We start from the raw sequence: 288358 nt of genomic DNA on the forward strand, positions 1-288358 counted from the left end.
TCTCTTTCGTGCTCTCTTTCTCAGGTTCTGGATTTTGAGATTCTGTCTGGCTTTTGTTAAAAAAGATGAGGATAGATCTCATCCACTCCTTCATACAGAAATCTTCCCTTCTGAGTCTGTTTGATTAAATTTGCATTTATGTAATTATTTACGTATGGCTATTACTTAGAGGAATCTACTTAATATATTATGATTATGGTCTCTACAATTCACAGTCAGTTCCGTTCCTTTCTGAAATCCATGACTCCATGGCTTAGGATTTCTCTCTTTACTATGCCAAGCCTTCCTCAACTTCTTTCCATCTTCTGAAGCTTCCTAACATCTTTCCTCTGTTGTCTTTTTTTCCTTTGTCTTTTTAAATGACGTAACTTTCTTTGCAAAGCTTAGTTGAAGGCGGGAAGGAATTGAATGAATACCCTGATTTCGCACCAAGGCATTATGTTTTTTTATGATTCCCTTAGGTAACTTAAAACTAGAAGACCATTTCCGTTTTAAAACACACTTAACACATGTAGCTTTCTGGCTCCAGGAATTTGACCCTGCTCCTGAATGTCATTGTAAAGGACACCCTGAAGGAAAAGCCATCCCCGGCCACCATCACTTGGTGTGGTCAATAAAGGCTTCAGCCGGACCTTGGGAGTGGGTTAACTTTAGGGTTGTTTACAAGACTCACGGGCTTTCTGGGCAGGCAGGAGAGAATGAGTAAAGGTTCTGGGACAGGAATGGACACATTGAGACATTGTGGAGGGAGCAATGAGTCATCAGCGTGACATAAATAGCTGGGTGCTATATTGTGTAATCATTTAGTTGATCTCTCTGTATCTTCACACACACACACACACACACACACACACACACACACACACACACACACACACACACACACACACACACACACAGTGTCCTCTACTCCTCCCTCAACTCTTGTTTCAGGAACATAAATGTGTTAACCTAGGACCCTGGAATCATTTCAATTAAATATTCTCCCTTCCTCTTGTTCAGGTGTGTTTCATGTTGGACACTTGTGGTTAGCTTCCTTGTGCCTTTTTATTCCTCAGACTCAGTCTTCTCCTTTAATACATAGATAGCCATAGCTTCTGTTCCTCTGGACATCACCCCCTCTCCCCCAAGATGGGAAGGCAAAGTAAAGAAGGAAGAAGTGATGGGGGGAAATCTTCCTGGATTTGAACTATTGTGACTGGATCCTGGCATTTCTGCATCCGATAGGTGGTTAAAGCTGGTGCTCACTCATCATTGTGTCCTGGATGGGTCCATTTGAGAATGAGGTATCTCTCTGCATTCTTCTTGCTGTGGACAAAAACATCTCTTCTGCGACGACTGATAGTTTGTGAGTTTTTCCTCTTGCTAACTGAAAGATGAGCACATCCTTCATAGTACTCTCTCAATAGTCCACAAATTGTCCACAGGAAGTGCCTGTGCCCCATTGTCTGAGTGTGCAGAAGTAGTATAGGCTCTGTGAAGACACCCGCTTTCTTGTTCTTTCTTGGCTGTGTCAAGATGAAGCTGAAGATCTCCTCACCAGTCACTGGCTGTCGGAAACTCAATGAAGTGGAGGGTGACCACAAACGTCGTATTTTCTATGGGAAACGTGTGGTCACCGAAGTAGCTGCTGGTACTCTGAATGAAGAGTGGAAGGGTTATGTGGTCCGGATTAGTGGTGGGAACAGCAAACAAGTTTTCACATGAAGCAAAATGTCTTGACTCACAGCAAACAGAGTGTGCCTGCTGTTGAGTAAGGGGAATTCTTTTTATAGACCAAGGGGAACTTCAGAGGAAGTGCAAGTTTGTTCAGGATGTACTGTGGATGCCAATCTAAGTATTCTCAACTTGGTTATTAAAAAAAAAAGGAAAGAAGGATATTTCTGGACTGACAGGCACCACTGTGTTTGGGTAGTTAGGGCCCCAAAGAGCTAGAAAAACCTGAAAGCTTTACAAATCTCTCTAGAGAAGATGATGTTTGTCAATACATTGTCAGAAAGCCCTTAAACAAAGAAGCTAGGAAGAAGCCCCGGACTACAGCACACCTCTTGTGACTTCACCTGTATTGCCACATAAATGTTTCTTCTTGCTCTGAAGAAACAACACACCAAGAAAAACGAGGAGGCTGCAGAATGTGCTAAACCTTTGGTCAGAAAAATGAAGGAAGCCAGAGAAAGAAATGTGTAGCATGAATCTTAAAGAGTCTTATTAATAAAATCAAACCTGAGGCCAGTTATTGGGGTGAACACTGGAAGATCAGAGAGATAGAATAAGCCACAGCTAACCTCACCTGGCCAACTTCTCAGCTGGTCTTGTTTCCTCAGATTGGAAGCCTCTGTGTCCTCATATCTGAATGGCTCTCAGCTGAACTGTGCTGCTCAAAACCTAAAAGCTTAACCAGCCAAATGCTTAACCAGCCAAATGCTTCTAGTTTCTGGCCCTCACGCCTTATATACCTTTCTGCTTTCCACCATCACTCTCTGGGATTAAAGGCTCACTTTCTGGGATTAAAGGTGTGAGTCACCATGCTTGGCTGTATCCTTGAACACATGGATTTCTGCCTCTCGAATGCTAGGATTAAAGTTGTGAGTGCCACCATTTTCTAGCCTTTGTATCTAGTGGCTGTTCTGTCTCTGACCCTAGATAAGTTTATTAGGGTGCACAATATTTTGGGGAACACAATACCACCACAGAAATCTTTATCCCTTCAAAAGAAATAAGTATATCTCTCTTTCCAACACCTTTGGCTGGGGGCCAAGGAACAGTCCTCATCTCTGTTGGCAAGATGGAGTCTGAGTGTAAGCACAATGTGGGATAGGGACTTGGAGGTGTTCTGAGAACTCTACCAAGCCTGCACCAGACCGTGTCCCTGAACCAGTTTCCCCAGATGTGGAGTTAGCCATGACCTAAAGCTGGGAGAGCCCATAACTCTCTGGTCAGTCGCAGTCAGTGGTGGAAGATACAGCTGGAAACCTGTATGCACAATCCTAGTGGAGCAGAACCTCGTGTCAAGGGGTTTGGGTTCAAGTTTCCATCGTCAACTTTCTGGTACGGTCTGAGGTTAGTGGCTGTCACCCGCCACCACAGTTCTTTTGCTTTTCAAGTAGATACATTAATAAATGATTCCAGAGGTTTCTGTAAGAATAAGAGGACACATGTAAGAACTATTTCCAGTCTAAAATATGAAGCAGACCTTAACATTGTTAACTGTCCAACAAACCATACAGGAAACATTTGTTACAAAACTGAGGGGAAATGAGGCACTGTTTTCAGTAAGGCAGAGAGGGAATAAAAGTGGATAGGTTGTTATTCCTAAGGGCTAAAAGTCTTCCTATACTTGTGTGTTCTGGGGGGCAGAGGAGGTGTCTCCGTGTGGCAGCTGGGTGCCTCGGCAGGGGTTGTGAGGGAGAAGAGAGCTGACAGGAACTGGGGTTGGCCCCACATCTGGAGAGTGGTATCAGTGGGTACCTGTGTGTGGAAAGAATTGCTCACTGACATTTTAGCTTCTTAGGATTTTGATTCATATTAGAACCAGAAAACACTCACGTTACAAGGGACCTCAACTGTCTCCCTGCTGACCCTCTTAGTTGGGGTGATGAAATGACTTGTTCAAGATGGCAAAGCAAACTCAAGAAAAGACCATCCCTCCCCGCGGGCTGTCCACTCCAGGCTGTGGATTCTCTTTCTCTCCTGTGTGGGTGGATTTGGTCAACATCTGTGAACGTTTTCATCTGGAACAAGGGAAACGCAAGCGCTTGTTTCCGCACACAGCCAGAGGTTTAGTGTGCTGGTCAACCTTGACTGTCAACTTGACACAGTCTGCAGCCATTCGAGAGAAGTCTCGACTGAGGATAGATCAGATTGTCCTGTAGGCATGTTTGTAGGGAATTGCCTTATGTGGCAGGGAATAGAGAAGAGAGACTTGACTGGTAAAAATGAATAAAAATGCAGTGAGAAATAGGAAGGAATGTGTGCATCTGGTGACAAGTATAAAGTAAGAGTGAAAGCAATAAACAGGTTACTCCTCTGTACTGTGTGTGTGCGTGTGTGTGTGCGTGTGCGTGTGCGTGTGCGTGTGCGTGTGCGTGTGCGTGTGCGTGTGCGTGTGTGTGTGTGTGTGTGTGTGCAGGTCGGTGTGTGAGTGCATGTTAGTGTGTATGTGCTTGCAGAGGTCAGAGGTAGATGTCAGCTGTCTTCCTATTTTCCTATTACTCTCCACCACATTGTTTGAAACTGTACATGGAGCTCACTGACTTGGCCAGCATGACTGACTGAAGAGTCCCAGGGAATCTACCTGTCTCCCCTGCCCCCATGACTGGGACTGCAGATGTGTACCAGTGTCCAGTTTTTACATGGGTCCTGGGGATTCAAACTCAGGTCACCTGCTTGCACAGTAAACTCTACCCCATGAGCTATTTCTCCAGTCTTCAACTCTATGCTTTCAATCAGTCTTTTAGCAGTATGATTTTTTTTAAGCCATTGCATTCAAAACTATTATTCAAAGATATGGGATGAACTAATGTGAAACACTCTTATTGCAGCCTAAGAAATGATATACACTTCCTCTCATATTGTTGAATACTTAAGCAGGTTGTTGGTTAAATGTTGTCTTAGTCCCTGTTCTATTGCTGTGAACATACACCATGACCACGGCAACTCTTATAAAGGAAAGCATTTAACTGGGGGCTTGCTTACAGTTTCAGAGGTTTAGTCCATTATCATCATAGTAGGGAGCATGGCAGCACACAGGCAGATAATGGTGCTGGAGAAGTAGCTGAGAGTTCTGCATCTGGATCTGCAGGCAGCAGGAAGAGAGAGACACTGGGCCTGGCTTGAGCTTTTGAAACTTCAAATCCCTTCGCCAGTGACACACTTCCTCCAACAGTGCCATAGCTACTCCTGGGACACACTTATGCCAACAAGGCCAGACTTGCTTCAACAAGGCCACATCTCCTAATCTTTCTCAAGTAGTGCCATTTCCTGAAGACTAGGCATTCAAATACATGAGCCTATGGAGGACATTCTTATTCAAAGCACCACAGTGTGCTATCTTTCTGATGTGACTGTCTTGCATGAGGAGGGTGTCTGAGTTGAAGGGAGGGACTCTCTGAGTTGCATAGAGTACTGGTGTTGGAAGAGAATGATAGAGCAGAGGTGAGACCACACAGAGTTTCTTCCTTGAAGATCTACTGTTCTATTTTATTTTTGAAAAACATGCCAGAGTGAGTATTGCTGGAAACTCAAGGGCAAGTTGCTCCTTGATGAGTGTCACAACTGATAATCCTAGAGGGAGAAAGGCGGATTACCTGACCTTATCTGAGTCATCCAAAAGAGGACCAAAGATTGTGGGGCGGTGGTGGCGCATACCTTTAATCCCAGCACTTGGGAGGCAGAGGTAGGCGGATCTCTGTGAGTTCGAGGCCAGCCTGGGCTACAGAGTGAGTTCTAGGAAAGGAGCAAAGCTATACATAGAAACCCTGTCTCGAAAAACCAAAAAAAAAAAAAAAAAAAAAAAAAGAGGACCAAAGATGTAACTATGTATCACAAAACTGTCCTTAGACGGTTTGCTAGATTCTGGATACTAATGCTAGAGGAAAGGAAACTAACAACCCTTTTTGTTTAGTAGATCTATTACTCCACATCATTTACCTGCATTCAGGATTGATATTTATATTCCCAACATACCCTCATAGTCACTAGCCACCAGAATTGACACCAGTTCATAAACAATGTTGACAGACATACCGTGTGAACCCAATGAAAATTAGAGCCACATGGCGAGCATCCCTCTGTCACAGACATGCTTGACCTAAAAACACACAAGAGAGAGGAGAAGGGAGATGGACTGGGTAGACCCAGGGGGTGTCCAAAGCCATCTAGCCATCTGTGGGAATGCAAATACTGTAGCTGTAAATAAACACAGCAAATCTAGCCTTAGAGGACATGGTAGGGGGAGTATCGATGAGTCCCGCCCCTGGGGGGTTTCACTCCAACAGCTCATTGACATTCTCAGTGTCTTGACACAGACAGGGCCCCCCACAGCCTGTTAGACATTTGCAGCAAAATGGTGCAGAACATATCATGAATGTCACAAGAGAGCAGTTGGTTACCCTGGAGTGTGTGTGTGTGTGTGTGTGTGTGTGTGTGTGTGTGTGTGTGTGTGTGGTGAAGGGGGGCAGGGCTGTGGGTAACATGGCTTCCTTGCACTTTCCCTTCCTGACAGCTGAGAGGGAAGTCAGGAGATGAAACCCATCTCTGGACACAGATTAAGGCAGCCATGGGGCCAGGACGATACCTGCCAACGAAGAAACACATTGTTGTCTTTTCCTGCAAGACTCCAGGCCCACACAGTCCCCTGGCTTGTCTGGTCATCTGGGACCACTTGTTTTGATTCCAAGTTGTGCAGGGGAAAACGTCCCCTGGCAACTCTCTTGTCAAACTTGTGGAGTAAATGTCAGGAAGTGCTCCCCCCCCCCCCACCCCGTTAAATCCCTCTTCACTCTGAAAACTCTGAAAGGGATTAGCTAACGCAGTGAAAGAAGTTGAAACCTGGCAAAAAGTGTGAAAGCTATGAAATAACTAAGCCTCTGAGCTTGTGTTGGACTCAGAATGAAAAGAAATAGAATGGCCCAGAAATGGATGCCTCTTCCCTTGTAAACCCCTAGAGAATAGCTAAGCTAGTTTCTCACTGCATGGTTAATGGGATGGTGGGGTGTCTGGGCTAATCATAGTGGGGGAGGTTGAATTACCATCTGCACCCAGGCACAGGATGGTGCAACTGAGCATGGGCTTGCCTGCAAAGTCTTTGCTTTTAATAGAAAAATATAGTCACGATAAATATTTTTTAAAATGTTGACAAAAGAATGTTTCTTTGAAATTTATCTTAAAAACACACATATAGCCAGGATTGGCCATCTCTTCATTGTCATATTACTGTTAATGGGATAAATTTCTTAACTTTTGAAATTGTTCGTTTTTAGTGTATAGAGATGCTCCTAAGGTTTTGAATGTGTTTGAGGGGAGGGAACGAGGTGAGTAGATTCATGTGGTGACCAGAGGTTGACCTTGGGCATTGTTTCTCCAGCACTATCCAGCTTACACTTTTGAAGGAGGATCTTTCACTAGCCTGGGGTTTGTGGGACAGGCAGTCTAACCAAATCTGTGAGTTTCAGGTTCCATAAGAGACCCTACCTAAAATAAAATAAAATAAAGACTGAGAATAATCGAGGAAGATACCTCCTATCAGCTGCCAGCCTGCACATGCATGCTCACGTATGTGTGCACACACTTGTACATATTTGTGCACACACATATGACTATGCATACACAAACACAAAACCTATGTGATAAATCTAATTTTAGAAACTCATATTTTCTGTTTTTACTAGGAAACTGTCCATTTTATCTGGGTTTTAAAATATACTGACACGAAATCATATATATTTATACTTAATAATATATCACTTCCTTTTTGGTTTTGTAATTAAGACTCACAATAGCTTTTCAATTAATTTTATGACAAATAAGTAAGGAGTTTTTGTGGTGATATTGTGTTCCCCAATATATTGTGCATCCTAATAAACTTATCTGGGGTCAGAGAACAGAACAGCTACTAGATATAGAGGCCAGAAAATTGTGGCACTCACACCTTTAATCTTAGCATTCCAAAGGCAGAAATCTATCTGGATCTCTGTGAGTTCAAGGCCACAGTGGAAACAGCGAGGCATGGTGACTCATGCCTTTAATCCCAGGAAGTGATGGCAGGAAGCAGAAAGGTATATAAGGCATGAGGACCAGGAACTAGAGGCTGGTTAAGCTTTTAGGCTTTTGAGCAACAGTTCAGCTGAGACCCATTCTGGATGAGGACTCAGAGGCTTCTAGTCTGAGGAAACAGGATCAACTGAGGAACTGGCAAGGTGAGGTGCTGTGGGATGGTCTGTATGGCAAATGTGTTGCTGATTGGTCAATAAAACACTGATTGGCCGTTGGCTAGGCAGGAAGTATAGGCGGGACAAGGAGGAGGATAAAGCTGGGAAGTGGAAGGTTGAGTCAGAGAGACACTGCCAGCCGCCACGATGACAAACAGCATGTGAAGATGCCGGTAATCCACGAGCCATGTGGCAAGGTATAGATTAATGGAAATGGATTAATTTAAGCTGTAAGAACAGTTAGCAAGAAGCCTGCCACAGCCATATAGTTTGTAACCAATATAAGTCTCTGTGTTTACTTGGTCGGGTCTGAGCGGCTGTGGGACTGGCAGGTGAGAGAGATTTGTCCTGACTGTGGGACAGGCAGGAAAACTCTAGCTACAGTGAGGTAGCTGTAGCTTGTTTTGCTTCTCTGATCTTCCAGTATTCACCCCAACACCTGGCCCTGGGTTTGTTTTTATTAATAAGACCCTTTAAGATTCCTGCTACAAGTTTTTTCACCTAAAAAGTCAAAGCCTGGATTGATTGGTGAAGTCTACTGCATACTTTCTTAGTACATTTCTGCCATTTGTTTATAAAACTTTCTGTTTTCCAGTTGAAATGGTTTCTGTGTAATACTTTTTGTGATTTCTCACATGGTTTTGTTCATTTAAAAATATTTTTAATGTAGAAATTTTCCCGTTTACAGAGGACATGAATCTAGGCATGAATTACCCATCTCAAACATCTCTGATAAGGCTTTTGCCACGTTTCATTTTCCATTCTCCAAATTGTCCTTCCTTTCTTTCTCTTTTAAGGCAAGATTTTCCTTTTTTTTTTTTTTTTTTTTTTTTCCACACAAGTTCTCTCTCTGTACCCCTGGCTGTCTTGGAACTCAATATGTAGACCAGGCTGGCCTCGAACTCACAGAGATCCCCCTGCCTCTGTCTCCCAAGTGCTAGGATTAAAGGTGTGTGCCACCATGCCTGGCTGGCTCCTTCCATCCTTCCTTCCTTCCTTCCTTCCTTCCTTCCTTCCTTCCTTCCTTCCTTCCTTCCTTCCTTCCTGTGTGTAAGTGTGTATATGTACACTTACAGGTCAGAAGAAGGCATTGGATCCTCTGGAGCTGGAGTTACAGGTGGTTGTTAACTGCCCAGTGTAGATGCTGGGAACCAAACTCCAGGCCTTTGAAAGAGCTTAAACATTCTTAAGCACTGAGTCATCCCTCCAGCCTCTACCTCTTCATTTTGAACTTGAAGATTCAGAGTAGCCTAGGAGACACAACTTGGGACACATCTGTGAGAGTGTTTCCTGAGAGGGCTACCAGGAACCCAGCCCTTCCTGCTTGCACTTGTGTTAGGATTCTAGTTTTCCAGATTCCCACTGGAATGACCCATGGAACTCTCCACTTTCTCCAGTCCGCAGCTCCACACTCTTCACATTCCTCCTGAAAATCAGTTCCAAAGTCACAAGCCACATGGTCAGGTCATCCCAGCAACAGCTCACTTCTCAACACCAGGTTTTTTTTCTTTTTTATTCATTACTTTTTTGCTGTTGCTGTGACAAAACTTTAAAACAGTAATATAAGGCAGTAAAGGCTTATTTGTCTCATTTCTGAAGAGTGTCTTAATTACTGTTCTATTTCTGTGAAGAGACACCACAGCCAAGGCAAACTATAAACTATAAAACTATATAAAGGAAAGCATTTAATTGGGACTTGCTTACAATTTCAGAGGTTAAGTCTGTGGTCATGGTGATGGGACAACAGGAGGCAGGCATGGCCTTGGAGTCATAGCTGAGAGCTTACCTCTGATCCACAAGCAGGAGGGGGAGAGAGAGAGAGACAGAGAGAGAGAGAGAGAGAGAGAGAGAGAGAGAGAGAGAGAGAGAGAGAGAGAGAGAGAGAGAGAAACAGGGCCTGGTATGGGCTTTTGAAACCTCAAAGCCCACCACTCCCATGACACATGGGGGTGACACATAGGGGTGTCTCCTCTCACAAGGTTGCATCTTCCAATCCTTCCTAAATAGTCTCCCAGCTGGGGAGCAAGCATTGAAATCTAGGAGCCTATGGGGGCCATTCTCATTCAAATCACCACCGAGCCAGTATAGCTCTAACACATAGAGAAGGTAGGAGTATGCCTTGGTCAGGATTTCTACGGCTGTGATAAAGCACCAGGAACAAAAGTAACGTGGGGAGGAAAGGGTTTATTTCAGTTTACAGTTTCGTATTCCAGTCCATCATCAAAGGAAGTCAGGGCCCCAGAGGCAGAAACTGAAGCATGTGGCCTGCTGAACCTGCATCTTATATCACCCAGGACCACCTGTCTCGGGTAGCATCACCCCCAGTGAGACCGGCCAGTCCACGGCAATCATTAAACAAGAAAATACCCTACAGATTTGCCTACAGGCAATCTGATGGATGCATTTTCTCAGTTGAGGTTCATCTTCCCAGATAACCCTATCTTGTGTCAAGTTGTAAAACGTAACTAGGGCAGGCAGCTGGTCACATGGCATCTGCAATCCGGAAGCAGAGAGAAATGAATGCTGGTGCTTAGCTTGCTTACCCTACCCCATATTTATTCACTTAGGATTGTGACACCCCTAGTCACACATTCAGGGTGTGTCTTTTCTCCTCAATTAAACCTTTCTAGAAACAGCCTCACAAACATGACAATGTCTCCTAGGTGGTTTTAAACCCAGTTACAGTGAAGATGAACTATTTCAGTCATCTATGCTGTTCTTATTCTGAATTCATTTATAGACAGCTTGTGAGTTGTATTTTACTTGCTCTCGAATGCAGAGGTGTTTACGAGTGAGCTTTCAGTTTGCCAGATGGAATTTTCTTGCCAGCCCTCCTGTGGTGACTTTGTCTTATCAATACTGAAGTCTTTTAACTTACCACTTGTTGAAGGTGTGTTGGTGGTTTTGTTTAGATTTTGAGAATAACAACGTTCCCCACACTTTCCTCTCTTTACCACATACCAGATAGATTTTCCATATTTTGACTCATTAAACTTTATTAAATCCTGTGACATAGGCTACATTTTTCTTCGGGGTATATATTTAGTGTTTACTGACTTGAATTTTCTATTAGCTCATGCTTACTGAATTTTTTTCAGGTTGTTAGTAATCTTTTTTACCTAAGTTTTGATTTCTGAGGAGGTATTTCAAGGCCTCGCTCTATGATGATATTGTGAAGGTCTAGACTTGACTTTACAGGCTCCATCTTAGGGGAGGGCCACCATCTCAGGCCACCTGCTATACTCAGTTCCAGGAAGGACCTCAGGAATGTGCTATGACAATGCTAACAGATACAGGGCAGTATCCTCCTGCAGACACCCTGTCTGCGGTTTATGGCCCTTGAAGATAGCTAGATAATCCTGCTGAGCAGTCCAGATAATCCTGTTCAGCGGGCTGTGGTTCCCGCTAAAACTCTAACCCAATGGTTTCAAATGTGGTTTTGTGCCTAAAATCTAGACCAATAGTTTTAAAAAATCACCTTGCCCCATATCCCTTCTATCCAATCCCAAGTTGCCAATTCCTGACTTGTGGTTTTTCCCTACAAAAACTCTCTACACCTGGGCTCGTGGCCACTGCCACATTTCCTTCATCTGCCGCGTGGTGACCCAGGTTGAACCTGAATAAAAGGACCCTTATGTGTTTGCATCGGAAACTGGCTCCTTGGTGGTCTCCGGAGGTTTGAGGAAATAGGTACACCAATATATTCATCTGTCTTGCATTTTTATCTGTTTAATTTATTATAGTTTCAAAAGTCTCTACATTTCCATATATTCTGGATATTTTTATTCAAATAGGATTTTTTTAAAACTACATTCTGCCTGGCATTAATATTACTAAAACTGAGATTTTCCTTTTCATTTCCTCCCTGTGTCTTAATGAAGACTCTTGTCAGGAGTTTGGTCTCTGAATTCTCTTCCCAGCTAGTTCACAATATTTGGATTTTTGTGTTCATGTTTGCAGTGTATGATTTTTAGCAAGGACCGTAGTGGGTTAGTTTAGCCAGAATCTGCCACCGTTGATATCTTTTCAAATTCCTCATTTCTCCCCGTCCCTCAGGGGAGGCTTTGTCACCTTGACTCAAGAATCTTGTTGGGTTCTCCCCTCACCCTTCAGCATCACTCAGTTCCAGTCACTGAGCTCATCTCGCTCCTTGACCACAGGTTCCAACTCATCCATGTTTGCAGTTGAGCCCAGACTTAGCCTATGACCTCCCGTCCTTCATGGATTCCTAAATGGAATCTGTTTTTACCGCTTTACTGTCAGGCTTTCCTTTGATAGTTGTACTAATTCTCATCTTCCCCCTATCCTTGTTTCCTTTATCTTTCGTTTCTTCTGAGTTCAACTGCAATATCTTTTCTTAGCCATTTATTGTCAAAAATTCTTGTCACCTAATTTGTATCTGCTGCTAAATAGCACAAAATTAAAAATGTCAATGGGAGAATGTCTTTTATTAAAGAGATTTAACGCATTGACATACTGATTAATGACATGTTTAAAAGTGGGCCTGTTTGTGATTGCTTTTACATTTTTTTTCTGTGTTCTACTTGTTCTTTTAATTGTTTGGAAGTGAACTGACCTTTTTCTAATCTCTTCATGCTTATGTTTACATTAAAGGAAAATAAGTCTATTGAATTTTCTGGATCTGACTTTCTATAGACGTTGCCAAATGATTGTTGCCCTTTGCTGCTTTATAGTTTTCTTAGTGTTATCTACTCTCAGGCCACTTCATCTTTATTCCTGTTACAATCAATTTCCCCTGAAGTGATGAATAACGAGCCAATTGCCAAGGCTGCTCTATTGCCTTCATGAAGGCTAATTGCTCCCACGAGTGAACGAAGCTTTGGATTCATGGAGTCTATTGGCATTTCCAGTATGTTACAAATCTCAGAACAGAGAGTTTTGACTTGGTTAATATTTCACCATGTTGACTGACATCTTTAATCAAGTCAGCGGGCCTTTCTTCATTCAGAAAGAAGTAATAAAATAAAAGACAACTTTCCTGACTCCTGAATTCACGACTTGTTTTTTCTTCTTCTAGGCGTCATCTCCATCACAGTCTATGATGAGCTCAGGAGGCTCAGTGGAGAGAGCACTAGCCATAAGCCCCTGGAAAGAAGGTTGGCAGGCAAAAAGATGAAAGCAAATGGTCAAAGGGAGTATTGTCTTTATTGTAATTATCAGTGCACACTAGTTGGACATAGCAGTAGGTTCACTGTTGCGGTCTAGACATGCAAGGTGTGTGCTTTGAGTGTGTTCAGTTCCCAGCGTCCCTCTGTTACCCTAACCTTCCCTGACTCTGGTTTCTTTTCTGGTCCCTGGTTAGGTCCTGCTCCTGCTTTCAAGTTGCTTTTTTAAAAATCTTAGTAGGATTTTAAGCATGTGGTATACTTGTTTTTCTACCTCTGACCTCTCCTGCTTAACAGCTACCTCAAGCCCCATGGATTTCTCCACAAATGATGTGATTCAGTTCTACTGTGATGAGTACCACGAGGAACACGAATGCTCGAGTAGCTCTGCAGATATTAATTTTGTGTGGCATAGACCTAAGAGTAGTAGACCTGGGTCATTCTAATTTTAGTTTTTGAGGAATCACTATGATATTTTCCCATCATTGCTGGGCTGATTTTCATTCCCAATAACAATGTATAAAGTTCTTTTTCTCTACATCATTTCTAGTGTTTTTCTTCTTCCTCTTCCTCTCCTCTCTTTTCCTTCCTTCTCCTCTTCTTCCTTTTCCTCCCTCTCACCATTCTGTCTGGGATGAGAGGATTTTAAGTTTAAAGGGGGATTTTTCATCATGTGGGTGTTCTAGTTAAATTGATCCTCTTATGTTTATGCCACCATTGATTGTTGATTGATAATTCATCTTCTGGAGAAAAGGAAGAGAAATAACATCTCCTGATACTTCTACTTAGTGTTTAGTATGTATGCTTGCCATCATTGATGACCACCCAAGATGTGTTAAGCATGTAGGGGCAAAGGGTACAGAAGAGGCTCTGTCTTTGTCCTCAAAGAGTTCATCGTGTAGAGTCAGATATACAGTTCAGAGAAAGACATGTCATGGGGAAAGCTATGTGGAAGGGCATCAAATTTTGTCCAGGAAATGCATTCCCCACAAGGCAAATTTGGATTGAAAGTCTGTGGTGGTTTGAATAAGAATGGCCCTCATAGGCTCATATATTTGAATATTTGGTCACTGGGGAGTGGTACTATTTGATTGAAAGGATTAGGAGGTGTGGCCTTTTTGGAGGCAGTGTGTCACTGGGGGTAGACTTTGAGGTCTTCAAAAACCCAAGCCAGGTCCAGTGACTCTCTCTTCTTGCTGACTATAGATCTAGATGTAGAACTCTCAGTTATTTCTCTAGCACCATGTCTGCCTGCATGATGCCATGTCCCAACATGATGATAATGGACTAAACCTCTGAAACTGTAAGCCATCAATTAAATGTTTTTCTGTTGTAGAATATTAGTTGAAGGTGTGCTACATTTGTTTATGTTGTGGAACATTTGTTTAATGATGCAAAGATGTGTTGCATTCCTTTATGTTGCATTTGTTTAACTCTGTGAAGCTCTGTTACTGTGCCTGTCTAAAACACCTGATTAGTCTAATAAAGAGCTGAATAGCCAATAGCAAGGCAGGAGAAAGGATAGGTGGGGCTGTCAGGCAGAGAGAATAAATAGAAGGAGAAATCTGGGAGGAGAAATCAAGGAGTGAGGGAAGGAGGGTGATGCTAGGGACCAGCCACCTAGCTACACAGCCAGCCATGGAGTAAGAGTGAAAGTAAGAATTACAGAAGTAAGAGAAAGACAAAAACCCAGAGGCAAAAGGCAGATGAGATAATTTAAGTTAAGAAAAGCTGGCTAGAATCAAGACAAGCTAAGGCAGGGCATTTATAATTAAGAATAAGCCTCCATGTATGATTTATTTAGGAGCTGGGTGGCAAGCCTCCCCCCCAAAACAACAAACAAACAAACAAACAACAACATTTTAGCAGTCTGACGTGGGGCCATAGAAAGCTGAACAACATTTTCCTTTAAAAGAGCTGCTGTGGTTATGCCTTGTGGGGAATGCATTTCCTGGACAAAATTAGATGCCCTTCCACATAGCTTTCCCAATGACACTTCTTTCCCTGAACTGTATATCTGACTCTACACTGTGAACTCTTTGAACCAGCTCTTAGAACCATGACTAAGAGTTGGCTGGGTTTAAAGTAGCAAAATCATTCAAGGCATACTGAACTGCATGTTCAATAATCAAGTGGGGCAGGGGAATGTAGCTTTGTGGGGAAGTGTTCGCTTAGTGTTCTGGCTAGTTTTATGTCAACTTGACTCAAGCTAGAGTCATTGGAATGAAGGGAGAATCATGTGAGAAAGTGTCTCCAAAATATTTGGCTGTAGGTAAGCTTGTAGGGCTTTCTCTCTCTCTCTCTCTCTCCCTTCCTTCCTTCCTTCCTTCCTTCATTCTTTCCTTTCTTTTTTTAAATTATTTTAACTTTTATTGATTCTTTGTGAATTTTACATCATGCATCCCGATCCCACTTATCTCCCTGTCCCCTCGAATCCTCCCTCTGCCCTTGCAACGTTCCCCCCAAAACAAAACAAAATTTGAAAGAAAAACCAAAGACCAAACATAACAAACAAAGCAAAGCAAACCCAAAACAAAACAAACAAACAAAGGAAGAAGAATTTTGTCGTGGAAGCTGTAGTGTGGCTCATTGGGTCACACGGTTCAATTCACCCTGTAGTCCACTCATCTTTACTTGCAAGTGTTCACTGCCACGAGTCATTGGAGTCATTGGTCTGACTCCAGTGAGGCCTCTGGCTTCTGCTACACCACTGACATTGGTCTCTGACTGGGGCTCCTCTTGGATATCCTGTTATTGGCCTGTGTCATGGAGATCCTGCTATTTTGGATCTGCAGATTGGGCCCCTCACATGCTCCAACAGTTATTGATGAGGTGGATGTTGGGGTGGGCTAACTCATAACCCTGGTTCTGGGCCTGGGTGGTAGCTGGATTGTTCAGTCCACTAGCATTCTCTCATCATCACTACCTGGACAAGCTCTCCAGCACTGCCTCCGCTAGCTCTCCCAGTGCAGCCTGCAGCAAGGACCAGGGCTGATTCTGCTCTCAGATCCTCATAACTGGCTCATCCACATTCATACCACTAGGGCCAGCTCAACTGTCATGCCCAGGCAAGGTGCAGGGCCCTCTCCCTCCATTGCTGTAGGGGACATATGAGGAGGCAGGGTCAGCTCTCCTGCTGTCACGACCTCGGGGCTGCCTCATCTGTACCCCCAATAACAGGGTCAGCTCTAGTGTGCTGCCCAGGCAGGGTGCAGGGCCCGCTCTCCTGTGTGCTGCAGCTGGTAAGGGGCAGGGCTAGTTCTCCCATTTTTATGGCCCCAGGGCCAGCTCTCTCACCTGCCACAGGTAGTAAGGGGAAGAGAGGGGAGGGCATCGTTCCCTCACCCATGCCGCTGCATGATGGGCAGGGGTTGGGGGGAGGGGTCAGTTCTGCTGCTCTCATGACCTCAGGGCCAGCTCACCTGTGCCCCCAACAACAGGGTCAGTCCTAGTGTGTTGCCCAGGTGAGGTGCATGCTTGTTGTGAGGGATGGGGCCATCTTTCCCTAGTGCAGGGGCCAGCTCTCCCTTAAGGGGTGGGTCTAGCTCTCTTGCTGCAGTACCCAGCAAGGGGCAGGGCCAGCTATCCCAGGGCCAGTGAAAGGAGGGGCTGGCTCAGCTGGTTCTGATAACTCCCTGTGCTAACATGGACCATGGACATCATCACAGACCCCAGCTGCAGCGGGACCAGGGACCCATGGTCCTTGGTGGCAGCTCGGGCCAGATGTCACCATGGTGTAGGGCATTTTCTTAATTAGTGATTGATGTGGGAGGATCCAGTCCATTGTGGTCCCTGGGTTGGTGGTCTAAAGTTCAACAAGAAAGCAGGCTGAGCAAGTCACATGGAGCAAGCCAGTGAGCAGCACCCTTCCATGTCCTCTGCATCAGCTCCTGCCTCCAGGATCCTGCCCTGTTTGAGTTCCTGTCCTGACTTCCTTTGATGATAAACTGTGATGTGGAAGTGTAAGCCAAATAAACCCGTTCCTCCCCAAGTTGCTTTGGTCATGGTGTTTCATTACAGCAATGGCAACCCTCATTGAAACACTTGGCATGTGTAAGGTCTTGGATCCAAACCTCAGCCCTACAAACAAAAGAAAACAAAAACTAAGATGCTGAAAAGACGAGAACTCCAGTTTCCAAAAATTAGGGAGTGGACAAAGGGTGGAAAATGAAGCCAGAGAGGGAAGGCAGGTCCCGAACGCGGAGGTCACTGCTTGCTTTGGAATTGGGACTTTTGTCCTGTAGGAAGTAAGAGGCTATAATATAGCCAAATGTTACTATACAGTAGAGCTATTTGAACTCCCATCTTCACCGTGGCAGTATTCACAGGAGTCAAGTATGGGGTCAGCCTAGATGCCCATCCGTGGATGAATGGATAAGGGGAACATGACACAGATATACAGTAGATCCGTAAAACATCTTTATTCCTTCACCTGACAGCTCTTCAAGCACTGATGAGAAAAGGAGCTATGGAACATGCAAAGATCAATTGGACAGAGATCTTTCCCACTGGGGGTTTACAGCTCACCAGACTGATGAATGTACCAAAGCAAGCAGCTGGTGATAGGGGAGCTTAGAGAGCTTGGGGCGAACTAGCTAAGGCAGGGGATGCAACACGGTGGGCCAGTCTGCATCTGAGAGACTAGGGGGATTTGGATAAGTGGGAATGGGACATTGGAGGCAAATGAAATAGTATTGGGGAGGCACAGAGGTGAGAACTAATTCATGGGTCTGCTCCATGCTGAGAAACTCGGGTGTTGCATCTGGGCTCAAGGTAAACAGGGAGTCCAGGAACTAAGCCAGTGGGTCCATGGGGGCTTTAGTCAGGGAACATTATGTAGAACATTTTCAACATATGCATTTGCCACACGATGTCAAAGAAAAGAAACCAGATGTCTTTGGGAAAAGAAAGCAGATGCGATGCTTGTTTCTGATCTCTCTCCTTTTCATAGAGTCCAAGGTCCCAACCTAGCAAATGCTGTGTGTCTTCCCACCTCAATTAACCAAATCAAGAAAACGTCTCACAGGCCAACTTGAACTACAGAATCTCTCAGAGGTGGGTGGAGGTTTGTTCCCCAGGTGATTCTAAACCCTCAAGTCGACAGTGCAAACCATCACATTATGCAAAGGATCATAATCATAGGATTTGCTATCAAAATCAAAATCAAGGAAGTTAGAAGGAGAAAAGGGATTGTTAATGATAATTCTGGTTCTGGGCCCAGGTAATGCAGGCTATGGTGGGGCCATTAGTAGTAACAGGAAATACAAGACAGAACTAGATCCTAACAATGGAATGAATGCACTCTGGGCATGTTGGGTTGATGCAGTCCGCTGGCAGAGGGGCTGCAGCTGGAGATGTCGATTTGTGACTGACTGCATGGAGTGGCACTTACATGCCAGGAGTAAGAGGAGAATACCAGGGGTAGTAAAGGCGAGGGCAGGGAGGGGCTTTCTGAGGGATGCAGAATGTGAGGAAGGACAAGAAGTCAATAGAGGGGCAAGCAAGAGAGGATGCAGGAAAATGTCATCAGAAAATTCTAGAAGGCAGGCTGGACAGGAGCATTGCTCCTGTATAAAATGCTGCAGAAAGGTGACTGAGGAAGAACATTCCACCAGGGACAGAAGACATTGCCACTGGAGGAAGGGAGGCCAGGCACCGTGTGAAGGCAGCCTGTGTAGATCCCTCCATCAAGTACTCTTTCCGGGGAGGGGAGAGAGCGACATAGCAGCAATGATGGTTTATTTACCTGAATGGCTCACACTTCTGAACATCTCTTTTTCTTAATTTCTCAGTTTTAAACCAAATCCAACCCTGGTTACATTGTGATGGTCACCATGATGGAAGTTATGTCTTTGAGGGAAATAGTAGAGAATCAAACTATTAAGAGGCATCTTTCTTTCTTCTTCTTTTATTCCATTTTACATATCCACCTTTTTGTTACTGTCACATCTCATCAAAATATACAAACAGCACAAATATTTTAAGTGTACAGTTAGTACTCTAATCCAACAGGACTGACTACTGCAAAAGGCATGCATGGGTTGTTTGTCTTGCAGGACACCTAAAGAGGGACTTATTTGTCATCAAATCACCAGGAACAGCATGGGAAGGGATCGGTTTTCTTTATCTCAGAAGGATCATGCACTTCATTTCTTGTCTGATGGGGAGATGGCAATGAATGGCTATGCTGATAAAGAGATCAACTGAGGACGGGGGAAGGCAACGCTTGATGGGCAGCGGCAAACTCTGCCGTCCTTGTCGGTTACGTTGACGTCTGTGTGAACATGATGCTGCACACAACCAACACACCCTTCCCTGTTGGCGACATGAGCCCGGCTCATTGCCACTCACTTTCCTCTGTTTCGTGAATGTCAGGGCTAGCCAGAATGAACAGATTTGTAAATCTCAAGTTCCAAGCTATGTTTATTGGAGAGAATCCCATCACAACCCACTCAGGGCTTCCCCTTTCCTTCCCTTCTACCATTTACATTGCCACAGACATGCGCAGAACAATGTGGATTAGTGGCTCCTTCTCCGTGGGTGAGTGAGATCCATTTCTATATGAGGCAATCTGCTGCTCCAGTCTTGAGAAATGTGTTCCATCTGCACCTTGGCTCACCACCAACCAGCCACTGCTGTCTAGGGCAAGAGCAGGATTACGGTTCGAATCTTTCACAGTATCAGGAACCATCTTTCAAGTAAATGACTAGAGTTAATAATGATCTAACTTCAAGGGCTGCTGTGAAAGATGCCGGGTGATATAACGGGGTGATGTCATTAGTGAAGTAGACTTGGTTTCTGCTACAGGTAACAGGTCACGTGAGGAGATCAAAGGTCTCCCCACCTTTGCTGTTGAGTGTTTCTTTTCTTTTCCAACTTGAAAAAGAGACCCCCAGAAGCGATACTCAAACCAGTTCCCAGAGAGAAGGCAAATCCCTTCCGGTCTGGGGAGGGGTGAGGTTCAGGAGCAAATGAAAGTCTCCATCCCTGGATTAATGAAGGAAAAGTTTCTGAACATGTTCTGGTCCATGCTGTTGATGAGTGCTCTGTCGGCGAATGACAGCCGGGGTTTCTCACTTAGGAATTCCTTGTCAAAATTGCTACAGTCGTGTGGTGATTTCTTGGTCACAGTTTAAGGAGGAGAGAAAAAAAGAAAGGGGAAGAAAATTAGCCACCAAGTTCATTATCTTAACTTTGCTTACGTAGGCTATAGCGTGTGCACAACCCAGTGGGTCCAAATCCTGACTCATCATGTCTTTTATTAGAATAATTAATTTCACATGAAAGAATTACTTTGTACAGGTTTCTGTCACCCATACTGTGACCATTAAGAATATAAGTGCTGCATGAAAAACCCCATCTCCTGAAAGTCCCTCTCGGATGTTCGTTCAATGTGGGAATGTTCTGCAATTTCTTCTTCCCATAGGTGAATTTTGATGACAGTTTAAACCTGGCAAGCAACAGGAACACCCCCTCTGACCTCTCCTCTAGCCAAATGCTGTGGATTAAAGAAGCACGTTCCTCCCGAGGGTGGGGTCGGGCCAGGTTTCAGGAACTGCGTTATTCGATTAGGATGACAGCCTGTGACAGAAGGAGAAGGGCTGCAGCCAGACTGTCCAGCGGGGGAGTCCTTACCACTTTTGGCCTGAAGGGCGGGTCAATCTCTTTCTTCTCAAGTTCTTCCCAGTTGATCTCTCGAAACAAAGGATGCTGGCGGATGTCTCCTCGCACCCCCAGCCTCTTTTCGGGTTCTCTCACAAAAAGCTGCAAGGGAGCAGAGAAGGAGTATTTTCACTTCTGTGGTGAGGCATTAGGTCAGGTGCGGGTGCACTCACTCGGGTGTGAGCAACTGACTTTTTTCACTGACCGCTGTGGAGATGGAATAGGCTCACACTAACCTGACACACTCCCTCCATAGTCTGGGCTTCGACCTCCTTCCTCTTTGCCCCAGGCAGGGTGTACTGTGACTTATGCAAGCCTGGCATGATGTCGGCTTTGCTTTGGGTTACTTATGTGGTCTCTGACAAGGCATGGACTCTGAGTTAGTGTCATAACCTTCGATGTATGCTGTGCTGGTTGCTTTTAATTGTCAACTGGACACAACCTAGAGTCACCCGGGAAGAGAGATCCTAAGGGAGCATTGCCTCGGTCACACTGGCCTATGTCTGTGTCCGTGAGAGACGAATGACTGATGTGGGTGGTGCCATCCTGGGGCAAACGGTCCTGGGCCACAGAAGAAAGGTAGCTAAGCACGAGTCAGGGAGCAACCCAGTAAGCAGCGTTCCTCCATGGCTTCTGCTTCAATTCTTGTGTGAGTCCCTGCCCCAGTTTCCCTCTGTAACGGACTGTAACCTTTAAGCTGAAATTAACTTTTTCCTCCTCAAGTTGCTTTTGGTCATAGTGTTTATCAGAGCAACAGAAAATAAACTAGAACATATTCCAAGTATCTGTCTCACAGGCACATCCTTAGGATTAAATAAAACAGTAATATACACATACACGCATATACAAACATACACATGTATATATACATATATACCTTTACATAGAGAGGCATGCAAACATGTATGTGGACCTAAGCATGCACACACACACACATGCATGCCTATGCATATGGCTAAGCATATATGTATGAGTGCATAAACACATACCCACATATTGCAACCCCCCCATATTTGTTCACTGTAACTTTCGGTCTGTAATTTCCAACAGAATAAGTCAGGCACAGTGGTGTGTGTCTGGAAACCCATCACTCAAGAGGCCAGGGAAGGAGGATCATGAATTTGAGGCCAGTCTGGTCCAGTCTGGATGATGTTAGCCTGGGCTTTAAAGTGAGGTGTGGTGCTGTTTGAAAAAAAAACAAAAACAAAAAAACCCAAAGTAGGGGAAAGAACCCTCAGCTGGACAGAATGAGTGATTAACTTATTTGTCTGACTTAACTACCCATCCAAGTGTGACATTTCTTATGAAGATGCCCTATCTTAGGAGTCCAGCATTGTGGGGCTTGTGTGTGATGTCAGGTAGTCCTTAACATTCAACTGAGGTCTCTGCAAGGCCCCGGGTATAGTCATCACCCACTCCGCAGACCTGCTGGCGATACTACTGAACACCGTGCTCACCTCTCCAGCCTTTCAGCCAGTGTCATGTGTTTTTCCCTCCCCACCACCCTTTCTTCACCTAACAGTCACAATGGATGTCAGAAAGACTGCAGAGCAACCCAGAAGCATTTTACACTTTAACCTGTCCGGGGTTATGGAGCAGGAGAGTCTAAACATTGACACAGAAAGTAACAGGTTCCCTGGTGTCTCATGCAGTTACTTCTTATTTCGGCACCAGCAAGATGTCTGCCATAAAGCCACAGCTCGGGTGTTTTAGGAGACGATGGCCTTTAAAGATAGAAAAGTTGGCAAAATGTAGGGATTTTTCTCTACATTTTTCTCATACATCCTGTGTCTCCCCCAAGGGTTTCAGCCCCATTTCTTTCTTCCTTTCTTCCTTTTTTCCTTTCTTTCGTCCTTCCTTCCTCCCTCCCTCCCTCCCTTTCTTTCTTTCTTTGTTTTGTTTTTTGAGACAAGGTTTCTCTGTGTAGTTTTGGTGCCTGTCCTGGACATTGCTCTGTAGACCAGGCTGGCCTCACAGAGATCCACCTGGCTCTGCCTCCCGAGTGCTGGGATTAAAGGCACGTGCCACCACCGCCTGGCCAGAAAAACCTCTCTTGATGATGTTATCTCATAACTTAAAAACCTTCAGTGCCTTGGCTCTCCCCAAATCACAAAGGCATGCTGTAGAAAGCTGCAAAAGAAAACTGCAGATTCTTTTCTTATGGAATGATCAATGAACTAATTAAATAAGGAGTCTTTCTTAAAGCTCCAAGTGCAGTCAGCCATGGTGGCATACACCTGCAGTCCCAATACCTGTGAGGTAGAGGCAGGAGGATCAGGAGCCAAGGGCTAGCCTTGGCTATAGAGTGAGTTTGATGCCAGACTGAGATACTTGAGATCCTGTCTTAGAAACAAGTGCCAAGTATAAGGCTTAGGCGACCACTGCACATCCACCGATGAGGCCTCAGTATGGTCCTGATGCTGCTCTCAGCATCACCATCTGGTGGCCATGGAGGACTCTTACTGAGATCCTGAGTACCCAAAGTGTTTTATAAAAGTGCTATACAGTGGAAGTAACCCAAGGCTATCATGTAAGAAAGCGACTACATTTGCATCACGGAAGGAGTGATTAATCTGTTTGTCTGCTTAGGGCTCTAGTAGCCATGGGTAAGTTTTCTGAATCTTTATTTCCTATTTAGCCATTTTTCCATTACTGTAACAAAATACCCGAGATACTCAATTTTAAAAATAGGAAAGTTTTATGTTGGCACATGGTTTCAGAAGTTTTACCCCGTGGTCAGTTGGCTTCATGCCTTTTGGGCCTGAGATGAATCAGAACATTCAGGCAGGAAGCTGGTGATGCATCTCAGTGTTGCACCTCAGTGCAACAGGGAAGCAAAAGAGAGAAGGGGTGGAGGCTAGGGTCTGCCAAGCTCCCCAATAACTAACTTCCTTGCACATGATCCACCTCTTAAAGGTGCCGTTACCTCTCAAGCCTCTGTCACGTGGGCCTTTGGAGGGGATATTTCAGATCCAAACTATAGCACTTCTGTCTGTAAAATGGAAGGTTAGTTAAGATGACCTCCAGGACCCAGAGAGTCCTGATGTCCTCATACTCCTCCTAACATTCAAGACTCTGTACTCTAGTACAAGCACACCCGTCCTTTCTTCCGGGACAAATCTGCTCATTGAATGGACCACTTACCCCTCTCAGTTTCATAATAAGAATTCATCTTCTAGGAGGTGACTCAACCATTCTCCTAGTCATTAGTCTTTAAATTATGCCCCGTCCTCTCTTCCTTGACCACCTTCGCTGTAACAGAGCTCAACCCCCTTTTCAAGGTCATCTGATTGGCTATGCCATTCATTCTGACCAATGTTCTCTGAAAGTCATGCTGAGTGCTAGCTGGCTCAGACAGGTCTGTGTGATTTGGTTTGATTATTCTAACTGTATATATTTATGGTATACAGCAGGATATGTTGATTTATGTGGAATGATTAATCAAGGTAATGAACATCTATCCCCTCGCTTTTCTAGGGGGAGAATGAGTACATTTAAAATCTGCCCTGCACCTTTCAACTCTGCAGCTCACATGCTGGACAGCATGTTAACTACAGCCCACACGCTCGACAGCAGAGCTTTAGAACTCCATCCTTGCATTTAAGTGGTATGCTGCAACTTCACCCTAATTTTCAAAACACATTTAAACAAGAACTTGTGAGATGGCTCAGCATGTAAAAGACTTCCCATGTGAGCCTGATGACTTGAGCTTGCTCCCTGGAAACAACAGTAGAAGGAGAGAACCGATTCCCAAAGTTGTCCTCAGACCTACACCCTTCTGCATTAGCATGCGCACATGCACTCATGGATACACATGGTGCACACACATACAATAGTAATAAACAAAATAAAACTTCAAAGAAGAATAGAAGCTATATTGCTGTCCTACTTGTAGTTTGAGGAAACTGAGGCTCAGAGTAGCTCTGTCACTTCTCCAAGGTCATGAATGCAGCCAGCAGCAGAGGCGTCATGGTCAGTATCCTTCCCACTCTGGGAGCAGGCATTCTCTCTGCTATGCCCCACACAACATTTTACAGTAGTTTTCACCTGCTGTCTGTTTTTCCAGCCTGTCTGTCCTGTGGACTGTGTTCGTTCCCGTTACCCACAGAGTCTAGCACCATCCCTGGTACTAAGAAGCAGCTGAGAAAATGCCAGATAACGGAAGATGCTGTCTTCCCAGGTTATCTGCAGACCACACATCCTCTGTCCTCACCTTCTCTCAGCCTCCTGTTTTCAGCACATGGAAAAGGCACCGCGTTTGCAGTAAGATTGCTTTCTCTGTGGACTCAACAACCAGCGAGTATACAGGTGGAAAAACACATTGGTTCTTAAAAAAAAGATTCATTTTATTTTTATAAGTGTGTGTGTGTTTGTCTGTCTGTCCGTCAGTGTGTCTGTGTGGGGTGTGCATGTGAGTGCAAGTGTTTGTGGAGGCCAGAAGAGGGCACTGGAGCTCCTTAAGCTGGAGTTACTGGCGTCTGTGAGCTGCCCAATATGGGTGCTGGGAGCTGAACTCTGCTTCTCTCCAAGAGCACCAAGGGCTCTTAAATGCTGGGCCAACTCTCCAGCCCTGCCCTGACAAAAATTTTTTTTTAAGTTTTAAAACAGAAGAAATAAGCAGTTTGCACCCCCCCCCAATGATCATAATACGTGGCTGACCTCTGCCTCTTAAGGATATTTTGATGAAACAAGATGAGATAGATAGCTTAAGTGTCTTAAGAATGGCCCCAAAGCTAGCTGACATTGGTATAATGAAATGTTTTAGGGAATTAAGTTAGAAGTCACTGCCTTGGGCCAACTGTGAGCCACGCTCAGTTTTCCATTAGATTTTCTTAGCAAACATGTGACATTTCGACCAAGAAAATCCTAACAAAGAGCCATCTGAGTTTGGCTTAAACCCCTGTGAAATAAAATAATGTCTTCTTAAAAGCAAAATGGAAAACGAGAAGATAATCTGGTCCCCAAAGTTCAATATTCTTTCTGTCCTTATCTTTGCTCCCAGCAGCAAACAGGCCCACTTAATGTCCTGAGGGCAAGACAGGCCCTAAGGACACCCAGGTCAAGGGCTCTGCGGCAGGAAAGATACACCAAGGACACGACGAAAGTATTGCTTTTGCCAGTAAAAGCTTTCTATATTTATAGGAAGCAGCTCACTCTTACACAAAAAAGCTGGGACATAGTTGGAGTTTGTTTAAATTTATTTGACAGCCCGGGTAGGAAGCTATTTGTAGCCACCCACAGCTGTGGCAGGTTGTACCTGGATCCCCCTCTCCCTCCCAAGTCCCTCCTCAGAAAAACGGTCCTGCGAAAAGGGAGATGGATTTCTGTTTAAGATCATTACTTTCCCGTCATTTTCAAACACAAGGACCGGACATCCTGGATAAATAAATGGGGGAGAAAGGGTGCTTGCTTTTTATTTTGTCACTAGGCAACGGGACAGCAGCATCCCAGCTGTAACTCTTGATGGAACACAGCCTCTTCCAACATGCTTAGTGGGCTACACGTGCCCCTCATGAGAGCTCAAGAGGACAGTCTGGTACCACTGCGCTACTGGGTGCCACACAGCGCTGTCTTGTCCAGCCTTTCCGGAGAACTCCGGACTTCTTGGTTTTACATCATGGAAAAGTCCCTGGAGGGAATTTCTGAGAAACAATATTTTCTTTGGATTTTTGCGGGGGGGTGGGGGGGTGGGGGGGTGGGGGGGATGGGGCGGGGAGGCTGTGAAGGCTGTTGGATTAAGCTTTAAAGTGATCCAGGAGGAAAGATAAGCTGCAGGTCAGCCTTATTCACAGCAAATTGCATAATGGAAATGAATTTTTATCAGCCGAATTGCTGCAATGTGTGCAAGGGGAGGGCAGGGATTTTTTTTTTTTTAAATTCATGTCAGAAATAACAATGACTTCCCAGTGGCTTTAAAGTTTCCTGTGCATATAGTCCTCCGTTTTTATCCTTAATTGCCTTAATTTTTGATCTATTCAACAAGTTTTTGCCCATTTTCATAACACACTTTTCTTCTACCACCAATAATCTGCATAAATGTGCATTTTATATTTTTGGTATTTGCATGGCATTTAGTCTTACATTTACTTTTGTTTTTGCAAAACTTATTATGTTTATCTATCTATCTATCTATCTATCTATCTATCTATCTATCTATCTATCTACCTATTTATTATTTATCTGTGTGTGTGTGAGTCCATTCTCTCCTCCCTCTGGTGAGCAATCTTAGGTCATCAGGCTTTGAGGTGAATTTCTCTACCTGCTGAACCATCTTGGCCCTATCTCTGCTTTTAAGTTTTCTGTGTGTGGGTGTACAGGTATGTGTATGCACCTATGTGGAAACCAGTGACTAGCCTTGGGTGTTATTTATTTTAAAAAACCTTTTCTTTTTCTATTTATTTATTTATTTATTTATTTATTTATTTATTTATTTATTTACTTACTTATTGGAGCTGAGGACCGAACTCAGGGCCTTGCGCTTGCTAGGCAAGCGCTCTACCACTGAGCTAAATCCTCAGCCCCCTAAAAAAACCTTTTCATCATTAATTTTTATTTTACATGTTTTGGTGTTTGGTCTGCATGTATGTCTGTGTACCACATGTGCGCCTGGTGCTTGAGGTCAGAAGAGGGTTTTAGGTCCATGGAACTGGAGCTAAAGACAGTTGTGAGTTCCATGTGGGTTCTGGAACCTGAACCTCAGGTCCTCTGCCCGGGCAGCAGGTGCTCCTAACCCCTAGGCAGCTCTCCAGCCTTTCTACATTGGTTTTTGAGACACGACTTCTCGCTTGACCTGGTGCGCATTGGTCAGGCCAGGCTGGCTGGCCCTTAAGCCCCAGCAAACAGCCGGTTTTCACCAGCTCTGGGATCCCAAGTGTGTACCACCTCAGCGGGTGTTTTGAAGTTGTTTATTGTTTGAAATGATGGCAGGTTCTGTCCCTCTTGCTATCTTACGTAGTCACAGCCATATGCCTGCCCCATACCTGTTCCTTCCCCTGACAGGCCAACATGATTCCATCACTTTAAGAACATCACAGAGATTGACTTTTTGCCTTTAGGATCCATGCAGCTTGCATGAAGTATCGATACTTTGCTCTTTTCATTGAGATGTGGGTGTCTGTTACACATTCTCCACTTCCTTTCCCAACGGAAGCAATCCTTTCCTCTCACCCAAGCTTTCTTACCTTGGCAACTAGCCCTCCCCACTTTCCTCCAAACGTTGCTTCTGCTTCTGCCTGCCGGTCCCTACTTCACCTATCATAGTTGCCTGAAGATGTCCTGATGTTGCGCAGGAACTCAGCATTTGGAAGGTACAATGGGAGGGCTGGCTATGGAGCACCCACACATGTTGGTGGATTGCAGCTAAGTCTGGGGCCTCTGTCTGGTGACTTGTCTGACAGATAGGTTCCTGACTGAAGGTGACTGCATCTCTGATGATGAGAAGAACAAGGCTCTTCCTCATTTCTCTTTCCCCAGAAAGCTCTGTTGGTCCTGGTGCCTCAGTATGGCTGTCCTGTTAAAGACTGAGTGACGGACCCTTCAAAACACATATATCGAAGTCCTAACTCCAATGTGACTGTGGAGAGGGACTTTATAGAAGTGACAAAGTTAGATGAGGTCACAAGGATGGAACCCTAATCTCATAGGATTCATATCCTTAAAAATAAGAGATACAGAGTATTTTTTGTGACCTGTCTCTTCTCCCAGGTGCATCAAGGTGCCTATCTACTTCCTGTGAAGAGAGCCAGCACCAAGGCTGACCCTGAGGAACTTTGATCTTGGATGGCTGACCTCTAGAATGGTAAGAAATAAATGCTGTATGAGATGCATCCACATTCCAGTGTACAATAACTAGGGCTTGCTGGGGGTGGGAGATCTGATTTGTGTGCCTTTAAATGCTGCCTCTGACAGCGTGCCAAGCAGTTAAGAAACAGTGAGAGCGAAATGCTGCCTGATTAGTCTGGGTACATTTTGTTATGGCAGCTGGAGCTGACATGTTCAATTCACATTGAGCTCTTCATACAGCCAAGTGTAAAATACATGTACTGATTGTCATGAAATTTGAACTTGCCTTTACATAAGTGAGACTTTGCATTGAAATCCCACTAGCTGCTTTTTACTGCTGTCTTTTTTTTTAACCTAGCTAATTTTTAAATTAGCTTTCATTCTCCGTGTGTTTTGTTTGCTCATTAAAAGTAAATTTAATTGGTCATTCAGGGAGTTTTCAGAGCTCGGTGCTTGTTTGGCTCAAAGTCAGGAGGTGCAGACTGCATGGACCAGGCTTGGTTTTTAAATACCCACTTCCATTAACCCCAGGCCGAGTTTCCTATGAGGCTTTGTCAACACCTCTCAGATTCGAGATCCCGATTCCCAGGGAGAGCTCTGGAGTCGTCTCAAAATTTCTAATACCTCAGACAAGTTATCACTTGCCTTAGGGACATGGAAGTATAAAGTCCTTTAGAGTTAATCCTAAATAGTTCTTCAAGAGAAAAAAGCAGACTGGTGAAAAGATGAGCCTGGAAATCCCTTGTTCTCTGTCTCTCTCTGTCTCTCCCTCCCTCCTTCCTTCCTTGGTTCCTTTGTTCCTTCGTTCCCTCCCTCCTCCCTCCCTCCCTCCCTCCCTCCCTTCCTCCCTCCCTCCCTCCCTCCTTCCCTTCCCCTTCCTTCCTTCCTTCCTTCCTTCCTTCCTTCCTTCCTTCCTTCCTTCCTCTGTCTTTCATTCTTTTGGTATTGAGAGGGAAAACTAGAACCCTTGGTATGCTTAGAAACCCCCCTGTCACTGAGCTGTACCCCATCCATGGAAATGCTTTCAAATTTTTGGTTTAAAACTCATTAATAGGGGTTGGAGAAATGGCTTCTGATTAATAACGCATAATAGACTCATCAGGGTGTATACATACACACAAATACACACACAGGTATGTGTATAACAATAATAATTAAAGAAAAGAGGTTATGAATTTGAGAGGGGCCAGAGGAAGAAGAGTGAATTCAGGCTCAGTTAGAGACCTTGCCTCAAAAAAAAAAAAAATGAATCTCTTGTTCTTTATTTTATACCCAACATATTTAAATAATTACAATAAAGAGTTAATAGTATTTAAATATCCTACCACATCTATCTATTTATCTCTGTCTATCCATATCTATCTATATCTGGATCATCTATATGTATCTCTCTATATATCACTACAGGTCTAAGCACGGACTCAAGGTGAGGAAGAGAACAAGGACGCAGACAACCTCAGCATGACAGCAGTCCCTTCTCCACAGGCCAGAGCCTGCCAGCCATGACCTCTGAGCAGAGGTGGGCAGCAGTCCTGCATTCATGTTAAGACTGACATGCTGACCGGGGCCTAGAGTTGCATGCTTTCGTCTCTCGATGGAGATAGCAGAGACAGTGTTTGCGACTGAGCAGTTTGCCTATCACCAGAGTGAGCAGAGAAGACCCCATCCTGGCAGGGATGGAGGAAGCATGGGCCAAGGGGGCATCAGACACAAGAAACAAAGACTGCTATAAGCCACATGCTGTGAGTGCTTAAAGAACCAGCTACACCTCCACCGAGAGTCCCCCAAGGCTTCCTCCACCCAGACTCTTCCCCAGGCTCCCCCAGGCATTTCTTTTATAAACGGTGAAAAGAGGATTTATTTGACTTCCTCCTTCTCCCCCTCTCCTTCCCCTCCCCCCCCTCCTCGTTTTTGAAACAGGGTCTCATGTAGTCATATAGCCTGGTCTGACCTCAAACTCACTAAGCAGCTGAATGACCTTGAACTCCTAATCTGCCTGCCTCCACCTTCCAAGGGCTGAGAATACAGAGTAGGCCACCATCCTTGGCTACAAATATTAGGTTTTTGTTTGTTTGGTTTGGTTTTTTTTTTTGGCCATGGTTGTTTTAATTTTGCAAAGTTAAATTTTCTTATTATTTTATTTAGTTCACAAAATAATGGGTTTCACTGGGGTATTTTCAGACACATATAACATTACACTTAGTTCATATTTGTGCCTCCATTACACTTCTTTTCTCACCCTTCCCTTTGCAGCAGGTTTCTTTCCTCCCTTTGAATAGTTTTTCTTTTCTTTACACACACACACACACACACACACACACACACACACACACGCACACACACGCACACACACACGCACACGCAATCTGGAGTCTGCCTGTGAGAAACAACATGAGACATATGTCTTGGTCCCCTGACTTTGACACCAGAGCTCATGACACCAGTGCTGCTGTTGAAATAGAGACAGTGACATCCCATTGAACCATTCACTACATGCTGTGGTGTCTGGCCATGTCTGAGTCAGAACCTGGGAGCAAACAGGACCACCGAGTTCAGAATCCCTTCTTAGGGTCATTTCCTTTTTCTTGTTTCTTTTCATTTCTCTTTCCGTTTTGCTTTTTCAGTGCTGGGGGTCAAACCCAGGGTATTGCACATTTGAGGCAAGCACTCTCTCAATGCACTGCACCCCAGGCTCTGACTTCTTACCTTCACTAGAAGGTCCTTGGCCTCCTTCTCCAGCCACCGTGGGTAAAAGGGATTGTCCATGCGGATGGAGTGGAAAAGTTCCTCTTCGTCCTGCCCATGGAAAGGCGACTGGCCAATCAGCATCTCGTAAAGGAGGACCCCGAAGGACCACCAGTCAACGGAATGGTTGTATTTCTGACCCAGCAGGATCTGCATGGCCAACAGGTAGAGGCATCATTAATTCACGGGTCTGATGACTGATAACACTTCCAGGTCTGGAGGCATTGGGTCTGTCTTCCAGGGAGAAGGGTGTAAAGGCGGAAATTCTACCTAACTTAAAACAAGAAATCTATCCTTTTACCAATTTACTTTCTGTAGCAATAAAGATGTCCCTTAACTTTCAGCAGCTTCTTCTGCTGTTGGAATGCCAAGGATGCGCAAGCCATTGAGTCACTGCATGTCACCCCGATGCCAGTAGGCCCCAGGCTTTGCTACAGCAGTGAGGAGTGGCCTCCATGACTGCCCGAATGGCTGAAGATGGTGTGGTGGTGGATGTATTAACAAAATCAACCAAGTCAGCGAGCTCCAGAGACATGGGCACTCTGTTTAATATAGCACTGTTTATGGTAACTAAGACAGGGCATCAGCCCAAGATCCCATCAATGGGATGAATGCACAGAGAAACTGTGATACATAGACACAGCAGAATGCTATCCAACCTCACAAACATATAGGAACCCAGAGCACTTCATGTTAAGTGAAATAAGCCGGATACAAAGACAAACACTGCATGACTTCACTTGTATGAGCTACCCCAGGCCCTGGGTCAGAATGGAGTGAGGCTTAGGGACATGATGCAGTGCTCTACAACCCACATGTTCTGCATGGCTGAATCTCTCATTGCACAGCTTGAGGAGGACTCCTCACGCCTTCAGAACCTCCAACGAAAATTAGGAATTCAAGGCGACCTGTGACCTGAAAATTGCTGTAAGGGCAACGCTGAACAGCTGCTTGGATGAAATTTACCCCATGTATGAAAACAAAGATCATTTAGCAAACAGAATTTTGCAATCTGCCACCATTATAAACTGCTACCTGATAACTGTAATTCAATATGGAACTATAAAAGCTCATTTTAAAGTTGATCAACAAAAAATCAACTACATTTGCCTTAAGGAATAATGTAAAATTCGACCCAGAGAGAGTGATGAGGAAGAAAAGCTGCACCATTAGTTTGTACAATCAGTTGGTTCCGCCCTCCACACAAAGGGTATTAGGCACTAGGCTCACACGCAATTCCCAACACAAGCCACAAGGTGGTGCCAAAGCAACCAGAACCGGTTCTGAACAACAAACATCTCAGTAAACAACTTCATTTTGAAGGAACAAATGAAAAGAGATTTGGAGGCCAGGAGACAGCTGTCATAGAAATTAGAGCTTCGAGGCTATGTGATGTTAGTTAAAGCAAACGCAGTCTTGTGCTAGGAGGGAGGAGCAGAATGCAAGTTCACAGAGGGAACAGGCTGTTCGAGAGGGAATGTTAACATACACTAGGTGTTTTCGTTGTACATTATGTTTTTGTTTCTAAGACCACCTGGAACCGCTGTTGTTATCCCTGGAGGAGGATGACTGGACTTGGGAGGCTGTGTTTCTTATTTCAGGTCTCATGGTGAGTAGAGAGCTGGGTTCTGAAGTCCAGTCCCTGAGGATTTCAGTTCACAGTTACTACTTACTGTCTCCGGTATTTATCTCTTCCTTCACGATCCTTTGCACACTGTTCTGTGATGGAGGAGGCAGAGAAGCTGTACTGCGTAGGGGGTCCCGCCCTTTTCCTAGCTCTGCCTTACTTCAAGAACTGACACTCACAACTTCAAACCGGAGAAACTAGCCAAATAATAATAATAATGGCTTTGTCACTTTCTAACACAGACCCTTTGTCCCCTATAACGGCGACAGTAACAGGTCCTTGGAGAGAGTGTGTTAAGGTGTGTACATTCCTGAGATGATGGTGAATAGCTACGGATAACATGTATCCCATTAGTGAACACAAGGCTCTGGTAGCAAACAGGATGTTTGGGCTAGAGGTAGAGCTTAAATCAATAGGAGAAATGATGCTGACATCATCTCTTTCAGACAGCTTGTTTGCCAGTCATGTGTGAACTTAAACCAGTGGCCTCATCAACTGTCCTTTAGGCCAAAAGGAAGCTTGCTTTAAAAAATAATGTTAAAAACAGTGCTTTGGATAATGGACTTACATCTGCTATCATCAGTGATAGTCCTTGCTAAGTACGGATTATAAATTCTGTTTCATATTTTACTTGCTAGCAGTCTTTACCATCCATGATAGTATGAGAATCAAAAATTTGAAGAAACACGTCAGACCTTTCAATACCAGAGCCCCAAAGTATTAAACCAAGATTTAAAGAAAATATTTTTAAGTAATATATTTATTTAGTGTGGGGAGGCATGTGCTTGCCACGGCACATGTGTGGAGACTAGGAGTCTGTTCCTTCTATCACGTGGGTCCTGGGGTAGCTCTCAGGCTCTCAGGCTTGGTAGTAAGTACCTTTACCTGCTGAGCCATCTCATGAATCCCTAAAGCAAGATTTTTTTTTTTAATTATCTCCTAAGTATAGTCTTTACCCTCAACAAGGAAGTTTCTCTTTGCAACAGATGGAGACCATTACAGAAAAACAATCAAAATTCAGGGTGTGGAGCTCAGTCGCAACCGATGCTTCTAGAACACACCTAAGGCTCAGGGCTCAGTGCCGAAGGAGGGGAAGAATGATTGTAGGAGCCAGAAGAACAGGGGGTTTGCTGTGAGACTGTCTCTCCCCAGGATGTCAAAAGATACACCCGTAACATTTCACCAACATGACTGTCCAAACACAAGCTGGACAATGCCCACACCAATAGCCATGTTAAAGAGGACAGGAGGAAGCTCATGAGGCCTCATCGTAGACAAAGAACTACAGGCAACCAAGGAATGCTGAGAGCAGGGGAACAGTCTGCCCTAGGGAAGAGCACACCGACTGGTTAGCTAATACCAAATGGTTAGCCCTGAAAACACACACATGAGGATTATAAAGACTGAACAGGTCGTACTTATGTATTTAGGAACACACACACACCACCACCACCACCACCACCACCACCATCACCACCACCATCAACAACAACAACAATTAATGGAAAAAGAGGTCATGAATTTGAAAGAGCAAGGAGGTATATAGAGAAGGTTGGAGGGAGAAAAGGGAAGGGGATAATGTAATTACATTAAATCTCAAAAAAGAAGTAATTTTAATAAGTTATTCGATTTCCTAATTTTCATGACATATACTTACTTTCTACTATTAAGACAGAAGAAAATTAAGCTATTTAGTACCAGTTTTTAATCTCATTCTTAGTTCAGTTTGATCTTATACATTTTAGACATATTCTTTAACACATGGACCATGTTAACTGGTAGCAATGCATGACATTCATATGTAATGGAGACACATACACATATCTTCAGAGTGTTTGTTTCACTGGTAAAGAAACACCATCAAAAAGTCTGAGACTATGGGGTCACTGAGATGTCTCAGTGGGTAAAGGTGCTTGCTGCCAAGTTTGATGACCTGAGTCTGATCCCCAGGACCCACATGGTAGAGGGACAGAACTGACTCCTGCAAGTTGTCCTCTAACCCCCCATGTAAGCCAATATGACCCTCATGTGTGTATATACATATATAATGGCGATTAAACAAACAAACAAACAAACAAACAAATAAATAAACAAATGTGTTTTAAAAGCTTGAAGACATGTAGAGGCTGGTGGTGTGTGGGATGGAGAGAAGCCGTGAGGAAGGAAGGGTATCGTCATAACTGGGACTTATTGTATGAAGTGACAGATATTCCAGAGTAGGAAATGCCCAGAAAGGATGGGGAAGACCGGGAGATTCTTTGGGGGACCAATTCCAAAGGATGCATTTGAGGATAGAGTAAGAACAAAGGGAAGTCTTGATTCAGTCTCAGGACAGGGGGAGTGAGAGGTCCCATTTGAGAAAGCCTTAGATTTGACTGGATTTGGGGAAGGAAGGAGAACACTTGATTACTATATTTCAAATCTTTTGGTTGAGGAAACTTGTAGATGGCCCGTGGTTAATCATCAAAGATGTATTAAGAAAAAGAGAAGGGCAGGCTCAGCAGAGAAAGTGAGCTTGGAGTTATGATGTTCGAAGGATCTGTGATGTACTTAAGGCTGTGGTGTATGTAGGTCTGAAGCAAGACAAAGTTTGGGCTGGTCACGCTGATTCTGGAGCTAAAACCATTGTCATAGATAAAGTCACTCATTTGAGACTATATAGAAAGGGGAGAAGAGATACTAAGCAGTTAAGAACAAATACTGCTCTTGCAGAGTACTGGAGTTCGAGTCCCAGCACCCATGTTGGGGCTGTTCACAACTACCTGTTGTTCTGCTCCAGGGGATCCAACATCCTCTTTTAGCCTCTCTGGGTACCTCTACATACATCACATACCCCTCTCCTGAATATATGTATACATAGCTAAAAAAATAAAATAAAATTGTGAGATAGATGATAGATAGATGATAGATAGGTAGATAGATAGATAGATAGAATATGCAGTAAGAAGAGATGAGGACCAGGAATGGAGCCACAAGGAGACAAGCATTGGAGATAGAAGGAAGTTGAAAACAAAACAAAACAAAACAAAACAAAAAGAAGCAGGTCACTGAATCTAAGGTTGGAAGCTGTGAAAAGAAACAGAACCAGGAAGGATAGCTTTGCTCCACCAGAACAAAACCTAAGAATTTGTAGACGGGGATGGACAGGAAGAGACGCAAAGATATTTAGACAGCCTAAGGTAGAGGGAAAAGAATTGCAGGCAGCTCATGGCGTGAGGGTGGGGTTTGGATGGAGTGGGCATGGCTGTGGATGAGATGGGTGTGGGGCAAGAGGAAGACACAGGAGACCTTTGCTGAGACTAACATGAAACATCTGAGCTGAGTCAACACAGTTTAGGGTCATCACTAAAGGAGTTTGGTGTTGAATAGTCTCTGCTCTGAGGTCTCCTACACTGGTGCCATAATCAGCTTTGGCTTCCCCTCAAGCTAAAGCTGGTTTACTGCGCCCACCATCAGTACCTGTGCTCACACGCAGGTTCTAGTATCACAAAGATATCACAGCAATGAACTCGACAATTAAAATAGCCGCAATCTCTTGAAGAACAGCGGCCATCCCACACCTTTCAATGAGGTTAAATTAAAACAACACAGGAGTGCAGGGAAAAGCAAGGTTCCTAAACTTCAGCTGCCGTGGTTGGTTGAGGGATTATGGAGATCTGCTGCTGACATTACTTTACCAGGGAAATCAGAGGCCTGTCCTTAGTAGACAATCATCTTCCACTCATAAATTCATTCATTCATTCATTCATTCATTCACTTTAAAAAGGCTAATTTGTCTCACCTTACTGTGCCAGTCCTCTTACGGAGTAAAAGGGAAGACCACCCAAATCTATCTGGTGAGATGTTCCTCATAGTCTCAAGCATTTGGATACTTGGAAGGCACTGTTTGGTGAGGCTTAGGAGGTGTGACTTTGCTGGAGGAAGTGTGTCACCGAGGGCGGGCTTTGAGGTTTCCAAGTCTCTCACTATTCCCTGGGTTTCCTGCTTGGAGTTTAAGATGTGAACTCTCAGCTGCTGCTCCAGCAACCATGCTTGTCTGCTGCCACACTTCCCCTCTGTAATGGAGGTGGACTCTTCTCCCTCTGGAACTGTAAGCCTGAATAAACTCTTCCTTCTGTACATTGCCTTAGTCATGGTGTTTTATCACAGCAGTAGAAAAGTAACTAACGTATTTTGTGTGTGTGGTCTGTGTGCAGATGCGAATGCATGCATGTGGGGGGTGTGCAGCCATGATGGTGTAAGACACTGGGTATCCTGCTATTTATCTCTCTACTCTATTCCTAGGCACAGGGTCTCTCACTGAATTTGGAGCTAGGCTTGTAGCCAGCAAACCCCAGTGATTTTTGCGTGCCTCCCTTCCAAAGCTCTGAGGTTACAGGTGTACATGGCCAGGCCTGGCTTTTTAAGTGGGTGCTAGAAGATTTGAACCCAGGTCCTCATGCTTGCACAGAAAGACCCTTGCCCCTTGTGCCATCTCTCCAGATCCTGAACGATCTGAGTTCTAACCAATGGAGGAAGCTGGGCGGAGGGTTGCAGGTGTTTCTGTACTGCCTTTGGGACTTCTTACAAACAGATCATGACTTCAAAATTTAAAAAGCTTCTTAACAGTGAGCAACAGGACCAGACGGTAGAGCAAACAAGCATCTGGGTGGAGACTGAATGGTAAAAATAAAGTAACTGCAATGGCGCCAGCTATTCCACGCTATGACAAGGACCACATGGTAAGGCGTTCTCCCAGCTCCCTGGGGTGGGCAGCTGGGGGAGAATTCCCCAAGAGGGGAAACTGAGTTTAAGTGAAAGGACAGGTGTCTCCTGAGAAAATGCTGGTCACAAGACCACCAGGACAATTATTTACTATTAATATTTTGGTGGGATTAGAACGAGGCATAGTTTTTAGAAGCCCCATTATTCCTTTAAGGTTTTTTTTTAAAGCAATACATAATCATATACAATAATGGATTTCATTATGAAATTGTCAGACATGTAGCTGCTTCCTCCTTTAATATCTACAATAACACTATAACTCGGAGTTATCCTCACTGTGGAGAAGTCCACACTCATTTAGAAATGGGGTGTGAGAGGCACTGACAACCCTCCACCTTCCCCTTCTACCCCGGTGTTCTGACCCCATGTTTCAACTTGATTTAGGTGGATCACGGCTTCTACCTGGCTCTTTGTCAGGTGTTCCTTCAGGTGGGTCTGAGCAGGTAATTTTTTATGGCTAGGGTGGTTCAGAACCATAACTCAAAGGGAGTGTAGACCTCTAGCCATGAAAAAGATGTCATTAGTGTGAAGAGCATTTGCTATAAACTCAACACACACACACACACACACACACACACACACACACACACACAAACACACACACACACGGAAAACACTCCACAGACCAAACCAAGTACTAAACCCTAGGGGAGGAATCCCTTGGCCTCAGCACATTGGGTGGGGAAGGACCATTTGGGCAGTGTGTCCCTACCTCCGGAGCGATGTAGTCAGGAGTTCCACAGAAAGTATTTGTCTTCGCATCTCCTAGCATGTTCTCCTTGCACATCCCAAAATCTGCTATTTTGATATGTCCGTCTCTGTCTAACAGGATATTATCTAGCTTCAGGTCCCTGAAAAACAAAAGCGAAGCGAAGTCTCACGTGAATAAAGACAGTTCTGTTCAAATGAAATTCTCTTGGGGGTGTGGTAGCTTGTTGTCATCACAGCTAGGGGGTGGGGCGGGGGAGCATGAGGGGATGCTCTGCTGCCACCTGATCCTCTGGACCGGGCATGGTTCTCAGTTGCTCACTGCCTGCTGTCATGTGTCCCCGTATCAGTGGCTCACGTTCAAGGCTTCTCTTGAGGCTTGATTCATTTAAGGCTGCCCTGGCCACCCGCCTTGGGCCAGTTACCGCAACAGATTCTGGTTTCTTCTTCGTCCTTCTGAATACTTGCTGCACCTTAGGGGCTCGATCCATATTTCCTATGTGGCTGTGTCAGCAGGAGAGTGAGTACATCAATGTCCCATGTGGATGTCTCAGCTGGCGAGTGAAGATACTAGCATCCCGAGTCATGGCCCCAGTGGAAGTTCTGACAACACACTAAACACTCAATAATATTCATGGAATCACTTAAAAGCCAACCAATGACTACCAGCTGTGAAGCAGACCCGAGTAACTGTTCCAACTGCTAGCTCCACTTCTGCGAGCTTCCACAAGCTGACTAGAGAATCAGAGCGGCACCCAGCTCTGCTGCTGCAGCTGAGACTTAGCACATGTCCCTGGAGTTGATGTCTTCCATTTGGTTCAGTTTAGTCATCTCTACTACCCCCATGTCACCAATAGACTCTGTGTGACTGAGAATCCCTAGATATGTCTTAGATTCATGATAGCACCTGTTTCTCTCTGTTCCTGCCACACTTTCATGGTCAAGACAGAAGATGCCTGCTGTATCTGATTCTTCTCATTGCAGAGTGCTGGGCTTCTGCCTCCTGGAGCTAAATACACGGCTTACTAGTTTTATCCATTCAGTCCAATTACAGGCTGATCTAAATCCACAGACTAACAATTCAGGCTTATTAGCTAATCCAATATGCTATGCCATATCGGTGCTATTTTTAGTTTGTCATTTATAGATATGTTTATACAGTTTTAAAATTTGGCTGAAGATGATGGGACTCATCTCCAGAGAGCTAGCTATCCAGCTGTGGTGCTTTAGAGAAGTCCAGAACAATGGCCACATTATCTCATACTTTCACTGGGTTCTTTTGCTTGTTCACACATTTATTTCATCATTTGATTCTCACAGTAGTGCTTTGATATCAAGTTATTATTATTTTGTGTTACAGTATGAGTGTATGTGATGTATGTAGTGTGGTATACAGGCACATGTGTGGGAGGGTGCTCACACTTGTATGTGTGGAGGAGAGAAGAAGATGGTGGGTATTGTATTTTATCATTTGCCATCATTTCCCCTTGAGACAGTGTTTCTTCTGGACTTGGAACTAGGCTGGCAACCAGCAAGCTCCAGAGATCCTCCCATCTCCTCTCTCTCCATCACTAGGATTGCAAATGCATGTAGTCACACTTAGATTTTTTGTGGGGGTGTTGGGATTTGAACTCAGGTCTGTAAGCTTGAGTAGTAAGCACTCTTTCTTACCCACTGAGCCATCTCCTCAACTTCATCAAGTTACTACTAATGTAGTTTTCTTTTTCTTTCCCCTAGATAAAAGTTTTTCATGGATGACATTATTTATCCAGATGACACAGCCAGTCAGTGGCCTGGGATGCAAACCTAGTCTATCTCTCTTACATTCTTTTATACAAGACCACCTGGTCTTTCTCATCAAACTGGTCTCATGAAACTGTACACGGATGTATTTTAACTGATTCTAAAAATAAATGTTCTCTGGGCCTCTGGCTAGGAAAAATAAGCTTCATGTCAAATTCCCAACCTATTTTTTAAAGCAGGACAGATGTCTTTGGGATAGTGGGAAAGAAGGTCTGAGAGACCTAGTTGGAATGGAAAGGTCCTGAAAGACTTTTTTTCCCCAGAGCTAGACCTCCATGAAAGTGAGGAATAAAGGCAGAAGACTAGCCAGGTTCTTTGGAGCTAACTAGAGATACTGTAGAACCTAAAAATCCAGAACGGTCTGAGACAAATCATTCAACTTACTCTTCACTACAGGACATCAAGACTCAAGAGAAGCACTTGAGAGGCTAAGACCACTGTTTTGTCTCTGTGGCACTTAGGCATCAAGCATAAGGGGAAATTAAGTGGAACCCTTTGGCATGTGGTCCACTGCTGGAGATCTTTTCAGAAACCAAGTCACAGCTGGTTTCATGGTGGACCTTCTAAATCATATCACTTGCCTTTGCTGAACCTCTTGTTACTGACCAACAAACAAGGTCCATGATGCCTCCTGCTTATCTCTGTGGCATCTACTGAGACAGGCCATGTGAAAGCGTTTGGAAATGGCCTCAGATATGAAGGTGAGGTGTTGTGGATATCGCTCTGTATGTTGTGAATGTGGTGCTCTGATTGGTTAATAAATAAAGTGCTGATTGGCCAGTAGCCAGGCAGGAAGTATAGGTGGGGAAAAAGAGAGAGGAGAATTCTGGGAACAGGAAGGCGGAGTCAGGAGTCGCCAGCCAGACACAGAGGAAGCAAGATATGAAGGCAGAACTGGGAAAAGGTACCAAGCCACGTGGCTAAACATAAATAAGAATTATGGGTTAATTTAAGTGTAAGATCTAGCTAGCAAGAAGTCTGAGCCATTAGGCCAAACAGTTTTAATTAATATAAGTGTCTGTGTGTTTATTTGGGTCTTAGCGGCTGTGGGCCAGGCAAGACTGGAGAAAACTCCAGCTACAGTGAGATCTAGTTCATCATTCATATGTGCGGTCACTCCTTCTCAGCTATGGTATTCTCATAGCTCTTTTCTTTCCACGTCTGTATGTTTTCTGAGTCCTTGGTTTTCGATCACACCCAAATTAGAACTTAGAGCATCTCTTAAGATGCCGCTGTTTCCACGAGAAGGCTTTACTAGACGGTGTTGGAAGATGAGCAGCTACCCGCTCGCATCACTTCAGCTCTGCGCTGTCCAACCACCGGCTCTCAACCAGTGAATTTAGTTTTGTTCCACATGAGGTGGTAAGCACTCGAAGAGCTAACTGGCCTGTCCCTTTCTGCTTGACTTCCTTCATGTGTGAGTGTGAGTGTGTGTGTGTGGGGGGGGGGAGGGGGCTTCTCTGCAGTCACTTTTTCGATTTGAAAATCTTCTTCCCCTTAAAAACAAAACACTACCAGAAGAGAAGTTTTTGTTGTTGGAGTGCTAGCGGTTCTGACAAGGTCTTTTCTTCTCTCTCTCTTTAAAACTGGATTCCTATTTATTCGAACTTTTTTTTTTTTTTTTTTTTTTGGTTTTTTCGAGACAGGGTTTCTCTGTGTAGCTTTGCGCCTTTCCTGGAACTCACTTGGTAGCCCAGGCTGGCCTCGAACTCACGGAGATCCGCCTGTCTCTGCCTCCCGAGTGCTGGGATTAAAGGCGTGCGCCACCACCGCCCGGCCCCTTTATTCGAACTTTTTAGAATGCACTGCCTCTATCTTTTCATGTAATTCTACCATCCAAAAAAGTATCTGGAAAGTGGCTTTATTTAGATATCTTAGAGTTGGGAATTCTACGTATTTTCTGCCCATTCCAATCTTCAACCACAGACTGTGCATTAGTGGACATTCATCCATCAGTTCATGATATAGGTTATAGAGTAGTGAATGGTGCCTATTAACACACACACACACACACACACACACACACACACACACACACACACGACAGGCACTCACTGTGTAGCCCAAACTATCCTTGACTTGTAATCCTTTTGTCTCTAGTCTCTTGACTGCCAGGATCACAGGCATGTACCATCATGTCTGGCTTTGCATATGTGTTTTTAAGACAATAGAAAAGGAATAAAATCCATGTCCTACTTCATAGAATGCTGTGAGTGTAACCTCATTTAAGAGAAGGGGTATTTGCTGAGATAAGTTTAAGGTGTCGCAATGAACTCATCCTGAATTGCATGTGTGATGAAGGTGGACTAAATTTATCATGCTTTCTTCTCATGACACACAGAGGAGAGACACACAGGAGAGAAGGGCCTGGTGGACACAGGGATTGGAGTGATGTAGCTATCAGCAAAGAAATGCCTGCAGCCACTCCACCTGGGTGGTTGAAGAAGGGCCTTCCTCTAGAACCTTGGAATAAAGGGTGGCCCTGTCCATACTCTGATTTCAGCCTTCTAGTCTCTAGAACTGTGACAGAATAATGTTCTGTTTTTAATGTGCCACCAGGATTATGTTAATTTTTTAGACAGCCCTTCAAAATGACTACAGTTTGTAAACAGACAAATGTAATACTATGTGGTTCACAGGAGGAAATGAACAGACTCTCTTTACCAACCAATTCAGTCACCGCATTAAAAGTTTAGAATAGTCAAGTTACACCTGAGCACTTGAAATGTCTCTTAAAATAGGTCAAGTTCAGTGTCATGAGCAGCTGAAGTTTGGAGCTGACCTTCCCCACCAGCAGCTTGCTGTCTTCACCAAGCAGCATGGAAGTAGAGTTGATAGCCTCATATTAATTTTAATTATCTTATGATGCCTCTCAAAGGTCCACTGTAACCTTGTCTAACGAAACAAATATTTTTCCCTGCTTGGTATATAAGAAGACTTAAAAACATGACTCATGTATGTGGATAAAGCCCTAAAATGAGTGCATGCTGTTTATCATAGGAAGACACTTATTGGTCATTTTGTTCTGCATGTTCAACAGCATGCCAAGAGGGAAGCCTCATGGTGGGTGGGAAGAGAAAGACTGGGGTGTATGGATTTCAGCTTTATAGGTCCTTTTCAACTCTGAGATAGCCAGTTCTCTCTCTTTCCAAAATTCCTGACTTTTTCTCCCCTTTGTCCACATCCATCTAGTCCATTCATCAATCCATTTATTTGTTGATCGATTCACTTATCCATTTATTAATATATTCACTCACTCCATTCATCCACTTATCAATCTGCTCAGATTTAAACATACAAACTAAGCAATATTGAGTACAAATGTGTTTTACATATTGCAGACATTATCAAGAAGCTAAGAAAAAGCATGAATTTTGATCAAGGTTTTCAAATAATGTTCAGGTGACTATGGAGATAGAACAGCACAAACCCATTTTAGGGTTGTTGATATGTTTAATGATGTAGGTCATGAGTTTGTCTTATGTTCTAGTAAGGAAGAATACTGCATTTGTTTAATGTGCTCATGAGGTTGTAGGAGATCCTTGAAAGTCATCATCCTTAGTCTATTACCTTTCAGATAGCTAGAAAAATAATTCTGGAGAGCTAGCTCAGTGGCTAATAGTGCTTGCTGCTTATCCAGAGAACCTGAATTCAGTTCCCGGAATCCATGCTGAGTATCACACAACTCCAGTTCAAAGAATCCGACGCTTTCTTCTGGCCTCTGTAGGTACTGCATACATGTGACACACACCCATACACACACCACACACACACTACACACACACACACCCATACACACACCCACACCCATACACACACCCACACCCATACACACACCACACACACCCACACACACACACCCACCCACCCCCACACACACACATACAACTTAAAAGAAGTTTATACTTGGAGTGTGCTTAAGAAGACTGGCTTCCCAAGACATTCCTAGAGATGCTGCACAGGGCACATCTGGAAATGGACTGTTCTTATTATATGACTGTTTTTTTTTTTTTTTTTCTGATCGCAGGACCATACTCCATAAAAACCAAAGCTTCAGTGTTGACCAAGGCTCTATACAGCCTGCTGTCTGCAAAAAGCCATGTGTAGGAAACAGAACTTTTAATGGTGACTCCAGGTCATGGCTGTCCCAGATCAAGCCCCTGAGTTGGCTTCTGGTGGTCCAGCCAACTCCTCTTAGCTCCTCTTCCTCACAGCCTCCCACCCTTCATCTATAATGAGTCTGGAAACTGGACATCTGAAAACTAACTTTGGAAGTTTTGTGTTAAACACGGGTCAATTGTGTTTTAAGAAGAAAAGATTGAAGTGTAACATCACATTCATCTAAGAGCTCTGGCAGCAGAGTGTGAAATAATACCATGCAAAAGAGAAATTTTGAATTCATGAAAGAGGGCAGCGGAGGAGGTCTGTGTGCTTCTGTACGGTGGAGTTGTGGGTTTTTACAGATGTTGAAAGAGCTTCCTTCTCCCACCCAAAAGGAACCATTGCACAAGCATTTCTAGATGACCTAATATAAAAGCGGGAGGCACACACATGATGGGAAAGCAGAAATGAGGCATCAGGGTTGAAGCCATGGCGGGAAGAGGAGAGGGAGAGCCAAAGCAAGAATAAGAGTAAGGGCCAGAAGAAAGGACGAAACAGACAGAACCTCTGGCTTCCAGGACTAGAATTTCACAGTGAGGATTCTGGGTGGGGACTTTCCTCCCATGACATCTTCACATCACTCAGCTGCAGCACTTAAATGAACTGGGTTGTGAAATCAAGTCAGACAGAGAACAGTTTACCTGTAGACAATTCCTTTGGAATGAAGAAACTGTAGACCAAGGATGATTTCAGCAGCATAAAACCTGTCAGAAAGACAGTCAAGACACAGCGTGAGTATAGGAACAGAGTAGGGCAAAATCTCCAAGCCTTGTGATAGTTTATGTATATTCAACTAAATGGCACACATGCATTTTTGCTTAATTCCAGTAAAGAAGATGTCATCCACTCTGCATTTAACACAAAGGCTCCAGCTCACCCAGTGTCTTCCCAGAAAGCATAATTTAAGAGCTGGCGAATCTGCTGTCTGCTCTTATCTTTCAAACTGCAAAGCCCATACTATCTTAAAACCTATGCAAACACGAACTGTAATAAATAGTACAGTGTAGTAGCAAAATAGCTTTCTCCTTTATTTTAAATTCTGCCCAGAGCCCACAGAGCTCTATGCCAGGCCATTCCCAACATATCTGGCTAGACTATTTTCATATTGACGATGTTAAGCATGGGCCAGAGCTATAGCCTGGGAAAAAAGGATATTAGAAGATAGGACAGGGATAAGCTGGTCCTCATCTTCAGTGGTGACAGGCTTAAAGGAAATGAGTTTATGTCTCTCTAGTGGGATTAAGTCAGACATAAGGGAGAGCTTCCTGGAAGTGAAATTTGCTGGGTCCTGGGAAGAATGTATTTAGGACATGATAGGGGCAGCAGGTGTTCAAGTTAGCTTCATGCTTTATAGAACCCTCGGGGACAGAACGGATCATTTCTAACTCTCTCCTCTCTCTCTCTCTCTCTCTCTCTCTCTCTCTCTCTCTCTCTCTCTCTCTCTCTCTCTCTCTCTCTCTCTCTCTCTCTCTCTCTCTCTCTCTCTCTCTCTCTCTCTCTCTCTCTCTCTCTCTCTCTCTCTCTCTCTCTCATGCACGTGTGCAATGCCCAGTGATTTCTTGTGCAATGCTGTGGAAACCTGATAAAAAAAATCACGGGTGCTTGGCTGAAGGTGCCTGAAGATGTTGGGAGTGGCCAGTGCTCCCTTCAAGAGTTGCTAAAAATAGCCACATTGTTGATTTTTGCAGCAGCTGGTGGGCCAAGTCCATCTTTCAGTCCCGTTCAGCCTAAACTACTCAGAGTCGTCATGAAGAGATACCCGATAGATGGGCCGAACATCGAGGAAAGAAAGCTAATATGCAGTTGTCTTTAAAAACCACACATTCATTCATTTATTTATCGTGTATCATGGTGCATGTGTGCAGATTAGAGGGCAACCTTCAGGAGTCTGGGATGGGGCTCAGGTCATGAGGCAGCACCCTTACCTACCGAGCCATCTCGCCAACCCTCACTATCATTTGTAAATGATGTCAATGCCACTGCTTACTTCTGCTTGCTTGTCACTACGGGTTTATCAGGAGGGAAGCAGGACCCAAGGCTAAGGAAAGAGCACCTGCAGCTGACCTGTGGGACCCAGCCACAGTCATCCCAGGGAAAAGCTGGCTCCACCTGCATCTCTGGCTGCTTGATGCCAGAGAAGGGGAGGCTTATTTTCAAACACATGAAGGGTTGAATGCTTTATAACTTCCCATTGAGTTTCCCCATGACAGACTGCAGCTCAGTGCCTCCCTCAAGGCCACCTTGGACAGCCATGTTCCATTTCACTGTTCTTTCCAAAGGATACATATCTGCATCGGTGCTCAATGAGTTAAGAGCTTGATGGACTGGAGAGGGTTCTACTGAAATGAATTAATTGTTTGCATCATGTTGAACATGAAATAACAGAAGTGGATTTCCGTTTTACAAAAATGGGAAATTGTTAGCTTGTTTGACACTATTCCCAAGTATTTACCTTGGTCTGGGACTTAGGCATGCCAAGCAAGAAAGTAAGAAAAATAACATATGAAGGGGCTGGAGAGATGGCTCAGTGGTTAACAGCACTTGCTACTCTTTCAGAGGACCCAGGTTCAAATCCCAGCACTCACATCAGGTGGCTCACAACCTCCTGTAACTCCAGTTTCAGGGCATCTGACCCCTTCTCCTGAATTCCAAGGCACTGCATGCACATAACCACACACACAATCACAAAAAATAAATTAAAAAAGACCACATGAAAAGAGCAATTTGTGGATGCTGGGTGTACATAAACCACCAAGAACACAGAATATCCCAAATACCAAGTAGGACTCTTACGTGGCTCTGGAAAGATCAAATTTGTGGCAACTTTGGATGTGGTACATTAAATCTCCTCCATTGAGATACTCCATCACGAAAAAGAGGTTTTCCTAGGGGAAAAAACAACCAAACACCAATTTTCAGTACTGAAAGAAAGAAAAGAAGTTGACTTTTCAAAGAGATTAGACAATTTTAGAGGAACCAATTCTATCATAAAATTTCTTATGAAAAGACTGTCCAAATACTTCAGCTGAACTCTCTTTTTGAACCCCAGGGCATGTAGGGAATCTCTGTGGGAGGATGGGTAACACACTGATGGCTAGTGTGTTGTGATCCATCCCACGGGAAGCAGGAGGCATAAGAACCTGATTGGATTTGCCTGCTGAATGATGGGGAATGCGGAGCACTTAGCGGGTGTGGATCATACACTTGCTCAAACGGACAGGGTGCAGGATGGTGTCTGGGTCTCTGACTCCAGGAACAGGATGGGGACCTCCATGTTATATGATGGTCAGTCAACAATCAACGGCATGTCCTGTGGGTGATATCCCAGGCCTTCCATCAAAGATGCCTTCCGTCTTCTCATCAAGTTTGCCTGTCACTCTCATGTCCACATGTCATTCGAGGCAGAGGTAGCCATAGTTTTTGAGCATGTAGCTCCTAGCGTAAGACACCCTGCCTGGCATTAGAAATACAATGCTCATAAGCATTGATCAGCAGAATGCCTGGGTAATCCTCAGGGTATGGGTGACGGTATCAGATATCAGAGGTCCCAGATTCCAACCAGACCATGTTCCACCAATAATGTGAGACACCATTTCTTCAGGAAAAATAGTCACAGCTCCTTGAACACCTGGATGCTTAAGAGTTTTTAAGAGTCACAGAGTCACTAACCCATGAAGTGTAGAGACAGTGTGCTTGTGCATGAATTTACACTTAACCTCAACTGAGTGATATTTTAAAAAAAATAGAATTAACTTTCTGTCTGGAACTGAGACTAATCAGGTGTTAAGGCAGACAAGGCAATGGTTCAAAGTGTTCTGGCTGCATGGTGACATTCATTGCCTGCCATCTGTACAGAGGCCACATTTCCCCAGGACAAGAAAAGCTAAATATCATGGCAATTACCTTGATAATTCAAGTAAAGTTAAGTATCCACCCACTTTTTCCAAAGTTGACCCAGCTGTAATTTCTAAATTTCAATACTTGAGCTGCAACACTCTCTCTCTCTCTCTCTCTCTCTCTCTCTCTCTCTCTCTCTCTCCCCTCTCTCTTCTCTCTCTCTCTCCCCTCTCTCTTCTCTCTCTCTCTCTCTCTCTCTCTCTCTCTCTCTCTCTCTCTCTCTCTCTCTCTCCCCCCTCTCTCTTCTCTCTCTCTCTGTTTTGTCTGTTGCGCACAAGTCAGAATTGTCAATTCAATCATTGTGATTGTAATTTAGCCCTGACATTTCAAACATGACTCAAGAGTGGTCATTTCCCTCATCTGGAGGCACCTGAATTTCCTTGGCATGCCTTACCCCACTGTGATTAATGTTTGAACTGCTTCTAGCCTTTACCATTTTCACTCAAAACTCGACTGGCCTTGAATAAGCCGGCATCTTTCTTTCATGTGGATGATTAAAATCACATGACAGGAGCTTAGGGAGATGGCTCAGTTGATAAAGTCCTTGCCTTGCAAGTACACAGACCTCAGTTCAAATACCAGCACCCATGCAAAAAGGCCGGACATAGTGGTATGCATTTGTAATACCAGTGTCAGGGAAGTGGAGACATGTGGATTGCTGGGGTTCCTCAGCCAGCCAGCCTAGCTTATTTGGTAAGGCCCAGGTCCTAGTGAGAGACTCTGTCTCAAAAAACATGGTAGACAGATCCTGAGGAATGATACACAAGGTTGATGTTTGGCCTCCATAGGGATGTGCACACTTATTTCCTCAAACACACTAAGTACACATTCACCCATACACACCCACCCAAACATATAAGCAGTTGGTAAGCTGGGCGGTGGTGGTGCACGCTTTTAATTCCAGTACTTGGGAGGCAGAGCCAGGCGGATCTCTGTGAATTCGAGGCCAGCCTGGTCTACAGAGTGGAATCTAGGACAGGCTCCAAAGCTACACAGAGAAACCCTGTCTCAAAAAAAACCAAAAACAAACAAATAAACAAACAAACAAACAAAAAACCCCCAAACAAAATGAACAACAACAACAAAAAACAAAACCAGTTGGTAAGACCATCTGTAAAAATGCAAAGGAGATAGTTCCCTTTTAGTGTCAGGATATGAATGGGGCCCTGCAATGTTTGTTTGGATTTCACAGTTTATACATCATCAACTTAGACTTGGAAAAAGTGGATAAAGGAGACTAATGGAAAAATGTAACTCTGTCCCACATATTCCATACATTATTCCTGTGACAGGGGCTTTGTGAAGTTGGGGTGTAAAGGAGGACCTAATTGCTGTTCTCTTGGTTCACTCTTCCTAGCTCAGGAAGGACTTTGCCACTTGGCAAGGCTTTTTACAGCAACTCGGAAGGAGTCCAGGTCAGGTAGACCTGACTTGTCCTGAGCAACACTCTGCTGTATTACTCTGTGTGTCTCTGAGTCCTTTAGTTTTGCTGTGTGGTCGAGGACGGCCTTGACTGCCTACTACAAGCAATCATGACTTTCCCCAGCACCACCAGATCCCTGAAGAACCAGATCTCAGTAAGGATCAACCCAAACAGTCTGGTCAAGACCACTTGGCTGCATGCTTCTGGTCATCTGCTTTAGTCTTTCTCTAGTAAGATCCTCGAGCTCTCATCAGTACTCCGAAGACAGAACTTTGAATCCCAGTGTGGTGACACAGACCTGTAATTCCAGCACTCAGGAGGCTGGGTCAGGGGATCACTGTGAAAACAGCCTGGGCTACAGAATGAGTTCAAAGCCAGTGAGCTACCTAGTACTACATGGGATTTGGAGTTCGAGGATCCCATTTTTGAGCATAGATAGCCCCTTTAAAATTTTAATCCCATTACTGAAAACATCCGTACAAATAACTTTCATCAGTGGCCAGGGAAGGAGGCTCAGAAACTGACTTCCGGCTGACCTGGACCCATTCAGAGATGCTATCGAAAGCTCTGCCAACTGGGAAAGTCCAGCCTGAGCTAGGTAGGGCTATCCAAGAGCAGGAGAGTCAGGCTAACTGATAAGGCATGGGCTTTATCTTTCCTTAGAGCTGAGTTCGAATCCTTTCTTTACAGGCTAAGTTCATTAACCTCTCCGGGGCTTCATTTCACTTCCGAAATCAGGAAAGTTAATGTTTGTATCTCATAGGGTTGTTCTAGGTATGAGATGAGAGGGTATTTGTAGACAGTGAACTTAAAGTTAGCACCTTGCATGCATTGAGTAATTGGTAGCTGCAGTCATTAAAAGAAAATGAATGGCTGGGTGGTGGTGGCGTATGCTTTTAATCCCAGCACTCGGGAGACAGAGGCAGGCAAATCTCTGCATTTGAGGCCAGCCTGGGCTACAGAGTGAGTTCTAGGACAGCCAGGGCTACACAGAGAAACCCTGTCTTGAAAGAAACAAAGCAAAGAAGAAAAATGAATGAAATTAATTAACACTAACAAGCAGACATAAACAAATGCTTTTTGGAGAAAGACTGAATAGTCCCACAGCTCTTGAAAGAAAGAAGAAAAGAGGATTAGATGTTCCTCTCCTAGGCTGGTCTCTTGACTCTGCTCCCCAGCTGAGAGCCACACGAAGGAGCTCAGTGAGAGGGGACCTGGGGGCTCCCTTTATGTCTGTAGATACCTTGAATGGTACAAAGGGTCCTTCCAGGTGTACAGGAACTGAAGTTTTAATGGGATGGGGAATGGAACACTACAAATCTGCTCCCATTTAGAGCTCATGAGCTCCTGGTGCAGCATTTACTAAGTGGAACGCAGTTCTGTATCTGAGCCCAGCCCAGCCTATTGCTAACCAGTTGAGTGATGAAGCCCACCCAACCCAGAGCTTCACTGAGACACATTTTTCAGAACCTTGACTAAACACCACATATTTTTATGTTTTTCCCTTTTCTTGGAAAAGATGAAATTAATAGACAATGTCCACTCAGCACATTGCACTAAGATCTATGTAACACTTCTGGGTAATAAATATTAGTGAGAGGATGCCAAGCTTACAAACTCCCAGGAGAGATGACTGCCCAGCAATAATGCATATTTGATGTATAATTAAGAAAAAGAGAGGAATCGTCTTTTGAACGTCCCTTAAGTGGGATGGGACATACAGCTAGTTTTCCTTAAAGACTACTGTGTTCCCTCAAGGAGGATGGAATGAAGGGCAGGGCTTCCTCTGCATAAGCTGCTTGAGAGCCTGGCTATTGGAGAAGTGCAGGTGACTGTGTCTATTGCAGGTATTTAGGGTACTCAGGGCCCTGGATGAATTATTTAAATAATTCTTCTGTGGGCAAAGGATGGAGAGGCTGAACAGGTCCAAAGAAAATGTGTCTTGTGCTGTTTACAATAAACAATGAAGGTGGTAGGGCAAGGCCTTTTGATTGGTCATTTTACTTGGGTTTCTAAAATGTGCATCTCTTTGAGAAAAAAATCTATGAGGTGCTCAGAGGACAGGACTGAAACAAGGGAGTCAGTCGTGATCCCTGGGACCCTGGTCTCAATCTAAGCATTCAGGATCTATGTGAGTACCAAGCATAACACTTTGAAAGGGCGAACTCTCTATTAGAAAGCTATCTTCGAACTGACAGATCCTGCTAGTCAAGGCATTTGCTGCCAAGAGTGATGAACAGAGTTGGATCCCAGATCCCACATTGACTCCCAAGAGCTCCACACATATGCTGTGGCACCCAAATGTGCACACGCACACACATTACACACACACACACACACACACACACACACACACACACACACACACACACACAAACACTCCTCACATGTACAAAGGTCTCTTTTTTCAATTTGCTCCCCACAGGAGGAAACACATGACAGTTCTCAGCACCACTGTTAGCATCAGATTAAACACTGGTTTGCAAAGTGAGCACTCATAAAGGGCTTTCTTCTAATGTCACGCTCTTCAGAATGCATCCTCTGAATGTCCTTCCACTATCTGCTGATTTTATTACCAGAACAAGAAAATACTGTGTTGTTCCAGTCCTGTGGGTGAAGCAAGAGTCAACCCATTTGAGAGTGAAAGTGTCCCAGAAGCAGGAACTTACTGACTAATGCTGTGGGAGTCCTGGCTAACAGCAGAGGGTTTGATGTGGCATTCGTTGACATTTACTGACTGTCCAACTTCTAGTTTGCAAATACAGCCATGATATGCATGAAGTCCTTAGTGCTAAGGCCAAAAACTGAGAGGGTCACAGTGCTTCTTGCTTTACTGTGAGTTCTTGAAGTGAGTGTTGAAGGCAACAATCAATATTTTTGTTCTGTTACTAGATGGCTACTCAAACCTCTGTGGTTATTTTTATTATTATTATTATTATTATTATTATTATTAATTGTGTGTGTCTATGTGTGTCAGTGTGTGAGTATATGCATAACAGTTCATGTACCCTCTAAGACCAGAAGCATTGTTTTCTCTTGAAACTGGAGTTATGGGTAATTGTGAGCCGCCTAATATGTGTACGCTGTAGGAGCAGTATGTGCTTTGTTTTGGTGTGTTTGCTTGTTTGCTTGTTATGTAGCTCTGATTGTCCTGGAATTTGCTATGTAGATCAGGCTGGCCTCAAACTCACAGAGCTCCACCTGCCTCTGTCTCTTAAGTGCTGGGATTAAAGGCATGTGACACCTCCAGGCCTCCATCATTTCTCTAGGCCCTGTGGCTTTGTGCTTGATTGTTTTCTTGGTGCCTTAAAAATGTGTTTATGGTCTGTAATTCTCTTTTTCTGTTGAGTCTTTGTGTGGTTTGGGTAACAGGGTGACTGTGGCCTCATAGAAAGAATTGTCAGTGCTCCTTCTGTTTCTATTTTGTGGAATAATTTGAGGAGTATTGGTGTTAACTCTTCTTTGAAAGTCTGGGAGAATTCCAAGTTAAAACTGTCTGGCCCTGAGCTTGTTTTGGTTGGGAGATTTTAATGACTGCTTCTATTTCCTTAGGGGTTATTGGTCTATTTAAATTGTTTATCTGATCTTGATTTAACTTTGGTAAGTAATATCTAGCAAGAAATTTGTCCATTTCTTTAGACTTTTCCAATTTTATGGAATACAGGTTTTTGAAGTATGACCTAATGATTCTACGGATTTCCTCTGAGTCAGTTGTTATGTCCCCTTTTTGTTTCTGATTTTGTTGATTCGGATATTCTCTCTCTGCCTTTTAGTCAGTTTGGATAAGGGTTTATCTATTTTATTGATTTTTCTTGAAGAATCAACTCTTGGTTCATTGATTCTTTGTATTGTTCTCTGTGTTTCTATTTTATTGATTTCAGCCCTCAGTTTGATTATTTCCTGCTGTCTACTCCTCTTAGGTGTGTTTGCTTCTTTTTGTTCTAGAGCTTTCAGGTAACACTGATGCAAAAATACTCAGTAAAATACTGGCAAACAGAATCCAAGAACACATTAGAAAGATTATCTACCATTACCAAGTAGGCTCATCCCAGAGATGCAGGGATGATTCAACATATGAAAATCTGTCAATATAACTCACCATATAAACAAACTAAAAGAAAAAAAAAACTACATGATCATCTCATTAGATGCTGAAAAAGCCTTTGACAAAATATAACACCCCTTCATGATAAAAGTCTTGGAGAGATCAGGGATACCAGGGACACACATAAAAAAATAAAAGCAACATACAGCAAGCTGATTGTCAACATCAAATTAAATGGAGAGAAACTCAATGCATTTCCACTAAAATCAGGAACAAGACAAGGTTGTTCACTCTCTCCATACCTATTCAATATAGTACTTGAAGTTCTAGTTGGAGCAATAAGAAAACTAAAAGAAATCAAGGGAATACAAAACGGAAAAGAAGAAGTCAAAGTATCATTATTTGAAGATGACATGATAGTATACATAAGTGACCCCAAAAACTCTACCAGGGAACTCCTACAGCTGATAAACATCTTTAGTCAAGTGGCTGGATACAAGATTAACTCCAAAAAATCAGTAGCCCTCTTATATACAAATGATAAATGGACTGAGAAAGAAATCAGAGAATTGACACCCTTTACAATAGTCTCAAATAATGTAAAATATCTTGGTATGACTCTAACTAAGTAAATGAAAGACATGTACAAAAAGAACTTCAACTCTTAGAAGAAAGAAATCAAAGAAGATATATGAAGATGGAAAGATCTCTCATGCTCACAGATACATAGGATTAACATAGTAAAAATGGCCACTGTACCAAAAGTAATCTACAGATTCAATGCAATCCCCGTCAAAATTCCAACACAATTCTTTACAGACCTTGAAAGAACAATACTCAGCTTCATATGGAAAAACAAACAAACAAACAAAACCTCAGGATAGCTAAAACAATCTTGTACAATAAAGGAACTTCTGGAGGTATCACCATCCCTGATTTCAAGCTCTTTTACAGAGCTGTAGTAATAAAAACCACATGGTATTGACATAAAAACAGACAGATTGATCAATGGAATTAAATTGAAGACCCAGACATAAATCTACACACCTATGGACACCTGACTTTGGCAAAAAACCCAAAATTATATGCTGAGATGAAGCCATATATACACAGCCAAGAAGAATGGACAGCTGAATTAAAAAACCATCAACAATTTCCAGAATTTAAAATCCTGAATCATGACATGACACTAGTGGAATTCAGGTGTTTCTGGTACATGGACTACTCTCACTCAATGTGAGGTTGAACTGTTGACCTTGTGTACATCCTACTTCACAAATGAGTCTGTCAGATATGCTAAGCCTATAGGCTGAAGATGATGCCCCAGCACTTCGGAGAAACCTCAGGTGACTGTCCAGACAGCTGTCTGTTTCTGTCAACTCACAATTTTTTTGGAAGTTGCTTATGTGCACTTCCTGTTTTTATTTTTGTTAGCTAATATTATTTCCTTCTTGGGTCTCTGAGGGAGTTGAAGGTTAGTTAGTTATAGTTGAAGATTAATTAGGATACATTTTGGACTTACCAAAATAGGATAGATAATGAAATTATTTTCTCTGAATTTGTCAAATACAAATGGACTAGACATTGTTTAGGTATTTATTACTTGTATATATTGTATATATATTGTATATAGTTATTGTCCTTTTGTATATAGTTTTTCTTATATTAGTTATAAGCTTTTTCTTTTTTTTCCTTTTTATTAAAATAGAAAAGGGGAAATATGGTGATATTTTATTTGTATTAAAATGTTATTTGTATGTTAATAAATAAAGTTGCCCGGGGGTCAGAGCTATTAGCAAGCCATAGGATAGCAGGGCAGTGGTAGCGTACGCTTGTAATTCCAGCACTTGGTAGGCAGAGCTGGGTAAGTCTCTGTGTGTTCAGGGATACAGCCATTATTGGATACACATGCCTTTAATCTTTTTTTTTTTTTTTTTTTTTTTTTTTTTTTTTTTTTTGGTTTTTCGAGACAGGGTTTCTCTGTGTAGCTTTGCGCCTTTCCTGGAACTCGCTTTGGAGACCAGGCTGGCCTTGAACTCACAGAGATCCACCTGGCTCTGCCTCCCGAGTGCTGGGATTAAAGGCGTGCGCCACCACCTCCCGGCATAATCTTAATACCAATCATGGAAAACCTGGAGGCCTATACAGACAGGCTGTGAGGAGGCGGTCATGTGGTTGGGTTTACAACCAATGAGAAGGCAGGACAGGAACTCTATATAAAGACTTTAACACAGGGGTAGCTCTGGTTCGGAGAGGTAGGACCACCGCAGGAGGAAGGGTAAGGTTTTAGCTCTTAGCTCTGACCTCTTGGCTTTCTTCTTTGCATTGGCTTCTGTGTTTCTTATTTAATAAGAAGGTTGGATACATCTACAATTATACAATGAAAAAAAGAAAGCATCTTTAACAAATGGTGCTGGTCTAACTGGATGTCTGCATGTAGAAAAATACAAATAGATCCATATCTATCGCTCTGCACAAGACTCAAGTCCAAGTGGATCAAAGACCTCAAGATATATCCATATACACTGAATCTGATGGAAGGGAACGTAGGAAATAATCTCAAATGCATTGGCACAGGAGACAACTTACTGAACAGAGCATGCATAGCACAGGCCTTAAGATCAACAATTAATAAATGGGACCTCATGACACTGAAAAGTTCTGTAAGGCAAAGTACACTGCCAACAGGACAAAACAGCAGCCTACAAAATGGGAAAAGATCTTCACCAACCCCACATCTGACAAAGGGCTAATCTCCAAAATATATAAAGAACTCAAGAAACTAGATATCAACAAACCAAATAATCCAATTTAAAAATGGGGTACAAATCTAAACAGAGAATTCTCAACAGAAGAATCTCAAATGGCCAAGAAACACTCAAGGAGATGTTCAACATCCTTAGCCATTGGGGAAATGCAAATGAAAACAACTCTAAGATTCCATCTTACACCTGTCAGAATGGCTAAGATAAAAAAACACAAGTGATAGCTCATGTTGGAGAGGATGTGGAGCAAGGGGAACACTCCTCCATTGCTGATGGGAATGCAAACTTGTACAGTCACTTTGGATGTCAGTGTGGTGGTTTCCCAGAAAACTGGGAATCAATCTACCAAAAGACTCAACCATACCACTCTTGGGTATATACCCAAAGGATGCTCAATCCTACCACAAGGACACTTGCTCAGCTACATTCATAGCAGCATTATTTGTAATAGCTAGAAACTGGAAACAACCTAGATGTCTCTTAACTGAGGAACGAATAAAGAAAATGTGGCATATTTACACAATGGAGTATTACTCAGCTGTTAAAAACAAGGACACCAGGAAATTTGAAGACAAATGGATGGAACTACAAAAATCATCCTGAGTGAGGTAACCCAGACTCAGAAAGACAATCATGGTATGTACTCACTCATAAGTGGATATTAACTGTAAAATAAAGGATAACTATGCTATAATTCACAGATCCAGAGAGACTAGGTAACAAGGATGGTTCAAGGGGGGAAGCCCAGATCTCCCTGGGAAGGGGAAGTAGAAGAGATTTTGTAAGTGGACAGAGTGAGGGTGTGGCTGGGAACATGAACAATCAGGCTGGGAGTGGGACGGAGGGGGATAATACTGAAAGAGACTATTGGGAAGGGGAGCATTTCCGGGTCAGGCAAAAACCCAGTGCAAGGGAATCTCCCAGGAATCTACAAGCTAATACTGTCAATATTGGATACATAGCCTGAACTGGCCATCTCCTGTGGCCAGATTGGTGCCTAGCCCTATTGTCATCAGAGAGGCATCATCCAACAACTGATGGAAACGATGCAGACCCACAGCTAAACATTGGGTGAAGTTCAGGGAACCCTACAGAAGAGGGGGAGGAAGGATTGTAGGAGCCAGAGGGGTGAAGGACACCACAAGAAAACTCACAGAATCAACTAACCTGGGCTCATAGGGGCTCACAGAGACTGAACTGACAACCAGGGAGCCTGCATGGGACTGACCTAGGCACTCTGCAAGTTTCCAACTCTCTTTTACTGGCTTTTGGGACCCTATTCCTCACACTGGGTCATTATGCCCACTTAATACATGGGAAGGTGCTTAGCCTTACTGCAACTTGATATGCCATGTTTTACTAACACTCACAGAGACCTGTCCTTTCCTAAACAGAAACAGAGGGAGAGTGGATTAGGGTGGGCTGGAGGAGAGGGACTGAGAGGAGAGGAGGGAGGGGAAGCTGCGGCCAGGATGTAAAATAAATAAATAAATAAATTCATTAATAAAAGATAATATTATAAAGATTTGCTGGGTTAATAAAATTGTTCTTTTCCCTAAAAGAAAAAAAATGTGTCTATGGGCTGGGGAGATGCATGCAGAAGCACGAGGACCTGAGTTTGGATCCCCAGAATGCAGATAAAATCAGATGCGGCACCTACATGATCTCCAAGGAGACGGGGGAACTCCTAGAAGTTCACAGGCCAGGTAACCTGGAATATGCAGCCATGACCATGGAGGCCAACACTCTTGTCTTTTGACCTCCATTCTACACACACATATATTTATTATATTCTTACAAAATTATTTAAGTACACACTTTGAGTACTCTTAAAAATTAAAAATAGTCTAGTGGCTTTGCCAAGAATTATATGTATCTGTGTGCAAAGGATCATATTATCCACAGCTTCTACAAAATAGTTTTCATCCCTTAACTGGAGGAAACATATGCTATCACTTATGGGGGCGGCTCTAACATATAAATTTCTTTGTGTTCATTTTCTTTGTTATATCCATATAAAATTTAGCTGTGAAAATGCTTTTTTTAGGTAATGATGAAGAAAAGGGGTTAAAAATCTATATGAGAATATAGATTTTTAAAATATCCATTTTTAAAATATCTTACAAATAGAAGAACTGAAAAAGTAATTTTTTATATAAAAAGTTTTAATAATTTCAGTAGCTTTCCTTCTTTCTCTGTCTCCTCAGAGGGGGGATTACAAATATGTGCTACCACGCTGGCTTTTTTAAAAAGTGGGTTCTCGAGGTTGAACTCTGGTCCTCAGGCAAGGCAAACTTCTCTTCTGGACTAATTTTAACTCATGTCCTTAGTATCCTCTTTTGTGACTTGCACTCTTTTTCGTTACTCTGTTTTATCCTTTTTTAAAATTACATTGTCAGTACAGTGAGGCCCCACTGGCGTTAGAAGAGCTGGAGATTCCCCTCAGCTGTGGGCCATCACAGTCAAGGCTTAGCTAGGTCTACTCACTAAGGGGACTCAGGTCATCGTGCAGAGAAAGGTTTAAGGTGAGACTCACAAGAGAGAACTGCCTTTTCCACACTGGCACCTCTGCGGTGAGAAAAGAGAGGAGCTTCGTGTGTTTCACTATAGATCACGGACTGCTCAAACACACGCTGGAGGGGGACCTGATGTTTAGTGGGATGAGGTGGCAGGGTGGGGCTTTGATCCCACTTTAACACACTCCATGCTGTCTTTGGAGGTCACTCTAAAATTTCTGCTGTGTTCTAAAGCCTGTATTGGGATTGATAAATCAATATTCAGGTGTTGTAGGAAAGTGGAGCAATTCTGAATTCATGCATCCTCTCTTTGAAACAGGTCTTGCTGTGTGGTCTAGGCTGATTTCCTACTCACTGTCTTCTTGCCATGGCTTCTCCAATGTGGGAATTACAGGGCTGTCACCTCACCAGGCTCTTCCCTTCAGTTTTAATTTTTCCAACTACAAATTGAGATGTTCTAGGAAAAAAAGGATTATTTCCTTTTCATAAATACATGCCATAAAAGACCTAACAGAGCAGGGCGGTGGTGGCGCACGCCTTTAATCCCAGCACTCGGGAGGCAGAGCCAGGCGGATCTCTGTGAGTTCGAGGCCAGTCTGGGCTACCAAGTGAGTCCCAGGAAAGGCACAAAGCTACACAGAGAAACCCTGTCTCGAAAAACCAACCCCCCCCCCAAAAAAAAGACCTAACAGAAAACCCTTTGTACAATTTGATATATAAAGGTACAGTGTGTGTGTGTGTGTGTGTGTGTGTGTGTGTGTGTGTGTGTGTGTGTGTATGTGCATGCATGAATGTGTATATTCAAGGGAGGCAGAGATGGAAAAGAGATAAATGACTCTCTACAAACTAGCAAGCTCACTTATGCTGGCCTGTTTATATTTCTACTGTAAACTTTAATTAGTAAAATCCACTATCTTTGTAGATTCATTAGTGTGAGTCAGAAATAACTGGCCTGAATTTCAAGATGTCGGTACCTTGCAACAGGGACTTGGGCTCAGTTATATTTACTGGCTTAATTGTTCCGTGGGGTCTTCTTGCATTAACTAACCAATTATTTTCCTTTGCAATCAAAGTGCAACTAAAACTCCATTTCATGAATTTTAAAGCCGTTTCCTTGGTGTGTTTAGTCTCTGAGGAGAGGCAGTACAGCAACATCCTGGCTCCCTTGCTTCACAGCGAGCTGACCTTCAGTGGGGCCTTATTCCTCTGGGGCCTCCATTCCTTTGTCTATAAAACATGGACGTTAATAATGTCTGCTTCCTAGACTGCCATGAAGAGTAGATGAGCTCAAACACATAATGTACCCAGAACACGGAGTGACACATAGTAAGCGCTCTATAAATGTCAGATGTTTTCATATTTATAACTATAGTTATTAACGATAATCCTCACACATTGAGAACAAATGTTGCAGAAGCAGGCTGGATTTTAACACAAAAGGTGAGTTGTTTGAAACAGGGGTTTGATGTGAAAAATGTCCCTTTTGTTGACTATTTATAGTTATTAAATTATCACTGATGTGAAATTACAAAAATATTGGGTGTGGCACACACTTAATCTCAGCACTCAGTAGGCTAAGGAAAGAGGGCTGCCATGACTTCAAGGCCTTACATACCAATCAGTGTCAATGTCAATGAAGAAGGTTTAGCCTGAAGGTGATTCATTGATAAATTCATGTAACTGTTGCCATTTCTAGAGCTGACAGGGAAACAGTAAGATCCTAAGCCTGAAACTCATCTAAGTCAATGATCTTATTACATTGAAGATGCTCAAAAGAAATTATGGCCAGACAGAATGGTAGGGTGGTCTATTGGATGTAAAAAATCATATTTGTGAATCAGGATTGGGGAATGAGGTTGAGTATTTGCCTCCTGTGCATAAAGCCCTGGGTTCAAGACAAGTAAGGAATAACCCAGATGTGTGCTGACAGACACTTAAAATCACAGCACTTTGAAGATGAAGGCAGGAGAATCAGAAGTTCAAAGTCAGGCTAAGTTACACAGATTGTTTAAGACCAGCCTGGGCTACAGGATACTATCACACACATAAAATTCTGGGTTTAAAAATGCTTAAAAATTGTTTTAAATTAAAGTAAGACAAACGTAACCGTTCTTCTAAAAAAGAAAAGAACCTAAAATTTCTCAAAGGATAAACATCATTAAATGCAAATCTATTTCCAGTACAAAGGAGAGACAATTAAAGAGCAATCGAAGCGATTAATCTAACAAAATCAATTGCATAAATATCATAGGACCATGTTGTTTTGATAGGCAGTACTTAGAGAAGGTACAGGGCCTGGAACTGTGAGAAAATGTCAGTATTTAAAATACAGACTCATTCTTAGAGGAGGCAGAGGGCACTCTGGGAACTTTCTAGCATTAGCCAAAGGGAGAATGCAGAAGCAGACTCAGGAGCCGTTTGATGCGCTCTGGCTTGGAGAGAGAGCATGCTCTCCCTGCAATGTTCACATTTTCTAAGGAAACAGAGAAGGGAAAACGCAGCCAGAGGAACAGTGTCAAATGTTGGGGATAAATGAGAATTTCACAGCATCAAAGGAATTAGCTAGTGGTTTTATCAAAGCAGGAACAATTGACTTTGAAAATGCACGGGAACTTGACAAATGTCACAAAACTACATCGAGAACACCAACCCTTTCACCAGATAAGCAGGGTGGGAACAAAAAGCAAAGAATAATTATAGTTATTTCTTCCCAGGTATCATTTTTCTTCAAAGGCTAGGAAGCTCACCTAATTTTTTTTTTGTTTTTGTCTTTTTATAAATTTTTATTTACTCTTTGATAATTAAAAGTTATAGAAGGAGGACATGAAATTGGGAGGGAGAGGTGATGGGGAGTCCTGGGGAGAGCTGGAGGTAGGAGAGGTGCATTGAGATGCATGAAATTTTCGAAGAATAATATAACAAAATTTATGTATAAGTTTTTCAGTATCTGAAGAAGAAAAGAAATCAGGACCAAAGTACCTACTAATATAAGATATAAGTAGATCTTATTCTTTTCAGAGTATCATAAGTTAAACATGTGTGATAATGTTCTAATTTCAAGATTATGTAAGAAAAAGATGGATACTAGAGAACAGAAGACGTGTATTCATTGGTATGTAGCCTGTGACAGTCAGTGGACTGAGTTGGGAATTCCACTCAGAAAACAGGAAAGCTACTATACCCATCTAACCCAAATGAAACAGGCTTGGATGTGGTTCAGTTGGTAGAATGCTTGCACAGTATGCACAAGTCCTGGATTCCACCTCTAGCATCATGTAAACCAGGCATGGGAATCTAAGAGCTGGCAAGGTGGAGGCAGGAGGACCAGAGGGCCGTAGGCCAATACCAAGATCAAGATTGAGACCAGAGCCTGGGCTACTAAGACCCTATCTAAAAAACAAAACCAAATCAAACCAAACTATATAAGTAACAAAGAAATAATCCACAGAGAATTCCTAGGCCTGGCCTGGCCTGTAGAACATGCATATTAATTTTTATTATTGTTGTATGCACTGAGCTCTGAAGAAATAAGACAGTTACATGAAGATGAGAAATACCTGTGGGTTTAGAGTGTGCTGGAAGCTTATGGCATTTCTAGTGCACTGGCTTTTGCTTTTTTACATGCCAAAGAATTTCTGCATATCTGTTCATTAATTTCCCCCATTATCCTCTGTGACACTGGACAAAAGACTCTAAGCAAACTTTCCAAGCATAGTTTACCATAAATTAACTTTAAAGCTACCACATTTGATAAATTTGACCACGAATCCACCTTCTGAATCACAGTTTTGTGACATCAGGCATGGGGGTGGTTGGGGGCTGTTGAACATCCAAGTGAGTCACCATTTCTGAAATAATCTATCCTAGCACTTAGGGGAAAGTGGTTCATTGGTCAGGCTCAACCAGGCAGTGGTCAACATCCATTCTGACCCAGTGCAGGGACAAGTCTCTTCCAGGATATAGTTTACATATGATCTTTTATTATTTTTTTTTGCACTAAAACTGATCATCGCCATGGCTCCCAACTCAACCAGAAGGTGTCTAGATCAAAGCGTTCTCCACAACTTCAGATGAGGAAGCTTAAGTAGCTAGAGATTTAACACCCCATGAGGTTCGAGTTTGCTTTAAATCATGTACACACCAGGATGACATGCTTTGGAAAAAAAAAAAAAGGTTTTCCTCTTACTTCCAATAGTGATCTTTTTCCTCACAAAAGATTCAAACATCTCTACAGTGTTCTCTTTTTCAGCTTTGTGCATTTGGAGGCAAGGAGGAAAAGCAAGGTTACCAAGCCATGTTAGAATCCATTTCAAAAGATTGTGTCCCCTGCCTTGAAGCTGCAACCTGAAGCACAGCTCTGTGTGTCCAAAATAGAAATCAAAACGCAAGCTTTTTTTCATTTTACTCTTATTATTATTTCTGATGAAAGAGAAATGTCAAAGGAATTATGCTGACAGTGTTGAAGTAGCTCAGACCAGAGGTGAGTGTATAGTTTTGAACACCAGCATTCATCAAGTGATAGTGGGGATGACATGTCTTCATGGAGACCTCTAACACTCACAGTAGCTGTCATTCAAATGCACCCCTAGGAAGGACCCAGAGCTGTGCTTATAGAATTAAAAGCCTCTTTGAGGTCTGTGGTTGTTAACCCTTCTTTTTATAAATGTGTATAGATTAGTTGCCTGCAACTATGTGCACCACATGAGTGCAGTGCCTCTGGGGGGCCAGAAGAGGGCATCAGATCAATTGGAACTGGAGTTACAAACAGCCTCCATGTAAGTGCTGGGATTTGAACCTGTGTCTACTGGAAAAGCAGCCAGTGCTCCTAACCACAGAGCCATCTCTCCAGCCCTGTTAATACTTCTTAAATTACAATTGCAGATTTGAATATTGATGGGCCTTTCATTAACTAATGTTACCTTAATTTATAGTAGACTCAAATGAAGGCAGATCATAATTCATTTTAATGTCTAATAAAAAATAATTTAAAAAAATCAAAGCAAACAAAGACCTCATTGTATTAGGTGCATCTTTTCAAACTAGTTTTGGAGCTACATCAACCTGTTTGAAATGGTTTTATGGGAGATGGAACAGGGAAACTTGGATTGCCTAGCTCATTGTTGTTATCATTATTATTATCTGTGGCACTCAGTATGGAACCTTGGGACTCATCCATGCCAGTCAGTCACTCTACCACTAAGCCACACTGTCAGCCCTTTTCTTATTTTTATTTTGAGACAGGGTCTCACAAACTTGCACAGGCTGGCCTTGAACTCATTCTCTAAACCAGATTGGCTTTGAACTTGGTGATCCTCCTGCTTCAGCTTCCTAGGTGCTGAGATTTAAAGGGGTATGGTGCCATGCCCACATTTAATCATGTTAAACTCAAGGAACTTGGGTCTGGGGGTAGCTCAGCAGGGAAAGCATTCCTTGTATAAGCCTTAGAACTGAGTGAAAGTTCAGAACTCACAGAAAAAAGCCAGATGCAGTGACCTGAAATCACCGAGATCCTGGTGAGATGGGAGGCAGAGACAGGAGAATTCCTGGGAGGTCGCAGGAGTGTGCCAATGACAGACGTGAAGGAGAGACCCTACCTCAACAAGGGAAAGGCAAGAACTGACTCTGAAAGTTGACCCCTGACCTTCACATGCTCATTCTGGCATCAATGTGCCCCAAGTAAAGAAAGTGAAATAAAACTTAAACAAGATTTTCAATTTAAAAGTGAAAACCGAGGAAGCAGAATATTATTCTTCCAAACTAGGTAGATCTTTCTCCCCTGTTTCTTACTAATTAAAGAAAAGAAAAGTAAAAATAGGCAAAGCTTTGTAGTTTAGTCCCAGACAGTGCTGAGTTTTGCGTTTTTTTGAGGAAAAACACAGAACTCACAAATAGTGGTTCCCGAGAAGCATCTGTGATTTAATATAACAGGGACTTTTGAAGGAAATTTGTGAAACAGAGTCTCAAAGTTCATATTTAATTTATTCCAGTTGTTTTTAAGTCACTTGTGGGTTTCAAAGTTTTCTGTGTAACATTTTCAATTATTCTTAATTCATTTGTGAGTGAATTCAGCTGAAAGATTCATGGCAATTTTTCTTGTAGATGGTTTTTCTTATATATTTTCTCATCTTTTTTTAAAGATTAATTTATAAAAATAAATTGTATGTGTATTGGTGTTTTGCCTGCATGCATGTCTGTGTACTGTGTGTACAGTTACTAGCAGAGGCCACAGGAGGGGGATGGATACCCTGGAACTGGAGTTGCCATGGTTGTGAGTGTCATGTGGGTGCTGGGACTCGAACCCCAGGCCTCTGGAAGAGCACCCAGTGTTCTTAGCCGCTGAGCCATCTCTCTAGGCACAGTCTTGTACATTGTAAAAATTAATAAAGGAAAGTAGATATTGTATTTCCTCCCTTCCTTTCCTCACTCTCCATCCCTCCCTTCCTTCTTCCTTTCTCCTTTTCTCCACCCCTTCCTCCTTCTAGTCTTCCTTCCTGTCCCCCTTTCTTTTTATTTCCCCTCTCTGCTGTAGATGGAACCAGAGCCTTGTGTGTGCCGGGCAAGTGCTTTTACATTAACCCACCCAGCTCCACGCAGGATTAAAATCCAGTGTCACACAGGTTTGCACACATTAAGGAGCATACTGAGAAGGGATTGTGCAATTGTAAGCCTTGTGGACTTCTGTATGAGGCATAGAAAATACAAATATGAAGAAACAATACAGAAATGTAAATAAAAAGTAAATCAGATATATAAAAGCTGTTCTTTATCTATGACAGTCACAACCCTCGTCACACTATTGTTCTGTGGAGCCAATGGCTAATGTCAGAGATTGAAGGGAGTATAAAGTCATCTTGATTAATCTGGAAGATTCTTTTGAGCTTCCTCCAGGTTCATGTGCTGTGGGATGTTCTGTATGGCAAATGTGTTGCTGATGGGTCAATAAATAAAACACTGATTGGCCATTGGCTAGGCAGGAAGTGTAGGCGGGACAAGGAGGAGAATAAAGCTGGGAAGTGGAAGGCTGAGTCAGAGAGACACTGCCAGACGCCTCGATGACAAACAGCATGTGAAGATGCCAGTAAGCCACGAGCCACGTGGCAAGGATTAATGGAAATGGATTAATTTAATCTGTAAGAACAGTTAGCAAGAAGCCTGCCACGGCCATACAGTTTGTAAGCAATATAAGTTTCTGTGTTTACTTGGTCGGGTCTGAGCGGCTGTGGGACTGGCAGGTGAGAGAGATTTGTCCTGACTGTGGGCCAGGCAGGAAAACTCAAGCTACATTCAGGTTTGGATTCAACAGAATGCTTTGTGCCTCCCTGGCCTCAGCTTTCCTGTAGGGTACCTGTTCCTACCCTGCTGCCCCTCTGCACACTGATGTTTCCTTTTTTATCCTGAGCAAAGAGGCGAGAGAACGTCAGAGCTGAGACTAAACTTCATAATCCAAGTCCACAGCTCTTGTCCTTTTCACAGAAGCCTCCCTTTCTTTCTTACCATATTTTTATCCACCTAAACACTCATAAAAGTGTGTGTGTGCACACATGTGGGAGAGAGACAGACAGAGACAGACAGAGACAGAGAGCAAGCGCAGGTGCGTGGGGGTGGAGGTCAGAGGTCAACTTTGGGTGTGGCTCCTCAGGACACCGCCCTTCTTGTTCTTTTGAGACAGCTCTCACTGGTCTTTAACTTTATTTGGCAATGTTGGCTGGCCAGGACGCCCTGGGGACCTCCCTGTTTCCACCTCCCCAGGGCTGAGATGATAAACGCACATTTTGCACCTGACTTTTTACAGGCTTGTGTGGTAAGCATGTAATGTACTGAGCCATCTCCCTAGCCTGACATTAAAAAATCTTTAATGATCTGGTCCACATGTGCCTGATAAATAACAGCTGAACAACCTCAACACCTGTCAACGGCTCTGATGTTCAACAGGAGCCCTCTTTGGAGGTGGTGTGAGAGCCAAAGTCATATTTTAGGTTTTAATAACTATGTCTTAGAGATCCATGAAACAAAAATGCCTCTGATCTGCAAGCCTCTTGCCCAAGGACAGATAGTTTTTAAAATACTAAAGGATACTGTTTATAGTTCCTGAAATGCTGGAGGATACTGTTTATGAGAAATAACAAGTTACACGTTTTCACTCCATTAAACAAGTTTGTTTGACCTATCTGCACTGATGTGCTTGATCTCATAAGGCGGGGAGGTATGTAGGCAGGAAATACGTATGTCAGGATATATGCCTGCCCATGATTTGACATGATGGGAAATGCAATGAATTATGGGTTTTCTTTCCATACTTGATTCTGGGCTATTTCCCAGGAACCTGGCAACCTCTACCAACAAGCCACACTGTCAGGCGGCCCTTCTCTTATTTTTTACGCTGTGACAAGGTCTCACAAAGTTGCCCAGGCTGATCTTGAACTCATGCTATAGCCCAGGTTGGCTTTAAACTTGGTGGTCCTCCTGCTTCAGCCTCCTGAGTGCTGAGATTACAGGGGTGTACTACCGTGCCTGCATTAATGGTATGTTAAACCCAAGGACCCTGGGCTGGGGAGATGGGTCAGGAGATGAGACCTGCAGGTGTAAGGCTGATGCCTGGGTCTGAGGATAGGCCCTTCCCGCCATGCTCCCAAAGGGTGACACGGATCTGTTGCTTCTCCTTTACATGGGCACTTAGTCAGTTCCTTTGACAGGGCAAGATCTGAATAATAAATCAGGACATCTCAAAAGCTCAGGGTTCTGGGACATCCAGTGTTAAGACAGCTTTTCTTCTTTCCTTTTATCTTTTTCTAAATGGACTCAAGTCCTTAACGTCCAAGTGAACCAGCCACATTTACATTTGATGTGCAAATTCTTGGCCATCTTTTCCTCCATCGTTTTGTTTTTTTTTCCCCATGGCAAGGGCAATGCTGGTGCCTTCACTTTTCTCTGGTCTTGTTAAAGTATCAAAACTGCATGGAGACTGAAAAGTATTGTCTCGTGGCTCTGATAGACAAAGTGAGATTCTGAGTGGTGTCCTCATGAAACAGGCAAACAGTCACACATGGAAATATATATGCATCCCCACAGGGTACTTGATACATAGACATAGATGCAGATAAAAGGTGCTAAATTAATCTGGATTATATATTAATACTCAAAGTTTGTATACTGCCATCCTTTCAAAACGGGAGGCCTCAATTTTCATTTCATTCATTTCCTACAAATACATTCTTGGAGATAAAAATAAAATCAAGGGGCTGAGAAAATAGCTCAGTGGATAAGAAGGCTTGTTGCACAAGCGTGAGGACCTGAGTTCAAATCCCCAGCACTTCTATAAAAAGCCAGGCCAGTGCTAGAGGGGTGGTGGTGGGCAGAGACTGAAGGGTTCCTGGAGCTTGCTGGCTAACAGCCTAGTGCCAGGTTCAGTGAGAGACCCTGCTCTAAGGAAAGAGGGCAGAGAGCGAAAGAACAGAACACTAAACAGCCTCCTCTGGCCTCCACATGTACATATGAGCATGTGCACCTGCACACACATACACATAATTGTGCATAAGTCATACACATGTGCATATCACACACATACACACACACACACACACACACACACACACACACACACACAATTTTTCAGGAAAAATACAAGAGGAAAAGTGCACGGACAACACTCCCAGGGGAGACACAGTCTGGGGTTCTCCCTGGCAGAGAGGGACAGAGTCTGTCGCTGTGATTTCAGGGAACATACCTACATCACCCTGACAGACAGGAAGACTCTAGTAGAAACTTTCTAACGTTCTTTATCAGGAATCTCACCCTCCTTTTTGCTGCATCAAACAAACTTACTTTCTCTTAGACCAGAAGTTCATAACCTGTCAGGTGTGTGTGTGTCAAACGACCCTTTCACAGGGGTTGCATACTAGATATCCTGCATATTAGATATTTACATTCACAAAGGTACCAAAATTACAGTTATGAAGTAACAACGATTAATTTTATGATCAGGGGTCAGCACAACATGAAGAACTGTATTAAAAAGTCACAACATAGGAAGGTTGAGAACCACTGTAGCAGACCCTTATTATCATCCCTCAAACTTTCCACACCCCTGGACCTGCCAGGCCCAACTTCCTGTCCTTTCTGAGTTTCAAATTCTAATATCTAGTGTCTTCCTGATCTGTCACATCAGATCTGCGTTCTGAATGGATTTACAAGCTTAGAGCTGTTGTCGGCTAGCTAGGTTGGCATTATCAGGCTTTGAGACACTGAGGCCAGACCCCCCTCATGACTGACTTTGGACCCCACCTCCTGTCTCCCTGGCAGTGCTAGCAAGTGAGTGGAGGCATGCAGGTTTTGTGAGGGTTTGCTAAGGGGAAGCTGTTTCTTCCTGATCAAAGGGATGGAATCTAGGCCCTACCTCTGGCCCTAGGTGGAGATCTGACCCCCTGGACTACCCAAAACATCACGTAATACTGTTTTCTTTTTGAGAGCTAATCTGGCTGCGTCTGCTGTCCATCACCTAGCTGGTAGCCATAGCCCCACCACCCCAGAAGTCTGATTCATCCAGAAGCTGTGTTAGGGAGTGGGGAGGGCTAATTATCTCCTTTTCCTCTTCCTAAGCAGCAGCCTGCAGGACTTCTGGCCTGTGTTCCTGCTGAGCCTGCTCCCTTTCCTTAGTCTTAATTCAGAAAAGCATTATTTTCCTTCTCCTTCCTTCTCTTATTCTTTCAGACTGGCCTAACGCTTTCCTTGGGCATTTCTCACTCAGGCCCTGAAGCCTGATTCCCTTCCTGCCATGCATCTGCTGCTGACCATCATAGCTGAATTACTAATAAACAAACAACAACAACAAAAAAAACCATCAGTGACTATGGAGAGTTTGGTATGTTGCTGAACTGACAGCCTAATTAAAATGTCTTTGGGGCTGTCTTTATCCCCTAAAACCATTGCTTACCCACCTCTGTATCCCACCTAACATCTAGACAGGCAGATAGAAGCCTTTGCAAATGTATTAACTTCACAAAACCATGTTCTCCACCACCGGCAGGGCAGAGAATGCTGTCTGGTAGCATGTGAGGCCTACAGGAGAGAGTCCACCCCCATTCTGCTGTAACCACCTCTCCGTGGTTTCCATCAATGTATTTTAAAAATGTCTTGATTTATGACTTTCTTTGTCCTGCCGATATAAGCTTCAAGAATTTGTTTCTTTGTTGGGGACATCAACCTGGCTCTTGGTTTCCTAGGCCAGGGTCACTCAGATTTGGTTCTAGAATAAACTGTATCTTATTCCCACATGACTGCCTTGCTTCTTCTCCATCTCCTTCCTACAGGCAACTGCTAAAATTTACAGCTTGCCTGCCATGTTGTTTTTCTCCCAAAGACTATAAAACTGGTCCTTGTACTGCTTTCCGAGTCCTTTTAAATTTCTTTTATTAATGATACTATGAATCCAAAAAGGAAGGCCCAATTTCCTCGGTAACAGTATCAGTATTGTCCTATAAAGGATGAAATGTTTCTGGGTCAGGAACTGTATTACATCTGTCAGTAGGCTCCCCAGTGCTCCGGACAGAGGATATGCTCAGTAAGTCTTGGATTTAATCTGGACATATGGAGGAATATTTACATATTTGAGGAAATGAATACAACAAAATGTTAAAAATGGATGTTATAAATCGGTAGGTAGTTACAATGAATTGTTACTTATTTGAAGGAACTCATAGGGGTGAGGGAAAATCTAGAAGGATAGACTTCAGAGTACTAATGAGAATCTATCCGGGGGTAGGATTATAAATCTTTGAGAGTCTCCCATATTCTCTACAATGGTGGGAGTCAGAAAAAAGAATTGAGTTTTTGTTCATAAGAGAAAAGGTGACGGGCAGAGTTCCTCCGGAATGGGGGCAACTTCTGTGAAAATCAGCATGAGGGAGGGGACAGAGCTCAGTGTCCATCAGGACAGAGGAACATCTTATTTCACCTCTCTCACCCATGAACCTCATACTAACACCCACCTTTTCTGATGGCCTTTAAAGGGATGGTAATAGAGATCATACTTTTTTTTTTCTCTTTTCCCTTTTTTTCTGCCTCTACATGTACAGTAGACTAAAGAGTGGGCCACTATGTAGGAGCCTGGTTCTTATACCAAATTAAATCAAAAGAAATGATATGCATACAAACAGACCTGGAAGCAAGTGTCTCTCCCAACCACAACATTTACAATTCTAACTCATGCTTCCATGGTGCTCAGAAGAGGTGAAACTTTTTGACATGGGCTTAGGGAGGGCAGACTGAGAGGTAAGAAAACTGTGGAGACTATATCCCACTTCTCCAGATGTGGGCACCACCAGAGGACCAGCACTTGGGATAAACCGAAGGGAGAGAAAGTGTGTCTGAGCAGAAAGTGAGGGGCTAGGGGAGTCACACAGACTCCCTGGTAGGTGGGGAGAGGAGTCATGGCTAGGTACTGAAGGTGGTGAATGTCCAAGATGGCTAGCTTCTTCCTCAACTTCTGGACTTGAGACAAAAGCCTGGAAGCTTAAAACAAAGGTCTGGTGTACCTTTTCCCCTGCCGGCAGGACTCCCTGCTGATGGACAGACTCAACAGTTCAAGGAATCAGGACATGTTTACATCACAGTTTTTATACACCAAACTGACTAACCCTAAATCAGGGGCTGGAAAACCCTTCGGAAACTTAAAAAGCTCCAGGCCTTAAGAAGAGTCTGGATTTGTTGGCTTCCCAGTCCTCTCTCTGTTTTGCAAAGGGTCTTTCTCTGTGTGTCTGCTGCATGCCTGTGTTTTCTGGGCCCCAGCGAAAGCCTTCTGCCTGCTGATTCTGCCTGCTTTCTCTGCTGCTACCTGTTGAGCTCCGGACTTTCCATGCCTTTTAATTCTTTAACTGCCAGAGAAAAGGAACCCAATTAGGACCCCTAGAGTGTAACAAAAGCATACCTTGGTCTGGAATGTGCAGAACATGTGTGTTAGAAACGGGTGCTCCCAAGCCAAGGACAGAACCCTCTTCTCCACCATGGTACACTCAACATCATCATCCATCAACACCACATCCTTCTTTAAGGCTTTTATTGCGAAAAATTGATTGGTTCTCTTGAACTCTGCTAGAAACACCTAAAAGGAAGCAAGACAGCACTTTGTTTTAGAATATGGAGTTCTATATACTAAAGAAGAGGCAAAAGCACGATTAGGAGAGATCTACACTGGTTGAGAGAGAAGAAAAGCCTTGGGCTTCTGTCCTGGATAGTGTCTCTAGATCATCACTTAAGAGTTTCAGATTTTATGCATTTGCAAGATTATTCTTGTTTGTTTGTTTGTTTTTTCAAGACAGGGTTTCTTTGTGTGGCCTTGACTGTCCTGGAACTAGCTCTGTAAACCAGCCTGGCCTTGAACTCAGAGATCCACCTGCCTCTGCCTCCCAAGTGCTGGGATTGAGGTGCGTGCCACCACTGCTCAGCTAGGAAGGTTATTCTTCATGCATGAAAATCTTGGGAATGGGGTGTAGCTCAGGAGATAGAGGGCTTGCCTAGCATGCATGAAGCCCTGGGTTTGATCCTTAGCACTTCATAGACCCAATAGGGTGGGCTTGCCTTCAATCTTAGCATTTGGGAGGTGAAAGAAGGGAAGAGAAATCAGAAGTTAGAGGTCATCTTTGTCTACATGGTGAGTTTGAGACTATCCTGGGCTATATGACAGAACTCAGAACAATTTGCAGTTCTGAACGCTGCAGGAGAGGTATTAACGATAATGATAAAGATAAGAACAATATCCCTGAGTTCCAAGTACAACTCGATCAAATTCATGAAATTACTCAGGGGACGATCTAACGCCGGAGTTTACTTTCCCATTTGACTTCCTGTCTCATAAGTTGACACCAGACGGCATAATGGAGAATTGAAACCACTGTGACTTGTGAAGGAGGCAGGAGAGGACTCTTGGCAGTTGGGAGGATTTGGCATTTACATAGCTATGGGCATGTGAGCAAAGCCATTGACCTCCCTGGGCTTCAGGTTCTGGAGCTTTAAAAGGCATGTTTGTGGCAGGGGGGTTGGGTAGGGGCTTACTTATTCCCTGATTTACAGGACTATGGCGACCACCAAATGAGACATGACGAAGTAAAGTGCTTTCTAAATGAGAGTTATAAGAGGTGCTTTATTATTTTAAAATGTAGATGTTACTTTTTATTTATGCTAATGTGTGGTGTCTGTGAGTATGGGCATATGTTGCAAGTTCCCAAGGAGGCCAGAAGAGGGTGTTAGTTACAGGCAGCAGTGAGCTGCCAGATGTAGGTGCTAAGAACTGAACTCCAGTCCTTTGTAAGAGCAACATGTATTCTTTTTTCTTTTCCTTTTTCTTTCCTTCCTTCCTCCCTTCCTTCCTTTCTTTCTTTCTTTTTTTTTTTTTTTTTTCTGAGACAGGGTTTCTCTGTGTAGTTTTGATGCCTGTCCTGGATCTTGCTCTGTAGACCAGCCTGGCCTCGAACTCACAGAGATCTGCCTGGCTCTGTCTCCCGAGTGCTGGGGCCCACCTCCACCGGCCAGCCCATAGCAACTCGTATTCTTAAGGACTGAGCCGTTTCCCAACCCCAAGAGTTACATAAACTCGTAACATTTGTTTCTTTTATTGACTTTCAAGAAATGTCAAAATCAATGGTGCCAAACTGAAAACACAATGATCTAGGGTTAAAATAATCTATGTATGCAGTGCTGGGAATGTAGATCAGTTGGTAACATGATTGCTTAGTGTGCAGGAAGCCCTGAGTTCGATACTCAGCACTGCATAATCCAGGCATGGCCTGCAGTCTTGTAATCTCAGCATTAGAGAGGTGGAAGCAGAAAGATCAGGAGTTCATGGTTGTCCTGCTGTACATTGAGTTTAAGATCAGCCTGCATCACATGAAACCTTGGGGGGGGGGGGTGTGTCTTTGTTTGTTTGTTTTGTTTTAGAAGAGATACACAGTTGCCTCTGATAGCTGACTTGGTAGAGTGCTTGCAGCTTGGATGAGAACTCAGACTCATAGTGTTCATATCTCCAGAAAATAAGTAATTTGTTAGCATTGGCTTAAAAGCAGATTGAAAACAATAGCAGACTACTATTTTGGTTAGAAGCCATGTTTTCCACAAGCAGCCAAAAGAATGATGAAATGTAAGTTCTTGAGAACTTAGTACTCTGAGAAAGAGAAATGGATCAGCTGAGTTTCTGCCTTCTCAGTGTGCAGGGCCCAGCATCTCAGTGCAAAACGGCACCATACATTCAGCACCGAGTAAGAAGGTACCTAGAGCCCAGGATGTCCTCAGGGATACTTGCCAAGCCATGTATGTTTAGCTTATTAACTTTGTTCAAATGTAGAAATCCACATGGGAACAAAGAAAGATAAACATTCCATTAGCAAAAGTACTCTGTTGGTAATTGTTTCTTTTAGTAAACCAGCCTAAAACCAGCCATAAAGCAAGAGCCAAGAAGGCAATTGCCATCTACATAACGTCCTTTCAATTTTTTTGTATCAGGTTATAATTGCACATTAATTGCTGCTAAATTATTATAAAGACTGGCTGTAAAATTGCCAGTTGCACGCAGATTAACACTGAATGAACTGCTGTGGTTCGTATTATTGAGGAACTGAAAAGGATTCATGGATCTCAGCTAGCGTTTGCAGGGCAGAGAAGGTTTTATGAAAAGAAAATGCATCAGTGTTCAAATGCAAACATACCAGAACACAGTATTACTCAGCCATGGTGGAGACTCGGGTGCACTTGAACTTGTTTGTTGTTAAATAAACTGGGTAGACGTTGCTGCCGAAGTCTGAGCAGCAGGTGCTTACTGTAAGCTGGCTTTGGATTCCGACAGCTGTGGCATAGTGGCCCTTGGTTAAAAATTTCCTAAGAGTTCCATCTAACACTTTAAAAAGAGTTAGGAACCCTAGTAATAAATTACATGTCTGCAATGCCTAAGATACCCAAAAGCCTGTATTCTGTAACGTTCCCCTTTACAATCATTAACTTGGAAATTTTCTGTTGTCACTGACGGTTGAAATTTCTTTAAGTGTACGAGTGTTTGTGTGTGCTGTGGAGCATGTCTGTGGAGTCTAGAGGACAGCCTCACATGCTGTTCCTCAGGAGTGTCCGTCACTTTTTGTTTTGTGAGACAGGGTCTCTCATTTCCTTGGGACAGACTAAATTGGCTAGGCCGGCTGGCCAGCGAGCCCAAGGGACCTTCTGGTCTGTTTGTTTCCAGTGCTTGGATGACAAGTACATGCCAACAAACGTGACTTTTTTATGTGGGTTCTGGGAACTGAACTCAGGCCCTTCAGTTTGCAATTCAAGTGCTTCACCAACTATCCCCAGCCCTGAGGATAACTGCTTTCTCCTCATCTCTCTCCTTCTTCTCTTCTCTTCATTCTGTACTTGTCCTCTATGACTGACAGAGACAAGTTGTTTCCCCTACCCCTGCCCAGTGTGTGGCAAGAAGGATAGGGAAGGAGGACTTTCCTCAAGGTCCATTTTCCAAGATTTTCCTGAACTACATACAGTGTTAGCGCCTGAGCTGTGCCTTCCTCCCTTCCCGTCCTTACGTGTCACGGTGAAATCTTGGCCCTCGTACGTCAGAGTATGAACCTATTTGGAGATGGGCCTTTTAGATGGGTAATTGAGGTTAACTGAGGTCACTCTCTGGGCAATACTCTTGGCATGGGGAAGAGGCAGTGAAAAAAATAAAACGACCAATGTGAACAGGAAATGGCCACTTCCCTGATTCTTTGGTGCTCAAAAGACATCAAACTCAATCGCATGTGACGTACATGGACTTAAAGCAAATGGCTTTGGGACCAGAGATCCATAGGAAACACAGGCTTTTATTACCATTGAGTCACTCAGCTCCCCATTTAATGCTGGACACTCTTTGTTCTCCCACCACACATTGAGGGTACCCTCTTGGCACACATCCACACCATCTGGTCCTAGGAATTGAGTGTCACCCAGTAGGGGCTGTAGTCTGAAGTCCCCAGGAGCATACCTTCCCGAAGCTTCCTTTCCCCAGCATTTTGTGCAGGACAAAGTCATCAATCTTCAGTTTCAGCTGCAGAACGGCTTTTTGCACATTCCCTTCTGGTTCAGGAGGATGGTCCGTTTTATCCATCCCATCCATAGGGGACTCCCAGGAAATTCCCTGGGGCTCTGAAAATGGCAAATCAATTGTGAAATGTAAATGGGTAAGTCACTTAGGACCCCTACCCGCTGTTTTATTCCATGTCTTATTCTGGGATTCCGGCTAACTCAGTTTAACTCCTCTCCACCTGTCTGTAAATTAGGTATGGACTGTGTCTCTGTATCTAGCCAACAGCCTGAAAAATGGTCTAACTTAAGAAAGGCTGGACTCAGTCAAAGGCTATGTATGCAAGGGAGAGAGAAAGAGAGAGACAGAGACAGGGAGAGAACTTTTAATAATTTCAGGTCATTGGGAAATAGGAGTTTTCACAAACCTGGGGGAAAGGGGTTTCCCACTGTCTGTGTGGCTCCCAGACACAGTGACATCACTTTCCATGAATCACAATGTGAGCTCTGAGAACATGGCATCTTGTAGACATTGTTAAAGATCTGAACCACATTAGCATCATGGTCTTCAAGGCAAGATGCTGTCCGCACTAAGATCACTGAGACTGATCTTTACTGCTTGGAAATCCTTCCAAGATGGACTTTCAATCTCTCTTTAAAATTTTTGTGCCAATTTAGTCCTTGAATGATGCCAGAAGAAGTACAGAAAAATGTTTTTAGGAATCCCTCCCTTAGAGCTATTACCATTAATTTTTTTTTTTGTATATGTGGGTATGTGTATGTGTGTATGTGTGTGCATGTGGAAACCAGAGGTCAGCTTCAACTACCATTCCTCAGGCACCATTTACCTTGTTTTTTAAGACCGGGTTCTTCATAGGCGTGGAACAATCCAATTAGGCAAGGCTGGCTGGCAGTGGGACTCTGGGATTCACTTGTCTCCACCCCCACCTCATGCCACTGGGATTACAAATGAAGACCACCATGTGTAGCTTTTTTATTTTAAATGTCACTTTGGGGTATTGAACTCAGATCCTTGTGCTTGCAATACAAGCACTTACCAACTAAGCCATTGCCCCAGTCCTTAAGATTCTTCAATATTCTTGAAGTCCAAAGAACATATTTTATAATATTTGCTGATATGATTCAGTACCCGGAATCATGTAGCTGCCCTTTCCCATAAGTACCTTCAAGCAGTAGGCACATGACAAAGGTTAAGGCCTAGGACCTTTTTTCCTTCCTGTCTTGAAACCGCACAGAAGAGTCTGGAAGGTGCAGAACAACAACTCTGATGCCCTGTCCTCACCTTGTTTTACAGAAGACTAATGTCATAAAACCACTTAACATGGGTAGGAAGTGACACTCTCGTACCCCCCCACCAGCAACCCCCTAACAAAAACCTCCTGGTTAGGCATATATTGACTGAGAAATGAATGTATTTTCAGTTAAAAAAAAAAGTAGGGGCCTCAAAGTTAATAATTGGATTTGTAATCTTTAAATAGAGAAAAAGGAAGCTTATCAGACTAGGCACACAAAGAACTCAAATCCAGGGTCAAATTGATCCTGACAGGTGACTGACATTGACTGACTGACAGTCAACCACAGCGATAGCTACCTCTTTTCCCAGGTGTCGGTACGCATGGTGGCCTGGCTTCATTTCTGATGGAGCACGGGAGACCGATCTCAACGGGTCCTTCTCGGAAGATGTGTTCTGAATCTCTTAAGGAGCGAGCCTAGATCATAAACAGGGTCAGACAACCCAACCAGCTGCGGTGGCCACCATCTCCCACCCGCAGAAAGCATACTGCACACCTGTCCCTGAGGACAAAAGGTATTTAAGACTTTGAAATGGGCAGGACAGTCAAAGCTTTTCTTCCCTTGAGTGCTCTCAGGATTCTTGGACTTGCAAGCATCCACAGCATTTAATGCCCTCAGCAGCAGGCACTTAGCTCCTTTTCACACTTCAAGGGGACCAGCTGGAATCTTCCATACAAGTAGCCTCATCCCATAACAAGTAAGGGTAGGAAAGAGGGTCAATGGCAAGGTAGCTTATATAGAATGTAATGCTAAGCCTCAATGAGAATTGGCTCTTAAGAGATGGGAATTTAACCTATGACAAGGTGTACATGGCTAGGCAGAAGTCACCTAGACTCAGTGTCCTGAGACAATTCTGGAGATGAGTCTAGTAAGCAGATCTTTGCCCTCCAGCTTTTTAGGTAGCCCTAAAATATAGATATAAAGCTGGCAGTAAATCATCAGTAATTTTAAGGAATTCCTTTTTTCTCTACCTGCTCATTCTATGAAGAGTTTATGATATTGTAACTAGTCACACAGATGCATGAATTCAGTAAGCATCTCAAAGGTGGCAATATGGGGAGGGAGATGAAAAGCCCAAGGCAAGTGTTCAGAAGGACACCCTGGGACATCCTGTTGGGATGACAGTGAGAGAGCAAAGGACTCGAGTGGGCCTTGTTGAGGGGACACAGGGAGAATCTCAAGCGCCTCTCGAGGCTTCACCTGTTGGGTGCTTTCAATCATTGCTAGTGCCTCAGCCATTAGCTTCTGGTTTATACCACAGAGGTTGGCAACCTTTGTCTGGCATCGGTGGTGGACGTTCATGCCACATGCTGAAAGGAAGAAAGCAGTCCGTGAGGAACAGGGAAAGAAACCCCGGGAGCGACAAAATGACACCTGCTTGAGGGGGCATTACAGTCTCGTAATAGGGAAGAAAGTCTGTGCTTGGCATCGCATCTGAGATGGACTGTGGAGAGAAGCACCAAGCTGACATCGGTTCTATTGAAGCATCTACTGATGGTTCTATTGATTAGGAAATGCTAAGATAGAAGAGAGGACCCTTCCACTCCAGTCTGGAGACTGAGTCTTCCCTTTCCCAGCTGCCCTAGGTGGAGCTTCTCTAGGACGAAGCCTAAGCTGAGGCCTCAGCCTGAAGAAGGGAAATGGATAGGGATGAGGTGGTATTTGTGTAAATGAAGGGCTAGGAGTAGGCAGGAGGAAAGAAGCCCCGAGACCGTGGGCTCACTTTAGGAAGAGGCATCGTTAATAAATTTCTTGACTGGTGATGATGGGGCCATGTAATGAGGGTCTAGGTCTGAGCCCTGGCTAGTGGGGGACATCCAGGATGGCTGGGTCTCCTGCGAACAGAACTTAGAGACTGAACGGCACTTTAGAAGGGTGAATCAATTGTGGACCCAGGAGTGAAGGAAGCTCTTTGATGGACTGCAGTGCCCTAGTGGAACTGGACCTAGGCACTAGGCCTCAGATTTGATGAAATCAGACAACCTTCCACAAAGCCTTAAGAAGAAAGCCACAGAACTTCCTCACTGGGGTTCTAGATGGGGATGCCAACACCAGCCTGACAGCTGAGTGGGGGTCTTGCTTCAGTTTTCAGGCCCCCAAACACATGCACCCCCAGATATTATGCAACTACAGGGAGGGCAGAGGACCCCTACAGTTATTGGAATCGTGCTTAGGTTAATATCAAGGTCATGAAGAAAATGGTATTTCTTACATGTGAGGTAATGTCTTAACTTTACACCTGTGGCCTAGTTAACAGAAAGTGGCAGAGAAGAGAGCACACCTTCGTCCTTGTGGGTCTGCCAAGATGTGGTTTGTAGTTTTTCCACAGAAAAAGAAAGAGAAGTGGTCAATACATGAGTGGGGAGGATGGTGTTTCCTGGTCACAGCTGACCTTGCAGAACTTGAACAAAGAGCCCCAAGGGTTTCTGAGGAGGATCTCTAGCACTATATACAATCTCTCTCTCTCTCTCTCTCTCTCTCTCTCTCTCTCTCTCTCTCTCTCTCTCTCTCTCTCTCTCTCTCTCTCTGAATGCCTCTGATGCTGTCTACATAGGCTTCTAGCTCTTAGACCCTACAAACACCCTGATTCACAAGTCCTAATAACATCATCCTCTGACCTTGGGATCCTCCTTTTGTCTGTAGGGGGATGTGTGTCCTCATGAGTCTATGTAAAGACAACTATTACATCATGCTATTAGTTTTTAGACAAATTTCCTTTTGAAGGATCACCATTACAATCAACAGAAAAACTAGTATAAAGACTCCAAGCTCCAGCAGATGAAAGCTCTAACCTCAGGTACTACTTGCTTCTACCCAACTACTTAAGCGTTGTACTAATAGAATTAGGCAGTTAAGACCCTAAATTTAATCTTCACTGCTTATTAGCAAGTCATGTGCACAGAGTTTCACACAGGACTGCAGTTCAGCAAGTACAATTTCTCTTCCACCATTATAATTTACATCAGCACATATAAAAACATCTGGGTGGGGCTGGAAGGTGGCTCAGTGGCTAAGAGCACTTTCTGCTCTTGTAAAGGATCCAAGCTTAGTTTCTAGCACCGAAGTCATATAGCTCATGACCTCCTCCGTGACTCCAGCTCCAGGGGATCCAATACCCTCTTCTGACATCCATGAACTTGGACTCACATGCACACACACACACACACACACACACACACACAATTTAAGATAAAACTAAACTTTAAAATATCAAGATGAAATTGTGGCAGCCTTCATCTTTTAAATAGTCCACATTTTTCTAGACAGTTCATCATAAAATAAACAAAACATTATCTATGTAAATAAATTTCATTTGCTATAAAAATTTGTTTAAAGTAAAATCTTTTAGGCATATTTAAAACTTTAGTAGTGGCAGTAAAAGCTCTGCATTGTTGATATAGCTACACTGGATTTATTTAGTAGGTTTTAAGGCTTCTATTTTGTTGCTGTTGTTGAGACAGAGTCTTGCTATGTAGCCTAGGCTGGCTTTGAACATTCACCTGTCTCAGCTTCCCAAGTGATGGGAGTACAGATATGTAAGTAAGACACCAGTTGAGAATTAGGTACATTGGGATTTTTATTTTACTTTGCTCCTTAAAACTGTAGCCAGGTCTAAGCTTGACTCTGATGCTCAGTCAGGAAGAAAGACCTTTATTCCCATTGTAACACCACGAATCTTTGTTACTAACCTATCAGGTGGAAACTTGACCTCTGGGAGCGCAAATAGTCCCTTCTGATGACTATTTTCATGGGAATTATCGTGGGCAAGGAAAGAAGACAGTGTAAAGGCTGAGGACGCAGGGCACGCAAGGAAATGACTGATGAGTGGAGGTAAAAGTGAGGCAAAGAGAGAGGGATAAAGATAACCAGAGGAAGGGATGAGAAGAGTCAAGAAGTGAGGACGAAGCCTGGTGGAGAAAACAGGAATCCTAGGGAATATGAAAAACAAAAAACGGAAGTTGAAGTGGGGAGGGGAAGGGAGGGAGGGAAAGGGGGGAAAGGAGAGGGAATGAAAGAAGAGAGGGAAGGGGGTTATATGAAATCCAGATGGTAGGAGGGGGAGGGGATGGAATGGGAAGGAAGGAATGTTAGAAAGAGTAAAGCGAAGCACACGAGTGTGAAATAATGCTAAGGAATCTTTAGGGAAGTTCTAAGCTTTGCGATCATGCTGTCAAGATCAACTTCTGCCTTAGCAAGTAGGCACTAAGGCTCCCAGGAAACGAAACCTGACTATGAGTTGGTCACAGGAGTAGCAAGCAGTGAGAGTTTTGTCATTTGCCTTTCTGCTTATATAATTAGGATATTTGGATATTATTGTTACCTAAGAATTAATAGTATTTTCCATAATCCTACATGTCAAAGTTTTCTTTATAATGGGCATACGGAGAAAAGGACACAAGTAGGACTTTGTGACCCGTAAAGGGATTCTTAAGGTGAATTCTGATGGCCAGTGACTGCTATGGGTAATAATTGGTAAACCTGACTCTTCCTGTTTCCATTAAGGTGCCATTCTTAGGTCCCCCCAGGTACATGGACACTACTAAAGTGAGGAAAGGGAGACAGAAAGAGATGGTCTTCTAGTTTTAGGAGGCTATCTCCAGCTCTTAAAAGAGAAGAGAAAATAAGTAATGCTGCAAAGTAAAATAAAAGGCTGATGTATGTAATAGTTCATCACCAGGAAGGTCTTTTTATGTGATAAAAAAAACCATCTCATGAATCATCTAGGTCTCCCCTTCTTTCTCACCTGCAAGGCAGAGTGCTTTGTTGGCCTTCGTTAGACATTTTTTCCCTCATGACTCCCTAATTATAGCGTTTCAGTTTTTAAACTTAAGAGTTTTAGATCAAGAATGCCTAGTTTCTCTTTTCAGTGTAGGCCTGAGCACCTCCACTTTCAGGGAATAGTAGTGATGTATATAAATACAATAAAAATAAAATAATTAGAGCTTAGCTCTGCTACAACCCCAGAGGAAGGGTGGTCCGTCCTGGACACAGTCACTTCTGGGCACTTGGAGTTCACAGCCATAGTTTAGGATACACTCTGCAGCTAATGTCCCAGAGTTCCTCTCACTAGAACCATCTACTATTCAAATAGACACATATGTTTGCTCCTTGATGGGACGACAGAAATAATCTCATTAACTGGTGCTAAGGAGGAGGGCAGGGGTTCCACATAACTCCATCTGCTAGAATTAAGATGGGAGCCCAGAATCTAAGAGACAGCAACTTGGGTCAGAGTCAAGAGTCCTTGGCAGAGGGACCAGAAAGGACAGAGGAATGCTGTCTTTTCACTCCAGGACTGAGTATAACATTGAAATATGGGGTCAGGATGTTTGACCTTGACTGAACTATTGAGCTTTGACCTTGACCTGTTGAACCTTGACTTTCACCCTAAGCTATGGAGCCTAAACCTTGAATCTGACCAGTTGTGCACTTTCCTTGTATGTGAAGATGGAGATGTGGCAGGGTGGAAGGATAGTAGTGGAAGTCTATTTCTCAGGGAGGTGGCACTCATCTTCACGGGCACATAAAGATGGGTACAGAGGTCATCATTCTAGAGCCTCTCCTTCCCTCCATGACACGCAGGCAACACTGGGGCTATGCACAGGACCCACACTGACGCCTCTGTACTCACCGTCACACTTGAGTCCTTGCCTCGCCAGTCCCCACAGCAGTGTCCCACAGTGCTCACAGAAGGTTGGGCTCTTGTAGTTGTAGACTTTGAATCTGTGTGGCATGTCGATCTTGAACCTCTCCTTGTGGAACTGAAAGAAGGACAGAAGGCTAGTGGCATGTGTGTCTCCAGGTCTCAACTTCTGATAATCTCTTAGATGCATGGCACACAGCGATTGTATTGAAAACATGTATAGCATGGGTCCTTTAACCATAGACTGCCTACCACCTTCCCAAGGTATTTGAAGAAGCCTGAAGTTCTCCCAGGGGAGAGCACACGTGTCATCCACATGTGTCAAAGCATGTGCCAAGCACCAGGAGGCCCACAGCTGATGTCTGAGGCAGCTGTCTCGACAGATGGAGTGGCCATGTCAGGAAGAAGTGATGTGGATAGTTTTTTTTCAGTGGGAGCTAAAGAAACACTCATTTGGTATTGCATGATGCCATTATGAACATTAGGTCAAGATCTAGGAACATCTGAATGTTGAGAGGTGGCCCAATGGACTCAGATACAACAGTTGGAGACTCTTGATCTGATCTTGGGATATGAAAACCAAGTAACGACACAGGGTTAGTGATCACCTGTAGGGCAGAGGGCTAGAATTGAGAAGCATGTGCAAATTACACAGTAGGATTTAAAGATTTGTTAGGGAAAAATAGTGTAAAATATTTTATATTGATTACATAATGAATAGTAATAGACTTGGCTCAATTAAATATATGACTCAAATGAATTTTACTTGTTTACTCTTTGGATAACTTTATTATTTATTCGTGTGGCATTGGGGACTGAGCAAGGGCCTCTCACATGCTAGGCAAGTATACTACCACTAGGCCAGCCATATTGTCAGCCTGCTTTATACTTCTTATTTCTAGATGGAGTCTCACTCCCTCAGTGTCCTGAACTGCAGTCTTATGGCACCACACCATGTCTGGTTCTTTATTGTGGCCACTTGAAAGGTTAAAACGACATACATGGCTCTCATTGTATTTCTATGGAACAGTACTATTTCAGGTTTAGGTGAATAACAAAACTCTGATGATAATGTCCCGTTGAATGTGCAAGAAATAAAGATAACCCAGAGAACAAACTATTATTGTCTAAACCACGTATCCATTTAACTCACTGTTTCTGGATCGCTTATTTTTACCAGAGGTTTTAGTAGCTATTAAGGTTAAGAGTGAGGCTGACAATCCGATTTGCTGGAAAAAGTGAAAAGAGTAAAGAAATGGAATCTAAATACACCAATACCATGGTTTCTCGGCTATTGATAGCTGATCCTGTGCACTTGGCTATGACTTTATCGATACACTTCTTGTGAATCGCTGCATTACATTCTGAAAAGAAACAAATGCCATTTATAATTTCTGGAGGAACAACCCAATTCAAAGAACACTGAGGATACAACTGAAATGCTTTGTACTTACGTCGGCACTGGTAGCCCTGTTTGTTCAGTCCCCTGTAAGAAAGCAACGTGAGATTCAAATGCATGTTCACATTGGCATCAGCAACAGAAATGTTCTATAGGTAAAACTGATTGCGATATTCCTAAGACCACAGAGGATTCCCTCTGATTAGTAACCCACGTGTACCACTTGCCAAGAAGGTATTTTAAGTTTATGTTGCTTTACTTAAAATGCTATAATCAATTGAATGAGATTAATTTTCTTTTCATCTTTTCATTTTCAAACAAACTGCTTACAACACCAGGCCAAAATGTATCACAGGCTCCTGGCAATAAATTTCTATGTTCCTCACTGTAGAAGTCACTGCCTGGCTTAACTAATGAGTGAGTCACTGCCTTGCTCATTCTTGGTTTCTACACAGATGAGCATACTCATCTGTAAAGTATTTCATTTCCGCATTCTGAGAGTCTGAGAATATCTTTTACCCATAATGCTTGACATAAAGACGGGTTCCTGAGCGGCTCTGTTGATTAGAAACAAAGGAAACAAAGGGAGTCTGGGTGATTAGAGGAAAAACACTTAATGGAAGTTCACCGTAATCTGCTGGCTTGAGGATACTTGAAGCGGGAACTTGTGCATTAATGGTTCTGCAGGAGCCCGAGGGGACCAGCATCTCTTAGAGGGCACAGATGCTGAGAGCAGAAACAGGCATCATTTCACTCCCACTCTACCATAGCTTTTGCTGTGTGGTTACACTGATCTGTGAGGCTAAGACACCCAAGAGCTTCATTTCAGCCATTTGTGACAGTGGGATAGTGCTATCTGGTGCAGTGCACAGTAATGCAGTAGCTGGGCTATTGGAATGATGAAGGTGTTGACTATCAAATTACACAGCTTTGCTTACAAAAACAATCCACCCTCATCTGTTCCTTCCCTCACGTGCCAGCAGCCTCTCAGTTAGTCAGAAACAAAACTCCATTGGACCTCTTATGCTTTGGACCTGAAATGCCCCATAGCCATGTGCTAAGGTTTTGAAACTAGCCAGTGGTGATATTTGAACTGTAAGGAGGTGGGATCTGGTAGAAGGAAGTGAGGTCACTGGAGTGTACCCTTGGAAGGAATGCTGGGACCCTGGTGCTTTCTCTCCTCTCTTGCTTCCTGGATACTTTAAGGTGCCTTAAGCAGCTCTGTCCTGCCTCAGCGTCTTGCCTTGTCATAGGCCTAAAATAAAAAAGATAGGCAACCTTTTTTGGAACTGCGAGCCCAGATAAGCCTTTTCTCCTATAAGATTGATAGTCGTGGGTATTTTGTCATAGTCAAGGAAAGCTAACTAACAGAAGACTTCCTGGAGTGGGTCTCCCTCTTCCAGAGCCACATTATAAAAATCTCGTGTTGAATCAGGCTGTTTAGACCTTTTCAGTGCTGGTGAGTCCACTGACCACCATCCTCCAGTACTCAGCCCCTCACGCTCCCTCACGCTCCCTCACGGTGGGGTACCCAGGGCATAGCAGTGACAAAAGACAGATCTTGAAGCTTGGGAGGAAAACACGAAGTTATTGTACCAGACAAATTCATGGCAGACAGAGCAAAATGTGGGCTGAGGGAAAAAGGTGGCTGTGAACTCGTGGCACTTCACGTGGTGGACTTTGGCCTGTTTGATGGCTCCTCGGCGATGATGCAAGGCAAAGAATCCTTCATTCTCAAAGTCACTCATGTCCTTTGTGTCTGCAGAGAGAGAACAGGAGATGCAGTGAAGCAATATGACAGTCACAGCTGGCTGGAGAGGGTGGGGACCTGAGAAACAGAAGCAGTAAGTGCTGAGTGGACACACTGACCTCCCAAGGGCTTGTGAAGGTGGGATGACGGAATGGAATCGCCGCAGGAAGCATGACTAAAGGATTGGATTGGTCCATTGTTTACTTCTCTAGCTCAGCTAGCCCTCTTTAGTCTTTTAAACCAGAATTCTGACATTTCAAGTCTGTAATTCCAGAGTAATGTGACCGACAGCGATGTGAGAAGGACAGAGAACTCTGGTGCTGGGATGCTTTGCATAGAGTTGTGTTTAGACAAGGTACCAAAGATTGAAAGGAACCAAAGAACTTTGGGGAGAAGTTTAATGTTCTGGTTCCTGATGGCTACAGTGATCAGATATACAAGCTACAGCCTCTGCTGTAGAAAGTGCCAGAAAATTAATAGTTCAAAGTAAGTTTTTCGATGTCTAGGTCATCCTGTGTCGTTTACATGAAACTGTCAAATTTGAACGTATTTACTCAGCCCTGGGCTTGTGGGTTATCCTTGTCCATAGCATCTTATGCTCAGATGAAATCTTCCCCAAAGTGTTAAAGGAATCTAAGATGATAGAATCCTGAGAATACCTATAATGCCTAGGCTGATGCTCAAGACCCACAAGGAACACAAAATGGTAAGTCACTAAGTAGCGCAATGAACACTTCAGCAAACTGAGAGAATTAACATAGTAAATAATAATGAAATAATGAGAACTGTGACCTGCCACTAAAGCAAGGATAATACATTTAATGATTATAATGCTTAGAATCATAATTTGTAATAGGTTGGAGACTGTTGGATCACTTGCTGTTTCTTTTTATCTACAAAAGTGGAAATTCAGAATTCATGCTCATATTTCAAATGCATAAAGAACTAACAATATGGAACTAAATTGCTTCTATTATGGCTCAGCAGCGAGAGGTCTAACCACACACATGAGGTGGGTGTATCTTCTAAGGAACCTTACTTTGCCATTATCAACAGTGGCTGGCTGGGAAGGGAATAGCTAGACAAATGAGATTTTGTACAGGTAGAGGCCTTCTCCTAGGAAACCGTCTGAGTTTTATGACACAGTTTAGGACTCACATCTTCTTGGCAGCCATTTCTGGGTCTATTTCATGGAGATTGCAAGCTCCTATGTGCAGGGAATTCCCCATACTTTCCTCACAGTTCCTCAGCTGGGCCATCATGCTCTGCCTACTACTTTCAAGATAGACTTGTCAGGCCACTTTATTTGGAATTAGGAGGGGGAATAAGCAAGGCTTGGTGAATGTGAGTGAGAGACCGTTACTAAGTTAATAATTTTCTTCCTCAATTTAAGGAATAACTATACAGACAAATCTATAAATTGTGACCTGTATGTGTCAGTTCTTAATAAAAGCAGACATTTCTATTTTAGTTCAGAGGCAATGAAATGGAATGAATGAAAGTATAAGACATTTGTAATTTGTGGAATAAAATGTATATTCTAGAGCCCTAACTGTATTATTATAAATATGTATATATACCTTTATCATCTAAATCTATATCTATATTATTTATATCTATGTATGTATATAACCTTCTATATGTTAGACTATAGTAAACTTAAAAACATTAGAATATTCCAGAAACAAATTTTTCCTTACTCCTTCCTTAATTTTTAGTCTTTTCAGTCATTGTAAGGGGATACCTATGTACGAACATAAGCTTTGTTTAATTCTTTTGGTATTGGCAGTGTTTATCTCTGAAATGACTCGTTTGGCCATTTCTTTTGAACAAACAACTCCAGATCTTTTATTTAATTGGATCTTTTATTTAATTGACTTGTTTTCAGTCAATCAAACACTGATGTTTCCTGAGTATCTAAATTTCTGTGCTGAGCATCCTACAGAATTCTGTGGTGTTCTTTCTAACCATTGGGCGTCTACAGCTAAGCCAGGGAGACAGGAAGAACACACAGACAACAGCGCTATGTAGAAGAGTCAGGGTGTGACAGTGTAACATAGATTCAGATGGTTTGGGGATCTAGGAAAATAAATTACTAAAGAAACCAAGCAGAGAAAGCTGAGAATGTAAGAGAAAATTTTGAATCCTTACAGATTTGAAAAAAGACTCTTTTAGCATTGACAAATGTCAAAGAAGTTGAAGGCTGAAAAAAATTGGAACTTGTTCTGCCGGTTCAATGTCTCAGAGAAAGCGATGTTAGCAAATTGATCAAGATACACAGACTTTAAAGGTTTAGGAATCAAAGGAGCTGGGTACATGCCCCATCCCTAACCCAGAAGCAGTCTCTGATTGATAATCACTTCCAAATGAAAACTGAGTTTCCTCTATGGGAAACAAACTGCTCCTAAGGGTAGGCTGCATGCCCAGCACCAGATGGTCAACAGAAAAGGAACCCAATGGCATCTTTGGAGGTTCCTTGTCTTATAATGTCATACCAGGCAGGGCCCTTTTTTTAAAAAAAAAAAAAAAAACTCATTATTTTTTTAACCTTTATTTTATTTATATATCTTTTCTTTTCTCTTTTTACTCTACAGGTCCTGTGCACATATATTATGGCTTCCACTTTAGTATTTTTGTGGGATTCTTGAGTGTGTAAATGAGTGGGTCTCTGTTTCATGTGCCTTCTCTTGGGCTCTTTTCCTTCTGTTTGTTTTATCCAATCCCGATGTGTTGGTTTTTGTTTCATCTTATTATACTTTATTTTATTCTGCTTTGTTTTGTTGCCATCCCATAGAAGCCTCTTTGTTTTCTAGTGAGATCTAGCAGGGGTGGGTCTGCATGAGAGGGAGGAGGGGAGGACCTAAGAGGAGCAGAGGGAGGGGAAGTCATAATCAGTACATATTGTGCAAGAAAAATAACCTATTTCCAACAAAAGGAAAAAATGGGGGAAAACCCAAAGGAGCAATGAAGAAAGAATGACTAACATGTATGAACTATATCTTCAAGAACTGCCAGGGAGGGTTGGGGCTGTATCTCAGTTGGTAGAGTGCTTGCTTCTCATTCACAAAAACCTAGGTTAAATTCTCACTGTAGCATAACACCAGTACAGTGATGCATGCCTCTGATCCTGTCCTAGCACTTGGGAGGTAGAGGCAGGAAGATCAAGAGTTGAAGGTCATCCTCAGCTATATATCAAGTTTGAGGTCAGCCAGGCCACCTGACATCATGTCTTAAAAAAAGAAAAAAAAATGAATAAAACAGAAATGTCATGTCAGGGAAAGAGAAAAGAAATACCCAGAAAGGCAAAAAGGTTAATATATGTATTTTTCAAAATAGGAAAAGACGTCTTAGCAATCAGGAGGAAACCACAGAGAAAAGGGAAAGTTGACATTAGAGAGGAAGTGTATTGATGGGGCAGAGCGGCCAGGGATGAAGCATGAGGTCGACAAACGGAGGAACTTTCTCTAGGATCGAGGAAGAGGAAGAGAAAACATCTGCATCCTGAAGTACACAGGAAGAAGAAGCTGCCATCAATCATACTGGGCCAAGGTCCACCTTCAAGGTGGAAAAGAAGGGTAAGATACCCCAAGAAACCAAGAGCTACGAACTTGTCAGAAGACAAATAGGCCTTTGGAACAGCTATTATCTAGGAACCCATAGAATTGAAAACTACTGAATGTCCAGGGGAGCCCAACCAAGCCATCTAATTATCATGTATTTCTGCTTATGTGCCTAGCTTATAATCTAGTCATGAAGTTAAATAAGTAAGAGGTGGTTCAACCAATGCTGCCCTAGGGCTTGTACTGGATCAATGGGAAAGTACACACCTCTGCCCCTGCCCAACTAGACTCTACCCACCCATTTAAGGCTTCAACTTGTAGAGATCTAAACTCTTTTGAAAGGAGAGAACTTGAACTGAGAATGCTGATGATGGAGTTCCCTGTTGGAAAGAAACTGCCTAGGCAAGCATTCTACCAGGTTTGCCTGCAGAAGGTGCACAGAGACTCTCAAGAGCTGTGGTAGGAGGCAGGCTACATTGCAAATATAGAATTTGTCAGAATCATTTACTTGGTGCTGGTTTTGTAAGCACACAAGAGCTATGGGGTCCTGGAGGATTGCACCAAGGTTCCAGAAAGCCACCAAGGCCTGGCAGGGTTGGATTCCCTGCAAGGAAGCCCTGAGAGCCCATTTCATGAAGCTATGATAATGAATCCAAAGTTGAAATGGAGACTCCAGGATGTGGGAAATAGCAGGATTGTGGGATGTCTGCCAAGGAAAGCAACAGGCATGGAATAGAACAGTCCAAGGCAGGCTACACGTGCAACAGAATTATTGGGGAAGGGCTAACCAAACCTGTTTAAGCCCAGATACTGCCACTAAAAGCTTTAGATGCCAAACGTGGAGCTGCACGGAAACATAATTTGGTATTTCCCTTGCTGAGTTTGTCTTGTTATTTCTTTACTATGTCCCTAAATCTCTTTTAGAATGAGAATGTTTATTCTATGCCATTATATATTGTAAGTATATAAGTTGCCTTTTAATTTTGTAGGGGTTCATGACTAAGAGATTGCATTGATTCTCAGAAGAGATTTTGGACTTTGGGATTTTGAACTACGTTAGAACTATTAAGACTTAGGGGGGTTTTGGAGATGAACTAAGTGCATTATGAGATGGTTATAGGCATTTGGGATGCCAGGGGTAATGTTCTGGATTAAAGGGATGTGTTTGGATCTCAAGTTGATGGGGGTGACCTTGTTCTGGTTAGTCTTCACTGTCAATTTTACTAGATTTGGAGTTATCTAAGAGGCACACCTCTGAGAATGCCCATGAGGGTGCTTCTGGAGAGGTTTAACTGAAGAGAGAAGATCCACACCAAATGTGGACCATACCACCCCACAGCCTGGGCTCTCAGACTAAGAAAAGAGAAAAAGGAGGAAGCAAGCTGAGCACCAGCATTTAAACTGCATACTAGCTTTCATCTTTCTCTGCTTCCTGACTGAAGACACCAAGTGATCAGCTGCCTTGTATGACGACGCCATATTCTGAAAACATCTCTTACTTTGTAAGAGACTGGAATTGTTCCTGGACCTCACAGTCAGAGTTAACAACACACCATGAGATCGTTTAAGATTGATATCCTACTGTGCACACAACCTCTTTGTTTAACCTGCCTTTAAGAGGTTAATGTAACAATCAAACTTACCTGCCTTGGATTTCCCACGCAATCAACTTTTACAACCTAATCTAAAGTGTAGCTACAGTTACATACTCTTCCTTGCCCCAGAGTAATGCATGTGTATTATTTGCTGCAAGCAGAAAATACAAAAGTTGAAAGCAACTTCCTAAAATCTACTATAAAGGTTGAAAGCAACTATTAATGGACATTGGTTGATAAATAATGATGTTTGCTGTCTGGGTTAGCTGGGATCAGTTGGAGTCAGTGATTTAATCTCTTCTAAAACTCAAAGATTTCTGTAAAGCATCCCATTCCTTCCCCATGTGATGATTTCTATGCTGTTCAATAAAGACAGAATGAGGCCCTTTGTTAGAGACAGACAGTCACACTGACTCAGGCAGATACCATTCACACATACAGACACATACACAATTCATACAACACACACACACACGCACACGCACAGGCACAGACACACACACACATACACACACGCACAGACACAGACACACACACACATACGCACACGCACAGACACAAACACACACACACACACACACACACACACACACACACACACGCACGCACGCACGCACGCACAGACACAGACACAGACACGGGGAGAGATTCACAAGACAGCATTCAGGCAGGCACAGAATCAGACTCATTCAACAGACAGAGGACAGAAGACTCTGTAGAGCATGGAGTAGAGAATACAAATCTGGACTCACTCTTGACTAAATGACTCCAAGGGGAAGTGCTTTATTTTTTCTGTAAGGTGGCACTCATGTGTTACTGGTGACTTGGACTTAATCACCAATGAGTTAGAATCCGCACAGCTTTGAGTCTTTGCTGCCATGACCCCCACCCCCACCCCCACCTCATGGTTGACTGTATCTCCTCAATTTTGAGACCAAACAAATCCTTCCTAAGTTGTTTTTTTTAGAACAATGAGAAAAACAAAGCACACAGCTATAACCTCATTAGCAGACCTACAAAGTCTAATAACCATGCCTTAATATTTCTAAATACTTGGTAAGTGTTCCCTATTTGTCTCATAATGCTATCTGAATCTGGGCATCTTAGGACTTACATATGTTAAATAAAAACAGTGTAAATCTCTGAACTAAAACTCATTTCTTGGTACAGTTTGAATATCCTGAATCCTAAAGTCCCAAATCCAAAATGCTAAACATATTTTGAGCACAGATAAAATACATAAATAGAAATTTCTATACCATAAAGCATTGCCTCATGTACAAAATTATTTGGAATATTATATAATATTATCTTCAGGTGGGTGTGTAACACTTATATGAAATAGAAAAGAATTTTCTGTTTAGATTTGAATTTAAATCTCCAAATAACAAATACCCCCAACTCCCCAAACAATTCAAAATCTGAAACCCTTCTGGTCTTAAGCATTTTTGGATAAGTGATACTGAACCTGAAGTAAAAATAATTTACTAAAAACAGTTTATTGTTATCAAGTTCACATGCTTATTCTGTGGCTTAAGATAAACAGTAGCATTTAATCACAGAGACTGTACTGACTGGCTGGCACAGGCACCCAGAGCACAGTGCTTGTATGCTTAACTTCCGGGACCCAAGTTTACGTGCGACATGGAACTGAAACTCTTTGGCAATGCATTTCTCTTCTTCTTTCTTTTCTTTTTTCTTTCTTCCTTTTTTTTAGGCCTTCACATTTGATACTAGTTTTACAGAAGATATTTTCAGTTTCCTATTTTGTATGTAGGATAGTGGGATGCTGGGTATAGAACATTGTTTATAAATAGGCAATGTGCTTACACACAGCAATGCAAGAGCAGCCTTTTGTATTCATATTAAATCCCAAACTAAAACAGAGAGACTATAAAAGCACCAGGCATGTGAATTTACACCATTGAAAGATCAGCTCTGTAAATGTTTTATGTTTACATTTATACCATGCTCATGTGTTCATATTTGTTCTATGTTTGTGTAGCCAGAGCAGTTGTTTTCAGTTCCTGCCTGAGCACCATTGAGAATTTTAATAGAATTCTTTGCACTTCTCCTTTTGCCTAATTCTTTTCTAGGATACTGCAGAAGCAAAATGAGCCTTCGTTGAACAGGTCATGCCCTCCTCACCCCCAAACAGGAAGAAGAAATGTCACTTGCCGCTCATTTCCAGAAAGTATCTTGCATTCATTAGCATTCGGCCTTGAGGTTTCAGCTCTAACTGGGCGAGAGAAGGAGAGAAACATCGTCAGAATGGGAAGCCAGCTCCAACTCTAGGACCCCCTAACTAGCTATGTGGCCGATGGCAGGTTTCCACTAGAGAAAAGATCTCGGCTCTTCTCCACTCAAGATCATCATCATGATGCTCACTATCAGCAGAATTGTGCAGTACCTGGGACAGTGGTTGTCCTTTTATGGAATGCCTTGGCAATTCACTCAATTTACTTGAGGATCAAAATTGACAGAAGAATGGCCGGGTGGTGGTGGTGACAAATGCCTTTAATGCCAGCACTTGGGAGGCAGAGGCAGGTAGATCTCAGTGAGTTCGAGGCCAGCCTGGTCTACAAAGCGAGTTCCAGGACAGCCAGGGCTGTTACACAGCGAAAACCTTTCTTGAAAAACAAAATAAAACAAAACAAAGAACCCCAAACCAAACCAAAACAAACAACAACAAAAAGACAGAAGAAACAAAATTCAAAAACAGACTCTGTTTTCCTGCAGGGTACTTACTGAAGAGTATAAGAAGAGCATAGCCCTAGATATCAATCATGACAGAAGAATCCTGGATGCCCAGACTTGTTCACTTGAAAAAGTAGGTCTTAGGTAGTAAAGATAAATCCTGTTCTGAGTGGCTTTCTCTTGCTTACTATGTGGGCTACTCATCTAGGTAGATCAGGGTATATTCCATGGCGTATCCTTTTTCTATCACAAGCATTTGTAAAATGACTAAAGAAAAATTTAATTAGGCTGTTCTTGAAAGTTTTATATATGCATGTTATATATATTATATTGAATATGCATATGTAATTATTAAATTATTTGGTATATACTTTAGAATAAGTATATACATAGTATCTATATATTCTATATATTATTATAATTATACAAGTACTATATGTATATTATACATATATAAAACTTAAACAGTATCATGTAGAAGATACCAGAGCAAAGTACCAATTTAAATGCTTGTGCAGGATAACATGTAATGTGACATACACAGAGGTTAAAAAGGACATAGACATCACCCCTTTAGAGTATCTATGTAAATATTTATATAATACACACACATTTGAATATATCTATGTATATATACAAATGTATGAACACATGTAAGATATCTGTACAACCATCATACTATACCATTAGTGGAATACATAGTTAAGACAAGCTACGACTCAAAAGTGACTCATTATTGGTCATCACTGCAGTGGTTGCCTGTAATAAGGGAGAGACACCAGGAAATGATCTATTGAACCCAGAGTTAAATTTGAAATCATCGAGAGGTCATTTCTTGGCTATGTGACCTTGTGCAAATCACCAAGACTTCAAAGAACTCTAAAGACTGACAGCGCCCCTGCTATCAGTAACAAAGCTGTTTTTCTGGAATAGCTATGAATTCTCACACAAACGTAAACTGATTAACATAAAGAGAAGTGCTTTAGGCCGTAAGAATGGACACTATCACTTTTATATTTTTGGTATAGTAAAAATGGAGGCAAAAACAGAACCATCAGGGGCGATTTGAGGCCCATTTTCAAAGGAAAGTGTGAAACTTGGTCCCCACAGGATTATCACCATTCAGAAAGTAATGGTGATGGAGGAAAGTAGATCAGGAAGCGATTAGAAAGCCATGTTTTATAAAGCACTGGGGAGTGACGGGGAAAACCTCGCAAACGCTTGCAAGCATGGGAAGCACAAAGGGAGTACCAACGTGGTTTTTATAGCCAGGATGGACATGAGTGGGAAATTGGAGAAAAATCTTTTGTCATTGCTGCTGTTGTTAACTAAAGAAATTTATTTTAAAATAGCCGATAACCACAGAAGCAAGATAAAATAAAAAGTCAAAATAATCTGGGGGCACTTGAAATACAAGTAAACCAAGAAATAACCTAAAAAAAAAAACAAGGCTTAAAAATGCAGAGAGTGCTGGTTGGCTAAATGAGGCTGTGAATGGTGCTGTGTATTGACGTCCAACAGACCTAGACTGCAGAATGAAGTCTTACAAGTGCACACTTGTGTCAAGTGTGTGCCTGCAATCCCAACACTTGGGAGACTGAGGCAGGAGGACTGCTGGTAGTTCAAGGCTAGCTTGGTCTACATAGCAAGAATCTATCTGAACAAAACAAAATGGAAGAGGAGGAAGAAGAGAAAAATCGGCAAAACTTGGAATGTGGAACTAAGGGGCAACTTTAAAGAAATAGAAAGGCAAACTGCTTGTGAATGAAGTCTATACTTTATTACAGAAGGACAAAAAATCTATCTGTTCCTTCATTGAGAAGAGAACATAGTAAGTTATATTATAAAAATTAGAGAGTGGTCTAATTTCATCAAAATAAACTAGGTGGAAAGTAGAAAACACATGAAAAGAGACGGGCACAAGAAAGTGGGGCAGGGGATCTATAGCTTGTCTCTTCCCTCTCCTTGCCTAGCCAACCCCCTCCTGTGCTTGAGACCCAGCTGGAGCCCCACATCTTCATTAACTTGGACTGTAAAAACCCCTTACCACCAAATTGAACATCTGCAATATCCTCCAGTTCTTTAACCTTTCCTACTTGCCTAAGCAGCCAGGCTACAGAGTTGGGATTGCCACATCCCCTCCCCAAATGGAGTGAAGATGTGCTCAATGTGTACTGTTGAATGACATTGCCTAGACACATGTAAGCATGGGCACCTTAAAAAATCCTGGCATGTGTTTATTCTTAAATATTAACTCAGTGACAGAAAGGATGAGCTGTGTACTTTTTCTTAAGAAGGCAAAATCCATGTGAGGTCATAAGCACACAAGAATGTCATTTCTAGGTTTCCATCATTCCCATGTGAAAGGTGAAACCTGAAAGCTTTTTAGAAGTCTTGCTAAAATCTGAATTATAGAGAGCAGGTAGAAAGGTAAAAAGTTTTGCTACTTTGACATAAATGACATAAACACATGAAAATATTTTCTTGGCTTCCAACCTAATATAGAAGGCGGTTTTCACTGATACATGTCATCTGTATTTTGTACCCCAGAAATTCTCATTTGTTTGTTTTAATTTTTTCATATATTGCTTTCCTTTTTCCTATTTCTTAACATCTCCTGCCCACACAGTTACAACACAGGTTTTCCAAAACTTAATGTGCCATCATGAATTGTGAATGACGTATTTCTTAGTACGAGATAAGTGACTTCATTATGGCCACAAGAAACCTTGACAAGGGGGTTGAGAGAGAAAATCAGATGTGAAATGAGTCTTGTTTCTGTCCTCTCACATCTGGACAGGATGAGAAGTAGATGAGAACCTCTCCAATGAAGGAGAATTCGTGATATTTCCAGGAGTACCTTAAGAGTAAGAAATCAATAACTGTTATTTGTAACCTGAGACACTCCTCTCCATATATAGGCATCAAAGAGACTTGAGGCATCCTGCAATTCATAAGTAGTTACTGTAAGTATCAAATCACCAAGGAATATGAGGTAGGGTGTCTGCTTATCCACAGCTAGTGTCCTCATGCCTTAAGGATGACAGGGACATGGCAAGCTATTCAACAGCTAGCATCATGGTGTATACTAGCTGTGTGTGGTGGAACACACCTGTAAACCCAGCACTTGGGAGATGGTGGTGGTGGTGGGGGCGGGGGGGTGGGGGCGATCAGAAGTTCAAGGTTTGGGTGCATACCCTTCACACAGTTCACGGCCCCATATTTACCCATATTTCTGTCCTTCCATTGTTCTTCCGGCATCTCTCTGCCAGGGAGTAGAGCTCCACAGTTGTTTCTGATATGAGGTCCACATTTTTTCCCTTCACGATGATCTGCATCACCCTTCCCTTGTTAATGTGGGCATCAAAGGTGCTGTCCCAGGGTGGGTACATGGTCGGCTTTTTCTGGACGTACATCTGCCCATTTTCTAGGAAGAGAAAAATACTGTTCCAGTACTCTTCTGCAAATTCAATTCCATTTAATAGTGAGTGCCATTCCCACTGCTGTCGTTTACATAATTCTGAGGCAAAGGCTCAAGTAACTCACTCTGAGACAATCCAGGGCAGAACAAGACAGGTCCATAGTTAGATGCACGGTAACACATAGCATCTTATAAATTCGATATAGACAGTTTAAGCAGCAGCCATCTGAGAACGACCTATGTTCTACTAATGTTCCTTCCCACTCAATGTTTCGTTGCTTCACTTCGAGGGTGAGCATCTGAGGAAATGACCTTTAAAAAATTCTTTATGGCTGGTTATGGTGGTGGACCTGAAACACCAGCACACAGGAGTTGAGACAGGAGGATGGAGAGTTCACAGCCAGTCTGTGCTTTGTAGCAAGTCCATGTCTCAGAAAAATCACAAAGAAAAAAAAAACCCAAGAAACACAACCACATTCATGTATCTCCTCTTAACATATCAACCAACAACAACAACAAAAAACTCCAGTTTTTATGCCTTTTAAAACCTTCTTTTTGCCGGGCGGTGGTGGCGCACGCCTTTAATCCCAGCACTTGGGAGGCAGAGCCAGGCGGATCTCTGTGAGTTCAAGGCCAGCCTGGGCTACCGAGTGAGTTCCAGGGAAGGCGCAAAGCTACACAGAGAAACCCTGTCTCAAAAAACCAAAAAAAAAAAAAATAAATAATAAAAAAAATTAAAACCTTCTTTTCTTATTCTATGATAGCTTGGTTATATGACTGATTGATTCCACTGGCATCTGATAAAAGAGAAGTCCCCATAAAACTACTGAATTTATATGAAAGACACAATGACATAAGTTGAACTCATAAGGAATCCTTTAAAAAAATTTATTTGCCATAAACACACAGAAATAACAGCCTTTAAAACAAAATGAATCCTTCCTTCCTCCTTCCTTCCTTCCTTCCTCTCTCTCTCTCTCTCTCTCTCTCTCTCTCTCTCTCTCCTCTCTCTCTCCTCTCTCTCTCTCTCTCTCTCTCTCCTCTCTCTCCTCTCTCTGTCTCTGTCTCTCTCGCTCTCTGTCTCTGTCTCTCTCTGTCTCTGTCTCTCTCCCCCCCCTCTCATTTCTTCTAGGCAACATGTCACTAGATAGCCTCAGGTTGGTTTCAAATTCACTGTGCGGTCCATGCTGGCCTTGAGTTCTCTCTTCCCACATTAGCCTCTCAAGTGTTGTGATCACAGGCACATGTCTGCACACTCAGCTTCCTCCTCTAATCCTTGAAGATACATTTTACACTACCGAGGTACCCTAAGCAAAGCATGGCAAGGGATGCAGAAGGACCAGCAAAGCTAACAGCAGACTTGCATGTGAAGACAGGCAGGAAAACGAGGGTCCTGCTCACAGGAACAGGAGCTGTGACCAGGTGGATTTCTTTACAAGAATCTTTCCCAGAAGCTGCCTGGCAGGGACAAGAGTTTACAAAAGGAATTGAGTCATTTCATTACATCTACCCACAATGGATTTTCTCTGCTTTATAGTCTTTGATCATTTCAATAGCAGAGAACTGCATCAGTATTTGATTGTTTCTTAGGAGAATAAGCCCATTAAATGCCATATTTAGCAATTCAGAAACATTGGTAGTGCAAAAGAAAAACAAATCTGCTTAAAGTAAGAATGTGGAGTTATTTTGACATTCTTTTATAACACAGGAGGCTAAATAGAATGAGCATTTAGCAGTAGCTCATATTTATCTTGAGGATATACGAAGAGTCGAAAAAGCTGAAATTTCAAACTTTAGGGAAATTTAGCCAGTAGAGGTATAAACTATGGCACTGTTAAGGATTGAATAGGAAGAAAGTGGTTTAAAAATTAATATATATTTTCATTAATTCTTTGAGAATTTCATACATGAATACAATGTATCATGATAGTTTCTGCCTTCATTTCTCCTCATAATTCCTGCCAGATCCACCTCTGATCCACCCTTCACACCCTGCTCCCTCCCAACTTTGAGTCCCTCCTCCTCCTCCACCTCCTCCTCCTCCTCCTCCTCCTCCTCCTCCTCCTCCTCCTCCTCCTCCTCCTCCTCTCCTTTCCTCCTTTTTGTAAATACCCCAGCAAGTCCAATTTGTATTCTCCAGATGTCCATTGGTATGGAGACATCTACTGGAGCCTGGTCAGTCTACCAGGAGCCACACCTTTAAAGAAAACTGACTCATTCTCCTTCAGAACCCACCAACTGTCCGTAACTCCCCAGTTTGGGCTTGGGAACTCATGAGCTCCTATGAAGTGGGGGGATTTTTATGATTAGGTTAAAAAATGAAAGATAAATTGGGATCTTTGAAAATCAATGATGATATTCTTGATCATAGTCTCTAATCTTCCCTATTAAATTATTCCTTTTTCCTGTAACCATTCTCCATGCTTGGAGAAGGGCAGGCATCCAGGAGTGAGCCATTAGGTTAAGAATTACCTAAAAAGTAGACCAGAACTCAGAATCCTGCTGTTCTAGTTTCTTTTTTGTTGCTGTGATAAAATACCCTGACAGAAAGTGACTTAGGGGAGAAAGGTTTATTTGGGTTGAAATCCCAGGTTACAATCTATCACTAAAGGGGAAGTCAAGCCAGGAACTCAGGCAGCTAGTCCATAGCACAACCACAATCAAGAGCAGAAAGCAATACATTCTTGCAAGCCTGTTTGTTTGAGTACCTGCTTTTGACTAGTTTTTCCCCTTCTTACATTGTTCGTGAAGCCCTCCCTAGGGGATGGTGCCACCCAAATGGACTGGGTCTTCCTACATCAATTAACAGTCAAGAGAATTCCCCAAAGACTGCCCATAGGCCAACGTACTCTAGGTAATTCCTCATTAAGATGCTCTTCCCAGGTGATTCTAGACTGTGTCAAATTGATAGTTAAAACTAACCAGTATGCCTGTCTGTGTGTGTATAGTGAGGGCTGCTGTTTTCAAAGGGTTCCAGGCTGACAGCACTGTTTTCTGTTTGCTTCCATTCCCCTGACTCATCATGTAAAATGCAACCTCATACCCTAAATATGGTAACCTATTTAAATTCTGGAGAAGGAATCTTTTAGTTAGGTAATGCTAGAGTGATTTATTTTCGGAATGTAACGCCCTCCCCCCGTCCCCCCCCCCCAAATAAATATCCAAAGCCCGCTGTACTGGCCAATCTGTTGGAAAAACAGTTTTATTCTTTTTCTGACAGCGCCTCTTGATCCATATGGCTGATGAGATCAAGTTCAAAAGCAAGGCCAGAAGAAGAGGAAGGGGAAAAAAAGAAAAGAAAAGGAAAGAAAGAAAGAAAGAAAGAAAGAAAAGAAAGAAAGAAAGAAAGAAAGAAAGAAAGAAAGAAAGAAAGAAAGAAAGAAAGAAAGAAAGAAAGAAAGAAAAGAAAGAAAGAAAAAGATTGGCAGGAGGTAAATGTCAGTGAGACCTGAGGCTGAAAAGAGGACCCGATCTACAAGACCCATTAAGTCAAAAGCAGCTTTGAAAAACTCAGCCATTTTACACTTCAAAGATGGCTGTGACATTTGAAAGCGTTTAGGTGGGAGCAAGCATTATTTTCACTTTTAAGACAGTCGAGAACTCTGGCTAGAAGAGAAATCAAGAGCATCCAGATGGTCTCCTAGGCTTTGATGCACTCGGAGCTGCTAGAGAGATGAAGTGAACATGAAGGGAGATGGGGGTAGGGGACACAGCATGATAAAACTTGGAATCCCAGAATTCACAATTTCCAGCTAGAGGCTCTCAATGCATGCCTAGGATTTCTCTGGCGTCCACAAACGCTCTCAACCTCTGACAGAGACCCTTTGAGGGGCGCCCTATTGAGAGTAATGCTCAGTTCTCTGGCTCCTCTCTCCTCTTGCCGAGCTCTATCTTCTCAGCCTTCTTTGCTGGTCATCCCACTGTAGACTGTAGCCTTGCTCATCACCCATCTTCCTCTCTGAGACTGGAAAGTCTGAAGGGAGCGCCCTCCTCCCTGTAGACACCTTTAGTATGCTTTTCTGGCTGCTCTAGCCCCAGGGCCCTCACAGTGGCTCTCCACAAGCACGTGTGTGTGTGTGTGTGTGTGTGTGTGTGTGTGTGTGTGTGTGTGTGTGTGTGTAAATGAGATACATTCTCCACAACTACCCTTCTGTATGCAGGAATATAGAATTAGGCAGGGAGGCTGGGAAGGTCTTGGGATAAATGGCTTCCTATCTTTCCTTTGGAAGAGACTTAAGAATATTGAAATGAAGAAGTGTGGATCACCAAGGGATTCCTAGACCAATGGGATTGTTTTGACAGAGCTCTCTAAACCCACAAAATCAGTCTTAGACCCGAATTTCCTCCTCATCATGAACTGCCTGTATATAATCAGAGTTAATAAAACAGAAATATTCTTTTATTCATGTAGAGTGCTAGCTGATTCCTTTCTTTCTCAGCTGAGGCAATGATACAATAAGCAGTCTTTAGAGTTGATCCCAAGATCTCGAATTAGACAGGCTTAATTTATCTGTAGTCATTGAAAATAGTGAATTATTAGTACAGGTAATACATAATATACTCCTCACTAGATTTCTTATCTAATTTCCCAATTTAATATTCCCCTTATCTCTGTTTATGTGGGAAATATGACACAGTGAAATAGATCTTGTCATAATCCATCAGTAAACCTGAGTCCTTAAGAAAGTATCTGGGTACTGGTGTCCTAAACTGTGAAATTCAGTTCCATCAGATGTCCTGGAAGATCATGGAAGGTCTTGTCTCGCACATGCTTGTCTAGCCTAGCCACCAGCCTCTCCTTTTCCTCCCCCACCCTAACCCCAATTAACTTACCTGACTCCACATACTCTTTGACAAGTACAGCGCAGTAGGGGTTCACAGCCTCGCTCTGACAAGACAGGCAGGTACCACAGTCAAAGTTGGATAAACCAATTCGCAGAAATGGTGACATGGTTGTTCCCTAGAAAAATGACAAAAGACAAATGCTGCGTTTACGGGGCCCTAAGACATATTATTTTTAGTGTTCCATCTCCACTTAGTGTTTTATCTCGGACAGGCAGCACTTCCAAGGGGCCTGCTATCCATTTGAACAAATATGCTTATCCTTCTCCGAGAAGCATAATACTGGACCCTTCCTTAACTGCAGACTGGCTTGCAGAGGAAGAGCCCTTTGGAAAGTCTGTGGCTAACCTTGATAGTGAGAACCAAGGGTTAATTCTGCCCAGTCTAACAGTCATGTTTGATAGCTGCACAGCAAGGCAAACATTTTCCAACTTTTTGCTTCTTCAAGTAGGTGCCCAAAACACAGTTACCAGAAAATGAGTGTATAAAGCCTGAGTCTATTTTAGTCACACCAGTTAAATATGACACCACAACATTCTTACGTAGTCTATTTATGTGTGTCAGGAATTGGCTCTCAGCAGTTAGCAGCTGATCCGGATTTATTTTGGATATTTTCAATATGGTTTGCTCTTGTCAGAGACAAACACACACTTAAACAGACACAAGCAATTAAGCTACTAAATGTTCGAACCACTTTAAAAACCTCTAAACCATTGACCATTGTATGATTGTGTCTCATCCTAAGGGCAAAGTACTTCATAAACTCCAGGGTTTTTAATATGTTTTCTCGGAGCTTTAAATGGAAATGACCACAGTGTTGGCTACAGGTTTTGAGAGTTGGTGTAATTCAGTTTTTTAATTTTTAAAGATTATTTTTATTTACGTGTGTGTCTGTGTGACCGCATGCACATATCCAAGGAAGCCAGGAGACAGAGCTGAACACCTGGAGCTGGAGATATAGACAGCTATGAGCCATCCAGTGCGAGTGCTGGGAACCCGCCTCTGGTCCTCCACAAGAGCAGCATATGCTCTTTATCACTGAGCCTTCTCATCAGCACCCTTAGTCTGAATCTTCATCTGTAGCTCCATCTCTGCTTGCTCTGCCATTTACTCCAACTAAACACCTTTTCCTTTATAGTTATTTTCTTGCATGTATGTATGTGTGTGAGTGATGAGCATGTATGTGTATATGGATGTTCATGTGTGTGTGGGTACATGTACTTGTGTGTGCATGTACATGGGGAGGCCTGGAGTTGACACTGGGTGTCTTTCTCGATTGCTCTCCACTTTTATTTGTTGAGGGAGAGTCTCTGGCTCAACCCAGAGCTCATGAATTCCTGCAACTCTAGCTAGCCAGCTTGTCCCAGGATCCGTATCTCAGTCTCTTCTGTGTTAGCATTGAAGCTTGTTGCCACACTTGCCTAGTTTTTGGGTGAGTGTTGGTGATTTGAACTCCTGTCTTAATGACTGTGGGACAAGCACTTTATCTGTGACCCTGTCTCCCCAGCTCTACTTTTTCTGCCTGCTTCTTTGTATGTTCTGGTAGGCCTGAAACTGTCATCTAGTGTTCAGTAATAAAGCAATATCCTCGCTTCCTCTCTCTTGTTCCAGTTCACCCTACACTAGTAAAGGTAAGAAGGCCATTTTGACTTGAACCTGGAGGAATCCTTGACTCATAGAGCCCAAGTTACTACCACCCTAACCTCTGGTGACTCGTCACGGGCTATATTAGGCTCCTAACTGGGCAGCAGCAGCTCAAAATGAATCTATCTTAGGAATAGATGGAAATCTCTAGGTCTGCCAGGGTTAGTGTTACAGTATGGAAGGGTATCCATTCCAGAGTGGAAGGAAATTGCAGTGAAACCCTTTCTTCTCCTGGAGGTCTTGTGTAGGTAGCTGCGATGTCTTATTTAATAAGTGATGCAGATTTGTGTGTATTTCCCCGGATTTATTTATTCTACGTCCTCACTCAGAGCATTTTGACAGTTTACTCAATGCTAGTGTCTGTTTTCCAGCCTCGTCAGGGGCTCCCTTTCTGAAGGTCTGGCCACAGTGACATGATAAGACATACATGTTGACGTCTAGAAGATAGAGCAGGTATTATGTGGACGTATATGTCAAGAATAAAGAAGCTCTATGATGAACAATGGGGGATGAAATTAACATAGAAAAGTTCTGTGAGTTCCTTTTGGGGGCTCAGAACTCATGGAGAGAAGAGGGGAAATTTCCTGGGTATTGAAATAGGGGAATTTCTTGTATACAAACGAATGTAAGTGAGACACAGGATGCCTGAGAACTGGGCTTGCAAAGTTCTGTTTGGCGAACTGTAAACATCAATTTCATCTTCCCTCACCACCCATAAAAGTCCTACAGGTCACAACACATGTGTATGGAAGATGACTGACAGGCCAAGCTGTTTCTGACAGGGCAGGGATCAAGTCCTTCCACATATTAGCTGAGCAATAGAGTCACACATGCGGGCCTCCCTCCTGTTTCCATACGCAGATCCCCTTATGTACCCACCCAGAACCATCTGGAATGTGACATCTTCCCATTCAAATCTGCCCGCCCTTTATAATTAAAAAATGTTTTTGAGATAGGGTCTCACTCTACAGCCCTGGTTGACCTGGAACTCACAATGTAAACCTGGCTGGCCTAGAACCCAGAGACAGTCCTGCCTCTGCCTGGGATTAAAGTCCCTTCCCACTACCCTCCAGCTATCTTGCCTTCTTTTACTCTTCCATTTCAGTGACAAATGTCATGGTACTGGTCTCTGCTTTGACTTTACCCTGCTCCCGCTGCTCCACAACCTAGTTCCATGATCTCTGCCCCACCTCTTTCCCTTTCTTTACAGCTTCGTTCTACACCACCCTTTTTTCACACACTGCGGCAGATTGCATCCCCACACTCATCTGATCTTGGCCACTTCTTGTTCCCTGACATCTCCATGTTGCAGCCCAAACCATCTTAGGATTCAGCAGAACTACAGCTGCTGCACAGCTTTAGACTTTGAATAAAACTTTACCTTGTCCCTGGAATATCTTCCTATTTCACCCAATTCTGGAGATACTCTGTCATAGTCGCCCACCCCCATATATATATAACTATATATATAAAACAATATATAATTATATATATATGTACATACATCCTCTCCCCACTCTGAAAATAATTCTGTGTCTTGCTCACACACACACACACACACACACACACACACACATATATATATAGTTCCTGAATGTCTTTCCTACCAAGACTGGATTCTATACGCTTCCACAGCGAATTCCCCCATCTCATCTATACAATGCATTTTTGCCAAAGAAGTTACTTCTCAAAAGTAACGCTGCACATCATTTCTTCTTGTGTATTTCTTTTACCTGCAATGGCATCTGATGTTCAAACTGAGCCCAGACAGCTGTAGAGGAAGTGCACCCCTAAGGAGACTTCCCAGCACTTGTCCCAGGCAGAAGATGGATGTTCTCCTGAGTTCGGCTGCTGGAGTTATTTAACCTCCCTAAGCCCGTTTACTCGTTTGAAAGCACTGCTGTTACCATTAGCACTCTCAAAAGGCTGTGAGAATTAGATGGGCAAACACATGAAAGGTGCTTAGAATGGAATTGGCACCCGCTAAACTCTCAATAAACGTTAGTTATTAGTCTTAAAACTCTGATACATTTTCTGATAGTCTCTCTCCTCTTTATTGATTTGTATCAAATGGGGCAGGAGGAGAGGGGAAAACAGTCTTTTAGGGGCACATATTGGCTGAATTATGTGACCTGTGTCTGCGCTTTGCTAGCATGTCCTCATAAAACCCTACATATATCTCTCATACAGTACTTACAACCCTCTGATATGATAATCTTGTTTTAGCACTTATCATGATAGATAGCAGCTCACTCATGCAGTCTTCATGTTTTTGCTATCAAAGCTGAAAAACACTATCATTACGTATACTCGAAATTTCTGAAGGATCTTCACTCTTCCAAACTCACTGTTTTCCCTGTTAGATATGATCAAATTTGTCTGTGGCTTATATATAGAGTCAGATATAGTTGGCAGTAAATGTGAACTAAGTCACAGGAACTGAGGAGACTGGTGTTTTGCTCATGTATTCCTCTTACCTGTAAAGACACATGATGTTCAAATGGAATGCAAGAGAGTTGTAGAGGAGGAAGTGGACTGCAAGGAAAGTTCCCAGCATTTGCTATAGGCAGAAGACCCATGTTCTCATGAGCTCAATGGCTGGAATGACATGATCTCCACCCCCCACCCCCCCACTCCACCTCCCCCCCCCCCCCCCGTGTGTGTGTGTGTGTGTGTGTGTGTGTGTGTGTGTGTGTGTGTGTGTGTGTGTATATATACAAGAGGCTGATGCTGGTTATTTTCTTCAATTGATCTCTACCTTATTGTTTTGAGACAGGATCTCTCATTGAACTCAGGGCTCACCAATTTCGCAAGACTGGCTGACCAGCAAGTCCCTGGGATCTTCCTTATTGTGTCTCTTATTGCGTCTCCCCAGCACTGGAATTACACACACAGGCATGATGCTAAGATTTTTTTACCCAGGTGCTTGGGGTCTGAACTCAGGTCCTCATATTTTGAATAACAAACACTTTACTGACTGGGCCAACTCCCTAGCACTTAGCAAATTTTTAAAATTTAAAAATGGACAATATTTCATTGCTACAGTTTAGTTGGAGATTCTCAGTGCTAAAGAAGAATAAGAAAGATAAAACAAAAACAGTAACCTAGTTAGACATGCTTGCATTTGTCTATATTCCAAAGACTCAGGAGGCTGAGGCAGGATCATAAGTTTGAGATCAACTTGGGCTATTTAGTAGTAAGACTTGTTTTAAAATCCTCAAACCAATCAAATCACCAACCAACCAGCCAACCAACCAAACAAAACACAACAGCTATCACTTGTCTCAAAATGTTTAACATTCAGAAGAGAAAACACACGGTAATTAGAATTAAACTTGGGAATGAAGAAACCAAAGAATTTGACTTCCAATTATAATTGCTCAGCAAAGTATGATTGTTATAACTGACTTTGAACTGTCTCCCCCAGGCTTATATTTTGAACTTGTGGTGTTTAGATTGTGGCACTATTTTGAAGGCCATAGAGCCTTCTTAAGGTAGGGCCTGGATGACAGAAGCAGGTCACTAGGGATGGCCCTTGAGGTTCTATGCAGCCCTGGTTCTTATCTGTGTTCTTTGCTTACTACACAAGATGTGTGTCAACAACTCCCCTACCGAGTCCTCCGTACATGGATGGAACCACAAAAGCCTTACTCTGATGAAATTACCCCATTGCCTAAGAAAATGCTGTGACTCTTCAATGAGTTAAGTCATAATTTTTAGTCTGACATTTCAAAGCCTTTATGGATTTAATTAATGTTTTTCTCCCACAGAAAAGCTACCTGGAACTCTCCACTTATTGAGCGCACCCTGAGTCCATCTCTAGGGCTCTGTTTGCACTGCTCCTGTTTCTAGGTCTTCATCCTTCCACACCCATGCACAATGGCCATCTTTCTAGTCCTCCATCCTTCAACTGCCCCATTTATGTCTCAGTTCATTAAGTTTTTTTTCCCACTCTCAACTTCATTTCCTCACTCTTCAGTCTTACTTATGATGAAAACCAGCTGGTATGCTTGGTTCTTTTTTCTTTGCTAGCACTAGAGATTGAACTTAAGGATTCCTTCACGACTTGAACTTGTGATCTCCTGCAGTGGGAAGTGCTGTGGAATGTCGTTCTGTATGCCCTGAATGTGTGTTGCTCTGATTGGTTGATAAATAAAACGCTGATTGGCCAGTAGCCAGGCAGGAAGTGTAGGTGGGATAAGCAGATAAGGAGAATTCTGGGAAGAGGAAGGCTGAGTCAAGAGTCGACAGCCAGACACAGAGGAAGCAATATGACAAGGCAGAGCTGAGAAAAAGGTACCAAGCCATGTGGCTAAACATAAATAAGAATTATGGGTTAATTTAAATGTAAGAGCTAGTCAGTAATAAGTCTGAGCTAATGGCCGAGCAGTTATAATTAATATAAGCCAAATATAACTGGGAGACACGAGCCCGAGAGATTTGTCCCGACCACCAGCCAGGACACAGAAAAACTTCTAACTACAATCTCCTCTGATTAGCTGACATTACAGGTCTACACCATTAGTTTCTTTCCTGATAGACTTAATATATTTAGGAAAATGAGGATTTGTGAACTTACATTCCTCCTTTGTGTCTTATGAAGGTCACAGCTGTGTTTGCCTATCCTTCCTGCTCTTTGAGTTATTTTTTAATTGCACAACAAATGACCTTGACACTTAAATACCAACTGTTTATTTGTTGCTCGCAATTAATTGCCATCAATTAGAGATGTGCTCAGTTGGACAGCTCACATCTTATGGCATGTGAGCTGGCTCAGTGGGGACAGCTAGGCCAGCTCAGCTTCTCTCTCCATGAGGTCCCTCATCCTCCTGGAAGTATCCTGGGCTTGTCTGCATGGCAGTTGCACTAGAAGAGGGTGAGAGGGAAGGGCACTGCTGAGCCTTTCAAGGCTGGCCATGGAACTCAGTCCAAATCCTTCTGCCACATATAATTGGTCAAAGAGAATTCCAGGCCAGCTTTGACTCCAGGGGTGGGAGCACACTCTCCTGATTAGAAGACTCTTAAAGAATCTGTGGTTTGTTTTAATACCCTACCATGTCTATCTTTCCAAACAGTGAGCACTAAGTACTGCAAAAATTATTATTTTGTAGGCAAAAACCTAACATTGTCATCTAGACTAGAACTGAATGCTTTCTTAGCACCCAGAAATTTTATTTTAAACTTATTCAAAGTTTTCTTTAATGTGTGCCTTGTGTATGTTTGTGTGTAGGGGGTGTATGTGTGTGTGGTTTATAAGCAAGTGAGTATTTGGGTACATGTGACTGTACACCTGTTCAGAGGTCAAAAGAGGATGTCCAGTGTCCTGCTCTATCTCTCTCTGGCCTTTTCCCCTTGAGACAGGTTCTCTCACTGAAGCCGGGGCCATGCTGGCAGCCAGCAATCCTGTCTGTGATAAGGCAAGCATGAAGATGCTGCCGTTTACAGGAGTACACATAATTTAAGGTTCTGTTCCTTGTGTCAAGCTGACCCTGAAAAGATGATCTCTGTGATGCTATTGTGTCAGCATCCCTGAAGCTATCTCTAAGATGCTGTGACTTCGCCTTCTGATGCTAATGATGCTCAGTGAAGAAAACTGAACCACGTGGAACACGTAAGCCAAAGCTGGGCCTGGGCCCAAGTCAAAGGCACCTGATGAGAAGCTGAGACTGAGGTCCCAGGACAGAGAGTTTACCGTCGTCTAACATCTCCTTGGCAATATTCCCAGGGGCACAGGGACCCTGGGATGAGTGAAAACATGAAGCTGCTCATAGGTTTGCAATGACACTACCACAGTATAAAGTCAACTCTATCATATTCCAACTCCACATCTTAAGCAAATGTCTGAAACTCTGTGACTATGTTTACATATGTACAAAATGAGGCATATAGTAGATCCACCTCCTGGAAATCTCTGAGGCATTGGGTCTGTCCATGTTCTGAAGATTCAAAGAATTAATCCAGAGAAAATGCTTATGAGTGGTCAGTGGGGGAAGTTACTTGTGATCCTGTAAGATTTCCCAAGATATCCTTTGAAGTGCTTCTTAATAAAAATATAATAACTCATACTATGGCTCACTTCATAAGCCTAAACTACTGACCAAGTAGATGAGGTGACATAAACATTTATTCAATAAACATTGGCTAAACCACCAACCAGGTCGTAAGGTGCTGTACTAGATCCACGGATCTGATAGGGACTTAACTCTTGATAAGCTATGAGACCCCAGTTCAGGGTTGGCCTCTTCCCTTTGAGGGAGCAGGAAATGAAGCACTAAGACCCTGGCCTTCACTTTCTGGCCTTCTCCTGTGAGCAGAGAGCTGTGACGTGGTGTCAGAGACAGGAGGAGAAACAGCAGAGTGAACTGTCACTGCAGGGCACACCAATGGCAAAACACTCCTGTGTTTACTGCTGCATTAACACCACACCCCACTTCCTCCTGAGGGTGTGTGACACTTTTCAGAGAAAATACAGTGCTCGCTGGTATCACCACAGGGAGCGGAAATAGCTGTCCTTAGATGAACCGATGGTGTTGCACAGAATAGTATTGGGTGGAGTCCTCTCTGCACTAGTGCGGACAGATAATGCTGATATGGGTCATTTCTGTCACATAAGGATACTGCAGGTACAGAGACATGATGGCCCAGGGAAGGGGATCAGGAAGGAAAGAAATGTGGACAGATGTGTGTGCTTGGGCCCGTGTGACTTGCCCATGTCTTGTTCTTATACGGAAACGTTCCTAATTATAAACTTGGTGTCAGAGTTTGAAGCTTCAGCTCCATGTAAACTATAAAATTAGGCAACATCCACATTTCTGGGTTAGCCCATTCACTACTACTGACTTGCTAATTTAGAAGGAGGCCAAGATTAATGTGTTATACAAACCCATTCCTTACTGCTGCTGCGCCAACTTACAGGATTCTCTACTTTTTTCCTCTGACATCTCGTGAATTGTGGTTTGACTAATCAGTTCATTGAGGCCTCATTTCTTTTTAAACATTTTTTAGAATGACATTTTAATTTTCTATTTGTGTGTATGAACACATACGGGGTTGGAGGGCAGTCCACATGTACCACAGTATGTGTGTAGAGGTCAGAAGATAACTTGCAGGAGACGGTTTTCCTCTTTCCCCATGTGGGTCATGGGAGCAAACTCAGGTCATCAGGCTTGGCAGCAAGCCTCTTTACTCACTGGGCCATCTCATTGGCCCCCGAGGCCTAATTCATAAAGTATAAAATATGAATTGACGTGAGTGAAAGAATTAGTTTTACTGTATTTTTGACCACAGATGCAGCAGGTAATCCATCCCTAAAGGATGTAGCCAGAAGCCCGGTAACACCTAAAATATGTCCCTGGGAGATCCTCCAATATCAGCATCACCTGATAAGTCTCTAGCAAAGCAAACCTTCCAGCCCTCTGGATCTGCCTTGTTAAAACTGCCGGGCTTAGCAAGCCGAGCTTCAGCAAGGACTCCAGGTGCCTGGAGCTTACTCGAGATACAGAATCGGCACTGGAGTGAACTGCACTGGAGTGAACTGCACTGGAGTGAACCACCCAGGTGAGGCCTGAATCTTCCTGCTCTTTTGTTTTGCACAGCATCGAGCACAGTGCCTGTGTCTTAAGAGGTTGTAAGCCTCAACCAGGTTGTTGTTACTCCCAGTGGACATTTGCTCAAGTTTAGAGACAGTAAGTAGACTTGGCTGTCATAAATAGAGGGAACAGATGCTGTTGGCTATAGGTGAAGGCCGGGGGTATTACTAAGTAACCAACAATGCCCAGGGTGGTGCTCCATGTTAAATATGCCAGCATAGCTGAGGGTGAGAAGCCTCCTTCTAAATCAATGTATCAAAGTGGCAATGGTTAAAACATTTCCCTACTCCATGCTCCTCATCTCCCATCACCTTGTCAAGTTCAGTGACTTCTGGGCTCACAGTGAGAAGGAATCATGGGGAATTAGGATAATCTGTCTCTCTCTGTTTCCCTCATTCCCATCTCATTTAAGGTGCGGAGAACATAGGGACTGACTTATAATATGTTCACAATGAACAAACGAATGGATGAATCAAGTATAAAACAGCAATCATACTAGTTACTTTTGTTTCACTATGGCCACAATACTTGATAGAAACAAGAGGTGAATGATTCATGTTGGCTTACAGTTACAGAGTTTTAACCCATCATAGCTGGAAGAGAGAGCAGAGCAGCTCAGTGCATGTCAGTGGAGGCATGTGGCAGACGCCATTCACATCATGGCAGGCCAGGAAGTACAGACAACAGGAACCAGGGATGGGGTATAACCTTCAAACAGATGCTCTAAATAACCTTCTGTCAGCAACCTGCCCACCCCTTAGAGGCTCCCCAGCCTCCCCAACTCACATTACCAGTTGTTCTAGTTTTATTCTGTTGCTGTGACAAATACCATGAGAAAAAGTAACTTAGGGGAAGAAAGGGTTTATTTGGCTTCCACTTACAGGTCACAGTTCATCGCCGCGGGGAGTCAAGGAGGGGACTCAAGCAGGAGCTTGAAGCAGAAATCATGGAGGAATGCTGCTTCCTGACTTGCTCACAGACTCATGTTTTTTATATAGCCAAAGATCACCAGCATGGGGAATTGTGCCACCCACAGTAGGCTGGGGCATCCTGGTAGGCATCAATCAAGACAGTTCTCCACATGCTCACAGGCAAAACTGATCTGGGCAATCCTTCAGATGAAACTCTCTTCTCAGGTGACTCTAGGCTGTGTCAAGTTGACAGTTAAGTCTAACTGGGATACCAGCAGAGGGACACTCATTCAAAACATGAAACTGGGGGAAATTTCAGATTCAAACTATAAGAGCAGTGAATAAGTCAGAATAGGAATTCCCTAATCTCTCTCCCATTTTAAAAATCTAAAGGTCCTTGGTAGTCATTTGGTCTAGATTCTCATACAACAGACTAACAGACAATAGAACTGAAACTCAGAGAAACCAACATAAGATATCCATGCTATCTGTCTTCTCTGTGAAGTGGGATGAGGAGCCTAGAGTCCATCATCTTCCTACTGCCTGAATCCACTGCTCTGACATCACTCACCTATGAGGATGACTGAGTGATGGCTTGTGTTCCTATATGGAATATTAGAGCTGCTCACCCTGAAATCAGCTCAGTTAACCCCATGTAAGCCTGGTTCCTTCCATGTCTTTTCTGTGCTTCTTGGCTGTTAGGATGGGAACTGTCCAACTTTGTCCCTTCCGGCTATGGTGGATTGAAATCTCCAAAACCAAGGGATAAAGTAAGACCTTCCTCCTTTAAGTTGCATACACCAGGCATTCTGCCACAATGGACAATGTAACAAATCCAAGTGTAACAAATAGATTTCCAACTACAAACAAAGATGGCTGAGCTCTTATAGGAAAAGGGATTTTCTAAAATTTGGTCCTTCACCATAGAGTTTGATAAATACTATTGTATAATAACAAAGTATTTGAAACATAATTCTTGCTAAAACACAATCTAGCGGATGCTCTATTTGCCTTTTTATATTCCTCACTGGAATAGAGCCATGATTTCAGCAGCATTGTCTAGTATTTGTTTCATTTAATGTATCCTATTTTATGGAACAAGTTTACAGCCAAACTGAGCAGAGAAGTGCAGAGGGTTCCCATCAGTCCCATTCCACTCACACATAGCTTCCCTAGCACCCATATCCCTACTGGAGTGGCACATCTGTTTCAATCACTATCATCACACAGAAGATACAGTTTTCAATAAGGTTCATTCTTGTTGTTGAACTTTTTATGGGTTTGGATAGACAAATAAGGCCATGTTCCCACAACAACAGAATCCACATGGAGCATTGTTACTGTCCTAAAAATTCTATGTGCTCTACCCAATCATTTCCCCATTTCCAACAGTCCTTATGGATAGAGAAAATTCTATGTAATCATGGAAATAGTGTAGAACTGGTGTTAAAAGAGAAGGTCAGATAAACAGAACAAAATAGAAGATCTGAAACAGATTAAGATATGATACATGTGTATGTAAGTTCTGTATATAGTTTAAATGATACTTAAAGACAATAAGAAAGGGAAGGTTTGTTAGTAAATGGGACTATGTCCCTTGATTAAAGCCTGTATCAAAGCCAACATCAAATTAAAATTTGGGTTGATAGAAGACATGTAGAAATGAAACCAGTTGACCAGTAAAGGTACTACATAATGTCCATTAGTGATTAGAATCGTTTGGAACTAGGAAGGACTCCCCGGATATGACACCACAGAGAAGCTCCATAAGGAAAACATGTCAGCACTATTTTATGTAAAAGCCAATTGTGATGAACACTAACAAAGCATTTTAAATGACAGACACAACTTTGTAAAACATGCGACTATACTTTTGACTCATATGTAAAACCTCTTAACTATCAGGAAAAATGCAAACACCCTAAGAAAAGTATAGAACAAGCTCAACACAGGCAACACATGAAAAATGATATGAATAGCTAATAGAATATAAAGAGTTCAATTTCACTAGAAACCAAAAATATGTAAATTAGCCAAGTATGTAATCCCATTTCTACAACTCCAAAACTTATAAAGCTCTGAAAATTGAAAATGATTTATCTTGTGATGCAAATTAAATTTGTAGTAAAATTATACATGAGACAAATGATTAATATGGCCCCATTTGTAGTTTATTGGTAATATATTATAATTTCATCACCTTTATAATATACGGATTCTGAAGCAGATCTGGCCATAAGGGATGTACAATCTCTAGAGAAAATATGGGGACTGGAGAGATGGTTTATCTATTAAGGATATGTACTGCTCTTACCAAAGAGTTCTGTTCCCAGCACCTAAAAGTGGTGGTTCACAGATACCTGCACCTCCAACAGTAGAGGATCTGATAGCCTCTTCTGGCTTTGGTGGGCACCCACACAACACACACACACACAAATGAAAGCAATAAATCTTTTGAAAAGGAGAGAAAATACGTATTAAGTAATTTAAATAATATAGTTAAATAATAAACAATAAGGTACATTTATGGAGATATACTTGCAAGAATGCCTATTGCAGAATTATTTCATAATAACAACACTGGAATGAACTAATATCAAAAAACGTGACATTGCTTAACCATATGATCTATACTACAATGGGATATTTTACAATGAACTAATTATGATTCATTAAAGTAAAAATATTTGCATAATATGTGGTTATATCAGAGGCATAATAACCATAGTATTTATAACAAGAGCTTATTTTTAAAGATGCATGCATAAATTTTAGTGAGAGAAAGTTTGGACCAAAATGTTATCTTGGGTGGATTTGATTTTAGGTGATTTTATATGATTATTTTTAGAGTTCACAATTCTGATTCTTAAAAATGATTAGAATAAATATACATGTGTGTAGGGAATAAAAATAGAGAGGGATAGGAGCCATGAGGAAGAAACTGAAAGGGAGGGAGGAGAGGGAGAAAAAGGCAATGGAACCCATGTGGCAGGTAAGCAGAGGGCGTGGGACTCTTCGGGAGGAGAGAGGCAGGGAGCATGGGGGAGCCGAGGGGCAACTGTGAGAAAAATTTCATTTATATGTGAAAATGCATTCATGAAACCCATCACTTTGTATGCTAACTTAAAAACCACTAGAAAAAGTGATTATTGGTATAACTAATATATCATAAGAAATTATAAGAAAAGGAAAGTCCTTTCATCATCAGTCATGAAGTCACCCTACCATTTTTGTCAAGTAGGATGGCCCAGTTCCATTAGAAAGCAGAAAGGAAAGGAGTGCTTGGAAGACTTCTCAAGTGACGGCTTCTGCTCATGTTGAAGCGGCCTGGCCTAAGTCCTCCCATTCCAGTCCCAGCCCGTTTTCCCTGTGAGACCTGCTTATCCAGTGCCAGCTCAGTGTTGCACCCATTAAGATCTCCAGTTTTGATAGGAGTTAGTAATTTGACAGGTCGCTGTTCCATTGAAGGCCAATCCATCATGATGTTTTATGTGTGGAAAGTGATTTAGGCAACACTCGGATGTCAGAACCATAGAAGAATCCTGCAGGCCGCACAATGGGAAATTCTCAATTCAGAGAACTGAAGTCATCCTCAACTTCAAAGTACACAAATCAGCAAATACATAGTTCCCCATAGGAGTGTCATCCACCGTGCTGGATTCATATATGGTCAGTTTTTAAAGTATTACATGGTGCTATGAAAACATTTTGTGGTGGACTTACAGTGGATTTGCTGTGCCTAGTAAATCCTCCCACATTCCACTTGGGGGCTAGGCACACCATCATAGGGCAGCTGAGACAGTGCCTGCATTTAATGGAGAAAGGTTTTATTTGGCTCCTAGTTCAAGGTTACAGTCTATCATTGTGGGAAAGTCACAGCAAGGGACTTGTGGGAACTGGTCACATTATATCCACTGTCAAGAGCAGAGAGCAATGGATTGATGCATACCAGTGCTCGGCCAACTTTTTCCTTTATTCAGTCCAGGACCAGGAGCTCAGGAAGTGATGCTGATGTAGCCCAGGGTAGGCAGATCCTCCAACATAAATCAACAATATGAATAATAACAATAATCAATCCCTCACAGACATTCGCAGACATTTGCTTTTCCCTTGTTTTCTTTTTCAAAATGAAATTTCATATTTTTCTAATGAAGAAAAAATTTTATTAATCTATACCTCAACTTACCTTTTAGAAAAAATTATGGCCATAGAGGCTAAAAATTATGACATGTAGTCAAAGCAATTCTTCGTTTCTCCCATTTTAGTGCCTCACATCTTGGTGTATCTTGCTGCTGTTTCACAGATGGAGACCTTGACTCAGAGAGATGAAGCTGTCTGCCCAGTTCTGCAGAGTGTCACAGTCAAGTGAGAAGTGAGACCCTTGTGCCACAGAAGCTCCTCCAGGCACGATGCAACAAATGTTCCTCCCTCCCTCGGGGTCTATTCTGGAAGCTCACAATTATTTGATCTTCAGTAAGCTAAGTGCTATTCTATAACTAATTATTTTTAATGACATCCTCCTGAGGGAGCTGGGTTGAGATCTTTGTCAGGCTCCTTGGGCTCCCACTGCCTGCTCTGCAGCTGTTCCTTCTAGCAGAGGCATGGTGATTAAAAGATGACTTTTGTCTTTCACGACGATTGTTTATCTCATGTTTCTCTAGTCTTCTCCAAAGATACCGTCACCCCAGTTGCTCCCAAGATGAAGTCACACCCTGTCTTCAGATTTTTATACCAGACATCCAGGAAGTGCAGAACACACACTGTTTTCTCTGGTTCCGCTTCTACCCTTCCGGTACTCCTTCTTCCCTAAAGGCTTCCATAGTTGAGAGCTTCCTCACTGGGGATGTGGCAATAAAAAGCAAGCAATATAAATGGGAAGTCTAGCCTTTAGGCAAAATAGGGGGGAAATTGGAAGGCCAGTTCTTGGTAGGAGTAATTCGCTCACTGCGGCCAGGAGTTCCTGCGGCTTTCTCAGGCTCTGTCTTCAGCACCTGACTGAAACTCCTCTTTCCCAGATTCCTGATGTTGCTCCAGGGTGGCAGAACACCGGCAGTTCCTGTGGTTGAGTCTGGAGGCAGCAGAGTTAGAAGGAACTAGAATGCTAGACTAACCTGTTTGTTTCAACATCCAGTTCTTTCCTTGCTGGAACTCTGGTGGTGAGCTCGGGAAGCCAGGCTCTGAACAGATGGAAGGTGTACAATCCACATCGGAGTAGTCTTTTAGGAGAGAGAAGCAGTGCCATTGGAAAGTGTGAAGCCCAAATCCTCCATTCCAATCTTCAGGCACACTGCTCGGTCGGAAGGACACTGGGAACAGCTCTTTAAAAGCAGGGCACATTTGCACTAGTTCACCTGCCCTCAGAATATCCAATCACCATTTAAAAATGGAGAATTTGCGTTGTTTTTCCATATCCTTAATGTTATCAAGGCCTTCTGGCTCTCCAATCATGGGCCCCATGGAAGGTCAGAGGTTTTTTTCCTACTCTGAAATGTCTATCATTTCCCCCATATATCACTTCTCCCACTGATCTTGGCTCTGTCACCATGCTATGCTGAAAAGGTGCCTAAGGGTGGTGGCTCTGCCACTGTGGATCCTCTCAGTTCATGAAGGGCTGTCACGCTGTTTCACCCATGTTTCCCCATAACAAACAGCTCCAACCATTCTAGGGAGCTTCTCTTTCTCCAGCTGTCCAGACTCATTGATTGTGGTCACCTTTGCACAGGCATAAGAGCTTGGCCAAAATTCTCCGTGCAGTAGTGACGGTCAGGGTAGTGAGTTTATACTTACTAGGTTTTGTGTTGGTGACAAACACTAAACATAAACTTTACCATGTTAACTCTTGAAGTGCATAATTCAATGACCCTAACATGTTCATCTCATGGCCCAATTACCACTGCCACCAGTTTCTGGAACATTTTTTGTCATTCTAAGCCCAAACTCTCTATTATTGAACACCAACACCCCCACACCCCAGCACTCCACGTTGCTGCCTTCTGACCTGATGGACTTGGATGCTCTAGGTACATCATATACACTGAAACTTTTTTTCACCTACACATATGTTTTTAAGGTTCATCTGTTCTGCAGTATAAGTGTGTGTGTGTGTGTGTGTGTGTGTGTGTGTGTGTGTGTGTGTGTGTGTGTGTCCATGTGTGTAGAAGCCAAAGGTAAACCTTAAGTTGTTTCACAGGGCACTGTCCACCCTGTTTTTTGAGACAGGATCTCTTATTGGTCCGGAACTCACCAACTCAGGTAGGCTGGCCAGCCAGCAAGCCGAAGGGATTCATTCACCTGTCACTTTCATCTCCCAAGCTGTGGAATTAAGTGTGGACCACTAAGCTTGGCCTTTTAAGACAGGTTTCAGGGGTTAAACTCAGGTAGCATGCCTGCACAGCAATCCCTTTCCTGACAGAACTGTCTCCCAAGCCCCCTGCTCCTTTTAAAGAATGGATAATATCACACTGTGGATATGCCACATTTGTTTGTCTATTCTCCTCTTGTTGAACAGCCCCTACTTTTGGGGTACACTGAATAGTGGTGATGTGAAGAAGCATCTGAGTCCTTATTTCAATTCTTTTGGGTGCACTTAAGAATGGAATTCCTGGATCAGGGGATAATTCTGTTTATCTGGTTGAGGAACCACTATGCTGCTTTCAGCAGGGAATGTACCATTTATATTTCTGTCAGCAAGGCATGGGGTTCTATTTTGTGCAGCATCCACCGTTATCTACTTCCTTCTTGGTAACAGTTGCTGTAATAGTTGTGATGTCTAACTTGTTTTGATTTATATGTCCTTAAAGTCTCAGTGAAGGCAGACATTTTTCCTTGTGTCAATGTGCTTATAAAACATATCCAGAATAAGCAATATTCTTCAGATGTTACTTGAACAGAAGTTAGAGTAGAACCCACTAAAGGTTCATCAATGCAGGCCAAGAACAAATGAACTTTTGAGGAGGCTGCTGCATTCAACAGTTAACTCATCTGGAAATAGGAGCTGACTAAAATTCCCCTGTTCTGTCCATCACAACGTTGGTTCTAAAGTCCTAGCTCCCCAGTGTGCTCATTTTTTTGTAACGATTTATTTTATTTATAATTATGTGTATTGTGTATATCGGTGTGTGGATACGTGCATGTGAGTACAGGTAGCAGCAGAGCCCAGAAGGGGGTTCCTGCTCCCCTGGAGTTGGAGTTGCAGGTGGCTTCAGACATGGGTCCCACTTTGCTCTTGACCTTTTGAAGTGCTGAGTCTGGATAAAGGCTTGTACTGCAGCAAGATCTCAATTTGGCCTTCACTTAGTTTACCAGCAGCCTGTGTCACCATTTGGCTCCGACGTTCGACTGATCCATCCTGTTCTGTGGAGTCAGCTGTAAATTTGGCCTGATTTCTCAGTCCTCTTTTGAGACTTAGACTCGTACAAATGCTAGTGACCAGAGCAGAAACAAGTACTGTGAGGGTTAACGTTGATTTTCAGCTTGATGAGATTTAGAGTTGCAATGAAACAACCCTTCAGATAGGTCTGGGAGGGATTTTCTAGATTAGATTAATGGAGGTGGAAAGACCCACCCTAAATGTGGGAGGTACCATTTCATGGGCTGAGGTCCCAGATGGAATCAGAAGGAGAAAGTAAGCTCACCAGCCGCATTCATCTCCGGCCACTTCTGACTGTGGACTCAGTGCTAAGCTGGCAATCAGGGAGCCTCATCTGCTGCTGCCATGACCCCCTTGCCATGACGGACTGCAGCCTCACACTATGGCCGCAAAGGAAACCGTTCTGCCTTGAGTGGTTTTTGTCACAGCAACATGAGGAGTGATCAAAACAAGTCGGAAGGCCTCCCGTTTCCTAGGTCCGGAATTTGATCGCTGCTTCCTAAGTTCTAGCTGCATGTTCTCCCATTCCTACCGGGAGCACTGTAACCCACTCCAGTAAATATTTCAGTGAAATGGAAGCAGGCTTTCACTAACTGAAGAGCTCACTAATCCAGCAGTTCCACAAAAATAGAAATCTGGCGAGGCTGAGGTGAATGTTAGGATGCCTAGATTGAGTCTTTCTCATTATTACCATTTATGTATTTCTTAAAAAATAAACAAGTGAAAATTCTCCTACATACTCCAAGCTGTTATTCTTTTGGGTGAAGCTTTAGACGCTGTTGGCCAGTATTCCCTTCTTATTTATTCTCATGTTTGTGTTGCATATTAAAATCACCTCCAAGCTTCCCTTTTCCAAGTGAAGTAATATCCACTCTTCGCACTTTCACCAAAATATATTCATATTTAACTTGCAAATGATTTTTCCTGTTCTCTAGGTCATATCTCATTGCTATATGAATTTATTAAAATGCTGAGCTCAAAGCAATTCTGCTCCATTAGGTTTAAAGTCATGGGGTGGGAAGACAGCTCAGTCGGCAGTGTTTGCAGGGCAAGTATGAGGACTCCAGTTCTGGGGTATGGTTCTAATTCCAGCACTGGAGAGATGAGAACAGTGGATTTCTGGTAAACTTTTTTTTTTTTTTGGCAAGTTCCAGGTTCAGTGAGATACTGTGTCTTAAAAAATGATGTGGATAGGTACTAAGATGTCTAAAATTGACCTCTAGCCTCCACATGCACATACCCACTTATGTACACACACACACACACACACACACACACACACACACACACACACACACACGGAATAAGGTTAAGGAAAGCAATCACATACTTTTCCAGGGCACCCCGACTGTAGAGGCAGGGGCAGAGCTACACAGGTGTATGGTGGCTCTGGGTGCAGAGCATGCTCAGGCATCCTGAAAGGATGAAGAGGCCACTGCAAGGCTCAGAGAGGAACTGAGGAATGTCACGGGACCTCTGAGGCACAGCTTCTTCACCATAAAATGACAGGGAAGAGATCAATCTCTCCAGTCCATTTGTGACTCCCCCACCTCCAGGCACAGTAGCTGGGCTCTCCATGATACTGAGGCTAATGTACTGACAGAAAGCTGCCATCTTGGAGAAACACTGCATTCAAATTCTGGAAACATTCCATAAATAATCTGTTCAGTGACAACACTTACACTATGGATATTGACTGAGTATGGAATATGGGCAAACGCTGGTGGAAATAGGAACGCCCTCCCCAAAACACTTGTATTTCAGTGGAATCAAAGCAAACAAACGGGCTAGTAAGATGGCTCGGTAAACAAAGGCACACGTGTGACGCCCAACTTGACAAACTGAGTTTGATCCCCAGAACCCACAGAGTAGAAGGATAGAACTTGAGTTCTCCTCTGACTTGCATGCCATATCATGGCATATGCATGCGCGCACACACACACACACACACACACACACACATACACTAAATGTAAAGAAATTAAAACCAACAGACAAATGCAACAGCTCTAAGAGAAACCACGAAGATTTGAAGAATTGACAATACAACATCTACACAATCAGAGCGCCTACCTTTCCTGAGTCAAGAGAGAGCAGGATTTGAGTTTAATTCTATGGATTATCAGGTGCACTTCTCCGACCCTATTGAAATGTTAGCTCTCCACTACAGCTTGGAGAGGTAACAGGGATGTCAGATCGGCTGAACATTAGATTTACTGGGACAAGGTCATTTGCTTGCTTTTTTTTCTTTGAAATCTAAGCTCATTATGGCTATCTATGCCATACCTTCCTCAGGTATCTGCAGGAAAACAATAGGGACACAGAGAATCTATGGATCTGGGCAATGAAAACTGCAGGTCACAGAAGGCTTCTGTCAAACAAAAGAAAGTAATTCCTAGCAGGTCAGAAGACATAGGGCTATAACCGTGGCTACTGTGGGACAGAGGGTGCTGAGGCAGGAGGACCACAAGTTCGTGGCTGTCCTAGTTTGCTATCTATTGCTATGTTGCTATAATAGAACACTGACCAAAAGCAATTTGGCCAGCAAAGGCCTTATTTGGCTTATATGTCCTAATCATGGTCCATGAGGGAAGTTAAGGCAGGAACTCAAGCAGAGCAGGAACCTGGAGGCAGGAGCTGATGTAGTGACCAAGGAGGGATGCTGCTTACTGGTTTGTTCTCCACGGTTTGCTCTGTTTGCTTCTTGTTCACTCCAGGACCAGAGGAAGAAGGAAGCCCCACCCACAGTGGGCTGGACCCCCACATCAGTCATTTATCAAAAATATGTCCCACTGATAGACAGGCCAATTTCTCAGTTGAGCTTCCCTCTTCCCTAGTTTGTGTTAGGGTGACAAAAACAAAATAAAATTAGCACAAGGCTCTACTTGGGTGTAGAGGAAGACCCTCTCTCAAAAATTAAAAAGAAAGAAAAAATATGTAAAATCAGAGCTGTGGATACAGCTCAGTGGTAGAGTTCTTGCCTAGTATGCCAGAGGCCCTGGGTTCAATCCTGCAGCAACACACACACACACACACACACACACACACACACACACACACACACACCCTTTTATTTGAGTTCCAAGGTTTCCATAGCTAGGAGGAAACTTTATCACCTAAGTGTCCTTCACCAGCATGGAATCCTTCTTTAAGCCTCTGAGAACATTCACAGGTTGGGAAGCGAGTTTCTCTGGAACCCTGGTTGGGGCTCCTCTGAAGACAGCGGAGCTCTCAGAGCGGGCAGGAAGCAGGGGCACCTCTCCACCACCCTTTGAAGTACTGTTCTCAGTTAGCCCCACAGTTCCTGTACTTCTGTGTGCTAAGTAATCAGTGAGCTCACATCCTGCTGTGTGTACTTTTGAAAAGAAAGAAAGAAAGAGAAGCAAGCGTCCCAGTGGTGGAGCCCAGGCATGCGAAAATTCTCAGCTGTGGCAGAGCAACACTCAGTCAGCTATCTGTCCTTGTCTGTGAGCCCCATCCAGGTTCCTTCTGTATCCAGGTGGAAGAAAAAATAAACAACAAAATGGGCAAGGGGGGTATTGTGGGGAGGTGGAGAGGCAGACAGGAGAAACCGTCACTGCTCTGAGGATCTCACTGTGCCCTCCCCAGTCTCTCTGGTCCCTGTGGTCTCCGTCAAAAGACATGGAACATAGCACAGAAGACAAGCAGAGTTCTTAAAACAATATGAGGGACTCTCGAGGGTGAGAGGAGACAGTGACCAAGAGACCCCGGTTGAGGAAAGCTCTCTCACAGCATGAGAGCCCACAGTTGCCAGAGACCCTTGTGCTTGCCTCCATTTTGAGGTGAGCTTTAGACGATTTCTAAAGCCCCGAGAACGGGTGGATTTACTGAGGGCCAGTTTCCTGTTCAAGGGGTTGAGAGGCCCACTTCAGTGAATTCTTAAGGAAAGGGACGGTGGGTCTTTGTTCTTTACCAGAAAGTCCTCCTGCATGATAGTAATCTTATGATCTTCTGTACAGTTTAGAATGTTTCCACTTAGGGCTATAGACAGGACTCAGCTCACAGTCTTTGGATCAGTGATGAGAGCCATGTAACTTCAGTTCTTGGGTCCACAAACTGCTGATTGTAAGGGAAGGCGTACGTCCTTCAAGCCAACTCATACCTATCTAGCTACCAACATCATGACTAAATCTCCAGGTATATTCTCAAAATAAAGAGTTCACGGGCATTTTAAGGCCTGCCTCAGCTCCTGTCATTCTTATCTCTAAGAGAGAAACTAACCGCTACTTTGTGGTTACATGAAGAAAGCAAACAGACGCCTCCAGACCCTGAAAACACCGTCATCCAATGAACTTCCTCCTCACACAGCAGGCTGGCTGACAAGGTTACTCGCTTCCCTGGAGCTGTTTTTCAGAGATACTCAACAGGGCTGAGTGAGGTGCTGGGCCGGAAGAAACACCACCAGAGAACAGAAACACAAGCCATGCTACGCTGTTCAGTTAGTTCTCACCACTGTCCTGAGCTTTGCTTTCAGACACAGGTCTGACTAACTAACTAGCTTAGGCTGGCCTCGAACTTGTGGCCTCCTAATTCAGCCCTGCCCCACCCCCAAGCCCAGCAATTACAGGAATGGACCATCACACCAAACCTTATTATTCCTTTTGTTTATTTGTTTGTTTTATGAGGCAAAGTCTTGCTATGTAGCCCAGGCTGATTTCAAAGTCAATGTATCCTAGCTTGGACTCAAGCTTGAAGCACTCCTGCCTCTGTCTCTTAAGTGCCAGGACGACAAGTATTCACCACCACACCTGGCTCTGTCACTTTTTATCAACTACACTGTTCTCAGTTGAACAGGCAGTGACTTGGTTTCGCTTGTGTTCTGTTAAGGCTCTTGTCAAGAGTGAAAAGAATAGCAAAGCCAGCATTCTGGGAGGCAGAGGCAGGAGGATCTCTGAGTTCGAGGCCAGCCTGGTCTACAGAGCAAGTTCCAGGACAGCCAGAGCTACACAAAGAAATCTGTCTCAAAACAACAACAACAACAACAACAACAAAACAAAAAGAATATCAGATATATCCTCCCAGCTGTAGGAAGTATTTGGGTTGTCTCATAGTGCTAAATGTTACACTTTATTTTGCATAAAGCCAGTACCATTGTCCCCCCTGCCCCCCCCACACACACCCAGGTAAGACAAACTGATCACATCATTGAGTTTATGACAGCAAAATCACCGTCTTTGAGGAATTCTGGACAGAGACATTTGGGAGAAACTCCGCTTAAAGAATCAAAAGATCCAGCCTGGGAAGTGACTCAGTCAGTGAGGTGCTTGCAGACAACTGTGGGGACCAGGGTTGGATCCCCAGCACCCCCACACAAAATGTTTGGTTTGTCTATCACCCCAGAGCTGGGGAGCTCAGACCAGAGGATCCTCTGGGCTCCAACAACAGTCAGTTTAGCCAGATTCGCGACACCAGCTTCAGTGAGCGGCCCTATTTCAAAAAATAAGATGAGAACAACTGAAAGAGACACCGGAATTTGAGCTCGGGCCTCCACATGAACGTGTACACCTGTGCTCCTGTGCACACACACAAAAATCAAAATACATTTTTCATGGAGTTGAACCAGTGGAGACATTCAGTCAGAAACAAGGTGAATTATTTGCCTCAGAGTCACAGCTTTGGGGTAATTCCTGTCATTTGGCATCCGCTATGGAAAGTGGCTTTGCATTTCCATCCAGATTAGCATCACTCAAGCTTCCTCATCAGGCAGGCTTGCCTTTGTAAAGATCAGTCACCCTGTCCACTGAAGTACTGGCTTGTCCATTCTAATAATGCAGCGAGGGCAGAGTACGCTGTTAACAGCATGTTATGTTGTACTATAATTAACTCCATAGTGATGAATTCTAATTAACTTAGGCCAAGGACAACAAATTAAGATAATGGAAAACCAGGTCCTCATATGTTGATCAGATTCATTTAGCCTGGCATCAGTATCTTAATGTAGCCCAAGACAGGTCAGCCTTCTCTCTTACCTAAGCTACCAGGTAAGAGTGTAGCCCGCAATGCATTCTGTACACTTGGTTTTCCTGAGTGGTGGGGCTTGCTATAATTTTTCTTGTTACCAATCTAAATGGGTAGGGATAGTGGGAAAGTGTAGGTAAGCGGAATAATTTTATAATTATTTATATAGGAGCTGTGTTCCAATTTACTAAATAATGGAGATCTCCCATTCTTTCAATTCAGCACAACAGAAATTCTAGAGCCTCCACTAAAGTGTGACATCAGGAACTAGGGAAGTGAGAATGGCATATGTTTGCCCTTGTTCCTCATGAAACTTATAATTTAGAAGAAGAAAGGAAGGATGGGGCTGGAAAACAGCCCAGTCAGTAAAATACTTGCTTTGCAAGCATGAGGACCTTATCTCAATCTACAGGAATAATGTGAAGACAGCAACAAAAAGCTGGGCATGATAGTGTGCTTGTAGCCCTAGCCCTGGGGAAATGGAGATGGCCAGATCCCTGGGGTTACCTGCAAAGCCAGCCTGGCCTACCTGCTGAGCTACAGGCCAGGGAGAGACCCTGCCTCAAAACCTAAGATGGATGTGGTCTAGAAATGCCAGTCAAGGTGTCATCTGGCTTTCATATGCCCATGTGAACATATATGAGGGGGGTTATGGGAAGAGAAGGGAAGGGAATAGAATTCACATCCAATATGTGAGCCCTGTGCCATCTTTCTCTATGTGTGTCCTCACTAACTCTAAACAGTGCCCTTTGAAAAATGGACTATGTTTAGTTCTACAGGAGAGGTAATTGAGGCTGAAAAGGGTAAAGTAGACTATTACGGTCGGTAATACATGTATGAATATACATGTGTATATATGGTCACAAGTGTGTGTCAGTGCATGCACAAGCATGTAGAAGCCAGGGGTTGACCTAGGATGTCTTCCTTTATTTATTGAGGCAGGATCTCTCGCTCAGTCTGGAGTTCACCATTTTGTTTTTATTCAACTGGTTTAGTTAGCCAGCTGCCCGGAGGAATCTGTCCTTACCTCCTAAGAGTTCTAGAATTATCAGGAGGTCTCAGCTTTTACATGGGTGCTAGGCATCTGAACCTCAGCACCAGGAATATTCAGACCTAAAGAAGAAGGAGGTTTTGACACACACTACAACATAGATGAACCTTAAGAACATTGTGCTAAGTGAACTAAGTCGCAGTGACAAAGGGTTCGGATATTTGCACATGAGAACTGGACTGGTCAGATGCTGAGGCCAAGGGGATTACTTCCTAATGGGCACAGAGATGCTGTTTGGGAAGATGAAACACTTATGGAGATGAATAGTGGCCAGAGTTGCAGAGCAAGGTCAATGTCTTTAGGGAACCAAATCATGCACCTACAAGTGTTTAACATGATGTGGCTCAGCCAGTAAAGGCCTTGCCTCACAAGCCTAAGTTTGATGGTCAGAATCCACATAAAAACCTGGGCACACTGACGAGTACATATAGTCTCAGGGATGTGAAGAAGCACTAATGGGGCTATAGGAGTAATGTCATCAAGTTCTATACAGAGTAGCATCCTAGTTCACAAGGCAAGAGCAATCCAACATGCCTAAGTGGGCTCCTGACTTCACCAAACCGAAAGCAGTATGTGAGTGAGAATCCTAGAGTGGCATTTATTAATGGCTTTTATTGCATGGGTATACGTCTACAATGTGCATGCCCATGTATACATATGGTCACAAGTATGAGCTTGTGCATGCACACACGCATGTGGATACAGCGGTTGACCTTGGGTGCCTTCCTCAGTCACTCCCCGCTTTACTTATTAAGGCAAGATCTCTTGCTCAATCTGGAGTTCACCCTTTGAATTTAATTTAACTGGTTAAGCTAGCCAGCTTGCCCACCTAAGAGTTCTGGGATTACAGCCAGCCACCACCTAAGAGTTCTGGGATTACAAGGAGGTTTCAGCTTTCATGTGGGTGCTGGGGATTCAAACCTCAGCATTCATGCTCAGATGACAAGTACTTTATTCTCTGAGCCATCTCCAAAATCCCTCATCAGTGTCCTTTGGAGTAGGGTTATGCAGGTGGAGAAAAGTGTGGAATATTCTAAAAGTGAAGAATGTTTACTATAAAATCACACCAAGACTAGACTGATGTGCAGAATCTGGGCAAAGATATTCAATTAGATAACTAACTCATTTTTATGATAGTTACATAACTGAAGGGAATCTGGAAATCTCGTGTTCACACAAAATCTTGTTATAGCTAATATGATTTACTTTTTAACTGCGGAAAAAAAAAACCCACATAACATAAAATTCACTATTGAGATCATTTGCACTTGGCACTGAAGTGGTAGTATATCTATCCATATTGCTACAGACCCATTTCCGAACTTTTTCATCTGGAAAATTTGAAACCACACCTATGAAACTTCAACTTCTTTCCCAGCCCCTGGCAAATAATGTTCTTCTTTGTTCTGATGAAGTTCACAACTTCCTGTTGGATGCTCACAACTTCCCTGCCTCGGGGTCTAACTGTTGAGCCACCACACTAGGGAGTTTAACTAACAAATAATCATACAGTAGCTGGCACTTGGTGAGTGTCTCCCTCAGCATCATGTTCTCAGGGTTTTGTGCTGGAGCATGAGAAGGGATTCCTTCCTTTTTCCGAGTCAGTAATAGTCCCTTCTGTATACACCGTCCATTCATCTGTTAAGGATTTTTGGGCTGTCTCCACCTCTTGGCTGCTGCAAATAATGCTCATATGAGCATGAATATGCAACTATCTATCCAGGTTCCTGCTTTCAATTCCTTTGTATATGTTCTGATTAGACATGCTGGGGTTTCTATTCTATTTTCATTCTTAAATTCTGTTTTCATTTCTTTTGTGTGCGGTGCTGGGGATTGACCCTCATGCATGGTAGGCAAGTACCCTACCACTGAGCTAGATCCCAGAACTCTATTTTTAATGTTTGGAGGAACCACCTAACTGCTCTGCCTGTCAGCTACACCATTTTACATTCCTGAAAGCAGTGCACAAAATCACCAGGTTTCTATTTCTTATTTTCTATTGTTTTTCTAATAGTCATGGTAATGGGTGTGAGATCATGGTGGTTACAATTTGCATGTTTCTAATTATCAGTGAGGCTCAGAATCTTTTCATGTGTTTGTTGGTTATTTACATATCTTCTTTAAAGAAATGTTTATTCAAGACCTTTGCCTACTTTAAAAATCAGCTTGCATTTCTCCTTTTGAGTTACATACAAGTGTTAGTTTCACCTTATACAATAAATCCATTCAGTTATACAAACCATTAAAGAAAACCTTCATGAACAATATACCTTTAATTCCAACTCAAAAAGAAAACCTAATTGATACATTTGACATTTCTAATGTCTTTGCTTTTGTACCCTCAACTGGCCTCTATTAATTACTAGGCTGAATTTGAAGTTCATTATCTCCCAAACTTTAGACATGATATATATGTGTGTGATGTTTAAAATATGTATTCTACATATAGCATTTTTTCAAGCTTTGCAATCAAAGCAAGGTGCTATTTACACTCCTCTGCTTCTCTATCCAGTGTGTGCTGGTGCACTCTAGCACATGGGTCTCCATTTGCTCATTTTTGCTCTGTGGAAGTTTATTCTCACATTTTGCCTCGAGATTTCTTACTCTCCTTCCTTCCTTCCTTCCTTCCTTCCTTCCTTCCTTCCTTCCTTCCTTCCTTCCTTCCTTCCTTCCTTCTTTCCTTTCTTTGGAGCCAGGGTTTCATGTAGCCCAGGCTGGCCTTGAACTGTCTGTGAAGTCAAAGATGATCATAAACTTCTGAGCCTCATGCTTCTACCTCCCTTCTCTCTGTCTCTGTCTCTGTCTCTGTCTCTGTCTCTGTCTCTGTCTCTGTCTCTGTCTCTGTCTCTCTCTCTCTCTCTCTCTCTCTCTCTCTCTACCTCCCCCCCTCTCTGGCAGTACTGAGGACTGAACCTAGGGCTCTGTGAATGTTAAACAAGTGACCTATATCACCAGACCCTTTGCAAATCTTTTAAATGTATGGCTTAAATGTATGGCTTTATAGAAGATGGTGTGAGCTTCTCATATGAGTTTCTGTGCTCTGCCTGCTGCTATCAGACCATGGAGCTTCGAGAAAACTTCACTGTACAAAATAATAGTGAAAAGGAAAAGCAGACCTAGACAGTAGTTTCACAAACTCTCTGGAGGAGTTTTAGGGTTGCAGGGTTCCCCGGGCTGGACTGTGAGAATGATTTGCTCCATTGAAATAGAAATAAGAGTATATCTGCTCTCTGGGGTGCCTAGTTGCTTTTGCTGCTGCTGTGATAAAACACTCTTACAAATGCAACTTAAGGGAGAAGGCTTTCTTCTGCCTCACACTTCAAGGGCATGGTCCAGCATGACTTCCAGGGAAGTCAAGGTAGCAGGAACTCGGGACAGCTGGTCACATGGCATTCTTAGTCAAGAAGCAGATAATGGGCCAGTGAGATGGCTCAGAAGGCAGAGGTGCTTACTGCCAAACCTGACTACTTGACTATGAGCCCTGGAACACACATGAGGAAAAGAGAACTACCTTGTACTCTGTTCTCTACAGAGGACCATAACACACACACACACACACACACACACACACACACACACGCACGCACGCACGCACGCGCGCGCACACACACACACACAAATAAATACGAAGAAGGAGTGGGGAGGAGGAAGAGGAAATGGGCAATGAAAGCACATTGTTGCTCATTTCTTCTCAGCTTATGCAGTTCAGGATCCCATCCAGGGGATGATGCCACCCATGGTGGGTCAGTATTCCCATCTCTACTAATGAAATCAAGATAATCTCATGACTGTTTTCAACTAGGATTGGATTAGGGGAGCTAAATTTGGGGAAGTGAGAAGATAGGAAAGTAGTTCCCCTTTTTGATAGGTTGGGTCAGTAATATTTAGGGGATGGTGGTGAGTTTTGGTGTCTAGCTGACACTGTGATTGCCACAGTTGGTAGCTGTCAATTTGAAAGGTGTAGGAGAAGCCTTGTCCAAACTATAGGCCCACAAGAAAAGGTCCTCCTTGTCATTCATTCCCAGTTCAGGAATTTTGCTATCTTTTGTTGAAACTCCACAGACCAAAAAAAAAGAAAATGTGATTCTACAGAAATGACCAAAACATCAGACATTTTCTCCAATGGCGTTTCTTATTTCATAGAATAGGAAAACATTTCCATTAAAAATAGCTGAGTCTGATATTCTAGTCATTCATCTGAACCTCTTTTAGAGTCCTGTTCCCATCACCCACATATGACAAAGAACAGAGGTTATTTGTTTGCATAAAGTTTCATTTTCCTAAATGATGCACAAACAGCTTTTTTTTTTTAGGGACTTCTGTTTTAGCAACACATATTCAAATGACTCAAATAGTTTTCTGAAATGAACTGCCAAATAGGAAAAGTTCATCAGTGTATAAATCTGTGTTATCAATTGAATAGGGGAAAAGAGAAAGACTCTCACTGTTATGGGCACATATATGATAAATGAAATACTCAGTGCAAAGTAGCTAAAGGACTCAATGGATGCAGCTATTTTGAATACATTGGGTGTTCACATTACTCTAATGTTGTACAAGTGTAGAAATGAGTTCTAATCCATACTGTGTGGTAGATTAAGTGAAGAGAGTGTGATTTAAGAAAGACCCATTGATCTTGTGCAGGCAACCACAGTTGCCATGGGGTCCTGATTGCAACAGCCTTGCTCTGTCCAGAAGATCAGCCCCGCCAAAATTAAAGCATGAACAGGGGAGGAACTTACAAGGCCCCACCCCTAACTGAGGGGTTCCTGGCAGTTGAAAGCTGCTGAGGGAGGAGAATCATTCTTCTTTGGGGTGTGGCCACTGGTATGTGCCTGGCCCGACACCCCTGTATATATGGGCAGTACTAACTAAATTTAGTGCATTGTTATTTAAAAGGAAGAAAGGAAAGAAGGAAGGAGACAAGAGAATGAGAGGGGGGTTTGGGAAAGATCCAGGGAGTGGGTGGATACAATCATATTCCATTGTATACATGTGTGAAATAAATTAAAATTACAAATGGAGTCTTCATTCATAGGACGGTTCTGTAAAAATGATGACCTTTTATCACTTCCTTTTTCTTGTTTTATGAATCATATTTCAAAAGCAAAAAATAATATCAACTATCTGGAACAGGCATATTCTCAAGGACACATAGCAGAATGGGATTATCAGAGGCAGAGAGCATGGAGAAAGGGGAGCTCTTGGCTAAGGATGCAAAGGTGCTGTATGGGTGATGAGACCATCATGAAAACAGATGGCAGTGAAGCAGGGTGAGAATCATGAGTCTAGCAAATGCTCTTGAACTGTATACTTAAAAACAGTTAAATGAGCTTGGGCTAGTGGCACATGCCTGCAATCCCAGCACTCAGGAGGTAGAGGCAGAAGGATCAGGAGTTTAAGGACAGCCTTAACTACTTAGAAAGTCCAAGGCCAGCCTGGGTTATGCAAACCCTGCCTGAAACAAACAAAAGCAAACAGAAAGTTAAGTAGCAAATGTTGTTATATCTCTTTCTACCAAAATTGCAAAAACAAATATATAATCTAGGAATCTGATTTTTTTTTTGTTTTACTGGATTTGCCTATGATCTTTTTTTCTTTTTTTAAATCTCATCTTGGTCTGTTTCCTTTTGAATTTCCTAAATGGGCTGTTGCACAGTTGCTTTTCTTTAGTTTCCCAAACCATCACTCTTCCTTCTCTGCCCTAGGCAGATGGGCTTGTCTATTTTGGAGAGAAAACGAAAGCCACAAGAGACACATTTGCTCAGCTTCCTTCTCTCTGTTCATTTCTCTCTCTGCCTACCTTGTCTCGGTGGAGCCTTCCACACGCCGGCTCCTTCCCCTGGTACCCTTCACTGTCATCCTTTCATTGGGTCCCTTGTCTGTCATTCTGTGGCTTCGGTCTCCTCCACTCCCAATGACAAGCACAGTGCACGGTTGCCATTTCAAACAACTAACTTCAGACACTGTTTCTCCCACAGGGTGGCCCACCCTTTCCTTTCCCAATAAGCTTCCCCGACCATCCCTTTATCTTCCATCACTGCTCCACCCTCTGCCAGTTGGGTCACCCTGCCCACACTTGCCCGTCTTGCTCTCTCTCTGGATGACACACGCACGGTCTCTTCCTTGTTTCTCTTCTCCAGTGTCAATCATACTTGCCCGTGCAGGCAGACTCCCCTGCTGGCCTTGCAGCCGACTCCCGCTTCTCTTGGTAGTCGGTTGTCCTCTTAAGAAGCATTAGGAGACACATCTGTGCTTTTACTTTACTCCCTTCTTTTCTGAGAAACATTTTGGTCAATCTTATCGATCTTGATGGCTTGAATGACACCCTACTTGGTGATGAACCGGAAGTACAGTTTTCTTAGACCATATACTAATTTCTTTCATTCTCAAAATTTCAACTCGACGCCATCAGACTTGTTCAAGTTGCTCACCAATCTCACAAGCATAGCCAAACCAAATGTGGTTTCTACTTTTTCCTTAGATACCTAGGTCTCTCTTCTGTCTCTTGTCTTGAGCAATGGAATTATTGCCTACTAAGTCTTCCAAGCTAGAAATATTAGAACCACCCATGAATCCCACTTCATCCTCATCTCCCACATGTACCTATGTTACAAATTCCACACATGTTTTATCTTGTTATGTCTGTTGCATTCAACTATTACTAGTTTCAATCTATTAACTTGAGAATGTTATATATTCTCCCTACATCATAGTAATAGATCTTAAACAAATAGCTTTTTCTTGTGGCCTGCTCCTTTTCTACATTGGCTATGTGACTTGTAGTCCTCAAAAATTGCTTTTTTGGGCTAGAGAGATGGCTCAGTGGGTAAAAAGCTTGGATCCCTGAAGCCCATGTGTAAAAACCCTCCTTATAAAGTTGCTGGCACCTGTAATCCCAGAGCTCTTTAAGGTGAGATGAGACAGGAGATGGAGCCCAGAGGTGGAGCCAGGAGGTGGAGATAGAAGGCGGAGACAGGAGGCGGAGCCGGGAGGTGGAGCGGAGGTGGACCCGGGTAGTGGAGATGGGAGGTGGATCCAGGAGGTGGAGAAGGGAGGCAGAGATGGGAGGTGGAGAGGAGAGGTGGAGTCGGGAGGTGGAGCCAGGAGAAGCCTGTAGGACATCTGGCCTGGAGCGTGCAGCACAGCAGCAAGAAAGATCATGTCAGACTTTGTCTCAAAACAAAGGTGGAAGGCATGAAGTTGACCTCTGACCTTCACAGGTGCACTGTGGCACACATGCACCTACATCTCACACAGATCATTTACACACATATCCACGAAAAGTTTAAAAATTGAAAATAAAATTAACAGTTACTTCCTTGTTTAGAAAAACTAAACAGACCTTCTTTGATCAAAATATAAAGTCTAGACTCATAAACTACATGATCTTTTATGTACAAACTTAAATTTTAAAGGGGATTCGATCATTATTAAAATACATTTTCACTACAGTGCTTATTTCAGGTTCTTAACAGTATGTCCTTCTAAATAACCTCAAATTTGTTTAAAAGAACCCTGGGCCAAATTAATCTTCCCTTACACAACTGTCAAGATGAAAACAGACATACAATATTTTTAAAATAAAAAAGCTTAGTAAACACAGGGAGGAGACATATGCAGAAACCCACAACGGATTTAATTTGCAAAACCACACAGTCTTAGCTCAACTAGAGTGAAGATGATTTAGATAAATACAACCAGAAAACTGAGATAGAAGATACAGGGTAAACAACGGCAGCTCATGGTTTAGCAGTAAACATTACAGGTGTGATGTGAAGATCTGAGAAACTGATTTACTTCAAGACACTGGAGGCAATCCCTGCTCACTGGAAGAATACCCTAACTTGTATCTGTGGGAGAATTCTCACCTTGACACAGGAAGAAAAACAAGACTTTTTTAGTTGAAGCTGCCGAGTCCAATTCTATATCTCGATGCCTTTATCTTTGTATGTGAAGACGTGAGGAATTTCTCCGAGATGGATTCTATCTTGAGGGCTTAAGAAAAGAGGCCAGGAAAACCTCTGTGTAGAAATGAATGAGGGTGGTTCCTTTCCCAGGAAGTATTTGGGGAGTAGAGTACGCTTGAGTGACCACAACCACAGAGCAGGGCAAAACACCCCCAGAGGTGACACAGCCAGAAGGTCAGAGGAGAACAGGAAGTGAAAGCTTTTGGGGCTGAGCTTCGTGAGTCGGAATTAATGAAGCCATTCTTGAGATTTTTTTCTGCTCATTTTCCTAGCTGCAAAAAAATCCAGTCATAGGCAACGAGAGGTTAGAGATTGAAAATGAAAGTGAGATAAACCTTATGCATAAGGACCACAGCTGTCATTTTAGGTATGAAAATATTCACCTAGGAACCAGCTTTTGCTGCCCACTACTAAGAGTCGGGCACTGCTGAGTAACAAAAGAATGCAGTGTAGTAAGAGAGCCACCCATGGCTTCAGCCCTCCTGGAGGACAGAACACTAGCATTGGAAGATGTGTGGGTCCAGCAGAGGGAGGGCACGCTGTTTCTGTGCGGCCCAGTGACTCATCTGCACCTTCTTGGTTTTTTTTGTTTTGGTTTTCTTAACCATGATTTTGTGGCAATGAACATGTATGAGAGATTTTTTTTTTTCTGAGTCAATACATTTAGCAATCTAAAAGCAGGCCAGGTTGCAGAAGTTCCCCTGAGCTCTCCACCCTTTGCCTGCATTTTATGGTGCTGGCCATTACTCAGCCTTCTCTCTCTGAGCTGGTGTTCACTCCATTAGTCTTCCTGCTCCAAAAAAAAGAGCAGGCCTCCTGAGGGCTAGCATCTTCTCTTTTTATCCCTGCATCTTTGGAATCCAAATGATGCCCAGTGTGGTTAGGTGCCTGATCAACACATATTTAACTCAATGAGATAAATTTAAAATTTAAATTAAAAAATTCCCACTTTTCTCTGGCTAAACCAGTCTAAGGTATAGAGGAAATGTCAGCAGCATTGAGTTTTTAAAAAGGATCCTTGTCTTTCAAAGTCCTAAATTGGTAAAATTTCAGGCATTAGAAAAGAGTGTGGTGAAAATTATCCAAAATATTTTATGGGGAGCAATGTTCTAAAGGGTTTCACTCCAATAGGTTAGTCCATATATACTTATTTTATACTTTAAAAAATAGTTTCCTTCTTTACTCTATGACTGAATATATACATCATCTAAAAGCACTGTCTGTATTGGACCTGGGGAGATGGCTCGGTGGGGGAGGAGAAATATAAGCATGAAGACTTGAGTTCCATGATCCCCTGCACCCACTGGCTATGGCCAAGCACTTGGTCCAGAACTCCAGCATTGTGAGGGCCAGAGACCGGAGGATCACTGGGATTCCCAGGCTACCAGTCTAGTGAGGTAGCTCCAGGTTCAGTGGGAGACCTCGTCTCAAGGCAATAAGGCAGAGGTAATAGAGCAGGACACCAGCCTCCTCTCCTGGCTTCTGCATTGGCATGCACTCTCACATGTATGCAGACACATAAGACCACATACACCACATATGCCTCCTCACATACACCAGAACAGAACACACTAGCAGTAGTGAGTCTGAATATGGTAGAATGATAAAGCTAAATGGAAGGAAGCCTTAGTAACCAGCTGCCTGCTAGATACTTGGTCTCTGCTCCCTGGAAAGAGGGTCATGAAGATTCTCCACCTAGGCAGCTATTTATAGTTATTTATTCTAATTCATTTTCAGGGTTAATTTTTTGTATATATATATATATATATATATATATATATATATATATATATATATATATACGCTTACTTTTGAGACAAAGTCTTATGTAGCCCAGGCTAGCCTGAACTCCTCATGTAACCAAGGATGATCTTGAACTTCTCACCCTCTTTGTTCTGTCTTTCACTTACAGGTGGGCATTACCGTGCTCAGAGCATCGCTAGTGACCTATACTAGGGCTTTGTGCATGCTGCTCCTAAAGCACTCTGCCAAATGGGTATATCTCTGGCCTGTGGCTATTAGTTACATTCAATTAATTTGTTTTGATTTTGAAAATTGCTCATTTTCTCAAAGGTGAATACTCCATTGCTGTTCTGATTTTGTTTTGTAGCCAATCAAAAACAAAATAAAACATTGTTAAGATTTTGTTTTTGGTAACGCATTTGTTTTTAATTATTTTTATTATAGTTTAAAATTTTTTCATACAATATATTTTATCCATGTTTTCTCCCTCTCCTAACTCCTCCCAGATCCGCCCCACCTCCTTATCTACTCAAGTTTATGTTCTTTCTCCCTCCTCCCCTAACAAAGCAAGAAACAAAATAAGCAAGAAACAGCCCCTCCATAAAACCCACAAATATGAGAATCAAAAGAAACAGATAAAAGACCAATAAGATTTTTTTAAAAATGCCAAAACAAACAAAACAAAAAGTTCACAAAAATGCTATTGAGTTCATTTTGTCAACGATTCCTAGGCATTGGGGCCTGCCCTGGAGTGTTGTTGCTATACTTAGTGATACTCCATTGGAGAAAAGTTTTTAAAGGATGCTTTTAAAGACCTATCTATCTATCTATCTATCTATCTATCTATCTATCTATCGCTATCTGTCATCTATCCGTCCATCCATCCATCCATCCATTTATCTATCTATCATGTGTAGGATATTTTGCCTGTGTTTGTCTGTGTATTGCTTGCATGCCTGGTGCCCGTGGAGGCGTCAGATCCCTTGGCATAAGGTCCCCTGGAATATGCTGAGGATTGAACCTGGGGCTTTATGAATGCTTGGCAAGCATGCTACCAACTGAGCTGCATCTCTAATCTCTAAATGATGCTTTTGAAGTTAAAGACAAAAGAAATAGTTCTTTGAACAAGGGTATCTTTTTTAGTGTTTTGAAACCAAGTGCTTCAGGAATCTGTTAAATAATAAGCAACAATCACAGGAAGCATCAAGAGTTGACACAAATTTACTGATACATATGAAAATCTCCTGACTCAAAGGCAAATTAAAAGCACTATCAGGCACAAACTAAAATAATTTTAAGATGTCCCAAGGTATATTATTTTTCAAATTCCCAAAATATTTCCATAAAGTTCAAACGTCATGGTTATTGCTCAAGAATGTTAATCAGGCTGCATTCTCACTCATTTTAATTAAAAAATTAATATTTCTCTGCAAGGTACAGTAATCAGTATCCGTATCGCTCTGTGTGTGTGTGTGAGAGAGAGAGAGACAGAAAGACAGACAGACAGATACACACACACACAGAGAGAGAGAGAGAGAGAGAGAGAGAGAGAGAGAGAGAGAGAGAGAGAGAGAATTTGTCTTTGCATGCTTGTGTGTGGCACTAGATATTGAGCATATGACCAGCACATGCTCTGTCACTGAGTCACATGCCCCTTGACAGAATGCAACATTTTAAATTGTTCAGGGTATTTATTAAACATTGCACTCAAAATACCAAAGAGTGAGTGAAAGGAGAAAGACAAAGGGAAAGTTCAGTGTGAGCCTGGGGAGAGTTTGAGAATGGGATGAGTAAGTCCAGAAGAATGGATGAAGATTCTAAAACACAGTTTAATTTATTTCCAGATTTGTTTATAAAATATTAATGTACAAAATTAGAAGTTTGGAATACAGTTGGAAGGAAAGAAGTACATAAAGAAATAAATCAGGTTCTGGGTACACCGGAAAGGAAAATTTGTAGGGCATGAAGGTCGGGACGGAAGCAGATCTCTACCATTAAGGAAGCAGAGAAGAGGAGCATCCTTAACTGCTCAAAGCCACTGCTTCAGAAATACTTAATTGTTTCATTTATATTTATTTATGCTTGTTTATGAGTGTGAGTGTGTGTGTGTGTGTGAGAGAGTGTGTGTGTGTGTGTGTGTGTGTGTGTGTGTGTGTTTATGGAGGTGGGAGGAGGTAGTCAGATCTCCTGGAGGCAGAGTTATAAGTGGCTGTCAGCTACTTGATGTGGATGCTGGAAATGCATTCTGGTCTGTTGCTCTTTCAGAAGACCAGGGTTCAATTCCCAGCACCCACACTGGGGGCTGTAACTCCAGCTCCAGGGATCTAATGCCTTTTGGGAGTTTCCTTGGGAGCACACACCGCTGTGGTATTCACTCACATAGCCTCTCTCTCTCTCTCTCTCTCTCTCTCTCTCTCTCTCTCTCTCTCTCTCTCTCTCTCTTCCCCCCCCCCCCCCCCCGCCACAGGACTGAGCAAAATTAAATTTGAGGCCTGGAGAGGGTGAGGCAGGAGGATTTCAAGTTTGAAATCTGTTTCAAAGACAATAATAATTACAAGAAAAACTCGCGGCATTTTAAAGAAAATGTATGGAGCTGGAGATTATGATAAGCAAAATAAGCCAGACTCAGAAAGACAAGCATTGTGTATTTTCTTTCAAGATTTTTTTCTCTAGTGTAAACTTTAGAGAAGGAGAGGGAAAAAAAAAGAAGAGGTAAAAGCAAAAACGGAAACTATTAGTGAAGAGGAAGGGATCAGTGAAGGGGAGGGGGAAAGGGAGAGAATAAAATGTGCATGTATGACGTCACAATGAAATTAGTATTCTGTATAATTAATGTGTACCGGTAACAATCTCAAGAACAAAAAGCATAGATTGCAACATCAGACCACCTGGGTCCATCTTCCAGCTCATGACTTTGAGCAAGCAATCTAACCTCATTTTCCCGTCTGTAAACTCAAGATAACAATAGGACCAACCTCAAAAGTAGTTATAAGGGCTCCATGAGTCAATAGCTGTGAAGAGATATCGACAGTACCTGGCGGACAGGAAAAGCCAGTCACCTGTGAGTTATACTGGTTCGGGTTCAGAGTCAACTGGGCAACCATACGCTTTTGCAATATTTAGTAGAAACTCCTCACGTCAGTTAGATTGCTTTCTTTATAGTCTGTCTCCCCTATCCCCCAAATAAGGCTAAGAGTTCTTTCCAGGTAGATCTTCCTTGGTTGGCTCTTGACTGCCACATCACCTCTCCTCAGTTCCCAGTAAGACAGCATCCCCTGTACCTTGTCAGCTAGAAAGCAGGATGAAAGTATGTATCCACCGGCATGCAAGCACACAGTGTCACTTTAAAGCTGTCTGGTCAGTTTGGCCCAACAAAGGTCTTTGGTCACATGGAATAGATGGACAGCTTGGGTTTCAGAGCGTTCTACCTTTGGATTAGGGTCTTTCCTGGGTGCTTCTTGCTCCATTCACATGGATGCTCACCATCAGCTCTGATGCTAAGCCACATCTATCTTTCCATTGCTTCTTTCTTAACTTTTACCACAATTGGCATCTCTCCTGTTGAAGCACACGTTGTTTTACTTTCTGTCCTTGTCCTGTGTCCTTCGTTTTTCTGGAACATCCTCTTCATCGCTCTTGCCCCTTCGATGCCAGCTTTGGCTCTGTCTTACTACTGCTAGCCCTCCACAGCTCTGACTCTCTTTATCACACCCACCTTTTTCCTGTTTAGGGTTTTCTGGTCTCTCTCCCAGTTACTCTGCTGCTTGGTTATGTACCTGCACTGAATTGACAGTCCATGTTTCCTGACCTCTTGTTATATGTAGTGTTCTTTGTTAATGGTGGTCTAGACTGGGGATAGACAGAGATCCTGCTCTCCACCACAGTCAGTGGGGACAGAGCTAAAGACTGCCATGTCTGCTCAGATATCTATGTGTACAAGATGTCATGGCATACAGAGAAGGAACACGACCTGTGCAAAGTGTCAGAGGTGGTAAAAACTCAAGGTGTTAGCAAATGGCCAGTTAGAAGAAGGTGAATTCTAGGTTTAAAATTCATGATGGAGCCATATCAATGCAGGGAGCATCCTGGGAAGGCAATACATGGAAGACCATGGAATACGCATGTGTCTGGCCCAGGAAGACCTTGATTAACCACAGCCAGATTTTCACATGGGTCTGGGAAACAAACTCAGGTCCTTGTACTTGTACAACAAGCACATTGTGAACATAGTTTTGTTTTAGTAGAATCCTGCTGTAAGCCATGTCATGAATGAAGCAAAAGGTTCAAAAAGGAAAATCCAAGAGGTGCTCTTTAGGAGATGGTGTACTAATCGCCTAAAGTTTGTGCTAGATGGTACTACAAAAATAGCTGTCTCAGTCAGCCCCATCTCAGTGCTCCTCTGTGGTGCCACTCCACACTTCCCATTACCAGATCCTGCCTGTTCTGTGACCTGTTTTGACCAATAGACGTCTGTAGAAATGATACCATGTAACTTCCTAGCTTGGACCTTACAAAGTGGAGCCTTTGATTTTGAGTATTCATAACCCTTGCTTTTAGTATCTTAATTGCTAGGAAAAGAAACCCAAGGTAGGCACTTGGCAAGAAGGAGGATGAGAGGTTGTGTGGTCTTACCCTTTATGTGCCTGGTCCATGTGATTAGATCTGGCTACCCCCAGGAATATGACAAGTTATAAAGTCACTATGCCAGAACCACCCCAAATTCTTGACCTGTAAAACCACAAGCAAGTAAAAGAGTCACTAAGAGTCACTTTTAGTCACTAAGGTTGGGCAATTTGTCCCACAGAGATTGATATCCAAAGCCATATTCAGGGTCAAGTAAATATTTGTCAAAGAAACAATGAGGTGCAGCTCACTGGACAATTGCAGAGTGATAACGTGAGTCCACTGTCAATTTATATCACGCTTGAACTTCATTCTTAATTACTCGACACCAAATCCCATTTCAGGCCTATGTCACACTTAACTGATTAGGGCTTAAGCTTCTTAGAAATGGGTTCTTAGAAAATGCAATCCTTTGATTCTATCTTATAAAAGACTAAGAAAATGTGCATGGCACATGGATTAAAATTCCCTGGAATTTGGATTGACTTTTCCTTCTGGCTGCTTTACGACGAACGTTCAAACAAATTAGTGTTTCACTTTTTGAACTCACAGAATGCTTGGTGATTCTTCATATTTTCCCTCTTAGCTTATGATTAAGGGTTATAGACACATACTTAAATTAAAAGTGTGTAATCTTTCCCTTGATCTTAGACAGTTGAATATAGGGGATCCAAATTATTTTTCCACAAGAAGATATCGACAGCATTTTTCCTGAAGAAAATCGTTTCTCTACTTCCATGGACAGACATTCTTTTTGTTCCGAATTCTTCAGCTTTTGCTCTATGAAGACAAGGACTTTGCTTTTCACCTGTCCTTCCTATTGTTATAATGAAGTTAAAAATAATGGACTGTGTTGACATTTCTCTCTGGCAGCTCTAACTATAAGGGACTGTGAATGGATGTGTTTTACTACATTAATTTCTAAACCGATGTGCTAATTGAAGCTTAGCCATATCAGTCCCATTTTGGTCAAACAAGTTGCATTTATTTCATTTTAATAAGTAAAAAAAGATGTCTTTTGTTTCTCCTTCAGATAGTTTACATTCTTGGAGTGCTTTTAGTCACAGACCTCAGATACACTATAAATATTAACAAATCCCCATGTCCAGGAGCTAGGAGCGAGTCTCAGAGGTGTGATCCTTGCTCTTACTGGAATGACTCAGAAGGTTAGAGGACTCTGGATTGTGCCTGTGGCAAATACTTTAGCTGTCCCGGCTTAAGACCTTGGAACTCCACGAGTTAGGTCTCATTGACTTATTTTCATCAACATTAAAGGAATTTTAATAAAATTGTGTACAAGTGTATGGTTCTATTTAAGTGTGAGAGTCATTTGGTTTCTTTTTATGAAGGGGTTTATTAGTGGCTGTTCTGAACACTGCTGTAAGGACTGAGTAAGTCCTGAGTGATTTGTGCTCTTTTCCTTTTGTAGAAATAAGGAATTCCCATTCTTAATTATTCAGTACTAATATTCCACCTCTTTGTTCATTATCATCATTTCTTTTAGAAAAAAAACTCACTAAGGAAATCAACTTGTCTTTTTCTTTTTTTGAAAAATTTGGTTATTATAACACCCCTTGTATTACCATCACTACCAACACAATAGAAGGCACTTCTTATCATAGCATTAAATATTTTAAATTGTGTGTATGTGTGTGATGTATGTATGTGTATATATGTATATGTGTTAAATATATTATGATTCGGAGGAATTTTAAAGACCTGCTGTGATGGTTTGTATTCATTGTAAAGGTGCCTGGATTTGGAAACACTTCTGGGTGTGCCTATGATGGTTTCCAGGTTTAACTAAGGAGAGAAGACTCACTCTGAATGTGGCACCACTGTCCCTTTGGCTGGGGTCCCAGACTGCATAAAAAGTAGAAAGTGAGCCATGCACCGACATTTGTCCCTCTCTGCTTCCTCAGTATGAATTCAATGTGACCATCTGCCTCATGCGCCCGTGCCATGCCTTCACTGCCACGATGGACAGACAGTACCTTCAACCTGGGAGGTCTGAGTAACCTTCCCTCCTTATGTTCTTTCCCTAGGTATTTGTTTTATCACAGCAATGAGAAAAGTAACTGATACACCATCTAACCTGGCTCTTTAATGTTATGATCAATACATCATCATGGCTGAGGAGGACTGAGGCAGATGAAGAACACAAGAGATGGCAGCCTCCCTTCAGCCTCTTCTCAAGGAGATGATCTAACTTTGAGTGACAGCTATTTGATGTCCCCAGTTAGTGGGAGGAAACTAGACAGCAGTGAGGTGGAGAGAGTTTGGGAGGGGAGCAGCAGATTTCCCAACACACAGTGAACAACCAGAAGTCAGCGAACCAAAGTTGGCCCCTAAACTATTTTCAGGCATATTCCTTAAAACTTAGCTCTAAAATATAGACACAATTTGGAGTGCTTAAAGGTCTTAATACTAGTTATGAAAATGTGATATGTGAGCTCAGAGACCTTCATGTTTGTGACTGGAGAAAATCAAACATCGTCCTTAATTGCAGAGGTTTTTGTATTAGTCCCATTCTTGAGAGTGCAGTCCCTCGTGGATGGGAAGGAATGGTAGCCAGAGCTTGAGGTAGGTGGTGACACCTATCCACAGTCAGGTGGTAGAGACTTAGTGCTCAGCATCCTTTCTCCTTTGTATCAGTCCAGGACCCCAGCACACCAAATGGTGTCACCCGCATTTAGGTTGGTCTTCTTGCCTTAGTTAGCCTAATCTAGAAAGCTACTTACATACGTATTCAGTGTTTCATTCCTAGTTCCCCAAAGAAAACCTTTAGATTCAGATGGTTGAAATGAAGAAGAACACTGTGTCTTACATAGCAAGAAGTGTCACCTTCCCTCTGCAGGCCAATAGGAGGGGGTCCTTTGGCTTGCCCTCACGTGACCTTGTGCAGTCACCTCTCAGGAGAGAACTGTCACCATGAGTGCACATCACCTCTGTGTACCATCATAACCCAGCCTTTCATGCCAGGAATAAACAAATAAACACTGGTGCTAACATTGCTCCAGCTCTGCTTTGATGACTAGAAATCCTGAACAGTATGTTCTTCTGCCCCCCTCCCCCCCCCCTCCCTCCCTCCCTCCCCTCCCCCTAAACTGCCTCCTTCCTCCTTCCCTTCCTCCTCCCCTCCACCTTCTCTCCCTTTCCCTTCCCTCCTATCCCCCCATTTTTGCTAGGATTTATTTTTAATCTTCTTTGAAATACTTTTTCCCTTTTTCTCTTTTCATTTCATGTTTTTGATTATTCTAAACAGCGTTTTAAAAAAAATCTTTGTGTGCGTGTGGGGTTGGGCAGGGGCAGGCTATGCATTCCACAGAACCTCTATGTGGAGGTCCAGGAATTTTGGGAGTCAGTTCTTGCCTCCACCATGTTTGGGGAGAGGGTCTTTTTTCTGCTGCCTCTTCACTTACTCCAGGCTAGCTGAGGTTTTTTTGGAGGGTGTGTGTGTGGTTTCACTTATTTTTTTCTTTGGTATGTACCTATCACCCAAACTCTTAAATTTATTCCTCTACTTTTCCCTTTTCTTATTCTGAATTGCAAGGTAACCATGATTTCATTTTGAAGACACCTTAAGAGCTTTTAAATTTTAGATTAGAAAGTATTTCTTCCTTTTAATCCTTTTTAGAAATGAAAATAGCTTCTGGTTGTCAGGACATCTGTATTTTATGTTTTTCTTATTTCTTTATCCTTTTGCTTGTAATGTATTTTCACATTTTTTAAATATTTCTTTTCTTTCTCTACCCTCCCTACTGTCTTTTCTTTTTCAATGTCAGGGTTCAACCCTTGACTAGATAAGTGCTCTGCCACTGAGCTATGCCGCTAGCCCCCAGGTTTTTGAGACAGGGTCTCCCTGTGTAGCCCAAGGTTGGCCTCAAACTCACAATCTTTCCATCTTGTTCCTTCTTCCTAAGGCTGGGGTTCCAGGCATGTGCCACCAGGCCCAATTAGGACCTTTAATTTCTTGATCATCTTTAAGCTAATACTTTCTTTTTCTTTCTGATTGGCATTTGAATTGTCAGCAAAGTGAGGTGCACAAAGTTGAAAGGGAGAAAATATAACACATACAAGAGGAGACAAACCTTTTTCTTATAGCTCGCTATTTCCTAGAATTTTTAGTGAAAAAGTCCCCAGTAACAGAGTCGTAAAGGGTTTCGTACAGTAAATGTTTTCTATACCTTGAGTTCAGAGTTTTACTGGAATTTATCCAGAAGGTTCCAGACATTCACAGGCAAAGGTTTCCAGGAAAATAGTGATTCCATTTGTGCAAATATTTAAATCATATTGGACCCATGTCTTCTAAGATAGTGGATGGTCCCCTGGGCATTGCATATTGTAAACTTTATGGCCATTTATTTATCTCACTAGTATTTCTTGATACTCTCTATCAGATACGTGGGTATATATTAGAGATGCAATGAGTGACAAGAGACGATGTAGACTCAGTGTTCACGCAGGCTATAATACAGGGACATCCAAAGGCAAACATTGACTATCTATCCACAGTGCTGTCACTGCTAACAAGTTTGGACTGGTTGCTACAGGCTCCATATTCTGCTAAGTACCTTAGAGAGATGATCTGACAGGTGCTTTGAATCCTCATAGAAGGAAAGCAAATTCTGATCTATAGGATCAAAAAAAGCCTGCAGGAAAAGATGATTATGTGAAGTCTGAGATGGATAGGAATTTGAGGAAGGAGAGGTCAGAGGCTGGGCAGAGTGGTTCACATGGTAAGCTTGGGTTCACATGGGTCCCTGAGGGACTTAATGTGGCTCAGACATGGAGGAATGTGATGTGTAAGGCCAGAGAAGAAAGGATTAGAACCTTCTGGTGCCTGTTAAGGAGGTTAGGGTTCACCCCAAGAGCACTGGTATCCATGGAATAAATTGAAGTAGGGGAGTGAGACACACAGACTTAGGTTTAGAAGGCTGCTTCCTGCTGCAGGCAAAGAACCATCAAGCGTAGTGAAGACCAGTGCGGCAGTTCACGCTGGAGTTAAGTAGCAGAGGTGAGAAAGGGTGGAGTAAGGAAGAAGATGTCCAAGTGGGTGAACTAACAAACCCTGGCTCTAGCTGAGCTCTGGACATGGAGGAAGGAGTCAGAGGCGAACACCCAGATTCCAGGACCACCACGGAAACCCTGGCTCTAGCTGAGCTCTGGACATGGAGGAAGGAGTCAGAGGCGAACACCCAGATTCCAGGACCACCACGGTGGTCCATGCTAACTACCCAAGCCAAGGCCACAGCATTACGGTCTCATTATTCTACCACATGCTCTCCTTAATCAGTATGAAAGGCAGGGATGGCTTTCCATTCTGGAGGATCAAGATGGCACTCTGAGCTCATGCTCCAACACAAAGCTAAAATAAATGTCAAATCCCTGAGACTATGTTCTCATGAAAAATGGTAAAAATGGCCCAAGGCCTTTAAGAACAAGACCTCAAGAGTTTAAGAGGGAAGCTTCCTTGGTTAAGTGGCCAGGCATTTCAAACAGTTCAGCTTATGTGACAGTGCAGATTGGCCTCATAATACTTTCTTGGCTTCTGTTTCTCCTCAGTCTAAAGCAGTAGTTCTCAACCTTCCGAATGCTGTGACGCCTTAATATAGTTCCTCATACTGTAGTGACCCCCAGTCATAAAATTATTTTCTTTGCTACTTTATAACTGTAATTTTGCTATTATTATGAATCATAATGTAAATATCTGATATGTAGAATATCTGATCTGCAACCCCCGTGAAAGGGTAATATGACCCCCCCCAAGGGGGTCATGAGTCACAGATTGAGAACCACTGGTCTAAAGCAAGTTGCTTAATCTAGTGCCAACATACCTTGGTGATATGGAGTGAATCATAGTCGATGGAAAACAGGCGCTAGATGTGATCATGAATTTAAAAAAAGTCACTTTTGTGTGCATTTTAGGGTCCCCAAGCGGGGATTTTTCTAGAGTCAGAACCATTGCCCCCTCTATGAAATGTGAAAAGACAGCTTGCTTTTCTTTCACTGGCTACAGTGAGTGTACACAATTCTAAAGTTCTCCACAAGGCCAGGGATACTTCAATAGAACTGATAGCCACAGACAGAAACCAAGCATTAGCAGAATTCTTGTGCTTAGAGAGTGATCAATAGCTTTGTGTGCCTTAGAAGGGGGTGACTGTAGGGACTAAGGAGATGGTAAAGTGTTTGTGCTGCAAGCATGAGGATCTGAGTTCGATTCCTCAGAACCCATGTAAGAAAGCTAGGTGTTGGTAGCATGTGTCTGTCATCCCAGTGCTGGAAAGGTAGGGATAAGAGGAGCCTTGGAGCTTGCTGGCTAGCTAGGCTAATGGACTCAGTGAGTTTCAGGTTCAGTGAGACACTCTGTCTTAATAAACAAGGTAGAGAGTGATTGGAGAAGACATCCAATGTTGACTTCTGGCTTCCAGAAACACACATATTGTGCATATGCACCTACATACATGCATGCACACATCCACACAAGCAATGCGCGCGCGCGCACACACACACACACACACACTCTTTCTCTGTCTCTTTCTATATACAAACACATTCATATGCCCGCCCCCCACGAACAAGAACACACATGCATTCATGAATATCAATCCCTCCCCCAAAGTAAGTTAACTCTACTGATCAGTGTTCCCAGGAAAGCTGGGTTTATAGCTGTTATACTAGTTTAGTTATCAATAATGTCTCCTTGCATTCTCCAGAGTGCTCCAGGATGGACACTTAGGATCATTAACCTTTCCAGCTCGACCACTCAACTGACCTTGTGAAGTCTTTACCAGTTTTTACAACATCACTGCCCCTGGCTCATTTCACAAGTAGAGAGATTGAGAGTCCTAAAAGTTAATTAAAGTGACAAACTGGTAAGGGAAGCAGGTTCACCCTGCTCACACCCCCTCATGTGCTAGACCCCCATCACACTGTGCTAGGATGCCTGCCGCCTGCAGGTTTACTCAGCAAATGCTGTTCCTATCTTCTGCAATGCACTCACCTGGTTCAGGGTTACTCATCCTTTAGTGTCATCTGAGACAACACTGACAATTCTGGGATACTCTATCAGACACCTCAAGTGTTGGTGCTCTTACAGGACTGCCCTCTATATAACGTGTGCATAGTCATTCTATGCCTATCTATTAGGAACCTGTGCCGCCCTGCTGTAGTGACTGGGACAAAACTCTAATCTTTGTACAGAGGTCAGGAAGGAAGTAGGCAGATAAGTAATAGAGTTGCATCCTCACTTACAAAGATGCTCAGCCCCATAATTGCTTTTCCATAAAGTCTCCATTCAGAGTTACTGAGAACTGGTACCATGCCGCTTTATTCTTCACGATATTCATTTCTGCATGAGACAGTCCTGCACAGAGACTGGGATAAGAGCCTTCAGTTTGCCTCTTAGATCCCCTCTCATGACCAGGGGATCCTCCTGGTCATGATTTCCTGGTCTGTTAGGGCTTCATGAAGAGCAGTCCTTCCAGTGAATTTGAGCTAGCCCAAGGCATGTAAATACAAGATGAGACAGGAGAAGCAATCGAGTAAGGGGCAGCCCTGCCTTGCAGATCCCTGGAACCAGGCAGCTAATGATTCAATTGAAAGTTAATTGGCTAGCACACCAGGCCTGTTAGGATGACTACAATCAAAAGCAGAAACTTGCAGTGGTTGGCTAGGATGAAGAGTGATTAGAACAGTGTGGCATCATTGGTGGGAATGCAAAGTAGTCCAACAGCTATAAGAAACATTGCAGTGGTTTCCTTATACTTCTCAAATATGTGCAGAATTGCCAGAAGATTCAGAAATTCCCAAAAGGAAGTAGCAGCAACATCTCAAACATGCTTGCACATCTACTCTGACAGTTAACACTTGTTGTCAATTCGACGGGATGCAGAATCACCTAGAAGACAAATCTCTGGCATTTCCAGGGATGTTGAATGGAGGAGGAAGGACTCACTCTGAATGTATGTAGCACTAGCCTATGGGCGGAGTCCCAGAATGAACAGAAATGTGAAAGAGAGTGAGGCATCAGCACCCATCACTCTCTGCTTCCTGACTGTGGATGCAACATGACCACTCACCTCTTGCTCTGGGCTCTGTTGCCAACCCCTTCCTGACATGATGAGCCATACATTCAAGCCACGAGCCAAAATAAACTCTTCCTTCTTTAAATTGCTTTTGACAGATACTTTGTCATAGCAACAAGAAAGGGTTAATACACCGTCTTTTTCGCAGCACTATCTACAACAATCCAAGGTGGAAGCAACAGAGCCGACCCTCAACTGATTAATAGCTGAGCAACTGTGGCATAGGCCCACACTGAAACATTCAATCTTTCAAAACAGGAAGTGTTTAACATTTGTTGTAACATGGACAGAGAAGACGAGTGAATAAGCTAAGTGAAAACAGCCAGTCAATAAAAGACTTATTCTTTTATGAATCCCCTTATAGAAGGTACCTAGACAAGGACAGCAAGTGGAACTGTGGTTCCCAGGAGCTGCGAAGTGGGGAATGGGGAGTTAAGTGCTTTGTGTATAGTTTTCTAAGATGACAAGTACTCCATGGGGCTAGTTTAGAGAGAGAGTTCAGTGGATAAGAAGCTTCCTCTGAAAATGTGAGACCTGAGTTCCTATCCTCAGGACCCACTTAAAAAGCCAGAACAACTCTATGCTCTCCTCAGCATTAGGGGCAGAGTGTGGCAACAGGGAGATTCCCAGAACTCACAAGGCCACCCAGCCTCGACCAAAGATTGAGCTTTTTGTTCAGTGAAAGACCTTGTCTCAAGGCGGTAACATGGGGAATGATTGAGAATAGCACCCATGTCTTGCTCTGGCTTCCACATGCATGAGAAAGGGTGCACGGACACACAGTCTCTCTCTGTGTGTGTGTGTGTACACCACATGCAAGCACATCCCATACACACAAAAGAAAAGGGCTTAATGGATGCAAGTGATGAGCACACAATGCTATTGAATCTTACACGCAAAAGTGGTTAAGAGGGGGCTGGAGAGATGGCTCGGCGTTTAAGAGCACTTACTGCTCCTTCAGAGGACCCTTTTTCAGTCCTGGCACCCACATGGCAGCTCACTCCCATCCCGGGTGATCAGACACCTGCTCTGGCCAGCATGTGGTACACAGACACGCATGCAGACAAAACACTCATACACATAAAATAAAATCAAATAAATCCTTTGCAAGAGGTTAAGATGGTCAACTTTATGTGCATTTTTTCAATTGGTAGGTGGCCTGACATGCAGTTTATAGCAGGGCTTAGTGGTCAGTCAAACTTGACTCTACCTCTTACAAGTTATATAACCTAGGCACGTGACTCAGCTCTCCTGAGCCTCAGTTTCCTTTCCTGAAAAATGAGAATTAAAATACCTAATTATAAGGGATTTTATGAAGATGAAATAAGATAATTTATAATAAGCATAAATCATAAATAATGAAGCACCTTTGTTGTTCCTTTTGTTTTGTTAGGAGGTGTCTTGTATCTCAGGATGACCTTGAACTCACTATGCAGCCAAGGACAACTTTGAGATTCGGATCTTCTGTCTTCCACCTCTGGAGTGCTGGGATTACAGGCACACAGTACTATGGTGCATGGAACCCAGGGCTTCCTGCATGCCAGGTAGGAGCTCTACCAGCTGAGCCACATCCCTTGCCTCAACTCTGTTGCTTTTGTTTGTTCTGGTTGTGATTCAAAAGCTAACACATTCTAGCGACCTATAGAAGGATGTGCTGCCAACACAAGGACTTTAATTAAATGGCAATTTAATCCCAGAACAGAAATCTATGATTCTAGACTCAGATGAAATAGTTTCGACTTCTGAGACCTTGGACTTTCAGAATATGTTGAGATGACATGGTAATCAGAATCTGACTGTGTACAAATGTCTGGCAGGTTAAGATGAAAGACAGCTCTAACCTTGCCAGGAAACAGCTTTGAACTCACCTTTTCTGGCTCTACATCATGTGTTTCTGTAAATCTCTCATGACTTCTGTATTGACTACTGGAATAGATTTGAACAGGCTAGACAGGCTGCAAGGATGCTTAGAAAGGAGATGCTGGAAGTCTTCAAATAATGACTGGGGCCAGGAAGAGTGAGCTTCAGTCAGAAATGGGATACCGATGTCACACCTCCTCCCCACAAGGCTCGGGGACCATCATGGCACAGGGGGCAGAAAGACTGTAGGACCCACAGGATGTGACAACCAGGGCAAAGCCAGTCTTCAGAACAGAACAGAATTGCTACTCTAGTAACCTCACAGGAACTCTGGCTGTCAGGACAAGATCTGCACAAGGTGAAGTCAGTGCAGGACATTCCAGCAAGGAAGAAGAGGAGGTCACCAGTCCCTGCCCCCATCTAAGGAGCTATCGGCAAATTATGGCCCGAAGGGGAATGAGGACCAGTTTTCTTTAAAGTTGTGACCCTTAGTAGGTTATTTAAAACACAAAGGTTGAGCAGGTTATATTTAGGAATATATATGTTTATACATATATACATGCAATAACAATTACTGAAAAACAACCACAAGTTTGAAGGAGAGTGAGGAGGGATACATGAGAGGGTTTGCGGGGGATGATTCAGAGGGAGAAATATTTTAATTATATTATAATCTCAAAAATAAAACAAGGAATACACGAAGTTGAGGGGACGGGGGGGATTAGTATGGGAGTGGCTGGGGAGGAGTAGGGACAAACATGATCAGAATACATAGCAAGGATGTGAAATTCTCCAAGAACTAATAAGAACAGTATATCAGATAGACTGAATGAACTTAATGCTCTCCTATGCTATCATAAGACTAACTTAGCTACTTTTAATTACAAATTCAATTTGGGGCGTGTGTGTGTGTGTGTGTGTGTGTGTGTGTGTGTGTGTGTGTGTGTGTACATGTATTCCTTACATCTGTGTCATAGACATTTTTCAATGTATAATAACAATATCACTTGAGGTCAGGAGTTGTGGCATTCACCTGAAATCCCAACACTTAGGAGGTGGAGGCAGGAGGTTCAAGTGTTGAAGGTCATTACATAGTGAGTTTGAAGCCAACCTGAGCTACATGAGACCCTGTCTCAAACCAAAACCAAAACAATGTGTCATATTTAAACTGATTTAGAGGGAATTATTCTTGAAAATTAAACATTTAGTCCTATAAAAAATAAATCACCTGAAGTCAAATACAAATTTATTAGCAAGCTGTCACATTTGGTTAATATTTGAGCAACATTCATGGGGCTAACAACATAATCAAAACATTAAATACATTTAAAATAGAGGTTCTAATTAATTCTGATTTCTATTTCAAAGAGAGGCAAATGCACCATAATTAATACTGCATTAGAAGGAGTACTCCCAGTCCCTGAAATGATAGCCTTAGACCAGAAGCCCACATTCCTGAAAGGAAATCCTGGCTCCTGACCCCAGGGACATCATTATCCAGAACTCTGGTCTTTTCCACAGATGAGAGAAGGGATTATGTCATACTAGAATGACAAATCTTTATAGAAATGAGCAAAGGCCAAAGCTCCCTATTTCAGAGAGCTTCCAAGGCCTGTTGTGAATTAGAGAAGTACACAGGAGTGTTGAGAAAGATCTTTGGGATTTTATAAAAGCTAGCTTTGAATCAGTGAACAGCATCCTTGTAAGCCTTGAGAAAAAATGCAGAAGAGTTGCACTGTGTGGCTACACATATAGTGTACATAGAGGCTGCACTGTGTGAGTACACATAGTGTACATAGAGGCTGCACTGTGTGGGTCCACATAATGTACATAGAGGCTGCTCTGTGTGGGTACACATAGTGTACATAGAGGCTACACTGTGTGGGTACACATAGTGTACATAGAGGCTGCACTGTGTGGGTACACATAACATACATAGAGGCTGCACTGTGTGGGTACATATAATGTACATCGAGGCTGCACTGTGTGGGTACACATAATGTACATAGAGGCTGCACTGTGTGGGTACACAGAGTGTACATAGAGGCTGCACTGTGTGGGTACACATAACGTACATAGAGGCTGCACTGTGTGGCTACACACATAGTGTACATAGAGGCTGCACTGTGTGGCTACACATATAGTGTACATAGAGGCTGCACTGTGTGGGTTCACATAACGTACATAGAGGCTGCACTGTGTGGGTACACATAATGTACATAGAGGCTGCACTGTGTGGGTACACATATAATGTACATAGAGGCTGCACTGTGTGGGTACACATAGTATACATAGAGGCTGCACTGTGTGGGTCCACATAATGTACATAGAGGCTGCTCTGTGTGGGTACACATAGTGTACATAGAGGCTGCACTGTGTGGGTACACATATAATGTGCATAGAGGCTGCACTGTGTGGGTTCACATAACGTACATAGAGGCTGCACTGTGTGGGTACACATAATGTACATAGAGGCTGCACTGTGTGGGTACACATAATGTACATAGAGGCTGCACTGTGTGGGTACATATAATGTACATAGAGGCTGCACTGTGTGGGTACATATAATGTACATAGAGGCTGCACTGTGTGGGTCCACATAATGTACATAGAGGCTGCGCTGTGTGGGTACACATATAATGTACATAGAGGCTGCGCTGTGTGGGTACACATAGTGTACATAGAGGCTGCACTGTGTGGGTCCACATAATGTACATAGAGGCTGCACTGTGTGGGTCCACATAATGTACATAGAGGTTGCACTGTGTGGGTACATATAATGTACATAGAGGCTGCACTGTGTGGGTACATATAATGTACATAGAGGCTGCGCTGTGTGGCCCACATAGTGTACATAGGCCCTGCTGTAGTAGGTAGTGCTGGTGGAAGAACAGGTGTTGGGTGTTTGCCCGGGAGTCAGTGCCATCCTGAGCCACCACAGCAGAAGGCAATGGAAGAGTGAACCAGACAAAATATCAGGCAACAGGGATCTTCCCAAGAACTTTGCATTTTCAAGTGCAGATGACAATCATGGGACTCGGAATTAAAAACTACTGATGCCGGAAAGGTTCCCCTTGGGACAGGCAGTAAGGCTTGCTAAGAGAAAAAAAAAAAAAAAAAGCAACAGTGATAAACCCTAAAACAAAACCCCTTCATTTAGATTGAATCGTTCAACTTGCAGGGCACTGTGCAGGTTTCGGATCGTCCTAGGCTACATCGTCAAATATATGTTCATTCAATCAGCAACAGAAACAGCCTAACGAGATCTCTCTGTGGTAGACACCTGCCTCAAACAATGGCACTCATCTCTGAGGGATTTTAAACAGCTGTGCATAAACTTCAAAAGTAATTTGCAACCAAATTAGTAAATGTCAGCCTTCTTCCCACAAGACACAGCATTTTCTTTAAAGAGACGAAGCATCCGCAGTAGGCCTACCATTTTACACATTATCAAAGAGAGGTTGGGGGGGGTGAAGATGGTGATTCACAAGGTTGGGGTGTGGAGTGGGGTGAGGTGCTTAAGATCCCAGGCAATCAAATAACCCCCAGAGAGGAAAGGAGCAGTGGTGGGCATGGTGTCTCAGGGAAATGAAACAAAGGAAAATGTGTGAAGCCACCAAGTGCTTGCTTTACTGACGCCTGAGACTTTAAATTCTCTTTGCTAAATAGAAGGGACAAATTAGTAGAAGCTAAGAGGACAAAGCAGACTCCTCCGATCTTGTCTGAGGTTCATCACACAGTTCCACAGTCTTGGTGTGTGTTCTCCAAAGGCACCTGCAGCTTGAAGGGCTGGGGCTTGGGCACAAATGGTCCATTTTCCCCACTGACAGCCCGAGTGCCCAGTCTCGTTCTCTCCACCCTCCCATCTCCACACATACACAGTTGTGCCACTACTGAATAATCTTTTATTAGCACCACATCCAGCTACATAGTTGCAGGACAACTCAGAGGACAGGGCAGCCCTGTGACGCTCCCCTTGCACAAGACACCAGAATCACAAGGCTCAGCCAGACATTAAGACCTCTCTTCATGCCCACAGGGAGTCACTAAAGTCACCCGTTACACATTGATAATTCTGACTCTTCAAACTCCAGTGGAACAAAGAGGTGACATGTAACAAACTATATTTTGTTAACATGTGGCCCTCAAGGCTGGAAAACAATCTCTTTCTCAAGGTTATTCCTCTCAAGAAGTGAATATCCCAACTTTAAAAAACAAACAAAAACCTTAAACCCACCCCTGGCCCCTGAAAAAAAGCAAAAACAAACAAACAAAACTAATCTAGTGCTTCAACAAAATCCCAGAAATCGAGGTGTGTTCTTTGGATAGGTTGCTAGCTCCAAAAAACACTTCTTACAAGAATATGTTTTGGTTTGCTTGTTTGTTTTCAGAGCACATAAAGTTATCACTGTTTTTCTTTTCCTTGCCTGCCTTTCCTCAGGCGCTAAGGAAGAGCAGAAGGAAGAAGGAAGTGCCCCTCCATTCCTGACCCTAGCCTCCACCTGGTCAAGGTCGCCAGCACGCAAGAAACCAAGGACAGAGGGAGCCCCAAAGTTTGCTTTTTTTTTTTCGATTTCGTTCTCACCCCTGCTTACCCCCGACAGCTCTCTGCCCTTTTCTGGAACAGTTGCAAGGGACACTCGGGTGGCCCTTCGGGGCCCCAGTCCTTGGCACTTGCAGCCCGCTCTCTCCTCGGTGGTGACTCGGGGCCCCCGGGTCCTACCTGGTGTCGCGGCCGCGGTCCCAGCGCAGCGCCGCTGTTGCTCTGATGGCGGGGATTGGCGCGGGCCTGGCGACCCGAGGGTGCTCCCGGCGGGCGGCACCGGCCAGAGGACGCTCGCCACGCCGGCTCAGGGACGCGCGCCTGGTTGCGTTCTGCGAGCGCTCTCTGCCTTTCTCCAGCTGGTCCTGTCCCCACCCTCCATCCTCACGCCTCACTGGCCACTTGTCGCTTCGCCACGACTGGGACCCGGAGGCTGCGGGAGGCCTGGAAGGTACAGTTCCCCGGTGGGGAGCGACGCTGCAGGCAGCACGAAGCAGGTCGGACGCTACAGCCTCAGCCGCCCGAGTGCCAGGAAGGGGGGCGCGAGAGCAGTCTCTTCTCACTGAACTGAAAGACCGTAAATGAGCAGCCAGTGGGAAGGGCTAAGGTCACGGTAGAAAGAATTGTTTTATTTAATCCTTTTTACATCACAAAGGACTGGCAAGCATTGCTTTCGTTTTGGTTTGCTTTTTAATTACCCACGGAGCGTGTTTGGGCACAGCTTTGTCTTGGGATAGAGGCTTCTATCATTGTGATTACATCTCATCTGTGATTTTGATGTTTTGGACTGCTGTAGACTTCACGGCTCTCCAGCAGCAATTTGGGGCCCCTACAGTGTCCTTGTCTTCTAGTTTTTACACCATGTTACTAATTTTCATGATGATCATAAAAAGTATTGATAATAAGGGGTGGTGGGTTTTCCCATATTCAATAGAATTACATTTTTATTGCTGTAATAGAGGAAGACCAGATCAGATTACTATGAGAAGTTAAATAGTAATCCATTTCTTCTCCCCACCCCTTCTCCCTGTTCTCCTCAGTCAGTAGGCTTCTGATACTGACATACAGAACGCCATCTTTAAATGACCCCAAGGTATGGTCAGTTTCAACTTGTCTACAAATGAAACACTGAGCAACCTGGCAGTGCTTGGTGACTTGATCAAGTGACACTCGGGGCTGTGCTAAGAAGCCACCTATGGCGACTCTTTCCTCTAATGTAGATGAACCCATCAAAGCCAATGCACACATTTTTTAAAGGATACAAAAATATTTGGTCAAAATTAACCCACTTTGCCATTTGTTGATACCTAAGCACAGAACTGGCCCACAAGTCAGGATCTTACACTACAGAGGCTGCACTCCCAACCCTGAGGTATAACAGCACTGTCTCATCAGGGCACCATCAGAGTCTGGCACACAGTAGGCCTTCATTATGTTTTGGCTGTTACATTTGGCAGAAAAGTGTGTCATGCCCGGGAACAAGGTCACAGAGCTAGAAGAATGGTCCCCACTTCAGCCCGCGTCTGTGGTCTGTGTCTGTAACCGCCGAGGATTCTCTCTTTTGAAGGCAGTTTGCTTGGCTTCTCCAGCCAGCCTTCAGTGGAACCTGTTGGGTTTGGGAGAAATGACAGAGTGGTCACCCAGCTGTGCCTAGAAGACAGGAAACATCTGGTTCTCCAAGACTGTTTCTCACTGAGCGTTTTAGGAGATTAAATAAATGCAGGGCCTCAGAGACGTTCTTATGTCTTCTTATTAATCTTTAAAACACTTATACTGCTAAGGATTAGACTCAGAGCCTGGCTGATGCCAGGCAAGCACCCAGCCTCATTCTATACATCGGTGTTATACCCCCAGACTCATACTGTACTTCTATACAACTATACATTTAGCTGCTTTTAAAAGGTTACAAAGGATGATGAGGTTGGCAACATAGTAAATATTTATATATAGTAGGTACTGTGGAGGGCAGATTTAGATACATGGTTTATTTTTTCTTCATAATCTAATGAAGGAACTAACATCACCACCATCATCATCTCCACTTAACATATGAAAATAATGATGTTTTGAAATATTATATAGTATACCCAGGATTACACAATTTAAAAAGGATCAGAATCAAGATCCAGCCCTTGAGCAATCTTTAGCATCCATCTTAAACATGGTTGAAAATGACCTCCATCCCTACAGCACTGATTTTAGTATTTGTCTTCCATCTCTGCAGAACATCTGGGTTTGGAAGACCTGTGATATTCTAATGTCTTATAATCATAGAGTTCATCAACAGAAGTTCATTACCCTGAAAGCTGGATCTTCTGAGATAATATTCTATCATATATCTTAGGAAAAGAATGATTTTATTTTGGTCTTAAAAGTGTTTTTTTTTTTTTTTTTTAAAAAAAAAAAAAAACCAAGTAACTGCATTCTTGGTCTGTGTCAGGTAGGGTGGAAACCTGCAGACTGTTTGACCTCTATATGCTGCAGGACCAACTCTCTGTTTGTCCCGGCTTCAGAGTTTTTCTTCTATCAGACATTGTCTCCTTTGATTCAGAGCACACAGCTGATGCTCAGAATTCTCCACACCTTTGTTTCCTGGAAGAGGAAATGGCATTTCCGGGAGAGGATGGTGTGTGGGTGGCTAGATTCTACCCATTGTGTTAAAAACACCCCAACTTTCAGTTGTATGTTTCTTTTCTCCTTCAGTGTCCGCCCTAAAGTTTCCCAGAATTGCATTGAGTACAGAATGAAGGTAGTTGCTTCATTCCAGCAGAAAAAGATGTGGTTCTGCCTCTGGACCCCGAGAGCTAAGGAATGAGGGATTCCGGAGTGACTTCTTCCTGGACCTGGTGCAACTTGGAATTTGGAAAAGAACCCAGGCATCACTTTGCTTTTTTCTTGGACTTAGTTGATGATTAAGGCTTCATCTCCTATGGAAACCACCTCTTGCACTTTCTGTGGGATTAGACTTCCATATGGGATTCAGAATAGAGAGTACCAACAACATGCCCTAGGTTGAGCCTCAATTTGAAGAACAGTGCTGTTTCTTGGAGAAGTAGGATGTGGTAAACACAGATAACTCGAGGACTGTGTCATAAGACAAGGACATTTTTCTCTACAGAAAACCACCACGTGAAGGACATCAATCCGGATGATTTTGTGAGGACTTTGGCATCCAGACATCCTCTTTTCAAAGCCCGGCAGAGACTGTTTGCAAAGTGGCCCTCCTTAGTCCTCTGAAAGAATTAAGAGGATGATGAACTACTTTAACCAAAGACTCAAGTAACATGTGAAAGCTCGTGTAAATTTATTCAGAAAGTGGGAAAGTTATGGATAGGTAAAAGTGACAGAGGCATAAACAAAAATGGGCATTTTCAACTCACAACATGACCAAGTGCTGTTTTTCTTTTTAATTTTACTGTACAATCTGCACTGAAATTGTATTTATTTATTATTTATTTATTTTACCAAAAGAGATCTTTAACCCTGGAAGCAAAAAGTTTGTTGGGAGTAACTAAATGGAGTTTATTTATTTGCTTAATTTTGTTTGATTCTTGAGACAGGGTGTCATGAGGCCCTGCCTGGCCCCAAACTTGTTTCGTAGCTGAGGATGACCTTGAACTTCTGATCCTTCTGCCTGAGAATTCCCAAGTGCTGAGTGTATAAGCTTGCATCACCAGTTGCTGTTGATAATGAGGTTGCTGTCAGCTTTGCAGACTGTGACTTGGAACAGTGAACGATGAAGGTGATTTCATCTACGACAATAAAAAAATGGTTATATTTGTAAAAGTTTCATTATTTGGATATTTATTCATTCTACATGCTTAGTGATATTGAAGGACTTTATAATCATGGGCAAGGTAAGGCGGGTAGGTATTATTTCTCCATTTAAGAAAAATATGATAGTCATGAGGCACTGTTAACTAATGCTGACGGTTCCTTTCCTACGTATGTCCGGGCATGGGGTCTTGTGAAAAGCCCCTGACGTGTAATGTCCTCTGTATTTTATAGATAATACAGTGCATCTGTGGAGTCTAAACAGATAACTCCACAAGTTCATAGAGCCAATAATTTATAAGATAGATCTGGTCAACTTGACCCTCAAACTCATGATAAACTTTCCATCATACCCGCAGAAAAGAGACAAGTGTTGAAATTACGTCCTGGCTTGGATCAGTAAAAGAACCGTGTTCCAGTGAATTCGTGTTCCATGGATAGGATACTGTGAAAGCAAAAGAATTCCTGTCTACATAGATGGCTGATCTAGGAATTATCCTGTATCACACTGCTCAGTTTCATGAAACCGTAGAAAATGAGACAGTGCCATTGTCAATAGTGCAAAATGTCTGGAGGGGATTATTTTTCCCCTGAAAATCAGTTAGCATATTACAAAAGAATTTGAAATTGAACACGAAAAATGATTTTTTTTTAACAAGTGGAGGTATTACAAAACCATGATCCTGGCATTTTGTGTTAGTTACAACATGAATGTCTGAGTTGGAGAGTCAGCGTACTGATGTAGCCAACCTCGCTGACCTTATTCTATGCTGCGGGCCAGTGGAAGATGCTCTGTTCCTGACCGCAGTTTAGTCCCCACTCTCTAAATGGTCCTTTCTGTGCCCCACATGGCAAACCTCATGACTGGTTTCTCATTTCGACTTGAAATCACATATAAAATTATTTTATTTTCTTGCTTTTGCCCACTGCCTGTCACTATACACAGACTGCAGACAGAAGAGGGAATGTCCTATGTCAGCCTGTGATTCAGAGAGGAAAGGTTTTATCTCCATTTTACTCATTACAAAAAAATAGTTAGCCGGGTGGTGGTGGCGCACACCTTTAATCCCAGCACTCGGGAGGCAGAGGCAGGCGGATCTCTGTGAGTTCGAGGCCAACCTGGTCTACAAAGTGAGTTCCAGGAAAGGTGCAAAGCTACATAGAGAAACCCTGTCTCAAAAAACCAAAAATAAAAATAAAATAAAATAAAGTAAAATAGTAAGCCAACCAAGCATGGTGGTACATGCTCTTAATCCCAGCACTTGGGAGGCAAAGGCAGGTGGATCTCTGTGAATTTGAGGCCAAGACTGGTCTATACAGTGCATTCTAGGACAGCCAGGGCTCTCAAAATTATGATGATGATGATGATGATGATGATGATGATGATAATTAAAAAATCAATTCTGGATTTCCCAGCACACAAAAGCATACTGTGATAATAGAGGAAAAATGTGAAATGTGTAAGCAATCATATCAGCAGCTCATATTTGTAAATTTATGCAACCTTAAAAACAACGAAAAGCAGATGAAAAGTCCTTTTATATGTCATGAGAACTCAATGCAGAGCTGATGCTTGAAGATCAAAGATATCTAAAACCAGAAGAGATGTTTATTTTTCTAAATAGAACTCAAATGCCACATATAAATGCACAAATTCCCCTGTTCCCAGGTTTGGTTTAGAGTCAGTGAAGGGGGTGTAAATATTACATCAGGATTTCAGAAGGATGATGGAGCAGCCAAAAATCTCTAACTCCGTGGTTCTTGACCTTCTTAATGCTGTGACCCTTTAATACAGTTCTCATGTTGTGGTGACCCCCATCATAAAATTATTTTCATCGCTACTTCCTAATTGTAATTTTGCTGCTGTTATGAATAGTAATGTTAATAACTGTGTCTTCCAATGGTCTTAGGGGACCCCTGTGAAAGGGGTGTTGGAGCCCCCAGAGGGGTCTGGACCCACAGGTTGAAGACTGCTGACTGAGCTGCTCCAGTTCCACAGCTGTGACTTGTTTGAAGCAGTTTCCACCACAGGGGAGAGAAAACTGGTTCAAGAGCTTTCAGCTGGAAGGGAAGGTTCTTGTTCTGGACTGGAGCACTCACTACAGACCTACCTGGTGAAGTAAGCTGGCGGGTTGCAAAAATTTGGAAGGGCTGTGAGGACGGGGATTAAATCTTACACTAATAAAGTTTCTCTTCAAACAGAAGTCAAGATTCTTTGAGAACCTTTGCATTATTTGTGACCTGCCCAGGGGGGTTAAACATACTTAAAATTTTAACTCAAAAGGGCTACTAGGTAAACTGAGTAAGGTGCACCAAGCCAGGATCCCTACAGCTACCAAGCTTACACTTTCCCCCCACAGGAATATAGTTAGAACCTGAGATAAAAACAAAGACAGACAGACAGACAGACACACACACACACACACACATACACACACACACTGAACTGAAGCAAAACCTGAGCTAAAAGCCAACCAACCAACCAACCAACCAGCCAGCCAGCCAGCCAATAAACACACACAATGAACTGAAGCCAGTCTTGAGTTTTTGACCTTTTGCATGGTCCGTAGAGTGGCAACATATTAAAAGAATTTTAAGGAATTATTATGTGTGTATTTGTTTCCCCAAAACTCTCTGCCATCATTCCCTTTTGCAGAAACACATGTTCTTTCTTCCTTGCCTCTGCATTTGGATAGAATGCAGGTCTCTTCCATGGTCCTACACTTAAATTATCCCACATATTTCTGTGCTATGAGAGAAAATTCCAGAAATTTCATGCTCTACTTTGTAAGCCCCTGGACACAGTGGGTGTATTATGCATACTATGCGGAGGGTGTGGAGAAAGTGGAATTCTCATGCAAAGCAGTGAAACTTACCAAAATGTTTTCACAACAGCCACTAACCCAGAGCATAAGATTAGCCAGTGACCCAGGCATGTTGTGGGTACACAAAACATAGAAGTGTGTCCATATGCAATTGTGAGGCTTGTGTGGCATGTTCACCACAGCACTGTTCAGAACCACCCCCAACTGGAAGCAATGCGAGTGCATCATAAAATTGTGGGATGTTGATCAGCAGTTACCACTAAGGAAGGACTTCGGTAGGCCACAGCCTGAAACAAGCCTGCAAATACAAGGAAAGGCAAGGTCAACAAGGATGCATTCTATGTGGGTTCATTTATTCGAATTCAAAAACAAATGGGACCAATTCACACTGTGAGGTCAGAACAGTAGTTATTACATTTGAGGAGATGGGAGGTGGAGGACCATTTGAGGAGATGGGAGGTGGAGGACCATTTGGGGAGATGGGAGGCAGAGGACCATCTGAGGAGATAGAAGGTGGAGGACCATTTGAGGAGATGGGAGGTGGAGGATCATTTGAGGAGATGGGAGGCAGAGGACCAGAGGACCATCTGAGGAGATGGGAGGTGGAGCCTAGGAAAGAAATTGCATGCTTATGGTGACTTTTTTTTTTTCTGTACTTGTCACAGAGGATGGTCACTTTGTAAAAGTTCATCTAGGTGTCTGTTTGTGATTTATGTACTTTGCTGTGTATGCCTATTCAATAAACAGGATTTCTAGGGGCTGGGAAGATGGTTCAGCGAGTGAAATGCTTGCCGCATAAACATGAAGCTTTGCATTAGGATCCCTAGCACCCAGGTAAAGACCTGCATGTGGCCCCGTGCATCTGCAGTCCCAGCACTGAGAGTGAAGGGAGGTGTGCTGGAAACAGGAGGACCCCAGTTCACTGGCCAGCCAGTCTAGCCAACAGGTGATCTCTAGGTTCAGTGAAGAGACCCTGTCCCAAAAAGAATGATGGAGAGCAACAGAAGGTGCCACTTGCCATTGTATCTTTGGCCTCTATGTGCAGATATGTGTATATTCTCCCACATACAGGAAGAAGTCCAAATGCAAGCACTCCACACACACACACACACACACACACACACACACACACACACACACACACACACACACGAGAGAGAGAGAGAGAGAGAGAGAGAGAGAGAGAGAGAGAGAAAGAGAGATGTTAATTCTTCCTTCTCTCTGTTATTCACAATGCTAATGAATCAAACTTAGCCCCAGCAAGATCTCAGTAGATCACTGAAACATTCTGCATAGTTTTGATCCGGTGGGAAAGAGTTCTACATGATGCTGCCTCTGGCTTGTTCTGACCCTCACTGCTCGGGTGCTAGACACTTAAGCCTCTGCCAGCTCTATAGGGTTTTCCCAACCCCTCTCTCTCTGTGTCTCCCCACCCCTACCCCCATTTGCTTGTGTTATCCTTCTGTCTTTTCCTTTGTCTTAGCGCTGTGCCTTGCACAGAGCATATAATAAAAATGCAAAATTGCCCAATACCAAAGAAAGTTCAGGATATTTTGAATTCCACATTAGAGTCAGAGAACAAATGCCTCAAAGAATTAAAAAAAAAGTGTGGGGAACTTATTCCAATTTGAGCAAAAGACTTCTCATATCAGCTTCTAGCTGGAGCAAATCACAAAAAAACGCACAAAGGACAATTAGGCTCAGTGGTCACTCAGTACCATCATTTGGAGGGGTCATATCTGTAGCTGTGGCCCAAAGAATAAAGTAGAAAAGGCCTTTTAGGAAATGTAATGAGCTGGGTAGAGAGGTTTTAGGAAGATGAGTCTTGGAGCTTGATAAAGCTACTTTAAAGACGAATCGGATGACTGGAGTTTGCCAGCTTGTGTTTAAGATCCTTCAGCTGCTCTGACTTGTACTTCTTTTTGTAAAATACAGTATTTTTATTAACTTCAATATTTTCATATGTGCATACAATGTGTTTTGATCATATCCAACCCAAATCCTCCCTGTAATTCCTCTGGGGTCTGCCTCACGTCCAACCCACCCCCAACTTCATGTCCTTTTTGTTTTGTTTTGAGTATAACCCAATGAGTCCAATTAGTACTGCCCTTAGAGGCATGGGGTGGGCCTGTCTATTGCAGGGGGTGGGACTGCCAGGAACCACACCCTTAAAGCAAACTGGGACTCTTAACAGCTATTAATTGTCAATAGCTTTTCAACCAGGGGGAGGATCCTGAGCCCCTGATGCTCCATGTGGCTTGATTGCATTTCTTTTTGGGAGGAATTAAAAGTGTTGCAAAGCTGCAGAGGGTTTGCTTCCCTCAACATGCATAAAATAGCTATTCCTTCCTGTCTCTTTTTTTTTTTTTTTTTGAGACAGTGTTTCTTTCTCTGTGTAACAGCCCTGGCTGTCCTCACTCTGTAGACCAGGCTTGCCTGGAACTCACTGAGATCAACCTGCCTCTGCGTGCACCACCACCACGTGGCTTGTCTTCATATTTCTGTATTATATTTTCTCCTCACCGAGAACCATTTCATCACCAGTTTGGTTCCTTTTGTGACTAATGAGTGCCACCTATCTGGTAAGACAGGCCTTCTGTGATAGATGATAGTCTACTCAGACAAAACTGAGTTTCTCAAACTGCGCACTGCAGAATCAGTTGCTGTAATAAAAATCTCCCAAGAAGTAGGACTTGGGAGAAGGCTCCATCAATAAAGTGCTGGCCACACAAACATGAGGACCTGAGTTTGATCGGTAGCATCCACTTGAAAAAGCCAAGCATGGTGCTGTTCCCTTGTAATCCCAGTAGAGATAGGAGCATGCCTGGGCCTCACCCTGGCTAGCCAGACTAGCTGAATGGTGAGCCCTAGATCCCAGGGAGAGACTGAGTCTCAAAACACAAGGTCGGTGGCTTCTGAGAAATGATACTGTGGGTCATCCTTTGGCCTCAACACCCGTGTACACATGTGAACATGCACACCCACACATGCACAAATACATGATACATACTTGAATACACACATGTATCCTCCATCCCACACACAAAAGGAATCTTTGTGTAGCAGCCACCCAAAGATGCTCCTCTGTATTGTGAGACCCCATTCCATCTCCTGGCTGAGTGCTCAGCCTCTCTTGCTTCCACGTGTGGATTCTGAGACGCGTGTGCTTTATTCTAGTGAGCTGGCCATCACTGTACACCAGGGTGTGGAGCTAACATGTCATGTTGCTAAGAAAGACAGACATGGAGGGAGTTTCCAGGTTGTGCTTTTAGAAAAACACAAACCGAACTTGTTTAGTTTCTCATGTCCAAAGAGTCACCATCACCTTCTCTATCACCACCAGTCACCATCACCTTCTCCATCACCACCAGTCACCATCACCTTCCCCATCACCACCAGTCACCATCACCTTCCCCATCACCACCAGTCACCCTCACCTTCCCCATCACCACCAGTCACCCTCACCTTCCTCATCACCACCAGTCACCCTCACCTTCCTCATCACCACCAGTCACCATCACCTTCTCCATCACCACCAGTCACCATCACCTTCTCCATCACCACCAGTCACCATCACCTTCCCCATCACCACCAGTCACCATCACCTTCCCCATCACCACCAGTCACCATCACCTTCTCCATCACCACCAGTCACCATCACCTTCCTCATCACCACCAGTCACCCTCACCTTCCTCATCACCACCAGTCACCCTCACCTTCCTCATCACCACCAGTCACCCTCACCTTCCTCATCACCACCAGTCACCATCACCTTCCCCATCACCACCAGTCACCCTCACCTTCCTCATCACCACCAGTCACCCTCACCTTCCTCATCACCACCAGTCACCATCACCTTCTCCATCACCACCAGTCACCATCACCTTCTCCATCACCACCAGTGACCATCACCTTCTCCATCACCACCAGTCACCATCACCTTCCTCATCACCACCAGGGGCCATACATCCGTGCAAAGACATGTCTCCGTCCACGGGAGCATGTCTGCTGTGCTGAGGAGAGGCACACGAAGTGGTGTAACACTTGCCTGTTTCCATTGCTAATCCCGCAGGTGAGCCTTGATGTAAGCAAACAGACAGATGTTCCTAAGTAAATCTTACCTCCTCTCCCAGTTCTTCTGATGCTCTGTGCTCTACAAGGACAGAGCCAGGGTCGAACAGCTGGCTCAACTGGCATGGTGGTGCCCATCGGTAATGAAACAGAATTAGGAGAATACCTGGACCACGCTGGCCAGACAGCCTACCCAAATAAGTGAGTTCCAGGATCAGTAAGAGACTCTGTCTCAAAAAATAAATAAATAAAGTGAAAAATGACTGAGGAAGATACCCAATGGATGCCCTCTGGTCTCTGTATGTACACAAACGCACATGCACCTGCAAGCACATGTGTACCAGCATGCACAGGCGCACACGCGCGCACACACACACACACACACACACACACACACTTACAGGAAAATCCTTAAAATCCAAAATAATGGAACACGGACACATATTTGTGCTTTTTTTTTCACTTTGGATAATGAAATGTAATTTGTGTTCAGCTGAGGCTGACAGGCAAAAACGACATCTTCCCCCAGTCACCTCACAGCAGCAGAAAGGAAGATGTTTCCACTTGCAGTGACGGGCACCTTTGTAGCTGAAAGTCTTCCATTTCATTACTTGATTTAATGTTTTCACTGAAATGCATGTGGTTTTCAGACACAGGAAAGAAAACATGCCAGCCTGTGGTTGAACTTTCCACTAGAGAACAGACAAAGTGCAGCTCAGAACCAGTGCTGGTGGGGAGATCCTTTCTGCTTAAATGTGAAAGCCCCTGCGGGAAAAATTCCTTTCTTGAGAAGAATGTGCTGGATGGCTTCAGTTTTTGGAAGTTTTGGGAACGAAGTCTTATGGCATCTGGTACCATGATGGCATAGATTGTGCCCGGAGAACTGGTGTGCCTTCAAGGTCCTTTCCACTCCTTTTCTCTTCTAATTTGAATTCTGGGAAATCAGAAGAAGGCATCTTTCTGGCTGACACTCCCCACCTCCCATCTACTCTAAATGTCTTACCAGCTCCCGCTTGAAGCAAATTGGCCTGTGACAATGTCTTCCTCTGGTAGCATCTGATCTTCACAGCTATTTTCTATACCTGTTCCTCCAGTGCGACCTCTGTAGTTCATTTTATAGGTGAAATGAATTGTTCAATAAATATTTACAATCTGTCAGCTGCATTTAAAGTACGACAAGTTGGAATTTCATAGTCAACCAGAACTTGGGCATGAATGAAAACATCATTTAAGTTTTCTGCTTGAAATGTAATTATCAAATAGCTCATGACACCGAGTGAGTTTTGTAGAAATTCTCTTTGTAAGTTAACTTCGGAAATACTTTTCACAGATAGTTGTGAAGAGTGTCTAACAGTACAGGGGTAGACACCGGTGGCTAAGTCTCATGCACTTTCCAAGAAGCCATCTGCCTGACCTGCAAGAGAAGAAGGGACCCATAGCGTCGTAAACACGTGGTGACTTGATTCTCTTCCTTCCGCTGCCTGGCTGGCCACAGTAGGGTAAGATTATAGTGAGGGACACTCTGTAGTGTACGGAGAGACATTGCTGCCAGTGATGTTCATATGTGAGTTCAGTTCAGAGAGATTGCCCCCAATGCATAGAGGAAGTCCCTGTCTGCCTCTCTCACACTCTTATCTAGGCAGGCGTGGTCTCATCAGCATGGATGTGGTAAACACATTTGCACAGCTAGGGTCTGTAGAAAATGTGTTTCTAGCAGCACTGGGTGTTATGGGAAGTGTTCTCCTGACTCCTTCCCACTGAAGTCGGCCCTCAGTAGTACAACAGCCAGAGCAACTCTATGCAAACCTCCATTTGGGTTTCTAGAGCTCCCTTCTCCCTAGGCAACCTGACCTAGCACCCTCTTCCCAGGTCTCTTCTGACTCATCTTCCTCACTCTGCGTGGGTCACACGAGCCACCTAACTCCTTGGCATGCCTAACAAACAGAAATAGCCTCAGGTATTTGTATAAGGCCTCCTTCAGGCCCTGACTCCTCAATTTCTCAGTGATGATTTTATTACTGTTTTGAGATACAAGCTGCTATCTCGAAAGCCTGAGTGATTATATAGCTAGGAATCGAATCCAGGGCTCTGAAGATGGTAGGCAAACAGTCAACCACTGAACTGTATCGATAGAAACTCACTATAATGTCAATACTATTTTTAAAATATAGTATGACTTACTAGATTTGCTTAAAATTATAAGATTATTTTAACATTAGCAATCAATCCATGCAAGTCATTATCAGAACTAGGAGAAATATATATATATATATGTGTGTGTGTGATATATATATATATATATATATACTCATTTCAAGAGACACAAAGAAACAGGACAAAACAAAAGCTTAATTATGGAAAGATACTTTTTTTTTTTTTCGGTTTTTTGAGACAGGGTTTCTCTGTGTAGCTTTGCGCCTTTCCTGGAACTCACTTGGTAGTCCAGGCTGGCCTTGAACTCACAGAGATCCGCCTGGCTCTGCCTCCCAAGTGCTGGGATTAAAGGCGTGCGCCACCACTGCCCGGCGGAAAGATACTTTTTTATATTTGATAAATAGTATCTAGAAAAACTGAAAGACATCCTTCTTAAGGAAGAAGCCTTGAAAAGTTCACTAGTGGCATCAGGAACATGGTGAAAATACTTTTAATAGTCATTGACAGTCTACTAGAAGTCCTTAGCCAGCAAGCAGGACAGGGAAGAAATAAATGTATGAGGAATGGTTAAGCAAATACATCTAGCATGAGTTGTGGATAAGACGTATGCATGAAAAGACTAAAAACAATTTACAAGTAAATTAAAGGCTAGAAATTTGGGAAGTTTTTTTTTAAATCAAAATGAACATAAAAATCAATAATATTAATACAATGTCAATACTACCATTGTAGCTAAAAGGTTGTCATTAGAATACTATTATAGTTGAAATAGAGACTGGCAAATTCTTTTAAAAATATATATATTTTAACTTTCTTTTTATTTATTTTTTGTGTCTTTCACATCATGCATCTCGATCCCATTCATTTTGTGTCCCTTCATATCTACCCTCTGCCCTTTGCAACGCCCCCCCCAATAAAATAAAATAAAAGTTAAGAGAAAAAAATGGAAAAAAGGAAAAATCTCGTCATGGAAGCTGTAGTGTGACACACTAAGTCACACAGCAAATCCTTTTATCCACATATCTTTACTTGCAAGTGTTCATTACAAAGAGTCATTGATCTGGTTTGAAGCCTCTGGTTTCTGTTACACCATCCTGGGCTCTCATTGGGACTCCTCTTGGATACCCTGTTTCTTCCCTATGTCATGGAGATCCTGCAGCTTTGGGTCTGCAGGACTGGCCCTTTCACATGCTCCAGCAGATCTTAGATGGGGGTGGATATTGGGGTGGGCCAACTCATAACCCTGGTTCTGGGCCTGGGTAGCTGCAGGGTTGGTCAACCCACCAGCTCTCCCCTGTCTTCCTTGCCAGGGTGGGCTCTCCAGCATTGCCCTGGCTAGCTCACCCCTTACAGCAATGAGCAAGGGTTGGGGCCAGTTCTCCCGCTTTCCTGCCTTCAGGGTGGGCTCTCCCACACCTACACCTTCAGTACCAGCTCTACTGTGTTGCCCAGGCAGAGTGCAGGGGCCACTCTCCCAAGTGCTGCAGCTGGTGAAGGGCAGGGACAGTTCTCCAGCTCTTATGACCTCAGGACCCGCTCTCTCACCTGCCACAGATGGTGAGAGGGGAGGGGAGGAGGGCTTCTCTTTCCTGTCCACACCATCATATAGCAGATGAGGAGTGGGGCCAGATCTCTCATGCTCATGTTCTTGGGGTGGTTCACCCTCACCCGGGTCAATAGGATCAGCTCTACTGTGCTGGCCAGGTGAGGTGCTGGTAAGGGAGAGGGTCAGCTTCCTGGCCCACCACAGGAGGCAGGGGTAAGGGAGGAGGGCATCTTTCTCTCACCCTTTTCACCACATGGCAGATGAGGAGGATGTGGCCAGCTATCCCACTCTCACACCTTCAGGGCCAGCTCACCCACTCATTCATACCTCTGCCAACAAGGTCAGCTCTACTGTGCTGCCTGGGCAAGGAGCAGGGCCCGTTTTCCTGAGTGTTGCAGCTGGTAAGGGGGAAGGACAGCTTCCTTGTCTGTAGCAGGCATGAAGGGAAAGGGGTAAGGGGGGGCATCTCTCCCCTGCCCACACCGCTGCATGATGGATGAGTAGTGGGGACAGCTCTCCCACACACACTACTTTGGGGCTGGCTCACTCACATCTCTACCAACAGGTTCGGCTCTACTGTGCTGCACAGGTGAGGTGCAAGGCCTGCTCTCCTGAGTGCTGCGGCTGGTGACAAGCAGGGGCGGCTCTCCCACTCTTATAACCTCAGGGCTAGCTTTCCCACCTGCCTCAGGTGTGTGTGGGGGCATCTCTTCCCCATTCATAGCACCATATGGCAGATGAGGGGTGGGGCCGAGACCAGCTAATTTTAATTAGTCTTCCTCTCCTTCTAGGTGTATAGTTAGACATGAACCACAAAGTCATTTAAGTTAGGTTTAACCATATGTCTAAGTGAACAGAAGGAATCAGTACTAGGAATTCAATTTCTTTTTCTTTGTATTTGGATGTCACTGTTTATTACTAGTATTGCTGCAATGTGACACCTTTTGTTATTTACAGGCCCGTCTTTCCAGTTACAAAAAAACCTCTATTTGATATTGCTGCTAACTGGCAGTATAGGGTTCTGATCAGGTCTAGCAGTATTGGCTTTTAGTATCAACACAATCATTTTTCAGCAAAGCCAGATTTCAGAGATCGCCTTACTACCTGCTATGGTTTGAATGTGAAATGTTTTCCCCATGGACTCATGTGTTGAATGCTGTTCTCTGTTGGATGGGGCTGTTTGATAGCTGTGTTCTATTCAAGATACTCATTAGTGACTTTTCCCACCATGTCTTTCTGGTTCTTATAGGAAGCTATAACACCTAGCACTATGACATGGGTATAATTAGTTCTCAGTAATTGCTAATACATTTTACACATATATCAAGATTTTGTGAAGCCAGAATAATCATTACAAAAAAGGAGTATAGATTCTAAAATAGAGGACTTAGGAATTTATCTTAGGGTTTTCCTAATCCATCTAGAGGGCTGGTATGGTTATTTCTTCTTCTTCTTCTTCTTCTTCTTCTTCTTCTTCTTCTTCTTCTTCTTCTTCTTCTTCTTCTTCTTCTTCTTCTTCTTCTTCTTCTTCTTCTTCTTCTTCTTCTTCTTCTGAAAACCTCCTCTGGCTTCCAGGCGCGCACAGGTGGATGCATGTGTATACACCATACACAAACACAAACACACTAGATTAAAAAAAGACTCCAATTTTGGGTTTGGGGGTTGGGGCAGGGGAGACACTGTTTAGCTTGTAATAAAAGGTCAATGGTTAGCTGTATACTGTTAAGTTCCTTGCGAGAGGCAGGGTGGATGTCTAGAAAAAACATTCTAAGGGAAGCAAGGAGCAAACAGGATCTGGAAGAGTGGGTAGGCTTTCTCCCAGAAGAGAAATACAAACAAGCCATTTTAAGGAGAAGTAACAGCAGGAAGAGCTGCAAAAGTTCCTAATGTTTGTGGAAAGTGTGGAGGCCATCTCTTTGAGTGGAGCAGCAGATGGGATGTGGGAGACATGGGGTTACAGTAGCAGCCACAGTAGTTAGCTGTATGTGCATTGGAAGGAAACTGCAACCCCGGGGGGGATAGTCTGAATAATACTATTGCGCTACCCTGGTAGCCTATTCCACCCAAAGGGGCTCTCTCTGGACTCATTTACTTTGCTTATTTGTTTGTTAAATTGCCGCCTATTCCTGCTGATGGGTTTGCAGAGGGATTCACACATGCTGCTGATATTTCCAACCCAGCCATCTTGGCTTTGAACAGTGACTGGTTTTTGCCTTTTATGAGAGAAGTACTTGCTCAGACAGCAGTCTTTGAAGGAGACAGTGTAAGGACAAATGTTTTTGTTGGATGCCTCAAGCTACAACTAGCAGTCATACCTCACTGTACACCTTTGCCTGGCCTTCTACCTGATGGAGACATGTTGACTATGGGCAACTACGGAACATTTTTTTCTCTTCACACAAAAATAATGCTTGAAACCAGAGCTGTTACATTTCTGCTGTGTTTGTTTCCTTTGTTTTTATTTTTATCAATATAAAAAGTGACATCTGATAATGTCACTCTTCAATATTTTCTTAACTTGTTCCAAAGATTTTATTCAATAGAAGCATCACCACAGTGCTATGAATGTCAACTTGTTATTGGATATTACAAATTTTCTCTTATGAAATTTGTATCTGTTGTATTACCTGCCTACAGAATCTAATTCTGTTTTAAAATATTTTTAAAGATTTTATTTATTTATTTATTTATTTATTTATTTATTTATTTATTTATTTATTTATTTATTTTTGTGTGTATGTGTGTATGTGCATAGGAGGGTGCAGGAACCCACAGAGGCCAGAAAAGGGCGGCAGATACTTCAGAGCAAGAGAGGTACAGATGTGAGCTTCCTGAAATAGGTGCTGGAACTCAAACTCAGGGGCAGTACACTTTGTTTTTGAGACAGGGTCTCTCATTGGCCTGGAATTCTTGAAGCAGGTTAGTATGCCCTAAGAATCTACCTGCCTCTGCCTCCGCGGTGTTTTTTTTTAAAATGTACATTCTGGGGATTTAATTCAGGTTGACAACTTTTCAAGGCTTTACCAACTGAGCCACCTCCTTGGTCCCTAGACATTTTCGAACACCCATAAACTTCCCATATTTATCCACAGAGGCGAGACAATTCAAGTACTTCTTACTGTGGGTTAAGGAGAAATCAAGCAAAGCAAAAACACTCAGGTACAGAGGGGGAAGAGCAAATAGTTTCTGGTAGCAAGGGGACAGAGGGAAGACATCGGAACAGCTCCTGTTTGTCACCACGTCACTAAGTCATGGCTTTCTTTGCTTATTTTAAAATGCAGAGACAGCCTGGTGATTTCAGTGTAGAAGAGCAGCGCACAGCTTGAAAACACTCCAGGAAGTGGAAAAAGGTAGAGAAGACAGGAGCTGGCTTAGCCAAGGGAGAGACCGTGCCAACATAGCCTTTTGGGGCTTCTCAGCGATCACTGCCCTTCTGTCAATCAAAGGGCTCCAGATGCTTACCAGGAGCACTCCCGTCCCCTAACTCCATCACATATGTGCAGCCCAATTTAAATGTTTTATGATTTGATTTAAAATTAAATGATTATCTTTCACAAGTTCTCTCAGGGATTAATTGTACAGTCCTAGAAGTTAGAGGTAGACACGAATGAACGAAAGCACCGTCTCCTAATTTGCAAATGCTAATTAATTTTGCATAACTAAGCATTACCCTGTGAAGACTGATGGAAATTTCATAAACTCCCCATTTTTCATGCAGCTGTGATCAGTGAGTATCCAGTAGTTGAGACAAACATAATTTGCATATGTAAACCCGGACAGCTCAAACAATGTCTTAATTGTTGTTATTTAAATGAGAAGTAAATAATTAGCATTTGCATAGCCAACTAAGTTTTGTTAATTGTATGTATACAAATTCCACAAGGAAAACAATACATATATGGCTTCCATTGCCAACTTCAACATCAGCCTGAGGCTTCTTCAAATGAGAAGCCAGTAGAGGAATTTTGTGGAAAAAACATTTCTCACTTTCTAGTGCTTGCAAATCTGGGTACAGGGTGGCAATCTTTGCCCTTCTCAGTCTCAGATAAAATCCAATATGTTGTAGAAATAAGGTAAAAGTGACTAGGAAGAAATTTGAAGATTAAGTACGTTTTCGAAAGTATTTTGGTGCTGGGTGTGAAGCCAGGGGCTTTGTGCACATTAAACACACCCCTTTCCACCGAGCTCCACATGCCCAGTTCTTTCACTCATTGATCCAAGTGATGTCTCTGCTGAGGCTGAATTGCCTCACTCACTTGCAAGACAGGAAACTGGTCCCAGTTCTTCTCATCACTGCAGGCTTGCCTGCCAAGAAGAATCCCAGGGTGTCCTGAGCTCACCAGTGCAGCTGTTTGCTCTGAGTACTCTCACTGCATGGTTTTCCAGATGGTTCTTTGATGGTATTTCATTCAGGAATCCTTGAGGGAGATGAGCCAACCACATGGGTTGACTTTCTGATACAGTGGCTGGAATGTTGAAGTTTATGTCTATGTGCTTTTGCAGTTCGGATCTTGGGTAAGAATGTAGGCTCTGCTGAGAACCATTGGCATGAGGTCTGAATCTGGGGAGAGAATAGGTCTCCTTCATGTGATGATGAATCTTGGTAGAGGCTCTGGAACCAGCAGGTGTAGAGACAGCTTTTGTCCCTCTATCAGAAGTGCCCTGATGTCTGGTTGTAGGAGAAGATCACAGTCTTGACTGGTAGTACAATTTCAAAGTTGGTTCCTTCTGTCTTCCTGGTGAGTCTAAAACTCATGGTTTACTTGCTTGTGATGGAAGCCAAAGGACTACCTGAACTCCTTAGAAAGGATACTTATCTCCCTGGGAACTGTTGTCTTAATAGTAACTGTTTCACACATGCTAAAGAAAGTGGGGGGTTCAGGAATAAACTCTTCTGTAATTGCATTTGGAAGCAACGTGGCCATTTTACCTTCAGAACAAGACTTGCAATTTTTAATCATGTCAGAAAGCTTCACACTAAAACAACCACAGCAATAACCAAACATCAAACCCAATAAACTCAGAATTCAATTGTTCTTGTTAAGAAACAATCAGGAGGGTTGGGGACATGGCCCAGTGGGTGGAGTGCTTGCTGTCAAAGCTGAAACGCTTAGTTTGGATCCTCGGCACCAAGTGCGCTAGCATGCACTTGAAACCCCAGTGCAGGGGCTCAGGGACAAGGGACTCCCTGGGGCTCACTGGTTGCCCTTTCTAGTCAAAATAGTGAACTCTAATTTCAGTGTGGCACCTTGTCTCAGAACATAAGGTGGAGAGTGATGTGGGTAGAGGAAGACATCCAGACTCAAACTTTGCTTCCGTGTGCACATACGTAGATGAATGCATCTGTGCACACATGCATATACACACATAGATACAGCACATACATGTAAAAACCACATAGAAGCATATCCCTACACATACACATATACAAAAGAAACAATCAGAGGACCGGACATTTGTGTGGATGTCCTCAAAAATCAAATCAAAACAAAACAAAACAACAGCGAGGCCCTAGCCACAGGGCTGACACAAATGAATTAGACAAAGTTGTGCTGGGTGTTACTGAGCTGAGGTCTAGATTGCCATTAGAAATGGGACAATTCTAGGGAAGAGACAAATGGATGAAGAAGGACAGCACAGGGCAGGTCCCAGTCCAATGGAAATTCCCTGCTAGTGGAGGAAGACACCCCTCCCACCTACCTTCCCCCCACCATGCGTGGCTGCATGTAAAGGTCTCTCATGGATGGGTACCCACTGCATCACCGCTCTTCTCGGACAACCATTCTCTCATTGTCTCCAGACACCTGATTGCTCTATTCTAGGAAACTGTGGAGGCACATCCTAGCAGGTTTCAGTGGGCATGCAGAAAGTCTGACCCGAGAGTAAAAGGCTTACAGGCTAATGGATAGCAAAATCTTGCCAAGGTATCAGTAGAGGCAGGGGAAGTATGGATGAGAGTGGGTTCTGCAGGCCTGAGACCAGGAAGAAAGGAACATCAAAAGTCATTAGCCCTCACCAGGGATCCCGCAATTTGGTGTGTTAGCTGGACAAACAGAGGGTAGTTTTGAACCCTTGCTCAGAGTATCACCTAGAACTTGGACTCTGGAGGCAGCAGTCCACAAAGGACTGGGAGAAGCCGGGAGTCTTGGCTTGAAGTAGAATAAGGGTGAAAAGAACTCAAGAGATTCTAACAGGTCAGTAACAGTGGGGAGAAGTGTAGAGAATCTTGGCCTTGACCCAGCTATGTCTAGATAAACTGGAAATTTGCCCTGACGTTTTTTTTTCCCCTTCTATTGTGAAAGGCAGGGCAAAGTGATGTCACTGGGGCATGCAGATGTCGCTGTCCTCTTCTTTGACTGGTGCCAACAAAACTGATCTTTGCAATTGAGTGATGCTTCTTCCCCCAATCCAGACCAAGTGGTCTGCTATTCTTATATCTCCAGCCTCTGGCCAGACTAATGGAAACCCAGGAATCTGCTTTCTTTGGAGAAATATTGTCATTCCACTTTCAGCTCCCAAAGGGATTGCTGGTTTACTGCTGGCAGTTTTCAGACAGACTGGCTTGCGTCTTGGCTCGGCTGTCAAAGAGTACACAGAAAAGTAACTTAGTTGACTCTTCTCTCTCTCCATCTCCCCTCAACTCCCTTCATTCTTTCTCTTTGAGAAAAATCACTGTGTAGCACTGGATAGCCTGGAACTCTCAATATAGGTGAGATTGGCCCCAAACTCACAGAGACTGCATGCTCTGCCTGCTGAAGGCTGAGATAAAGGCATTTGCTACCTGCCGGCACTGTTTTCTTTTATTCAGTCATATATTCATTCCTTTAAGAAGCAAATATTTGTTGAGCATCTAATGAGAGGCTGGAAAAGCAGAGATTATTGCCATATATCCTGCTCTAAGGGTAAGAGCAGGGAAAAGAGGAGAGATACTGGGATGTGGCTCAGCATTGGACCAATAAGAGAGAGATGGAGCTCAAGGAAGAGTCACTTGATGCAGAATGGTAGAAGGACTTTGGAGAACATTTTAGAAAAAGTCACAGAGGGTAAGTCTTTCTGTAATGTTTTTATTAACATATATTAATTATACACAATACATGGGTTTGTTGTGATATGTATACAATGCACCCCCATTACTCTGTCTTGTCTCCTTCCTACTCCTGCTGATCCCCTCCACAGAGGGTCAGGCTAAAGGGTAATTGGAAGTCTGCCAGATGAAAAAGGGACAAAAACCAGTGTTGATGGGTGGAAGATCAAAGGGCTTTGAGAGAACGTGATGCATTATGGGAACTGCTGGGGACAGGTGTGTCTTGAAGTGACAGTAGTGGGTTGACAGTAATTAGGATCATGCTTGTCTCGTTTTCCTGGGATAGCACACCAGCTACGGCAACAGAATCTCCCACTTGTGGACTATTTATTACATGCTTGGGAGCGTACCTGGAGTTTTCCAACACGGTGTTGATCTCTGTGAAGCTTCATGTTACAGCAAGGGAAACAGTCTAGACAAGGGTTGACCCTGATTTGTCTGTCTCCTGTGATCTTTCCTGGGTGCTGTCGCTGCATGGGATTCTGAAGCTGTCTTGCTTCCCTCAGTCCCGGGGTGCGATCACACAGTGCTGGTATGTGTAACTACTTGAAGACTTAGAAAATTCTTCGAATAGAAAACCTTGGGGATTCCAGTGAGTCTTTAAGAAGAAAGCTTGAAGCCGGGCGGTGGTGGCGCACGCCTTTAATCCCAGCACTCGGGAGGCAAAGCCAGGTGGATCTCTGTGAGTTCGAGGCCAGCCTGGGCTACCAAGTGAGTTCCAGGAAAGGCGCAAAGCTACACAGAGAAACCCTGTCTCGAAAAACCAAAAAAAAAAAAAAAAAAAAAAAAAAAAAAGAAGAAAGCTTGAAACAACAGTGATACCAATGATCCTTACTTCATTGCTCCATTTACATGGATGTCCGGAATAGTTAAACCCATAAAAATGAAACAATGGATTATTGGTTGTCTAAGAATGGAAGGAGCACTAGGGGACCTGTAGAAGGGAAAGGAGACATGGCTGATTTGGGAGTCTAAAATTAATAGTGTTAAATTGTATACATCAAATCAATTATTCTTGTGCTATACATTAAATTTCAATAAAGTGCCTACTATTCAAAGTAAATATTCTTGCAACAAAGTAATGGAAATGGGGATGTTGGAATTTTTATGATGTCATGAAGGGGTGACATTAATTAGGATAGGTCACATATTTAATCATAGGAAGACAGCAGTCCCTTTGAGAAGAGCCAGATCCAATGAGGCAGAGGGTTGGAAACTCTCTGGGCATGAAGAAGTGGGAGTGCATTGTAGAGTGACATTATTCAAGTGGTTATGATGTGTGAGGGTCAAAAATATGGGTTGAGCTGGATTTGAGGTTCAGGCTGATGGGGAGGTGGAGCTAGCTCACAGCATGGACCCCTAGCTTAGGGTTCCTATCCTTCCTTGGGGTCAGATAACTGGCTGAGTTCTCTTATGTTTTACTGATTGCCTTGTCTTTGTGTCTGCTCAGAGTTCCATGGAACCAAATGAAGCACCGGGTAAACTTGGCAAAACTAAGAGTTCTGTATGTTAGTTAGAAAGACGACATAGATTTCACTCTGACATTTTCATACGGTTTTGGAAATTCTGTTCTGCCGTTCATTCTACATTCTATACTTTAGTTTACTAGAATTTCCATTTGTAAACATGTATGAGGGTCCAAGTGGTGACTTTTAAACTGAAGATGTGAGAAGAGAGAGGAAAACCCGACGTCTAGACCTGTCGACATTTCAGAGACATTGGTGACATGATGAGCAATTACCATCATGTGAGTCATCCCATTGTATCAGCACAACAAAGGGCTCCCAGGGAAGAGATCTGTGTGCTCACACTGACAATGGAAACTGCTCATCAATGGACTGCATGGGTCATCGGGGTGGCTTACTCCAGTTTGCATCCTCCCTGGAAAACAAGTTAGGACTGCAGCAATGGCTCCTGCAAAATGCCTCAAAATAAGACAAATCAATGTGCTGACTCCTTGAAATAACCGTTATTGGGCGCTAAAGATAGTACAAAGCATTTGTTAAGAAGAGTCTTTTTTAGAGGAACGTTTCTTGAAGCAGATCAACATCTAGTAGTAAAATTCACCAGCCCCAAAGAGAAAAGCCACACATAAAATTATTAAATGTTCCACTCTCAAGCAGTATATGTTGACATACTGATGCTGTAATAGACTGATAGAGGTTGCTTCCTCATCTAGCTTGAGATAACATTTCGTCATTTGTAAGGGTGATGATTAACATTGATTCTCAACTTGATAGGCTCTGGAATCATCTGGGAGAGAAGTCTCTGAGTGTGTCTTTGACCAAGTTTCTAGAGTGAGTTAATTGAAGCGGGAAGACCGATTCTAAATGTGAGTGACACCATCCTATGGGGTAAGGTCCCCGTTGACTATTAAGGAGGACTCCTGCTGAGCAGCAGCTTGTCTATCTCTCTGCATCATGACTGCGGATGGCATGTGCCCAGTACCTCATGCCCTACCACACATTCCACACTATGATGGACTTTATCTTCAAGCTGTATCCAAAATATCCTCCTACTTTTGTAAGTCGCCTTTGCTAGGTATTTTGTTACAGCAGCATGAAGTAAGGTTACTGTGAGAAAACTCAAGAGATATTTGCTCTTTTTTGGATTGCCAATCCAGAACTTGATGGTCAGATTCTACTGCTGAAGACAGCACACACTTTAGTCACAGGTCCAGGAAAAATCCAGCTGGTGCTAACCCGGAAGCTCCTCTTATTGGATAGCTTGTGTAAGTAGTACTGGAAGGTGCTAGGCAGACTGCGAGGGGAGAGAGAGTCATCAGCAGCCTTGCTCAGATAGAAACTTTGTGAGATACAATAATAACTGGTGTGGCATGACATGGCCATGGGTGCAACAGAGACATGAAGTTTTGGGTGATAACCAACCTCTGTCCGATTGGACCTACGGCCTGCTCCACAAGGAGAAACTCACTCTTGTTTGTCGCTCGAGTTTTCCTGCCTGGCCCACATTCAGGACAAATCTCTCTCACCTGCCAGTCCCACAGCCGCTCAGACCCAACCAAGTAAACACAGAGACTTATATTGCTTACAAACTGTATGGCCGTGGCAGGTTTCTTGCTAACTGTTCTTATATCTTAAATTAATCCATTTCTATAAATCTATACCTTGCCACGTGGCTCGTGGCTTACCGGCATCTTCACATACTGCTAGTCATGGTGGCGGCGCCTGGCAGTGTCTCTCACTCAGCCTTCCACTTCCCAGCTTTATTCTCCTCCTTGTCCCGCCTATACTTCCTCCTGCCTGACTACTGGCCAATCAGTGTTTTATTCACTAACCAATCAGAGCAACACATTTGCCATACAGCACATCCCACAGCACTTGTTACTGAACATTTGGCTCCAGGCCCAAGGCCCCAGGAGTGAACCTACTATAATTTGTTTGCTAAATGGACATAGCACAAACTGCCCTCTAAGTATGTGTACCCATATGTTTTTGTACCCATATGTCTTCACTAGGGTTTCTATAGCTGCAATGAAACACCAAGACCAAAGAGCAACTTGGGGAGGAGAGGGTTGTTCAGCATTGCTGCTCATCACTGAAGGAAGTCAGGACAGGAACTCAAGCAGGGCAGGATCCTTGAGTCAGAAGCCATGGAGGGGTATTGCTTACTGGTTTGTTTCCCATGGCTTGCTCAGCTCACCTTCTTATAGAACCTAGGACCAGCAGCCCAGGGATGGCACCACCTACCATGGCCTGGGCCCTCCCCCATTGATCACTAAATGAGAAAATGCCTTACAGCTGGATCTCATAAAGGCATTTCCTCAACTGAGGCTCCTTCCTCTCTGATGACTCTAGCTTGAGTCAAGTTAACACACAAAACCAATCAGTACACCATAGAATACAGAGATTTACAAATGGTCAAATACAGAGAAGTAGTGATTTTGGAGTTCTCAGCCCTAATTTAGACATCTGTATCACACCCCCTTTCTCCCACCTTTTCTCTGCCACCCAGCCTCAGGGGACACTGTAGGAGAGAGGTGGGGATGTTTTAAGAACCAGAGGGTGGAGGGGACTGCTATGAAATAGAGTCTCTAGATAATTTTTCTTAACAAGATTTCTCAGTGCTCAGGAACTCACCAAGCAGGCTAGGCTGGCTGCTCAAGCATGTACCATCATGCCTGTTTTTGTTTGTTGTTTGTTTGTTTTATTTTAATGGGCTCTGGGGATCAAACTCAGGTCCTCACACATGCAAGGTAAGTACTGTATCGACACCAACTCAGCCCCAAAGTCTTGTTCTTCTTATAGAAAAAGGTGCAGAATAAAACCAAATTGTACTTACTTCCTTTTTAGACACATGAGCAAGTGCTGGAGCGTGTCTCTGAAGCTGAATCCTTTTGGGAACATTCTGGAAGGATGGGAAAGAACTTTAAATATATCTGGATTGTTCTGTCTGGATTGGACCTGGGATCTCTCCAAAGACCAACACCAAGTGCTGGGATTACAGATGTGCTCCACCATGCCTAGCTTGTGCAACGCTGGGGATTCAACTCAGGGCTTTGTGCATGCTAGGTAGGTGCTGTACTACTGAGCCACATCCTCAGCTTATTAAGCCATTAAAAAATACAAATTCATTGTTTGTGTTACGCTTAAATCTTTTTTGAAAATGAAAGCATGAACTTAATTTGAGAAATTAAACTTATCATTTTCACATTTTTCTCTAGGATTGATCAATTAAAGACACGTTATCTGTGTTAAATAAGATAAAGTTCCACTTAGATATACCATGTATTATAGAGCATTATTGCATTTTACTTTTGAATAAGGTAATATATGGCACAAGTTGTTCTTGAACTCACTGTGAGGCCAAGGCTGGCCTTGAATCCTGATCCTTTTGCCTCTGTCTTCCAAGTGCTGGGATTACAGGAGTATACCACCACGCTTGTGTACACCATGCTTGTTTTATCCATAAAAGTTTAAATTTTGTATCCTGAAAATCATTCAAAGGGTTCCTCTAGATTGGAAGGACTGAGAAAGTCTGGACTTAGGAACAATCATTTGTGATGTTAGACTTACAACCTTCAGGGGAGTCAGGTCAGCCATACTCCACAGGCATCTGTCCCTTTAACCCAATCAACACCAGACTGTTTACTAATCAGCATAGATAAACATTAAGGACGCATTTTAATTTATAAAGTTAGAGGCTCATAAACTGACATGAGTATTGGACTTGGGCTTTAGTAGTGAAATCAGCAATATTCTAGGTATTTGGGTGGCCTAAAAATACTTTGTAGACTTTATTTTCATTTATGAGAGCAAAATACATCCCTATATGGCCTGTCTCTAGACATAAGTCTGAGGCTTTCTGGTGGCCCCGTGGCAAGTGTTCAGGTAAGCGAATGTTGTTTCTGAAATACTGTGTGTCCCTCCAATGTCTCGGGCCAGATGTGGCCAGCTCTCTAAAAGGTCAGTGAGTTGAATCTCCATCAGCCTTTCAGAACCTTCCACGTGTTCACCAGTGACCTACAAAGGTCTACAAGTGTGGCAACATTCGATCTGTGACTTGGTTTTATTATGACAAACATATTGTTGTCTTATGAGAAGGAAGTAAACTCTCATCTACTTCATACTTTCTGTATTATGTTTATGTATGAAAAATAACTAAGAATTTTGCATGGTCAAGTTCAAGGTAACAAGGCTTCCTGCTCACCCCAGATGGCTTCGTCTGTGGATGACATCTTGCAATGGAAGGAGCACTTAGGAAGAAGGGGGTAAGTGGTTTGCAGTGCTGGTGATGGGCCGGTTGCACATCTGCAGAATGTGATCTGAACTGGAAGGGTGGTCAGTCTACGCGGATAGTTAATGCTGAGAAAGCGCAGTGGAGTCCGTGATTGATAAAGAATCAGCACCATGCTCTCTTTAATGTTTTTCCTATTCTTCTCGAAAAAAAGCGTTTTAGCTGTGTGCCCCAAATTAAACCAGAAAGTCAACCCAAATAAATGACAACTTCATGGCATAATCCTTTATTATTCATGGTAGTGAATTGCTTCTTGATTTTGCAAACATGGATTCTCTGAAGAGAAATTTTAATGTAAGCCTCCATTTTGTTCTTCATGGTTCATTTTCTTGCATGATTAGATGGCAAGTACTCACTGAATACAAAGTCTCAACAGTACTTACTATAAAACAGCATTTGCAGTAGAGGTTTGCTGCTGGAATTAGTCCTAGCAAGTTCTCTGTGGGGAAGCCTTTCGGGTGAACCTTTACACTGAGCCTAGAAATGCACATATCAGTGTGTCTTCATTACGTCATGTGCTCATCAATGCAATTTTGCTATTCTGGGAACCTCTTGCATAGGAAATAAAACCTTTGGATTTTCAAATAACCTTATTGCTCATTTCAAGGCTTGAAAGGCCAACCAACTCTCCACCGGGAAATAGCAAGTAGCCATTCACACCCTAAGACTATGTGGACTCCTTGCCTGGAAATGTTTATGTTGCTGAATCCACCAAGCCTAGATGATTTCATCTTTACCTTCACTCATTCCTACTTAAGCTCTCACATTAAAAGACCTCTCTTAGGACTAGGGAGACAGCTCAGCTGGTACAGTGTTTGTCATACAAGCCTGAGGACCTGGGTTAGAGGCTCAGAGACCACATAAAGAAACTGGGCATGGTGGCATATAGCCGTAAACCTAGTGTTTGGGAGGTGGAGACAGGAGGATCCCCGAGGTTCACTGGTCAGCCAGCCTAGCCTAAATTGGTGAGTTCCAGGTCAATGAGAGACATTGTCTCAAAAGACAAGCTAGATGGCTACTTAGGAAAGATGCCTAAAGTTGACCTCTGGCCTCCACAAGCTTGCATACCTGCACACCCATACCCACATGCACACATGTATACACATACATGCACATACACACACACACACAGAGGAGAGAGAGAGAGAGAGAGAGAGAGAGAGAGAGAGAGAGAGAGAGAGAGAGAGACTTTAAACCAGAATTAAAACCCCAGAAACATCCTGAGCCCTTACTTTGAGGTAGTGCAATTAAAGAAAAGGCAGGGGGTGGGAGTAATTGTGTTCTGACTTAACTCCTTCACCATGCCCAGCAGACCACACAAACAAATGTCGCATAACTACTGAAGTGCCTAGATCCACAAATAGGTGAGATTTCCTCAAACAGGTTTCTGTTTATTAGAGTCAGCATCATACGAGTCTCCTCTCCTTTAACCCTTACCAAACACCATGATGGATGCTAACCCATCAGCTTCTCCTGTTTCATGGTTCCCGCATTACCCAACCATTGCCAGTGGAGCTTTCATTCTGTTTTATGGAATAGAGTCTGTTCTAATTCAGGAATCTCAAATAAAAGCCAATTAGATCTTTAACTAAATTTGTTGTAATTTTGCCCTTTAAACAGTATTAAGGCTGCAGTAAGGATAAATGGAAGAATAAGCTTATTTACATTAGTGTTCATTTTTCTAACAGATTGCCATAATCCTTTTCACAAAACCATATGCCAACAGTTGTTGAGCATTTGTGTGCTTTGGGCTGAGTACTTTTGTTGGCAGGGAGCATTCATGAATTATGGTCTGTTTCTGTTTCATAGAATGGGAAAATGAGTTTTGAAAAGATCATGTAAGGCTAGGGAGATGGCTCTGTGGGTCAAGTGCTTGCTGCACAGATATGGGACCTGAGTTTGAATCCCTAGAACCCTTATAAAACTGGGCCAGCAACAAAAATGCCTTCTCAAGCAAGGTCTAGTAGGCAAGCACCGATGAGCCAAGGTGGTCCTTTGACTTCCACATGTGTGCACCTTCTGCACACACACAGATCGTTTCATCCTCTTTTCTTTTGGCATGAATGGTTCCCCACTGTCCTCATCATGCTTCATGAACTCATTTTTTTTCCAGATTCCTAACCATTTCTTATCTGTACCCTGGGTATCCTGTGCCAGCTTGTGACTCTAATGCTGAAAATGGATCTTATGCTGCCTTGGAAACTCAATTCCCAGAGTTGTGAGTCATCTCTTCTCCTTTCAGCGCCTTCAAGGACCAAGGAGAAAAGAGAACCACTCTCATGTAAGTCTCATGTAAAATAACCGGTCTGTCGCTGAAGGCTGAACTGGCTTTGTCTTAACAGAATTTACAAAGGAATTGGTGGGCCAGTCCCCACTCATGGATGAGCACTGGATAATTAGTCACATTAATCTAGTGAATACTGGCAAAATGCTTGGTAATGATGTCTAACTGGGGCATTTCCAGAGATCCTTTGTTGTCTAATTAGGAGAAAATGGATGTGTGTGTAGAGGGCAGAGGGTTATAAAAGGCACTGTCCTGTCAGTGTGCTTATATGTAGCTCGGTACAATGACTTTCTAAGCCAACTATTCACATAAATTGACACCATGATGGCATATGAATTTAAAAGGGGTCATTATTCATTGACTATTTTATTTTAATGCATACTTAGGGGCAAACAATTGCTGCCAGGAATTATAAAAGATGAAGAAATTCACTGGATACAAAGATGATGTTTTCTAATCCTGCCTAGGTCTTCACTTACCCACCATCTTTCCACAGGGTCCTATGTTGAGAAAGATATTTCTTCCTCTAAGTGAAACACAAAAGCGTTAAGCAAAACAGCCTCTTGTGATCATTTCTAATTGCAGTTCTTCTGGTTGTGTTTGCCCTAGTTTCTTCTCCCCAAGAAGAGCATATTAAAACTTAGATTGCTGGGCCAGCAAAATACTTGGCAGGAAAAAGTGCTTGCTGAAGCCTCATGACCTAAGTTCCATACCCCAAACCCATGTGCAAAAGCTGAGGTACAGTCTGTAATCCTAGCACCCCTAAGGTGAGCTAGCAGCCAGAGAGAGGAGGACTGCCTGGACTCTTGGGGGCCAGCAAGCTTGCAGCACACAGCAGTACACAGTACACAGAGACAAGAGAGACACTGTCTCAACAAAACGGAAGGCGGGAAATGTTGTCTTCTGGTTGCCACATGCTTTCATGTCATGCACACTCCCTCAATCAATCAATCAATCAGTCACTCAATCAATGCTACATTTAAGTTTGGATGCCTTTCATTGCAAGTAACAGGAAAGTCAATTCATTTTTTTATTTAATTTTGAAATTTTTTTTTGTTTTTCAGTACATCCCAACTGCAGTTCCCTCTCCCTCTACTTCTCCCAGTCCCCACTCCCACCTCCCCTCTACCCCAGAACCACTCCTTCTTCATTTTCTTTCAGAAAAGAGCAGGCCTCCTAGAGATATCAACCAACCATGGCCTAACAAATTACAATAAAACTGGGCACACTCAGTGGGAGGAAAAGGGTCCCAAGAACAGGCAAAAGAGTCAGAGTCCACTCTCACTATTAGGAGTCCCATCAAAACACCGAGCTAACAACGATAACATATAAGCATAACATAACCTAGCACAGACCCATGCAGGCTCCATGATTGTCACTTCAGTCTCTGTGAGCTCCTATGAGCCCTGCTTAGTCGATTATGTCATTAGGTCTTGTTCTCCTGATGTCCCTGATCCCTCTGGTTCCTATGATTCTTCTCTCTCCCCCTCTTCTGTGGGACTCCCTAAGCTCTAAGGGCGGGGGGAGTTCCAATGGAGATCTCCAGTTTGGGTTCTCACTTCACCTAATGTTTGGTTACAGGTCTCTGCATCTGCTCCCATCAGGTGTCAGAGGAAGCCCCTCTGATAACAATTTGGGCTAGTCACTGATCTGTGAGTATAGCAGAATATCATTAGGAATCATTTTATTGAATTTTTTTTTCTGTCTCAGGTCTCTGGGCTATCTAGCTCCCTGGTTCCTGATCATCCAGGGAGTGTCAGGCATGGGCTCCCTCTTGTGGCATGGGTCCCAAATTAGATCAGTCATTGCTTGGCCACACCCACAAGTTCTGTGCCCCTATTGTCCCAGCACATCTTGCAGGCAGGAGAGATTGTATGTCAAAGGTTTTGAGGCTGGGTTGATGTCCTAGTTCCACCACTGGAAGCTTTGCCTGGTTACAGAGGATGGCTAATTCAGGCACCATATCCTCCATTACTGGGAGTCCTCACTACGGTCTCCCTCATAGATTCAAGGGAATTTCCACTGCACTAGGTTTCTACATCGACCCCCAATGTCTCCAATTCCAGTCATCTCTTCCTATACTCTCCTCCCACACTGATCCCTCTTGTTCCCATCCACACCTGCCCCCATTCTACTCACAAAATCTATTCTATTTTCCCTTCCCAGGGAAATCCATACATCCCCCCTAGGGCCCTCCTTGTTACCTAGCCTCTCTGGGTCTGTGGAGTGTAGCATGATTATTATTTGCTTAATAGCTAATATTCACTTATAAGTGAGTACATACCATGTTTGTCTTTCTGGGTCTGGGTTTTTCTAGTCCCATCCATTTGCCTGCAAATTTCACAATGCCATTTTTTTTAACAGCTGAGTAATACTCCATTGTGTAAATGTACCACAATTCCTTTATCCATTCTTTGGTTGAAGGATATCCAGTTCTATCTGTCTCTCTATTTATCTGTCTCCCTCTCTCTCTACCTACCTATCTATCCATCCATCAATTTATCAATCTATCTATCTATCTATCTATCTATCTATCTATCTATCTATCTATCTATCTATCTATCTATGTATCTATCATCTCTCTCTATCAATGTAGCTATCATCTATCAATCTATCTATCTATCTATCTATCTATCTATCTATCATCTCTCTTTATCGATGTATTTATCATCTATCTATCTATCTATCTATCTATCTATCATCTTTCTCTCTATTGATGTATCTATCTATCATCTATCTATCTATCTATCATCTATCTATCTATCATCCTTCTCTTTATCATCATTATCTATCAAATGTAGCTGGTTCTGGATCAGAGATGTAACTTAAATTTGTTTTGTATAATCTTGACTTCGTAGTCATGAAGAAATACACATACGTAAGTATAACATAGCTGGTTTGATAACTTAAGTTACCCAAAAAACCTTCACCTTCCTTGTCCCTCATGTATGGGTTTATTTTAGATCACTAAATCCCATTGACATCAGTATCCTGAGAATTCCCTGGAGGTGGGAGGATCTGTCTCTTCAGATGGAGAAGCAATGAGGAGATGAACCTCTCTTCTATTGGTTTTGGGGAGTTAAAACATCCAAGAGACTCTGGGGATCCTTAGGCAGTGAATTCATGAAATACTCACATTAATTAAATTATGTATTCTGTCAATGGTTTCAGTCAAAGGTCACTCAAAATACTCCCATTTTTAGAAAGGACAGGCTAATTACTTATTGCAGTGAGGGAAAATACACACTATGGAGAAAGTATGATGGCATGATCAGAGAGTTTAAAAAGCACCAGTAAAAGGACATGGGCTTTGAGTTGTTTGGAAAAGAGTGTAAGGAAATACATTTGTTCTAGTTAAATGAAGGCTGTGAAACCAGTAGGAGCATCTGAGGGGAGGGAGACTGGCAGAAACCATGGTGCCTGGTCAGGAGCAGCTGTCACTCACGTGGGCTGAGGAGGGATGTTTGATATTGTGGGTGACTCAGTGACCTTATCTTTTTTGGCTATGCTCGGATGAAATTAGGAAGTGGGCCTGCTTTGTGTCACTTTACAATGGTCTCAGAGTAGTCATCTCTGAGGCTGGTCTTCTCTGAGGCAGTTTATGTCTCAACAAAAGAACTAGCATGTCCTAGCTGAGATTCCAGGCCAACTTTGAAGGCCAGAGACTGGTCTTTTCTCCATTCCCAATTCATTCTACCTTATGAAATATTCATTGTGTGCTAGGATATCAATACACATCCAAAGTGGTTCTTGTGTTTAAAGAATCCACAATGAAATAGGATGAACAAATAAGAAAGAGACAAATGACATTTATTCAGTCAACAAATGTAGAGTGGGTCCTTATGAGGGCCAGGCTTTGCTACGGACATGGGATAGATTAGTAAAGAGATATCTAATGTACCTTTATTATATCAAAGGGACAGGCAATAAATAGTAAACAAAATAAAAAAGGGGGGCCGGAGAGATGGCTTAATCAGCAAAGTGTCGCTGTGTAAGTGGGGGAACCTGAGTTTGAACCCCAGAACCTCTGTAAAAAGCCGAACATGGTGGTGTGTTTTTATAATCCTAGTGCTAGAGAAGCAAAGACAAAAGGCTCCCACGACCTTGCTGTCCAGTCAGTCTAATCAGTGAGCCCGAGGCCCTCATGAGAGACTCTGCCTCAAAAAATTAGGTGAACAGCACCTGAGGAATAACTCTGAGGTTGACCTCTGTGCATACATCTGCGTGTGCGCCCAAACACACATGACCTCTCTCTCTCACACACATACACAACGTAGAAGTATATTATCATTTGTGTTTGAAGGCAATAAACAGAAAAAAGAAAAAGTAGACAGAGCCAAAGGAAGCGACCTGCGTGAGAGGCAGACTATAGTAGTATGCTCAGTGATAGAGAGTGTGCTACTGGAATGTGAAAGATCATGATCTTCACCACTAAGTGAGGGAGCTACATGACCATTCAGGTGACGTTTTGTTCTATGGTTTCTTTGGCACTCTATGGAGCCAGGGAAAGGTAGGGCTAAGGTTGTTGATGTCACTGTGCTTTTTCAAGCACAGGTACTAGATTCCGCCACCGTCAGACCATCTGAGTCTCTGTAGCATTCACAGCCTGGTCTTATTCACCTCTCAGCGACTCCCACTCCCGTGTCTCTTCCCAGTTCTTGTTAGGCAGTGATACACTCTTTCTTTTTGGCTCATTGGCTTGGTTTGGCCAACAGAGGGTCTTTTGTTCTGTGAAGACACTTCTGAGATGAGGAATGAGCCAATGGCTTTTTTTTTTTAAATTTTAATTTTCAGTCTTTGACAGGAGTGTGGTGGGCCATGGAAAGAAAGTGTGGGGGAGGGCTAGATCTCAAAGCTGTAACTGTGCAAAGTGTACTTGGGAGATCTTCTGCAAGCTGGGAGGGAGATAGGGCTACTTGTCTTTTGATATGTCATCAGTGTGATTCATATCAGTTGTTAAGTTTTAAGAGGACAGCAACACAAGGTTTCTTTTCGCTGGTTGGTGCCTCTGTATCTCCAAAATACTGCCTGTTTTTTGGATTTCAACATAAAGCATACAGCTTTGCTGTAAGAGACAGTATATTTTCAAGTCAATCTTCTGTTCCTCCAGTTTCTAGAGTCTTCTCTTGTGAGTCAGAGGATCTTAGCACGGAGTGTATTTTAATGAGCCTTTGGTCTACTGCTCTTAAGGACACCCAAGACCCTAAATTGGTTATGGGATTCTATATTGAATACCCACAATAGAGAAAAAAAAATCTGTTTTCACCCAGGGTGCCTATTTGCTTCTTGTTACATTCAGGTTGTGTGTTTGTGTGTTTATGTGTGTACTCAAGTGTGTGCATGTGCATGATTATGTGCATGCATTTTTTCCCTCACTAATTGTGATTCGAGCTGGGAACAGAAAATCAAGGAGCTGGTATCTGGTGAAGGCTTTGCTGCTGTATTATAACATGGCAAAAAGGAGAGAGGAAGAAAGGACACAAGAAGAGTTGATCTCATCACTGAACCCGAGGCTCATTGTGGCTGACTGGTCAGTAAGTACTGATGATCTATTTCCCCCTCTCCCACCCTGTCTATACACAAACACACACACACACACACACACACACACACACACACACACACACACACACACAGAGCCCAGCAAGTGGACTGCTTCCAACCCTGGCTTTCACATGGATTGTGACAATCTGAACTCAGGTCTAACACCCCCCCCACCCCCCCACCCCCACACTCACGCACACATGCACACATACACACGAGCAGGTGCACTGTTTCCGCCCCGGCTTTCATGTGAAGGGGAAATTTGAACTCAGATCCTCATGCTTGCATGGTCTGTACTTCACCCACTGAGCCAGCAAACAAGAAGAAAATGAAGCTTCATAAATTAGAAGTGTTGTCTATTCAAATTCATATAACACTAATGAGAAGAGTAATATTGACATCAATGAGAGAAGCTTATTATACTTAGGAAAAGCTTGTTTTCAATGAGGGAGATTCTTACACAAGAATAAATGCTTTTTGATATCTGCTATATCCTTCCCCTATGTATTGTATTTCCCTTGCACATTTTTACATTTCTAAGTCTAATCTAAAGCAACAGAAGAAAACCTGAACTCTCCCTGTTGTTCCGTGTGGACTCTGTCTTGTCCTGTGATTAAACTGTGGTAATGCTCTTTACTGTTGACCATCGTCCATTTCTCTTTACATTCCTAATCACCAATGTCCTTATCTGGAAAGCATTTAAATCTGTGGTGGCTCCCATAGCAAGCAAAGGAACTGACTTCTGTACCCCAGAACAGACACACACACACACACACACACACACACACACACACACACACACACACTCTTTCAATTTCCTGGTAAAATAGGAATAGTTACAAGCCCTTACAAACTTCATTATTCTCTGATTGTCTATAATAGCATATCCATTATCTATAATCATGTCTTAATGCTGAGCCAATGACTAATAGAATCATGTAAGGTTTCCTTTTTATTCTTACATAAAATGAAATGTAACAGCATAGATTCATTTTTATGCCTAATAAGGCCAATGTGCTAGTAATTTAATAAGAGGAATTTAAAGGATTTCTGACGTAATATAGATAGCAAAATGTTTTAATAGTGTTGGTGGAAAATATTTCTAAATACTATATACATTCATATTAGTCTGCCTATACATGATGCTTTATCAACATAATTATTTCAACATGGGCTAATATCTGTCTCATGGGCTTCAGAGCTTGCATGTATTAAAATCATATTTGAAGGACTTTCCTTGTAAGTCTTGGCTAGCATAACCAGGCCCTGAATTTGATCCTCAGCAAAGCATAAACTGGGCATTCTGAATTTTAGAACGTTGAAGCAGGAGGTCAGAAGTTCAAGGTCATCCTCCTCAACAGGAGGCCAGAAGTTCAAGGTCATCCTCTTCAGCAGGAGGTCAGAAGTTCAAGGTCAACCTCCTCAGCAGGAGGTCAGAAGTTCAAGGTCATCCTTCTCAGGAGGTCAGAAGTTTAAGGTCATGCTTTGCTACATAGTGAATTGGAAGGTAGCTTTGGCTAGAGATTCTCTATAAACAAAATGGCAATTAACAATTGTTTTGAAAAACACAGATTCCAATACAAACTTACAATATCTCACCCTGGAGAAAGCCCGGGGAGGATCAATGCTTCTAATCACTTGTGTGGGTGACTCTAAGGTAGCTCTTCAGTCTGACCAGGGCATGTTTGAAAAAAACCTCATGGAAACTTGATGGACAAGCATCAGCACTATTTTCCTGGGTGGAGTCAACTAGCTCCCGAGTACTGATCTCTAAGAACCTTCTAGAGACTGAAAGTAACACTGGCCAGATCTTTGAAGTGTCCAAGTCTGCACCAGGCATTGGCAATGCGATAAGAAGGCTCCCTAGTATTTCCTTGAAGCTCACATCTGAGGTTTGCTACAAAAACATTTAGTCATTTTTCAGTGAGGGTATTTCTGCCTGGTGGATAGCACAGGGGAAAATTTTTACTCATATCAATTAATAAAGAAGTTCTGAAAAGGCCTTATATTTCCAGAAAATAAGACAATTTGGTAGGGCCAGCAGCCTCTTTGGTACTTGTTTTGAATTACCTGTACTCCAATATAGTCTGGGTGAGAAACCAAGGTGGTAAAAGAATTGCGTTCTGATATGAATCATTTTTTCAAGTTTCAGAAGGCTCTTCATGAGCTCCCTCAGGGTTTTCTGCCCATGTTCACCATGGGAGGGATGGCTGTTTGTCTTCAGTCAATTTTCTCCTCCTCTTTGGTGATAAGCCTTTCAGGTGGCCATGGGGCTCTTAGAACAGCCTACATTTCCCAGTCTTCCTTTTGGCTGGTGTGGCCAAGGGGCTGAGTGTAGGGTAAAAGGTCTGAGCCTCCTTCTGGGTTTGAAAACCTACCCAAACCCAGGTACTGGACCAAAACCCTGAACTGGAATCCTACCAGTCCCTGAGTTTGGCTTGAAATCCCACCAATTCCCACCCTGGAAAACTCCTCCAAGAAACCCTAGGTAAGCCTGCCTCCTGCTCAGTTCCCTGCTGCTTCTCGCCAGAGCAGAGTCAGCGGTCCTCTTGCGTCTCTCCCGATAAATCTCTTGTGTGAGGTTTGTTGTGCTGTGTGGCTTTGCTGTATGCCTTGGCTCCCAACAACTAGGATACTTTCCCCCTCAGAGCTGTAACACTTAAACTGAGCTCTTCCTAAAGCTCTGTGGAGCTGCTCTATAGAGTGTCTGCATCGGTGGGAGACAGTCTAGCTCCTCACGTATGTTTGTTCTCTTCCTCCCTGGGCACAGGGACACTGCTGTGGATATCGCTCTGTATAAATAAAATGCTGATTGGCCAGTAGCCAGGCAGGAAGTATAGGCGGGACAAGCAGAGAAGAGAATTCTGGGAACAAGAAGGCTGAGTCAGGAGTCACGAGCCAGACACAGAGGAAGTGAGATGTAAAATTACCAGTAAGCCACAAGCCACATGGCAACTTATAGATTAGTTGAAATGGGTTGATTTAAGATATAAGGACAGTTAGCAAGAAGCCTGCCATGGCCATACAGTTTATAAAAAATATAAGTCTCTGTGTGTTTACTTGGTTGGGTCTGAGCAGCTGCAGGACTGGTGGGTGAGAGAGATTTGTCCTGACCGTGGGCCAGGCAGGACCAGGAAAACTCTAGCTACAGGACACAGAGGTTCCAGGTGGATGGGACAGAGACTAAGGTGTTGGAGGGACTGGAGAGAAGATTTCACAGAACAGAGAAGCTATCAATAGACTTCTGTCAGTGAGAGAAAGAAACATCTGTGTCTTACTTCATTCTTGTTTCTCTAGCAAAATCTGAGGTTTGCTACAAAAACATTTAGTCATTTTTCAGTGAGGGTATTTCTGCCTGGTGGATAGCACAGGGGAAAATTTTTACTCATATCAATTAATAAAGAAGTTCTGGAAAGGCCTTATATTACCAGAAAATAAGACAATTTGGTAGGGCCAGCAGCCTCTTTGGTACTTGTTTTGAATTACCTGTACCCCAATATAGTCTGGGTGAGAAACCAAGGTGGAATTTAATTCTGGTAGCTCTGGAGGTGAGAAGAATAAGAATCAAGAGAGAAGCATATTTTGAGTCAGGTGGTATGTTTTCTCTCTCTTCATATGTTGGCAGGGAAAAACTCTTCTCTTTGGATCCTTCTGAGAGCGCTAATCTCTCTCACCAGAGCTCTACCCTCCCACAGTGCTAATACCCAATGCCATCAGTGTGGGAATTCGCCAAGGGAGCCAAAGCTCCCCCACATAGCAGTCTGTCACAGAGAAGCTGATGTTGCTTGGTTGCTCTCACACACTGCCACCCTTGTGTTCTAATCTGCGAGTTGATATCTCAGTCATCACTCATATCTGCTCCAGCTGGTTCTAGGCTACAGGGGTTTCCAGCATTGTTGAGGCAGTTTGACGGGCACTGGATGTCCAATGGGCTTATTAATTGTTCTGAAAGAAATTACATTAGAAGCCAATGCCGTCAGGGTCTCCAGTTGAGACGTTTCTTCTTTAATGGGTATGTGAACTTTTCTGGATCACTGCTCATACCTTGACACTACCAAGACTGCTCATATCGCTAACCTGCCACCTCAGAAACCAGATTGGCTGTGTTATGACTCTGAAGCCAACGTGGTAAGCTTATGGTTAGTTAGTCGATGAACATGTAACTACCATGTGGCCACTTTATTGAAATTCTTACCAGGTTCGAGTGAAAGAAAGAAAGGAAGGAAGAAAGAGCAGGACTTTGTACTTGAAACTCTTACTTGAGAGATAGTATGTGGTAGTATGGAGTAGGATAAGACAGGACAGGATAGATGTACACACACACACATACACACACACACACACACACACACACACACACACACACACACACACAGTGAGAATATTAAACAGCCCCACACAAATAAAGGATGACTGAAGAATGGTGGGAATGAAAACGGAAGTGGAAAGTTAAAGGGATTAGCATTATAATCATACTAAAAGGCAAACAAAAATCAAGCTTGATCCTTCCTCCTCTCCACTTGCCCCTCTCTCTTCTCCGACTCCTTGTTCCTCTTTTTCCTCCTGACCTCCATATTTTTCCCCCGCATTGGGCTAGGAACCTATTTTGAGAGAGGGTGGTTTGGGAGAAGAGAACAGTCACCTCAGAACAAAACATCGACGCTGGAGAGTTTTCAGAGACCCCCAAGAGGAGGCTGCGGGCTGGGCACCATTTCCCTAGCTGGTCTCACAGCAGTGCCAGTTGGACAGGACCATAACTTCCGGCACAGGATCTGGTGGGAGATTCCGTCGTATCTCCTGGATCTGAAGAAGAAAACGTGGTTCATTTACATTCTTCTTCTTAGAAAACCCAGCCGAAGCTTTTTACTTTCTTTGAAGCCTTGCCCGCCCAGTGGCTGTGCTCCAAAGACAGGGGGGCAACGCAATAGATACAAACAGGACACTCTGTTCTGTGTTTTGGCACAGTGCTCCCTGGTGGTAAAATGTGGAACTACACCCAAAACTCCTAGAAAAGAAACGGCCCTAGACAAAAGAATAGAACACATTGTCTTAGTTAGGGTTACTATTACTGTGATGAAACACCTTGGCCAAAGGCAATTTGGGGAGGAAAGGGTTTATTTCACTCACAGTTCCACATAACAGTTCATCATCAAAAGCAGCAAGGGCAGGAACTCAAGCAGGGCCAGAACCTGGAGGCAGGAGCTGATGCAGAGGCCGTGGAGAGTTGCTGCTTACTGGCTTGCTCGTGGTCATGGCTTGCTTTCTTTACAGAACCCAGCACCACCAGCACAGGGATGGCACCACCCACACTGGGCCAGGTTCTCCCCCATCAATCACTAATTAAGAAAATGCCCTACAGTTGGGTCTTCTAGAGACGTTTTCTCAGTTGAGATTCCCTCCTTTCAGATGACTCTAGTGGTGCCAAGCTGATATAAAACTAGCCAGGCACACACCTTTTACAAATGCACGGAAGTCTTCAGGAGTGAGGATGTCATAGGGTTTTCAATATCAGACCAAAAACATTTCCATCTTCAGTAGTTCTTGTCCATTGGTTGCCATAAGGAGCCATGTCTCCTTCGCATACAGACTATTTCAGTCCTTTCTCCTCTTTCTCCTCCCCTCTCCCCTCACCCCCTCTGTACTTGGGGTGAACCATCTCACTGGCCCTCCATCCACATTTCTATTGTAAAGTGATGGATACTTCATCAAAAACCTTTAGTTCTGAAAATCAGGGACCGACACATAACCAGACTGAGTGCAAAATAATGTTGGGGCTGGTGGTTGACTCATAACCTGTGCAAGCTTGAGTAACTATTCGTAAACATATTAGCAATCCTTGTAAGAATAGCAGCACAGTTAAAATTACAGCTTCAAGCCTTAAAATTAAAGCAAAAGAAAAATCACAGATGGCTTAGCAATGAAGTCCGGGAAAAACCAGCTGGTAGCACTGAGTTGAGTATGGTGAGTGGATCGCGAAGACACCAAAGCTTAAACCCTAAAATGCAAACAAGGAACCCAGAGGTGTTTTGATGAAGATTCTGATTCTGTTGGCCTGGCAAAGGGCCTGGGACTCTGTGTTTCTGATATGTTCTCCCAGAGATGCCTTGAGGTGCATTCAGGTCCTTAACATCTTCAGTGTGGCAGGATTCTTTCATGTCCAGCTGTGTTCAGCAAGGCTGGAGTTTGCATGAAGCTGCTTGCTGGTATGTGGAGGGACAAGGCATGGCATGTGGGGAAGGCTATGTGGATTGAAGTGTCTTTTCTGGTTTATGTCTTTTCAAGTCACCAGCCATGAGTGAGTTGATTTGAATTACAGAAACATGCATTCAGTGCTGTGGATATCGCTCTATATAAATAAAACACTGATTGGCGAGTGGCCAGGCAGGAAGTATAGGCGGGACAAGGAGAGAGGAGAATTCTGGGAAGTGGAAGGCTAAAGGGGAGAGACACTGCCAGCCGCCACCATGACAAGCAAGATGTAAGGTACCAGTAAGCCATGAGCCACGTGGCGACTTACAGATTAATAGAAATGGGTTAATTCAAGATAAAAGAAGTAGATAACAAGAAGCCTGCCACGGCCATACAGTTTATAACTAATATAAGTGTCTGAGTGATTATTTTATAAGTGGCTTGTGGGACTGCGGGGCTTGGTGGGACCTGGAGAGAAGTTCTTCAGCTACAATTCAGGGAGTTGACTCTCATCGGGTCAAATGTTTCTTTAGGGAAATCTCTGCTCTGCTGTTCCTGAGGGACAAGTAACGGTAGCACTGAGAAGGAATGTGGAAACTATCCCATTCGATACCGTGATTTCATAGGTGAAAGAAATGAAGGCCTTGTGTCTTCTGGCTCATAAAGGCACAGCTGGATTAACCAATTCCTGGATTAACCAATTCCCCAAATACTTTCCCACTCTGCCTATGGACCATGGTTCTTTCTAGGGACAGAATAGATTTTGCTAGAGGTAAGTTCCAAATAATCTTTTGTTCTATGATTATCCCCATTTTATCTAAATTACAGATTCCAAATCTGCAGGGGAGGTGTGTTAAAGAGACTGTAAGTATGCTACCATCTTCATAAATTAGGCTTGTGTGTCCTGTATGTGTGTGTCTTTGTTGTGTGTTTATGTACGTGTGTAGGTAGATGTGTGTGTGTGTGTGTGTGTGTGTGTGCTTGTGCAAGAGTAAGTGTGCTCCTGTGTGCATGCAGAGGCTAGAGGGCAACCTTAGTTGTCCTTCTTCAAGGGCTATACACCTTATCTTTAAAACAGGGCCTCTCACTGGCTTGGAGCTTGCCCACTAGACAAGGCTGGTTAGCCAGTGAGCACCAGGGACACGCCCCCCTCCCCCCCTCTCCGTCTCTATCTTCTCAGCACTGTGATTATAGGTGTGGACCCCTAGGCCTGACATTTTTTTATTTTTTATTTTTTTGGTTTTTCAAGACAGGGTTTCTCTGTGTAGCTTTGCACTTTTCCTGGAACTCGCTTTGGAGACCAGGCTGGCCTCGAACTCACAGAGATCCACCTGCCTCTGCCTCCCGAGTGCTGGGATTAAAGGCGTGCGCCACCACTGCCTGGCTAGGCCTGACTTTTTGACCTGGGGCCTGGGGATCAAACTCAAGATCTCAGGCTTTCAGGGGAAGCACTTTACTGGCTGAGCCATGGCTCCAGCACTGTGTATACATACATACATACATACATACATACATACATACATACATACATACATATATATATAGCTATTTCTTCACTCACATATTATATCCCATCTGCAGTTTCCTCTCCCTTGATTTCTCTGAGTCACTCCCCGCTACCTCCCCCCCGATCCACTCCTCCTCCATTTCCCTTCAGAAAATAGCAGGCCTCCCAGGGATATCAACTGAACACAGCATAACAAGTTACAACAAGACCAGGCACATATGCTCATAGAAAGGTTGGAAGAGGCAACCCAGTAGGAGGAAAAGGGTCCCAAGAGCAGGTGTAAGAGTCAGAGACAGCCTCCATTCCCTCTGTTAGGACTCCCATAAGAACACCAAGCCTCACAACTATAACATACATGCAGAGGACCCATGCAGGCTACGTGACTGCTGTTTCAGTCTCTGTGAGCCCCTATGAGCCATGCTTAATTGATTCTGTGGGCCGTGTTCTCATGATGTCCTTGTGAGCTCCCTCTCATGATGTGGGCCTCAAGTTGGACCAGTCATTGGTTGGCCACTCCTGTAAGTTCTGCTCCACCATTACCCCAGCAAATCTTGCAGGCAGGATAGATTGTAGGTCAAAGGTTTTGTGGCTGGGTTGATGTCCCAGTTCCACCACTGGAACCCTTTCCTGATTACAGAAGATGGCCGGTTTATGCTTTGTATCCCCCATTATGAGGAGTCTTCACTAGGATCAGTCTTGCAGATTCAAGGGGGTTCCACTCACTAGGTTTTCATATCACCTCTGAAATGCGCCCCAACTCCAGTTGTCTCTCCCAGTACTCTTTCTCTCCATCCCCTGACCCCTGCCTGATCTCTCCTGTTCCCATCCCCACCTACCCTAAGTCCACTCACAAAATCTACTTTATTTTCCCTTCCCAGAGAGATCCATACACTGCCCCCCCCCCCCCCCGCCAGAGCCCTTCTTTTCTTACCTTATCTGGGTCTGTGTATTGTAGCGTGGTTATCCTTTACTTAACAACTATTATCCACTTATAACTGAGTACATACCATGTTTGTCTTTCTGGGTCTGAGTTACCTAACTCAGAATGATCTTTTCTAGTTCCATCCATTTCCCTGCAAATTTCATGATGTCATTTTTTAAACAGTTGAGTAATACTCCATTGTATTAATGTACCACATTTTCTTTATCCATTTTTTGGTTGAGGGACATCTGGGATGTTTCCAGTTTCTGGATATTATAAATAAAGCTGCTATGAACATAGTTGAGCAAGTGTCCTTGTGGTAGGTTGGAGTGTCCTTTGGGTATATGCCCAAGAGTTGTATAGCTGGGTCTTGAGGTACATAGATTCCCAGTTTTCTGAGGAACTGCCATATTGATTTCCATAGTGGCTGTACACATTTGCTCTCACCAGCAATGGAGAGAATGTTCCCCTTGCTCCACATCCTCACCAGCATGAGCCATCATTTGTGTTGTTGATCTTAGCCATTCTGACATGTTTATAGAATCTCAAAGCAGTTTTGATTTGCATTTTTCTGATGTCTAAGAACGTTGAACATTTCTTTAGGTGTTTCTCAGTCATTTGACATTTCTTTATTGAGAATTCTCTGTTTAGATCTGTACCCCATTTTAAAAATTGGATCATTTAGTTTGTTGATGTCTGGTTTCTTGAGTTCTTTATTTATTTTGGATATTAGTCCTCTGTCGGATGTGGAATTGGGGAAAACCTTTCCACATTCTGTAGGCTGCTGTTTTATCCTGTTGATGGTGTCCATTGCCTTACAGAAGCTTTTCAGTTTCATGAAGTTCTATTTATTAATTATTCATCTTAGTGCCTGGTCTATTGTTCTGTTCAGGAAGTTGTCTCCTGTGCCAATGAGTTCAAGGCTGTTCCCCACTTTCTCTTCTGTCAGGTTCAGTGTATCTAGATTTATGTTTTGGTCTTTGATCCACTTGGGCTTGAGTCTTGTGCAGGGCATTAGATCTGGACCTACTTGCAATCTTGTTCATGCAGACATCCAGTTTGACCAGCACCATTTGCTGAAGATGCATTCTTATTTTCATTGTGCATTTCTTATTTCTTTATAAAAAAATTAGGCATCTATAGGTATGTGGATTTACATCTTGGTCTTCAATCCAATTCTATTCATTAGCCTGTCTGTTTTTAGACTAATATATGTGGTTTTTATTACTACAGCTCTTCAGTACAACTTGAAATCAGGATGGTGGTACCTTCTGATGGTGAATCCTCTTGTTGTACAGGATAGTTTTAGCTATCCTTTTTTGTTTTTAACATATGAAGTTCTTTCAAGGGTTGTAAAGAAATGTGTTGGAATTTTGATGGGGATTGCGTTGAATCTGTAGATTGCTTTTAGTAAGATGGCCATTTTTACTATATTAATCCTATTGATCCATGAGCATAGGAGAGCTTTCCATCTTCTGATATCTTCCTCAATCTTTTTCTTCAAAGATTTGAAGTTTTTGTCATATAAGTCTTTCACTTGCTTAGTTAAAGTTGCCCCAAGAGATTTTATTTTATTTGTGGCTATTGTGAATATTGTTGTTTCCCTGATTTCTTTCTCGGCTCATTTGTCATTTGTATATAGGAGGGCTACTGATTTTTTTTTTTGAGTTTATCTTGTATCCAGCCATTTCACTAAAGGTGTTTATCAGCTGTAGGAGTTTCCTGGTAGAATTTTTGGGTTGCTTATGTATACTATCATATCTTCTGCAAATAAAGATACTTTGACTTCTTCCTTTCCAATTTGTATCCCCTTTATCTGATCTCCTTCAATTATCTTATTGCTCTAGCTAGAACTTCAAGTTCTATATTGAAGTGATATATATATATATATATATTCAACTATATTGAATAGATATGGAGACAGTGGATAGCCTTGACTTTTTCCTGATTTTAGTGGAATTGCTTTGAGTTTCTCTCCATTTAATTTGATGTTGTTTATAGGCTTGATGTAAATTGCTTTTATTATGTTTAAGTATGTCCCTTGTATCCCTGATCTCTCCAAAACTTTTATTATGAAGGGGTGTTGGATTTTGTCAAAGGCTTTTTTGGCATCTAATGAGATGATCATGTGTTTTTTTTTCTTTCAGTTTGTTTGTATGGTGGATTACATTGACTTGTCTTCATATGTTGATCCATTGGGGATGAAACCTACTTGATCATGGCGGATGATCTTTTTGATGTGTTCTTGGATTTGGTTTTTGAGTATTTTATTGAACATTTTTGCATCTATGTTCATGAGAGAAATTGGTGTGTAATTCTCTTTCTTTGTTGAATCTTTGTGTGGTTTGGGTATTAGGGTGACTATGGCCTCATAAATTGAATTTGGCAATGTTCCTTCTGTTTCTATTTTGTGGAATAATTTGAGGAGTATTGGCACTAGCTCTTCTTTGAAAATCTGGTAGAATTCTGCACTAAAACTGGCTAGTCCCGTTTTTTTTTAAATTTTTAAATTTTTTATTTTTTTGTTTGGTTGGGAGTTTTTTAATGACTTATATTTTCTTGGAGGTTATAGGTCTGTTTTAGTTAGGGTTTCTATTGCTGTGAAGAGGCACCATGACCATGGCAACTCTTATAAAGGAAAAAAATTTAATTGGGGTGGCTTACATTTTCAGAGGTTTAGTCCATGATCCTCATGGCAGGGAGCATGGCAGCTTGCAGGCAGACATTGTGCTGGCTACATCATAATATGCAGGCAACAGGAAGTGGACTTTGACACTGGGAATAGCTTAAGCATAGGAGACCTCAAAGCCCAACCCCACTGTGACACACTTCTCCAACAAAGCCACACCTCCTGATAGTGCCACTTCCCTTTCTTTCAAACCACCATAAGGTCTATTTAAATTGTTTATCTAATCTTGATTTAACTTTGGTAAGTGGTATCTATCAAGAAAATTGTCCAAATTGTCCATTACTTTTAGATTTTCCATTTTGTGGAATATAGGTTTTTTTTTTTTTGGGGGGGGGGGGTTTCGAGATAGGGTTTCTCTGTGTAGTTTTGGTGCCTGTCCTGGATCTCGCTCTGCAGACCAGGCTGGCTTCGAACTCACAGAGATCCATCTGGCTCTGCCTCCCGAGTGCTGGGATTAATGGCGTGCGCCGCCGCCGCCGCCGCCGCCGCCGCCACCACCACCCGGCAGAATACAGGTTTTAAAAGTATGTCTTTATTGATTTCCTCAGTTTCTGTAGTTCTGTCCCCCCTTTCATTTTTGAGTTTGCTAATTTGGATATTCTCTCTGACTTTCAGTTAATTTGAATAAAGGTTTGTCTATAATGCTGATTTTCTCAAAGAACCAGTTCTCTGTTTCATTGATTCTTTGCATTGTTCTCTTTGTTTCTGTTTTATTGATTTCGGCCCTCAGTGTGATTATTTCCTGCTCTCTGCTCCTCTTGGGTGTGCTTGCTTCTTTTTGTTTTAGAGCTATCAGGTGTGCTGTTAAGTTGCTAGTATGAGGTCTCTCCAGTTTCTTTATGTAGGCAGTTAGTGCTATGGACTTTGCTCTTAGCACCACTTTCGCTGTGTCCTGTAAATGTGGGTATGTGTACACTTGTGTTCATTGAATTCTAGGAAGTCTTTAATATCCTCCTTTATTTCTGCCTTGACCCAGTAGTCATTCAGTACAGAGCTGTTCATTTTCCATGAGTTTGTAGGCTTTCTGTTGTTTCTACTGTTGTTAAAATCCACCTTTAATCCATGGTGGTCTGATAGAGTGCAGGGGTTACTTCAATTTTCTTGTACCTGTTGAGACTGGCTTTGTGACCAAGTGTATAGTCAATTTTGAGGAATGTTTCATGAGGTGCTGAGAAGAAACTATGTTCTTTTTTGTTTGGGTGAAATGTTCTGTAGATATCTGTTAGGTCCATTTGTTTCATAATGCCTGTTAGTTCTAGTATTTCTCTGTTTAGTTTCTGTGTGGATGACCTATCCATTGGTGAGAGTGGGGTATTGAAGTCCCCCACTATGAATGTGTGAGGGTCAATGTATGATTTAAGCTTTAGTAATGTTTCTTTTACAAACTTGGGTGCCCTTGCATTTGGGGTATAGATGTTAAGAACTGAAAAAATCATCTTGGCAGATTTTTCCTTTGATGAGTATGAAGTGTCCTTCCCCATCTCTTTCGATTAATCTTGGTTTGAAGTCATTTTGTTAGATATTAGAATGGCTACACCAGCTTGCTTCTTAGGTCCATTTGCTCGGAAAATCCTTTTCCAGCTTTTTACTCTGAGCTAATGTCTATCTTTGATATTGAGATGTTTTTCTTGTATGCAGCAGCAGGATGGGTCCTGTTTTTGCTTCTATTCTGTTAGTCTGTGTCTTTTTATTTGAGAATTGAGTCCATTGATATTGAGAGATATCAATGACTAATGATGGCTAATTTCTGCTATGTTGTTGTGTTGTTTTCATTGTTTGTGTTTGTGTGTGTGTGTGTGTGTGTGTGTGTGTGTGTGTGTGTGTGTGTATGTGCATGTGTGTGTTTCCCCTCTTTGGGTTTTACTGGTGTGAGATTATTTATTCCATGTGTGTAGTTAACCTCCTTGGGTTGGACTTTTCTTTCTAGTATCTTCTATAGGACTGGATTTGTAGATTAGACATTGTTTGTATTTGACTTTATTATAAAATATGTTGTTTACCCCATTTATAGTGATTTAAAGTTTTGTTGGGTATGGTAGTCTGGGCTGGTATCTGTGGTCTTCTGGAGTCTGCAGTGTATCTGTCCAGGCCTGTCTTGCTTTTAGAGTCCACTGAGAAGCCAGTTGTAATTCTAGTAGGTCTTCCTTTATTTGTTACTTGCTCTTTTCCCCTTGCAACCTTTAATATTCTTTCTTGGTTCTGTATGTTTAGCATTTTGATTATTATGTGATGAGGGGACTTGTATGGTCAAATCTATTTGGTGTTCTGTATGTTTCTTGTACCTTTACAGGCATCTCCTTCTTTAGGTTAGGAAAATTTTCTTCTATTATTTTGTTGAAAATATTTTCTGGGCCTTTGAGCTGATATTCTTCTCCTTCTTCTACTCCTTTTATTCTTAGGTTTGGTCTTTTCTGAGTGTCGCAGATTTCCTGGATGCCTTGTGTTAGGAATTACTTTTTTTAAACATTTTCTTTGACTGATGTGTCTACTCCTTCTATTGTGTCTTCAATGTCTGAGCTTCTCTCTTCCATCTCTTGTATTATATTGGTGATGCTTGTGTCTGTAGTCCCTGTTTGCTTACCTAGATTTTTCATTTCCAGAATTCCCTCAGTTTGTGTATTCTTTATTGCTTCTTGTAGCACGAATCTTGCCAATTCCTCAGCTGATTCTGTTTCCTCAGACTGGAAGCCTCTGAGTTCTCATCCAGAATGAATCTCAGCTGAACTGCTGCTAGAAAGCCTGAAAGCTTAACCAGCCAAATGATTCTAGTTCCTGGTCCTCACGCCTTATATATCTTTCTGCCTTCTACCATCACTCCCTGGGATTAAAGGCGTGTGTCACCATGCCTGGCTGTTTCCAATGTGGCCTTGAACTCACAGAGATCCCTGGTGGATTTCTGCCTCTGGAATGCTAGGATTAAAGGTGTGAGTGCCAACATTTTCTAGCCGAAGTATCTAGTGGCTTTTCTGTTCTCTGACCCCAAATAAGTTTATTAGGGTACACAATATTTTGGGGAACACAATACCATCACATTTCCCCTTTTTTGCCTAAAATTTAAAAAGCTTATAACTAATACAAGAAAAACTATCCAATGAGTGTATACAATATATACACAGTCAAGATCACATTAATGATGTCTAGTCCATTAACATTTGACAGATTCAGATAAAAAACTCCATTATATATATTAGCAATGTCCAGTCCAGTAACATTTGATAAACTCAGACAAAAATTTTCATTACTTATCCTATTTAAAACAAGTAGTTCCTTTTTAAAAGTAGATTAAAAATTGACCTTTTTATCTTATCATATTCGTAGTCTCTCTTTTTTCTTTTTATAAAAGTTTCAATAATCTGCCTTTTGTCATTTTTATATCTTCCCCTTTTTCTTTTTAGTGTAGATTCAATGATCTACCCATTTATCCTATTATTTCTTTATCTTTTTTCTCAGAGTAGATTTGATGATCTACCTCATATCTATATTCTCTTTTTTTTCCTTTTCTTTCTTTCTTTTTTTTAAACAAAACCTCTGAATCTAATCTTCTTGTTCAGCTTTTTTTCCTGACCATTAACAATTAACAACTTGTAACCAACCATCATAAACAATGACAATATCCAAAACTCATTAAATGACCAGAAAACCTCCCATTCCACTTCTTGGGAATGTGGGCATCGTTTTCTTAAAATTACTTCCTGCTTTCTGGGGGTGAAGACATCTTTAGGAGATCCTGAAGAGAAAATTTTTGGGTTAATTGTCAAGTCCTGTATCATTTGTCCAGTCACTGCATAATGGGAAAGTGCAGGACTTGTTTCAAGTCCTTGTTCAAGTAGTCTGTCAGGCTGGATCATCTCAGCTAGCCATCTCAAATTGTCCTGAGCAGTTTGTAGTCCAAAGCTGACCTTTCCTTAGTGTTAATCAGCTTAATGGATTTATCATAGCCATGTGGAATCGTCATTGTGGGCTCCTGTCATCTTTTTGAGTATTTCAAAATCGCTGTTAGGCATGGCCATGGTTCCTGCAGACTTTGTGTGTGTGTGTGTGTGTGTGTGTGTGTGTGTGTGTGTGTGTGTGTGCGTGCACGTGCGCGCCTCCTCTGTGGTTTGGAGCAATCACAGTCTGATAAATGTCTGTCTCTCGGAACCATGAACTTTCTTCCCTAGAAGAGAAAATTTTCACAGAAATTTTTTCCCACCATTTGTCTTGCCAAACTTTTCCAAACTGACCTTTGCCGATGCTTTCTTGTAACACGATGGTCCTGGCAATTCTTCTCTGAACAAGCATCAGTAAACCCTTTGTCCCAGGTAGCAGCATCATTGCAGTCACCAACACGATGAGAAGAAGCCGGCAATTCAGAGCAGCAGCTGCTGCCTCCATAGTTCCACCGTCACTGTTTGTGGCCAGGTCCCAAGCCGAAGCTTCTCCTTAGCAAGCCTCCTAGGCTGGCCTCAAACTCAGGATCCTCCTGCCTCTGCCTCCTTCAGCAAATTCTACCAGGGTGCATCACCACAACTGGCAACGTGTAGCTTGGGTCTGAGCTGGGGCCCACAAGGCCACAGGCAAGCAGCTTTTTCATAAATTCGTATCACGAATGTTGGGCGCCAGATGTAGCACGAATCTTGCCAATTCCTCAGCTGATTCTGTTTCCTCAGACTGGAAGCCTCTGAGTTCTCATCCAGAATGAATCTCAGCTGAACTGCTGCTAAGAAAGCCTGAAAGCTTAACCAGTCAAATGATTCTAGTTCCTGGTCCTCACGCCTTATATATCTTTCTGCCTTCTACCATCACTCCCCGGGATTAAAGGCTCACTCCCTGGGATTAAAGGCGTGTGTCACCATGCCTGGCTGTTTCCAATGTGGCCTTGAACTCACAGAGATCCCAGATGGATTTCTGCCTCTGGAATGCTAGGATTAAAGGTGTGAGTGCCAACATTTTCTAGCCTAAGTATCTAGTGGCTTTTCTGTTCTTTGACCCCAGATAAGTTTATTAGGGTACACAATATTTTGGGGAACACAATACCACCACAGCTTCTATTTCAATTTTCATGCCTTTAACAGTTTTATTCATTTCCTTCAACTGGTTGTTTTTTTTTTTTTTTTGGTTTTTCGAGACAGGGTTTCTCTGTGTAGCTTTGCGCCTCTCCTGGAACTCACTTGGTAGCCCAGGCTGGCCTCGAACTCACAGAGATCCACCTGGCTCTGCCTCCCGAGTGCTGGGATTAAAGGCGTGCGCCACCACCGCCCGGCTATCAACTGTTTTTTTTTTTCTTGGCTTTCTTTAAGGGATTTATTAATTTCCCCTTCAAGGACTTCTATCATCATCATAAAGTTGGTTTTAAGGTCTTTTTCTTGGGCTTCAGTTATGTGGGAATATTCAGAGCTTGCTGTAGTAGGATAGCTGGACTCTGGTGAAGACATATTGCCCTGGCTGTTGTTGTTGTATTCTTACACTGGTCTCTAGGCATCTGGGTTTGGGGTGATTATAGGTCTACGTGCTGATTTCTGAGTTTGTCTTTGTTGTATGGGTGTACTGTTTCTTGGTTTCTGTTTCCTCTTGGGTCTTCTGGTCTGTCTGGCCAGGAGTTCTGGCAGCCTGCATGGCCTCTGGTCCAGCAGGGAGTTTGGGGCTGGGGCATGGTGAGGTGGAGGTGAGTAGGAATTGGGGATAACATGGGGGACACCAAGAGAGTGGAGGAGGTCTGAGGGCAGACAGCCTAGCTGGAGTTCTGGTGGCTGGTGTGGCTTCTGCCAGCAGTGAGTCTCTTCCTGGATTTGCCTACCTGTTCTTCTGGCTGGCACCTGAGTTGGGGGCAGGAGTACAGCAATGAAGGGCAGGTAGTGGGGAGGGAGGGGTAGGCAGTGGATTGGATCTTTGAGAACTGAAGAGAATGGGAGAATTCTGTGGGCAGGCAGGCAGCCTACCTGGTTTTCTGACTGGTGTCCCCTGTATATATCTTTAGGATGCTTCTTGCCGCATTCTGACCTGAGTCATAGTCTCGCCTTTACTTCTCAGGTCTGTGGTAGTGAAAGGAGTCCAATTGTGAAGACTCTGAGCTACATGGGAAGGCACTGGGCAGTGATCAACAGGAAAAGTCTCTTCGTGGTTCGTGCCTCATGAAGCAGGCCATGCAGAGTCTTTTTGACATCCCCACACCAAGAGTGCCCTGTTTACCTTGCAGGAATGGTCTGTACTCAAAGCAGAGCAGATAGAGGAAAGGAGCCCGTCATTTGGGCAGGCAGCTGAGATCAGCTACTGTGTGTGGCTTCCGATTGATTTTTCTAGCTAACCAAGTGAACCGAGCCTTTCTCTTCATCTGTCTGAGCTTTGGGTTTGCTTTTCCATGCCTCCTTCCTCAGAGTGATGAACACATTGTTTCTTTATGTGTTAAGACTTTGATTCTTTCATTTTTTTCCTTTGCCATTGGTCATTTTCCACAGTTTTCTCTTTCATACTAGACAATGAACCATATTATATAAGCAAACCCTTAATGATCAACTCTAATTCTTGGTTCATTATGTGCATATAAGTATACATGCATATGAAAATTAATTACTTGTTTTTTCTTAAGTGTATGTGCATGTGTTTGTATATGAATATATGTGTACTTGTGTGTGGAAACTAGAGGACAGCATTGGGTATCATTTCTTACATGCTATTAACCATATATAAAATATATATATATATATAAAATCACACACACACACACACACACACACACACACACACACACACACACACACACATATGGTAAAAGGGCCAGCCAAAGAAACCTATCCTAACCCTGAAACCAGAGCCAGTGAAAGAAACCCACCTTGACCCTGAAACCAGAACCAAAGAAACACACCCTGACCCTGAAACCAGAGCCAAAGGAACACACTTTGGCCCTGAAACCAGAGCAAAACCTGCCTCTGACCAACTGAGCATGAAACCAACCAATCCCTGAGCATGAAATCTAACCAATCTGAGCTTGTCCAAGCTCAAGGGGTTTGAAATCTGACCAGTTCCCTCCCTGAAAATCTTCTCCCTGGAAAAACTTCACCGCTAAGAAGCCTTATCTAGGCCCTGTGCCCGTTCAGTTGGCAGCTGCCATTCTCCACCCTGGCAGAGGCAGCCACTCTCCTGGATTCCTCCTTCTCAAATAAATCTCTTGAAAGAGTTTTGGGTGAAGACCTTCTTTCACGGGAGTGGAGCAGACTCTCTGCTGGGAAACTCTCTTTGCAGAGTGGAGCAGCTCAGCTATAATGGCTCTCTCTTGAGAGGAGCAGGATTGTCACATCCTGTGGGGAGACCATCCCCCACCAGAATCCAGCTTTAAGTATAGCCTGACTTCCCAACAGTCAGGATACCTTTCTCCTCACAGCTGTAGGTATCCAGGATACCTTCCCTTCACAGCTGTAGGTATAGCCTGACTTCTGACAGTCAGGATACCTTTCTCCTCACAGCTGTAGGTATCCAGGCTACCTTCCCTTCACAGCTGTAGATATTGCCTGACTTCTGACAGTCAGGATACCTTTCTCCTCACAGCTGTAGGTATCCAGGCTACCTTCCCTTCACAGCTGTAGATATTGCCTGACTTCTGACAGTCAAGGGTACCTTTCCCTCCAGAGCTGTAACACTTTCAGGTATAGCCTGACTTCTGACAGTCAGGGTACCTTTCCCTCTGGAGCTGTAACATTATACGTATATGTGTGTGTATATATAAACACACACACACACACACACACACACACACACACACACACACACACACATACATATTCTCTTTCACTGGTCTGGTACTCAACCAAATAAGCTATGCTGGCTGGCCCAAGAGTCCCTCAGACATGTCTGTTTTCATCTCCTCAATGCTGATATTTCACACATATACCATGTCTGAAATTTTTATGTGGATAGTGTGGATGGAACTCAGATGGTCATGCTTGCAAGACAAATGCATTACCAACAGAGCTATCTCCCTGACCATACAAATTTATTTGTACAGCGGTTCATTTACAAATTTTGTTGATTGAAAAGACATATAAGATACCATGGACAAATAACAAAACACTCATGGAACTCTTTATTCAATCCCATTCAGTCCTTTGATTCTCATGAATTGCTGTCACAGCTACTCACTGAACTCGTATTGTGGGAAACCTACCACTTCAGATGAAGGATGGATGTAGTTCTGATACAACTGTTGATTGATGTTTTTAGTCACAATAACAAAACAAAACCAAAACGGCAAAGATACAGTTGGAGCCTCACTTACCCATCAGCAACATGAATGATCCCTTTGTTGCACTCAGTGGCAGTTCCCAATTCTAGAAGGATGTTACCTTAGCTATGTGCTATTCACAGTATCATGGTTACATAAGTGCCACTCACAAAAGTACAATATACATCATTAAAATTTGCTCATTTGCTCTATTAAAATAGCTAATCAAAGCCAGACTTACAGTAGTTGAGGACTTCCATGGCGGAAACCCTCTTCTAAAGTCCCATCCAGTTTATCAATATGAGGTCACTGAAACAGAGTTAGAAAGAAATGTACAGCCCGCCATTGTGCTGTGTTTCCACTAGATAGTAGAGATGTAAATACTCTGTGAAGGCAGCAACAGTGAAATGTAACAGAATAAGCAGAATATACCTCAAGTTGTTGAGCTACAAAACATATATATCAATATTTTAGCAGAAAATTGCTACCATGTGAAACACTATAGCCAGGATCTTGGTTGGAATGGATTAGAACCCTTGATGGCGTGTCCAGAAATTTAATTGTGTACATTTCATTAAGCCCAACTAATTCAAACCTACATTTTTATACAAGTCAACTTTGGGGATTCTACTTAAAACAGTTGGTAGGGTTTGTTGGTAAAGGTCTTCAATACTGGTAAGTTTTGAGGAGTGTTTTGTGGACTTGTGTATTGGACTTCTAGATGGGGGGAGGAAAAGCCTTTGGAAATAGAATTGGAACTGATGTATAGTGTGACTCTGCTCAGCTTCAGCAACAGTTCTAGAGACAAAGCCCTAGACTTAGCTCTGCGTTTGCAAAGTGTGCCTTGGCCGAGGCATTTATGGGTAGAGGTTAAGGGTATGATACTAGCTCCCTTACTGTGTGCATCAGTTGAAGAACCATTCTTCTGTATAATTTCTTTGAGAATCCTTGTCAATGTTCATATTTGAGGAATCAAGGCTTATAAACAGGAGTTTCTTAGCCTCAATTGTATAAACAAATGGATGCCCTTAGGTAGATTTGGGGGCTAAAATCCTCTTGCAAATTTAATCATCTGAATTCAAGCCATATCACCTTTCCATTTAAAATTTCTCAATGAGGCCTTTCCATGTAGTTTATTCTTTTGTTAAGAAAAAATTTATTATTTTGTGTGCACGTGTATGATGTCTGCATGCACATGCACATGCCACTGTGCACGTGTGGAGATCAGAGAACATCTTAAAGAGGTGGGTTCTCGTCTACTTCTGCATAGGTTCTGGGGATTGGACTCTGGTCATCACATTTGCATGACAAGCCTGTTATTCACTGGGCCATCTTTCTGGGCATTAGCTCACATTTTAATTCTCCTAATAAATTCTTCTACTCAAACATGAAGCTTCTGTTTGGAGACCCTTTTACCCCCTTGTTTTCTGTTCTTATATCCGGTGTCATATCTAGGTCTTTTGCAAGGCAGGATTTCTATTTTCCAGGCATTCCTCTGCTCTTTTGGCCCTTTTCTTCCTGGGAATTCCTTTTGTAGAATCAGAGTCCTCTGTGTTAGGCCTTCTAAGAGAAAAAGGAGAGAAAATGTGAATTCATCCAATTCCTTCTATGCAAATAAGGAACCCAATCCCCATGAAGCAAAGGTTTTAGGTCCTTACTAAAAGAGAGGGAAAAAAAGCAGGTCAAGAACACAGCTCTCCGCTTTTCATTTGACTTTCTCCATGACCTTTTGCAGACCAATTTAAGATAGCGGACTTCTTTTCCACAGCCTTTGACTTTTCCTCATTAAACCCCAACTTTATTTCCTTCTTTTGAAAACCTGGGGCCTTCTATTAAGTGAAACTGATATTGTATCTTGGATAAACACTTTATTTCTTATAGTACTGTGTTTGCAGGAAAAATATCCTTACACATCATAATATTAATTCAACTGACTAGTTTAAGTGCTATTTGCAAATAAAATAAAGTTCTTGAGAAAACCAATATATTACTTACCTTATTTTATTCCAATATAAATCCAAAAGCTACACTAGATTGACTGCTAGTAGAAATACAAAGGAATAGAAGATGCACCTTTCAATTCAAAAGTTTATTAAGTCAAATCTGTTAGATCTGCTTTAGCAATAGAATATGACTGTGGACTTGTGGCTATGATATCAAATCACTCATTTGAGCACAGGTATCTAAAGATTCAAAATACCCATAGTTTAGTGAATCTCCCAGTTCTCATAAAAGAAGTGGTTCCCTCCCCCACCCCAGTAGGTGGTGATTAATACAGAGACCCACAACTGGTCAGCATGCAAAGGATCAGAGCTTTGGAGTGTTTAGCTCTAAAGGGACATCTCTATCACACTCCTTCTCCCAAGGTTCAAGGGTCATCACAGCAGAGGAGGCAGAAACACTGTAAGAGCCGGAGGGATTAGATGGCTGTAGTGAACTGTCATTTGCTGGGCATAACAGTGTAGGAGTACACATGAACTTATATTCCCACTACATATTAACATGGAATTAAATCTAGCTGTGCCTTATTTCATGCTTGAGCATGCACAAAAGCACATAACTTGCGCTTACATATTGGTAGCATAAGTTCTGATTATTTCATTCTTGTGGTGTGTTGGGGGAGGGAGTAGTTGAGACTGGGGAAGAGTGTGGCTTTTGAAGATGTAGTAGAGAAGCCAAAAAAGAAAAGTCAGGGATTATCAGGTCCTGAAGGGACAATTCATCCACTCAGACATGGTCAGAGACTTGGGGGTTTTCCAAACATTGATGTTATAGATGAAGAGGTTGAGCCCCACTGAAGTAGTGGTATTAAAAATAATAAAAAATAGGGTGATATGGTTTCTTCAAGGAAATGACATCAGTTAAGTAGTGTTCAATGTACGAATGTAGATGTCCCTAAAGAAGGGGATCATGAGCACTGAAGGAGAGACAACAGTGTGGTGAAACAGGAGGGTGGTGGTAAGGTTAGGATCATGTAGAACCTTTTATGACATATAAGAATTGGGCTTTAATCAAGTATTAGTGCTTCACCCATTGCACACCAATGCTTCAGTACATGTGGCAGGTAACAGGAAAGTCTAAGACCTGTCCTGTTATGTAAGGTGTCCTAACTTTGTTTCTGTTGGTGTGATAAAATAATACCCCAAAGAAAAGCAATTTAGGTGAGAAAGGGTTTATTTTAGCTTACTCCAGATCACAGTCCATCATAGAAAGGGTTTATTTTAGCTTATTCCAGGTCCATTATGGCAGGGGACAAGGGGGCAGGGACTTCACACAGCTTGTGACATCACATCCACATTGAAGAGCAGGGGAAAGGATTTTGTGAGTGCTTAATGCTCAGCTAGCTTACTCTCCTCTCATGCAGCCCAGGGCCAGAGCAAGGAGTGCCACTTTCTGTCTGGGTCTCTTTTACCAGTTAAGGTAATCAAGACAGTGTACTGCAGACACACTCACAGGCCAAATTGCCGTAGACAACTCCTCACCAAGACCCTCTTCCTGACTGATTCTAGGTTGTGTCAAGTTGACAATTAGAACTAATCTTCACATATGATAGCAAACCAGTCAACTAGTATTTCATGGGTTGTTCTTGATGAAATGGGTTGTACTGGGAGGAACTCTGATTTTTAGGGGACTGGATCTTCTGAAATAGCCCACCTTTGTCTTAGAAGGTAGGATCCGGTTTTTATTGCCAAAGGTGGTTGTGTCGAAAATGACATTTGAAAAATCATCTGTAACAAAGAGCTCTGAAGAGATGCAGAAACATTCTTCACAGAAATGACCTCTCGGAAACTCGCTGTAATTTACTTCATCTCAAAGATCCATGGACATCCATGACGGATATATTGTATGCAAACTGGAATGTCCTCCAGCAGACTGCCAGAAATGACTAAGAAATACAGAAAACTGTGTTGAATTGCAGTGGCAATGTCTCATGGCAATCTTTCTTCACACACACACACACACACACACACACACACACACACACACACACATCTATATGCAGACATGGAACTGCAATATTGATGCTTACTAAGCAAGTGAAAAAATAAAATGATTCTGTATTTTAAGTGACAAGACTAATCCCTTAGCTGGAGAAAGTTGATGGGGCATAAATAACCTTCCTTGTCTTTTACTTGTTATAGACTTATATATGTTAGATTTTATCTGAAGAGTATTGCTTATCTTTCTTACAGCTTACAAAGTGATAAAAATTCTATTCAAACAATGTACTGTAGTACATAGTTGCATACTTCTATTAAACTTAGAATATAGACTAAGTGACAATAAAAAAATCTTTTTATAAATTTAAATTCTAGATCTCAGGAAGAGGAAGTTGGGTCATACTTTAAGCACAACTTTTAAGCTGTAGGAATTGTTACGCTGAACTTTTAAAAGTGTTTTTAAAATTATTTTATGTGTTTGGATGTTTTGTCTGCATGTATATTTATGTGCTGTATGTGTGCTGAGTTCAATGAGTCCAGAAGAGGGTGTTTGATCCCCTGGAACTGGAGTTAGCCACTTTATGGGTAATGGGAATTAAACCCAGGTACTCTGGAAGAACAGCCAGGATTCCTAACCACTGAGCCATCTCTACGCGGAATTTCTTTTTATTACTTATTTTGTTTTTGAGATTATGATTACATCACTTCCCCCTTCCCTTTCCTCCCTCCAATCCCTCCCCCATACCCCTTCTTGCTCTCCTTCAAATTCATGGCCTCATCTTTCATTAACATGCACATTTATTCCTGAAATGTAGCCTGCTTGGTTGTAGGATGTTACTCCTACTACCATTTTCAAGGCTGAGCATTGGGCATTTGATAGCCAATTGGTGTGTTCTTCCCTGGGGAAGACTATTTCTCAGCATTCCTTTAGTTGTTCTTTATGTTGAGTCTTTATGGTGTTTCCCTGTCCACTTTGGCATGTCTATGGTAGTCATGCTTTTGCAACTTTATAGGCATAGTTTCTGACTTTACTAGGAGCCACAATCTCACAGCAATGTACCGGATCCTCTGGCTCTTACTATCTTCCTGCTTCCTCTTCTGCAATGTTTCCTGAGCTTTAGGTGCAGGGGTGTTTTGTCGATGTGTCCATTAGGACTAGGCTCACAACTCTGCATTTTGATTGGTTGTGGTTTTTCTGTAATGGTTACTGACTATTACAAAGAGAAGTTCTCTCTCTCTCTCTCTCTCTCTCTCTCTCTCTCTCTCTCTCTCTCTCTCTCTCTCTCTCTCTCTCTCCCTTTTTGAGACAGGGTTTCTCTGTGTAGTTTTGGAGCCTGTCCTGGATCTCACTCTGTAGACTAGGCTGGCCTTGAACTCACAGAGATCCACCTGGCTCTGCCTCCCAAGTGCTGGGATTAAAGGTGTGCACCACCACCGCCAGCGAGAAGTTTTCTTGATGAAGGGTGAGGACTACACTTCTCTCAGCTATAAGGACAAACATTTAGGAAGTAGTTAGGGATTACGTTGGTTTAGTAAAGTGGTTGTAGGTTCTTCTCCAAAATTCATGCATGACTTCACTAGTTTTGGGTAGTTGGCTGGGTTCCCAGAACTAGGGATGTTTTTCCTCTTGTTGAATAAGTCTTATATGTCCAATTAGGGAGCTGTTAGTTACTGCCAAAGTATACATGGTACTACAGCACCCCTAGGTTATTATGCCATGCTGGTCACTGTTATGGTTCACATGTCGTAGCTGGGTAGGACTGTTGGTTGCTTCCCTCCTTTGGAAGCTTGCATAGCACCTTCTGGTACCATGAAAGCTAGTCCTCCTCAGGGAGGAGGCCTTCAGGTCAGTTCCAGCTCAGGGGCATCTGAAGCGCATGGTATCTTTAGCAGCAAGGATTTCCCTTCTGCTTTTGGGGGCCAACCAACAGCAATAGCAAGAGGCTGTAATGTTTCGGGAGTTGAAAACCTTGACCAACAACTCGAAAGAATGCTTCCAACACCCGGTGTTGTGGTTTTTGTTGCAAAGTCTTTGGCTCTGGGGGTAGCATTCTCAGTCTGGATGAGAGAAGTTCATTAAAACTATCTACAAATATTTGTACACAGGCTTGTTTGTACTATAGATTTTTTTTAGGTAGATAGTTAATAGAATGATTCCTTTTGACTTTTTCAGATATCCTATTATTTTTACCCTTCTCTCTCCTTCTGTTTTTACCTCACTTCCCGTTCCTAATTAGAGCCCCCCTTCCCCATTTTCCCATCAGGTCACTTATACCCTGCTGTCCCCCTCTCTATTCTCCACTTCCCTACACTGGCAACGGTCCTGTTTTATTTTCCTGACTTCTGTAGTTATTGCAGGATGTGTACTCACATTTGAAGATTTGGAGTTAGGAGCCTCTGATGAGAGAAAACATGTAATGTTAGTTTTTTGGAGTCTGGGAAACTTTATTCAATGTGATCTTTTCTAGTGTCACCCATTTACCTGCAAATTTCATGATTTCATTTTTTTTTCAACAGCTGAATAGTATTATATAGTTTAGATGTTCCCTATTTCCATATCCTGTAGTGGGTAGCCATTCCAGCTTTGATCTGGAAGTTCCAACCCCCATTGAGACTTCAGCAACTGTCACGCCTACAAGGTGGGGCCAAGGGTGGCGCCTGGGGACCCGAGAGCTGGATCGGCGGGCGCGCTCTCGGTTGCGGGACCCTGGATAGTGGAGGTGGACCGAACAGAGCTCCAGAGAACACTGCTAGACTGTGATACACCTTCCCCAGACTCCGAGACCTACCTATTCCTTAATTTGTAAGTTACGCCATTAAATAAATCTCCTTTTAACTACGTGGAGTGGCCTTAATAATTTCACCAATAATATCCATTTGTCAGTTCAAGGACATTTAGTGTTTTTTTTTTCCTCTTCTCATTTCTGAGATACTGTGAATTGAGTAACCATGAACATGGCTGAACAAGGATCTGTGCAGCAGGATATTGAGTCCTTTGGGCATATACTAAGGAGTAATATAGCAGGGTAATATGGTAAATTTCTTTTTAGGTTTTTTTTTTGAGAATTCTTCACACTGATTTCCATAGTGACTGAACCAGTTAGTAATCTACCAACAGTGAATGAGAGTTCCCCTTTTTTAGAACTCTTTATCTAGCATTTGCTGTTTGTTGATCTTTACCATTCTGACTAGGGTAAGATAAAATCTCAAAGTTGTTTTGATCTGCACATTCTTTTTTTTTTTTGGTTTTTCGAGTGATCTGCACATTCTTAATTTCTAGAGTTGATGAACATTTTTTGAGATATTTCTTAGCCATTTTTCCCCTTCTTTTGAGAACTCTCTGTTCAGATCCCTGGCACATTTTTTAAATGAGTTATTTTGTTTCAGTTCTTTACATATTCTAGATATTAACCCTCTGTTATATCTGTAGCCTTCATTCTATAGGCATCTCCTTCACCCGGGTGATTGTTTCTTAAGCTGTGTAGAAACTTTTTAGTTTTATGAAATCTGACTTGTCAACTATTGGCCCTAATTCTTGAGTAAATTGAATCCTATTTAGAAGGGCCTTTGTACATCTAGATCATGTAGGGCACTGCCTGTGTTTTCTTCTAGCAGTTTGAGTGTTTCAGGTTTCAGGGTTAGGTTATTGATCCATTTAGAATTACTTTTTGTGCAATGTGACAGATACAAGTCTAATTTCATTCTTAGCACCATTTGTTGAAGATGCTTTCTTTTTTCCAGCTGATATTTTTGGCATCTTTGTCAAATATTAAATAGCTGGAGTTATGTGTGCTTATGTTTGGGTCTTTGATTTTGTTCCATTGGTCTACATGTCTGTTTTTGTGCCAGTAGTACACTATTTTTATCACTATAATCTGTAACCCAGCCAAATATACACCCCCCACCCCCCTACCCCCCGTCCAGGCTTGGACCAGTAGTCACATCCTGATAACACACTATCTCAGTCTCCTTTGTCGTCTTGATTTCACTCCTAGGCCCAATCCATATCCTTTCTTCTACCTCAGCCTGCTCTATCCATCTCAAATAAAAGAAGTCCACATGCCCAGGTCTCATGACAAAAATACAAACAATATGAAAGATCAAACCGATATATTCTCTCCCAAACCTACCAATCGCGTAGAAATGTCTGCCAATGAGAAGTACATGGGTGAACCCCAGGATACAGAATTTAAAAGAATAATCATAAATTTCACCAAAGAATTCAAGATTTAAACGAGGTACAAAGAAATCAAGGAGAAAGAACTGAAGGAGAATAAACACCTGAGTGATGCCCAAACACACACATAAGGCCGATGGAAATGAAAAAGAGAAGCCAGGATTTGAGAATGGAATCCAATAAGGAGATAGAAGCATTGAAGAGGACCCAAGCTGAGTGAAACGGAACTGAAAAACCCAGCAGCCCAGCTAGAAAACTCAATGGGAAGCCTTACAACCAGAATGAATCAAGGAGAAACTGATATTAGGACTCAAAGATAAAGTGGAGGTTCTAAACCAGATAAGTAAGGACTGTGACCAAAAACGAACAGACAAAACAAATTCGACAACAACAACAAAAACCAGGAGAGGAACACACAGGAAATGGGGGCTGCCATGAAAAACCCAAATCCTGAAATCGTATGTATAAATGAGGGAGAAGAAGAAGAATCCTGAGTCAGAGCATCGGCCAGATCTTCTATACTGAATTTTTAATACTGGGAGTATTTTAATGTAGATAACCTGCATTCTTGCAGCAATATAAATATGTACAGAGTAAATATACTGATTCATTGTTTCTAAGATCTTCCCAAGTTAATGGCCACCTTTGAAGGGATTAGATGTGGGTTTTAGATTTGACCTATTTTTTTCAATCTTTTTTATGCATTTAATTTAAAAAGGAAGGAAGAAGGAAAGAAATCACAATTCCACCACGTGAGAAGAGATGTGTTTCAAGGTGAGTTAGGAGGTGACTGTTCTGCGGAGTTAGCAAAGGAGGACGGCACATGTGACCGATGCTCCACCCTTCCAGGTCCCCTGAGGCACTGCCTCTTCTGGTGTGTGGATCTAGAGCAGAGGCAGCTATCAAGATTCCTGAGAGGAGACAAGAAAGAGGCTCAAAGACGTGGGAGGGGGAGGGAAACGAGACAGACTTCATCTCTGTTGGCAGATCCACACATTTGGATGTGTGTGTGTGTGTGTGTGTGTGCTTCGTTCACGGATGTGTGTGTGTGTGTGTGTGTGTGTGTGTGTGTGTGTGTGTGCAAGGGTGTGTGCATGTGTGTGGGTGTGTGAGCTTGTACTTCCCTGGCTCTTACGGGGGAAGTGACTTCTTCAGCCTAACCATGCCACTCTGAAGCTCGCACTGTTTCTAGCTTCCCTCCTTTCTGATGTCTTCCTGTGAGTTGGTCTTTGTTTGTTTGGTTGGTTGGAAGAATCCCCAAAATGACTTTTTATTGTATAGGTTACACAGGTTGGTGTATAATGTACTTTCAGATTATCCTTTCCAAACGTGCTACTCCCTGTCTCCCCGCCCTCTCCAATTAGTTCCTTTCATTCCCTGGACAATTTTGTTTCTACTTTGATGTCATCCGCACATACATATGATGAGTCTCTAATGTCTAGATGAGAGAAAACGTCTCTGTCTTTCTGATGGGGACTCACCTGACTTGCTGCGGTTATCTCCAGTTGCGTCCAGTCTCCTTCAGACCTTTGTTCTCATTCGCGGATCAAGGAATTCCACATACAACGCAAACCACATTTCCTTTATCGCTTTGTCAGTAGACACCTAAGAGGGCTTCAAGACTTAGCTCCTGTCAACGTGCTCACAACCATTTCCGGTTTCTTTTCCTTGAGAAACACGCCTACCAGTTCAGCAGAGTGCTCTGCTGCAGTCTCCACTGGCACTCTGCTGGTTCGTGACTCAACGCCCCCTCCTCATGCCCATGAGCAATTAGCAGTTCATGTTTCAGTTGTTCAAGTTTGGGACCATTGACCGCATTCTCATTGAAATGTGACTTTTTTTTTGCTGTTGATTATATTAACAAGAATTATGGGCAAAGTGATGAATAGTTTATGGGATCATCACAGACACAATATGAACTACTATGACAGCTGAAATTTATGTATGACCAGTTTTCACAGGACTGACTTCAGTTTGAAGCACACAACCTTTTAAGGTGCAGGCTACTGCTCCTCTGTTACAAAGAATCTCGAAACTAAAGGGTTAAAGCAACCTTGTAAAACAGAGGAGGACATAGCTACAATAATAATATTTTTACAGGTAAAAGCCTTGTACCTCCGTCATTATGGGAGAAGCTTCTGTATGTGTAAAGGTGGAAGAGGTTTGAAAATGACCCATTAAGAGGCAATTTCTGTAAAGGTATTTCCAGGTTTCATTACATGTCATTGGATCCTAACAGGATATCTGGATTTACCACCCCATTTATGAGAGTGGTGCAGATGTCCCTGTTTGTATCATTGTCTCCAGCTTGACAGAAACAGAAAGGCACCTGTTAGGTTTATTAGTTAAACTCTTGGCAGCAAGGAGAAATTTACAGGGATTCCACAGGACACAGACACCAACACCTGGATTCTGGAGCAGGAAGGTCTACATTTAAATCCCCATTTTACCACATACTTGTTGTAGGAATCTTAAAAGTTCTTATTAATAAAACAAACCTGAGGCCAGTTATTGCGTTGAACACTGGAAGATCAGAGAGACAGAACAAAACAAGCCACAGCTAACCTCACCAGGGCAACTTCTCAGCTGATCTTGTTTCCTCAGACTGGAAGCCTCTGTGTCCTCATATCCGAATGGCTCTCAGCTGAATTGTGCACCAAAGCCTGAAAGCTTAACCAGCCAGATGCTTCTAGTTTCTGGTCCTCACGCCTTATATACCTTTCTGCTATCTGCCATCATTCCCTGGGATTAAAGGCGTGAGTCACCATGCTTGGCTGTATCCTTGAACAGATAGATTTCTGCCTCTGGAATGCTAGGATTAAAGGCATGTGCTACCACTGCCTAACCTCTATGTTTAATATTGTAGCTGTTCTGTCTCTGACCCCAGATAAGTTTATTAGGGTGCACAATATTTTGGGGAACACAATGCCACCACACATACTAATTGTGTGACAGGGTAATAGCTTAATCTTTAGTGCCTCCATTTTATCATCTGTAAAACAGAGATAGTAATAACTGTTAACTTCGTATGTCACTCCACCACGCAGTTTGATGGTTTGCAGTACACTGATGAGTGTGATCTGTCCCTATTGCACAATCCCAGAACTGGCTTGTCAATCTCCAAGGAAATTCCAAATACATTAGCAATCCTCCCTCCCTCCCTCCTCCCCTCCCTCCCTTACCTTTCTTCTTCCCTCCATCCTCCTTCATTCCTTCCATTCTTTTTCTCTTTCCCCCTCTTCTTTCTTTCCTTCCTTCTTTTCCTTCCCTTCCTCCTGCCCCTCCCTCTCCTGCTCCCTCCTTCCCTTCCTAGATAGGTTCTCATTCTGTAGCCCAGGCTGTTTTTGACTCAGTATGGGTGGTGATTTGAATGAGAAAATGTCCCCTAGAGGCCCAGCTATCTGAGCACTTGATCCTCAGCTGGTATGTGGTTTGGGAAGGTTTTGGGACCTTTAGAAGGTGGAGCCTCACTGGAGGAAGTGTGTTCCTGGATGGACTTTGAGAGGATACAGGCTCAGCACACTTTCAGCTCACTCACTGCTTCTGTGTGGGCCTTAGGAAGTGACCACTGAGCTTCCCGGTTATGCTGACAGGCCTGCTGCCTGCTGCCATGACTCTGCTGTGAGGACTTTTATCTCTCTGAAACCCCAAGTCAAAATGAACCCTTTCTTCCATAAATTGTTGCTGGCCACGTATTTTATCAAAGCTATGAAAAGTAATTGATACACTATGCAACCCAAATGCGCCACAAATTTGAAGTGATTCTCAGGTTGTTTCTGGCCATGTATTTTATCAAAGCTATGAAAAGTAATTGATACACTAGGTAATGGGCCCCAAATTTGAAGTGATCCTCCAGCCTCAGCCTCTTAAGTGCTAGGATTACAGTGTCAGCCACCATGCTGGGCTAGTAATCATCATTTATTTCTCCTCTTTACTCTGGCTCCGGCAACAAGGACTCCGCTTTCTCTCTGTGTTTTGGACATCTCAGAGATGGAACCGCCTAGCATGCTGCCATCACTGTCCGTTTTCACTCAGCGTCCAGCTTTTCCCTTTCATTCTGGTTCTTGCTTGTGCTGGGACCACGTTTCTTTTTGTGACTGAATTACATCCTACCACTTGACTATCATGTCCATGCTTGGTTTAGGCGTTCATCTACTGAAGAACTTGTGGGTTTTGTCCTCATTACTTTGCTTTATAAAAAATGCTTCTCTAACACCGTGGACAAATTTTTATGTGGATATATATATTTTTTAATTCTCTTGAGTATATGACTAGGAGTGGGAGAGTGAGCCCAAGTCCAGTTTTGAGGACCAGCCAGGTAGTTTTCCAAAGCAGACAACCCGTAGTTTGTACTCCTGTCAGAAGTGCATGTGAGCTCCAGCTCCATGTTAGTCAACCGTTGCAGCTGTCTCCCCACAGGCACGTGGTTGGCAGGTTCCTGTGTTTGGATTTGTGTTCCTGATGTCCAATGGTGGGAATGTCTACTCATGGATTTACTGTAGAAGCAGAGAAGAATCTGTTTAAACTCTGGCTGTTAAAACAAATGCTCTGTTTGTCTTTCTGTTGTTGCAATTTAGGAATTCTTCATATATTCTAGAGACAAGTTCCTTGTCAATCTATGAATTGCCAATATTTATTCCTGTTCTGTGGGTTATTTTTATTCTTTCTTGAGGCAGTCCTTTGAAGCACAAACTGTCTCAAATTTGATGAAATATAATTTATTTACTCTTCCGTTCATTGCCTGTGTTTTCAGTCATATCTAAGAATTATCATCCAATTCAAGATCATGTTGTTTTCTTTCAATACTCACATCTTTAACATGTTTAGGTCTTTGTTAGGTCCATGTCTTAACTAATTTTATGTGCCACAAGTACATATCCAACTTGCTTCTTGTGCAATTGGATATATAATTTCTAAGCAGTGTTTATTTGAAAGACTATCTTTGGGGCTGAAGAGATGGCTCAGTGGTAAGAGTACAAACTGTTCTTGCAGAGGATTTGAGTTTGTTTCTTAGCACCCATTCTGGGATGCTCACAAGTGTCTATAACTCAACTCCGTGGGATCCAATGGCCTCTTCTGGTCTCCTCAGACATCAAGGCACCTGCACTCACATGCGTATATCTCTCACAGACACACATACATACACATAATTTTAAAAAATTACAATAAATCTTTAAATGTAGACTATTCTTTCAGCTTTAAGAACAAGTGTCTTGGCACTCTTTCAACCATGCAGCTTTAATGGCTACTTCTAGACAATCCTATTCCATTTGATGTGCATCTGTTTTACATCAGTACCACATCCTCTTGACTATTGTAACGATGTAGTAAGTTCTGACTTACAGAAAGGTGAACCTTCCAACTTTGTTATTCTTTCAAAAACTGCTTATATTCCAGGTCCTTACCATTTTCATGTTTGTTTAAAATGTCACCTGTGAGCTTGATAGGATTTTAATAAATCTATAGGTTAAGCTGAGGAATATTTACCTTTTAATAGTATTAAGTCAATTAGTTCATGAGTATAAAATGTCTGCATATTTATTTTTTAACCTATTTCAATAGTTTTTAAGTTTTCAAAGTAAGTTCAGTTTTGAATTCATCTTCATTAAATTTATCCCCATTTTTGTTTTTAAATATAAAATGCATCTGTTGCAGACAACACATTGTTGGATTGTGATTTTTCTTATCTTTTTTGTTTTTGTGTTTTGAGACAAGGTTTCTTCAAGACATATATACTAAGACTGACCTTAAACTGGTGGTCTTCCTGTCTCCATCTCCCAAGTGCTGGAGAATAGACATATGCTGGCATGCTTAGCTTTGGATTGTGATTTAAAAACCCAAACCATATTCCTCCAATCTTTATTATTATTATTATTATTATTATTATTATTATTATTATTATTATTTGGTTCTCAAGACAGGGTTTCTTTGTGTAGCCCTGGCTATCCTGGAACTCATTATGTAGACCAGGCTGGCCTCAAACTCACAGAGATCTGCCTACCTCTGCCTCCAAGTGCTGGGATTAAAGAGCTGCACCAGCACCACCCAGAATCCAATCTCTATTATTTTGATTGAGTCACTCAGTTCACTTACATTTATTGTAACTACTGATTAAGTGGGACTTACATCAGTATTTTGTATTTGTTGCTAGAATTCTTCTAGCCTTCCATTGTTGCTTATTTGGTTAACTGTGTTCCCTTTACGTCTCTACGCTGAAAACTTATTGCCCAAAGAACTTCAGTAAAAAGTGGGACATTTAAGAGATTTAGTTACAAGGTCTCTGTCTTAGGTTGTTTGTTCTCTTGGGGATGAGAATATGCTTTAAAACAAAAGCAAGATTGTCCCCATTTTTCTCTTTCATGTGGTCTTGCCAAGTGAACAAGAGTTGCCCCATTGTGATGCAATAAGAAGATCCCACCTGATTGTCTTTCTGGTGTTGGAACACCCAGAATCTAGACCCAGGAGTCAAATGAACTTCTTCCCATTACAAATTACCCAGACTGCAATGTTCTCTTATGGTAGCAAAAATGCCAGACAGTGTCCTTCACAGTTTCTGATGGAAATCAGAAGGCTCTCTTGTGTGTAAGGGGTCACATTTCCCTTGGTCCTTCTGGGGTTTTCTCTGCCTTGTCTTCCTCCAGTCTGATTAGAACGTCTTTAAGGCATGAATCTCTGAGTTTTTCTCACATGTTTTTGTTGAACATCTTGTGACTACACATTGTAGTTATTTCATAAAACTGTAGATCTTTTTCAATTGTTATTTGTTCCAATGTTATTTTAATGAGAAATTTTTGACAGTTCCTGCATGAGTGTATTGACACACTTTATGCTGTCTTACATGTCTCTCAGTTTGGTTTCTTTATTATTTTTTAAATGTGTTTTTCAGACTGGGTAACACAGTTGACCTGTTTTCAAGTTTGTTGGCACCTTTCCCTATTAGATCAAATCTGTTTTTGAACATCCTTAGCGATGTTTTAAAATTAGGCTTCAATTCTAAAATTCCCAGTTAGTTCATTTTAAATAATTTCTTGTCCATGCATTGATAGTGCGTGTTTAGTGAGACAACCTTCTCAGTCTCACTTTCTGTTTTGAAGAAATGGTTTCATTTGTTCCTCTGAACATATTTGAACTAGCTTGCTTAATGCATCTAGGCTTCTCAGGGATGGTTGCTGTGGAATTCTTGTTTCTTCTTATGTATGGCCAACTTCATTTTTGTGTCCGCCTCACATTGTTGAAAACTGAACATTTAAAGTCATATATGACTCCTCTAGGAATCGTATTCTCTCTCCTCTCCTGGGTTTGCGTGTTCTGTTTAGTCAGCTTTCTTAGCTTTTTGCTTTGCTTTTGTTATTTTCGCTTTTGTTTACTCAGACAGGGTATCTCCATAGCCCTGGTTGTTCTAGAACTCACTGTGTAGACCAGGCTGGCCTTGAATTCATAGAAGTCTGCCTGCCTCTGCCTCCTGAGTGCTGGGATTAACCCCTTGCAGCCCCTGAGCTAACTCTTGAAAGTCTTCATTGTGTGCCATGTATAGTCCTTCAGATTGCAACTTGCTTATTTCAGTAAGCTAATGGTAGCCATCAGCTAATGGTGGCAGAGTAGTTTTTCTTTAATTCCTGTGTCCCTAGCTTCCCCAGTTTGTGAGGAGGGACTTTGCATATGTTGAGAGGTATTGGATTCTTGGGCAGTGTGATGGTTTGCATTAAGTGTGAACTTGGTGTGATCAAGAATCACCCTAAAGGCAACTCTCTAGGCAAAGAATTATTCAGATTACACTGACTGAGGTGGAGTCACTCAACTATGGGAGTACCATTGCATGGACTGGGTCCCAGATTGGAAAAAGAAAGAGAGTATGAACACTGGTGATGCTCTCTGCTACCCGAGTAGACACAGTGTAACCAGCTATCTCCTGTTGTCATGCCTTCCACGGTGTCTTAGGTTTCCTACTGCTGTGAAAGGACACCATAACCATGCAGCTCTTATAAAGGAAAAAGATTTAATTTACAGTTCAGAGGTTCAGTCCATTATCATCATGGTGTGGCATTGCAGCACGTAGGCAGTCATGGTGCTGGAGAGGAAGTGTACTGAGATACTGGGCATGGCTTGAGCCCACCCTCGCAGTGACAGACTGCCTCCAACAAGGCCATCCCTACTCCAACAACACCTCCTAATAGTGTCACTCCCTTTGGGGGACATTTTCTTTCAGACCACCACACCTGCCATGGTGGGCTGTACCCTGAAACCGTAAACCAAGACAAACAGTTCTCCTTAAGGTGCTCCTCTCAGGCATTTTGTCAGAGCAAAGGGAAGGGTGACGAATACAGGCAAGTCACTTACAACTCTACCCTCCCCCTTATTTCCTCTTCCTGTAGTCTTCAGGACAGACAGAGGTATGACCTTGGGACCCTCTCGGCTCTCTCAGGTTTGTGCAAAGCCATGGGTTTGCATGCATATCCTGTGGCATGTGCATAGCCATTTAGATTTCCAAGGACACAGCAGAACTTTACAGTTTTTCATGATACCTTGTTCCTTGGATTTCCCTCTTATGTTCCTTAGTTATTTTTGCCCCAAACGTTCTAACTATGTCAGAAAGCTTCACTGTAAACCAATTACTGCTGATCCTTTCTTGACAGATTCTCCCAGAGAAATTCTGATGTGCACTGGCTCTGGACATGAACTCAGCCTTCTACATGGGGATTGCTAGGGAAGCACAGGGTAAATAATTGCAATTCTGGGGGCAATGTTTTCTGCGGAGTTCCAAATCCATTTTGCTTCCCTTGGGGCTTGAAGATGATTTTGATTGTTTTTGCAAGGATATTCGTTTTCAAGGCAATTGTGGAAGTAAGGAGAGAAGAATGGGTAAAATGCAATTAAAACAACACAAAACTCGATGTTATTACCAAGACTTTGCCATTTCCCCTAAGGTTAAACTGCCCTTTATCTGTTGCAAGACCCATTTCTAGGATTCTGAAAATGAGGACCTGATCCCCTTTTCAAGTGTTCTCATTGCTTCTGTGAAGGAGCGGGTTTGCAAAGGTTTATTCTCTGCCATGCCTGCCTATTCACTTCATGTGCTTTTTTAAAATCAACTATGCTGTGCTAATTAACATAAATTGTAACAATACCTGGAACACAGCAAATTATACTTAGTGAATTTATTTCTAGACTCAGACTGATCTGAGTCTGCTGACCTAGAAACAAAGATGTGATAGTTTTTATCATTTATAGGAAAAAAAATCTATAGCCAGTGCCACAAATTTTGTAAAACTCAGTAATAGCTCTGGAGTTTTATGTATGTATGCATGGGGGTCTTTATATAATCATGAACCCCTTTATTTTTTCCTGTATTTCCCATGAAGACTTTCCCACTTCACACAAGATTTCTGAGCTGACCCAAATCTGCCTCCAGAGCCTGTATGCTTTCCTATTTCCAGTAACCTATGCATAGTTTAATGCTTTCATTTTCAAGATCTCAGAAATAAAAGGGGGGGTGTGTTGGTAAGACTATTAGCCCTACACACATGCATCTAGGAGTATTAATAACCTGATTCAGTAGGTTGCATATATATATAAAGAATCCTGGATCCACATTCATTGTTAAATACTTTCTGATAAAGAAAAAAAAAAGAAACAAAACACTTAAGTGTTCTCTGAGAGATCCAGGAAGATGATCTACACATCAGGACATTGGCACATCACATCTGATTGATTACCCTATATTCTATGCCACTTTTGCATTTGTGTTCCATTTTTTTTTGAACTAATGAGCTAATATAGGCAGATTCTAGTTTGTCATGGCCTTTTGCCTTTCTTTCAAGATTTGAGAATTTTATTTATTTATGTTTCATCTGTGAACTTAAAGACTGGAGAGATTGACATCTAAGTTCTATCCCCAGGGCCCACATATTGAAAGGAAGAACTGACTCTGGTCTCCATATGTCCTTAAATACACACACACACACACACACACACACACACACACACACACACACACACTAAACAAACAAATAAAATGTGCCATAGAATGTTGTGGCTTAGAACTACCTGGTCCAGCTTCCTTTAGGTGAGAGAGTTCAGAGGTCTTCTTGTCTCAATATTCTTCTTGCCTAACTGACTCAAAGCTATCTTTTAGAAAGGGTGATGATTAATTCTGATAGTCAACTTGACCCAACCTTGAAGCATCTTGAACCATATGGGAAGAGAGTCTTAATGAAGGATTGTCTAAATCAAGTTGACACACTTGTAAATAATTTTCTTAATAGAATTAATTAAAATAAGAAGCTCCACCTTGAGTGTGGGCAGTGCCATTTTATGATCTGGTCTCTGAAAGAGAGTGAAGGAAGTGATCTGAGCAAGTGCACAAGTGAGCTGAGCAGGTGCGCGTGTGAGCCAAGCAGGTGTGTATGTGAGCCAAGCAGGTGTGCATGTGAGCCGAGCAGGTGTGTATATGAGCCAAGCAGGTGTGTATGTAAGCCAAGCAGGTGTGCATGTGAGCCGAGCAGGTGTGTATATGAGCCAAGCAGGTGTGTATGTGAGCTGAGCAGGTGTGGTGTGAGCTGAGCAGGTGTTCACGTGAGCTGAGCAGGTGCAGCATGCACACATTTATTTCTCTCTGCCCAGCACTGTGGGTGAGTAGTTGCTTCAGGTTCCCGCCTTGCCTCACAGTGATGTACTATAACCTGGGATTTTGAGGTAAAACAAACTCTTTCTCCTTTATTATTATTATTATTATTATTATTATTATTATTATTTGGTCAGGGTGCTTTGTCACAGCAACATAAATTAAACCAGGACAGAAGGGGACTTGGGCCGACTTCCGAATGAACACAAGAAAGCCTGCAATTTTGATTTCTCAGGAAACTAGAAAGTGGAGGCCGCCCGGTCACTGGTTGATAAGCTCTCCTCTTTTGGTTTCTGTAATGGATCTTTCACAAGTATCACAGTATTCTATAAATTCTGAGCATACAGTCTCTAACACTAATGAAAATTCATTACAGTATCTTAAAATCTGCTTAAACATGTGTTTAGTATTTTAGTGAGAAGGCCTTTTCTTTCAAATATTAGATAAGAAAATAGTATAGCATTCTAAATCCACGAAATAATAAAATTGATGAAGTTAATGGCAACCCCCACAAATATTATAAGCAACTCCTCAAAAATCTCCCTATAATTCCAATACTAGAATCAAAATGTGAATTATGGCTTTGCTACCTGTGCTTGACACATGATGGCATTTACATGGAAAAATAATATTCAGTGAAATTTCTCTGAATATTTTTGGTTTCTTCTCCCTTTACCAAAGTGATCCATCTATAATATAGGAATAGCTTGCCTGTTATGTTTTGTATTTCCCCATCTCTGGATGTAAATGGTTAGACTGAGATTTCTCTGACCTGAAATAGAATAAAATTATGGCAGGTAAGCAAATATTTAGAGTTTTGGAATTCTAAAAAGAAATATACAGGGAAAAATCTTTTAAAAATTGGATTTGGGGGACATTAGAGCGAATAAATGGAAAACATGGAGCAAGAGGATGGATTTCTTTTTTCCTTTTTGGCATACGTGCACATGTGTGCTGGGTGGGATGCAAGTTGGGGCCAGGAAGATAAAGAGAAAAGGAAGACAGCGTATTTGTTATTCCCCTCATAGCTGAGACAAAGTAACAAACAGAGGCCATTGAAGAGATGAGCAGCTTATTTTGGCTCAGAGACAGCGGTCCATCACGGCAGGGAAAGTCTGGTGACTGGAGTGCCTTGGTCTGTGACAGCAGCAGCTTTCCAGTTGGCGTTCATCTTGATGGGCAGGCCCTAGAGATCTGGTGTGAGAGCCAGAAATGTATACACCTTCCAAGTCCACCCCCATGCCCTACTTCCATTACCTAGGGAATGTTCTCAGAGGTTCCACAACCTCCCCAAACAGTACCACTAGCTGGGATCCATGTGCTCAAACCCATGAGCCCATGGGAGATATTTCTGAGTCAAACCAGAACAGAGAGGGGTTAAATACAATGATTTGGGTGATAATTGTTTTATGAGGTAGGGAAATGTACAGTGGTTAGCACCAACAGCTACTATGACCATTTACAGAACGCCTTTTTGAAATGTAGGGTGAACATGAGTTGAACAGTTTCAGTGTATATAGCATACAGTAGTTCACACTACAAATATCAATTAAATATTAGAAATGAGTGACATGACAAGGATCATTATATACTAATGAACAGTGACAATGCATATTACAGAGTATCCTAGACTATCACAGAGTTAGACACACTGAGAGTCACCCCATTGCCTTAAAGAGTCCAGGCTGTTTGAACAGAAGAAATATAGAAGAGCTCATCCATTTTATTCTCAAAGCTGTAATATTAGGTTCCTATGCCCCACACTGTAGAAAAGGAGAATTTTTAAAAAAATCTGTCCTGTACTAGTCAGCAAACTTTGGAGGAGAGAGTTGCTCCAGGGAATTCCCAGTAGCAAAACTGGATGTCAGCTAAAGCCCTTGGAGGGACTCTCAGGCTGGTGCGACAGGTTTGCAGGCTGTTGTAATCATCAGGTCACCATTTGTACCCTTGTAGAAGTAGATGTTTGGGGGTCAGAGTCTAAGTGCTGTATGGACATTCATTACATTCTGAAAACAGACATTTTATGCTTCCTCGGGACAGAGTGATAGCTCCCATTCGTGAGATATAAAGGTGCTGGAAGCCACCACAGAGAAAAACATTTAACATGGCCCGGGTGGCGCCAAGTGTTAGACCCTTCTGCCTAGCTGGCCAGACTGGCTGCTTCCTCTCACCTTTCACCTCCTAAACTAGTTAATTCGTCCTTCCAAATTTCGTAGACCACATGTGGGGGATGGCTGGATGAAGGAGAAAAAAGATATCACTAAAATGAATATTTAAGTCAACAAATGCCTAGCTTCTTCAGCCTATTTTTCTCAGGTCTGTCCATAATTACGTCCAGATTTCTACCTGACACAGCTCAAGGCGTCAAAGGTCTTTAAATTCTTCCACAACACGAGAGAGCATTCTGGGTGGCTGGAAATGGTCTATGTTTTGTTGGGGCATTGGAGATACTGAGATATATGCTGAATTTCATCCAATGAGACATTTGAGAGTTTTCCGTTTCACTGTGTCCATTTTTTTTTGCCTCAGTTAATAAAATACAATATTGACTGCATCTCTTGAAAACGTCTGCTCCATGTTAAAATGAAACTGGAAGGATGGGGAGTGAAGCGCAGTGGTAGAGTCCACTGTCTGTATAAGCCCTGGGTTAGACCCCAGCATCGCATACACACATACTGGGGACTGAGATTGCTAAATGTCTTCCTTAGGGTCATAGTCTATCTTAGTGTGAGAGCCACAGTAAAAATGGAGGCTCTGGAATTCGATTTCAACACCCCGTATTCCAAAACACATCAATGAGGTTTTATTTTCCCCATAATGCTGGAAATCATTTTGTCAAGTAGCTACCAAATAAGCCATCTCCAATTCTTTAAAGACAATTTCACTGCATTTCTTTATTAATTGTTTGTTTTGTGTATGTTATGTGTATGTGTACATGTGCCGTAGCATGTGTGGGTGGAGGGTAGAGGACTACTTGCAGGAGTCAGTTCTCTCCTTCTACCACGTGGGGACCCAAGGATCACACTCACGTAATCAGTCTTGGTGGCAGCTGCTCCTCTCTGGTGAGCCATCTTGCTTCCCATCATCTCTGGTGAGCCACCCTGCTTCCCATCATCATCTCTGGTGAGCCGCCCTGCTTCCCACCATCTCTGGTGAGCCGCCCTGCTTCCCACCATCTCTGGTGAGCCATCATCTGATGTGATTTCCTTGCTGATAGATGGACAAGAACGTGAGCACCTTGAAAGGGAGATGGTCAGTATCTATGGATTCATCGAAGGTTGATGTTTTTCTCGAAAGCTCCAGTTTATTAGGGTCCTGTGCACCATATGTCAATGAGGAATATTTGTTAAGAAACAGCATCTCATTTTCACATTGTTGCTTATTTTAATGATACTGTACATTTCCATGTTTACCTTTCAACATTGCCTTCCGCACACAGCCTCACTCAAAACATTTGCTACTGTGCTCTTTTTTTGTCAAACTAATAGAGCCTCATTAAGACAGCAAGCGACTGTGGTTTGAAATAAAAATATACATATGGACACAGTGTCTGTGGTGCAAGGAGATAGTTAAGAAAATCTTTGGAGAAATGAGCAAGTAAGAATCTGTCTAATATTTTCCTTTTTAATTAAAGCTGGAAACATACGGCACACATTGAGCTTGGTGACTCATGCCTGCAATCCCAGCTCTTGGGACACAGAGGCAGGAGGATTGCCATGGGTTCAAGGCCAGTCGGAGCTACATAAAAAGACTGTCTCAAAAAGTAAACAAACAAAACAAAAACAAAAGAAAAAATATGGTTAGTCATTTTAAAAACCAGTGGTGTGAATATTATGAATCTATAATATGCTGTTTAGCATTCTAAACTATGGTTTTGTAACTAAACAATTATTTGAGAAAGGAGATGGGCTTAAATTCAACTAATTATTTTAGAAAACTCAAAATCTCCTGTATCTTGATAATAATTGCTTATTGTCTAAACATCCAATCAAGCTAACAAAAAAGTAACTAGCACAATGGAGAAACGGGAAAATCCATCAGTGACAGTTTGGGCTCTTAACTTTAAGGAGAAAGGATCAATTGAGAAAACAGGCAGTATGTCCTTCTGTGTGTGAGTACACATATATGTAACAACACACACACTTACTTGACAAAATCCTTCACAATTACATACTCGTTTGAAAGATAGCACGATGCTCATTCATGTCCAGGGTTGGCTTGTACAAAGATCAAACCTGGTCCAGGCTGGCTCACGAGTCTCTTCCTCAGGACATTTGATTTGAAATTCAGATAGTCAGTTGGCGTCTTCCTCGTGCCTGAAGCGGAAAGATAAAATAAAGTGATGGAGGCAGTGTTAGCCGTGTTTCCTGTCAGGCGGTTCTGCGGAACAAGAGAGAAACACAAATCAGATATGCAGATGTGTCAGAGACGAGGCTGAGAAAGAATGCCCCTTCATTCCCGTCTCTAGTTGTAGCTGATTTCATTTTTTTCAGATGAGATAGGACCTTGCTAGGTTGCCCAGGCTGGCTTCAAACTCTCAAGACCCAAGAATCCTCCTTCACAAGGATACGGGTCTAATCTTATACCACAGCTCCTAGCTCCCAGCCGTCTTTCGGCCGTACTAGCAATTGCATTCCCAGGATTCGGAAACACGTTGATAATCTCATACGGGTTCTGTTGCCTACAGCCAGCTTGAGGGCCTATGGTCATAGAACCGTCTTTAAAAATGCGTGTGTGTTGGCATCTATTTGAGCACATCTGAGATACATGCTCCAGTGGGAAGAAGTGCAGTCCCGCCCAGCTTGTTCGGGAGGGTGGTGAGCATCACTGCGAATGTGAAGTTGCTCTACCTTTGACAGCCCAGTGAACAGCGGCCAGTTCCTTAGCGGCTCTTCTGAGAGCTTGGGTTCTGGGGGCAGGGGCGGAGGACAAAGGCAGCTGAAACAGCTCTCCTGTGGTTTAGGGATGTTCTCACTGGTGTTATTTTTAAAATAAGAGCTAATGAAGCACACGCCTGGCGCTGGGGGAGGGGGGGGACTCACAAGGTAAACATTTTGTTCCTAACCCACCACTGCATACATCCTTTTCAGCTTCCTCATCTATGCAGGGGGGGGTGACAATAGCTACTGACTGACTTATTTTGTCTTCTGCTGTTTTGAAAACACACACACACCCACACACACACACACACACACACACACACACCACACACACACCACAAACAGATGTAACTATTTCAAGTGCCTTAAATGAATGTTTCTGTTTACCTAGGCTTGTTTAAGGTAGGATGATTTCCGTATTTGTATATTCAAAATGAGACCATTCAGTAAACAGAACACAAAAATGCCTCACTGAGCATGTCCCCAGAGACTGGAAGAACTGGCTCCCATCCTCAGCCAATCTCCCCTAAAGGAGAGTTGCAGTTTTCCCCCAGGCATGGGTCCTCACATGGCTGATGAGAACGCTTTGAATCTTCTCCTGCCCCGTTAGAAATCTACAAGAGCCCTCAAGTCTCTAAATGTACAAGCTGACCTCCGGAGGGTGATTCCTCTCTCTGAGTGCATGGACCACTTCCCGTGCAGGGGGCCCTGTACTCCCAGGGTGGATGAGCCTGGTGCCTATTTTTCTCTAGGAGAGACTCATTAATCATTGGAAGGCACCAGATCCATTTAGGGAACTGCAGTACAATTTACTAATTGGGAACTATCCTGGTGTTGTGAGTGGGGAGTCCGCCCTCATTATGGGCTTTCTCTTAGACCCTTTCTTCACCCTTTTTCATCCATCAGCTGGCCCTTCCGCTTGTAGGTGGTTTTAGAAATGGGAGATGGAGAAACTACCCATAGTACTCATTCATAGTCACTGCCTTAAGGTCACTTTTGGTATACCGAATTAATATTCCAAACTGTTCCCCTGCATGTTTGTGTTCTGTGTGTAACCTTGTGAAGTGTATGGTGTTTTCTGCCTACTTTGAGGTGATTCACTGTTGATTTTCCATCAACAATTCATCTGTTTTTTTACTTTTTTTCTTCTAGTACTTCTAAGAAGGTGATGGTATTGCAAGAGTTTGAGCTGTGAAACACTCCATCATTTTGGCAACACCAAGCTTCTAGTTTGGTGTCTTTAGTTTGGTTAGAGCTGAGTCGGCATCCATTTTTTAGTACGGGGAAACAAGGCAGTATCAGAGTCAGGAGGGTCAGAGCGGCCCCCTCCTGGTCCTGTGTGATTTAAAAAACACCCTACTCAAAAAATGTTACTTAGCCTACACTTTGGGCTATAGATGATGATCTGGTCAGAACCAAAAATTTTCATGTAAAATGAGGCTTGCCCAAGTCCAGTACTATGGTGACAGAAAGGCTCTCTGTCTCTCTCTCTCTCTCTCTTCCTTCTCTCTCTCTCTCTCTCTCTCTCTCTCCTCTCTCTCTCTCTCTCTCTCTCTCTCTCTCTCTCTCTCTCTCTGTCTCTCTCTCTCTGTCTCTCTCTCTCTCTCTCTCTCCTCTCTCTCCTCTCATCTCTCTCTCTCTCTCTCTCTCTCTCTGTCTGCCCCCCTCCCATGTATATGTTTTATAAACAGTGTCTGATATAGCTAGGCTGGCATCAGACTTGGTTTATAGCTGAAGATGATCTTGAACTTCTGATTCTGCCTCCCAACTGCTGAGATTACAGCCATGCACCACTGAGCCCAGTTTATGCCGTGTTACAGATCGAACCAACGGAGGGTTTCGTGCATATTAGGCAGGCTCTACCACCTGAGCTATATTGCCAGCCTTCGGACAGATAGAAGTCACAGGTGGCTATTGAACACCTGAAATACGGTGAAAGCACCTGAGGGCTGAGGAATGTTTGTTTATTGCTATAAGGACTCACTGTGTATGTAGCTCAGGCTACCCTGGATCTCACTATGTTGTTCAGATTGGCCCCCAAAATAGTGACTCCCAGCTTGCTGAGTGCTGGGATTATGGGCATAGACCATCATGACTAACTTCAGATTTTTAGTCGTTTTAATTTTGATCAATTTAAATTTAGGTAGCCGTATGTGATTAAGGGCTACCATATTAGATGATACAGTTTAAACACCAAGGACTTCTCTCCGTAAATGACTCCATTCTTTGAAAGTACTGTCGTTTGAAGTAAGTTACCAATCTTTCTGACCAAGAGGGAGAAAGGGCAGTTGAACCAGCCTAGGGCAAGTATGTCCATTCACTTTCCTGCCGGGAGCGCTTGGAAGCACCCACGTCTCTAGAGAGACAACAAAGGCTCGGTGACACACGCAGCTTATGGCCATGTCCGGCATCACAGTAGAGTTCTGCTGTACACATTTCAGGAAATAAAGCCAGAGCTAAGCCTTCTAGTGTAGCAGCCCGTGGGACAGTGTTAGCACTGTTTGGTTGAGAACTGAGAGAACTGGGAAAACAGAAGTAATTTGGCTGGGCATTTGATTCATGGCAGTCGTGTGTGTGTGTGTGTGTGTGTGTGTGTGTGTGTGTGTGTGTGTGTGTTCTCTTTTCTCAGAAGAAAACCACCAGTCAACAGCAGCAACAGTAAAAACAACAACAACAGTAACAACAAAACAGTCATTTAATGTATCGATACATCTTTTAAAATATGGAAATTCTAGTTTCTTAAAGTAAATATGATGCATAAAACACGCATTTCTCAGGTAGCTAAAAGTGGAAATTTTCAAGGATTAATTTGTATTATCTTTAATTATGTGGATGTGCAGTTGTGTGCATGTGAGTGCAGGTGTCTGCAGAACCAGTTGGAGCTGGAGTTGCAGGTGGCTGTGAACCACATGAATGTTGGAAACCAAACTTGGGTCCTGTGTAAGAGCTGTATGTGTCCTTAATCACTAAGACATCTCCCCTGCACCTAAAATTGGGGGGCTTTAATTTCTTTTAAAAGAAAAGTCACTCATCCAAGTTTACCTTGCATGCAGAAGGCATACAACGATAAATATACAGAATGATAAATACAATAATATTATGAAAAGAAAAAAGTATAATAAACAAAAATAGCTTATAAAAGACAAAACAAGGAGAAATTCAAAGATTCATCTGCATTTTCTGAACCAGAGACTACAACTCTGAAAGAAAGCAGAGCCCACAGGGCCCAGTATTCCCCATTAGTGCTCAGGATTCCCTCAGGTTTCTCTAGGGAGCAGCCAGTAACTCAATAACAGCCATTACTTAAGACCTGAAACTGATTTGAGGCGGTTTGTGTGGAAGACAGGAGACAAAGAAGACTATTGCATTGTGTTGTACTGATTTAATTTTATTCCATCACATACTGAAATTATTGGTTTTAAGGAAACAGACACACTCTTTTCTCTTTTACTGAGAGTTTAAGGTGAGCTAAGATATTCTCTGGAACAGATTGAATTTCAGAATTCAGACCGCTCGGAGTGGCATGATTCTCTAGATGAATAAAGGGCAAGAAATTAAAGACAGAAGCCAAGGTACCTGTCTCCTCATAGGATGTCATTACTAGTCTCAGACACAAGAGGGCAGCAGAAATTAACTCAAGATTCCTGCCTGTTTGTTACCCAGGCACATAGCCTTGCAATAAAGTGGACAAACAAAATAGTTTAAACACTCCCATTATGAAACCCCTCACTTTTATATCATTGGAAAAGAAAACTCAATATACACGTTTTTGAAGCCATGGGGGGTGTATGGAAATAAATATGCACACATAATTCGAGCCATTAGGATTGTAGCCAAGTGAGTTTTGAGTCAAGTCAGGTTCAGGATTATGCTTGTTGGGTGACCTTGACTGTATCACTTAGCCCCAGCTGAATCGGGATTTTCCTGCCTGTCTGCATCCAAGAATCTTTGCAAGACTCACATGAGTTAACAAGTGTGGGGTCATTTACCTCCAGCTTTGACTTCTTACGTTCCCTTATCTACTAAATGGAGACGTTCCAAAGGATGTGGCAGATGTTCAGTTCTCTTCCTGAAACTGCATTATCAGGGGAAATGAATCAGTACAAAAAAGACTGAAGGTGGTCAGCATATCCTCCTGGACAGAGTTACATCTGTTCTGAAAGGCTGTCCCCCAAGGGACTGTTATTTGTGTAGAATACAGCCACGGTGGCTGTGTTGCTCCATGTGTCCCCATCACAGTTTGCACCTTGGAGGAGTTGTCCCAGGCTGTTGTCCATTCATTCTCCCCAGAAATCATGTACTCTCTCTCTGAGATTGCTTCCCTCTCACCTTTGAAGTGGAAAATCTAAGCCTAAGCCATCAGGTACTTCTTTGAGTTTTGCATTTTGCAGGGCTCCTGTGTTTTGGCAGCATGAGTGTGGGCTTCAGTGTTCATATGCAGCATGAGTGTGGGCTCCAATGTTCATCCCAGTGTTCATGTGCAGCACAAGTATGGGCTCCAGTGTTCATGTGCAGCATGAGTATGGGCTCCAGTGTTCATATGCAGCATGAATATGGGCTCCAGTGTTCATATGCAGCATGAGTGTGGGCTCCAGTGTTCATCCAGTGTTCATGTGCAGCCTGAGTGTGGGCTCCAGTGTTCATCCAGTGTTCATGTGCAGCCTGAGTGTGGGCTCCAGTGTTCAGGTGCAGCATGCTGCATGAGTATGGGCTCCAGTGTTCATGTATAGCATGATTATGGGCTCCAGTGTTCATCCAGTGTTCATGTGCAGCATGAGTATGGGCTCTAGTGTTCATGTGCAGCATGAGTATGGGCTCCAGTGTTCACCCAGTGTTCATGTGAAGCATGAGTAGAGGCTCCAGCGTGCAGTGGAAAATAACTTGAACTTCTCATGCCTTCCCCCGCCCCCCGGGTTCTGGGATGGCAGACTTGCCCACTAGCCACTCTACCTGGTTTATATAGTGCTGGGAGTAGAACCCAGGGCATTGTGCATGCCAGGCAAACAGTGTATCAAATGACCCACACTCACAGCCCCTGGGTTCGTTCTTGATCAAGACTTCTTTGTCTGTCTATGGTTTTCTGTAGTTCCATATTTTAGAGTTTTAGAATTGGTCTCCCCCTTTTTCTGTAAATCCATCATTGGGGATTTTGTTAGACATTGTATTGAATCTGTAGGACTTTGAAGAGACCATGGGCATTTAAACAATATTAATTATTCTAATCTGTAAAGACACGGTATCTTTGCTTAGCAATGTGTAATTTCCTTTATCAATCTTTTACAATATTCAGTTTATGGGTCTTCTACCTCTTTGGTTAAGTTTTTCCTACTATCAGATTCTTTTTGTTGATATTGTAACTGGCATTACTTTTTAAAAATTCTTTTCAGATATTTTATTATGTGGAGAGATGAAACTACTGTGTGATTTTTTTTTTTTTTTTTTTTTTTTTTTTACTATAACTCTAGTTTCTTGGCTGAGTTTTCTACGTGTGTGATTTTGTCTTTGGAAACTGTTCTACTTTTTCTCTAAACTGGATGTTTTAAATTTATTTTTCTTGTCTAATTGCTCTCACTAGGACTTCTAGGATTATGCTGAAGAGAAGTGGTAAGAATGGGAGTCTTGCATTGTGGTGGGTTTTGTGTTGATTATAATGTTATCTCTGGAGTTTTGCATACAAAGTCTATATGAAGTTACGATCCTTCTCTGCATATGCTGTCAAGAGCTTTAATCACAAAAGGGAGTTGAGTTTTATCAGTGTTGTCTGTGGATTCACTGAAATGGTGTTTCTATTTTTTTCTTTCATTTTTTAAAATGTACTGTGTCACATTGACTGATACAGGTTTGGCACATTTTCATATCCCAGGAGTAAATCCCACTTGGTCATGGTATATTGATCTTTCAGTATTCAACTGACCTTGACTTGCTACTGTTTTGCTGAGGAGCTTTGCATTAGGGATATTAGTTTGTGGTTTTCTTTTCTTGTGATATCTTTAGCTTTGGTATCAAGGTACTGCTATCTCATAGAGTGAATTTTGGAAGTTTTGTTTTATTTCTTGGAAGAGTTTAAAAAGAAATTAGTTCTGATTATTTTAATATTAGGTAGAATTCATACATGAAGCAATCTGGCCCTGGGCTTCTCTTGGCTTACTCATTATTGCTTTACTGGTTTTGATAACTTTTGCATTCCCAGGAGCCTACTCATTTTTTCCTGATTACCAAATTTGTTGGTATCACAGGGGCCCTTTGTAATCTTTTATTTCTGATCATCAGTGTCGTATCTTCTTTTTCATTTCTGATTTATTTACTTGAGCATCTCCTCTCTCTTTTTATTTTTAATCTAGATTAGGGTTTGTTAATTTATGTTTCTTCAAAGGAAACCAACTGCTCTTTGCTATCTTTTTCTATGTTTAAATTCAAGGTTTGATTTAATAGTGCTAATCTTTAATACTTTCTTTTTTCTGCTAAATCAGAGATTACATTTTTTCTTCTCTTTCTGCTTCTTTAAGATGTGAAATTAGATTATTTAGGACTTTTGAAAAATTCTTTCACAATATCATTATATATATCATACATATATATATATATGTCACATATCTATTATATATACAATTATATTCTCCTTTCTCATCTCCTTCCTCATCTCATTGAACCCTGGCCTGAACTGGAACTGAGGCATTTCCTCCTTACTGGCTAGCTTTCACAGTGTGGGAAAGCAATATGCAAGCTGTCTACTGGGAGGAAATAGTCATCAACAGTCTTACTCAGCTGTGGGGCCCGACAGCTACAATATCAACCTCCCAGGTAGATGTACCCATGGTAATAGTGGCATAACTATCATGTGAGTAACCAACTGCCTTTTTAAAAATTGGATTTTAGGCCAGCTGTACAGAAGGAATTCATTCCTGGTGCAGTAAACCTGGTCAAAGTCTGTGGTTTGGAAGGTCATAAGCTGTAGAGGGGAACAAATTACTATTGTTTTGCTGTATGACGTGATGTCAAACTGCCTTCTAGATATTTATGCCTATACCTATAGAAATGTTCAGAGAAATTTCTGCTTGAAGTAACCAATGGTTAATGCAGAGATAGCTTGTGAAAGTGCTGAGGACAAGTGACTGTTGAGTGCTCAGAACTAAATAGGACAGCTAGATCCCCCCCGCCCCCTTCAAGGCTTAGGGAACATTGCAGAAGAGAAGGCAGAAGGAAAGAAGGAATGTAAGAGCTGTATGACAGGAAGGGGGTGCACTCCAAAGCAGCCTTCTAGACATGAGATCTCTATTGTACACACGGAGTTACAGCAGCTGTGGTTACCTGCATAAAAATGGACCCATCATGGAGCTGAGAAGGGCTTCCTACCTCTCCTCGGGGAGCTATAGGTAATGATGGTTGCCGGGGGAAGGGGAATCATATTCCTCAGTGGTATGTGATTGCCCTTGCTTGAGTAAACAGCTCCACCCATACTCATGCAGTCAGCCTTAAATCAGCGGAGCACAAACAAAAGAATGAAAAGATGTGAAAACGGATGGGGACAGGGATCGTCTGTGTTCTTTTTATATTATAGGTAGTTATTACTTCCAACTTTCATCTTCAAAAGTTTACCCTGTCCTCCATGATTTGGGAATGTGCATTTTCAGTTTCGTTTGTCTAAAGTTTTTTTTTTTTTAAATATGGTTGAGTTCATCTTTGACCCAATGATTGTAAGTGTGAGGTTTAATTTCTATGTATTTGTAACCTTTGGGGTTTTCCTGTTTCTGTCTTCACTTATTTTTTTAAACCTAAAATCTGTTATGTCTGGTATAAGTAGAGCCACTCCGGCTCCTTTCGGGTTACTATTCGATGGTTTCTAACAGTATGGAACATTCCTTTTCATTCCTTCACTTTTAGCCTTTTTGTGTTCTTAAAAGTATAGTTAATCCCCTATAGACTGTAAGTTCGTGTGTGTGTGTGTGTGTGTGTGTGTGTGTGTGTGTGTGTGTGTGTGCCTGTGTGTGTGAGAATGTGTTAGCTATTCACTCACTTTACATTGATGATTTTAGTCTAGTTTCATTTAAATTAATCTTTTTTCCCCCTTGGGATTTTAAAAGATAGTTTGGTGTAGCCCAGTCTGGCTTTGTACTTGCTATGTGGCTGAGAATGACTTTGAACTCCAGATCCTCTGTCTCAGCCTCCAAGCACTAGGATTACTGGCATATGCCACCACGCCAAACTCTTTTGTTGTTAAATTAATATTTTCTTTATAACCCAACTTCTGGTAAACAAAAAGAAATTAGGTTTTCATTTTCATCAATAGGTAGTTACATGCTGTCTGGGTAGAGGAGTGTGTGTCTTTTAAAAATACAAGCTGTGATTTGTATCCAGAGGAGAAAATTGGGAAAATGTGGGTTAGTGAATTAGCATTGCTTTGTATAAAAGGAAAAGAAGTTAAGCACCTGTGGCCTAACTAAGCTGTAAACACATTTCACGATTAAACAAAACGAACAATCCATAACAGTTTAACGTGAATTTTAAACAAGAAACACTTCATGTTCAAAACGAAACTTATTCAGGCCTTTTAAAATTACTTATGTTATTTCCTCCTTTGTAGAAAATTCTTAGTTTACTATGTAGTAAAAATTATATGAGAGCAGAAAAGCCTCCAGAGGACATATTTAAAATACTAGAAATAGAAATTATTAAAAGCCACAGTATGCCGTTATTCAAGCAAAAAGCTTTGAATATTGCTTTTCTAAACATCAAAAGAAATCATAGACAGAGCTTTCTATGTATAGCTATATAAAGTGTTGGTCACTGTAATTGAAATAAACTATACAGATTTCTTTAAAATATAGCAAGTGTCCTTCCATTTCATTCACCTTACTTTTCATATTTAAGTTGTGAAAAATTCCATTTTCCACCTTCAAAATGTCTTCATATTTTCTGGGTCTATCCACACCTACCATCCCTCAACTCTCTAACTAGTCTGTCTAGTTTTATACTCTTGAATCTCCAAAACTTCCTCAAACTAGTTCCTTTCAATCCTCTTATTCCAGTTCTTACAACGGTCTCCATTTCAGCACTACCACTCTTTCAGGAAGTTGTGCATAGTTTAGGGAGTGAGCCTCCTAGGGCAAGTGGGTCACCTGGGCTGTGCCTGGAGGGGTGTGTCTAGTCCCAGGCACCTTCTTCACTCTGTGCTGTGAGGTGAAGAGCCTTCTCTATCACATGCTCTTTCTGTCACGATGCTCTTCCCACATCAGACATACCACACACTGGTGCGAAAGCCAACTAATGCATTCTCCTACTTGTCAGTAGAGGATAGGAAGGGTGTATCCACTTCAGCTGCTGGCACCATGTTAGAGGGTGACCGATAAAACAGAAGATACAGTAGCATACAGGGTCTCCAAATGTCCTCAGTATCAGAGAAAATCACTTCGGACACCAGGATCAGGAAAATCTCAACTCACCCCGAAACAGACAAGCATTAGATACCAAAATCAAGGGGACATAAATAGGCTGGAGATGTAGCTCAGTTTTTAGATGCTCACTTAGCATTCCCAAAGCCTGGGTTCAACTCCAGCACTATATAAACAAGGCACGGTGGTATATGCTTGCCTGCAGTCCTGGCTCTTGGGATATAGAGGCAGAAGGATTCAGAGTTCAAGGCCAGCCTGTGCTACATGAAACTCCAATCTCAACAACAACAAAAGACACAAATGTTAGAAATATCTAATGAGATGGTTATAGCTGATATCATAAGCGTTTGAAAACAGTTATGAACACACATGAAGCAACCCAAAAATAAAGTCAGAAAAGAAATAGGAGAAGCACATGGAGACTTTCTTCAAATGATAAAGGACAGCTAATAAATGAGTTCAGTAGGTTTGCAAGACACATGTGCAGATCAATTGCGTTTCTTTTTTTACTTTTTTTTTTGTTTTTGTTTTTGTTTTTCGAGACAGGGTTTCTCTGTGTAGCTTTGCGCCTTTCCTGGAACTCACTTGGTAGCCCAGGCTGGCCTCGAACTCACAGAGATCCGCCTGGCTCTGCCTCCCGAGTGCTGGGATTAAAGGCGTGCGCCACCACCGCCCGGCTCAATTGCGTTTCTACACAAATCCAGAATCAATCTTATTTATCTACACAACAATGGACAACCGAGGTGAAGAGTCTCCATGGCTTTAGATCTAGCTTTCATCTGACAAACAGCTCTAAGTGGTATTGTTGGGATCAAATGGGTTCATGGGGTGGGAATGTCTCTTTTCGGCCATAGTTTGGCAAAGGTCATGGTAAGCAGGCTGGTGGTAGATCATGACGATCTTCCTCAGGAAGCAGAGTTAGATCATTTGCCAATGATCATTGATCATCACTGAGCCTGCACTGGATTGTTAGAGACACTGAGATAGATTCTTAATCTTGTGGATTGAGTAAAATTAATGATAAGGAATATATGATATGGGCACTCTTTCTTCCTCTTAGGACCACTAATCTAAGGGTGTTAATAGCAAGGACAGGGATTCTGGCTGCTTCAGCCCTTGTTGGGAATGGTCCAGATTCTGCAGGCAGACCCAGCAACAAACGCTCAGAGAAATGAAGCCGGGGGATATGAACGAGCCTGACCAATATGCTGCAGCACTTGCTACTGTCCTGAAGATTGGTTTGCCTAATTAGTTTTTCCCGCAGGATAATCAAAGGAGCTCTTAATTTTTATTTGTAAAAAAATACAAAGAATTTAATTTCTTTCATGAGTGGTCAAAGGGGAAAAGGAGGAGAAAATGACTTCAGAATCACCCCATAAAACACAAAAAGATCTCCCAGCTGCAGGAGTAGAGAGTTTCATTTGGCTTGGCGAATGCTTCTTGTTCAACAAGCCAAAGCTGCATGTTTCAGGTGAGGCAGGGGCTACTGTAGAGCCCAAAGTATCACCACAGATCACGTGGGACTGAAGTCAGGGTCCTAAGGTGTGGGGATGTAGCTCAGTGGCAGAGTACTTGTCCAGCATGCTCAAGGCTCTGGGTTTGAAGCCAGTACTGATAAAGAAGTCAAAGAGGTCATTACTCAACTATGTGGGCAGGGTCTTGTAAGTAAGTTTATTTATAAATAACCCCGAGGTTGGGGGTGGGAAGGGAGGGAAGGAGGAAGGTGGGGGTTGGGGAGTGGCCATGGGGATCACTGCAGGGGCGGGGGGAGGGGGCGCTAGAGGTCTACAATGGTCCTCAATTGCTCTCCACCTTATTATTTTGAGATAGGGCCTCTCAACTGAGAATAGGGCGCTCAGTGAACCTGGGAGAAAATAGACTTTTCCTTCACTCAGTGAAGCTCAACTTTGTCCCCCAGTGTAGAGAATACGCTGTCCCTGCAGTTCTTGCTAATTACCTTCTACTGCTGCCGCCGCCACCACCTTCCGCTCTGATGAGGAAAAGTTACTATAATTGGACAGTGGGTGATTTCCAGTGGGTCAGAGGTAGTCATTAGTTTTAGCTATAGTGGCTTTATAAAAGCTGTCTAAGACAATGCACTGGGAAGCCATTTCGTTTAGTGAAACATCGTATTTTTTTAAATTTGTTTTCTTGTTGTCTTGCTGAATATTATGTCAATCGTAATAAAATATATCTTCGAAGCCAAAGATGGCTTCATCATGAGTTATGTCTTAAGATATAACTGTCACTTTATTTGATTGGTATGAAAAGCCACACTGAGGCAAAATGAAATTGGGTGTGGAAGTGGAATCAAACAAGAACATGGCTGAGCCAAGCCCCCCTATAGGTTAGTTCATAAATCATCAAAGAATAAATATACTTCAAAATCCCCTTTCTGTGAATACTGTCAAAGTCCATGATGACTTCAGCTTAGATTTCTGGAAACATTCAGGACTTGTTTTGTGTCTGAGAAGAAAAAACAGTGTGAATGAATTAGAAGTGTGGGAGGATTAGGTTTTTTCTAACTTTTAAAGCTGTTCTAACACACAAGAAAACATTCAAAACCTGTAAAGATTTAGCAGGACATCTCACTGGTGTTTGGAAGGGCAAGAAGATAAAGCTTGCAAAGGGTTCATTGTTGGAGACAGTCACAGCATTGAGTGTGTAACTCCACACCAAGCAGTTAGCCACTTGGATGGTCCTTAGGCAGAGTCCACACCTACACACAGCAGCTCCAGATCAGCTGAGCCATCTCACAGGTTTTAGCCAGCCCTCAGACACATTACAGTATAGCACTTTTTCTAAAATATACTAGGGTTGGTAATTTTGCTTTAAAAAATCTTTACATGCAATTTGAATCTAAAACAAAAGACCCTTTCCCTTCACCCACTTCTGCATCTGCTCCCATCTACCTTTGCAGTTTCTGGCACATATGTGTTGTGCTGAACGCCAGGTTCAGGTCAACAGATGTTGTTATGGAAAACAGGAACTAGAAAATTAGAAAAGTTCTCTGCTTTGAAATGCTTATTAGCACGAAACTGCAGCAATATGCTCTATGATTTTAGGAGCTGGCTCTTGTGGGCAGTCTACTTATCAGCTTGCAGACTTGTTCTTACTTAGAAGTGGGCCATTCTGTGTAGATCCATTTAACTCATTAAGATATGTGTTTGTGAGCTTATTAAGAAAAAGTTGGACTTGGGCATATAATTCCTGCTATACTACCCAAAACTCAACAACTCAAAGATAGTAGGATTCCTGTTGACATGGCACCCAGTCTCCCACCCATGCAAAGATTCTCTTACAGACATCACATAGCCTTGACCTTCAGACTTGGAAGGGACCTTAGAGGAGACCAGGATGACCTCCCGAACCTGATGTCCTGCTTTCTTTAGAATATCCCAGCTTCACTGTAATTACATCAATCACTTTTCTCCCTACAGTGACAAGTACCTGACAGAAATAACAACTTAAAGGGAAAGGATGCCTTCTGGCTCACAGTTTCATGGACTCCAGTCTGTCCCATCAAGGAAAGAACAGAGGCTTCAGAAGCCCCGTCCATCATGGCTGGCTGCTTGCTTGCAGTATAGCTTATTTACACTTCAGCCAATCAGGAAACAGAGGGTCTGGGCTGGAATCTCTCAGGACTCACCCCCTAGTGGCCTGTCACTTCAAAAGGCTCTCATTCCTAAAGGTTCCTCAAGTTTCTCAACAGCCCCACCAACTAGGGGTTCAGTGTCTAACAGACACATGAGCCTGTGAGAAACATCTCACCTTTGAACCACACCGTTAGTGAGCAATAATTTATTAAATTCTCTACAGTAGATATCCACGAGACAAAACCTTACATTTGGACATATATATTTTCTTATGTTAATTTTAGAGAGCTGGTTTCTGAGTTCTTGATAAATCATGTATGGCTCTGCCCATGCATATTCAGCATTCTGGTCTCTTACTTAGATATCCATTATCCTTGCGGCAGCTTCCACATATCTTCTCTAGTTCCAGTCCATCTTAGTTCCTCCATCTAACACGCAGGACTGAGGGCTTCTTCTGCCTTCCCGTGCTACCACCATGCTGCCTGTCCTTCTGTGTATCAGTCTGATAGCACTCCTCCTGCAACAACATCTGAATTTTTCATGGGTAGGAAATGTATCCTGTTTGAAGGTCTACCTTTGTTCTGTTCAATTTTAAACATGTTTCTTAGATGACAGTTAACATTCGAAGAATACTTCTAGAATGCTAATGAACCTGTATTGGGTAATTTGTTAAGGAACCTGTATCTCTTGCATAGTTTATTGAATGTCATTTTGCTTTCTATTTTCTTTTCCTTTAAACCTAGTTCTTGCTAGATAATTGACTGCTTTGAGGGAGAAGATGACTTTCTTAAGGAGAGCTCTGGAAGTTCAACCATTCCAGTGGATCAGACTTAGTAAAAAAGAAAACAAGAGATAAGATTAAAGGTGACATACCGATGTTAGGATCTGGAAATGTTTGGACACAGGACACTTGTGGCTGATGTTCATTTGTGCAAGCGAGTGTTGTAACTCTGGGGGTGGGGGAAGGTATCCTGACAGCTTGGGGAGTCGGGCTATACCTTGAACTGCTAGGACAGCTCGGACAGCTGAAGCTGCAATGGAACAGCTCAGCTCTGGAGGGAAAGGTATCCTGACTGCTTGAGCATCAGGCTATACCTGGTGTGGTGGGGGATGATCTCCCTGCAGGGTAGAGCAATCCTGTTCCTCTTCTGGAGAGCCGCTACAGCTGAGCTTTGTTCAGCCCCCACTTAAGAGGGCTTCTCAGCAGAGCTCTGCTTCTTCTCTGGCCCAAGATGTTGCGTCTTTTGCTCCACTCTGCTAAAGGGGAAACTTGTAGAAATGTAGCTATCTTCTCCAGCTCCCGGGAAAAGTTGTTACTTTTTCTGTTAGTCTTGCTCAGCCCCTAAGGGATACCTCAGCAAGGTTCTTCTGTTCATCTCCACCTTGCTCAGCCCCACTAATTAGGGGAACATCTCTACAAGTTTTTTCTGCTCAGTCCCCTAAGGGACATCTCAGTAAGGTTCTTCTTCTCTGCACCAGTGAATGAAGATCTTCACATCTAAGACTCTTTTGAGAAAGAGACTTATTTGGGAAGGAGGAGTCCAGGAAAGTGGCTGCCTCTACCAGCGGGGAAAGAACAGCCCACAACTGAGCAGGTAGAGGGGTTTATATAGGATTTCTTAGGGGTGGAGTTTCTCCAGGGAGAAGAATTTCTGGTCTGGGATTGCTTAGTTTTCCTGCTCAGGGATTGGTTAGTTTCGTTGGTTAGGGGCAGAGATGGCCCTGATTTCAGAGCCAAACTGTATTTCTTTCACTGGCCTTTCTTAGCTTTTTGGCTCTAATTTTAAGGTCACGACATATTTCTTTCACTGGCTCTGATTTTTAGGGACAAACAGTGTTCCTTTGGCACTGGTTTCAGAGTCAGAGCATGTTTCTTTGGTTCTGGGCTCAGGGATAAAGTGTTTCTTTCACTGGCTTGGGTCCCAGATCTAGGCTGTGTTTCTTTCACTGGTTCTGGGCTCCAGGGTCAGGGTGGGTTTCCTTAGCTGGCCCCCCTTCTCTACAGCTTGGCCACATCACTCTTGCTGCAAGGGAATTTTTAATAAGGTACTAAGGGTTCCCTTTATATCTCTGGGAAAGCTAGTTTCCCTTATCTCACTATCAGCTGCAATATTTGATTACTTCTGAAAGTTTAACAAATGATCAAATGGAAGCCTTTTTGACCTTATCGCCCAACAACAACATGTTGGTCACCATGTACCTTTTCTCTGCCTACAGACTATTTTTAAAAGGTGCTGCCTTTTAGTAGGTATTTTTTCTCTTGAATTAAGCACCGTTTCTTAACTCTTACTCCTTGCAACTCCCTTCATTCTCTGGTTAGAGCTAGGATTCTGGGTTCTTGGAATTTGCAGCTTCCTCTCTGCCCAGGGAAAGGTGGATTGGCCATGGTGCCTCTGGGGACTCTAATACATGCATGCAGTGTTGAACTGAGAACAGTTGCCTGGGAAACAAAGCCTTACAACAAAACTCATTTTCGCATGCATCTTCAAATCTTCTAACAGCAGGTCATGCTTCCATGTGTGAGGGAGGTATGAGAGTCCAAAGTTTAGACTCATAATGTGCCCATGCATCACTTAGGGATTCTATGGATATTGTCCATCCTATTCATATAGGAAAACATATATTCAAAAATTAATCAACCTAAGAGATTAAATTACATTTCTTGGGTCATGGGAGTTGAGAGAGAGGTAGAAAGGACCCCAAAATTTGACCAGAAGTCTCATCTGAAAATACCTCTAATAGGTAACTCAAAATTTAACTTACAGTAAGTGCTTGGGTTATATGTCATATGTTAATATGCTCAGGCCAAACTTCTTGACTATAAATGAGATGTTTGGCATTTTTAACAAGACAGTAGCTCTCTCAGTGCCCTGTTCTTGTTCTAACAGCTGCCTGATTCTGAGAGGTCATCTTAAGGGAGCTGTCAGTGCCTTACCACAAACTTTTATTTTACACTGGCAATGTCGCCTTGTAAGGGAGAAAGAATTTTTCCTTATCCTTTAGTACTGTGTACCTGAAGTTTGTAAATTAGACAAAAGATAAGCTACAGAAAAAGTTTATCCTCAATATATACCAGAACTGTACTGGAAAGAAAGCAAAGGCTCTTAAGCAAGCCATCGGGCTTAAGAGCTTATGTATCCCCTTTGTAAACAATAAATTGTAGAGAAGCTATTAGACAAAGTTCATAGAGTTTCGGTTTCTAAGGGTAGCAACTTATGGGAATATATATATATATATATATATATATGCACATATATTCACATATATGAAATTAATGGATGATTAAAGTTACTTAGTTCTTTATTTTTGGCATACTTAAATCTCCAGTGGTAAGCATTATCAGCCCCATCACCTCTACCTCTATGATGAAGAGTCTATATTCTCTTTTTGCTAAGGGAGAGGGAAACATCTTTACAATTCCAAAACTATGCTTTGCTTTTAGGCAGAAAATGAGAGGGAGTCTGCTCTTTCTTAATTGCCTTAAGCTCAAAGTAAGTAAGGACCAGGCCTATGTGGCGTATTTAGAAGTGGCTTATTTATAGGTGGCATATTTAAGGGTGGCATATTCAGGAGTGGCATATTCTGATTCCCTTCATTAGCACTGCACTAATGTTTTTAGCGTCACTGCGTTTTGTATTTTGGCCCTCCTGTGTATAGGCTAACTCAGTGGCCCATTACTGATTAATCAAGGCCATAAAGTACAAAAGCAGAGATTTTTGCTCTTAAAGAATCAGAGGTACCAATTTTTTTCATAGAGTATATCATGCCAAGTGTTCATATTAGAAATATTTTCCCTCAAGGACACATTCAGTTGGGTAGCTTATTAAATAATTATAAGGAATATGCATGTTTGTGCATTTGCACAAAGCCAGTATTTGGGTGGGAAGTAAGAAATTCCCTCTATAATGTAGTAAGTATTATGTATTTTAGTCTTCAAAAGCATAATCTAGTAACGAAAAAGCCTCATTCTCAATCTGTTAAAAGAAGGGCAATTACCCAGCCAGTTCTATTGTTAACATGCAACAATTTGTTTGGCGTTATGTAAATATAAAGCATTTTTTTCCCTCAAGGGTAGCCTCATTAGTCAGTTTATTATTAATCACTAAACAGTTTGAATTTCTGTGAGTAATGTGTCTTTTTCCCCCCTTCATGTTCCTAGAGTCATGGACATGTAATTGGATGGGTCCAAATTAGCAACACCAGCATTCAGATGAACCCAGCTTCCTCTGCTTGACATCCCTGTGTCTCTTACCTCAAAATGTTCAAATCCATCTTCTGTTTAAGATCTGTGTGGTGGTTTGAATAAGAATGGCTCCCTAAGTTCATATATTTGAATGTTTTGTCACCAGGGAATGACACTATTTGAAAGGATTGAAAGGATTAGGTGTAGCCTTGTTGGAGGAAGTATGTCACTGGGGGTGGACTTTGAGGTTTCAAAAACCCATGCCAAGCCCAGACTCTCTTCTTTTGCCTGTGGATCAGGATATAGAACTCTCAGCTACTTCTCCAGCATCATGTCTGCCTGTGCGCTGCTATGCTCCCCGCCATGGTGATAATGGACTAGCTTCTGAGACTGTAAGCAAGGCAACAATGAAACGCTTTCCTTTGTAAGCATTGTACTGGCCATGGAGTCTCTTCGCAGCAACTGAACACTAAGACCGTTAGTGTTCTCACTTGTCCAGGCCCATCACTTCCTTTGATGTTTCCCTTCCTCCTTTGAACTGACACTCCAACAATTCGATCCATGACTTTCACACTAAATGTAATCACTTTCCTCCTTCACCCACCTCGTTTGGATACTATAGGTGTGCTCCACCACACCTGGCTTTTGTCTAGTGCTAAGAATAGAACCCAGTGCTTGATACATGTTAAACAAAGGCTCCCAACTGAACTCTGATCCCCAAGTCCTAAGTGAGAATTTCTGAAGATTCAAAGAGGCCAGTATAAAGTCTAGCTTGACCACAGTTGCTTCTGGAAATATTTCAAGAATGAATGAAAAGGTAGGAAATCATATCTGGAGTTCTTGACAATCCTGCTGCTAATGGTTGAGAACCCTTCCCTCACTTATTTTGAAGGACACGGTTTAATATTAACAATGACTGAAGCTGAAGAAAATAGCATAGTGAGTTTAAAGCAGTATGATGAATGGCCAAGCCAAACACGTAATTTTATCCAGTGTAAGATATAATTTAGAGATTGTTATCCTCTTTGGGATTGTTTCTTTGATTTTTCTGTGTGTATGGAGATTTTGAAGGTAACAATTTGCCTGTAAGATCGATGTTGGTATGCTTGAGCTGAGCAATTGCTGTGACTGAATTATGTTTCACCCACCAGAATTCATGATACATATCTGGAAAGCTCCTGGTGTGATGCGGTCTTTAGAAGACAGCCAAGGTTAAATTAGGTCAGAGGGCACTTGTTTGGTAGAACTGTAGCATCAGAAAGAGAACTCATCCCTGTGAAGACAGAGCTAGAAAATGGCATCTGCGGGCCAGAAACTGAATCAGCCAGCAACTGACTTGAACTTGGACTTCCAACCTACAGAACCGTGAGAAAATAGTGCTGTGTTGTTTATGCTATCCAGCCTGTGGGGTTTTGCTATGGCAACATAAGCTCAGTGAGGAATAATCATCCTAGAAGTGAAGCAGATGAACTCATTCCCCAGGACAGCTTGCATCACAGGAGGTAAGATGCTTCTGATTTACAAATACCAGGGGAATAGCCAGAAGTTACTTTGGGTTAAACCTTTCCAGATAGAGTTCCAGAAGGAAGGTCATAGAGACTCCTGGTTTTCTGGGCATCCTTACCAGTGAACTTCCTGAACAACTGAACCCAGGAAAATAAAGCCTTCATGTGAACAGAGGGTAAATTTCACGACTGTCTCAGAGTCACCAAGAAAGATAAGCCACTCAGACGTGCAGGCTGCTTTCTAGAAAAGAATGAAAAGTAGAAATTCCAAGAGAATCAGTCATCATTGTGACTGAAGTGAAATCTTTTAAAAATAATAAAAAACCTCTGAGCTTGGTCATAGAGAAAGCTATGTGGAGCATGACATATCTTCTGCAGATAGGAGGATTCTGACTCTGTTTTTCAGCAGCAAGACAAACCATTTTGAACAAGAGCGATGATTTCTTGTTTCTGTCTGTCAAAGAGAGCGAGCAACTGAAATACTGGCCTTTATTAGGTCCCTGGGGATTAGGGGCACTCTTTCTTGTAATGAGGCTTCTGGTACTGAGAGAATTTTCAAAAAAACCTGAAAATAGACTGCCCCTAATAGACAGCTTGGCACATGCAGAGGTGTTACATAGAGATTGCCTCTAACTGGAACATTCCCTTTAGGAAGGAGCGGGAGGCTCCTGGAACACACCTTTCATGTTTAGGAAAGCTGACACTTACAAGGTAAGGTAGAGGGGCTGCGGAGAGAGAGGACACTCTTGGACCCATGCAGCTGTGCAAGAGGGGTCTAGAGCTCCAATTTTTGTGACTGGTCACCCATCTAGGGGTGAGCTTCATGTTGATGCAGTTTTTCTGAGTTGCCCCTGGACCTGTAAGTACCCCCAACTGTAGTTGTGCAAGTTACCCCAATAAACTCATTGGCTTACCGAGTTGGGCATTGATGTAACCGTTACTTTGATTTGTTGTGACCTTTCCACATCTGGGCCCCAGGCAGAGGTGTGGAATTTGCTCTTGCCAGTGAATCCTCCTTAGGAATTCCCTCACAGACCTTCACAGAGGTGTATCTCACAGTTGATTCCAGGGCCAATGATGTTGACTATCAAGATGAGGCCCTCACCCAGCATAGAAAAAAGGACTGTAAAAATTTTGACATGTGGTCATGAGATTACTTTGTATTTACCAAATTAAATAAAATATATTGTTGAGTTAATTGCAACTGTCTTTAGCATAAACATTTTTATTAATGTATATTACTTGAACAAAGAAGTTGTGTTATGATTTTTCATATATATGTATATAATATACTTTGATCATATTCACTATTTGCACTGTTTCATTTTACATTTTTAATTTAGATATTTTGTATATTGCACATATGAATACTGTATTATATCATTTCTACTCCCCCACAAACTCCTCCCTTGTGGCCCTCACTATCAAATTCCTGACCTCTTTTTCTATAATTATTATTGTTTTACACACACACACACACACACACACACACACACACACACACACACACATACACACACAGAGTCCAATTAGTGTTGCTCTTATGTACATGTGTTTAATGTTTACCTTTTAGAATTGTATAACTTATTAGGAAGTTTACCTGGAGACAACTGGTTCTCTCTCTTAGCAGCCATCAATTACCTAAAGGCTAATTCCTACAGTCTTTCTGCTTCCTCTTCTCTGATGTGTCCTCAGTCTTAGATGTAGGGATTGCTTTGTAGAGGTGTCAACTGGGATAGCACACCCCATGGTCAGTTCTCTTCATGTGAGCAACTGTGGATTTCTGGAACAGTCTCTATGTGCTACAAAAAGAAGTTTCTTTGGTGATAAGTGAGAGCTGCCCTTATCTATGGGTGTAAGGATAACTATTTAGAATGCAGCTAAAAACATACTGGTTTAGGAAAGTGGCAGTAGAAGGTTTTCCTCTGTGGTCCACAACCTTACCAACCACAGGTAGTTGGCTAGGTTTACAGTACCAGGCATGAATTCTTACCTATTGAGTGGGTCTTAAGTCCAATGAGATACCCCCAAGGTATAACCAACACTGTTGCACCATTGGGGATACTTTGCTGGGTCTGCCATAGTTGTGGTTTGTAGGCTTTACATCTAGGTAAGACTGCTGATTGCTTTTCTCCCTTGGCAGCTTGCATAGCACCTTCCAACTGGGGAGCTAGTGCTCAGGGGAGACTTCCAGGTCAGTTCTGTCTTGACTCCCCCAATCCCCGTGTCTGCTGTACATGGTGTCTTCAACCACAAGGGCATACCTTCGAGTGTTGGGAGGCAACCAAGGTCAATGGCGGCAGTCCATATGGTCTGAGGAGTCTCCTGCACCTCTCTGACCAACAACTTGAAGGGAGACTTTCTTTGACTGGCATTAAGGTTTTTGTTAGGTAGTCTATGGCTCTTTGGGGGAAGCATTATCATTCCTGTAACATAACTCCACTTAAACTATCGGCTTGCACACACAGACACATCCACTATATTATATGTATGTGTGTGTGTGTGTGTGTGTGTGTGTGTGTGTGTGTCTTATATTACATTTTTTAAAGTAAACTTATAAACTCCGTGGGTGGCTTTAGTTAATATAACTACTAGAAAACTTGAAATTACATTCATGGCTGCATGAATGCCTTGCATTACATTTTTACTGAATAATATTTAAATGGGGAAATGACTTATCTTCAGATAAAGGTCTGAAGCCACGACTAGGTTCCATGTCATGTTATTAAAATTGTCTACTACTGGATCCAAAAGGCTGTGGGAAAGCCTATTGTAATTGGGGAATATGAATGAGACACACAAAACTAGAGGTAAGATAATCACAATTGGACTTGTGATATGTTCTTTTTCTTTTCCTGGAAAGCTTCAGAAGAGCTGAACTCCTGGCTGGGCATGGTGACACATGCCTTTAATTCCAAGACTTGGGAAAGAGGCAACAATAGAGGGATCTCTGTGAGTTTGAGGCCAGTCTGATCTGTCTATATACCAAGTTCCAGGCCCACCAGAGTGGTGTAGTGAGATACTACCTTAAAAAAAAAAGCTGAACTCCTTTAACAAAAACAGTACATGAAGATATTATGCAAACAACTGTATTTGTTTAAAAATTTCATTTCGCCTAGAGTCTCTTGGGCTTGAGATGTAGCATTTTACTCAAGCAATATATTTAATGCCCTAAGGAATGGGGCTCAGGATGCTGTGTTCTCATTAAAACAAGCTGAATCCATGATGTTAAACATTATGCAACTGTGACTGAATCAGTGGCCAAGTAACAAGTGACTATGTGTTAGAGATTTTGGTTGCTGTTGTTCTTCCATTTATCGCTGTGCTCTTAATGAAACACTGGAAGAACCCAAATACATTTAACTGGTTCTATTACATAGGTGTCTGGTTTTCAAGTAATTCACAGTCTGTAACACACCGTAGTAGAATGCATTTAGTTTGCTTTTTACAAAAGCCTTCAGAAATAGGCACCAGATATATTTAGTGTGGTTGATTACTCGCGTGTCGGTCAGTTTATCCTACATGGCTCTTAAATGCTGAAGCCTGGACTTCAGGTTAACACTCTGGCTTTGTTTGTTTGTTTGTTTTTTCTTTCTACAAATGTAGCCGGTTGCCATAGTACTGTGGCTAAGGACTTGGCCAGAGACACCAACTGCATGGTTGTGGACTCCTCCTACTAGTTATGGCCTAAGAGGCCACCCTGTTGAGCACTTCTATGCCTAGCCCAGCTTACCAGTGAAGTCTCGGTAGTAATCGCATCAATTTTGAAGTAGATCCACTGGGCGGCATCTACCCCATCATGTCAGCTCCCTGCATCCGGGCTGTCATTTCTATCACAGGCACAAGTGCAGGAAGATAGCACATTCATGCAAGAAGTTAAGCAAAGCAACTTTTATATATGGGAGTGCAATAAGGGACAGTTGAAACCTTGGCTTCAAGGTTCAGGAAAGTTGTCAGGGTACCACACTGGTGGAAGCCAAAAGGCATCCTGCTTCTTATTTTATGTCCATGAGGGAACTTAGATCCCTTTGGCTGAAACATGTAGGACATCCTGTTGTAAAAGGGGTGGGAACAGAGGACCACTTTTATTCTGGCCAATCTCTCTAAATTATGTTACCTAATAAAGGTTTCTTCTTAGTTCTTGTCTTCTTCGAGAAAAGACTTCAGCCAAGAAACACAAACACTTGAACAGAAGTTTGCTTAGCAAAGCAAAGTCACAGAGCAATCTGGAGAGAGCTTGAAGTAGGCTGACCTGGAGGGAGGGCAAGAGCCCTGAGTTCTGCATTGTTAAATTTGAAAGTTTCAATGAATATTTATGAAGTGTGTGTTATTTTTGTTCCCAAATTATGGCAGACCACATATACCTGATTTTCTTCTTCCCACAATCCTCTAGAAAAGTCCATGACTGGAAGGTGGGGTCAAAAACACACTGCAAATGAGATTATAGCAAAGTTTGAATCTTTTGTACCTGCAGAACCTCAGTTAGTGCGTATGTGTGACAGTTGGGAAAGTGCCCTGGTTCCTTAGTTTCTGATGCAGTGAGAAACCCTCACTCTGGTTTCAAGGATGCTTCCTCCCGAAGGGGCGTACAGAACACAGGAGACACAGCTACAGAGACCTGGCGGGAGTTTTCCTGGCCGCCTGGTGTCTATGCTCCTGCCTACCCTGGCTCAGTCGAAGGATGGTGCATGCCTAATGCTTTCTCTCTTTTTAACTGGATGTGAGATTTATTACTGAACAGAATTTGCTGGGGTATAGGAGAGCCCAGTGGAGGCTCTCGGGAGTGCATGGCCCACCATTTACCCAGGGGACCATGACTGGGGATATATTTGAACTCACCGCCATCATGAATGAGCCACTTCTCAGCTACCATGTCTTCAAATTCATCTGTATTAAACTTTGAGTTGTAGATCTTCTGGAGGCCAAACTCTAGCACTTTTATCATTATTCTTGAGTGTGTGTGTGTGTGTGTGTGTGTGTGTGTGTGTGTGTGTGTGTGTGGCAAATGATAACTTCAGGTATTGTACCCCAGCTATTGACCACCTTTTTATTTTTTATTTTTTTTGAGACAGGGTCTGTCACTGCCTTGGAGCTTTCCAAGTAGACTAGGCTGCCTGGCTGGCAAGGCAGACTCCTCAGCACTGGGATTACAAGTATATATCACCACGGTCAGATATTTTTTCAAAAGTGTTCACTCTGGGGATTAAACAGAGATCTTCATGCTCACAAGGCAAACATTTTGCTGAATAAGCAATATCCTCAGCCCATCACTATTCTGAGCACTACAAAGGAAAGTGGGGTGGTATCTAGGTCATCAAGGCCACCAAGGACTTGTCCTTTAGATTTCTCATAAGAAAATCATGAGGATGGGAGAAAACCATGTTAACGCAACACAACACAGAATCAATGCTGTGATACCTGAAGGAAGCTTGGGAAGAACTTGCCCTATACCCAAAGGATGAAACCTCCCAGTGACTGGAAAGGGGAGGCAGGGACCTCAGGGCAAGCTGTTGGTAGCTACAAGAAGGGGTTCTCTTAAAGAATCGTAGCAATCCCAGGCAATGTGAAGGGCAAAGACTGTAGGTGGGAGACTGTGTGGTATCTTCACAACCTGTAGCAGGTGGATGGTTTATTACAACTGAGGAAAGGTGTCCAACACCTACATCCATACCTCAGGTTTCCTGGGCCTGGGCTGATGGTCTAAAAGAGCTGTCTCTTCATTTTGTACCTTTTATGATGATCAAATTCTGTTTGTTAAACATTCAGCTCCATGGATGAAAATGTAACATGAGCACCTTGAATTGTCATCCATGTATGCATTAGTCACTTGCAGACAAGATCCTGTCTCTGCACTGCGACTCATTTCCACGCTAAGTGGGAAGAAGTAATAGAGTTTAGTTGGCGGCATTTGTACTTTTTAGGTGAGTTGGGCTGAAAGCTGCAGACTAGACTATTTATCCTGAAGTGAAATGTATGAAAATAATGCTGAGCAAATACTGTTTGCTGTGGAAGGGAAAGCTTTTAATGAGGCATCTATTTGCATCCGATCTCTGTTTCCTTTTACCAGGTTTGTTTAATCTGACAGATCATCTAAGCCTCGGTATAACATCATAGAAATCTAATAAAGATGTACAATGCTGTGTGAGTTGCTTATATTGCAATAAAGGCCTTGTGGTTGGGGTAGTCAATAGAGTTATCTTAGTCTGTCTTGGGCTGTTGAGAAACATGCAGACAGGATGGCTTTTGATAACAGAATTTGATTTCTCCCAGTCCTGGAGGCTGAAAGTCAAAATCAAGTGCCAACAAGGTAAGTTTCTGGTAAGGCCTTTTCTCTTTGACTTGTAATTATCTACCTTCTTACTGCTGTGTCCTCACAGGGAAAGAGTAAAGAAACACACACACACACACACACACACACACACACACACACACACACACACACAGAGAGAGAGAGAGAGAGAGAGAGAGAGAGAGAGAGAGAGAGAGATCTAAATGCAGCCACAGTCACATTAGGAGTCAGGGATTCATAGAAGACTTGGGAGGGACATAATTCAGTATGTAAAGGTGTAAATGGCTATTTACAAACATTTCCTTTGTATAAGGTTTCCCATGACTGTTTCCTTTGAGCTCAGATGAGGCTGTGTGATTTGTTTTGTTCAGTTAAATGCGTGAAGTGACTTGTGACATCCGGGAAGGAACTTTCAAATGTAGGACACAGATTCCGGATTCTTTTCCCTCCTAAAGTAGAGGCATATGCAGCAAAGGGTGGAGACTAGGGAATCTCATAAGCAAAGTGTCACAAAGGGTGGAGACTAGGGAATCTCATAAGCAAAGCGTCACAAAGGGTGGAGACTAGGGAATCTCATAAGCAAAGTGTCACAAAGGGTGGAGACTAGGGAATCGCATAAGCAAAGCGTCACAAAGGGTGGAGACTAGGGAATCTCATAAGCAAAGCATCACAAAGGGTGGAACTGCAGTGGTGTCTCGTGAGCAAAGCATTAAAGCACGCCCATTGACTGATGTTCTCCAAATGGCTTAAGTAAAAATGAAAGCTGTTACATGTACATCTGCAGACACAGATACACTTTAAAGCATGTTTCGCTATGAGATTTGGTGAATGCTTATCACTTGCATGTGTAATCAAGGCCAACATGATTTATACAGTGGATGTTCTAGTTGCTTCCTGTTGTTACTATGACCAAAAGCAACTTAGGGGCGAGAAGGGCTTATTTCAGCTTATAGGTTACAGCCCATCATTGAGGGAGGTCAGGGCAGGAACTCAAGCAGGAGTTCAAAGCAGAAACCATGGAGGAGTACTGCTTGCTGCCTCACTCACAGGCTCGGGCTCAGCCGGCCCAGGGACACCTGCCTAGGGTGGTACCGCTCCCAGTGGGCTTGGTCCTCTTGCATCAATAACCAAGTAAGCGTATCTCCCATAGACATGCCCACAGGCCAGTATGATCTGGGCAACCACTCAACTGAGACTCGTTTCTCAGATAACTCTAGGATGTGTCAATTTGCCAATTAAAGCTAAGTGGGGCCACAGACAAGGGTTATTTGACATGACATTTGGGATTGATAAAAACCAAATATGAATCTCTACACTCTTCCTGGAGGATATCAGAAAATGGTGTGCTGTGGTACTTATTGTTATATTTAATTACTTGTAACTTTTTTGCATGTGACCTATTGACATCTGCAATATATGCTATCTAAACTGGAGATTCTCTAATACCAGGTTATTTGAAAATTTATCCCATGCTGTAGGCCAGCATTTCAAATGATTGATTGGTAATTTCCTATGAATTTTCCATCAACACCACTACCTTCTTGGTTGTCAAACTTCATATATATATATACACACATACACAGGGTCTCATATAGCCCAGGCTGGCCTCAAACTCACTATGTAGCTGAGAATGACCCTGGACTGCAGATCCTCCTGCCTCCACTTCCCCTTCTGCCTGCCTTCATCCCAAACCACTCTCCTCAGTTCTCTAGTTATGAGGCTGACCCTTCTGTAGCATTTGGCTGCATTTTGTGGATTTGGGGTGGTGGTGGTGGTGGTAGGGCAGTGTTCACTCTATAGTCCGGGCTAGCCTGGATTCACCATGTGGTCCGGGATGCCTCATCCTCTGGAGTGTTGAGATTGCAGGTGTGAACCATCACATCCTTCTTCCCCTTGTGTTGTATGCTTCTCTCCGAAGGCCTTGCTGTTGGGCTTGAGTTCCAGCCACCAGAGTCCTTTGACTCTCTGTAGGAGAAGCTGTCTGTTGATTGCTTCTTTACAACTGTACCAAATGTGCAAATGCACACAGATCTGTAGGTTGTACTGGACAGGAGGAATTAACAATAAACTCAAATCATGTTTATTAAAATTAGATACTGATTTAGAGGTCTATATGTTTAACTGTACAAATAATCATATATGTATGTTTTATAGATGGCACTAAAAACGTTCATATTTTTCCAGATCATTCAAAGGAATCTACTCTGCCTGTACTCCATTCCCATTCTGTAAATTCCACCCCTTTTCTATCTGCAACTTCCTTTTACACTAAGTTTTCACATTTACTTCAGTCCACAAAGATTTCAACTTTCCACGACAAATACAGCATGGGACATACTGCTTCATAGGGTTACATGTAGTTTGAGTGCATATGTGTTCTGACTAACCCACCAGGCTATCTCTTGGGGGATAGGAGTTTTGAAAATCAACTTTCAGGAAAACTCACCCATTTTGGCTGAGAGCAACTTGGGGGAAGTGTTTCCCTCACTTCACAGTTCTGTACCCTGAAGAGCCAGAAGGAAAAAATCAGGTCAATAATTTGGATGCTTGTTGCTATGACAACCAGTCCAGGACATGGGCAATTATGCCAATGCAGGGATTCTCAGCTGCACATTCTTGAATCATGTCATCAAATGAAACTCACCCCCTCCCCACTGTATAACACAAAGTCCCAAATCAAGCGTGCCAGAATTCCCATCCAGTTTGAGGGAAACACCTGTAAAAGATTCCATGAAGGAGACAGTTGATGAATAGTAGCAACCAGAACCAAATGCCTAAGTATACTAGTAAAGCATTTCAAATCATGAGCCCATTGCTCAGGGGAACTCAAGCCATGGCCAATATCACATCTGGGGGAACTGCTTATATTCTCAGGGAAAATGACTATATTCTTACCTCCTTGTGAGCCCTGGAACTTGAGGTGATGTTTCCCATTGGACAGTAGGTGCTTAGAGAACATTTTGTCACAGACGTTGCATAAATGCAGCTCCCTGTTTTATTCCGAATGTTGGGATAAGAGGCAAGGCTAGACTACTAGCTATGTTCTCTGTGTCACTACTGAAGGATTTGACATGATGGGTAGTTTTCTTGAGAGCCTGGTTGGGATTGAAATTTAATATCTCCACTCAATATTAACTCTCTAGGGATAAAAAAAGATCAGCGTTATTTCTCTCTCTTTCTCTGTGGTGTTGTGTGTGCATGGTGTGCATACCTATTAGTGTGTGCATGTATACCTTCTGGCAAGCATGTGGGAACCCAGGGTCAACTTTGAGTGTCTTTCTTCCATTCCTCTTCACCTTTATATTTTGACAGGATCTCTTGCTGAACCTAGAGCTCAGATTCAGCTAGGTTGTCCAGCAATCTCCTGGGGTTCTCCTGCCTCCACATCCCTGGGTTACAGTAGTGCATCTCTTTCCCTGGCTTTTTATGTATGTTCTGGAGATTCCAATATAGGTCCCCCTGTTTGCACAGGAGATATTGTACTGAAGAAACACCTTCCGGGTCCTATTTTCTTTCAAAGTAAGGAAAATGTCATCTTTAGAATAAACAAAAGTCAAATTTCTGACGTGTAAACAAATGACTTTCATTTTTATTTGGAAAGTACAAACAAGTTTGAATATCCATCTGTCTGTCTGTCTATCAATTATCTGTCTATCTATCTATCTATCTATCTATCTATCTATCTATCTATCTATCATCTATCTATCTTACATCTCCCCCTTTCTCTCTCCCCCCATGAATGTGTGTGTGTGTGTGTGCGTGTGTATGTGTGTGTGTGTGTGTGTGTGTGTGTGTGTGTGTGTGTGTAGTCCTGGGAAGGCAGAGCCATAAACTACTGGATAGATATAGAGTACAAAAGCGTTATAATTATTTTCTTTCCTTGTTTTTTTCCTGAGGTGCTAAATTTCAGCACAGCGCTACTTGTTTCTTAATTAATGATTAAACAAATTCAATTCTTGATTTAACTTAATTAAACAAGTAATGAATTTGTGTATGCAGGAATCATTAATGTGGTGTTGGAGGCAGGCCCCCAGGGCACAGTTGGCTCTGTTCTTCACAGCTCGCTAGCTGGTATCCAGAGCTTAGCACACATCTCTTATGGTTTACGCACTTGGTTTTGAGCTGGCTTTATGCAGAGACCATCTTTGTGTGTGTGTGAAAATAACAAAGGTATACCTTTCCTAAGGTTGTATATTCTGAAATATATTTATAATAAAGATCAGGTAATTTTTATTCTTTCTAAAAGCTACTTAGGGACAATTTAAAAAATGCTTATGGGAAACTCACATTAGAAGGATGAAATATAACTTTCATCCTTTGTGTGTGTGTGTGTGTGTGTGTGTGTGTGTGTGTGTGTAAAACCTAGAGGTTGATGTTGACTATCTTCTTCAATTCCTCTTCCACTTTGTTATTATTATTGTTATTATTACTTTTATTATTATTTTATACTGACCCTGGAGCTTACCATTTTGGCTAGACTGGCTGGCCAGGAAGCCCCTGAGATGTGGCTGCCATATGCCTGGTTTTTACTGGGTGCTGGGGATCAGAACTCAGGTCCTCAGTCTTACATAGATAGCACTTTACTCACTGATTTACCCCTTAACCCAAATATAATGTCATATTTTTAGATATCATCATTTCACTTTGAAAACACAACCACACTTCACCAACTTCACAGCCACTCTGCAAAATAGGGAATTTGAAAAGGAATGGTTTTCACTATTTTCAGGCAGAGGTCCCTATTTTGGACTAAACAAATGCCTCTCTGCTGGGTGGAGGAGTTCTTTGGATCTTTTGGAATAAGTGGAATTTGAAGAAGCAGAAAGACAGTGAGCTTTCATGGAAACTCAAGATCCATCCAGCTTTGCTATAGGAGCTCTTGGGACACATTTTCATTCTGACTTTTGAGAAAACTAGGGCTTAGCAAGGTGAAGCACATGGCCCAAGGTCACTTGGCTGCCAAACAGAGCTGCTGGCATTGTTCATTCCCACATCTGCCCAAGACTGTCACAGGATCCATTTAAAGTCTCTAACATGCACCTAATTGATGACTGTAGGTCCTAATGCACATGTCAGCAGCTGGTCCTTGCAATCTCATTGGCACCGTTAACTTAATTGGTAAGCCATTTTATCCTTGAGTGGCACCTGAGAAATTCTCAGTAACTTCCTATCTTAGCTATCACTGACTTCAAATTGGTGAAGTCTTATTTAATAAGGTGAGACTGTAGATGTAGCCCAAGGACATGGATCCTTGGTTACAATATCTTTTTCTTCTTTTTTGAGATAAAATATCACTCTATAGTCTAGGCTAGTCTGGACATCATATGTAGTCAAGGCTATCTTCAAACTCATGGTAATCTTCCAACTCCAGTGTCCCAAATGCTGGGGTTACATGCATGAATAACCATGCTGTCTCCTTAAGGTTAGGAATATAGGCATGTGCCAGTATATGGAGCTTTTTGTGTGGGTGATGGATACAAGGTAAAAGAATAGAAAAAGATAGTCCAAGCAAATGGACTTAGAAACAAGCCAGTGCAGCCATTTTAATATCTGACAAAATTGGCTTCAAACCAAAACTAATCAGAAGAGATAGGGAAGGATACTACATATTCATCAAAGCAAAATTTCACCAAGAGGACACTGTAATTCTTAACATCTATGTGCCAAACACAAAGACACACAAGTTCATAAAAGAAAGACTGTTACAGCTTAAATCACATATTGACCCTCACACAGTGGTAGTGGGTGACGTTGATACCTCACTCTTGCTAATAGACAGGTCATTCAGACAAAAACTAAACAAAGAAATGCTGGAGCTAACTGACATCATAAACCAAATGGACCTGTTATTTCCAGAATGTTTCATTCAAACGCAAAAGAACATACCTTCTTTTCAGCACCTCATGGAATTTTCTCCCAAACTGACCACATACTCAGACACAAAGCCAGTCTCAACAGATACAAGAAAACTGATATAGCATCTTGCATCCTCTCGGACCACCACGTGTTAAAGTTGTCTATCAACGACAAGAGAAAAAGGAGAAAGGTTACAAACTCACAGAAACAGAACAGCTCTCCACTGAATGAAAAGGGGTCAAAACAGATATTAAGAAAGAAATTAAACACCTTCTAGAATTGAATGAAAATGAAAACACAACATACTCAAACTGATGGGACACAATGAAGGCTGTTTTAAGAGGCATATTCATATCACTAATTGCCTACTTTAAAACACTGGCAATATTTCATATTAATAACTTAACAGCACACATGAAAACTCTGGACAAGAAAGAAGAAATAACATGCAAAGGGAGTAGATGACAAGAAATAATCAAACCCAGGGCTGAAATTAATAAAATAGAAACAACAGCAAAAACAATACAAAGAGTTGATTCTTTGAGAAAATTAATAAGATTGACAAACCCTTATCCAAATAACTAAAAGTCAGAGGGAGACAATCCAAATTAACAAAATTGGAGATGAAAAGGGAGACATAACAGAAGACACCAAATAAATCTAAAATATCATAAGGACATACTTTAAAAACCTGTACTCCACCAAACTGGAAAATATAAAAGAAGTGGATATTTTTTTTCAATATATACCACCTTAAATCAAGAAAAGATAAGAAATTTAAACAGTCCTGCAACTTCTAGTGAAATAGAAACAATAATTAAAAGTCTACCAACCAAACATACCGGGCCAAGATGGTATTAGCATAAAATTCTACTAGACTTTCAAATAACCCCACTTCTCCTCAAATTATTCCCAAACATATAAACATAAGGAACATTGCCCAACTCTTAATGAAGCCACAGCTACCCTAATACCCAAAACCACATAAAGACCCAACAAAGAAAGAGAATTACATATCGATTTCCCTCATGAACATAAATGCAAAAATTTTCAATAAAATACTTGCAAACCTGTAGATGTAACCAACCGTCTTATTAAATAAGAAACACAGAGCCAATTCAGAGAAGAAAGCCAAGAGGTCAGAGCTAAGAGCCTCACCCTTCCTGCTTCAGCGATCCTCTTCAGTCAAGAGAGGTCTCCGAAAAGGGCCTACTACCTGTGTGTATGTCTTTATATAGTCTAGCTGTTCTGCCTTCTCATTGGTTGTAAACCCAAACACGTGACTGCCTTGTCACTGCCTGTATGTACCGCCCTCCAGGTCCTTAAAGGCGTGCACAATATAACAGACTGGAAGACAAAAACCACATGATCATCTCCTTAGATGAAGAAAAGACCTTTGACAAAATTCAACACTGTTTTCATGATAAAAGTCCTGGAGAGATTAGGGATACAAGGGACATACTTAAACATAATACAGGCAGTTTCCAGCAAGCCCATAGCCAACATCAGCTTAAATGAAGAGTAACTCAAAGCATTTCCACTAAAATCAGGAGTAAGACAAAGTTTTCCACTCTCTCCTGTAGCGGGAATTTTAGAGAGTTTTATTAATAAAATCAAACCTGAGCCAGGTATTGGGGTGAATGCTGGAAGATCAGAGAGACAGAACAAGCCACAGCTACCTCACCTTGCCAGTTCCTCAGCTGATCCTGTTTCCTCAGACTGGAACCTTCTGTGTCCTCATCCAAATGAGTCTCAGCTGAACTGTGCTTCTCCAAAGCCTGAAAGCTTAACCAGTCAAATGCTTCTAGTTTCTGGTCCTCATGCCTTATATACCTTTCTGCTTTCTGCCTCACTCCCTGGGATTAAAGGTTTGCTTTCTGGGATTAAAGGCATGAGTCACCATGCTTGGCTGTATCCTTGAATAGATGGATTTCTGCCTCTGGAATGCCAGGATTAAAGGTGTGTGCTACCACGGCCTAACTAAGTATCTAGTGGCTTTTCAGTTCTCTGACCCCAGATAAGTTTATTAGGGTACACAATATTTTGGGGAACACAATACCACCACACTCTCCCATACTTAGTCAATATAGTACTTAAGTTCTAGCTAGAGCAATAAGATACCTGAAGAAGATCAAAAGGATATAAGTTGGAAAGGAAGAAGTCAAAGTATCTTTATATGAAGATGTTAAGATACTATATATAAGTGACCCTAAGAATACCACCAGGGAAATCCTATAGCTAATGATCACTTACAGCAATTTAGCAGGATACAAAATGAACTCACAAAAATCAGTGCCCTTCTATACATGAATGAGAAATGGACCGAGAAAGAAATTAAGGAAAGGGTGTATTTTCCAATAGACTCAAATAATATAAAATATCTTGGGATAACTTTAATCAAGCAAGTGAAAGATTTGTGTGACATTGGAGAAAAAAAACTGAAGATAATATCAAAAAATGGAACAATCTCCCATAGTCATAGAACAGTAAAATTAAACATAGTAAAAATGGTCATCCTACCAAAAGAAGTCTACAAATTCAACCAACATTCCAATACAGTTCTTCACAGATCTTGAAAGAACAATTCTCAACTTCATATTGAAACAAACAAACAAAAAACCCCAGGATAACTAAAACAATCTCAAATAATAAAATAACAGTTGAAGATATCACCATCCCTGACCTAAAATTGTATTACCGAGCTAAAGTAATAAAAACAGCATGGTATTGGTACAACAACAAAGTCAATAAATGAAATCGAATTGAAGACCCAGGCATAAGTCCACTCTTGATACCTGATTTTTTTTGTTTGTTTTTTTGAGACAGGGTTTCTCTGGGTAGTTTTGGTGCCTGTCCTGGATCTTGCTCTGTAGACCAGGCTGGACTCTAACTCACAGAGATCCTCCTGGTTCTGCCTCCCAAATGCTGGGATTAAAGGCGTGTGCCACCGATGCCCAGCTGGACACCTGATTTTGATAAAGAAGCCAGAATTACATACAAGAAAAAAGGCAGCATCTTCAACAAATGGTCGTAGTCAAACTGGATGGCTTCATGTAGAAGAATGCAAATAGATCCATATTTATCATCCTGCACAGAATTCAACTCCAAATAGATCAAAGATCTCAGTGTAAAATCAGATAGACTAAAGTAACTAGAAAAAGAAGTGGGAAATAGCCTTGAACGCATTGACACAGAACATAAACCCTCTCTTAGCAGAACATCTAAAGCACAGACACTAAGATCAACAATTAAGAAACAGGACTTCTATTTATTAAATAAACGATTAGCTTCTCATGAAACCTAGAAGCTTCTGAATGGTAAAGGATGCTATCATTCAGACAAAATGGTAGGCTACAGAATGGGAAAATATTTTTACTAACTACATATCTGATAGAGGGCTAATATCTGAAATATATAAAGAATTAAAAAAAAACTATATCAAGAAAATAAAGAACCCAATTTAAAAGTATGGTACAGGGGCCCCCAGCTCCCATCTTGCTCCGGACTTCCCTTTTGGAACACTGGTGAGTGACCTTCCTTGCCCCAGACCCCATCCCTGGGCACCAGCCACTCCAGGGAAGACCTGCCCAACTTGGCCCCAGGTTCTGGCCACCGAGCAGGTTCCCTGCTAGCCCCACCGGGAAGGATCCCCTTCTCCAAGACCCCTTGCAGACCCTGCAGTCTCCACGCCCTGCCCCCACGCCCATCCGCCTGAGCCCCAAGCCTCTGCCTGAGACTTAGAGGCCGGCCCCCAGCTCCCATCTTGCTCCGGACTTCCCTTTTGGAACACTGGTCTGTCTGAACCAAGTGTGCGGATAAGGCCAAGAATGAACCACAAGGAGATGGGCAGACGTCAAGGCAGAAACATATACAACAAAATGAATAGCAATACAGCATCACCAGGCCCTAGCCCTCCTCCAACACCTAGACCTGAACATCAGAAATTGGAAGAAGCAGAAGAAAACAGCCTTATGAATGACATCATGAAGAAGCTAGAGGCTTGTGTAGAGGAAAAGACAAAAAAATGTGAAGAATGCTGTAAACAACTAGAGGAAAGGGCAAACAAATTAGAAGAAATCAATAAAGTCCTGGAAGAAAACAATAAAGTACTGAGAGAAAATCAAGAAAAATCAATGAAACAAATGAAGGAAACAGTCCAAGACCTGAAAAGGGAAATAGAAAAAATGAAGAAGACACAAACAGAGGGAATGCTGGAAATAGAAAATCTGAGAAAACGATTGGGAACTTCAGATGCAAGTATAATCAACAGAATGCAAGAGATGGAAGAGAGGATCTCTAGCGTTGAAGATACAGTAGAAGAAATACATTCATCAGTCAAAGAAAACACTAAAGCCAACAAAGTCATGAACCAAAATGTCCAAGAAATTTGGGACACCATGAAAAGACCAAACCTAAGAATAATAGGGGTCGAAGAAGGAGAAGAATACCAACTCAAGGGCACAGAAAATATATTCAACAAGATCATAGAAGAAAACTTTCCCAACTTAAAGAAGGAAATGCCTATGAAGATACAAGAAGCTTTTAGAACACCAAACAGACTAGACCCCCAAAAAAAGTCCCCTCGCCACATAATAGTTAAACAACTAAACGTACAGAATAAAGAAAGAATATTAAGAGCAGCAAAGGAAAAAGGCCAAGTGACATATAAAGGCAAACCCATCAGAATAACACCCGATTTCTCAATGGAGACTTTGAAAGCCAGAAGAACCTGGACAGATGTAATGCAGACACTAAGAGACCATGGATGTCAGCCTAGACTAATATACCCAGCAAAACTTTCAATCACCATAGATGGAGTGAACAAGACATTCCATGACAAAGCCAGATTTAAACAATACTTATCCACAAACCCAGCCCTACAGAAAGCACTAGAAGGAAAATTCCAACCTAAGGAAGTCAGATACACCCTCGAAAACACAGGCAACAGATAAAGCCACAGCAGTAAACCCCAACGTATAGAAGTACACACACATCACCACCAAAAAATAACAGGAACGAACAATCACTGGTCATTAATTTCCCTCAATATCAATGGACTTAATTCACCTATAAAAAGACATAGGCTTACAGAATGGATACGAAAGCAGGACCCATCTTTCTGCTGCATACAAGAAACACATCTCAAATTCAAAGATAGACACTACCTAAAAATAAAAGGCTGGGATAAGACTTTCCAATCAAATGGTCTTAAGAAACAAGCGGGTGTAGCCATCCTGATATCCAGCAAAATAGACTTCAAACTAAAATCAATCAAAAGAGATCAAGAAGGGCATTACATACTCATCACAGGAAAGATCCACCAAGATGAAGTCTCAATTCTGAATATTTATGCCCCAAACACAAGGGCACCCACATATGTAAAAGAAACATTACTAAAGCTTAAATCACATATAAAACCCCACACATTAATAGTGGGAGACCTCAACACCCCACTTTCACCACTGGACAGATCTCCCAAATTGAAACTTAACAGAGAAATAAAGGACTTAACTGATGACATGACTCAAATGGACTTAATCGATATCTACAGAACATTCCATCCTAACAAAAAAGAATATACCTTCTTCTCAGCACCCCATGGAACCTTCTCTAAAATTGACCACATACTTGGCCACAAAACAAATCTAAACAGATACAGAACAATTGGAATAACCTCCTGTGTTCTATCAGACCACCATGGTCTAAAGTTGGATTTCAACAACAACAAAAACTACAGAAAACCTACAATCTCATGGAAACTGAATAATACCCAACTGAATCACCAATGGGTTAAGGAAGAAATAAAGAAAGAAATTAAAGACTTCCTAGAGATCAATGAAAATGAAGACACCACATATCCAAATTTATGGGACACTATGAAAGCAGTACTAAGAGGGAAATTCATAGCACCAAATGCCCACATAAATAAGTTGGAGAAATCTCACACTAGAGACTTAATAGCATACCTGAAAGCTCTAGAACAAGAAGAAGCACAGTCTCCCAGGAAAAATAGACGCCAGGAAATTATCAAAGTGAGAGCTGAAATCAATAAAATAGAAACAAAGAGAACAATACAAAAAATTAATGAAATAAAGAGTTGGTTCTTTGAGAAAATCAACAAGATAGATAAGCCCTTATCCAAACTAACCAAAAGACAGAGAGAGAGCATCCAAATCAACAAAATCAGAAATGAAAAGGGGGACATAACAACAGACATTGAGGAAATCCAGAGAATCATCAGGTCATACTTCAAAAACCTCTATTTGACAAAACTGGAAAACCTAAAAGAAATGGATAACTTTCTGGATAGGTACCACATACCTAAGTTAAATCAAGACCAGATAAACTATTTAAATAGTCCAATAACCCCTAACAAAATAGAAACAGTCATTAAAAGTCTCCCAACCAAAAAAAGCCCAGGACCAGATGGTTTCAGCGCAGAATTCTACCAGATCTTCAAAGAAGAGTTAATACCAATACTCTCTAAATTGTTCCACACAATAGAAACAGAAGGAACATTACCAAACTCCTTCTACGAGGCTACAATTACCCTAATTCCTAAACCAAACAAGGATACAACAAAGAAAGAGAACTACAGACCGATCTCCCTCATGAACATTGATGCAAAAATACTCAATAAAATACTGGCAAACAGACTCCAAGAACACATCAAAACAATTATCCACCATGATCAAGTAGGATTCATTCCAGGGATGCAAGGGTGGTTCAACATACGAAAGTCCGTCAATGTAATACACCATATAAACAAACTCAAAGAAAAAAACCATATGATCATCTCACTGGATGCAGAAAAGGCATTTGACAAAATCCAACACCCCTTCATGATAAAGGTATTGGAGCGATCAGGAATACAGGGATCATACCTAAACATAATAAAGGCAATTTATAGCAAGCCAACAGCCAACATCAAATTAAATGGAGAGAAACTCAAAGCAATTCCACTAAAATCAGGAATGAGGCAAGGCTGTCCGCTCTCCCCATACTTATTCAATATAGTACTTGAAGTTCTAGCCAGAGCAATAAGACAACATAAGGAGATTAAGGGGATACAAATTGGAAAGGAAGAAGTCAAGCTTTCCCTATTTGCATATGACATGATAGTATACTTGAGCGACCCCAAAGATTCCACCAAGGATCTGATACAGCTTATAAACACCTTCAGCAACATAGCAGGATACAAGATCAACTCAAAAAAATCAGTAGCCCTCCTATATACAATGGACAAAGAAGCTGAGAAGGAAATCAGAGACACATCACCCTTTACTATAGCCACAAATGTCATAAAATATCTTGGGGTAACACTAACCAAGCAAGTGAAGGACCTATATGACAAGAACTTTAAGTCCCTGAAAAAAGAAATTGAAGAAGATGTCAGAAAATGGAAAGATCTCCCATGCTCATGGATAGACAGGACTAACATAGTAAAAATGGCAATCTTACCAAAAGCAATCTACAGATTCAATGCAATCCCCATCAAAATACCAACACAATTCTTCACAGACCTGGAAAGAATAATACTCAACTTCATATGGAAAAACAAAAAACCCAGGATAGCCAAAGGAATCCTGTACAATAACACAACTTCTGGAGGCATCACGATCCCTGACTTCAAGCTCTACTATAGAGCTACAGTAATAAAAACAGCTTGGTACTGGCATAAAAACCGACATGTGGACCAATGGAATCGAATTGAAGACCCTGACATTAATCCGCACACCTATGAACATATAATTTTTGACAAAGAAGCCAAAAGTGCACAATGGAAAAAAGAAAGCATCTTCAACAAATGGTGCTGGCAAAATTGGATATCAACATGTAGAAGGCTGCAAATAGATCCATATCTATCACCGTGCACAAAACTTAAGTCCAAGTGGATCAAGGACCTCAACATAAATCCAGCTACTCTGAACCTGCTAGAAGAGAAAGTAGGAAATAGTCTTGAACGCATTGGCATAGGAGACCACTTCCTAAATAGAACACCAGTAGCACAGACTCTGAGAGAAACAATCAATCAATGGGACCTCTTGAAACTGAGAAGCTTTTGTAGAGCAAAGGATACGGTCAACAAGACAAAGCGACAGCCTACAGAATGGGAAAAGATCTTCACCAACCCCACATCTGACAGAGGACTGATATCCAGAATATATAAGGAACTCAAGAAATTAGACATCAAAATGCCCAACAGTCCAATTAAGAAATGGGCTATAGAACTAAACAGAGAATTCTCAACAGAGGAAACTCAAATGGCCGAAAGACATTTAAGGAATTGCTCAACATCCCTAATCATCAGGGAAATGCAAATCAAAACAACTCTGAGATACCACTTTACGCCTGTCAGAATGGCTAAGATCAAAAACACTGAAGACACCTTATGCTGGAGAGGATGTGGAGCTAGGGGAACTCTTCTCCACTGCTGGTGGGAATGCAAGCTTGTACAACCACTTTGGAAATCAATATGGCGCTTTCTTAGAAAATTGGGAATCCATCTCCCCCAAGATCCAGCTATACCACTCTTGGGCATATACCCAAGGAATGCTCAACCACACCATAAGAGCACTTGTTCAGCTATGTTCATATCAGCATTGTTTGTAATAGCCAGAACATGGAAACAACCTAGATGCCCTTCAACTGAAGAATGGATAAACAAAATGTGGTACATATACACAATGGAATACTACTCAGCAGAGAAAAACAATGACACCATGAGGTTTGCAGAAAAATGGATGGATCTAGAAAAAATCATCCTGAGTGAGGTAACCCAGACTCAGAAAGACAAACATGGTATGTACTCACTCATAGCAGGATACTAGACATGAAACAAGGATGACTTGTCTGCTACTCACATCACCAGGGAGGCTACCTGGAAAACAGGACCCCAAGAAAGACACAGGGATCGCCCAATGACGGAGAAATGGAATGAGATCTACATGAACAGCCTGGACATGAGTGGGGGTAATGAAAGGCGAGGGTCGAGGGAAAGAGAGCTTGGGGGAGCGGGAGATCCCAGCTGGATCAACAACAGAGAGGGAGAACAAGGAATAGGAGACCATGGTAAATGAAGACCACATGAGAATAGGAAGAAGCAAAGTTCTAGAGAGGCCCACAGAAATCCACAAAGATACCCACACAACAGACTGCCGGCAATGGTCGAGAGACAGCCCGAACTGACCTACTCTGGTGATGGGATGGCCAAACACCCTAATTGATGTGCTAGAAACCTCATCCAACTACTGAGGGATCTGGATGCAGAGATCCATGACAAGGCCCTGGGTGGATCTCTGGGAGTCCAATTAGCGAGAATGAGGAGGGTTTATATGAGCGAGAATTGTTGAGACCAAGGTTGGATAAAGCACAGGGACAAATAGCCAAATGAATGGAAACACATGAACTATGAACCAATGGCTGAGGGGTCCCCACTGGATCAGGCCCTCCGAATGGGTGAGACAGTTGATTGGCTTGATCTGTTTGGGAGGCATGCAGGCAGTGGGGCCAGATCTTGTGCTCATTGCATGAGTTGGCTGTTTGAAACCTGGGGCCTATGCAGGATTGTTTGGCTCGGCCTGGGAGGAGGGGACTAGACCTACCTGGACTGAGTCTACCAGGTTGACCTCAGTCTGTGGCTGTGGAGAAGGCTTTGCCCTGGAGTAGATGGGAATGGGGGGGTGTTGGGGGGAAGGTGAGGGGGATGGGAGGGGGGAGAACAAGGGAATCCGTGGCTGATATGTAGAACTGAATTGTATTGCAAAATAAATTAAAATTAAAAAAAGATATATATAAAATATGTATAGTAAGCATACAACTTACATGAATTATATATTAGCTTTCCGTACAAATACCTAAGAGAAACTATCTATAAGATGTAAAGGTTTATTTTGGCTCATGATTTCAAAGGTTTCAGTTCATGATTACTTGGCTCCATTGTTTTGGGACAGAACACATCATGGTGGAGGGGGATACAATGAAGCACAGCTGTTCACCTTATGTAGAAAGGAGAGGGGAAGAGAGGCGAGGAGAGGAGGGGAGGGGAGAGGAGGAGAGGAGAGGAGAGGAGAGGAGAGACTAAGGCTTCAATATGTCCTTCGAGGTCACACCCACAGTGAGCTAATGTAGACCACTTCCTAAAGGATTTACTCCTTCTCACAAGCTCGTGACCAAGCCTTTTACCACAAGGGCCACTGGGGGACACTCCAAACTACAGCTTACTATACACTAGTTCAAAGTGCATGATATTTCTGATACTCAGTTCTTTTTGTCCTCTTCAAATGGCAATTTTATATGGTCCAACCTATGTATTTTCATTATAGCCATAGTACACGGACCTACAATACTTTGAGAAGAACTAATAAATACTAATATTCCTAAAAAAAAAAGTATGGTACAGATATACTCAGAGAGTTCTCAAAACTGATAAACAAATGGTTGAGAAACACTTAAGGAAATATTAGACATCCTTGGCCATCAGGGAAATGTAAATCAAAACTACTTTGAGATTTCATCTTACACCAGTCAGAATGGCTAAGATCAATGAAACAAATGACAGCTCATGCTGGTAAGGATGTGGAGTAGAGGGTACACTCATCCATAGATGGTGGGAGTGCAAACTTATACAGTCACTATGAAAATCAATGTGGTGGTCTCTTAGGAAAATGGGAATTGATCTACCTCAAGATCCAGCTATACTACTCTTGGGCATATACCCAAAGGATGATTTATCCTACTACAGAGACTCTTGTTCAATCATGTTCATTACTGTTCTATTAATAATAACCAGAAATTGGAAACAACCTAGATGTCCTTCAACAGATTAACTGATAAAGTGTGGTATATATATATAAATGAAATATTACTCAATTGTTTAAAAAGTGATATGGTAAAATTCACAGGTAAATGGATGGAACTAGAAAAAAGTCATCTTATGTAAAGCAAGCCAGACGCAAAAAGACTAGTATGGTATATATTTACTTATATTTGAATGTTAGCTGTTAGGTGAGTCATAACCAAGATATAGTCTATATAACGACAGAGGTTAGGTATAGAGTAAGGGACTAGTGGGGAGGGTTAGCGCTCCCTAGGAAGGGAAAATAGAATCAATAGTTATGGATACATGAGGGGGGAGGACCAAATGGGGAGAGGGAGAGGATAATGAGGAAGAAATACAGATAGGGATAGCTAAAAGTAAGGGCCATTTGAGAGGTTTTATGGAAACTTAATACAGGAGAAGCTTCATAAAATACATATATACACGAAGGCAACCTAAATGGAATCACCGAATAACAGCGGAGACAAAGCCCCATCTGAACATCTCTCATCACCAAATGAAGATTCCAGTACCAGCAATGGGTTACACGTAATGGGGTTCTTTGTGAAAGGGGTCCCATGGGAACTTCCAAACTATCAAGGCTATTACCAAGGCTATTGGTTGCTCTCCACAAACTGGTGGCACAGCTCTTTTGCTGAAGACAGCACCTACACAACACATTGAGTTGAGCTTGTGCCTACCTAGAGCCTTTATCCCTACTGACTAGTGTTCATAGTACTGGAAGTTACTTTGTACACTATCTAAGGAGAAAGGCAAACACTAACCCAACCACAAACCCTTCCATCTACAATGATGACCTGCCTATAAGATATGCTGGTGCAAAAGCTGCACAATATTTGTGGGGTTAACCAACCGATATCTGATTTGATTTAAGGCCCATTCCATGAGATGAAACCCATACTCCATACTTCTCAGATGGCCAAGACTGAAACAATATGGGCCAGAGAGCTGGGGAAAACCAAATACTACTGTTCTGCTAAAGAAACATAGCAATAAAAGGACTCCTAATGGCATTTTGCTATACTCATAGATCAGTATCGTACTTGCCTTCATCAGAGAGACTTCCTCCTGCAGCAGATGGGAACAAATACAGAGACCCACAGCCAGAAAATGTGCAGAGTGAGAGACCTTAGGACATTCAGCCTTAAAAGGGATGTCTCCATCAAATCCCTCTTCTCAGGGCTCAGGGAATTCTGCAGAAGAGGAGGCAAAAAGAAGTAAGAGCCAGAGGGGATGGAGGACTTGAAGAAAGCAAACCCTTCTCAACACAACAGGACCAATGCATATATGAACTGAGAGACTGTGGCAGCATGTATAGGGACTGCACAGTTCTGCACTAGATGGGGTCCTAGAGCTGAAAGAAGTGGGTACATACCACCACCATCCCTAATCCAGATGCTATCTCCAACTAATAACACTTTGCAAATCAAAACTTAGTTTTCTCCAAGGGAGTCTCTCTGGGAAAACAAACTACTCTTAAGGGTAGGTCATATGAACAAGTCTTCCCTGTTCCACCAGCCAGCTCCCAAATAATGACATGGAAACAATATTAATCATGAAAGCTCAGCCAATAGCTTAGGCTTGTTTCTAACTAGCTCTTATAACTTAAATTATCCCATTTCTATTAATTTACTTTCCACCTCATGGCTTTATTACCTCATCTCCATATTCTCCATCTTGCTTGCTCTGCATCTCTTGGTGTCTCTGTCCTTCTTCTTCCCAGTGTCCTCTACTCCTGGAAATCCTGCCTAGCAGGATGGTAGAGCTGGGGGAGGGACAGAGTTGGAGAGCAATGAAAGAGATATCTTGATAGAGGGAGACATTATGGGGTTAGGGAGAAACCTGGTGCTAGGGAAATTCCCAGGAATCTACAAGGATAACTCCAGATCAGACTACTAGAAATAGTAGAGAGGGTGCCTGAACTTGGTAAACAGATTGGCAAATACCCTAACTGTCATCATAGTGCCTTCATCCAATAACTGATGGAAGCAGATTCAGAGATCCACAGCTATGCATCAGGCTGAGTTCCAGGGGTCCAGTCGAAGAGATGGAAGAGGGATTATATGAGCAAGGGATGGTGGTGGTGGTGGTGGTGGTGGTGGTCAAGATCATGATGGGGAAATCTAGAGACAACTGAACCAAGCTTGTATGAACTCACAAACTTTAGACTGACAGCTGTGGAACCTGCATGTGACCGGACTAGACCCTCTGCATATGGGAAACAGTTGTGTAGCTTGGTCTGTTTGAGGGGCCCCTGGCAGTGTGATCAGGATCTATCCCTGTGCCTGAGCTGGTTTTCCGGAGCTCATTACCTATGGTGGGACGCCTTGCTCAGTCTTGATTCAGGGGGAGGGGCTTGGTCCTGCCTCAACTGAATGTACCAGGCTTTGCTAACTCTCCATGGGAGCCGCTACCCTTTTGGAGGAGGGGATGAGTGGTGTGGGGGGAAGACTGAGGAAGCAGAAGAGGTGGGTCTGTGGTTGGTATGTAAAATGAATATAAATTTTTCTTAAATAAAAAAAGAAAGAAATCCTGCCTAGCTACTGGCCATTCAGGTCTTTACTAAACCAATCAGAGTGACACATCTTCATAGAGTACAGATTATTCCATGGCAGCCCTAAACCTAGCAGTAGATGACCAACACAAAACAAACTCAACAGCTTCCTTTGGAGGCTCTTTGTCTCATAATGTCGTGGCAGGTGTTTGTTGTTGTTGCTGTTGTTTGTTTTTAATGCTCCAGATCTTGTGTGGACATATTATGGCTTCCGGTTTTGTGTTTTTATTGGATTCCTGTGTGTGCAAATGTGTGTGTCTTTGCATCTATTTGTGTTTCTTGTGTTTTATCTTTGTCTCTTCTGTTTGTTTTCTTTCTGTATTCCAATTTGTTTTTGTTTTATCTTATTGTATCCTATTTTATTTTATTATTATTCCTTAGATGCCTTTTTTTCCCTAAGGAAAGACACAAAGGGTGTGGATCTTGATGAGAGGGGAGGCAGGAAGGAATTGAGAAGGGGAGGGGGCGTAGATACCGTAATCAGAATGTTTTGTATGGGAAAATGTATCCACAATAAAATAAAACAGAGAATAGAAAAGCAGGAACATGACAGAGTGAATTTGTGTCTATTATATCAGATTTCATGACCACCTGGCTATGACTTGCTTTCCTAGCCTGATTTTATTTCCATTTAAACTCCTAATCTTTGTGAGGGAGCATTTGTGTGCATGTACATGTGTGTGCGTGCATGTATATGTGCACGCGCGAGAGCGCGCGCGCGCGCTTGTGTGTGTGTGTGTGTGTGTGTGTGTGTGTGTGTGTGTGTGTGTGTGTGTTGTTGTGCATGCTCCTGAACATATGGTGTATATGCCCATGCATGCACATTCAGGGCCTAAAACAGGACATCAGGTACCTTCCTCTGTTGCTGTCTGTCCTATTGCCTTGACGTATGGTCTCTCACTTAACTGAAAGCTCCTTGTTTAGGCTACACTAGCTAGCAAGCCCGTGAGTTCTCTGAATTTGCCTGTCTCTGCTTCCTAGTGCTGGAGTTGCAGACACACAAATGGAGCCAAGCTTGAACCTTTATGTAGGTAATGGGGTTTCAAACCCAAGTCTTCACAATTTCAGAGCAAATGCTTTTACTGATTAAGCTCTAATCTCAGTCCAACAAACTTTTATTCATTCGTGTGTGTGTGTGTGTGTGTGTGTGTGTGTGTGTGTGTGTGTGTGTGTGTGTGTGACTTCTAGCCTCCTGTACTCAGGTCCTCAATTTAAGTGGCAAACAATTTACCTATTGAGTCATCTCTTCAGCTTCTCATTCTTTTTATTTTAAAAACTGTTATCAGATATGTAATATTGGGAATGGTCTTTACACATTCATTACATTTATAGGGTTTTTTTTCCTGTATGAATTCTCCAATATCTGTTGACCTGGGACTTCTTGTAAAGAGTTTTCCACATGCAATATTTTCATTTTTTTTTCAGTGAGTTCTCTCAAGTATTGTAAAGGATGATTTATGGTGGAAACTTTTCCTGCACACTTTATATTCATATAGTTTGTCACCTGTGTGAGTAGCTTGGTGGCTGATGAGCTGTGTCTTCCAGGAAAAGGAATTCCCTCCATCATTCTGCTCATAGTTTCTCCCAAGTGTCATTGCTCTGGTGAGTAGCAATTCTGCCTTAGAGCATAAGGCCATCTCATACTGCACACTTGCATAGTGTTTTTACCCTGTGTGTATCCTCTGATGCATCGTGAGATCTAATTTGCTACTGAGGGTTGTCTTGCATTCAAGAAATTCAGAACATTTCTTTCTGGGGACATGATTCTTGATATTTAGTGACATTAGACATTTGATACAAATTTTTCTTCACGACGATGCTAGCGCTTGCCACAGAACTCCCATATTCATTATGCTTACCGGTCTGAATCCTTTTGTAGGTAATAAAGTGTCCTAGTGGTTTTGTCTTCTTGTTGGAAAGGCCCCCTTTCTCCCATATTCACAATCCCGCTGACCAGTTTGAATTTTGTGAGGCTGAAGGAAGAGCACAGGACACTTACCACGCTCCCAAGGCACACAAACGAACTGTAGCTCTCACAAGAAAAGTAAGGCTTCAACTGACCTGTAAAGTCTCATGCAATGAGAAAACAATACAGGCACATTCTTTGTTTAAATTTCATAATTAGGAGACATTGAGAGGGCTCACATTCTTCTGTGGCTCTCAAAATTTTTCTTATTTTAATGAAGGATGTTTTTATTTTCATTTTTATTAAATTAGGGGGAAAGCTGTGATATTAAGCTAACTTCTCAGTCTCATTGTTCGCTTGTTTTTAAACATTTAAGGCTAAATGGCTAGGAAGCTTGGCAGCCTACTTTCATAGTTATGATCATTATCAGTCATGTGTATTTTTAATTTTGGACCTATATTTAGGAGTTATCAGATGGGGACTGTGGAGGTTTGAATGAGAGATGACCCCTGTATGAGCTCATGTATTTGGACACTGGGTTTCCAGTGGATGGTACAGTTTGGGGCTGTTGTGAAAACTTTAGGAGGTGGCGCCTTGCAAGAGGAAGTGTGTCATTGAGTACTGGCTTTAAGAGCCTAAGCCTCACCCATACTTCCCGTGTCTCCCCACTTCCTGTGCCTCCTTATTTCCTTTGTTCCCCCCTGCTTCCTGTGGCCCCCACTTCCTGCTGCCATGCCTCTCCTATGATTATCGATTTTATCCTTCTGGAACCATAAGCTAAAATAATCCCTTTCTTCCTGAGGTTGCTTTTGGTAGTGGTACTTTATCACAGGAACAGAAAAGTAGCTAATACCGTAATAAAATACAGGGACCTGACATCAGATCGCCTGAGGTCAGATCTTGGCTATGGATTTTCCTAGCTCTGAAACCTTTCATGAGTAAGAATAATATTAACACTCATTCCACAAAATTGTTCTGTGAATGGAAAATTTGACACATTAATTAGGGTAGATAATTGAGAGGAATAAAAATCTGTTTAGTTTGTTCTTTTGTAGTGTTTAGCCTTCCTGTTTTTTCTTAATTGGTTGGGCTAGATTGGTGAGACAATGTCCAATAGCTATAGCAAGCTGATACTTTGCATTTTAAAATTAAAATTAGAATAGTAGCCCAGGCCTTGAATCCTGGCTACTTATGGGGAGTCTGAGGCAAAAGGATCAATAGTTCAAGTTCTACCTGAGGAAAATTAATGGAATCTGTATCACAATAGACAAAATGATTACAGCTCAGTAGTAGGGTATTAGGCAAGCATGCACAAGACCCTTCAATCCCACTGCTGCAAAAAAATAAATTATGATGGAGATATGTATTTCCAATATTTTACTGATTTTTTTCACTTTTATTTTATGTGTTTGGGTATTTTGCTTGCATGAATGTCTGTGCACAATGTGCATGTCTAAGGCCTACAAATGCCAGAAGAGAACATTGTATCCCCCTGGGGCAAGAGTTACAGGTGTGAGTCACCATGTGGGTTCTGGGAATTGAACCTGGATCATCTGGAAGAGAAGCCAGTGCTCTTAACTGCCTAGCCATCTCTTTAGCCCTAGTATTTCACTTCTAAGTACCACGGGAAGGCTTCCGTTTATTCCTAGCTTACTAAATGTGGTGGTTAATTTTGGCTGTCAACTTGATGGGACTCAGAATCACCATGGGAACATAATTCCGAGAATGTTTCCAGAGAGGGTTACATGAAGAGAGGAGATGTACCCTAAATGTGGACAGCACTGTCCCAGAGGTTGGGGTCCTGGGCAGAATAGAAAGCAGAAAGGGAACTGAGCCCCAGCATGGACCTCTCTCTGCTTCCTGACTGCACATGACATCTGACCAGCTGCTTCAAGCTCCATGGTCATGCCTTCCCCATCACTATGCACTCAAATCATGAGCCCAACACACCTGCCCTTCTTAAGTTGCTTCTGTCAGGATTTTGTCTGGTCAGGGAGGACAGGAACTAGAGCACTGGACATTTTCATCATGAACAGATCTGAGTTTTATCAAACGCTTTTCCAGTATCAAGAGAAAGGATCACAGCACACTTCCCTTTTAAGTTAAGGCACTGTGTTGCATATGCCTCCCTAGGATAATATCTTTTTAATATCCCAGTAGACTTAATCAGATGATAGGTTGTTTAGAATCTTTTATGTTCGACTAAGAAATTAATTAATCATGCCAAGGATAGGCCATCAGTAGTGGTAGGGGTAATAATTCATCATTGCTGTAGGGAGAGGTTAATGGCTACGAAAGAGACCTACTCAAAAGTTGAAAGCAGCTTCCATTGTTTGACTCTGAGCTCCCCTCTCCCAGCCCAAGAACTGATGCTGCCTGTAGTGGGTATTTAAACATCAATGTGCACAGAAAAGGGAACCTATCATCTTTAGGGGGCTGTGATGTGCCCCCCAGAGTGAATCAGGAGGTTCCACAGTCCTGAGGGCACCCTGGGTGCCTGGGGTTCCCTTGTCTTTGGGGAATCAACTCCTTGCATTCTTTTATGCTCTTGCCTCCAGATGAAAGACACCCGCTAAACTTCACTGTTGGTGCAATACTAATAAAAACACAAAAGTAAATTCAAGGCCAAGACTGTTCCAGTCAGTGGTGCATATGTGTGTCTCCTCATGTGCAAGCTTTCATTCAAGTAGGAGATGAAGTCATTCAGAATGCTGATGGTCAGTCTTATGGGTTGTCTGAAAACAAAGCTCAAATGTCCTGTGATCTTGTGTGTGTGTGTGTGTGTGTGTGTGTGTGTGTGTGTGTGTGTGTGTGTGTGTGTGTATGCATATTGGAATTCAGAAGTCAACATTTGTTTTTCTTCTTCAGATACTCTCCATCTTATGTTTTGAGACAGGGTCTCTCGCTGAATCTAGAATTCATTGATTTGGCTAGGTTGGCTGGCCAGCAGGTTCAAGTGATACACATCTCTGCCTCCCCTTGGTGGGGTCAAACCTAACTTTTTACCGTGCTTCCTGGGGATCAGAACTCAAGTCCTCAGGCTTTGCGTCAATCACTTCACCAACTGAGCCATCTCCCCGACCCATGATCCTATTTCAAGATGATTTGTATTACTGTCTAATCTACACGTACCTAAAACGGGACAGTGTTAATTTCTGCTTAGTACCAGTATAGATGAATTACTTTGTATTATTTTCCTGCTAATTTATGTTTTTATTTTCCAAAAATTTAAGTAATTCCATGGAATAAAACCGGAAATTTGAAAAAGCGAATTGACAAAGTAAATGTGAACTATGAGTCAGAGATTTCAGTATGTCCTGAGGATGCAAAGATATTCAAGCCAGAGGAAGGGAAATTTTAGAGATTGGGTCTTATTGGTCTTGTTCACCTCTGTGGACTTGACCTGGCTTGGCAGAATAGGGGGCCTATAAATATTTGTTCAGTGAGTGGAGGGAGACTTGTCAACAGTTAATGATGTGATCTTTGGTGAGTAGCATGGCTGAATCATATAGACTAGATTTCCCTGTGGAAGGAAGAGGGGCAGTTCCCTTAGGTTGGGTGGAGGTGAGGAGAGTGCATTCAGTGGGAACTACTTTACCACTTGGTAACTCAGCAGATCTGGCTCTTCTAAAGGAAGAGTGGGATTGAAGGCATGATGCCTAGAAAGCAAGGAAGGAAGGAGAAGAAGAATATAATAGAAAGGGGAAGGTGTGCTAAACCAGCCTATGCTGGCAGACGAGAGAAGAGAGAAAAGAGGGCAGAGTCAACGAAACCATTAGAAACCTAGGAAAGGTTAATTTCCCGCTTTCCTCTGTGTAAAGACTACAAGAATTAAAAAAAAAGAAAAGAAAAAGAAGGTTGGGACTCTGACACGAGAAACTGTTGTTCTTACGGAGCAAGAGAGACTCAACAGCTACAAGAGAGAAGCCTCAGGCCTAGGACGAAGGGTCTTCCTTTCTAACTAGCAGCCTGTCCTAGCTGTTTGCACTCTACCCCTCCAAAAAAGGGGGAAATTCATTGTTGGTAGTAGGAGGATTTTGAGAGATTTTAATGGAATTTTAATTTATCTGTCTTCTTTCTAAATAAACTATAAACATTATCACCGTATTTTCAATAAGAATATGAAGAAGAATAAGCCAAAACTTCATTAAATTGGTCATATAGTTATGGGAATATTTAAGTGACTTAAAAAAGCTAGTCTTCGGATTCCATTCATTTCCCAACAGACCCTTTTAATGTCTATTTAAATCACTAATTATTGTCAAAAGATGATAGAGGAAAGGGAAAGGAAGGGAAAAATCAATTCCTCTAGCTCATGCCTGTCATCCGTGAGAAAATCAAGTATCTATAGACTGTAAAGGACACCGTCTCCAAGAATTAGTTATGGTGAGCATTATTTTACTTCATTGAAAAACAGCTAAAATTTGTATGTTTTTCAATAACTGAAAATAATGAATAAAGCATCCAGGTGTCCTAAGATACAGGCAATCATTGAAGCTTTTGGAAGGATATGTTGACTACTAGGTCAGTTAAACAGGCTACTCCACAATATAAAATACATCAAATCATCAATTTGTCATTCAGCTTGAACATATACAATTTTTAATTGTCATACCTCTGTAGAGTTGGGGACAATAAATGTTTTTTTGAAAGTTGTATATGAGGAAGGAGTCGTAGAAGGCCTCAAAGGACAGTCTCATGAAGTAATTAAAAAGAAGACAAACACACAAAAACTACAGTGTCACAGGAAATTGGCGGCCTGTTATGCTCTCCAAACAATTTTTCAATCAACAGTAATCACGCACAAACCCCAGTGCTCATGTGAGGCAAACTCTTGATCTTAAATGGAACAAGAATTTCCGTAGCAAGTATCTTGTGTTCTGAGTGCTTTATTTGTGTGCATAGGTCCTCTGAGAATCGGAGCTGACCCTCTCTCATTCTTGTTAAAAGGAAGCAGAGGACCAAAAAGCTTACAGTTGTATTGTGAATACCTCTGCTCTGTTCTTCAGTGTCATATCTCTTTCATCTAAATGTATCAAATCTACAATCAGTGTGTCTCAGAAGCTCTAGACTCTCTTCCCTCAAGTTCACAGGCACACGCCACAGGCACCTTTTCCTTGGCAAACACAGCCTGTCATTTTCTAGATGAGTAACAGGCACAAATCACACTGCAATAAATGATTTCATGACTCTGGTCCCTATTTAATCTAATCAGGGTAGATATGGTTGATTACATGGACGAAAAGCTACTGAATAAACACGCTTATTCAGGAGTAACTAACCATTAGACAGTATTATGTAATGTCGAAGTAGCTGCTTGGCTTAATGTTATGGTTTCCATGGAAACTACATCAGTGAAGAGTAAAAGAGTTAAAAATACTGCGTTTTTTTCTCCCCCTCCCCGTGCATAAATAGATTGTCTATACTCACATGAAGTTAGTTTATGGTAGCTTAAAAAAAGTATTGCAGTCACTAAAGAGTTATCTCATTATTAATGGGTAAAAATATTGAGACTGTCTTCAGAAAGGAATGCAGGCTGGCGTCACTTTTCTGAGTCATTTGGGGAAAGAAATGATGCTTGGATTGACGGAGGCCACATGCATTTTACATGCACCGTTGCTTATTCAGTGCTTAGGTGCCCTGTCATGCAAGGTTCATACACCTCGGATACCACTTCTCTTTCCCAAAACAAAGACAGTGGCGATGATAAGGAAAAAAGTCAGAGAGTCCCAGGCAAATGCTGAGCTCCGCAGAAGATGGCTCCTGTGGAAAGCAGAGATTAATTACGCGAGGGAGACAGCAGGCTGCGGTTTTGTATAATGCAGGGCTCCGCCGTGCTTGCTGGCCCCTGAAAGCGCTAGTTGCTGTAATTGCAGGAAGGAGTGGAGGGTGCCGCGACCACCGGAGTCCAGCTCTGCATTGTTGTTTTTAGGCATTTACTTCATTTTAATCCCCTGGGATAGATAAGGAATAAAGTTAAATACACCGACTCCTCTGAGTCGCAAGTTATACCTTAAGGAGCCTTACAGAAATGCGATTTTTTATTTTTTAAATCTTGTTGAAGGAGAATAGCCCTCTCCCCAAATGGCCATAAGGAGTCCAGAGCTGGATACCAGAAATCTATTGTTTTCTCCCTATACTTTTTACTCCTGGTCTCTCTCAATCTCTCTGTCTCTGTCTCTGTCTCTGTCTCTGACTCTCTCTCTGTTTTTCTGAAGACTGGCTTTTAAATTAGAAGTTCCATTGAGGTCCTTTCCCATCTGAAGGTGTTTATTTGTTATGAATCACTACTTCTTCATTCATTGGCAGTGATTCTTCGAGAAGGCGAATACAGAAAGCACTATCATTCTAGGTTTAGGACAGGCTTACTGTATTCATTAAGAGGAAGCTAAGTAAATTTTAAGCATCTCTAGAGTTTATCATCTCTAACTGGCCCACATGTATTGTTATTCTCAAATATGTAGTCTCCTCCTTTTTACTCTGAACTCCAGGAAGGCTTCCCCAGTGAATGAATAGGGTCACACATTTTTGAGGTTCTGGTGCAATTTCAGGGGAAGAGAAGCTACTGTTAGCTCTATCCTAGAGCTTAGACTCAGCACAGAAAAAAGGCTTAGAGTTGCCCTCTGGATTAAGATAGATTTGGTGATGCATGAAGAGAAGCAAATACTAAGAGAAGTCTTGACCTACTGTGTTGGAAGTGTTGTTGACCCATTAGATCTGGAGAAGGCCTCCTAGTCTGGGTATATACACACACAGACACACGGACACATCATACACACATAGAATGACGTTTTTTCCATAGTAGAAGCTATGACAGAGCTGTCCCTTATTCCTCGCTTTCTTACACAAATGAAAGAGTGTTTAAGAAGTGTTCTTTATGTATCAAAACCTTTCATTCATTCTCTGCTTAACACTTCAAGGTACGTGCCACCAGCTGTATCTTAGTAATCAGACAGAAAGGGGGCAGAGGCCGTAATAGTTTGCAAAAAGTTTTCTGCAGCATTTGGCTCCATGCACTTGCTAACCCATTGCTAAGTATCATCTTAGTTGCCCAGGAAGGTCTTAAGGCCTCCAACTCTAGGGAGGGCATCTAAAGAAAATTCTGGAATAACCTCAAAAAAGACTCGCCGATGAAGTATCCTGATGACAAATGCTTTTGACCCCGTTCCTTGGGCTTTGGCACCATCAGTTTGAAAGAATAAGGCTCTAATGATACCTGAGTTGTGACTATAGTTTCGTGGTCTATCTATATACCACATTTGTTCTTAAAATGGCCCAACTAATAGGTGTTAAGGCATAATATTCATTTACTGGTGTGAAAACTCGTGTAGCTATCTCACACCTAATGAATTAGGCTTTGAAGGAATGTATTGGTCTGGTGTTAATTTACTGTGAAATGTGGATATTTGAATCTCCCAGTCTGCTGTCTGATGTATTCTCTGGTGCTCAACTAGGGTGAAATCATTTTATCTGCCTGGCCACTTATTTCTAGCATGCCATAGAAGAAAAATATGTTTAATGGTAGTTTTTGAACAAAGTAGTCACTTGCCAAGATGTTCTCCTGTCAGAACTTAGCCAGGACATATATGGGAAACAAGACATATCCACTAACTAAGATACTAGAATTTTGATTATGATCAAGTTCTGGGAATTCTATGACAACTTCCATTTGCTTAGCTCTATGAGACAGCATTGCTCTCCTGTCTATCTTGAGTGCTAGAAAATACTGATGTTCATACACAGATAATAAGAAATAGCCTATGGAACTGGCCAGAACAGAGCACATGTCAGCTCACATGAAATGCTCTTAGGGTAATTAGACCAAGGACAATCTGCCTTTAAACACTGGCTAGACTATCTTAGCTACTCATTATCTTAATTATACTTAGAGGTTTATTTCCAGGGTTCCATGAACTGCAAGCTGAAACTCAGTTACCTTCCTAATGAGTTAGGTGTTCTTATTTGCTCTCTCCCTTAATGAAAACAAAATGGCATTAAGATATATCATGATAATGTAGTAATTATGAAGAGTTTATGCTTTAAATAAGCTTGGTTTTAAACGTTTCCTAAAAAAGACAGCTGTCTATGTAGTATGCAAAGGAAGACCCATCATCATTTATCACTTAAAGAAAGACAAGTATATGCCATACTACTGTGGTTACCTTTCCTTGTATTGCATCATCTCCATGAACAAGTAGTTTGTCTTGTTTAGGGGACACTTGAAGTTCTTCAGCTTCTGCCTTTCCTCTTGAATTAGCTTTTCACTGACAAATATGAGAAAGAAATAACTTAAAAAGAGGAAAGACATTTCAGTTCACAGTTTCAGAGGGTTTAATCCATGGATAGCTGGCCCCAGTGATTTTAAGCCCTGCATAGACATGGTAGAAGAAAGATGCTGAGCCTCTACAGCTAGGGAAATAACATGAAAGGAACAGGTCCATTATACGTGTTTCAAAGGCACTAGCCCGCATGTCATTTCTACCTTGGCTCCACCTTCCACAGTCTT

At 42.4% G+C, this 288358-nt stretch overlaps 1 protein-coding gene, 1 non-coding gene and 1 pseudogene across 3 annotated transcripts; 2 read left to right on the forward strand and 1 right to left on the reverse strand.

Moving 5' to 3' along the window:
* Nucleotides 1-1518: 1518 nt before the first annotated feature.
* On the forward strand, nt 1519-3872 carry LOC128104533 (40S ribosomal protein S6-like; annotated as a pseudogene).
* A 15587-nt stretch (nt 3873-19459) lies between these two features.
* On the reverse strand, nt 19460-156063 carry Prkcq (protein kinase C theta). 2 transcript variants are annotated; one of them, XM_052728306.1, is made up of 18 exons: nt 155755-156063; nt 102197-102323; nt 97170-97369; nt 93424-93484; nt 85937-86099; nt 84396-84427; nt 84220-84305; nt 82930-83059; nt 78498-78607; nt 77596-77713; nt 75946-76106; nt 71875-72048; nt 47100-47191; nt 44948-45010; nt 38347-38485; nt 31205-31393; nt 20690-20818; nt 19460-20174 (listed from the first exon to the last, which is right to left on the reverse strand). In XM_052728306.1, the coding sequence occupies exons 2-18, from the start codon at nt 102312-102314 to the stop codon at nt 20016-20018; spliced, it is 2124 nt and encodes a 707-aa protein (XP_052584266.1). In that variant the 5' UTR covers nt 102315-102323; nt 155755-156063; the 3' UTR covers nt 19460-20015. The 2 variants fall into 2 exon arrangements, with proteins under 2 accessions (XP_052584266.1, XP_052584267.1); XM_052728307.1 differs by lacking the exon at nt 155755-156063 and adding an exon at nt 155627-155739.
* Nucleotides 156064-282203: 126140 nt separating this feature from the next.
* Nucleotides 282204-282330, forward strand: LOC128104838 (small nucleolar RNA SNORA68). The gene has a single exon (XR_008216134.1). It is a non-coding gene; the product is annotated as a small nucleolar RNA SNORA68 (small nucleolar RNA).
* Nucleotides 282331-288358: the final 6028 nt, after the last annotated feature.

The sequence above is a fragment of the Peromyscus californicus genome, unplaced genomic scaffold (assembly GCF_007827085.1).
Source record: "Peromyscus californicus insignis strain IS unplaced genomic scaffold, ASM782708v3 Scaffold_8__1_contigs__length_139910024, whole genome shotgun sequence".
NCBI lineage: Eukaryota > Metazoa > Chordata > Mammalia > Rodentia > Cricetidae > Peromyscus > Peromyscus californicus.

Bases quoted from the DNA above. Each gene is read 5' to 3' on its own strand.
- Prkcq (XM_052728306.1), bottom strand. From the start codon at position 102,314: ATGTCACCATTTCTGCGAATTGGTTTATCCAACTTTGACTGTGGTACC. The intron at 77,714-78,497 runs GTGAAGCCTCGA...TTTATGATCTAG, and splicing joins TGATTGAAAGCACCCAACAG to GCTCGCTCCTTAAGAGATTC. The intron at 38,486-44,947 runs GTAAACTGTTCT...TTTGTTTTTCAG, and splicing joins TCCAAAGGAATTGTCTACAG to GGACCTGAAGCTAGATAATA.